This window comes from Pleurodeles waltl, chromosome 9, assembly GCF_031143425.1.
Source record: "Pleurodeles waltl isolate 20211129_DDA chromosome 9, aPleWal1.hap1.20221129, whole genome shotgun sequence".
Lineage (NCBI taxonomy): Eukaryota > Metazoa > Chordata > Amphibia > Caudata > Salamandridae > Pleurodeles > Pleurodeles waltl.
The window spans coordinates 334,619,249-334,907,606 of record NC_090448.1 but is presented as its reverse complement, the minus strand read 5'-3'; the positions used below and the strand labels follow the sequence as shown (position 1 = coordinate 334,907,606).

The window sequence follows — 288,358 nt, the reverse complement described above, 5'->3', positions numbered from 1 at the left end:
CCACAACAGGCAGGGACCTTCCACTATTGTACCAAGATGAGACGGTGGGCACTGCCATTCACCAATAATTGTAACCATCAACCTAGGGCCAACGATGCCAAGAGTGGACAACACCATGTCAGAATGTCCACAACATGCCAAGACTTGCAGCTAATATGTCAAAGTTCACAAAATCTTGTCTATTCTAATAATGTACATTTTTAGAGAAACAATGGCAAAAATTATGATGTTACCTGTTCTGCTTTTTTTCTAAAATTCCATAGGCCAGTGTTTCCCTCTCCAGAGTTACGGCAGTGCAGGTTCTCCTCTTCTTGGACAGTCATAGCCTTAGAGCGCCAAGCAGACACAGCAGTCATGTAGGGGACAGTAATGACTGATATGTGATAGGCTTCAAGGATGGTCTCAGGTTTAAAGTGTAAATGTGGGTATTTGTAACAGTGCAACAGCACTGATATGAGGTATGCTGAAGGCCTCTTTTTCCTTCCTGGTTAGCTTGGTGACTACTACATGGCACGGTCCCGCTGAGTAAGTGCAGGCTGCCAAGAGCATGCAGTAGGTGCCAGCAGCGTTAATTGCTGGTCCACCATTCCTCTGGGTTTTACTGAATAGGTGCAGTGCAAGAGCAGGTCCCATTGTCTCAGCTCTTCATCTGCAGGGGATGAGAGGTGGGTTGTGAGGAGCTGAGTACAGGTGAAGTGCAGATTGACTGCTGCCATGGATGATGCTGTGACCCGCACTCTTCATGCTCCCTCCTTATGGTTACCATCACTTTGTATCGTTGCCTGCCAACTTCCTGTCACTCCTATTTTCCATCCCTTTCCCTCTTATCTTCTTTTCTTTGTACTTACCCAGCTCTGACTCCTTCTCTGTCATATTTGATGATTCTTTCTCACCACTTTATCAAATTTCCTCTCATCTTCATCTCTTTTTCTATATCTTTGCTTCCCCATCCCTTATTCATCCTGAATTCATCCACCTTGCCTATTCCTTCTCTCCACCAAGCCCTTTTCTCACCATCCCTTTCCCGGCTCCATGTCCATTTTCACTTTATTTTCTTCCAGTCTCTTTGTCTGCAGTTCTTTCTTTACGTGGTCTCTGCTTTCCTTTTCTTGCACCACTGACTCCTTCCCACCTGGAAAGGATTAGGTTGCTTCCAGTTGGACCCTACTGGATGCATCTCTTCATATCTCTTCTGGAGGGCACCAAGATAGATAAATAGTCAGGTAGAGAATGAGAGGAGCAGTGTGAGAGAGACTGTGGAACTGAGTTAGATCTTGATGGGAGTTCTGTCGTCCCACTGTGACAAAGGTTTCAAGCTGACGGAGTTCCGACCACTGTATTAAGGTGTATGGCGGCTCAACCTCCATCTGTGTCAACAGAGTGGAGTCCAACTTGTAAGCGGTATACCTCTGCTGACACGACAGACTCCAGTGCTGGCAAACAGTACTCCATCAGGGCAGCTGTAATAGCACCCAGCATATTTAGGTTTCACCATCATGATGGCATTGTTCTGGTGGCAGATTCCTGATGGTGGGAGTCCATTGTAGGACCCCCCCCTTAACACTGTACAATGGCTGTAGCTATTGGATGGATTCCAGCAGAACTGTATATTGGCTAATTATGAAAACTTGCATACCACACTCTAAAACTCACTCCATTTCAGGGCATGATCCTTTGCCATTCCACTGCAGGACACCGTTTTGCTACTGATTTTGCCACTAACTTCCTCTGTTCAACTAGAGGGCCACTATTTCATTTACTTTTATTTACTCATTATAGCAGGGAGGAAGAATCCACGTTTTACAGAGGGATAATTGTGAGTCATAGTGGGTGAAATCATTTGAGTAGAGCCACATGTGTTTGGAGCCCTAGTACAAAATACAACCATATCTCACAAAAGGCAAATGCAAGCCAGAATAGTAGACAGAGTACATGCTGTAGCAAACAACCTGCATGCACAAGAAGAAATTAGGAAGAGGTAGAATGACCTGCAGGGGAGAGTGCATTCCCTGGCCTCCAAGCATGACCTGGAGGCTCAGAAGACTGGTGGTGGTTCTCCCAGCCCTCACTACAACTTTTTTCCTGGGAGGAGGCCAGACCAGATCCTACATCCTGAAGGCTTGATAGGAATCCCTGGTGGATTGAAGACTGGTAAATTGGAGTTAACAAGGTCTCACTAATCAGAAATGTAGTTTTTGCCTTTCAGTTAGCTGTTGATAATGTTTTCAGACCCTTATTATAACATATAATTCAAAAAGTAAAGTATCAAAAAATATTATCATCACATTAGTGGCATTATGGCTGTATCTCTCTTTTTAGCAATGATTAATATGGTGGTCATTATGAATATGGCCGAGTTGGACCGCCCTGCCAGTGGTGGCGGTGCAGACTGCTGTATTATGAGTGCGGCTGTGAACTGTGAGCAATACAGCCACCTCACTGCCTGTACCACCAGTGCGGTACGACCACGACGACAGCAGTGGCCATCTTCAGGCCTGCAGAAAGGGTCATCCCGCCCACCGTATTATGATGCAGCACTATTTCCGGGGAGGAACCACCGCCACACAAAGCCTCGCGGAAAGGAGCATTATAAAAGGAAGTTATCACTGTAGGGACACAGACGAGGCTGGCGATGACATGGAGCGTGAATTCAGGATCTTCCCAGTACTAATCCTCACGATTCATCTCCAGGACTGTGACAGCAGACAAAGATGGCAATGGTGAGTACAGGGGCCTAGTACACAAGGGAGGGAAGGAGACAATTACACAGCCACACGCCACACACATCCCCCACACCAACTACCACACCCACATACATGCACACCAACACCCATGCACACACACACACCCCTCCCCACCAGCATCCAAACGCGCGTACACACACACACACACACACAGGCCAAACAAGGTATTCACTCAGCATAGATATACACATACCTGAGACATGCAGAGAAATAAATAATTGGATGAACATACCTGTGTACACGATCCTCCAATATTAAAATTTAGGACAACGGAATATCATTGCACCAGCATGCCTGTTGGCCAGATATATTAAATAAGTATGAGGAAGAAAAACAAACTATATACAAACAAGGCCATGGGCCAGTCCATAGAAAATGTCTTGAGTGTGCCAACAGGCACATACTTGACTCCTCCCACGACCATGGCATCCACATGGCAGGGGCATCAATGGGGCAGGCAGGCACCTCAGGGGGCAGGGGGAGGGGGTGGCGGGTGGGATTTCAGCTTTGCAAGGGGGGACATGGGCTTAGGAGTTGGAGAGGATGGGTGTTTTGTCTTGCCTTTGGAAGGAGTGGGAGTGGGCTTGGACCGGGGGGTGGGAGCTGGATCAGGCCTCCTACAAATTTTCTTACTGATTGGGGAAGGGGCAGGAGACCGGGAAGAGAGGACTGTGGAGGAGCTTGAAGGGGAAGGACTTGATCTGGGGAGGTCACGGGAACGTTTGGGAACAAGACAGGGTGGGCTAGTGGGTTCAAATAGGTCAACACAGGAAAGGTAAAGCTTTTTAGGTGGAGGAGCTTTGGAGACAGGTTTGGGAGTGGAGGTTGAGGGAGTGGTTGTAGGTGGTGTAGGTTTGCTGTGAGTGGATGTAGGTGCATGCTGATTCAGCTTATGTTTGGTGGATGAGTGTGAATGTCTGTGTGTATTGGGAGGAGGGGGGTAGAAAGAGTGGGAGAAGGCAGGCAGCCAGTGTAGACAGGTGTTGTGATGGTGTCTGTTGGTGTGGTGAGTGTGCTGCAAGTGTCTGTGTAGGTTGACATGGTGAGTGCGGGTGTTGTGTCTGGGGTGCATGTGTGGATGACTGCTGTTGTGGTGACTGTGCTAATAGGGGCAGGAGCAATGACTGAGGGTGCAGTGCATGTGGCTGTGCATGGTGAGGTGACAGACAGGGAGGAGGAGGGGGTAGGGAATACAGTGGGGGAAGTGGATGTTATTGTGTTTGCAGTTGTATGTGGAGTGAATGCATGCTTGTCATGGGACGTGTGTTGCTTGTGTGTCACATGGAGTTTCTTGTGTGTTGTCTTGGGTGTATGCATGTCTGAATGTGTGTATGGGATGGGTGAGCGGAGAGGGGTGCTGGAAGGGGCAGAGGTGGTGGGAGGGGGGATGGAAAGACCAGGGACACTGGCTGCTGCCAAAGAGGAGGCCAGAGCCTGAAAAGATCTCTGCAGGGCCAGACATGGCACTGTGCATGCATTCCAGGTAGGCATTGCATTGCTGCATCTGGGATGCCAGCCCCTGGATGGCATTCATGATGCTTGTCTGCCCTACAGAGATAGATTTCAGGATGTCAATAGCCACCTCAGTGAGGGCAGCAGGGTTGACTGGGGCAGGGCCTGAGGTGCCTGGGGCGAAGGAGACGCCCACCCTCCTGGGTGAGCAGGCAAGGGCAACTTGCGGGGGGAGCTAATGGGAGAGGAGAGCTGGTACAGGGGTTGGCGGAAGACAGTAAAGATTGGGTGGTCCCAGAAGGGTCCACCACCACCAGGGAGCTGCCACCAGAGGAGGTATCAGAGTCACTACCAGCAGTGGTACTCGCCTCCCCCATTGTGCTCCCCTCGCCCTCAAACCCACTGGTCCCCTCGGCGTTAGTGGTCTTTGCCTCCTGGGGACCGCAGGCTGCAGCGTCCCCACTCGCCGGTTCCCCTTCTCCTTCGCATGATGATGCTAATGCACACAACGAGACAAGTTGACAGAGAGGGTGGGCTGGAAAATGAAAGGGATGCAGGCTGTCAATTACACTACACATATGATGTAAGCACAAATGCAGTCATGCACAGCCCCAAAACTATCCCTAACCATTACCAACTTCAGTAAGGTAAGTACCTATGAAAGGAAATCCAGCTCCCACACTACACTGAGATACTGACGCTATACTGGCCAACTACATCACCATCCAGTCCCTACATCTCCTTCCAGGCAGACCATGGCAATCTGGGAGTGATCCAGTTCCACTCCAATGTGACAAATCGATGAGGTGGTACATCACATCCACAGGCTAACCCACAGGACCCGTTACATGGCCACATTCCCACCCATACCCAGATAACTGCACAATCCCAGTGACTCTGGGGGCCAGTTGCATGTCCACATCTGTCCATGACCCTGATACTACCTGCTACCCACCATATTGCACACAGGTACACAGTATAATGTAAACAAAAGAACAGTGGTGGTACTCACCCCCTAGTGGCTGCTGTACTGCCTTCAAGCACCCATCCAACTTCCAGACTGGCCACTGCCTGAATGCGGGCCATTAGGGGGGCTAGGGTCCGATGTGCACCCCTTCCTCGCTGGGAGGCCGTCCGCAGCTGGGTCTCTGCGGCTTTCCGGGCCCATCGTCTCAGGTCCTCCCAACGCTTCCTGCAGTGGGTACTCCGCCGGCTGTAGACCCCCAAGGTCTGTGCTTCCTTGGCAATGGCATTCCACATCCCTGTCTTCTGATGGGCGCTAAACTGCATGGGAAACACATAGAAGAAAAAAACTATAGGTCTAGCTTCCACATTCACACATTGGATTCAACACCACGTGTCTGTACCTCAATGACTCCCAATCATGCCCCTACACACATACGTACCGTCACACTTCACCTATCCATTGGGACATCCAACAGTCACACACACATGCCTCTGCTGCATTGGCACACACTCCTAGGACGCCATAATGTCACTCACCTGGTCCCCTAGTCAGCTATAAAGATTGGCATATGAAGGGGGTAGTACCCAGTCCACAATATTCTCCAACTCCTACGAGGTGAAGGCTCAGGCCTGTTCCCCTGTAGCATGTGCCATTTCTACAACCAGAGGCAGGACACAGCAGCACCCGCAGTGGAGTTGTGGCCGTCTCGAGGTACAGGAGTCAAGTGGCAAGGGCTACACAAAATGGTGTTGAGGACCGCTGAGGTGTGCACCATCATCGCTGGCGCTGATCATGATTGGCCCCTGTTCCCTATAGACACCAATGCTAACCAATGAGGAGTTGCACAGCGGTTCTAACCGCCTACCGCCATGACGACTAACGACTGCGGAATGATGTGACTTACACCTGTCCTCCACATGTGGGACAGGCGGCTGCCATTTAACAAGATCAACTTGTGTATACACAGTGCAGGGACAGTGTTTATGGCGGAACAATAATACCAATGAGAGACAAAATGGTGAAGTTACACATGCAATGTCCAATAGCATGGTAGCATCCAAGCCTACAAGTATGTATGTCCCTGGCACACCAATCTCAACATGTCATTAATGTGTACAATGGCTGCCCACAACATTCTACAGTCATATGTGTGCAGAGTTGTGTATAAATGTATGTGATACCTGTATACAAACAGTTGACCTCTACACATCATTGTGTTTTTCCCACCATACCCATTGACCCATGTGGAAAGGGAAGGCTACACCAGTATACAGACCCCTTGTTGACCTGGCTACCATGGAAGAACGCCACATTATCACCAGCTATCGTCTGAACCGTGCCACAATACGTAAGCTGTGTTCCCAATTGAGTCTGCTTTACTGCCTGCCAAACGAAACCCCTATGCTATCCCTCCAACAGTACAGGTACTATCTGTCCTACATTTTTTGGCTACTGGTTCCTTTCAGGTGACTGTGGGCTTGGCATCCAGTGTGTCACAAGCAATGTTCAGCAACATCTTGGCAAACCACAGTTAAGTCTGATTTTTATGCAATTGCCAACATCCCTTATATGACTGGTGCCACTGATGGCACACATATTCCCCTCATACCCACCAGAGCCACTGAGCAAGTGTTTTGGAACCCCAAAAACTTCCATTCCATAAACGTGCAGGTAGTGTGTCTTGCAGACCAATACATCTCACAGGTGGCAGCAAGATTCCCTGGATCAGTCCAGGACGCCTACATTTTGAGGAACAGCAGTGTCCCACAAATCATGGCACAACTACAAGGAGACAGAGCCTGGCTAGTTGGTGAGTGTGCATGTGACAGTTTTGTAGGGCTACCTGACTAAACACGTTTGGCATTGTACGACTGTGTGTCATGTGCTATCTTTCGCCCTTCTTCCCAGGTGATTCTGGCTAGCCTAACATGCAGTGACTGCTGACACCTGTGAGGAATCCCAGGACGCAGGGAAGGGGGAGGAGGGACCGGTACAATGATGCCCATGGTTGTACCAGAAGGGTGATTGAGAGGACCTTTGGGCTCCTGAAGGCCAGATTCAGGTGCCTGCATATGTCTGGAGGATCCCTGTGGTACTCTCCAAACAAGGTGTGTCAAGCCTGCTGTATGCTGCACAATTTGGAAGTGGAGGATGGAGCACTGCCATCGGGGGGACCACAGGGAATGGAGGATAGTGATGGAGAAGGAGAGAGGGAGGGGAAGATGTGGACTCCAGAAATCAGCTGATTCAGCTCTACTTCCAATGAGTCTCATGTAAATGTTGCACTGTGAATCGAACTACCCTGGGTAGGATTTCAGTTGCAGTGTTGCTGTGCTGCCTGCCCCTTTGCTATTGCTACATCATGATGGAAGTTTGTGGACACTCCTGGACAAAGCTGTGACATGAACTTGGCCCACCCCTCTCAGTACATTGGATCCCTTCTACATTTACATGCATCTGTACATATCTGATTATGAATGATGATTTTCAATAGCATGCATTTTGAATAAATAACAACATTTGTTGGTGTGCTCAAACAGTGTTTATTGAAGGAGTGAGACAATAGAGATCATATAGTGCAAGGGAATGGGCAGATGGTGGATGCTGGGGATGGTCATTGTGTATACAGGGATGGTTTGGGGGTGGTGGGGTGTGGGCATGCAGAGGATATGGATATGGGTGTTTGGGGGATGTGTATAGGATAGGGTGTTTATTGGTAGTGACCAGGGTAGGGTGAGACATGCATTACAGATGTGGCAAGTGTTATGGGAGTATATGTGACTTACCAGAGTCCAGTCCTGCAGTAAGTCCAGTGAGACCCTCTGGGTGTAGGATAGCCAAAACCTTCTCCTCCCATTCGCTGTTCGGGTGGAAGGGGGGTGTCCACCGCCAATCTTCTGTACTGCAATTTGATTTAGTGACGCCAAGGAACATACTTTCCCCCTCAGGTCGTTCCACCTCTTCCTTATGTCGTCCCTTGTGTGTGGATAGTTTCCCACTGCTTTGACCTTATTGACAATCCTCTGCCATAGATCCATTTTCTTGGCAAAAGATGTCTGCTGTACCTGTGCTCCAAACAACTCTTGCTCGACCCTGAGTATTTCGTCCACCATGGTCCACAGCTCCCTGTCAGTGAAGCGGGGGTGCTTAAGGGGTGCCATTGTGTGTGATGCGAGTGATGTGCACTTGTGTGTGATGCATTTATGGTTTGTGGGCGTAGTGATTGTCCGGTATTTGTTGGCTGGCGTTGATTTGGCGTTGCAAAGGATGGTGGGATGTGTGTGTGTTTTATGGTGGTGTGTGGGGGTGTGCCGAGTGTGTGTATGTCTCAGGTGTGAGGGTTTCGTAGTGTCCTATGTGTGTAGTTGTTGTTGGTGGGTGCCATTATTCACTGTTGTGGTCTGTACCGCCAATGGTGGACCGCCGTTGTATGACTGCCGTGTTGATCTGTGGATCAGAATTAGGTGGGCGGTCTGTTGTTGGGGTGGTGATGGGTGGTTGCTGCTCTCCGACTTTCCACCATTGTTGGCCCTGGCGATGTCATAGATTTGGCTGTTTTTTGGCGGGTTGTGTTTTTGGACTCATAATACGGCGGTATGGTTACCGAGTGGGTGCCAGCACGGCGGTCGGTGGTAATTGCCACCAGACACATAGGCCCTTGTTATGACATTGGTGGTAAATCCCGCCTACTGCCATGCTGACAGCCACCAACTTACCGCTGCGGCGGCAGATATCCGATCACCATATTATGACACACACACACACCAATCTGACAGAATACTGCCACATACACAAATCCGCCAGACCAAAGGGCAGTGATAAAGTGGCGGTATCACAATCCACACTGTTACGCCAACAGAACAACGCCCACCACATCATGACCCACAAATCACCACGGCGGAAATTCAACGGCGGTAAACCACTGGCGGTACATACCGCCGCCCTCACAATGGACACCCACAGACAAAACACCCCCACATTGGACAATTCAAACAACACACACCTGACACACATCACACCACTATAAAACACACACCCACATTACCCACAACCCTTTACGATTACAATTCATTGCCACAAGAGAGACAACAAAACCACTGAGACAACTAGAGCCACACACCACTCACACCCATACACCACTCATGCACTCCACATCACACACCCCAACACAAGCTCACCCACATACCTCTCATAACACCCATGACACCACAAAGACACCCCCGTTTCACAGAGGAGGAGCTAAGGGTCAAGGTGGAGGAAATTGTCAGGGTAGAGCCACAGCTATTTGGAGCACAGGTGCAGCAAATGTCTATAGCTAGGAAGATGGAGCTATGGTGGAGAATCGTGGACAGGGTCAACGCCGTGGGACAGCACCCCAGAACAAGGGACAACATCAGGAAGAGGTGGAAAGATTTACAAGGGAAGGTACGTTCCATAGCAGCAACCCCAGCTCGCTATCCAGAGGACTGGCCACCTCCTCCCCCACAGCTCACAGCATGGGAGGAGCAAGTCTTGGCAATACTGCATCCAGAGGGACTGGCCGGAGTTGGAGGAGGACTGGACTCTGGTGAGTCAGCTTTCTACGATTATCACCCCCCTACCTGCATGCCATCACATACCCTCCCACTCACTCTCATCACTCCACCACATCCCACACACTTCACCATCACATCTCTTCAATCCCAATGCCAAGCCATGCATGCTGTACAAATGAACGGACACCCCTCACAGCCTTGCATGGACACCCATCACTAAAGCATGCACAGTATAGAGAACTAACAATCCCACCATACACTAACATACAAAAGTAAGGGCAAAACCAACCATATAGGGGAAGCCAGGGATGTACAATATGTCATACACATCAACCATAACACGTCATTTACATCCCGCAGGTACCCCAGCCAATGTCACCGGAGAGGAGGTGCTAGCACTATCCAGTCCCCCAACTGAAAAGGCCCACACTGATGCCAGTAACTCTGGACTTCAGGATCTGGACGACCTACCTGGCCCCCTGGGCAGCTGGTTACCCAAACCCAGTCCCAGACCACCACAGGGCCTCTCCTTCAGGCAACACCATCACAGCACCCACCCAGCGTACCCACACCTTGTTATGACTCTGTCGTCCCATTTCTAGGGGGCACTGTAAGGGGACTGTCGGAAGACTGGGAATCACCTTAAACACTTATCTAGAGTCCCTTGCTGACTCCTGTTTGTTTCTCTTTTCTCTATGGTACACTTGTGTAGTACTACATTTGCTTCCTGGGACTGCAAATCCCATAATGTGCAGTGTTTCCGCCAGGCTTTTGATTTCATTAGGACCGCCCCATAAAAGGTGCCGGATTGTGTTGTCATATTATGGTGGAACTTTGTCTTCCGCCTGGCTGTAGGCGGCAACCGCTGTGGTGCCTGTAGTTTCCGCCCTGGCGGTCAGTGCGGTACATTAGCTGTCTTTCGGAGATCTTTCTGCCATGGTCATAACTTGGCGGTAGTTACCGCTAGCCTGTTGGCGGTAATCCCACCACTTTATCACTGACCGCCGGGGTGGTAATGAGGGCCAAATGACGGTCTATGTGTTGTCAAAATGTGTGCTGCTATCCGTGGATCATCACTTGCATTTGCCTTGTTTGCTGCTTTGTTTCATGTATGTTGTTCTACCCTAGATAACAGGTTCCAAACTTCATCTATGTCCACGTGAAGGAATAGTTCTAAGTGTCATTCTCATCTATTTACATCATTCACATGTGTGTATAAATTGTAAATGTGTGTTCATTTTCACTGCATATATTTTACTAGGTATGTTTAACTCACATTTTTACAAATGTTTCTAATGGTGAAAAAATTACTACAACTACCTTGACACCCTGTTTTTGGTTTCTGGAAAATAATATTGTAATGTTGGTCATTCTCTCTTTTTTTTCCACATATCCCAAAGTGTTATGCTTTTGACAAATCACCATTTTACGCCATCTATGAAAATGTAATTTTTTGATTTTATCTAGTATGTTATCGCCTTCTTGTCATTTGATTGAGTTAATGTAATTGGTTTTACAAATCATAGTATGTTGACTAAACGATTTTCAATCATATTCTGTTGTATACTGAATATAAGTAGTATTGCTGAACAATTAACTTTGCAATGTTCAAATGATGACTAATGCCATTAGTTCTTCTAAGTTGTATAATAGTCTGATATTTAGCCTGCTAGGCAACGGAAAGCTTTAGTTCTTGATTCACCTCTCTATTGTGTTGGGTTGGGTGTTTGGTCCATGTAATGTACACTTTCTAAATAAACTTTTTCTTTTCAGAACATCTCTTCACCAGAATTTATGAAGTTTGCATGTGTGTACAATAACCTGTATGTATAATTTAAGAACACAGAACGTTCTAATCATTCCATTATTCATCTTTTTACTTTTAGGTTGCTCTACTTATAGCTGAAGACACATTTGATGTACAATCCAGACTTTTAATTTCTGATGGTTTGTATTTCATATTAGGTCCCACACTCTGAGCCATTGGACCACCATCTTCCACTGAGGACGCCTTCACGCTAGACCATGACACCATCCCTGCAGGTCCAGATGATGAGGAGCTGGTTGGTCTATCTGATCTGATTGGACATACATCTCCTATGAGTCTCACTCGGCCCACACTTACACCTCCAACCCCAGCTGCAACAGTGCCTCAGCCTCAGGATACCTCCATGTCCTGTGTCCAAAGGAATATTACACCCATCTTGTATCTCCCAGTCCTGGCTGCTGTTGAGTTAGCACCACCACTACCTCCAGTTTAGCCAGGACCCAGCAAGATGAGGCACATTGCCTCAAGGAGACAGGGTAGTGGTGGTGGGAGGGAATCTGTGGGCAGGCAAAATGAGGCCACTCTGTACACTGTCACAAAGACCACCATCAACCAAGCATTGGGAGCCCTACATCAGTCCCAAGACATGATGGGGCAGGTCCGAACAGAGTTCCGGTAAGTGAAGCAGGTGCAGAGGAAGAGCAATGTAGAGATGCAGAATCTCAACTCAAATTTGTGCTCCCTGACTGGGGTGATGTTTGACATTTATCACATATGTGCAGGGCTTTTCCTACACCATCTCCCCCTGTCTGTAGTCCTTCAACCTCTGGGCACAATACATTAGTCTCAGCCACAGACAGGGAGGCCCTGCCACAACAGGAAACAGCTCAACCCACCCTAGTCCCTGCAACTGTGGATCCCACCCTCCCCCCCCCGAGAGGGAGCACGGATCTGGACCACCAGCAAAGGATGGCAAGACCTCCACCACTACCAACAAGAGACACAGAACCTAATTTCCTCCAGTGTGTGACTATCATTCATTCTGTGGACTATTTTCTGGACACATTTACCTTTTTTGGGGACAGTTGTGTTTTGTACATTGGACTTCAAACAATTTAGCCTCTATAAAAGTAGTTTCATCCACCATGATTGACTGTTTTGCTTGGATTTTTCATTTGGTTTTTGATTTTCACCATGTTTAAGTTTATTTCTATTTGTTAAATATATATATATTTTTTAAAGTGAAAGACTGATGTTATATTTCTTGTGGTATTTCCTTTTTTTATTCCTTCCTTCCATCATTATGTAAAAAAAAGCTCATAATAAAATTCATTCCAAAATAAAATGTTACAATTATGAAATGTTTCTCCCAGTTCCAAAAAAGGAAAACAAAACACAAATCTTAATGTATTGATTAAATACATATGTAAGAAAAAAGAATTGTCAAAAATTCTGAAAAAATGTACAACCAATGCGTAACCTAAATAGTCTGCGTCAGTTGTATTTTTACTGTTCGAAATCCTGACACCAGGATAACAGAAGAACAGGATATAATCCTAATAAATAGATTCAATAGGCACCATATTATCGATTCAGGTCATCAGACATACTGCCTCACAATAGGAAACCCACATCAATAACACCAAGAGTCAAAATAATGGTACTACTACATTTTGTGGCCACGTGATAATTTCGATACACCATGGCAGTATCTGGTGGAATGTGACAACCAACTTTCTATGGTGCGCTACAAAAGCATTCTTTCTACTATGATGAGACTCATCAAAAGCCTCATACACTTAACACAAAATGAGGATTTAGCCAATTTGAAGGAAGAGGAGTATGCTATGGCTGGACCTATACATGTGGTAAGAGCAAGTTAGGTAGCACATATTGCCTTGGTGGCAACATTCAACCGAAAACAGGCCTAATGCAATCTCAAGAACTTATATTAAATTACTGTGCAAGTTGCCGTTGTATAAGATATATACATCCAAAGTGTGCATCTTTCACAGGATCAACCCATGTTCCCTTTGTATTTCGCAACAGCAGCATATAACTGCAAATGTCACAACTTTGAAATGCCCAAATGAAGATGACAAGGTGAAGGATCCTAAAAAAATAAAAATAAAATATTTATTTTACAAAATAGACTCAAATGGTAGGTTATGAGGACACATCCACTTATAACAATCAAAGAGAAACAATGTAAATGAACAAAGTAGTCTATGTGTCAACACTTTGATCAACAAACAACTTTGCCTTGGAATTTCCTGAACTAACCATTCCTAAATAATCTCCAGCACAGATTGATATGCTCATTATGTCACAAGTTGTTTTGACATTTAATTTAACAATATGTAAGGGTAAACTTACCCTGATATAAAGACGTTATCAATAACATCTTGATGTTTGTCAATTCCTTCTTCTTCATCCCTATCATCTTCATTTGGCATTTCAATATCCTCACCCGTGGCTCTTTATGGTCTTCATCTTCTGTGATCTATGAGATGTTTCATTGCAGAGCTATGTTGTGCAACATGCAGCAGGTCATGGTGATTTTGTACACCTTATAGGGTGAGTAGAGGAGGGTTCCACTGGCCTTATCCAGACATCTATATCTGCCCTTCAGGAGCCCAAATACCCACTCTACTGGCCTCTGTGTTCTTCCATGGGCCTCACTGAAGCGGACATTCCCTGGAATTGTTGGATTCCTCAGCAATGCTAACAACCATGGTCGCTAGGATAAGCCGAGTCATATATGAAAGTAAAAAATATATTGAGCAAAAATATCTCATCCCATTGTACACTTCTAAAGTATAAATTAAGCAAATAATCAAATTGTCATATGGTACTTACCAACAAACCAGGCCCTGTCTGGTCCAGGTTGTGACGTTTGCAGGGGTATGCTGTTGTTCTATCGTACAAAGGAATCACTTGTTGACCCTGGGAAACAGGCACACATGCTTGAGATATACAAATCAGAAAATCAGACAACTTGCACTTTTTGATTGAATGTAAGTTCTTCCGATTGCAGTAAACTAGTTCCCTGGCGTGAGGTGGCATTAAGACAATATGTGTGCCAGCAAGTGCTCCAACCACATGTGGCATGCCACACGAAGCATACAAATTTCCCATCAGATTTGCAAAATCCTCATTTTGTGGAAACTGGATCATGTGTCTCATCACTGAAGAAAATACTTCTTGTAGCACACAACTGAATGTTGTTTGTGACATGCCTCCAGATACTGCTACACTGTGGTTTGGAAGGATCCTGTGACCACAAAATGGAGTACTGCATTGATTTTCACTATTGGTGTTATTGATGCGAAAGTCCTATTGTGAGGCAGAAGATATGACTCTAGCTGACAACATAAATCAAAAATAGTCTGCCTATTCAACCTGATCTTTTTTTATAATATAACTTTCTTCCATGTTGGCATGGTCTGTAAATGGTCTAAACACTTGAGGCTGTTGTCTTCTATCTCTCTCTGGGTTTATATGTCTGCATTTAAAGTTAAGAAAAAAGATAAATATCACTTAAAATGGGCAAACAATACTTTGATAACCAACACCCAACTCTATCTTTGTAAATTCCATGTTATTGTGGCATGTACGTACACATAAGTTTTAGTGATTAATTTAGAATAACACTATTTTATAAGTCTGATACAGATATCTTTTAGAAGAAATGTGTAACTAATATATTTGAAATGTATTATTTACACACTATTTATTCTTATTGTTTTATACAATTCCGTCAATGGAAGTAGTAATTAAACCACTTCACTATCTATTTAAACACAGTGACGCATTACATTATACTTTTTACATTTTGACAAAAAACAGTAATTATGCATTTTATATATGTAAACAAACTAGCTACCATTTTGGGGGGTGGTGACGCACTTAACATTTAAAAATACACTGCATTGCATTCTAAAATGATGGACGCCTGACCTTGCTGTCAGGACATTTGCAATCCAACGGTGGAAGTTGACCATGTAGTAGGTGTAACACTCCATGACAGCCACAGCCAGAGGCTAACGTGCGACAGCAATATACAAAAGCCAATGGCTTTGTCTGTCCCCGTTGATGATCATGTACATCGCGTATATGTACACGGCGTTACAAAAAAAACTCACTTGTCTCCTAACACTGCAGCCAGCAATACCTCCTCCAACTTTGCTGCTGTTATCAACCTCTGGGGGCCCCAATGGCAGGCAAAGCAGGTGACACGCCCCCTGACATCTCAGCTGAGGAATTAGAACTGCTGACAATGGAGGTCCTGTCCCTGTTCAACCAGCTGTATGGGAACTCAGAGAAACAGGTAGATGTTTGAATGGAAAATGTGTTTCTAACTAACTTTTTTTTTAATGACACAGGCTGCATTGTCCATTTTAGTTCCTGAGCAAAGTGTTGTGATTGGATTGTAGTCAACTCAATAATTTGTCTGGGAACAAAATTATGTTTAACTATGTTTATAAATGTCTTTACATTTTAATGAAAAGTTATCTGAATGATTAAGGTGACTTACTCAATCTACTCACAACTCAAAATCTACCATTCACAAGCTGCATGCCCCTTACTTCCAGTGGCAAGTAGAAAATGTGTGAATTTATGAACTTCTCTGATTTCTGTTTGCATTTTAATGTTATACCATTGTCTGAGTAAGACGTATCTGTATGTATTATACATTTATTGGTGCCACATATGGGAAAAGGTATGTCTTGTGCTGCAAATACATATGACACAGGCTCTCAGTCACCCATACATATATGTACCATTCATACACAGAGATGTTCAAACATCACCAAAAAACCTATGCTCATTGACACACTTGGCAGTCCTTCCATAGTGCCATAGTCATAATATGTGGTTCTAACCATAGTATCTAGCTCTGAAAACATTAGATGTTTGGCCAATGAAGCTAGGCATGGGTTGTGTGCTAATAATGTACACATTGTTTAGCCTTCAGTAGCTTACAATAATTTGCACTGATCAAAAGTAGCTCTCACTATAGGAAATGTTTCAGACCCCTAGCCTAGATGATGTTTGTGGCCTGGATTTGTAAAATGATTATATGAAAAGTGATGAGGGTACTCAACAGGTCACTATAAATAAGTATTTCCTAGGAAATAATACATTTTAGAAATGAATCTGTACTAACTTCTTAGAAATGTTTGTGATAAATTTTACAAAATTGTTTTACAGCAATACCAAATTCTTACTTTTTTCTTATCCATACAGGTCAATGTCCCATCAGAAGAGGCCGATATGGAAGTCTGTTGCCAAGAAGGTGCAGACCCTGGGGGGTCTAACAAGTGACGTAGAATCCATTGCCGCAAGAGGCGGGAGGACGTATGACGCTGGACCTGAAAGTCATCTGAAGTCCAGCTTGGCCAGTCCTCCCAACATAGGAAGCAAGTGTGGCGCACACTGCCCCCCTCCAATGCCCTGCGTACTTGTGGTGACCTATCTGGACCTTGATGGGCAGTTGAGACCCCAATAGTAGCATCAAGGGGGCAAGTTATTTTTTAAGTTCTTATTGTTAGCTAACAATATTTTGTTACAGCAATAACTTGTGGCATCAACATAAAGGTTGACACACATTGAACACACAAGAAGAGTTCTGAAAGGTGATCTTTTGGTAGAAAGTATATGATGATGTGTGTTGCGTATTGATTTGTGTTAAAGGTTGCCACTAGATTCAGCTTCACTACAAAAGGACTGTTTTGAGCAGACACACGTCTGCCTAACAAAAAAGAGGTACCTGGATTTTGTCTATGTTATGAAGGACAGTTGTACCAAACAGACCAAAATTGATGAGTATTTCAGGTGTGATCCTCCATCACATTTGTGAGGAGGTTATGTATGGTTCTGATCCAAAATGACTAGGAACATGAGTACAATGGCAACATTTATTGTCAAAAACATTTAATAAATATGGATTCACTGCAAAATTCAAGTCTGTTGATGTTAACAGTTGCAGTTTGGCATGTAGCCTTTCTCCTTCACAAATGTGCATGTAAGGCAGTCTGTTTCAACAAACATGAATTTAGGAGGCAAACAGTATTAATTGAAACAGACAGGAATATGTACACATTGGTGTCTGAATTACACATACCCCAAACAACATTTTTGTGTCCGTTGTTATGTCTAGATGATAAATCAATATAGAATAAAATATAGAGGTGTGTTTTTTTTTAATTTCTTATACTACCACATTGCACAGATATGCATTGGACATTATTGTAATATTGCTTGCAAGTATTTTTTTTAAAATGCACAAGTCCAGAGCCAATGTACACAGACAATTCCGATGGTGACAGGTAAAACAGTCACTCACCTTCGGTTCCGGCGATGATGAGGTTGATTTTCACCGTGGTCCAGTACAGCAGCAAAGGCAGGACTTGTTTGATCAGGTTCATGGCGACAAGGACAGTGAAAAGTAGAACAAAATGTAAGTTTTGACCATATATGTCTACAATAATGCCAGCACAAGTGTGGAGGTTTAGTCGCCACAGTCGGTGGAAAGACACATCATGATTGGCCCAGAGGTAAAACTCGCTGTGACCAGACGATTTTGCCTATAGTGCTCTCAACGCGGGTGGAAAAGTATGGCGGTGATGGTGGCTCTTCGACAGACTTTCATCTATGGGCCCATCAGCATCTAAATATAGCGGGCTGACCCCACAGTTGACGGACAGATTATCTGACAGAATACTGACGGTGGGACCGATTTCCCAAAGATCTAAATTAGGCACTGTTTCGTGAAAATTAGTGCACAAAAGTCTTAGTGGATTCAAAAAGCAGAGACTAACAACTGGGAGAAAGGATTGTACTGAGAGATAGGCAATGATAGCTGTGTCTGTGTGTGGTGTAAGACAGGCAGAGACACAGGGGAAAAACAGAAGCGCCAACTGTGACTGGTGCAGTGACTCTTTTTTACTCATTTTATGTTTTTTTATATCATATTTTAGCTAATTTAACCTTTATTTTCCTGTAGATTTCACTAATCAGGAAACCAGCCAGTGAAATCAGGAGTAGCTGGGCTCCAGTTTCTGATTTTTTTGTTGGGCTAACAATTTTCTTTTCTCGTTTATCTGGTTAGCCAAGCCCCCTCATGAACGTGTCATTTAGGAGCACTGCACATTTGTGCAGCGGATGTGCGCAGCTGGCGCACCAAATGCAAGCCTGTCTGCGCCCAGACTACAATCACTAGAGACCCTCGCTTTATGTGTAGAGAAACCCCAATCCAGACTATACTACCCAGCACCGAATGCAAGTCTGTCTGCACCCAGACTACACCAAGCACTAGAGACCCTGGTTTTATGTGTAGAGAACACCAATCCAGACCCTGGTTTTATGTGTAGAGAACACCAATCCAGCTGATTAACATTATGCCCTCCAACCCAAAGGTCGCTTGGATTAATACTAGAAATCTGATGAGATAATATGTAAGAATTGTGGTTTTAACGCAGCAGTAGTTAATAAAGCTGCTGCTGGAGATCTCAGCCCTGCTCAAAGAGAGAATAAAAATGGAAATTATACTCTAGAAGGCTATTTATTAATAAAAGATTCCTATCTAAAAACAACACAGAAATAAGATAATTTATTGAAGCTAATCACCCCAATCTGCTATTTCTAAAAAATACATGACATCATGCTCCTGAGATTGTCATCACCATTTACCCATTACTACAGACAGTCTTATCAGATGAGATGACACTAATAAAAGAGGCAGGAACACAGCGATATTACATAAAGAAGAATTTTATAATAGATAAATTCATCAATAGCATCTGCACTTTTTTTGCTTCTCTACAAATACAAAAAAATAATTAGGCTTTGTTAGGAGACCTCCATTATCCCACTCATATTCAAATTACTTGAATTTATGGACCCTTGAGTTCTTTCTGACCCCAGTCTATAAATTAAAAACTTGTCTAAAAGCAACTAGAAGGAATTTCAAACCTCACTTACTAATGACGTCTCAGCTATTGGCCTTAATATTGACAATGCAGCTCAGGAGTTTAACTGTTTAAGTTGCTTGACAATCTTGCTGCCAACCATGCCAGGAAATACATAATTGATCAGCCACCTGGTATTTCGTGGCTCTTCAAGTAGCCAAGAGAAATTGTAGGAGACTTGAAAGAGAGTGGAGTATTGCCTATGTCAATAAAACCAAAAGTGAATATAGAGCAGCGATATATCAATACAAGCAGCTCTTAAAAAATACTAGAAATGAATAATACTCTATTTGTTCCTCAATACAATAAAAACATACTAGGAAAATGTTCAAGATAGTAAAGGCCCTAAGGCAGCCCACTAGTGAAGTCAGTCCTACGAATGTAATTTTGACAGACCTGACAATATGATTTCTAATGAGCAAATGGAAAACTAACAACATTAGAAAATGTCAATTCTATGGAAGCCTTCACTCTATTGGAAGCTAAACTTGCAAAAGGTCTTATTCTGAAAACCAAATTGTTACCCCCAGACTCTTGTCCTCCATGAGTTCTTCAGATGCCATACATGGAAGTTGCTCCCATTATCAGTAATATTTCTAACCTCTCCATTTCCTCTGCAGATGTTCCTAAAATTGGAAACTGGCAATGATTAGACCTTTATTAAAGAAATCATCAGTATACCCTGCTTTACCTTAAAATTAAAGGCCACTATCCATCCTTCTGTTAACAGCAAAAGATCCAGGGAAAGTTATTAATTCTCAACTGACAAACTGTCTCGAGATTAACCAGTTTTTGAAACTACTCTGGTTGCTCTAACAAATGAGATAAGGATGACTCTGGAAAAGGGTGGCCCCACTGCCCTGGTCCTCCTGGATCTCTCTGCGGCCTATGATAGAGTCTGGCTTTCTACCCTACTTTGATTCATGTACTTGCAAACCTGCTCTTAGGCATTTGATTCCTTCCTAACAGACTATACCCAAAACCTCATCTTCCCTCCCTATCAGTCGATGCCTTTTACTACTGACAGTTGTGCGCCGCAGAGCTCAGTAGTTCACCCTACACTATTCAGTATACATATGTCCCCACTGACAAACATTGTAAGATCTTCCAGTTTTCATGGGTATTCATATGCAGATGACACTCAAATAATTGTATCTATTTCAGAGGATATGGAGGTTATGATCAAAGCTTTTTTAGACTGTATATGCAGGGTGGTGTCTTGGATGACAGAAAATGTCCTAAAATTGAATGGGTACAAAACTGAGATACTGCTCTTGGGTAGAAGCTCCTCATTCTGGTCACCTTGCTTGTGGCCCACTGTAGTAAGAGCTCCCCAGCTCCTTTGGGCACAGCAAAGATGCTTGGGTAGCATTTTTGACACCCAATCATCCTTTCAACCTTCTTTTAGCAAGGTGTGCTCTCTCTGCTTCTCCCTATTAAAATCCCTGAGAAAGCTTTGTTCTTTTTTACCAGTCTGCAGGCAAGCGTCTGATCCAGTCCCTGATAATTTCTCATCTGAATTATGGTAATGCTTTCTTTCTTACAGGTACTTCTACTTGCAGATTCCTTACCTTTTTCAATATTCCAGGTACCAGTCTGGATCCAGTTACTATTCAATTGCTTTTCCATGCAGGGAGTGCTGGCTCTATTCCAGCACTGTACATGGCAGCGCTGTAATGTCAATGGAGCCATTAAGTGGGCCCATTGGCATGATGACGTCAGTTTCCCTTTCTGACACCGTAAACGCATTCTAGAGCTCTCTCAATCTCCTCAGGTGTGGTTGAAGTCGAGGATGATTTATTTTCAATAATATCCTTTAGTGACAGGTTTCTCCACAGATTATCACCACCCAAAGAGACTCTTTTTATATCATGTTGAGAATGTGATGGTGACATGTCCATCACAGACCCACATGACATCTGCTTCTGGTGCTTGGACTCCAACCTTGATGTCAAGGCCTGTGAGTTGTGCCAGAAGATGCATCCTTAAGCAATTAAAGAACAAGTGGCTGAGATGTTTATTGGCCAGAACACAAGACAAATTCCGGTGGTGCCATAAATCAACACCAAGGTGAATAACCCCCTTCATCGAAATCATCAAAGAAATACAAGGAGAAGAGGGGATATGAACCTCGCCTCCATACATTAAGAAATAAGTCACCAAGACCCCTGATTTCACCTCATCCTACGTCAGACCAAGAACCGGAGGAAGACCCCATGGACGATCAGGCGTCTTTGGCTTCTTCTGACCCGGTGCCAGTCCCAGAGCCCCTACTGTCTGCTGCGCCGAATTCAAGGGCCCAGTCCGGTCAGCTTTACCCAAAATTCCCAGCACATGGGATAGCTCCAACGATGTTTCTGAATGCAATGTTCAACATCTTCAGTAGATCCGTGGTCCCTTATGGAACAGTGGCTAGCCCATGAGTCTGATGACTTTCTCTTACGACGGATTAGTGGCGCATAACCACACTACACCTTTCATGCCATTTCTTCCATTGCCTATATATCTGGGGCCTTTCCCAGAGCACCATCTAACAGGGAGTCAAAAAGATAGAGCAATTTGCCAGGAGAATGGCTCACGACTCCCTTTATGCCACCTTTCTCCTGGGCAGATCTATCCATGATCTTTCTCCCTATGTTATCATCTCTGGCTGCTTAACTATAGTTATTCCCAAGATGTGCACCAGAGATGGATCTTCCCTTCAACAGCTCCTCACTCTCTGGTGAAAATGCTGATTCCGCAATAGACAGATTCAAGGACAGCAAGGCTAATGCCAGATCTCTTGGTCTCCAAATTCAAACCAAAGCCTGCCAACAGTTTTGGACGTTTTGAGGCTTCAGCAGGGGCTTTTCCTTTCAGGGCCATCAATTGTACACCTGGCAACAACAGTAGCAACACCAGGCTAAGCCCTTCTACACACAATATAGAGGATAAGACAAAGGATAAATACATGCCCTTCCTCTTCCTCCTTCTTCCCAGCAGCCACAGTGAAGCAGCCATAGTTCCCCCTCTTCCGAAGACACAAAACCATTTGGAGGGCAAGAATGCTGCTATACACGTGTTTGTGGGACTAGCAATATTCAGTCCTTTGGGTCATGCAGACTATGGAAAGGGCATAAGCCCTACCCTTAAGTCCCCCATCCATCTCTTCATGGCCACATGTGCTTACTACAGATCTAATGCATGTCCTGTATCAGGACGTTCTTGCTTTAATTCTAAAGGGCACAGTGGAGATGGTTTCAGAGCAGGAACAGGGTTAGGGGTGCTACTCCTGTTACTTCCTAGTCCGAAAAACAAATTGTGATGGTCATCTGAACCTAGATTTGAGGCTCTTGAATTGGTTCCTCAAGAAGAAAAAGTTCAAGATGCTGTCCTTAGCTCAGGGCCTGCTTGCGCTAGCAATATAAAGCTAGATGGTGTCTGTTGGCCTGAAGGATGTCCACTTCCATATTCCTGTCCTGCAGTTGCACATTAGCACATTTCACAGTTGGGTCGAAACACTCCTAGTTTGTGATCCTTTTGTTTGGCTACACTTCTGCCCCTCGTGACTACACAAAGGTGATGGCAGTTGTTGCCACCCCATCTCGGAAGAGCAGGAATCCCAGTACTCCCTTACCTGGACAACTTGCTCATCAAAGCCAGCTCTCAAGAGATGGTGTATCTCAAATGACACCAAGTTGTTGTTCGACCTAGGATTTTTATTGGCTCCACGGACTATGGGTGACAGGGACGACATGTATAGCACCTGAATGGGGTCTGCATCCCCTGCTGACATGGAACAGCTATCAAAGAGTTTCTGGAACAAAACTAGCAATGGGAATATTTAAAAGGAGAGGAATTGACTCCAGGTAGATAGTGTATCCTCCAGAAAGAACATTACCGAAGGTAAGTAACTTTTTCATATGTACCTCCCTCAGTCTCTTATAAACCAACTGCAGATGTACAAAACATGGCATTCAGATTCTTCCTAGAAGCTCCTAACAATGTTTCTGTTTTCAAACACCTACAAATTCTGCACTGGCTGCCTACGATGAAGCGCATAGTTTTCAAAGTAATGTGACTGACAAACAAAAGTCAAAACAACCTGAGTCAGAACTACATCAGAAACAAATTCTCGATTTACCAGCCCATGCGAAAGCTAACATCCTCCTCAGCTCTGCTTCTAGAACCCCAAGAATTATCAGAGCTAGACACTTAAGATCACAGTACCTTCCGCAAATTACTCAAATTGCAGCTATTCCTCTTCCTTGATTTCCCTCTCCTCCCCAATCTCTTTGGCCCTAACTGTAGCTTCAGGATATTGTCAGGCAGCTGCCACTACTTGAAAAATATGAAAAACAGAGCACTGGGAGGGTAAGCAAAGTAGAAAGATGAACCAGTATATATAGTCAATCAACAATAACACATTTTTTATTCTTCTCAAAGGATACACAAAGAGAGCCAAAACATTCACAACTGGTGAGTAAAGTGTAAGTAGAAAATACACTCCAAGTGAAACGAACCAATCATCTTTTGGATCAGCTAATGGGTGGGCTCAGATCTTCCATATCACCTGCCTGTCTGCTAGGTTCACTGGCTGTGTTTGTAGACATGCTTGCAGCAGCAATGATCCAAATGAAAGTATGTGTTATGAGAGTTGCTTGCATCCTTTCAAAGGAGACCTGCAGTAAGCTACGGACAAGTTGATAATAACCTTTGTACCTAGAAACATAAATGTCCTAATGTCACATGACTAAAGGAAAACCCACACCCGCTCACTTAATACACATGCACCTGTCCAGAATTTCTATTAGGCAGCTAACCATTCATATAAATCCACCATCAGCACAATGCATTACTATATAAATCACATCAGCATAGCTTGGCGAAAGACTGTAAGCAGCAGAGTGCCCAGTTGAATTCCATTTGTTTAATTGCAGCTGGACAGGACATTACCTAGGTCCAAAGCATCACATGCAGTCCAGGTACAAATCAGAAGCCTTTTCTTCTCCCACAATGATGTGACATCAGATCACTGGTGGCACTTGTATGATGGAAACAATGCACATTGTTGTGAAGGCTAGACTTGGGCCTTTGAAGGACGGATAGCAAAGTAGGTTTTTCAATGAGCCACTGTCTACAGCATGAACCAAAGGTTTTCTGGTCCCTTCAACCAAGTACCCAGGGCCTCCACTGGCACAAATTAACCACTAGTTTATGGTTCAACAGTAGGTTTGATACTAGAACTTCAGTAGTGAAAGGCCCCATTTGACAAGATTGGTGTCCTGTAATTACTCTGTGCCCCGAGACCCCAACAGCAATCCCGCAGTTGGTGTCAGCCGTCACCGAGCACTGGAGTCCATCTCCAGTTAATGCAACAGCATTCAGTAAGTTCAGCTTCTCTAAACTCAACTTACAAATACAATGGCAGATAACAGAAGGAAGGAGGTACATCTGCATAGCAAGTCCGTAGATGTCATAAGAGGGTGGGGGCTCTCAGATGTAAGGATAATCTGGGGAGGGTTCAATTGAAGGAACCCAGGAGGTGAGTGCTATGTTGTCAAATTCTTGCAGGACCTTAGTGCAAACATAGCCCTACTCGATTCCACAAGTTACTAGGACACTTACCCCTAGACATCTCCAACCCTGGGACAGTTTAATTGCCATGGGTCCCGCCCTTAAGTGGGTTTAGTTTAACTCGGAATATGACTTTGCAATAGCCCTTTAGAAAGTACAGGTTGATGACAAAGAGAAAGTCCGAGTTTGAGGGTGAGATACTGAGATTATATGGCTATGTCTCTGACATGCAGCATGCTATGAGTAGGGATGGGTACTAGCAAACACCATGTACTGCTCAACCTGCAATGGACACAGAGTTACTCTAAAACACAGTGACCTGAATATGATGGCCATTGTCAGGAAAATTCATGCCCTGATCCATGCTGGTGTCTTCAGGACAATGGCTGAATGTAGTAACTCAAGCCTCAAGATATATTCTCTGGCCTTAGTGGCACTGGCCTGGTAGCCAGTGGGAACAACATGAGGTACCCGCTTGCCAGAGTAAAGGCTGAGGTCAAAAGCAAAACAACATGGTAAATGTGGAGCTGAGAGAGAAACAGGGTGCTGTATACTTGTTGGGCAATGACTTGATTGCACCTGAGTTAGCCCCATGGCCAGAGGTCTACATGGCCTGGATAACGTGGTCTGTGCTGACGATGGCACAGGCTGATGTGCTAACTAGCGTACTGGGATCACGGCTAGAGTGGAGAGATCAGTTGAAAGTAGTAAAGTACACACCAGATCACGGCTCTGAAAATACACCAGTAATAATAACGATCACCTCTGATTCAGAGGAGGATGAGGCCCTGGAGGCAGATCATGTGCTGAAGTCTGGGTGAATGCCAGAGATGAGTTGCTAGCTAGTATGAACTACCCTGAGACATACTGACACATTGTAGAGGGCACAGATTTAGTGTCCTACTGTTGTGAGGTTCCTCAAGCTGACCCAGAAACAGGTTGCCAATGGAGTGGATGGCAAATATGTTGTTTTAGGAGGATGGGTTGCTGCACATTGTGCTTGTGGACCCTGAATCTGTGCTAGCAAAAGGTTGGTAGTTCTGCAAATGCACACGAAATTCCTGCTGTCACTAGCTGATAAGGTACTATTAGCAGCATGCCTCAGAATGTGATCGACCAGGCACAAGTTAGAAACCTATTTCTACTGGCCAGATATGGGCCATTTGAGAGGGATGAAATACATATAGTTGGTCTCTCTTATTACCCCTAACCTAGCATCAGGCAACATGTATATCTTGGTTGTGGTGGGTATTGCCATCACATTTCCCTAAAGATCCCATCTGCCAAATAAGTGGCTAGTTGTTCACATGGAATTCATTTAGTAATTTAAATATAATACAGCAGAAAGTACTGCGTACAATGAATCAATAAGGGAACATTTCCAATAAAGCAGTACGCATCCTGTTAGGAGTTAGCCAATAATAATCATCAATAATCATTATGTCAACATCACCACCAGTATATATAGTCAATTAACAATAACACATTTTTTATTCTTCGCAAAGGATACACAAAGAGAACCAAAACATTCACGACTGGTGAGTAAAGTGTAAGCAGAAAATACATGCCTAGTGAAACAAACCAAAACAGAAAGAGAAGTGTCTGCTTTTGTACACAATGGTTGGAATATTGGTTAAAGTTATATAGACAGCCTCAAATGTTTGAATACAGATAATCACATGGGTGAATCAGGGTAATATCCAGTGTAGTTTGATCAATAAAGGTCTGTTCATTAAACTTGACGGTGTTTCGACCCTTGTGGGGGATACAAGAGTCTCATCAGGACCAATAATAACCTGGAGGACTGAGAAAAAAAATCTGGTAAATATGCTAAACATGTTCAAATTCCATAGGAGGAAGATGGGAATTGAATTAGGTCCTGGTTGCCAAGTAAACTGGTCTATGGCACACGAAGTCATAATAAAAACTGTTCTGCCACTACAGGTGTTCCAAAATGTAACCTGTAGGGATAATGGCGGCATTAGGAAAAAAAGGGGCTTTAGAGTAGCCCAGGCGGCTTCATATAATAGTTGATAAGAGCCACTTACCAGGAATTAAAAAGGAAACCATACCCATGATGCGTAGAATTGATGGTGTTAGCCACTTAAAAATTAATTGTATACGAGCCACCAATGTCTATATTAGCAGGAGATACTCAGAGAATGGCTGTTATATTGCAGAGGTAAAAAAAAGTGTAAAGAGAGACAAATGTGAAATAATGGAAAAAAATGCACATGTAAAAAGTAAGGAAACGTGTTAAATACAATTCGGCTTACCTGTGAGTATCAATTAATGGTGGTTAAGGCCCCCAGATGGAGCCAAAGGCTGAGCGATGCAGCACCTAAGGGCGGGCTCCCGACTGGAGTTACAAAAGAGGGCGTGGTATGTGTGTGCGAAGGGTACAAAGCTCCCGGGGAGCAAAATGCAGCCTGCGATATACCCTTCGGGAATGCATAAATTCTCGAGATCTGGATTGGCCACATTTAGTGGGGTCTGACCGATGAATAAATTAGACCTCTTATATGAGAAAGATGTGGGAACTAGTGGGTGTGACCACTCACTACTTCTCTGTCAGCGTACCACCTGCAGACCAGTGGAATGGTGGAATGCTTCAAAGACACTTAACAACATGACAAGAACTCTGCCCAACGTTCTCAGGATTAAGTTGTATCTCCTCCACTATGTCAAGTGAAAAAGAAGACATACTGTTTATCCGATGGGTCCAGAAATGCCTTCAGACAGAGAGCTGGCAAGATGTTGAATCGGAAAGGGCATGCTACTAGAGTATCATGGCCCAAATATAAGCTGCCCAAAATAAAATGTTTTAAATGTTGTTTAGGAAAATATCACCCTATTGGAATTAATGACAGGAAATCATCACCCAATGGAATTATTTTTTGTAAATAATATTTAGGCCAAGATATTTTACATCAGATGATATTTTGTTATCAACATTCTGATATAAAACTGCGAGAGTGAATGAGCGCTCCCATAGTCCATATATTAGTCCCAAAGAAATACCTGCAGAATACTTCTCCCTAGATTACTAGAACCTCAATACTGGCACAAAGAGAGCCATAAATTGGATTTGGTGAGCTGATGGACTAGCCTAGGTGCTGCATAATACGTGAGTAATGTTGATAGCTGCAGTGGGTACTGGAAAATTGAGAAGGCATCTGGTTCTATGGAGAATGAGGCATTTTCCACCTCAGAGGGGCTCTGCTAGTTCAAGGTTAAGCCCTTTGGATTCAAATATTCCAACTACTAACAATAATTATGGGAAGGCTGTAGAGCAGAGTTTACCAAACTCAGGTACTTTTCAACACCTGATCAGCTATCAGTTGGCACAAGTGGAAGATCTTGTATGCGTACAAGGATGATATGGCTGTGTTCAATAATTCATACATTTCTATTGGTGATGCAAATCATTTGAACTGGATACGTTGCTGCACGAACTCTCTCTGGTTCTCTGAGATATGTTCAAAGATCCAGTGTCCTACACTGAGATGACTGCAAAGTTCTGAATCTACTAAAGGAGCAAATCGGAATGCTCACATGTAGAATATGTAGAATATTACAAGAAGTATTCGGGGATATCGCAAACTATCATGGTATGCATGGAAAAAAGGTGTGATAAAGTATTTATGTCAGAATTATCTAATGTTTTGTGCCACTGAATTCCATTTATGCTACCAGTGTAGTTTAAGAGTAACATGTATGTTTCCTCACTATTTTAAGGTGTGGCACCAAGCTGCAGCAACATCTGTCTGCTCACTCAGTCAAGAGCCTCTCAGTATGGAGATCTGGCAAACTCATCCACAGTCACTCATGCACAAAGTTGAAGAACACTCTGCAAAGTCTTCGGGAAGTACTACATATCAAATTGAACACTTTCAGCTTACATAAAATCATGTTGTCTAACCCACACCTAGAGTAATGTTGAGCACGAAATTGTTGCAAATGCCCAGTTTTACTCAGATAATGCCAAACTTCGGATACATGTGCAGTACAGTGTTTACACACTGTTCTACATTCTTTCACTTTTTTTGCATTCTAGTACTTATTTGTAATGGGAAATACAATGCTAAAAGTGCCACAGAGCAGGAATCAAAACCATAGCTCCAAAAGCTACTGAAGCCTAGCAAGGACAATTTTGAGAGAACTGCACTGGACTATTTCAGTGTAGATATGAGAGGATAGAGTCATGCTAAGTGTTTTACCGTTGTACTTTATCTGAAGTAATCAGTCCTAACAATAATTATGGGAAGGCTGTAGAGCAGAGTTTACCAAACTGTGGGCTGTGCCTCACTGCCGGGTTGTGAGCGGAATTTTGGTGGGTCATTAAAGTCTGAGCAATTAATAAAGATGCCTTAAAATTCTTATTTATCTTGTCACATTTGCTGCTCTTCAAAGGCTGAGGTCAAATTTCAGGCTACGTGTGATGACAAATTGCTGCTTATGTTTTTTAACATGGGGATTTGTGTTTGTAAACTCCTCTCACTTTGCCGTTAGCTAACGAAAAGTAAAGTGAATTATGAGGCAATCTTGCTGCACTACGATAGAGTGAAAGGAAAGGCTGTAGGATTTCATTTGTTTGTAACATACAACAAAATATACATGTAAGTGAACTGAAGCACATTTTTTTGTAATTCTGAAGAGTGATAGAAACAAGGTTTTAATAAGATCAAAATACACAAATACATTTTGCTTGGTGATGCCCAAATGATAAAATATTCAGTGAAACCAATGTTCACCAAATTCCATTTGTGTGCAATATAGTTTCATCAGTAAAATTGTGTGTCAGTGCAAATTCAGTGGCCATTTCATTGGAAGACGTGCTGTCTGTAAATGGCAGTGTGCTACCACACAATGCTTTAGTAACATTTAAAAACTGCTTGCATTATGTCCATTTAAGCTAGGAGGGTCATGAAAGTCTGTTGTTCTAAAAATTGGGTTGTGATTCTAAAATATTTTGGAAGCACTGCCATGGAGAATATAGCTGAATCCGTTCAAAGAGAACAGTTTGTTTCCTTCCTAGATCTAGCAGAAATTTATTGCAATTTTCATGAGATTTTATGGCTAAAACTGAACCTTGTAAATATATGCTTATGAAAAATATTAAGTTTGCTTAAGGCCTCTTTTGAAATAATAAAAATCACATTTAGAAATCAGTATGTGTAGTAATACAGTATGTCCTGACAATGTGTATTCCCTGTAGGTGTGCACTTGGTGATGCAGCATTGCAGATATTTTATTTGGAGCACATGATTCATGCTCTGATGTGCCCAGAAGTCTTTGGCAAATTCATTATAATTACATTTTGTGAAAGCATATACACTAAAAAGTTATGTACGCTTTATTTTACATTCATGATCATGTGCATTAACGAAACATGATCAAATTCAGGAAAGATATCAGAAATACTGGTACGATCTTTATGAAATGATTCACAAAGAACATCAAAGGCAAAACATCACCTACATGATGCATTTTTTATCGAGACACAACAGTGGCATACACATTTATCTAGTGGCATTCCATATTAATAGAAGGAATGAGACTTGGACATATTTGCATAAGCATTCACATTTTAGTAAAATCTTTAAAAGATCATATGCTTTAATCCAGTGTTGGCCATTATAATTAAAAACAGTAATAGCCATAGGTGGATTTTGTCTCTAGGTTCGGGAGATCAGCACTAGGAGACAGTAATTTAAGAGAATTATTTGAATTAAGTTTAAAAATTCTGCTAGTATAAAATGTGTCTGCAGACACGAGTACAAGTCAATGTTTACTGCTGAAAGTGCAAAATAGAACACGAGTAAGTGTCTGCAATAACCTCGATAATGTGGCCTATGATTCAGCCCTTGATCTAGTGTGGTTTCCCAATGCACCATTCAAAGGCTATTTGCAATGAAGAAATTCTGCTAAGTACCAGACCAACCTCCGAAACAGGCTCATATCAAGAAAACTTTTTTTCAGGATCATGCCCCCTATCATCAAAAGCTATATAAAAGAGGCACAGATGGAATCAGGGTTCTCCGTCTGGAATGTATTTTAAAAATATGTTTTATTTGGGTGAGATTTTGAAGAACGCATTATTCTTTTGTCATTTTTTGGTCTAGCTTGACAGGGAAGCTGTTGCCAGAAGGCATCTAATCAACAGAAAAATGACTTTCAGAAGTACTATTGAAAGGGTATTATGCTCTGTCAAAATGTTGGTTCACCAGACTACAGCAATTGTTGGGTTAAAGTTGTGTGCTTCAATTGAAAGATTGCTTGTATTGCACATTTGTGTGTTGCGGTTAAGCGTATGCTCAGAACAGCAGGACTGAGTTGTTTATGTTGGCAAGCCAAGTATCAAGGCTCAATGCCTGCCCTGCTTATTATGAAAAGCTCCTCTACAGGCAGTAGGCCTAACATATTCATTGTGAAGAGTTTATGGTAAAGTAAGTAAGAAACAAGTATTTAACGGTGGAGTGTTATCACTGTGGCTTGTAGGGTACAGAGAGGTATTTATTGTATTACATGGAATCCCATGGATTACCACAGTAGGTAAATATGCTGGTGTTGTTTACCTCCTCTGACAAACCATGGGAATAGAATATTTGTACTGTCATCATCCTTGTTAGGTCTTCTTAGGAGAGACAATATTTTGCTTCGCCAACTGTAAATCTGTGTACACTTGTAATTTTATGCCTGGTGGTTGGCTTGTGGGAAGCGTGTGCGCAATAGAGTTAGAATGAGTTGGTTAAAGTAACAAGTCTATGATACAGCCTAGAGGCCTGATAGGGTCAAATAAGAACAGTTATGTCCAATGCCATACGTCTTATCTGTTTATTATGAAAAGTTATGACAAAGGCAGTAGGTCAGGTTTATTTATTGTGAAAAGCATTTGTTAGGGCCAACAAACCTTTAACAATGGATCATTATCTCACTGTAGTACATACTGTTTACAGCTTCTAAGCTAGATGAAATGTCACAGATTATCATAGAAGGCAAAGAGTTTGCTGCTTGTTACCACCTCTGATTATCCCTGGAGAAAGACGTTGTTCACAGTGATTCTCCTTGTCAGGCCCTTTGAACAGGATTGGACATTGTTTTGACAACTGTATACATGCTTGCATGATTGGTGCACACTTCAGTAGTCCTGGGTTGTTTATTGTGTCAAGACAATGATAAAAAATATAGGCCTTTTGGTTCACTGATAAAAGTTGTATCAATTCCATTTATTTGATCTGTTTATTGTGAAAAGGTATGATAAAGCCAGTAGTAGTAGTGTATACATTTATTCGGTTGGATAACCATAGAAGTAAAGTGCAAATACAGTACCTTAGTTGTGTGTCATAATAAATATACAAACAGTGCATTGGCATATATAGCAGCAATGATTAAAGCACAACTCAATGAATAATAAAAAAGATGCATCATATTGATAATCTACAACCAAATAAGCATTTAAACTCAAAACCTGGACATCTAAATTTTAATGAATACAATAAGAATATATTAAGTTAAAACAATAGTCACCCAGATCCACATAATAAATAAGTCCTATCACATAGAGGGATGAAGTAGATACAAGAATTACATAGTTCATATTGCAGTAAAAAGCTGTCAAATGTATTATTTGCCCACAATTCTGCAAAGCTTAACACATGCTGCAATATATCTATAAACTATGCAACAAACTTACTCTGTTTGCAGCAGTTGCAGATACTAGAGTTCTGGCCTACTTTGTGTAAATTCTAAAGTCCTAAGCAACAGCCTGAGTATAGATTTTCTTGGTGCACTACAAAGGCCAGGAAGAATTGTAATTGTGACTGGGCCGTGTATGAGTCACATGGGCATACTGTCAGATCATTATCGCGTTGGGCAGATGCTGGATATGAAACCAGGAAATGTGCCCTGTTGAGTCGAAACCTTACCAAATAAAAATGCTCTGCACTAGGAATGGTAAGTAAATAGGTTTTCATGTCACTAGTCGTCACCAACATAGCATGCATTTCTACTGTCCTTTTTCTGTACTACCCCTTCCTCTCTTTCCCTTTGTATATAGTTCAGGAGTGCTTCCCAATCTCATCCCCCTTGTTATATTCTGCAGCCTATCAAAAAGCTCTTGGTGGCCTATTTTAGTCAGGTGATCTGTAACAAACTGCAGCCACTGAATATTACAGGCCTTATAAAGGGTCTAGTAGTCCTTAATCACCACTCTATTCAGTGCGGCTTCAGGGTGGTACCAGGTAGACATCCATAGCATGATTGGAGCTACTTTAACAGTGTCACATAGATGTCTGCTCCCTAATTCTTCATGACAAATGGTGGCGGGTACACATCCTGGTTAGCGTAATAACTTACGTGAAAAATATTTTCCGCAGATTTGTAACAATACCGGGTCTTGCAATTCCCATATGCCTGCTCCATAGGTGGCTGCCAAGGTACATCTAGCTTTGTAGATACTGAAGTTTGCACCCAAAGGAGATTACCCCAGCTTCTTAGTGAACATAAGGATATACACGATATTTTGATCAAGTTGAGTGTGTTCAACTTTAAAAAGGTGCTTCCAGTTACATTTGTTGTCAAAAGGGAGCCCAATGTGCTTACTATATGTAATTTGGTGTTCTGTATCTGAAAATATCTTTTTGTACCTGCAGATGTACCACATACTATAGTAAATGATTTTGACTTATTAGTTTGCAGCCCTAGTGAATCCATGAAATCCACAAACCAATCTAGCAGCCTCTGCAGGCCAATACCCATTCTGGACATTAGTATGCAGTTGTCTGTATACATGAGAATGGTAGACCTCTTAACCTCACCCTTGGGGGGTCAGCCACTATCTTCAATTGGTGCTGGTCTAGGTCATTATTATACAGGCTGAACAAAAATGGGGAAAGGACACAGCCTTGCCGTACTCCATTACTGATGTTAATAGGAGTAGTAAGTTCACCATTTGGTCCATGCCTAATGCACCCGACAACCTACTCATGCAATTTGCAAAGGATATGCACTAACCTTGCTCCACTCCCAAAGTCAGCAGCTTCAACCACCGTCTCCCTCTGTCAACATTATCAAATGCTGCGCTAAGGTCCGTGAAGGCAAGATACAGGCAACTATGCTTAAACTGTACACACTTATTATATAACAGATAGAGATTCAGGCACTGATCCATAGTAATTAAACCATGTCTAAATTTGTATTGCCCAACACCTTTGCTCTGGAGTCTAGAAGTTAAATTGGGCGGTAGCATTTGGGGTCCCCTCTGTCACCCTTTTTGAATATTGGTACTATTATGGCTTTTTACCATGACTTCAGGGGACCACATGCCATTGCGCTGTTCAGGATGTTTATCAAGATTGGGCCCCACAGATCCATATTGCTCTTAAAAATGTCTATCTCAAATATTTCCAGGCCTGCCATTTTGTTATTAGGACATCTCTTCACAGCACGTTCTACCTCATCTAGGGTTACTAACCATGGTTCACTGGCCTCTAAGGCAGAAATGATGTTGTTTTCTTGCCTATCCTGTTTTCCAAGGACAATTCTTCAAATGCCTTTGTAAAATAGGTTACCCATGTAGAGGACTGGATGGGTATGTCCATGTTAGTATTATGGCCTTTACTAAAGTAGGGGGAATTTACCACCTTCCAGAATTTCATTGTATCTTTGGACAGAATGGCTTTCTCTAGCTCTTACCAAGCTTCCCTTCAAATTGGTTATTTCTTTTCACTGAGGGCAGCCTTTTACAACTGTCTACAGCAGTGGTTCCCAACTTGTGGTCTGGGGACCCCTGGGGGTCTGCAAAGCTTCCTCAGGGGGTCCGCGACTGCTTAGAAAATTCAGTAATATTAACAGATTAAGGGGGTCATTACAATCCTGGCGGTCTTTGACCGCCAGGGCTGTTTTGGAGGAAGCACCGCCAACCGGCTGGCGGTGCTTCCAGGGGGATTATGACCGCAGCAGAAGCGCCACGGTCGCATCGCCCGGACCGGCGGTTTCCTGCCACTTTTGTCCTGGCGGATTTAATCCTCCAGGGCAGCGCGGGGGATTACCCACTGCAGGGGTTTGAACCACCATGAAAAGGCTGGCGGAAAGTGGAGTTGCGGGGCCCCTGGGGGCCCCTGCACTGCCCATGCCCCCTGCCACGGCCCCATGGAGCTTTTCACTGTCTTCTATGCAGTTGAAGCCGGCTCCCGTGTTGCGGCCGAGATCCCCGCTGGGCTGGTGGGCGGAAACCAGGTTTCCGCCCGCCAGCCCAGCGGGGATTTCATAATAGACCCAGCGGGAGTGCGGCTGCATTGGCGGCCCCGTGGCGATTCACCCTTGGCGGGCGACCTCAGCCGCCCGCCAAGGTTGTAATGAGGGCCTAAGTCCCCGGCTTTCAGTAATGTTTCAGTGGGGGTCCTCAGATTCCAATAATGATTCAGTGGGGGTCCCCGGGTTCCAGTATTGATAAAGGGGGAATCCACAGAAGTCAAAAAGTTGGCAACCACTGGTCTACAGGACCGCACTGTATCTGAATCTCTAGGGGATTTCTTCAAAACCTTTAATAACAATCTGTGGGCTTTCGAACAAGGGTCATTAAACCACTTGTGAATCTTTACTTTGCGATGTTTCCTAGTATCTAGTAAAAGTTCAGTGGTTTCCCTACAAAGAGCTATACAAGCTTCCAGTATGTCCCCTGGGGTTGCATCAGTGTCCAAACATGTTGTTATTTCATTACCGCAGCTCCTCACTAAACTACGAAGAAATTCCCCGGAGTCCACATCTGCCCACTTATGCCCATTACCTCTGTTTTTGGAATATCCTAGTGATGGCATAGAGTGAGTGTCGTTCGGGGCTACTAGTCCCAGACACAGCTGGAGCACTAATAGATTATGGTCACTTTTATCACTGGGGTCAATTGAAAAATGACAGACTTTCCCTCTCATCTTTAGTGAAACTGCAATATAATCAATTAAGCTGCCCTTACCTCTTTCCATGATTGATAATTGTCCACTGGCTGGATCCTTCAAAAAGTCTGTTGTTGGTATAAGATTATATCTAACCTGTAATTAATTCAGCGAATCACCACATGGATTATGCTAAAAATGCACCAAGGTCACTATTCCATAAGCCACACACGGTGTTACAAGAGACTGGGCACCTTCTACAGTTAAAATCCCACCCCCAAATAATATAGTAATCACTCCATAATCTACCTATAACTTTACTCAGTGCAGTGTCCAATGAACCCACAATTGTGATATCACCACACCTAAAATTATTATTGTAAGAGTTTCAGTACTATAACAAGGAGTGAATCAAAGTTTAGACACACAGAGCCTCATTATGAGTTTGGCGGGTGGCGGAGGCCGTCCGCCAAACTCGTTCCTACCTCAAGCTGCCGGTGCAGCCTGAACACCGCAGGGCCAGTAGGCAGAAACAGCGTTTCCGCTCATTGGCCCCTGTGGTGAACAGGGCCTTAACATTGATTCCGGCTCCTAATGGAGCCAGTGCCAATGTGGCGGGTGTAGCAGCACCCCTCGTGCATTCCACTGCCCATAAGTGTATGGGCAGTGCAGGGTCCGCCAGGGCCACCCCAAAACCCCCATTCCAGCAGCTGCCAGTATGGGGACACATAATCCCCAGGGCAGTTCTGCCCGGTTGGATTACAACCGCCGGGAGCAGCCTGGCAGTGTTGGCTCTGCCAGTTATAATGTGGTGGTCGGACCGCCATGACTGCGGCGGTCGGATCGCCACCATGGGTCTGGCGGTCTGAAAACCGACAGACTCATAATGAGGCCCACAATCTGGAAATGGGGTGAATAAAGATGCCTATCTGTTATGACAGGGCAAGGATGTACTGAACAGAGTCAGCAAACTACCTCTGTTATGCTCATGAGCAACAGACAAACCTGGTGTTGTTTGAACAAAGAATCCACTCAAATATATACTTTCACACATCCAGGATTCCTGTAGGCAAATTATATTTTAATTATCCATCATGTTTGTAGCCTGAGTTACTTATGCTGAATTTTATATTAAATTTCCAAATGGATAATACTGTGCATTTATTACACTAGAGACAAAATGGTGGGAAAACAAAACATAAAGTAATAAATAGTAATAATAACAAGATTTAACACTCAGGCATTACTCAAGTGACATAAAGCAATTTACAATAACAAAGTCACAAATGTTAAGTACCCATGCTCATGCCAACACAGTAAATATTAGAGAACATTTGTCAAGGTACTACACTCAACGATGTTTCGATCTCTTAACCAAATGGCAGGAACATCATCAGGACATAAGATTATCCCTCAGGTGGGGAGGTTACTCCATATGTAACCAGATGCCTACCCTAATAAAAAAGAAAAACAAGGAAGAAAAAAAAGAAGAGAGAACAAATAAAGAAAATAAAGGAAGAAAAAAGTAAAGACTCACATTGGGTACCAAGTATTCATACACATGAAATAGAAACGATCGACACACCATGCAGAAGGGGCGTGACAGTGTCCACATACAAAACTAATTTATGGGTCAATGCTATTTAGGGAAACAGTGAAAATCAACGGTGGTAAATAATTGATGAAGACCACGAGCAGGAGTGCATGTAATGAGCGCAACAAAAATGCAGGAGGGAGCAGTCAAAAGCATGCAAGAGGGACACAAACTGCTCGTAGTTCCTACAATTAGACTAATCTGCATGGAGCCATATTGTGGTCCTAATTGAATCATTCGGGCATGCTAGAGTTCTAAAGCCAGTCAACTCCAGTATAGGTGTTCTAATGACAAATTCCGAGAAGGGCAGGTAAGAGGAGATCACACAAATGCCTAATACAAAGGGGGAAAGAACCTCCTAATAAAACTAAACAGGGAATATCAAAGAGGGAATCGCCACATTTCCAAGGAAGAGAAGTGTGCATAATACAAAAGTAACACCATCTTACCCCTCGTATACATGTGATTGCAAATGCAGCTTGAAATACAAAGGTAATATAGTTCTGTAATAAATCTGGCACGTAATATGTATGGACCCAAGTCACAGTGAACTGCAGTATTTTATCCAAATTAGGAATAGTGAATAATCCTGGATCGGAAGGTAGTGTGTCAGCGTTCCAAACAATGAGCGCAAGGGACAGTGAGCCTTGTTAGAGTTAAGAAGATAGAAGCACATGCACAATTGGCACCACTGTGAAGGGACGTAAGGGGCTGGAAGTGCGGCACCCATTACACAGTGGAACAAGGTAGCGAAGGGATGAAAGAAGCATATGCGGACCAGAATAGGCAGGAAAGTCTCAAGAGCATTCTGTATAGATTAACAGAGCACAGCATGATACTCCAGTGCATACAAAATCCATCTTCAATTGAAAATAATGAAACCCGTTCCTTCTTGCTCGAGTACCAGATTGTTATTGATTAAGAGAAACATGACCTTTGGATTGAAAGAGCACAATACCGGTTTGTAATATCGGACATCCATTGCGATCGTACATGGTGAAGAAGGAATAACGATTAATAATATAACCAAACATATTGTGCATGCTCAGAAAGCAAGCCCCAAGAGGAAGTATTAAGAAGGAATAAGGTGGGAGGAGAAAAACCACAAAAAAATTAACAAAAGTTATTTAACCACACATGGCCCAGTACACACACTTAAATAAATCATACATAATAATCAACTAATGGATAAACATCTGCAAATTGCATTCCCTAAGGAAAGTCAATCTTTACTCAAGAATGGATAAAAGGCAGCTCATAAAAACAAGGAGCACAGGTGGGCACTGATCACTGTCCGAAAAGAAACAAAAGAGAAACAAAATGGAGATGATATTATACCAAGGCAGTCCAGTCATTTTGTTCAAGCCAGTGTTCACGTATTAATACTTAATATCCATTTCAGTTCTTCCTTATTCAGTAAGGCACCTCTTGTATTGACTGACTTAAAAAACTTTCCTATTTTTAACCTGTCTGCTCTTCGACTTTCATAAGTTGAGATCAGAATATGATTGTGACATTTTGAGACACCTCAGACCCAGGCAAAGGAGCCTGTTCCTCTTCAAATACACCCAGTAAAACATTTTTAGGGAGAGATCAGGGCAGACCACCCAGAAGGGGAGAGACCAGTCACGACTTACTAAAAGTTCCTATTGTTTACCTGTCTGCTCATCGACATTCATCAGATGAGATCTCACTACTAAGCAAAGGCCTCTCTTTTGTCCCCACTACCTGCACCAATTTATTTTACCTTCAGACTGATGTACTACGTTTTTTCATGAAAATTCACCTTCAGGCCTTTTTTTCAGAGGACCCCAGTATTCCATGCACTGCCAACACGAGCCTCTGCCTCCATCCACATTTTCACCTCCACATAGCTATTTACCACCTGAGATACATACTTTTGAGAAATTGATTCTGAACGAACTTTCTATTTTGGAAAAGAAGAACTAATTTACATCTTATAATCTGTCTATACTAGGGAAACACACACTCTACGGTCTCAAGCTCAATCACTGATTATAAAACCTGTGGCTAAGGGGGGTGGCATTGAGATCCAAGACATTTATCCTTATAAAGCAGAAATTGCCAGACAGCTGCCTAATACTAACCATTATTTAAGACTAGGGTCTGCGGGGCGTGGTCTGGCCACGAATAGTGATGGCCACCATGGAGCCGAGCTCTGCTAGGCGGCGGGCCGTGGGTGGCGGCGCCGGGGGCGCACCGAAGGCCCCCCAACCAGCAACAAGGCGAGCGCCGAGGATCGGTGACAAGCGGACGGTGCGACATGCGTGGAGAACACGCGCTCCCCCCTCCGGGCGCATGGGGAGCAAGGACGATGACATAGAGGCCTGCGGCAGGAAGCTAAGCCGTGGCCTGGAGTAGGCTGAAGACCTGGCCCGGGATAGGTGCCTCCCTTCCCTGGCCATCGGGGGAAGCGGGCGCCTGGAGGTTTCTCCGCTTGCCCTCGCTCCTCTCCTCCACCTCCTCGCTCGGAGTTCAAAGGACCTCCGCCCCCGCGGGTGCACCGGTGGCCCAGGCGGCCACTAGGGAGTGGCGACAACGCCGTGGGACCCTTCCATCTACGAGCACAGGAACTGGGACCCATGGAGCCCCTCCCCTGGGGATTTCAGACACGCCGCTGCATTTGGGGGAGTGGGGGCATCGCTGGTGGCCCCCCGCTTGCACCCCTCCCACATCAACAACTGCAACTACAAAAAAAATAAAAAAAACTGAAATCCTGTCCAAATCGAGCACTCATAAGACTCTTGGACTGCCAGGGGGAAGGTGGTACAAGCTCTTTCGGACAGGCGTGTAAAGAAGGGAACGCTGCAAAAGCCCTACAACAGTGCAACGCAACACGGTTGTCCTTCTAATAAGACATTTGTTTCTTCACCTACACCTCCCACTACCACTGAGGCCTGCAGCGAGAGGGGCAGCCGCGGCTTCAAGTATCAAGGAGCACGGACACAGGAGACGTGCCTCATTTCTTTCTGGACTGTGGGGGCGGTAAGTGCTTGCGAACCCCCTCGCTCGGTGCCTGGTGGACTCCTTTACCGGCAGCCACAACGTTGACGTTTGGACGGTCCACGGGGAGTGGTGACAGCGGCGAGAATCCCCCCCCTTTCCGGTTGGAACAGAGAACCAAGGAGCTCCCCTCCTCTGGGGACCCCAGATGTGCCACAACCTCCAGGTGAGTGGGGAAGCCGCCGGTGTCTACGCAGGGAACATCTCTGGCCCCCACATCTCCAATTAACGGACTTACTACCGCGTTGACCTCCTCCCTCCCTTGGAAAAGCGGGCGAGTGCCTGAGACTGTACTTGTGCCCGGATCTGCGCTCTGCCCGGAGGCCTGATCCCTAAGATCTTGCCTTGAGCTAAAAAAGCACACACCTGAAACTGTTGATCACCTACCTCCCTCCCCTCTCCCCCTCCCTTTTGCAATATTCTCTGCATCTGCTTCGTCACAGTCAGACACCCTTTGGATCCCTACCTGTACGGGGGAACCCAGCAATGCCCAGGGGCAAGACGACGGGCAAAACAATGAGTAAACCAGCCCGCCAACTACTATTCTCTGAAGCCCTCCGTCAGCGGAAACATCCCTCAGCAGAGGACCCTCCACCCCTCCCTTGCACCAGAATGGCAGATGACACACAAGGCGCGACAATGGACCGTATATTACAGGAGATATCGGCGGTGAGCCGTAAATTGGAGGGTATGGACAGCGCCATGGTGGCGCTGACGGCGGAGACAAGATCTATGCGCCTGGATATAGCCGGTTTCCAGTCGCAGATATCCAGGCTCGACCAACGTGTGGCAACAGTGGAAACTCAAGTAGCCTCCTGGACCGATAGAGACCTAGAACTCTTGCACCTTCGTAGCAAGCTGACAGATTTGGAGGACAGGAGCCGCAGGAACAACGTTCGCCTCCTTGGGTTTCCGGAGGGTGTTGAAGGCGCAGACATATTCCCCTATTTGTGGGATGTACTACCCAAACTAACGGACATAACATTTGATCTCCCTCTGGAATTCCAGAGGGGGCACAGACTGGGCCCCAAGAGACAAGACAGAAATGGCCACCCCGTCCAATTATAGTCTGTATGCTGCGACATATGCAGGCCCACCAACTGCTACAGGCTGCCCAAACACAAGGGCCGCTCCGATCGGGTAACCTGGAAATCTGAATCTCAGCTGATTTTTCCACGGAGACTGCAGAACGAAGGAAAGCCTTCCTATCTTTCCGTACCCAACTTTGTCGCTTAGATGTGAAATTTGGCCTATTCGAGCCAGCCAGGATGTGGATCACCAAAAATGGGGAATCACTAAACTTTTACGACTCGGAGGACCTGAGAGCATTCTTAGAAGGACTTCAAGACCAGACCCAATCCATGGAAATGACTGCCCAGACCCCCAAGGACATACAGGGCCTACCTTCGGGAGCCGGCCACCCGGCACCCGCATCTGAACCTGAAGGGCGATTCACCATTGGCCCCCAAACCAGGGGAAGAGACCTAGAGAGACTCACAAAAAGCTACGACGACAGGGGCCAAGTACTCCAAGTTGTGGTGATGCACACACAGCTATCGGAAAGAGACAAATCCCGCTCCCCTTGAAACCCACAATGGACCCCACCTGAGGACGAGAAAACACTGTGCCCCTCAGGACACTCCCTATTGTCGACCATGGGCTGTCACAAACGCGCCAAAGGGATCTCGCTGTGGAGAAGATGAAACGGAGAGATGAGTACCTGATTTTGTGAACTCATAGACATACTATCACTGGGGGCCATCGCCTCTGATTGTTTTCGATAGTGTGTGAATATTCTTGCTTATTATCACGTATTTTAGTACACACTTTGTTTTCCCTTTTCTTAGACACTTAGAAATATGGCTTCTTTCAGTAGCCTTACTCCCGTTTGTCCACTAAATAGATATTAAGCATCTCCTTAGAACTGTTACACTGTTCCCATCCGTTAACAATTTGTTTTAATTTTGATTGTTCTCAATGATGGTTGGTAAATGTCTACTAAGAACGACAACGTATTATTGCATCTGACTAACATACAATAGCAGTGTAGTATTTCTCTCTCCCTTACAGCAATCCATCTGCACCTCCACACCATACCCCCCCCCCCGGCTTGACACACGTTGTCCCTGTGGCTCCATCCTCCTGGATGCGACCAGGGTATTGATGCTACCTCACAAAATCATTACAGACCCACGCAGCACCATCCCCCTGTTCCCTGCTTTCCCCCGCCCTCCCCCCCCTTCCTGAGATACAGCTCCAGCACGCTTTTGGACATAAGATATTACGTGAGCCACACATACCCTATACACAGCCCTCCCCTTATGTCCCCCACCACCCCTCCCCCACTTTATGTCACCCAGATCTGTGCGTAGATGGGAGAACCAGATTATGGGGGGCCAGGGCGCCGCGCGTGCGCCACCTCCCTCGGTCTGGGGTCCGCTGGTCGGGCACTGGAGCTCAATAGGCATGGGTTTTAGACCTGCAGGTTACAGTCCGAGAACGCCGGGACTTTGGTTCTGTTTTTCTTTCTTTAATTTTTCTTAATCTTCCTTTTCTCTTTCAGTCTTGTTCACCTGTTTCACTCCTTTGCAGTTACCCCCTCTCCTCCTCCCTCTTCTCTTTCCCCTACCTGTCTTCCGCCCTCTCTTCTCCCTATTCCTCCTCCCCGTCTCTAGAGTCCTTGCCAAGTCCCTACTCTTCCTCCTCTTAGCCCCCCCCCATCCTCTCCTCTTTGCCCTGCCCCAAGTGCCCCCACACCCGGGTAGGTCTCTATAAGGTGCAGGGATGTCTGATCCGAACAGAGTACCAGCAGTGCCTCTGCAGATCATATCATGGAACGTAAATGGCCTCACCCACTTCATAAAGCGGAAAAAAGTTCTATCCTATCTCAATTCCAAACAGGCTGACATTGCCCTATTACAAGAGACGCATCTAGACAGTCCGGATCCGATAAATTGCAACGTGACTAGGTGGGCACCGCTCTGTTCAGTTGTAATCCACCCTCCCCCAGTACAGAGACTACCCCAAGAAAATGCAGAGTGGCGCTATTGCTGCGTAAAACCCTCCCCATACTGTTCTTAAATCATGGACTGACCCGAGGGTCGCTACATATTTGCTAAATTAAAGATAGGCGACTCCTCACTGTGTGTGGGCTCGGTCTACGCACCACCTGGCCCAAAAAGCCTCTTTTTCCTACAAATCAAACGACTCCTAACCGAGATAGGGGCATCTCACTATGTAATAGGAGGGGACTGGAACATAGTCAGAGACTCAGTACTGGACAGAACGGGACCCTTGGACGTCAGTAATAATGCAGACAGAGCCCTACAGACCGACATACTATCGGACAACGGCCTAGTGGACCACTGGAGGCTGACCCACCCTACAGAACGAGAATTTACTTTTCTCTCAACGGTACATGGTACCCAATCCCGACTTGACTATTTTCTCCTATCCCACAACCTCGTGGCCCGTACCCAATGATGACCGCATATTGGAAGGCGGCCTCTCAGACCATTCTCCGATTAGCATAGCCATCCACCTGAGCCTCGTATCCCTGGGCCGTAAGCCTTGGAGATTTGCAGTCCATCGCTATTGTTCCCCCCCACGGTAAGTTACAGTTACAGGACCACGCAACCACCTTCGCCCACGACAACCTGGGCACTGTTGATTCTAGCTGAATTATGTGGGCCGCAGCCAAGGCTTCGGTGCGGTGACAGCTTATGCAGGACGCGGCACTGGCGAACAGAGACAGAAAAGAGAAACAGGCGGCACTGGAACTTGACATTCGGCGGCTTACTAGACAATATACCGCACACCCCTCTCTCCCAGGGTGCCGAAACTTAGAGCATGCCCAAATGGCCCTCAACGAGCTATATACCTACCAGGCAGAGTATGCCCTACAGAGGTTACAAGGAAGACATTACGAACAGGGAGAGAAGGCAGGGCGTCTGCTGGCAGCCCAGCTCCGACAGAGGACAGCTGCCCTTGCTATCCCAGCTATCCGTGCCTCCTCTGGAGAAATACTAACACACCGCAAGCTATCATAAATGAATTTGCATCCTTCTACAGATGGCTTTACACACCAGAGACAACATCCAGCCCAGCACAGAGTACAGCTTTCCTAGCGGGCGTTGACCTACCCTCCCTGTCAGAAGAGGGACGCAGCCTCCTAGAAGGGGAAATAAGCAGGCAGGAAATAGAAAGAGTCATCTCCGACCTCCCCTATCACAAATCGCCCGGGTAAGACAGATTCCCGGTCGGAATTCTACAAATGGATAGGGAGAGAGGCAATTGATATCCTGCACACGGCCTTGAATAAAGCCTGTTCAGTGCAGGCCCTGGGGGCCATATCCAATAATGCCACGATAGACATCATACCAAAACCCGGGAGAGATCCCCTGCTGTGTGACAGTTATCGACCCATATCTCTCCTAAACGGTGACATAAAAATCCTAGCAAGTATCCTGGCAAACAGGCTACGCAAAGTCATACCGTCTTTGATCCACCACACGCAAGTGGGGTTTGTACCAGGCCGCACCTCTAGGAACCACTTGCGCACCCTATGCCATACCCTATGGACCTTTAGGGACTTACAGGAGGAGGCGCTGGCCCTGTCCTTGGACGCCGAAAAGGCATTCGATCGCATAGAGTGGCCTTACCTGTTTACGACACTGGAGAGATTTGGTCTGGGAGACAGATTCATCTCAATGGTGCGGCTACTCTATGATCAGCCTGCAGCAAGAGTTAACTGTGGAGACTTCCTCTCAGACCCCTTTCCTATCCGTAGAGGTACACGACAGGGTTGCCCCCTCTCACCACTTTTGTTCCTGCTAACAATGGAGCCCCTTGCTGCAGCTATCCGCTCTTCCCCTTCCATCACAGGCCTTACGCTACCGGTAGGTATTTCTAAAATCTATCTATATGTCGATGACATCCAATTAACTCTCACGAATCTAGAACGGTCCATACCAGCTCTGCTGGAGGTCATCAATGGATTCGCAACCCTTTCTGGCTACCGTATCAATTGGGATAAGAGCGAGGCGCTCCCCCTCTCGCGGATGACTACAAGAGCAGCACTCCTAGGCTTCCCATTTCGCTGGACACCGAAACGTCTCAAATACTTGGGAGTGCTAGTCAATCCGGGCCTAGTGCATATAGTGGCGGACAACATCGATCCCCTCATTGCACGGACGAAACTTGATTTTGCAAAATGGAGTCAACTGGGCCTTTCTATGTGGGGTTGAGTACAAGCGGTTAGGATGGTCACGGTGCCCCGCTTCACCTATGTTCTGGGGCTCCTCCCCCTGCAGGTGTCTCTTCATATGCTACGAAACATAGATGCACTCATCAGATTATTTGTATGGGGCTCAATGCGACTACGCTTATCGCCCGCTAAACTCCTAGCCCGCCACTCCCATGGGGCTTCCGTCTGTAGAGTATTATTCACTAGCACTACACCTGTCCCAATTGTCCCACACTTTGTCCAAAGTGCCGGATCCGCCTCAGTGGATTGCCGTGGAAAGGCTACTGCTATCCGCGAATTAGGGACTCGGAGGGCCTTGCTGCGACGACCTTCCATCCGCCAATTCGTGACCCTATCTTGAAGGCGACTCGGGCAGCCTGGCAAAGGACCCACCGCCTGCTCGGGGTCCATCCTCTCCTTCACGCCCAAGAACCTCTGTGGCGTAACAGCGAACTTCGGATAGGCGGTGGAGTGCTTAACTGCCCACAGTGGAAGAAGGCTGGCATTCATACTCTTTCCCAGATACTGGAAAACGACACATTCAAATCTTTCCTCAGGCTACGGGAAGCATTCAATCTTCAACCGAGCCAAGAGTGGAGATACTTGCAACTCAAGCACTGCATCTGTCAGGGGGCCAACACTATCCGATGGGTATCCCAGTCTTCACCCGTAGTGGCCTACTTGCAGCAGTGGGGGCAACATAGGGGAGTTATGGCGGGTCTTTATGACCTAATTACCCGACAGCTCTATTCCCAACCTCTCCTAGATAAGCTACGCTTACAATGGCAAACCCGATTACAACAGACACTAGACCCAGAGGACTGGGAAGGCATCCTAGAGGCTCTGGACAGAGGTACCTGGGAGGCACGTTTAAAGTTTTGCCTCTTTAAGGTCCTACACGACTGCCACTGGTCCCCAGCGAGACTTCTCCCACATGCAAAGTGCTGGCGATGTCCAGAGACATGCTGTGATCTAAAACATATCCTAACTGATTGTCCAACGGTCCAACCACTGTGGGACGTGGTGGGCTCCACCCTGGCTGAATCCATGATACTCCCGGCACCACTCCCCCCCTCTCATACTTTTACACGACACGACCTCTCTCCCAGACTTATCTAGACCGCACAAGAGATTGCTACACACAGCACTAGCCACTGCAAAAATCTGTATCCTAACGTCACTGGTGATCGACTGTCTCCCCAACCCCGGATCATAGCTATGACCCATATCGCCATGCATGAAAGAATCATCTATAACCTGCAAGACCAAGCTCAATTATTCATTCAAGTATGGGACCCCTTCCTCACCGGGGGATGATCGTAGGCCGGCCGAAACCACATGCCCTCCCCTTTTTCCCCCACTTTCCCTCCTCCCCCCTCTCCACAACCCCGCCCTTTTTTTTTTCTTTCTCTTTTTTCTTCTTTGTTGATTGTTCCTCTTCCCCCACCTTTATCATTTTTTCCTTTCTCTTTCTCTTTTCTTTTTTTTTCTCTTTCTCTTTCCTCCCAGCTCCATCAGGGACACGATCCTGGTCTCTTCTATTCCTACTAGCAAGCTCCGTTCATAGGCCTATCTATTTGAGTCAACATAATAACACTAAGTAATAAGCATGGACTGTGCCGAGAGAATCTAAAGGACCCAGGCCCAAATATCCAGACTGATCTGCTACTTTGGCAATACTCTACCCAGGCGTATACTATCACCCCGACTTGCTTACAATTCGGATATCGACACAGGGAGGAATGAACCCTCTACTCCCGGAGGGCCAGATGACTTTGTATTCATGCCCTCATCACCCTGTTAGATTGTTTATTCTCCCTATCCTCTCTAAAAGATGTCCTATAGCACAATGTTTTGCCTATTGCCCATCCCTGATTTTTCTCTCTCTCTCTCTCTCTTTTGATTTTCTGATTATTGTGGTATGTTTTCAAAATACGATTGGCAATGTCCCAATGTCCCATTCTTTGCCTATATTCTCTGATTTATTTTGTATTATTGTTTGCAAATGTTGGGACCTCGGTCCCTCCTGGGTTTTGTATCATTTTGCAGTGCCTACAATAAAATAAAATAAAAAATAAAAAGACTAGGTTCTGACCCTATGAGTGAAATCCAAAACATTATTCTTGATTTGTCAGAGAAAAGTATGAAAGAAGATTTATTGACTCAAAATTAGCTCTTATGTCTCAATACTAAATCCTCTAGGACACCTGTCATTTATGCCCTACCCAAAATCCACAAGCATATTGAAACACCAGCAGGACATCCAGTTGTTTCAGGGTGTGGCTCTATTCTTGAGCCACTCAGATGTTACGTGGACCTTTTCATTAAGGACTTTGCACCCAATACACAATGTTATGTGAAGGACACCGTGGATATGATCAATCAAATTGAACATCTGCCTTTTAACCTGATACGAACCTTCTTTGTACATAGAGTCGCTGTACACCAATATTCCTCAAGAGGAGGGTATTAAGGTTAGACTCTAGGACTCGTCCCCACGTGATCCCTACTTCCTTTATCATCCAACTCCTTTAACTGTGGCTTTCCTGTAACTTCTTTAAATTTGATGGCCCTTTTTGACAACAAGTTGAGGGTACTTCTATGGGGGCTGTTTTCGCCCCCACTGTTACCATTCTCTTTATGGACAGTTTAGAGGCAACATTCTTTCACACTGCAACCCATTATATAATAATATGACCATATGGAAAGACTACATTGATGATATTTTCATGATTTGGCAGGGCACAGAAGAGACTTGCTGAATTCTGCCACTGGCTTAACAACAACAACAGGGGTCTTAAGTTTACACTCACACACAGTAGATCCAAGATTGCTTTTATGGACCTATTGATCAAAACTTCTGATGTTGAACTTGTTACATCCCTGTATCGCAAACCCACTGAATAGAACTCTCTACTAATATATAATAGCAACCATCCCAGAGCCTCAAGGGACTCCCTTCCATTTTCACAATTCCTCTTGATCCAGAGGAACTGCTTTTTCCAACAAGACTGTAGAAAAGTCCCGCTTTTTGGCATGGTTACCCCCACTTTTTGCCTGCTGTCAGTGTGCTTATGCTGTTTTCACTGGGATTCTGCTAACCAGGACCCCAGAGACTGTGTTCTCTCCTCTAAATGTGGTTGCCTTGTGGTTGCCACAATTGGCATACTGGTGTACCTCTGTAAGTCCCTAATATATGGTACTTAGGTAACCAGGGAATTGGTACACCAGGTATCCCCCATGGGCTGCAGCATGTACTTTGCCATTCCTGGGAACCCATGCAAACTGTGTCTGAAGGCCTGTCATTTACAGCCTGTGTGAAAAGGTGCATGCACCCTTTCACTGCTGGTCACTGTACCAGGTCACTGTAAGTTACCCCTATGGTAGATCTTCCAGCCGTAAGGGTAGGGTGCAGGTCCCTCTGTATGTGGGCACCCCTGCATGAACAGTGGACTCGCTACACAATTCCAGTTCTAATTCCCTGGACTTCATAAGTGCTGGAAAATTAGCTATTTACTGGCCATAAGGTCACTACCTATGGTCAAGCCATATAATGGTTACTCCAAACCTAGGTATGTTTGGTATCAAACATGTCAGAATCATACACCAATACTGATGCTAGTATTAGTGGCATGCTTCCATGCACCCTGGGGGTTCCTTAGAGTCACCTAGTATTGTTCCTCCAGTCTTCCAGGGTCTGTGAGCAGCCCACGCTACTGCAGCCCCTCAGACAGGATTCTGCCCTTCTGCTGCTTGACTAGCTCAAGCAGGAGAAGGCCAAACAAATGATTTCCTGTAGGAGAGGGGTGCAACCTCCTCTTCCTTAGAAAAAGGTGTTACAAGGCTGGGGAGGAGTAGCCTCCCATGCCACCGGCTTGCTCTGGATTATGCAAGGAGGGCACAATTGGTGCTCTCCTTGCATAATCCACTTTGCACCGGTCCAGGGACCCCCAGTCCCTGCTCTGCCACGAAACTGCTTAAGGGAAAGGGGAGTGACCACTCCCCTGCCCATCACCAGTCCAGGGGTGGTGCCCAGAGCTCCTCCAGGTGGCTGGCCACTTCATTCTGCCATCTTGAAACCAAGATGGGCAGAGGCCCCTGGGTGCATCTGACTTGTCAGGTTAAGCAGGTGATGTCAATTATACCCTTTGATAGGTGGTCACCTTGCAAAGTGATTAAGCCCCTTTTTGGGCTATTTAGGGACTTCCTTGAGGGTGGGTCCCCTGATTCGGCACGCAAGCCTCCACTATGACTCCTCTGCAATGATCTCTTCTAGTCCTGGCCAGCAGAATTGCTGCTGGACTCCACAGGAACCAAACTAGACTGCAACACTGAGACAACCTCTCCTTGCAACATTGGTTCCGCGACTCCTGTCAGCAACTTGCAACATTTTCACATCTGTGCATCCTCTGAAATCAGCAAGACTTCAGCTGCACCAAAGTAGCAAGAAGAGATCTCCCTTGGAGTGAAGGAGTCAGTCCCCTGTATCTGCAGGCAACTAAGGCAATGATGTCCGGCTGCTGAGATCTGCTGTCCTCTGGACCTGCAAAGATTCTCCAACACAGGTGGTGGTTCTGAGAGGTCCTCTGAGTCTTCTCTGCCTTCTGTCCATTAGAAGACGGTGAGATCTTGCCTCTTCAACCAAGGCTTGTTCATTCCTGTTCCAAGGGATCTTCAGGCTCCAAGTAGACCCGGCCCCCATCACTCTACCTCAGCAAGGACAGTCTCCCCTCTGCTTTTCCAGCAAAGTGGGACTCCTCTTCAGGTGTGCTGCCTGAGCCTCGCTGCGACCTACTGTGCCTGCTGCCAGTGGATTGCTCGTGGGTGCTCCGACTGGATCTGCTGGCTGTAGGAAGTTGGCTCTATATGTACTATTTCAAAGTAAGAAATAGCATGCAGAGAGTCCAACGTTCCCCTTAGAGGTAAGATAATGGCAAAAAGAGATCATTCTAATGCTCTATTTTGTGGTAGTGTGGTCGAGCAGTAGGCTTATCAGAGGGTAGTGTTAAGCATTTGTTGTATACACACAGGCAATAAATGAGGAACACACACTCAAAGACAATTCCAGGCCAATAGGTTTTTATATAGAAAAACACATTTTCATAGTTTATTTTAAGAACCACAGGTTCAAGATTTACAAACAATACTTTAAATGAAAGGTATTTCACTCAGGTATCTTAGGAACTTTGAATCATCACAATAGCATGTACAGTTTTGGCAAAAATGGCAATAAGCGATTTTAAAAATGGACACAGTGCAAAAATCAACAGTTCCTGGGGGAGGTAAGTATTTGTTAGGTTCACAAGAAAGTAAAGCACTTACAGGGTTTAAAGTTGGGTCCAAGGTAGCCCACTTTTGGGGGTTCAAGGCAACCCCAAAGTTACCACACCAGCAGCTCAGGGCCGGTCAGGTGCAGAGGTCAAAGTGGTGCCCAAAACACATAGGCTTCAATGGAAACAGGGGTGCCCCGGTTCCAGTCTGCCAGCAGGTAAGTACCCGCGACTTCGGAGGGCAGACCAGGGGGGTTTTGTATGGCACCGGGGGGGACACAAGCAGGCACAGAAAGTAGACCCTCAGCGCCACAGCGGCGGCCGGGTGCAGAGTGCAAACAGGCATCGGGTTTGCAATAGGATTCAATGGGAGACGCGGGGGTCTCTTCAGCGATGCAGGAAGGCAAGGGGGGGGGGCTCCTTGGGATAGCCACCACCTGGGCTAGGAAAAGGGCCGCCTGGGGGTCGCTCCTGCACTAGAGTTCGGTTCCTTCAGGTCCTGGGGGCTGCGGGTGCAGTGTGTTTTCCAGGCGTCAGGTTCCCTGAAGCAGGCAGTCGCGGTCAGGGGGAGCCTCTGGATTCCCTCTGCAGGCGTCGCTGTGGGGGCTCAGGGGGGTCAACTCTGGCTATTCACGGGCTCGCAGTCGTCGGGGAGTCCTCCCTGTAGAGTTCGTTTTCCGCAGGTTGAGCCAGGGGCGTTGGGTGCAGAGTGGAAAGTCTCACGCTTCCCGGGGGAAACGTGTGGTCTTTAAAAGTTGCTTCTTTGTTGTAAAGTTGCAGTTCTTGTGAACAGGGCCGCTGTCCTCGGGAGCTTCTTGGTCCTTTTAGATGCAGGGTAGTCCTCTTAGGCTTCAGAGGTCGCTGGACCCTGGGGGACGTGTCGCTGTTGCAGTTTTTCTTGAAGTGGGGAGACAGCCCGGTAGGGCTGGAGCCAAAGCAGTTGGTGTCTCCGTCCACTCTGCAGGGCTTCAGGTCAGCAGTCCTTCTTCGTCTTCAGGTTGCAGGAATCTAGTTTCCTAGGTTCTGGGGAGCCCCTAAATACTGAATTTAGGGGTGTGCTTAGGTCTGGGAGGGCAGTAGCCAATGGCTACTGTCCTTGAGGGTGCCTACACCCTCTTTGTGCCTCCTCCCTGAGGGGAGGGGGGCACATCCCTATTCCTATTGGGGGAATCCTCCAAAACCAAGATGGAGGATTTCTAAAGGCAGGGGTCACCTCAGCTCAGAACACCTTAGGGGCTGTCCTGACTGGTGGGTTACTCCTCCTTGTTTTTCTCATTATCTCCCCTGGACTTGCCGCCAAACGTGGGGGCTGTGTCCAAGGGACGGGCATCTCCACTAGCTGGAGTGCCCTGGGACATTGTAACACGAAGCCTGAGCCTTTGAGGCTCACTGCTAGGTGTTACAGTTCCTGCAGGGGGAGGTGTGAAGCACCTCCATCCAGAGCAGGCTTTTGTTTCAGTCCTTAGAGAGCACAAAGGCCCTCACCACATGGGGTCAGAAACTTGTCTCTCAGCAGCAGGCTGGCAAAGACCAGTCAGTCCTGCACTGAACAATTGGGTAAAATACAGGGGGCATCTCTAAGATGCCCTCTGTGTGCATTTTTTAATAAATCCAACACTGGCATCAGTGTGGGTTTATTATTCTGAGACGTTTGATACCAAACTTCCCAGTATTCAGTGTAGCCATTATGGAGCTGTGGAGTTCGTTTTTGACAAACTCCCAGACCATATACTTAATATGGCCACAACTGTACTTACAATGTCTAATTGCTCATGGCATATTGCTCATGCAGCTATGCCCTCACCTGTGGTATAGTGCACCCTTCCTTAGGGCTGCAAGGCCTGCTAGAGGGGTGACTTACCTATCCCACAGGCAGTATTTTGTGTGCATGGCATCCTGAGGGGGATGCCATGTCGACTTTGCCTTTTTCTCCCCACCAACACACACAATCTGCAACGGCAGTGTGCATGTGTTAGGTGAGGGGTCCCTTAGGGTGGCACAACATATGCTGCAGCTTCCAAACACAGGCTACAGACCAGGATCAAAATCGCTAGGTCTTAATTAGGCGACAAAAGGAAAGTTTGTGGCTGGTTTGTCGTAAGCCCATTGGCAGGGAGTTCCATGGCTTGGCACCAAGGAAGGCCATTGATCTTCCACCCCATTTAGCTTTTTTTGTTGAAGGGATTATGGCAAGGGCCACTGAGGAGGACCTAAGAAGTCTAGCAGGAAGGAGGCAAGGGTTTGTAAGAGTGGGGGAACTTTGTTGTGGAGAGCTCTGTGGATACAACACAGCGTTTTAAATTTTATCCGCTGCTCAACTGGGAGCCAGTGCAAAGTAGAAAAAGCTGGTTTGGCCGATTCATGTCTAGGTATGTTGAAGAGAAGGCGGGCGGCAGTGTTTTGCACCACTTGTAGTTTCTTTTTAACATATTTTGGAGCACCAATGTACAGGGCATTCCCATAGTCCAGGAGAGAGATAATAAGTGCCTGGATAATGAGTCTCTTAGCGTACCAAAACAGGTGGAGGAGATTTACTTAGCTTGATGATCCATAGTTAACCATGGGGCAAGCCAAACTCCTAAACTCTTGATGTATTCCTTAGGAGGGGGCAGATCTTCTAAGGAGTGATGCAAAGGAGAAATAGAAGTCGGCTGAGAAAGATGTCCTAGGATCAAAACCTCTGTTTTATCTCCATTTAGCTTGAGTTTACATTCAGATACTGCTCTTAGGCAAGGAGCAAGTGCCGTCTCTGATGAGTTCTGCTCAGTAGTAAAGGAGACTACCAATTGGGTGTCATGCGCATATGAGACTACTGAGAGACCATATGGCTCCACTATCTTTGCCAGCAGTGACATGTAGATGTTAAATAAAGTAGGACTAAGTGAAGAGCCCTGTGGCACTCCCCAGCTGCTATTAAAGCAACTGGAGAGAAACAAGTGATCTAGTACCTAAAATGACCTTGCTCTAGAAAAGAGGAGAGCCAGCTGAGAGCCTTACCCGTCCAATCCCCTTCATTCTTTGACAAAGGATACTATGATCGACAGTGTCAAAGACGGCACTGAGATCCAGAAGAATGATCGCTGAAACCAACCCCTGATCACAGCGTTTCCTGACCTCCTCCGTAATGCCAATCAGTGCTGATTCAGTGCTGTGTAGCAGTCTGAAACACATCTGGGAGGGATGAAGAATATTATTGTCCTCAAGAAAATTAGAGAAATATGTGCTAACATGTTTTTCCAGTATCTTGGAGAGAGCGGGCAACAAGGAACTGGGCCTATAGTTATTCAGCATAGACACATCTAAAGGAGGTTTCTTAAGCAAAGGTTTCACTATGGCATGTTTCCACTGATAAGGAATGCTACTGCTGGACAATGACAGATTCAACATGTCGGTCAAAATGGGGGCTATGACGGATGACCCCAGCTCTAAGACTCTAGGCGGTGATGGGTCCAGTGGGAAGCCAGATTTGAGGGTATCCATTAATGTTTATACTGGTTCTGGGGGGCAGTGGAAACTGCGAGAGCACAGCTGTGTGGTTGGTACATTCCTCCCTAAGAGCATGGGTAATGAAGGTCACCATCAGGAAGGTCGAATAGATGTCTAAGATTTTTTGCTGGAAGAATAATCCCAGGTTATTAATGTGATTGTAACATGCTTCCACAGATTGAGTATGAGAGGGTGAGTGAGCTATTTCTCTTAGAAGATGAACGATCTCTTTAGGAGAGTTAGCACTCTGTTCTATTTTAGTAGAATAATGGGTACTTTGTGCTGATTTTATTTCCGCATGAATGAAGCCTAATGGCTTTCCTATATTCATCTTTCAATCAGATATTGTAAGTGACTAGAAGGAGAAGGATTCTTCCAAGAATCAGAACAAAGGTGGGAACAAATCTAAAGACACGAAAGATTCTTCACCAGGCCCACAAAACTTTTCTGGGGGTGGGTCTAAAACCTCTTCCTGTTCATCCTCCAATAGGAAACCTTGGTGCTACATCTGTAGACAAAAAGGCCGCAGGGTAGGTGACAGCACCTGTCCTATAAAGAGCACCAAGCCTGTTACTACCACTACCACTTCTACCCCTGGTGCCCCTAGCAATAGCACTGGTAGTAGTAGTCAGTCCAAGGGTGTAGCTGGGTTCACCTGGGGAACTGCTGTGGGGTCTGGGTTAGTCAGGGAGACCACAGAGGCAATGTTGGTCTCTGAGGGTGGTATTGATTTTGCCAGCTTAGCTGCTTGTCCCCTTAATATGGGTAAGTATAGGCAGCATCCACTTATCAATGGTGTTGAGGCTGAAGCCTACGGGGACACAGATGCCAGTGTCACAATGCTGACTGAAAAACAGGTGTCCCCTGAACAACACCTACTTAGTCACACTTATCAAGTTCCTGACACTCACAACAACACTCAGAGCCACCCTATGGCTGTTGTTGACTTTAGCTGGGGGGTGGGTGGGTAATTGGCCCAAAGAAAGTTCTGGTGGCCTCTGATCTATATGTATAGTGTTTACTGGGCAATGATTTGGAGACTTCAGCCTGGGCTGAAGTGGAGTTGGAAGCACATGCAGCAATGCTGGGCATATCTTTGCACTGACAAGACCACAGGCTAAGAGACAGGGCGAACAAGGAGCACTGGAGCCTGGAAAAATGGCCCAGGAGACCCCTAAAAAGAAGGGCGGGCAGGGTAAGAAATTACCCCCTGTCCAGGCTTCAGCTGAGAATCCCACTCCTCAGGGAGAGGAATCTTCCCCCTGGCTTGAACCTACAGCAGAAGAGCTAAAATCTGATACAGCTGAGCTCTTAGGTGCAGGGGCCAACCAGGGAAAAACTTAGCCTGGGACAGCAGATCTGTCCTTCTCTAGAATGCCTGAGACAGCAAGCTGCTGCTCAGGAAGCAGGGAATATCAGTGGGACTCATAGGGTCTTCTGGGACAATGGTCTCCTTTATTCTGAGGCAAGGGACCCCAAACCTGGTGCAACCAGGCAGTTAGTCATTCCACAAACGTCCAGGGAGTTCTTATTGACCTTAGCACATGATTTTCCCCTTGCAGGCCATTTGGGGACAAGCAAGACTTGGGACAGACTTGTCTCTCACTTTCACTGGCCTCATATGTCTGAGGATACAAAGGAGTTTTGTCTCTCCTGTGTTAACTGTTAAGCCAGTGCAAGACAGGTAGTATCCCAAACCCCCCCCCCCCATTTACACTACCAGTGGCTGGGGTACCTGTTGAGAGGGTGGGGATAGACTTGTTGGTCCCTTAGCCCTTTCAACTGCATCTGGGATCAGATTTTTACTGGTGGTGGTGCCAATTGCACATACACTTCTGTCTTCTTAACTCTAGCGAGGCTCACTGTGCCTTGCGCTCATTGTTTAAAACCCTGGCACACTACTTTCTTATTTGGGGTTATTCACTATTGCTAATTTGGGGAAGATACTGTGGCACAATGTGACTTTGGCCCATACATATTACGTGCCAGATTTGTTACAGCACAAAATTACCTTTGTTTTTTAGGCCGCATTTGCAATCACATAAACGAGGTGTAAGATGGTGTTACTTCTGTAACAAACACACTTCTCCTCCGTGGCAATGTGGAGATTCTCTCTGTGATATTCCCAGGTTAATATTCTTAGGAGGTTCTTTTCCCCTTTGTTTTATTCATCTGTGATCTGTGTGATCTCCTCTTAACTGTCCTTCTCGGAATTTGTTATTAGGACACCTATATTGGAGTTGATTGGTTTTAGAACTCTAGCATGCCCGTGTGATTCTATTAGGACATCAATTTGGCTCCATGCAGGTTAGTCTAATTGTAGGACCTATGAGCACTTTGTCCCCCTTTTGCATGCTTTTGACTGTTCCCTCTTGCATTTTTGTTTTGCTCATTACATGCACTCTTGCTCGTGGTATTCATCAATTATTTACCACCGTTGATTTTCACTGTTTCACTAAATAGCATTGACCCATAAATTAGTTTTGCATGTTGACATTGTTACACTCCTTCTGCATGGTGTGTTGATGAGTTTTATTACACGTGTATGAATACTTGGTACCTAACACGAGTCTTTAGTTTTTCCTTCCTTTATTTTCTTTATTTGTTCTCTCTTCATTTTTCCTTCTTTTTTATTAGAGTAGGCATCTGATGAAATATGGAGTAACCTCCCTACCTCAGGCATAATTTTATGTCCTGATGATGATCCAGGCATTTGGTCAGGGGATCGAAACTTCGCCGAGTGCAGGACCTTGACTCATTTTCTTTATTATTTACTGTGTTGACATGAGCATGGGTACTTAACATTTGTGACTTTATTATTGTAACTTGCTTTATGTCACCTGAGGAATACCTGTGTGTTAAATTTTGTAGTTATTACTATTTCTTACATGATGTTTTGTTTTCCCAACATTTTGTCTCTGATTTAATAAATGCACAATATCATCCATTTGGAAATTTAGCACAGACTCCATTGGGTTTCTGTGTTGTATTGGATTTGAGAATTTTTTCACTTGAGGGACCTGTGTTCCTTTTATAAATACCTTGACCCCTGGTCCCTAAGTACCCATGGGTTTCCCATTGTTTGTAAAAATATTTACTTATGTTGAATAGCATATGAAGAGTGTTAACGATGGACTGTTATTACACTGAGCTAAAGCGCGTAGGCTGGTATTTTGTTACATGGAGTCTTACAGGTTTACCATAGTAGGCAAAGATTTTGGTGCAGGTGACCCACTCAAACAAACCGTGACGATAGATGATTTGCCCTATGATAATCCCTACTAGGCCCTCATAGGAAGGATTTTATATTGTCTTGACAACTTAAGTGCTGAACATATTTGTCATGTTATTATAGTATATGTGGTGGTTGCCTCTTTTCAAAACTTATGTTTAAAACAGTCTGAGTTGGTTCTGATAGCAGGCCAATGCTAACGGTAACAGAACATTTTGGCTTATTGGGAAGCGTTTTTTCAGATGCCATGGGTCTGATCTGTTTATTATGAAAAAAAAGTTATTTATCATGAAACACATATATTACAGTCAATAGACATTTAATGGTGGATTGCTATTTCGCTGTGTTAGAGCCAGCAGACATGCATTTTGTTCCATGAAATTGCACAGATTATGACAAGATTTGCACTTTATTAATTCTTGCTAGAATCTCTTTAGAAGGTTTGACAGGCTTAGCTGTATACCAGGATATTGTAATAATAAAAAAAAAATACTCACATATATTAAATTTATATGTACATGTAGAGGGGCATCGGGTCAGCCATTGGCTGCCATTTGTCAGTAGGATTATCATTTAAACTTTGCTTCCATCCTTTACTGCTTAAGGCATGGGACAATGTAGCAGCCCATGTCAGCCATGGGCACTCTTGGGCTGTGAGTAACAAGATTTGTCTGATCAAATATGCACATCTGCCTGAAAATTAGTACACTTCATTGTCAAAAATGGTGGGCTACTCCTTTAGTTTTCCATTTTCTCTTCTGATAGCTCCCCTTAAATGTATTTTCTTCATCTCTTTTTATTTTAATTTTTTAGAGCATATTACATTTCCCTAGAAAGTACTACCAGGTTGCATGCTTCACGCTCATTTTATCTGCAATGAACAGAATCCCAAGTGTCCACTGTCTCTAAATCAGGAGACTATTATGGAATGATATAGTCCATAGCATATTATTTTTTTACCATTCCCACATGGCCAACATGTTAATTCCAAACATGTCGGCTATGCTGTAACTGTTAAACAACAATACAATATGTATAATACCATTTTAAATGGCCACTTGCTGCCATGTTTAATTTTATTTGTTACTGCAACAACATGTCTGCTATGCATATGTACATGTTGTTGAGCTTGCATGAGTGTTTTATTGTGGTGGTATAAGTGAGTGAATCGAAAAATGAGTCAGCGTGTGGATAAATGGATGCATCAATCAATCAGTCCACTTGTAGAGCGTGACTGTCACCTATGATGGTAGCTAGGCGCTGGCAGGGCACAGGGTCTCAGTCGAAGAGCCAGGTTTATCAGCATCCTATGCATCGCTTGTAGACTAGGAGAGGTCCTGTGGTGCAGGTGGAGGTTGTTCCAGGCTTTGGCTGTGAGGTAGGCAAAGGAGTGTCCTCCTGCTCTGCTGCGTTGTATGGGGGGGGGTGGGTGTATGGACCAGAATGAGGGAGGCGGAGCGGTGGTGTCTGGAGGGTTTGTGAAATCTCAGGCAGTAGTTGATGTAGGCAGGTCCAGAGTCATGCAGGGCCTTGAACATGTGGGTGGCGAGCTTGAACTGGCATCTCTTCTGAACCAGGAACAAGTAGATTGTTTGTGATGGGCGTGATGTTGGTGTGACGCGGGAGATCCAGGATGAGTCTTGCTTTGGTGTTCTGGATGGTCTGTAGTCTTTCAACTAGGTGGCCCTCGATTCCCAGCTAGAGGGTGTTCCTGTAGTCCAGTGAACTGGCAACGGGGGCTTGGGTGATGGTGCGTCCCACATTGTGAGGAAGCCACTTGAAAATCTCTACATGAGTATAAGAATAAGAGACTGCAAGTATGATGACTCAGTGAGTGTCTAAACCTACTAATGACTGAAGAGGCACTTTCATTTCTAACCTAGACATACTGCCATTGCCAATGCTTGCTAAGTTATTGCATTCATTCTACCAACAGAAATATTTGAGATGTTTAGAAGATAAAGCACTATGAAACAGAGTAGTCCAGAAACAATGGAAAAAAACATAATATTTATAGTGGGTATACTACTGGAATGTTAATGTTTAAGTACTGTGGTGCAAAATATTATGGGTTGAATATCGACAAACAAAATATTGTAAAGTTAAATCCATACTGGTAGATTGACTGTACTTAATTGTGTATATATGTACTGTGACAAAATGTATATCTTCAAAGTACACAGAGGTGGAATAAAGATGGTAAAGCTATAGTTACTTATATGCACTTTATTTCACCATATCGGGATTATCATTAATTGAAGAACAATATTTTGGCACCACAGCATTTCTGTGCTACATATTCTTACAAATAACCTCAGGAGATGGTGATAGCTCCTGATAATTTTATTTGAAATGTAGAAACAGTGTTACTCAAGGCAACTGTAATTCTTTATAAAAGTATTTTCGGAAATAATAATGGTAAATATTGAATTTAAATGCACATTTGGTAGGATTAGTGTAAACATTTTACCGACTTTTAACACAATTTTACCCAGATTTCTCAATTCACCTTACAAAAATATGCTGGAAAATAAATGGAAAATGGAGCACATATAAGCAAATTTTACCAAATGAACTTCTGAAAATTGTATGTGTCTCAAAAACAGAATGTAATTTGCAAACGTATGTGTGGGAAGGCAGAGTGTGCACACGTACACATACATACAAGTGCACACACATGTGCCCCTTATACATAGAGCAAGCTAATGGAGTAGAGGTCCTTCTTAGTTCCTGCAGGAGAGGTCCTGTGGAACCTTTGTCAGAGGCATTGATATACTGTGGGCATGGGTCATTTGGGGAGCACGTTGTAGGATTGCTTTCCAGAATGGAGATATTGTTTTATTTATTTATTTAGCACACTTATCACAAAAAAGGTATAATGGTGCTAGTAGCCTTCAATACCAGGCAGCAGAGTGGACAAAAAGGAGAGCGTGGCAAAATTACAGGAGAGCCACGTTTTCAAAGCTTTCCTGAATTTCAGAATGTCCACTGAAAATCTAAAGGAAGCAGGAAATTATTCTAGAGTTGGGCTGCTCTCCCTGCGAAAGCCTGCCCCCCCCACCAAGTCTGGTTTTCTCGAATTTGGGGATGCAAATAAGGTTGGCCCGATGAAGAGCACAGACATCTTCCAGGGAAATATCTTCAAAAACAGTTCTGCATAGAGATTGGTCCAAGGCCCCAAAGAGCTTTGAAAACAATAAATAAGGTTTTAAAGATTATTCTCTATTTCACTGGCAGCTAATGTAGCTCCTTTACAGTGTCTTAGGCGGATGATCTTTAGGACCAATTCAAAGCTAGTTTGGCTGCTGTGACTTGAACGTTTTCAAAGCTTTCCTGAATTTCAGAATGTCCACTGAAATCTAAAGGAGGCAGGAAATTATTCCAGAGTTGGGCTGCTCTCCCTGCAAAAGCCTGCTCCCCTAGTCTGGTTTTCTCGAATTTGGGGATGCAAATAAGGTTGGCCGGATGAAGAGGGCAGACATCTTCCAGGGAAACATCTTCAAAAACAGTTCTGCAAAGAGATTGGTCCAAGGCCCAGAAGAGCTTTGAAAACAATAAATAAGGTTTTAAAGATTATTCTCTATTTGACTGGCAGCTAATGTAGCTCCTCACAGTGTCTAAGGCGGATGATCTTTAGGACCAATTCAAAGCTAGTTTGGCTGCTGTGACTTGAACTCTATTTAGTCTATTTATTGGGAGGTCAAGGGCTCCTAGGAGGAGAGAATTACAATAGTCCAGCCTACTCAAGATCACACTGCACATGATCAAAATGTTGGCGTGAGACGGCGGCATAGAAGTAGTTTTTGCAAACCTCGATGAAGCGAAAAACATGCCATGCCTACTTACCTAATATGATCTTCAAGAGACAGCTTGTTGTCAAAAGTGACTCCTATATTGTGGACTAAGAAGGAGTAGGCTCATCCTTTGCTGGGAGAGGCCAAAAGTTAGTAGGAAGACTCAAAGGAACTTTTTGGCTTAACAGCGCAGGAATTCTGTTTTGTCTCCATTGAATTTAAGGGAGTTAGAGTTCAGCCAAGTGGCAATGTCCTTCACACAGAAAAGAAAGGCATTGACTGCTGTCTGGTAGTCACTATCTAGTGACAAGATCAGCTGGGTATCATCTTCATAATTAACTAATCTAAGATTATGAGATTTAATAAGGGTCACAAGTGGCCCCCATATGCAATTTAAATTTTTAAAAAATGGCCTAAAAGCTGACCCTTTAGGAACTCCATATTTTACATCCCTGAAAAGCACATCTGAAAAGCACATCTGAAAAGCGTGCGAGCAACAGACTGACTGCACTCAGATAATAGTTTTAAAGATTATTCTCTATTTGACTGGCAGCTAATGTAGCTCCTCACAGTGTCTAAGGCGGATGATCTTTCGGACCAATTCAAAGCTAGTTTGGCTGCTGTGACTTGAACTCTATTTAGTCTATTTATTGGGAGGTCAAGGGCTCCTAGGAGGAGAGAATTACAATAGTCCAGCCTACTCAAGATCACACTGCACATGATCAAAATGTTGGCGTGAGACGGCGGCATAGAAGTAGTTTTTGCAAACCTCGATGAAGCGAAAAACATGCCATGCCTACTTACCTAATATGATCTTCAAGAGACAGCTTGTTGTCAAAAGTGACTCCTATATTGTGGACTAAGAAGGAGTAGGCTCATCCTTTGCTGGGAGAGGCCAAAAGTTAGTAGGAAGACTCAAAGGAACTTTTTTGGCTTAACAGCGCAGGAATTCTGTTTTGTCTCCATTGAATTTAAGGGAGTTAGAGTTCAGCCAAGTGGCAATGTCCTTCACACAGTAAAAAAAGGCATTGACTGCTGTCTGGTAGTCACTATCTAGTGACAAGATCAGCTGGGTATCATCTTCATAATTAACTAATCTAAGATTATGAGATTTAATAAGGGTCACAAGTGGCCCCCATATGCAATTTAAATTTTTTTTAAATGGCCTAAAAGCTGACCCTTTAGGAACTCCATATTTTACATCCCTGAAAAGCACATCTGAAAAGCGTGCGAGCAACAGACTGACTGCCCTCAGATAATAGCAACCTATCCATTTCAGTTCTGTTCCTCCTATTCCGGCCAAGGTGAGTCTGACTAGAGGGATGTTAAGGTTTACCATGGCTAAAGCAGCAAATAAATCAAGAAGGATCCGGATTACTGACTGGTCAAAGGAACCACTACCAACATGGAAACAAGCACAAAAAATAAACTTTTCTCATTAAATGCAGGTTAGGTTTCCTTTAAGAAAAACGGAGTGCATGTACAAAATAAGTTTACTTAGTTTAAGTGCAATCATGGTGGTATGCTGACTTCAGCAGGCCAAATGATCACTGTGAAGGCATGCAGTCGTATGGAGTTGCAATTTACGACCTACCTCTTGAATACTGATGAGACAGGTTGAATTGCAGTCCACTGCAATTTCAAACTTTGTGAATCACCCTATACAGACGCTGGTTTGCAAAATTATGTTCCATTCTTAAAGGCTGAGTGGAATTTGGGTCCTCATTTTATACATGGGAATTCACTACATCTGGTCCTTATTTGTTCCATTACTTGTTTTGAGGTGGAAGCTTGTTTGGGTGGACAAAGATAAAAAATAAAAACATTTTTGGCTTATAAAATCATCTGCATTACGTGCTTTGCCATGTATGTTTTTTTTATAATCTATATCCAAGGTATATCAAAAAGGATTAACATCTACAGATCCATAAGCGGATGTAAACACGGCAGTACTCCGTCTGGCACCTAACCACTGACTTCAATATTTAGCATGAAATTTTAGATCCAAAGCTTGGATGTTTCAAAAAATTTGGAAATACTTCCAAAAATAAGGGTATGAAAGTTCTAACCCAAATAATAAATAAATAAAACGCTAATTACTAAAGCGAACTAAAACATACTCGATTCGGGACAGACTCCAAATTTTAAAGACAATACTGGCTTTAGTTTAGGCGTCTCTCGCCTCAAATTGCCTCTTTTTCTATGTTAGTCAATGGGTAAGAAAAATTCCCCTGATTTTATTTTCACTATCTTCCACTGTCTCACTCTTTACTGTTTGGAAATGTTGGCACCTATAGAGTTGGTAAATAAATCATACGGTAAAACACCTATGGGCAGTCTGGCTTTCCAGTAATAATTACCTAGGGTCCAGGGCGCCTACAGAAGCATGGCGCACAAGGCTGCCTCGCTTAGTTCTGCCGTTTTCCTAAATATAAGCGTTCTAGTGCCTTATTAGAAGTTCATGTCCACGAACCACCACTGTGCGCGCCACCCCAGTCTGCAGCTACAGCAAGGCTTGTAAGTCGTGAAGAACTGTCTGACATCAGCACGTGACGTGCCATCCTGCGTCTGACGTCCATGCGAAACGTTTACAGTCACGTGGTGTCTTCCTGTCATTGGAGCTAGTGACAACCGAGGAAGAGCGGGGAGAGGAACCTATATAGAGCGGGAGCAGACCCGCGAGCCCCCCGCCCTCCGGGACCGGGGACAGGAGGCCCTGCAGGTGAGAACGTGCGCGGGTGGCATGTGGCTCCGCGAGCTAGTGGAATAGAGAATCTCTAGAGGAGGCAGCAGTGAAGCTCTGCAGAGCACTGTGTGATGAGGTTGTGCTGGGGACGGAGAAACGAGCTGCTGCAGGGAAGGGAAGAGGGGTACTGCAGGGGCAGGAGGTTCTGCAGAGCGAGGCAGGATGCTCTGCAGGGGACGACCCCCTGTGCAGGAGGCTCTGCTGCAGCGAGAGCGGGGAGATAAATAGCAAGGGAGCCTTGGGGGCTGGATGTTAGGATGCTGGCAAAGCGAAGGGGAAACGAACACCTCAAGTGACGGAACCCCTGCTTGGAGAAAACAACGGGTCTATCCAAGCGAGGAGCAGGGCTGGAAATTCTTAATGTGAAGGGGTGGGAGGCGAATGTTCTGGAGACGGGGAGGGTGGCCAAGGGACCTTACGGAAAAATATGAAGAGGTTATTGCGTGGGGTCCGACCTTATGCCAGCTTTGAGGCATCTAGAAGTGCTTTATAAACAGAAGAACGGAGAAATGTCGCGGGGCTGGGCTTAGACTGTTTAAATATCTTTTTGGCAGAGTTGCCCTTTTAAGGCGTAAACAATATAGTCACGACAGGACCTGGAATAGCAGGCCACCGTTTAAATCAAGGATGAAAAATAATGCAGAAGGGGCAGCCAGTAGCTGGAAGAGAAAGTCGCACTTTGAGGTTGAGGAGCTGGTTCTCAAATTACTGTTGTCTTCCAGACAAGGGTTCCTTCTTCCGTTGTTTGAAGAAAAAAAAAAATATCAGGCTAAAATTATGGCGTGACATTCCGAAATGTTTTTTAGTTGTTAATTTTAAATGAAACCCTCAACTTGGAGTAACGTTACCATATTGGAGGTTCCCCGTTAGAACTGACCGTTTAGGAGCTGTATAAAAAGAAAATGTATGATCTGGACTGTTGCGGACGAGTGAACATTTTTAAGAAAAGGGGTTAACTTTAGTTAACAGTTGTGTAAAAAAGACATGAATCTTACTTAATCTACTTTAGCTCTAGATCTCCTTGAACTATTAAAATTGTTCCCGGTTTCCCTGCAAAGTAATCTTACAATTACCAATTCATATATAAATTCCATGGAAATATAGAATTAAATGTAGCGCACACGCATACATTATTTGGATGTGATAAGTAATTTCCGACCAAACCCACTAATTAAATCAGATTCGTTAGTATGCCATAAGTAATAGTATTAAATAGGAACATTTAGAGTTTATGTAGTCCATTACGTAGTATAAACTTGGATGAGCGTTTTTGCATAGCAGTTGCAATGAAAAGACTTCAGTTGGCTTTAGTGATAATTTATCTTTTAAGTGAGTATCCATAACACCTTTACCTCCTCGCCCCACCCCTTAGCATTCCAGAAGAGAGGAGATATGGGAAGGACGTTCTTCCATTACTAGAATGACAGGAAATGCAGAACTGAAAAGAGCACACATTCCAGTTAATACATAGAGCATCGTAGATGTGTTTGGCAGGCCTGATATCTTGTCTCGGGCCCTGGAAATAAAAAAAAAACAGCTCCTGGTGCCCTTCCTCATCCAAGGCAACTAAGGCATATACACATTATTTTTATTTTGTATTTGTTTTAAACATCGTTTGAGAGCTTGTTCTGATCCTAGGATACTGTTCGTCTGCTGCAGTTCATCACTCAACGATTCTGTAAACAAAGCAGCATTTATTTCAGTATATGTGCTTGCTTTGCTTAAACACTCAGGGGGTCATTCTGACCCTGGCGGTAATTACCGCCATGGCGGAGGTCGGCGGTAGCACCGCCAACAGGCTGGCGGTGCACCGCTGGGCATTCTGACCGCGGCGGTTCAGCCGCGGCCAGAAACGGAAAGTCGGCGGTGTCCCGCCGACTTTCCGCTGCCCTTGAGAATCCTCCATGGCGGCGGAGCGCGCTCCGCCGCCATGGGGATTCTGACACCCCCTACCGCCATCCAGTTCCTGGCGGTTCTCCCGCCGGGAACAGGATGGCGGTAGGGGGTGCCGCGGGGCCCCTGGGGGCCCCAAAAAGAATTTCAGTGTCTGCCTAGCAGACACTGAAATTCGCGACGGGTGCAACTGCACCCGTCGCACCTTCCCACACCGCCGGCTCAATTCTGAGCCGGCGTCCTCGTGGGAAGGGTGTTTCCCGCTGGGCTGGCTGGTGGACTTTCGGCGGTTGCCCGCCAGCCCAGTGGGAAAGCCAGAATGACCGCCGCGGTCTTTCGACGGCGACCGCCGTCCGCCGCAGTCAGAATCACCCCCTCAGTGCTTACCCAGCTTGTTTGGGTAAGTGTAAGACGCTTGATACATTAGTATATTGCTCTTCTGTAGCTTTTGCTTTCATAATTTAGAGCATGCAGAATGTTTTTATTTCAGATATTGGCACAGCAGGGTATTCTTCCTACACATCTTAGTGCAGCTGAGGATGCATGTCTAATGATGATGAATATCTTGGCTGATTATACCATCAAAATACTTGTGCTAGATCAAGCTGTCTAGAAATATTTATAGGCAAATATGTAAAGCATTGCGATAGCATTTTCTCCGCCCAATTTACCAGAGCTGAAAAATATTACATTTCCATTGTCTTAGTTTACAACGTCAATACTTCACTAGACTTCACCTATCCCACCCAAACTTTACTTATGTACTATACGAAGGCTTCGTTCATAAATAATTTTGCTATCTCTGTACTCTTGAATAGAATTTGTAAAAAGCTGAACTTTTTAAACACATTTTAAGGACAAATCTCTAGTTGATGGGAATGTGCTGAAAAGTCTAAATTTGCTTCCCCGATATAGAGGGAGCTCCTCCCAGTTTTAGAGTTTTAAATTGTTCAGAAAAATAGGGTTTGTTGTTTTTTGTTCGTTTTTTAAAAGAAAGGCTTTTTCCATCCACTTAACATTCAGATGCATAAAGAAATATTACACTGATTATTGCGACTTACGAGGACAGTTAGATGTCCTTTGCAAGAAAGATGAACATGAAAGGATTAACAATTGCACAAAACTTGCATTTTTGAAGTGAGATTTCTTCAACATTTACCAATTGTTGTATGATGAAATTAATTTGACCTGCTATAGCTCGTTTCTTCCATAGGTGAAAAGTTCCCGTGAGATAATAAAAAGTACCTAGATATGTGCAACTGTACTTCCAGGTCACCTTCCTTCACCACTGTATGTATGTGATCTGCACACAAGCAGCATAGTGAAAGCTTTGAATAAGATTTTTAATTTGCCCAACTGGTGGGCATGGGCAGTTGTTTTTGCTCTCTAGGACTATTTTTTTTCATCATCTGATTGTGACCAGAGCAATAGAAAAATATGCAGAAAAGTGATGAAAGGAAACAGAGACAAACAGAAGTTTAGTTTGTGGGAAAGAAAGAGGCATGAGATCGAATCAAAAGTAGGAACACTTGATATTAAGCAACCCCAGCACAGGCAGTTGTGGGCTGTGTTGTTAAACATAGAACCTCCACTTTTTGTAACCAATTAAGTACTACTTGTCAGAGAAATATCATTACCTGAAATTGTCAGGATGCTTTTTGTTTTTCTCAATTTTGTGTAGTTTACATTGAGTTTTTAGATAGATAAGGTGCATAGTGACACTAAACAATCGATACTGTTGACAAGAACAGTTTCTGTTGAGTGTTATGTTGGGTGTTGAGCCAAGGCATTTGGGTCAGCTATAGCTGTCCAAAAATGAAACCCACAATTAAATATTTAGTTTCCTTTTACATGCTTGGTTGTTTTGTTTGCTCATTGCTGCTTTCCCAAAATATGAGATGGAAAATGTGTGCAATAAATGAACACAGAAAGCTACGTTTGGCCAGTAGGATTTCTTTGGGGATTGAGCCTTATTGGAGGTATTTTTCATACAAAAGAAAAGGGCCTTCCATCTACAGTCAGTATTAAAAGAACAGATTCTGTGGCACCCCCAAGACTGCCAGTGCCACATCCTGGGTATTATCTTTAATTTTGTGGTTTCATAGGGAGAAGTTAACAGCTAAAGCAAATTCCTAACTCGCCCTCCTATGGTCCTTGTTCACCATGCAGGGGACCCTTCATTACTTTGATTCATCTCAGGCTGGAGGCAGTATGCCCGATAAAGTCTTGGTGGGATGTGATTGGGAAGTGGCCAAATAATGACATGCTGATCGTTTCTCTTCCCTACCCGCTGTTATTTTGCATAGACCCTTTCCAGCTAGTACCTCTCAGAATGGTGGTTGCTAGAGGGTAGCATTACTTCAAGAAGGTGGTTATTTCAAGCAACGTCATAGATTAGCTTCTTAATCTTGAGCCATCAGAATTTTTTTGAATGGTCCTGCTGGTTGTAGAGATATATTTTCTTAACTAGTTCTGTGTTAACCCAGTAAACTAGGTGGATATTTGTGGAGTTATGTTTTATTAATTTAGTGGTCATAGAGTTGACCTTAGGATTAATCTAAAGCGTCTTCTTTCAGACCATGTGCCCTTACAAAGTTCAACGCTAGGGGCAGTTTTTGTTAGTTGTTTTAGCAGAATTGGATGACGTGGTCCAAAGTAATCCCATCTGTGAATTTGAGAGTATTGTCACTGAATGCTAGCATGAGGCAATAGATGGGGAATGAGGTAAAAGCTGTACCCTTTGTCCACTCAGGTTTATTTGTTTCCGCTATTTGTCCTAATTTGAGAAAGTGCAACTAGTTCTGTGGCCATGTAACGTGAACCAATACTTAATAATTTATTGCATTCTTGTTTTACAGGAGGTGCAGGTTCCCAGTTTCAGATTTCAGTGTACTGTTTTCTTCCTGGTGTATGCTAGTTTGACAAATATCTTTCGATTTGCTTTTGATAAGATAGATCTACCTATGGTGTTTTTTTTTTCTTCATTTATTACCTATTTATTAATGGTCTATCTGATGTCTCCTATTAAAGTTGATGTGTGATTTGTTGTTGTTTTTTTTGTTGTAGAGTGGTTTATGTAATACCAATAGGTTTTAGTGATGTTCTTGTCCATCATACTACTAAATTCAAAATTGTTGTTAACTGTTTATAATGTTAAACGTGCCTGTCTGAAACAGAGTAAAACAAATCTGGGCAGAACATCGTGAGGCGCTTGAATCAAAAAGCCTTTTTTCTGTGCAGCCATATTGAACTAGTACTTACGAAAGAGGTATTCCCTTCTGCTCACTCACTGTAACCCCTAGAAATTGAAACAAGGGCAGTGGAAATTAAACTTCTAATTTCTTTGGTTTGTGTGAGCATAAACGTGTCACTTAACTACTAGTGAAAATGAAGCAAATATATACGCCAAAATGAAGTCAAATCGTTGATTGCTGTGGGAGACAGAAAACATACACTTCTGTTTATCATTATTTTACTACGGTAATAAACAGCAGCTTTATGTAAAATTGGAAGCATAGCAGAGAGAGAGTTACAGGGATGTTGGACACTCCAGTTGTGTACACAAAAATAATGGATCTTTTAGAAAGTAGCAATTTACAAAATGTTGCCATAGCACTCCTTCAAAAACAGGAATTGGCAGGGGCGAAGAAGGGCAATTTCTTGGTAAAAGGCATTGCTTCTTTAAATATAATGCAGGCTTGACAGAACTCCTCATTAGGGCAGACTTGCATATGTTTTTACAAGGCGCCCTTTTCAGCCAAATGCACTGGCAAATTTCTCTAAGCCTGAATTCCCCCTCCACCCTCCCACACACTCACAGACCCCAGTCAGATCAGTTTAAATCCGATGTTCAGATTATGCAGATTTGAATAGGTTAGAAAGTGATCTGCCGATTCCTTCTAAATCGTGCTGTAGCCTTCTTTGTAGAGTCTGTGTTTCTCCGAAACGTGTCAATTTTTCCATCTTAACACAATAACAATAATTTGATCGTCCTGCTTGCCTCAAGATACAATTGAATGCACCACTGACATTATTAAAGGTATGAAAGTGTCCTATCGGAAACTACTTAAGAGGTCTTCTGACAACATTTTATGCGACAAAATATAAATATGCCTGTCTGCTGTACATGTTAAAAACCTTACTATTTACATAATTAAATATTTAAAAAGTCATGACACCATGATATGCGTTCTTAGCAAATATGTTGAATCCCGTTAAACCTGTCTCCATACAGATCTGTCTTCTGTCTCCATACGGACAGTATGTCGTAATGGCCCACTTCTAGTGGAGTAATTCTTAATCTGCTAGGGCCTTGCAAATCTATTAAATTCCTAAAATAAGGGAACCATACCGAAGTATTCTAATTGTAGGTATCGCTGTTCTCTGCAAGTCTTGACCATTCGTTATTTCAAACAGCCACTATTCTATGTATTAAAATGAGCAGGCACCTTAGTTAAGACCCTTACTAATGGGAGTTTAGCTTGATAACAATATAGCCAAATCTGTTTTAGATATGATATCTAAATATTGTTCTACCTAAACTTTCTGTAACTTCTGATCATTTAGAAACTAGCACTCAAACTTCATTACCTTTTCTAAACACAGCATGAGTATCTTATCAAGATTTACCATGGGGCTATTTTGCTTACATGATTAAATATGTTTAGGACCCTTCAATTCAATAAAACTTGAATTGGGCCTACATTTTATCCCAATTTCAGTAGGTTGAAGCACACCAGCTATAGACCTTTTATTGAAGTCATAGAGGTATACATTAAGAGGTATGTCACATTTATTATTTTATTTAAACAAGTTGTATTCATTATGTGTCCTGGTTGTGAGTAGGACCCAACTTGATTCAATCGTCAGCATCGGCTTGCTGTTTGAAGGATACGATTTGTCAGCCATGTACATTTCAGTTTCTAACCTAAGTTGTTGGTGTGACTGGATACAGTTAGTTGCCATTGCTTTGTCAGTGGCATTTTATCCCACAACTGCTCCCTATGATTAAATAGCCTCCCATAGCCATTCATTACATATCTGCCTTCAGAAGCTGACAAGATTATTCATTTAGGCTTCATCATACCATTGTTTCAAGTGCAGATCTCGGAAGCTACTCATCTGTTTATATTTATCATAGAGTACATTTTCATTTCCATCTATCAAAAATGGCAACAATCAATCTCTTAATATGTATCATTCTCTTAATCATAGTTATCTTCAAGAGAGCACTATTCACTTTAACAAAATGCTGTTTTTACTTAACCAAAGATGTAAAATGTCTTATTATGCTGTATCCTCTGCTTAGCCAGTCACAGACACAGAACTAGTATATCCAGATGATAGAATTCATTAATTAGACCTACTTCTCTGCAATACTTCAGGGAGAGGTCTGGATACAAGAGGAAGCTGTGGCTGTCAAATGGTGGATTTCAGTTCAGATGATACTTTTGTTCGGGGTCTTGTAATTGCTGGCCAGTAGTCTAATTCTTCCCTTTTTCTCACCTCTCGTTCCTTGAGCAGGAAATGTGATACAGTTTTGTAGCAATATAGATGCCTTTGTTACCCCATAGAGAGCTTATCGGTAAATAAATCTTGGGTATTGTTTCACATATCTGTTTTGTCATGTTAGGTATGCCAAAAAATGAGATTTTCAGCCTCGTTGTGAGGGTGTCTCTCAAACAGTGACTCAACTTGACTCGTTTGATTTTCTGTTTTATTGAATTTACTGCACAGTGTTGAAATGGTCTATGCTCTTTCTAGTCGGAGATCATTGCTTCTTGTTTTGTTTCTACTGTTCTTTGAAGCTTGAGCCTGCATCATTTTTTCTTGGTTTTAGACACCACAGAGGCTCTGTTTCTACTACAGTTTGCTCTATCTTCATTACTAGTAAGAAGTAGTTAATTTGTGCTGGTTAGTGCCGGTTGGGCTCGTGGGTACTTAACTTAGTGGAACAGTACTCATTAAGCAGCATAGTTAAAGCAAATAATGGTAAGGATCCTTAACAAAATGAGAGCTTGCAGATCTAGTGCTGCTGCTGACATTTCCTAAGAGACTATAGTGGCCTTTGCCATCTTGCGCTACTTACTTCAGTCAGTACTTTACAAAATAAACCCACTGGCTGAATACGCCAAAACAGGGTGGCAGTGGCTACTTGAGTGTAGTTTAACTACCAGGAACTTTGCACAGCCCCCACTAAGTATCACCTCATTTCTCGATTCTAACTGTGACTTAAAAAACAAATCATTCAAGTCAACTTTTGTATAATGCCAAGGAATTTATTGCATTTTTATGAAACTAAATATATTGCCCTTTTTCCACAAAATAAATGACGTATATGAAACATGAATACAGTACTCAATTAAGAACAAATTATTTTTTGTCTCTCCTCCATATGTAGTTTCCCGATATTATGCATTAGAGATACCAAAGTATTCAGGTGACTGTGTTTAAATCATCTTATGTTTGCAAGGGCACCCCTAGCATGATAGATTGGCTTCCCCACCTTGGAATATCAGTCCATGAATCTACTGCATTCATTTACAGGGACTATTGTTGCAGATTTCCAGCGTCTGTCAGTTTATCTTTTTGCCAAAGTTGTGGCAGTTACTATTGGTATTCTTTTTCCACATTTTACTCCTAGATCATCCATAAGTGCAGTTCGCAAAGTGCATCTGACTGTTCAACCCAGGACCTTTGGTAGTGTTTATAGTACTGACCCCCAGTAACTTCTAATCACATGGAATACATTTCGCAAGGCTGTTTCACACCTTCCGCATGTTGTTGAGGTAATCCTGCCCATGTGCCATAGCCTGGGGTTGAAGTATATATGTATTAATCTTTTAAGAATAACATAATCTTCACTTTAGCACTGCAGATAGCTATGGGGCAGACAGCAGTAGTGCAAACGTTTCTTAAACACAATGCAGTCATATTAATTGGAGGATTCCATAGGTTCTAGAACAAGGTATGTAACTATCAGGTGTAGTTGCACTGTTACAAATGGACATGAGTGACCTACTGCACTCTAATTATGTCTGTCCTTTAATACCAAACAGTAGCCCTCTTCCAAGTTCTATCCCTTCCTCCAAAATGTTCCCAGGGAGAACATCTTGAATATCTCTTAAAGAAGGTCGACTTGCTTGCAACACATCTTTGAGGGTTCCCAGTGGAGGAAATGGGTCTCATTTGTAGCAGAAGTGCCCTATGGCATTTTAGGAAAGAATGGGAAAAAATGCTGGTCTTTTGTCTCTTTTCCTTTGTCAACCTCGTTATCTCATTCTTTACAATCTCTTCCTCACCCCTACCATGTCCTAAATCTTTGGGGTATAAAGACTATCTTTGCTATTACAGTTTAGCTCTTTTTGTCCCCATTTTGTCTACTACCATACTTATCTGCATAGCAGGGGAAGCAAGCACTTCCAGATTCCTCTGCTGCCACTGACATTTTTGGTCTCTTTCTGGTCTCCACAGTTGCAGTTAAAATGGGCTATATTTAAATATCAGGCAACAATATTTGGTGGTGTGGATGGGTAGGTAAGTGGTAGCAGGCATCTGCTGCGGCTCTCCTGTTAGTGACACTCTTGGACCTAATATTAAATCCTTGTGCAGTTTTCAACCTAATACTGCTAGCTCTGATTTTGTCACAGTAGGTTAACGAAAGCTATTGCAGGTTTTGCCCTGTTGCAGGAAAGTGAGGTGATTACTCGTCTGCAGAATTATTATGGGTGCCTTCTCCCGTCACTTACTGGTACAGGTAGACTATATTAAGTTTTGGATAGTTTGAGTAGACGATTCAGTGAATGTATGCTCTTATAGTTTGATAATCAAATAATTCCCTGAGTTAGTATCAGTGTGCCATTATTAACTCTCATATGTTGTGATTTACTCTATAAGCACTAGTAGAAAGCCTAGAAGTCTATTTTGTAGTCTGTTGGAGGCCCATTAATCCCCAGTTTTGTTTTAAACCATATATAGGTAGTAGCTAGTGATTTTTAACATCCTGCACCTGATGTTAGAGCGAACATTCATCATTTAAAACTGTAGGGTCTGTTAGGGTAAAATAAGAATTAGAATACTTGTTCAAGTAATCTGCAGCGAAATTGCTACTGTTTAGTCTATTTCATATAAATATAACTTTTATTGATTTTGTTTTCTACAAATCAACAGTACTATGCAAAATGGAAGTGTCAGCCATTATGAATATATTAGAGTAGTGAAAGACCAGGCCAAAGTAACAGGAAAACATTACATGATTAGGAAATGGCTGTGATTTCGAAACTATGTAGGAAACCATTTGGGTCTTGCGTGTGTCTCTAAGGGTTCTCTGGATCATTTCCTCTAAAAATGTATTTTATTTCTTATTTTTTTGTTCGTGAGGGCCAGATGGTCCTATGTGGCACACAAGCAGTGCCATCTTGGCTACATGTGGACAATGCCAGTAGTAGGGCCATTATGATATGGGAATCCAACAAGCCTAGATAACAGACACCTGTGTACCTTGCACCGTCCAACCCTGCTCAATTGGCCCTCCTCCCAACAATCCTAGCGTCAGAGTCACTGTGGAACTTCCAGTATGGTGGACATTTAAAAGCCCTTCAAACTCTGCCCCTCCTCCAGCATTTTTTAAACAAAATATATTAACATAATTTAATATTTTACATTGCTTTCTTTTCCACTGTTATATTTCTAATGCACATTGTCAGTATACAGTATCCACCATTACTTATTGTCTGCTACTCCTACTTATATTTTAAAGTAACATTGCTTGACTGATTGCTGTGCTTCATTGCTTGACTTGTTACTTTTGTATACAAAATAAATTTCATTTGAGATCAATAAGCTTTTTTTTGCCATGAAGTCCAGTCCATCAGTATGCTACATGCACATACTGTTGGAGATAACTTGGTGGCTAGTGAGATTAGTTTCTAGATAATCTTTTGTTTTTAGTACATAAACACATCAAGCATGGAATATTCTTCAACCCTGTTCTGGTTAGCTCTGTTAGCTTGCTTTTTCGACTTTCCACCCTTTCCAACCCTTCCTAGTATCTTTCCCCAGTCCTCATTTGAGAATTCCATCTTTAACAAGTATCTTTACCTGTTCTGCTCATCTACTCTGGTGAATTGTGTTTTTCTTTGATTTTTTTTTTTTTTTTTAAACTAAAGCCTGTACACTGTTAACTCATAAAAAGGGTATCCCGAAAAATGAACAGACTTGCAATTGTAGTGCTGTCTCATTTACCGTGGTATTTCTGCAAATGAGAGAGGCCTCAGGCACCAAATGGTCAACAAGATGTATATTACAGGATAAAACAGGCCTCTTCTAGTTCCATGTAGCTCTTAGCTCAGCTATGTCCACTTGCATGCATATTTCACCACACCCAACTTTGATATCTTAAATCTGGTTAGGCTTTTTCCAAGCACAATTGCCCAGATAAGTTGTTTCTTTTTTTGAGGCCGGGTCTGGTGAATTAGAGGTTGCATGAAGGGACCAGAGGATGATGAAATTTGTAAGGAGAGTCTGAAGTACAGCTTTACCCACTGCTCCAAGGACAGGTTCGATGTGATGGCCTTTACCATTACACAGAGTCACCATGTAATGTGTCCTTGCAGAAGACGCCTTTCATGCCACACAAAGGCTCTATAATAATAACATGCAATTTCAACTCATGCAGTCATATGGAAGAGAGGGTCCAATTTATGGCCAATGGAACATATTTACTGAGAGGCTCAGTAGACACGTTTCCCAGGTTTTTTGCAATAAGACCTGCTCCCTAAATTGCTGCCAGAAATCATCCACCTGTTGCTGATAAAAAAAAAAGTATTTATCTTCCACACTGAATGGGCGGGCATGCACATTGGGTTCCCCAGTGCAGCAGAGGCTTGACTCTACATGGTGAGTAATGAAGTCATTTTGGGGTGTTCTGTAGCAGGAGGAGAGGAGTATTTCTTCTTTGTATGCATGACACTTTTCTTGTTTGTTCTTTTTTTAGTACATTATTTCTCAGTTTGCAAGGTAACTAACCTTTCAAACCAATGCAATGTCCGCCACATACATAACAATTGAGACAACAGTGTCTGTGAGACATATACAGTAGTAGAGCAGAATAGTAATACACAAAGTACTGGTAGTTGCACATGGATAAACCATAGGGTGGGTGGGGTGGGGTGTGTGGGGCATCTGGATGGTCCTGGCCATGGACAGCCCCACACTAATCCAGACATGAACCATAGATGTGCACCGTAGCAAGTCATTGACAGCCATGGCACCGCACACCAACATCCTGGTGATCAGAAATTACCATCTGTGCTCTCTGTTTCCAGTGTTGGCAAATAATCATGCAGTGGTTGCCAGATGTCTGAGACTGGATGTGTGTGTTTTGGGGGGTTGTAGTGTGACATACACTTCACTAGTGTTTTTGCAGAATATCATGTCCTTCAGCCTTTCGTACTTAGGACAGTGGTTACCACCCCAACAGAGAGCTTGCCGATGCTTAGCCAACAGCAGCGCAATGGCTGTGAAGCTCTGGGAACAGAGTTGAAGGGAGATAACATAGCTCAATAAGGCTAGCAGTGTAACCGGTTCAACTGCAACATCAGTCATTGTGGAGGTCCGAGCAGCCAGTAGACTAGGACAACAGGACCGGTCCAGACGAGGTGTATGAAGTCTGCATTATCATTTGGGCATTTATGGGATCATGTAGTGATCCCATAACTTTTGCTAAACCCTGTGGTGTAGTGTATACTCGGTGTAGAAACTTGTAGTGTATCAGTTTCTACCTATGATTAGGGAAAATAAGTTTTTCTTGTGGCGGTATAGTTGCACTTGTCTTATCTGATACGGGGTGCCATAGGTCTCGTTCCGATGCCACCTGGATCCTCCCATCAGCCCCCCTCCCCACCAAACATCCCATCTTCAGTGCAATACAAGTTTGATAAAGCCTGAAGACTAATTATAACCCTTTGGCGGCAGTAATGACTAGCGTCGGGGGAGGGAGTTGTAGGAAAATAGCTCCTTGTTGCAGTTACCTCCCAATTTTTGCCTGATATTAATGCTAACTTGACTGAGTGTGCTGGGACTCTGCTAACCAGGCCCCAGAACCAGTGTTCTTTCACTAAAAATGTACCTTTGTTTCCACAATTGGCACACCCTTGGCACACAGATAAGTCCCTTGTAAAAGGTACCAGTGGTACCAAGTGCCCTGTGACCAGGGAAGGTCCCTAAGGGCTGGAGTATGTGTTGTGCCACCCTAAGGGACCCCTCACCTAACACATGTACACTGCCATTGCAGATTTTGTGTGCTGGTGGGGAGAAAAAGACTAAGTCAACATGGCACTCCCCTTAGGGTGCCATGCCCACAACCCACTGCCTGTGGTATAGGTAAGTCACCCCTCTAGCAGGCCATACAACCCTACGGCAGGGTGCACTATACCACAGGTGAGGTCATAGCTGCATGAGCACTATGCCCCTACAGTGTCTGTCAACTCTTAGACATTGTAAGGACAGTGTGGCCATAATGAGTATATGGTCTGGGAGTTTGTGAAACACAAACTCCAAAGTTCCATAATGCCTACACTGAATACTGGGAAGTTTGGTATCAAACTCCTCCGCACAATAAATCCCCACTGATGCCAGTGTGGGATTTATTGAGAAATGCACACAGAGGGCATCTTAGAGATGCCCTCTACATGCCAGCCCAACTGCTGATGCCAGGCTGACCGGTCTCTGCCAGCCTGCCACTTCCAGACTAGTTTCAGGCCACATGGGGTGAGTGCCTTTGTGCACTCTGTGACCAGGAAGAACGCCTGCAGGAACTGTAACACCTGGCGGTGAGCCTCAAAGGCTCAAGCCTGGTGTTCAACACCCCAGGGCACTCCAGGTAGTGGAGATGCCTGCCCCCCGGACACAGCCCCCACTTTTGGTGGCAAGTCCAGAGGAGGTAATGAGAAAAACAAGGAGGAGTCACCCTCCAGCCAGGACAGCCCCCAAGGTGTCCAGAACTGAGGTGAACCCTTCCTTAGAAAATTGTCCATCTTGGCATGGAGGATTTAGCCCAATAGGATTAGGGATATGCCCCCCTCCTCAAAGGGAGGAGGCACAAGGAGGGTGTAGCCGCTTTCAGGACAGTAGCCATTGGCTACTGCCCTCCAGCCCTAAACACACCCCTAAATCTAGTATTTAGGGGCGACCCTGAACCCAATAAATCAGATTCCTGACAACCTAACAAGAAGGACTGCTTAGCTGAAAACCCTTCAGTGAAGGAGACTACAACTGTTTTGGCCCCAGCCCTACTGACCTGTCTCCAGATTCAAAGAACCTGCAACAGCGACACATCCTGTGGGCCCAGCGACCTTTGCCGACTCAGGACTGCCCTGCAATTCCAAAGGACCAAGAAACTCCCATGGACAGCGGCTCTGTCCAAAGCAACAAAGAAGAAACCACCTTTAAAAGGACTCTCACTTCACTCCTGAAGTTTGAGTCCCCTACACTCTGCACCCGACGCCCTGGCCCATGTCCAGAGAAACCAACACCGCAGAGAGGACTCCCACGACGTGTCCACCCTGAGTCGACCTTCCTGCATCCCCACGACGATGCCTGCAGAGAGAATCAAGAGGACCCCCCTGAACACGACTGTCCGGTAACAAAGAACCTGATGGCTGGAAGAAGCACTGCACCCACAGCCCCCAGGCCTGTGAGGAACCAACTACCGGTGCAGTAGTGACCAGCAGGCAGCCCTCACCTTTTCCCAGTCGATGTCTGGCCCAAGAAGCCCCCTGTGCCCTGCCTCCTTAGTCAGAGTGACCCCTGGGTCACTCCATTGATTTCAATACAAAACCCAACGTCTTGTTTGCACAGTGCTCCCGGTTGCCCCTGTACAGCTGAGTGCATTTTGTGTTGCTGTTTGGGACCCCTGCCCAGTGCTCTACAAAACCCCCCTGGTCTGCTCCCCGAGGACGCAAGTACTTACCTGCTAGCAGACTGGAACCGGAGCACTCCTAGTGTCCATAGGCGTCTATGTTATTTGGGCCCCTCTTTGACATCTGCACCTGACCGGCCCTGTGTTGCTGGTGCTGGGTGTTTGGGGTTAACTGGAACCACCAACGGAGACTGAACTCATAAGTGCTTTACTTACCTGACAAACTAACCTTTACCTACCTCCCCCAGGAACTTTTGAATTTTGCAGAGTCCACTTTTAAAATAGCTTATTGCCATTTTATGCCAAACTATGTACATTACTGTTTTTATTCAAAGTCCTATCTTTACCTATGCCAAGTACCTTACAATTAATGTACTTATCTGCAATTTGAATCTTGTGGTTCTAAAATAAATTAAGAAAATAATATTTTTCTATATAAAACCCTATTGGCCTGGAGTTAAGTAATTGAGTGTGTGTTTTCATTTATTGCCTGTGTGTGTACAACAAATGCTTAACACTACCCCCTGATAAGCGTAACTGCTCGACCACACTACCACAAATAGAGCATTAGTATTATCTATTATTGCCTCTGTCAAGCCCCTTGGGGAACCCCTGGACTCTGAGCACACTATATCTCACTTTGAGCTAGTATATACAGAGCCAGCTTCCTACAGGAGATGTCTCTGTTTCTAACAGATACTCAGGCAACCGGTTGCGTAGTGTACTGTGCAGACCCCGGAGAATGAAATGGTTCATGTGTTTAGCGACACCCCCTGTATTGGCCATGTCAGTGTGTGAGAACATTTCTGCCTGGGAAGAGGTCCTCTATTCTGTGCAGATTAAGCATCTGTAAAGTACGTTTCTACTAGTTTTTCCTGGGTCAGGGTAGCCAGGGAATATGAGCTGGTGGTATAGCAGGAGAGTAAAGTAGCTCACCTCCCAGGAATTGGTAAAGTTTCACCCATGCGCAGCTGGTAGCAGAAATTGTTTGAATATCCGAGGGATTGCTCAGTATGCCCAGTCGTAGAATAAAATTTCCCAACAGATTCTAGGTCACATAGAGCATAATATAATTTGCATAGAGCAATATTTTACCCTCCCAAGTTGTCCGTCCAGCGCGTGCCGTAAACCAATGGGTCCTGTCTGATCCAGGGTGTGCGAGGCTCCAGTATCAATGCAAGATTGAGTGGCGATAACTGGCAGTCCTGCCTAGTGCTGTGGTGGAGCTCAAATACGTGGGATGTTCTCCTGTTTACTCGTTTTCAAGCCAACGATTCAGTGTACCAGAGTTGTGCCCATTGGATGAAACGTGGCTTAAAACTCAGTCTAGCCAGTACATCAAACATGTATTCCCACACCATCAGATCGATTGTCATTTTGGCATTTAACAAGAGTACCAAGGCATTCTCCTGTAAGTTGTCTCTGGCTCAGGACACCATAGAGGTGCCTCGGATTCAGAGTGGTGCTTCTGCAATGCATAAAACCCGACTGGACTGGGTGGACTAGGGCTGTGATCACTTTGATCAGGTGGGAGGCCAGGACTTTACCTAGGATTTTGGTCTCGACATTCAGAAGTAATATCGCCTGTAGGAGGTGCAGCCATCTGATGGGTTTCCCTCTTTATGAATGATCACAATAGTCGCTAGTCTTTGGTCTCTGGGGAGTGATCTCTTTTGTCTACTCTCTTTAAACATGCATAATAAAGAAGGGGCTAGTTTTGGGGCCGACATTTTGTATAGTTCAATGGGTAAAGCCATTAGGCTGCTCTGCTGGAGTTCAGTTCTGATTGCTCTCACAATATAGTTTTCTATAATCTCTTTGTTAAGAAGCACTCTGAGTCAGAGAGACTGGGGAGATCATATATACTAGTAGCTCCCGAGAGTCTTCCGCTTTGGCAGCTAATGCGTGGTAATAGAGCTGAGCATAGTACCTGGCAAAGGCATCTGTCTCGCTCCGGTATACCAATGGCAGTTTTAATGGCAGTTTTAATCTTAAACAGACAGTGTGTTCTCTCTTATCTAACCAGGCCAGTAGCTTATTTGCTTTTTCACTCACTTCATAGATGCGGTGTTGTGTGGCTCTATGACTCAGTTTTGTGGCATCAGAGGCTACATCTCTATATTCCTGCTGTTCTAGCAGGAGGGCATGTTTGACATCTGTATTATCTCGATCGGTGAGCCCTCTTTCCAGTTGCTGGATCTCTTGTTCTAGGAGCTCAAGCTTGATTCTATTATCTTTTTTGGGACCCATAATCGGGGAAAGACCCTGACATTCGAGCACTGTCAGGGTTTGTGCAGAGTCTACTAAAGCCTCGTTTTCAGCAAAATATCGATTGGTCACCTCTAAGAGACTCTCTCGAATGAGGGGCACTTCAAGGTACCAGGGGTTAAAAGTAATGTTGTTGTGCTCGGAACTCCTGCATAGACCCAGCACCGCCCAGATTGGGGAGTGATCTGTGATACCCCTAGCTAGGTGGCGGTTTTCCGAAAAATAACAAAGCCTGTGTGTGAGCGTAAGAAGATAATTAATCAGGGAGAAACCGCCATGAGCTCCAGCAAGGTCCTCACACTTGGCTGCTGTCGACTTCAGCAGCTTCTCCACTTTCTCCAGTTGTTTCATAACAGACAAGGTGTTATCCTCCATTTCCCAAATTCACCTGTCTACACTGTCCAGATTTACATTATGGCCATCTAGCTGCTCGCCCATGTGGTTCAGTCTGCTTGTAAGTAAATCAAAGCAGACCTCAATAGATTTGAATCCAGCATGAAGTTCTGTCACTATGTCTGCAGTGCCATCGAAGGTCGCTGCTGCAGTGTTTCTCAGTGACAGAGGGCGAGTGTTGGGTCCTCGACCTCCTAGGCTGCTCAAACATAGGTTTCTCTGCTTTGGGTCGCCTGGCCCCATTTTGAAGGCAGGAGAGGCCAGGGGGCCCAGAGAGGCCACAGATAGGGCGCAGCAACAGCTTTCAGTGGACTCCGTAAGGACCTGTAGCTGTTGGTGGGACTCGTATGACCACCCCACTAATCTTTTGTATTAATAGCAAGTCCAGAGTTAATCATATGTGGGCAGTATGTCAGTGAAAATGGGTCGTCACAGTCTCCGCATGACTCCACGTTTCCCCGAGTGAAGCAGTGAAGAATGGGGGTTGGTGTAACCAAGAGGCCCTCAAACTCGCATCTCGGACACAGGGCCCATCACTTACCCCTGCCGCATAGCATAGTGGCGTGTGCTCGTCCACACCCAGCAGGGGTCCTTGTCCTCAGTGCTCCAGAGCCTCTCCCTCTGGCAGCCAAGTCTCAGCGAGTGAGGAACTATGCATTGGGGGATGAGGAAAGGGACTGGGGCTGGACGTTCCAGCGGTATGAAAGAATACCGTAGAATGAGTGGGGGGAGTGGAAAAAGGGAATGGAAGATATAGAAGGTGCGCATATTAAGCCAGAGAGATGAGTCGGTGCAGCGTAGGCGGTTTCATCCCCTGAGGGTCCAAATGTGCTTAATAAATAAGGTTTAAGAATGACTTCCTGAACAAGGTGTGGGTTGGGAGAACCAATCTGAAGTGGACGCCATTCTACATCTTGGCCTTCTGTTGTGAATCCTCTCCTCTGTCCATGTCGGGTAGAAGGTTGGCAAATCAGAGTAGGCTACTGTAGTGAGTTTTGGGTATTTTCGCTCTTTATTTTGCTTCTGTGCCAGCTTTGCCGTGCAGGTGAGGAAGAAGTAGCTACATTTTATGCTGGCCCTTAGAAGCAGCCAAGGAAGTCTTTGTAGTGTGGAACCATGGGATGTTTTTAGGCTGACAGACAGCCTGAATATTGCATTTTGAATCTCATGTATCCTGCCTAGTTGGTACTGTAGGATGCCGGAGTAGGGTTAATTGATATAGTTTAGTGTGCAGTGGACTTCAGTAATTATGCTGTAATGTGTATTTCTGTAGACCATGCCTGAAATGTTCCTTTTTAGTTCGACAGAGAGAATTTTACTTGAGATCACTGAGCTCATTTGGGTTACTATCATCACGTCAATGTCCATGTATTGCTAAATTTTGAGCGTGGCTAAAGGATTCAGGGGGGCACAAGGGTAAAATATTTAATTCTGGTGTATAATACCATCTGATTCTACTGCCTTTTTCTAAGAACTTGTGTCCGATTGGCTCTTATTGTGTACGAACTCTTATCTTTGCTAAAACATCAGGCAAATTGCTATCTGGACTTTTGTTCTCCTGCTGGCTGTCCCTTTTGGTCTGGCTTAACTTGCACAAAAAGTACTCACTTTCCACCTTACATCACACACACTTCCCCCACGCTCTCCCCCCACACACACATTCTCGTATACATTCTTTCCCACCAAACACACTCCCCAAAGCACTCTTTCCTCCACACACAGACTCTCCTATGTACATATGATTGCCAATATGCAGTACTTTATTACATATACAGAGCAAACTGACCTAGGAGTTACCAAACCTAGTGTTTGCATGAAAAAACAAATGTTGAACTCTGCCTGATTTCTCCCAACGATCCTTTCATTGCTCTTATAGCACAAGTGGTGAGGAAACTGTAGCCACTGTGTTAGCACACTGTAGTTTATGTGGAAGCTATAGAAACTGACTACAGTCGTCCTGTTGTAGAAGTCCATACCCTAACTCCGATGATTCACTACCCTGAAGTCAGCTGCTGAAGAGGTGTAGTTGGTCCTGATTGCAGAGCTGTAGAAGGGCGGACGCAAGGGGAGCAAAGGCAAACAGCCCAAACACCCACTGTCATAACTCAGTATCCCCTTCTTGCCTTGTGATTCCCTGAATGGAGGCTGACATCTTCATTTTCTGTTTCCCTCTTTTTATTCTTTATACATCATCTCTTCTCTCTCTGTTTTCTCTGCTAGTCTTTTGTTTTCATCATTGGAATCCTCTCCTTTGAACACACATACAATATCCCTTGTATCTTGATTCACCAAATTAACCCGTCCTAGGACAGTTATTCCACTGTCAATTCCTTTTCATGTATCTTCACTGGTTCTTGCTTTAATAAATTGCAAAGCTAAATCACTACTCCACAAAACATTTACAGTTTTCCCGCCCTATGCACTCCTTATATTAGACGGTAAAATATAATTCCCTGAACCACCCATATTAAATTTCTAAGGGCTTATTCACATGTATAAATGCAGTAAGTGGAATCTTGGAATCTCCAAGGTGAGAAGCTTGATAGTAGAAACCTACATGTGCTTCTTTGTGGAACAGCAATGTACTGCAAGTACCTCAAACTGAGGCATGTCTGCACCTCTATTTTAGTTACCTCACTGATTTTTTCCTATTTTAATCCCTTACGTTCTAAGCTCCTGATCGGAGTCAAGGAATGGAGAAAGATCTCGGCATTCTACCAGTCATTAGTGATCCAAAACCCAAATACATTGGGCATTAAGACATGTCTGGGAGAGGCGATGTGGGCAAGCTCACTGAGGACTATTGAGGAGACCAAAATATGCAACATAGTTATAGCCACCTAGTTTAGGAATATTCAGTTTAAATACCTGCATCAGTCATACATGTGTTAAATTATAGAGATTTGGCAGGGCAGATTTACCTGATTGTCTGAGATTTTATGGCCAGCCATGGGAATTCATCCACATGGTATGGGGATGCTACAAGATTAGGCCATTGTGGGAGTGGCTGTTACAAACCCTGGGAAATGTGATAAATTGACAGCAGGAGAGAGGCCAATGAGTAAGTCTGATGCACCTATACACAGATATAGATGTAAGTAAATGTATGCTACCAGTTGTACAATGGGTCCAGTGTTGGCAAATCAAGACCTTGCTAATAAGGTAAGGCAAGAATCCACATGGGACCTGGAGTTTTGGGCCATGGAATGGACCACTGTATGACTTTAAAAATACTGCGAGTTGTCCACACAAATGTAAAATAATATGAGGCGATTGAATTAAGACTAATAGGTTAAGGGGGTTACGAGTAAACCCAACACATCTGTGGTAGGAAGAGCCCAGTAGTCATGTCAATTGTATGTCTTTTGACACCTTATCAGTATCTGGTGAGAAACAATGGCATATGTAGAGCCCCAGCTGTATAGGTGGATTGTGTTTAACATATGCTACGTCATGAACCGTTTTTTTATTTTTGACTAAAATCCAGAAACGTACTTAATTACAAAACAATTTCCTTTTCTGAACACCTGGCAAATTTCTTCATTCCAATACTTAAGTTATTATTTCACTACAACGTTCCCTCAACATGACAGTCATGGACATCAGGAAAACCTGAGCTATTCCTTACACCTAATCCAGGTCTCCAATTAAATAAATGTGTTCCTTACTATATATTTCACATATCTCTTCTTTATTGCAAACTGAAAACACTGCACGTTCCTACTTTGCTATAACCAAATTGGTCTGTCACAGATTCATGGACCCAAGCCTAAAGTAATAGAAAGAAGTGTAGTGACATAGGTGTAATGGTTGATGGGTGAAGGGTTTAAGGTTCTATTGGTCTAGAGGTTTAGGTTGTAGAGGGGAGAATCTGTATGGGTGAAGTGGGTGAAGGGGATGAAGGTTCGAAGCTGAAGGGACTTTAGGGAGATTTGGAATAGGTAACATCATTAAAAAGAAGTAAGGAAATTAACAGTAATTTGTAAAAACAAAATGGGCAAGGTAAGACACAAGATAAATCCACAACTGAAATGGTGATGAAAAGGTAAAGAAGGTCGAAGTCACTGCCTAAGGATCAAAGCCCATGGGATGTCACTTACTATGGTGTAAAACTTTGTTGTTGTAGGAAACTGGTGTTTGATGTCCTTTCCTTTACATAAATGAATTTGGTGAAGCAGTGCAAGGATGTCAGCAGTCTTTAATCGAGGTGGTGTGGCTCGTGTCATTTGAGAGTAATGAAGATGCGGTATGTAAATGTTTTCGGTTTGGCTACAGTATTGGTGCTGAAATTTAACTTTGAAATGGGAGCTAATGCACGAGTGAGGGAGGGTTATGTTGTCCTGTCGATTAACAACTTTTGTTTTCATTTTTCTATGCAGCAGTAATTTAGAATGGCCTGTAGGAAAGGTCAAAGTGTGGAATGATGATGTCTTGGTGAAAACGTTTTGAAGGTTGAAAGTTTCCTGGAGCTTGGAAATACATTTTGTATTTTCTCTGACAAGAAATCTGTTTATTTTGGCAAACATAGAAGACTCCTGGGCTTGCTTGATGGCATACCTGTTAAGGTCAATTTGCATTTGAACCAGGCTGAATCCATTGCACAAGTCACACGAAGATCAAGGAACATGTGCTTGTGCCCTACAAAGAGAATACAAACAAAGAGAATACAAACAGCAAGTATTTGCAACAGTAGCCTTCAAGTAAATTATCCATGTGTGCCAGACTATTTTAATTTTACTAAAAAGGGGTATACATTTTCTCAGTTTTATTTCTCTTAGTACTAACATATTAAAAACAAACCCAAAAGAAAATTATGTAAAACTGCAGTAGCTGCCCCAGGTGCTGATTAGATTCCTCATTGGCCAGCATTTCGTGTCCTTTTTAGGATGAGCATCGACGTGCGCAAGCGCTGCTTTTTAGGTTGAGCAAGTGCTGCTTTTTCGACGTGTTGGTATGTATCTGGGTTTTTAACCATGCACACCGCACACCCATCGCTCACTTGTTCGTGGGTTTGCATTTCAAAAATCCTTTCTTTCTGTTGGTGAATGTATTACGCATTTCCCTGCTAAGGGCGGTTTTGTTACCGCCTTGGCCATCGGCCCTGTTACATGGGTAATTGAACGTTTGCCGATAACTTTGACTGCGAGTGAACTTCTTTTTAGGGTCGAGCTTGCGCTAGCATGCCCTTGGGCATGTGTATCGCTTGCAAGACGCTTTAGTAGTTAAAAAATGGCTCAGTGCCCCGTCCATGTCACGTCGGTGTCTTTCATTGGTTCGTGGGCTTGCTTTTTAAAATCGCCTTGCTTTCATTAGTGTAAGACATACATACCTCATGCCTTTTCTGGTGGTTAGCCCTCCTCGAGCGCAGCGACCAATTACAGAAAACATATGAGGCTTGCTGTTTTCCGGCCGGTTTGTGGACTACTTTTTATCTTTTTTCGCAGCGCGATCTCGCTTGGCAGAAGTCGAGCGCTTTGCATGACATCGACCCTGTTACATAGTTAGTTGCACTTTTGCCGGTTATGTAGATAATTGCACTTTTGCTGATAGGTTTCATTATGAGTGAACTGTAGCAGCGTGATCACGCTGCTTTTTTCCATTTAATGTGGCAAGAAAAGTCTGGTTCAGAGTTTACAGCTGCTAATAGCTCTAACTCGGAGAAATGCAAGAACCGTTGCAATACAAATGCTTGTTTGTTTTATGTCTCCTTCACTCTCACGTCAGCGCTTTGAATTGGCTCGCTTATGTCAACTGTTTTACTTTTTATTTTCACTTTTTGTGGCGAGAAAAGTCCAGTTAATAATTTACAACACTACTAGCTCTAACTCAAGCAAACGCGAGACCCATTGCGTTGCAAATGCTTGTTTTCTTTTACAATAAAAATGTATAATTTGCTGCACGCAAAGTGAAAATGAAGATAAAAAGCAAAATTGCAGACTTGGTGTATTGTTTTAAAATGGTGTGGTATAAGCAAACGGGAAATTGTTAAGCCTATTTTGGGTAGGAGGCCTCGGTGATTAAAACTACACTTACATTTACTTGTCTTGTGACGGTTTACTGGAGATAAATTATTGTATTGTTTTGTGGATTGACTACTAATTTCTTACTGTTTGTCCCCTTAGTGTTGTATCGAGCTAGATCTCAGAGTAAACATTTTAACTCTTTGCTTCTGTAAGAGTCACATCCTTCCTGACACTCTCGGTTCTTTTGTGAATCCTGAATGCAGTTAAGACCCATGCTTGGAAAATTGGTTTAATTTTAATTTGTTTTTAGGAAGTATCATTTATGTGCAGGTATTTATTGACCTAAAAAGTTACTTCATATTAAGTGAAATGCAACATTTGTCACGTTGCATATGTACCCGTGCTCCGAGTGTTAGTGCAAGCAAGGGAGTTTCTGCAGGTGTAGGGGATCACATGCTAAATGTTCTCTGCCGCTTTTGCACATTCCCATACTGAAATATGCAGCCTAATCAGGGCTTCCTTGAGAGTGGGTGAAAAGTATAATTTATGTAGTGGTTTGAGAGCTTGAGTGGAAGAAATTTTGCTTCATTTAGTGCTAACCTGAGAGCTCAGGGTGCATCAGTTAATCTAATAATGCTGCTGTGCCCACCATTGTTGATCTAAGAGAGCTAGAGAGCTATCTGCAGCTGTGCTTGAACAATCAGGAGCTGGAATAATTCCCAAAATAAGTAGGATGGTGTTGCATATGATAGGCAGAGGGGCCTCTGCATACTCAGACTGTTACCCCATTTCTAGTTTGTGTATATTTGCGCAGCACCGTCTTTGGTTCTGCCTGAGCCTAGATACAGCCTTTAAAGTCCAGTGATGCACTTCCAGTATAACAGAAGCAAGAACGACCTCAGTGAAGGATAAAGACCAAAACCTAATCTATGTGCTTAATTTGTCTCTCTCAAGAGTATGTCTCTGTAGGGGAAAACCTGAAAGCTTTGCAGGCTCTTATTCCATTCTCCTCTTGGCCCACTGAACATAATTAAAATGTTAATATTTTTGCTCTCAACGTTTCTGATTCATTTGACCCAATGTTTTAAAAAAAACATGTCCTTTATTTTGGCAAAAAGAATGCATGTGAATAATCATAGGAAATTGTTGAGCACGCTCTCCCAGATTTGGAGAATTATTTTTATACACCAGCAGCGATCCATTTGAAGTGGCTGATCTATTGATAGTGATATCTAGCTATTTCAGTTTGGATGTTGTAAACAAAATTACAAGGGAATGTTGTCAGTAATAAGAAATTCTATAAATAATGAAATTCTAGTGTGTGCAACACAGGTGTAGAGCACATAACCGGGTAGGGACTGAGGTGAAGTTTACTGTGGACCAAGTGGTGTCCTCATTGTGGCACTCTCCTGGAATAACTAACCGGTCTGGGGGTTATAGTTTGACTCGTAAAGCCCACTCCTTTGAGGTACAATGGTCGGATGCATTAATTTCAGGGAGTGAAATTAATCTTCCATTTTTGTTTTACATTATTTTAATCAACAGTTACCCACAGTGACTGTGCATCGCCCTAACCTTTTTCGCTTGGTAAACAGTACAACATAAGCCTTACAGCATAGAGCAATAACATTGAAATAAACACTAAACATTTGGTTATAATCTACTCACTGGATTGTCCAATATTTCTGGTGAACCCATAGTTAGCGGGACAGGACTATTTGCTTCTGCACTCTTTTAATCCTTAGTGCGTAATCTGAAAAACTTCACCATGGTTGCCTTTTCCTCCAGTCTTAAGATGGTTTGCCATTCGCATTGATGGAATTGCCTTGATATCCCAAGTCGGTCTCCACAGAAGCTCAAGTGGGAGCCAGCTTATTCCTTGGCTCTGACCATATTCTTTATTCCTGTCAGTAAGCACTGAGTACTTCCATCTTGGACCCACCAACCTCCTAGCCTTCTCATTACTGCCCGTCTTTGCAGTTATATTGGCATTGATGGAGTTAATAGATTTCAGGGTGTTTTTTCTCTCATTCTTGGACAAATCCTGTTGATTCATCACCACTTCTTGGTTCATGTCTTGAAGAGCCTCCTCGCTCTGACAGAGTTCTGGGCTTAAAAAATGAGTGAGCCCCCTTGCCCTTCTTTTTCCTCTGACATTGCTGCGAAACACAAACACCCTAATGATGTACTAGGGAGAACGAATCACCTCCCCCAGCCTGAGCTGCTTCCCCAAGATGCAGGCTAGTCTCACAGTAGGTCATTACATGCAGCTACAAGAACTGCAATTGGTTCCTACTGCTAGGCATTCATCTCACAGGTGGTTCAGGCTCTTATAGCGTGCCAGTTCCCCTTAGCTGCAGGCCCTGTCTGCAGGTCCTTTTTTTCCGAACGTTCATTATCGCAGCCTTCCACCTGCATTGCTCTTGGACTTAGTGAATTCCCCTTGTTGATTTGGTTACTTCGCAATCTCCATCCCTCATTCTAGTATCTGGCTACCAGGAGTCCACACACAGCTGACTATGCCTCTCACGGAGAAAGTGTTCCTTTACAGGGGAAGGGCAAAATCCAGCTTACTGTCTACTATGCAGCACACTGATCTGCATCACAACACGTGAGCCTCGGATGCCAAATAAGTACAAGCAGCTACAGATCAAAACCTGCAACTTTATAGAGACCCACTGATGGTCAGACAGATGCCAAAAGGGGGCCGCAAAGAGGAAAGCAGTCCTCTTCAAGCATGACTAACTCTGTTCATCAGTGTTTTTGCTTTTTTATTTAATTCTTTTTAATCCTGAAACCCAGGAGTTGCTAGTGCAGTGATCTGGGATTATGTAAGGAAAAGAAGATATTTGTCCCTATTCAATATCACAGAATAGATTTATTTAAGCCAAGAAGTTTTGTTATTTTCATATGAAAATTTGAAGAACGAACAGAAGGTGAAGGTTTGGATGAGCATTAAATTGTTGATAAAGGTTTAGCTTGTCTGTGCAGGATTGGCAGAGGGGAACTTTTCAACCAATATGGCGTTGAAGATTTCCAACCTTATGGGGATTCAATATTTCCACACCATCCAATGTGATTGCACCCTGAACTGTTAAATAAGCTATGGTAGGAGTATGCTTGTAATTGTCTAACTGTCGTTTTTTTCTTGAGAACATACCTTGTTGCTTTGTCTGCATTTAGCAGTCTTTTAGGAATGCAGGTTTCTGTAACGGGCAATGTCTTGGAGTATATCTCAAAATTAAATAGTTAACCTTACCTGGTCATTCCTTAAGATTTACTGTCCAAAATTGATCATTAAACAGCAGGGAAGTATTTAATTATGGAGGCCATATTTGGTACCATGAGTGGTAGAGTGGGTAGATATAAAGAAATATCAGATGTCAATGGATAATGAATTTCCAGGAAGAGAAATATTTTTGGTAAATTTGAGAATGCATAAGTTTTCATGAGGAGATTCATTTGCTGAAAATCTTCTAGTATAAGAGCCATGTTAATGAAATGTAATAATTATTCGGGGCAGTGATTCATCAGGTTTATTTTTATGTAACCTTGCACAAGCCACTTTCATACTATATTTTTGGAATCTATAATGGCTATTGTATGTAGCTACTGATGTAATTATATGTATCCTTGAAATTGTTGCTACTTTAAGTCCGATAATAAAGCAAAAAAGTAAGGTTGGAATAGGGAGATGGACACAAGTCATAGCTGAATTATATTGGGCTCAGGAGATTTGAGGTGGTATGTACTTTGCCAGCAATAGTTAGCAGTTTCTACTTAAAATAAACCTTGACAATTATGTTTGAGGTGTATTAACTTTATGCACTTACATTGTCAGTATATTTATGCTTGATATAATGTCTACTGTTGCCAAACCAGCAGCTCAATAGTTTGCATAGTATGCTATTTAACTGTATCTACGTTGGGCAAGCCATGAAATGTAGAAGCTCAGTTCTCAAACGTAGCTGGCCAACCAGGGCCTCAGGATGTAGCATCTGCTCCAAGCAGACATTCTGCTTTGACATTAACTGAATATTTTCTTGGGAGTCTGCCGAAAGTTAATTCCTTAACATGGTATTCACATTTCTTGTTTCTCGTGTTTACTGTTGGAAAACTCTTTTATAGTCTGTATAGAATGAAGACCTTCCTGTTTTAATGGACATGTTCTTGCCCAAACGTTTTCAGAACATTCTGTTTGGGCTCTGTGTAGTTTTTGAATTAACATTTCTAATTAATTTCTGAAGGAAATGGTCTGGCTTTGAGCATAGTTTTGGTCAGCTGCGCCAATATTTTGATTAATAAGGCAATGACCACTAATTGTGTAGGTTGTCAGTTTGCTGTGGAAAGTCTAATTGCTGTAGTTATCAGATAAATTGTACATTGAAATGGCAGGGGCACATGCTGTACATATATTTCAAATATTGCAGTTAAAATGCACATGTCCTGCAAGCAGTTAAATGTAGTAACATACCTTTCGTTATTGTGCTTTGAACCTATATCATAAACTACACCTGAACCTGTAGAATGTGGTCCTGGTTATTCTGAATACTAGGCAGGGGACTTAGTAAATGCTTTATGAAATACTCTAAATTAATACACATCAGCAAATCATACCTTGCTTCTCTTCATAATCCCAGGAGCGAGACTACTATCCAGTTCTCAGCTTTTGCAGAGGAAATATCTTTTCAGATCCTTAATCAGTGAACTGCTAAGAAGAATATTCAAATTTATACAGACATATTCAATATGTGATAGTCAAGAAAACTATATGAATATATGGGTACATATCCGGGGGCCATGTCATGAAATGAGTCGAGGGCACTGCATAATGGAGATGTTTGGTTGTACATCCACCACACAACAATAATAGAATAATGCTTTTATTTTAGCAACCTTAGTAATACTTACTATTGCACAGATGTTGTTTAATGTCAGTTAAGCTTCTACAAAAGATGTAAATTAATTATTTCTTTAAGCCTTCGTATGATATTGAAAACCAAGATATTCATCTGGCTAAAATTGGTGAAATACGTAAGAATGCAAGGAAGTACAAATCCACAAAGGAAAACTTGAATTACTGTCTCGAACTATAATTCTTTTAATAAAGGCTGGGATTCTATTGTGCTTGAAATATTTAACTGTGTATCAGTAGATAAACAAATTTGAATCGTATTGTATGTTCATTCTAGATATGTTCAACATATGAACACTTAGTATTGTGATGTCAAGTAAATTCTCTGTCATTGCATGCTAGCCCCTTAATAATGAGGTTCTCCTACCCCTAACAGTGCTGAGACCTTTTTTGATATTTGAGTGCTTTGCGCTCAAATCGTAATAATTTTTTTTTAATGAAAGTTATACAGCCCATATTTCCAACATATTGGGGATCCTAAAGGTACCCAGGGTTTGTGGATTGCTTTGAAGGGAACCAAGCAAATAGCCAAAATATAGTAAGTTTTATTCACTTTTTATATGAAATATGGGTACGATGCTGTTCAAGAAAAGCATAAATGTTCCCTACAAATAGCAGTAATAAAAGATTTGCTGTGTTGAGGGCACCAGCTTTCCGGAACATGCAGTGTTGTAAAAAACATAAATAATCACATTATTTGGATTTGTCTAAGTGGTAGTCAATCATTTCTATTTTGGTGGTTTCTAGAAATTTGCAATTTAAAGGTGGAAAGGTGTGTGAAACCCATGGGTAACCCTAAAAGCTATGTATTTGTGAAAAGTATGCAAAATGTGGAATTCAGGAAGCACTCGATCATGGGTTTCCAAAAAAACTAAAAGTGGCAAGCAAAAATAAAGCAAGAAAATCAGACAAAATAGAAATGGTTGACTTTTAGGAACTGGCCATAATTTGCGTGGTGTGCCCCCAGATTTTTGCCTTTAGAGTTTTTGCTGGGTGTAGAGCTGTGCACTTTACCCCTGCTAATCAGTGCTGGTGTGCCTGTGCCCTCCCTTTAAATATAATGACATTGGCATACACCTGTTTGTCATATTTACCTTGTATGAAAGTCCCAAGTATATGGTACAAAGGGCAGCCAGACACCAAAGGCAAGTTAAATTCCACTAGTGGACTGCAACAACTATTATGCCATCCACTACAATGACTGTGCAAACAAGACTGTTGGACTACCATTTGTAGTCTGGTTGTTGCTGCAAATTAATTTTGTTAAAATAACCCCATTTCATATGTCAAAACCTTCCTTTTAAATATCTGTCACTCCTATATATACTTTAGTGCTCATAAGGCAGGGTGCATGGTATTTAAAAGTAGGGCATGCAGGAAGTAGATGGAAAACATATCTTTACAGTGAAAAAGCCCCAAAAGCTGTTTTCACTGTAGCATGTGTGGGTGGTCCATAGGAAAGCTCAAGGTTACATTTAATTATGCAAATTTTGGTTAGGAAATTGCTAGAAAAATAATTAAACAACTCCTTTTTAGTAGTTATTGAAAACCAAATTCAATTGTGAAGTCCGATTTTGATAAATATTAAGGAAGGGTAGTTTTAGAAAGTTCAATTTCCTCGCCTAAGGTCTCTGGAGGACGATTTTTGTCGAGACTGTGCCACTCACTTGAAAAGCAGGATGTCTGCAGGGGCGATGGTATGCCCCGACCTCCTGGAACACCTCTTGGCACTTCCTGGTGGACACAGAAACCCCGGCAGGAGTCCCAAAAGGAAAGGAGGAGTGGAAGAGAAAGAGACAAAACACTACCATGTCTTGCTGGTTCAGCCAGGCACCCTGTATCTTCGGGGGTCAGGTAGTTGTTGACAGAGTGATGATAGAGTTAGTGCACTCAGCTTCCTTGAAACTGAATCTCTTTCTGATATGGGCACAGGAGCAGTAGAAGAATACCGGGATGCACCAGCACTTTTCTTTGATAATAACTGTTGGCCCAATTACTAACACTGCATTACCAAAAACCCAAACTGAGTACCATAACCATAAGTACTGCGGCACTAGGGCTGGCTTCACAGAGATTCACTGTTGCCACTACAATTAGAACTGTGGCTGCACTTATCATGCACACGAAAGACAAACAAGGGTATTAATTATATCACGTATAACTTTCCTGCATGCATAGGGTTAAACTAAAAGGAACAAAAACAATCCAAGAAATACAAATGTCCACTCTGGGTTTAAACAGTTAGGGTGGCACAGTTTGGTTTGGTTTCACTGTGAGTGTGGAAAAACCCTTCAAAAACAAATTCCTCAAACCTGAAACACAGGCATGAATGACACAATTTAAATCCAAGAGTTATGCTATTAGAGAAAGAAAAGTCATGCAAATGCTCTTTTAAAATTGCACTGTCACTTTTTGTAGTACTTGAGCTCAAGCAGATTTCCTGAAGCACATTTAGGCAAGTAACTACAATAATAATGTAGAATGTTCAGAAATGCATTTGTCTCTTCAAGATAAGCACTCTGCCAAATTACGAGGTCTGAAATACACCAGCTGTTCTAGGAAAGCGCAGCGCTCAAATAACAATCTCCCTAGAGAATACTATTCACTTAGCTGCAGTCTTTTCCGGAGTGCTGGAGGAATGCCTGGTGTCAGCTGGTATAGGAACGAAGAAAATAATTGCCTCAAAAGTCCTGAATACGAGGATAACAGCAGGGGCTGGACTGCCAAATCAGATGCTGAGATCAGGAAGCAAAAGAAAGCCAAGCAGGGAGGCGTGTTTCACTCTGCTATTTATAGCCAATCAGGAAAGCAGTTGAGTTTCCACATGTGGATGAGTCACCACACCAAATTAGAAGCACATGTCTACACCACACCCAATTAGAAGCACATGTCTACACCTGCTCACATTAGCAGACAAGCATTGGTAAAACAAGCATTGATAAAACCAATTGTGTAACACATCACATTATATTTACTTAGCAACATGAAGGTTTAACCAAGTACAGAGATATGATTTAACCCTAATCCCTGCGGATGCTGACAGATAACGCAGGAGGCACCTTGGGGATTCCTTACAATTTGTGTGTACTGTCCCACTTCTGCCAGCCAGTAATTAGCATTTGAATAAGTATGAATGGATGTGGCATGCCTCCCAGGAGCAAGCAATAGGCTGACTTTAATGGACAACCTGGGTGGGGCTGTGATAATCCTTTTTGACATTTTATTGTCATATCCATCTTGAAAATGCCCAAAGTGGTTTGGTCCTAGGAATGTTTACTCCATTGGTTGGGGTGTGCCCTGTAGTCATTCCCACATATTAGCCAATGTGAGGAATAAATATGGCATCTCCTTGAACCCACTTCAAATAATTGCACAAAGTGACTTAATTCTTAATCACGAGAAATTTACTGAAGTACGCATAGCTGAAATTTGGGAATTTTGTGAATTTTATCACCTCTGACCGTTGCAATATTTGCTTTGAAAGTGATTGAAAGTTCCTGCCACGCTTTGCAAAAATCCCAGTGGGAGATGCTTGTCTAATGTGTCTTTTTTTTTTTTTTTTTTCTCTCTCTCTCTCTCTCTCTCTCTCTCTCTCTCTCTCTCTTTCCCCCCCCCCCAAACACATCTCGCTATCTCTCTCGCTCGCAGTAATTCACTCTTAATTTAATTGATGAACTACCTTCTTGATCATTAAAGGTCAAGTTTTATACTATTCATAGCAGGCTATGATAAACTGAAAGAGTTCCACATTGTCTAAAATCTCTTTTGTATAATGTGGCACAAGGCACTGATTAGCTAAAAGTGTGGTATTCTGAAATCACCCTGAAGGTGTGGTCTGACTCAGCAGTTCACCTAGAGTTACCCTTTTGGTGATTATTCATTCAAAGTCTTAAGTTTGCGCTGGAGGCCTCAGTCTGTGACACTGTTTTCCATCACAGTTCTGAAGCCCTTCAGTTACCTGCATGCTGTAGTTACGTTGCAGTCCGCAGTGGCCCAAGGCGGATGCGTGAAGTGGCCCTGTTCCTGGGGCAGATGTTGTGGTTCTGCCTCTCTCAGAACTTGTTAACTTGGCACTTCTCAGCATGGCGGCTCCTGCATCAGATCTTGTTTTCAGTAGTTGTGGACTCCGGAGGCGTTGTGTAGGCAGGACACTGATATGGCAGGTGTGCCCTCTGCATTGGTAACTGTGCCAACCTTTGACGTTGATGGCGCGCTTGCCCTTCGAAGTTTGCAGCAGCACCATTCTCCATCTCATTGGACTGGCTATCATACTTGATATTTAATTCCGGCTGAAGTCTTGCTATTCATGATGAGAACCATTTAGGGAGACCACTTCCGCACTCAAGTTTTACATTTACTTGTGGCCTCCCCTCTTGAAGAAGCTCTTACTTGACCCTCACTACTTGGCTAACTATGGTCCCATCCCTCACCTTGATATTTGGCCTTTCGAAAAAGAATAGTGTTTATTTAGCTAACTGATAATATAGAGTATATTCATCTCCTGTATACTTTAAAAGTTGATTTTCGCTCTGTTTTGGCATGGAGCTGGTGGTGCTGGCTGCATTGGATGAATTGTGTTTGTGTTGAAAGTAACATCCCTGCTGCTCTGATTTTACTATCTTTCAGTGACGTTTTATACAATGAACCACCAAATCCTTCTAGCCACACTTGCTCACCTGGGTGTTGTGGACACAACTCTGTTTTGGTTCTCATATCTATTTATTTTTTTGTTGGCTAGAACTCTGCAAGTTGCCATCTCCTCATATACATTTTGGTCTTAATGTTAATTTGTGGAGTTTCTGTGGTGTCCATATTATTGCCGCTTCTTTTTAATTTCTGTATGATCATGTTGGCTTATTTAATTCAGTCTTTGGGTTTTTCATTTTTTAGGTAGGCGGATGACACTTGCATTATTTTGAAAATCTCAGGCAGTGTTACTATTTATTGAGCTGATCTGTTTGATTGTCTGAGAGTCAGATGTACATCAACCATATGAAGCTTAAAGGGGAAAAAAAACAATGTTATGTCCAAGAAGACTTTCCCTGATACAAAGTGTGAGAAAAGGCCTCTTTGTAACATGGTTAGTCCCACTTTTTACCTAGTATATGATGTAGCCTATAAGTTGTTAAAGCCCAGGGCCCCTGCTAACCAGGTTTCCTGGGCCAGAGCTCTTTCCCTAAACTGCTGTGATGCACTGGCACAATGGGAGACACTTTTAGCTGCCCCCATAAGTCCCTAATACATGGTACTTAGGCACCCAGGGCAGGAGGAATTAACGGTAGGCCCCTGATGGCAGCAGCACTGATTGTGCGACCCTCTAGGGCCATGCATTCAGATGCACCCAGCACTGCCATTGCAGGCTGAGTGTCCTGATTCCAGTCTAAAATACAAACTCGACATGGCACACTGTCTGTGTGCGTGTCCACTACACACTGCATGCCTTTTAGATAAGTCACCCTTCTGGCAGACCTTTCAGCCCTAACGAAGGATGCACTAAAATGTATGTGAGAGCATAGCTGCATGAGCAATATGCCCTCACTGTGTCCTTGCCATGTCAGGGGCATAGTGAGTGAACAGCCATTTTAAAAGCATGTGCTGGACACTGGTCAGTATGAGTTTCTCAGCAACATGATAGCCACTCTGAACCCTGGGTTGTTGGATATCAAATAACTCAGAATAATAAATCCAAACTGGTACCAGTGTTGGATTTATATCAAAATGTACCCAGGGATCACCTTAGAGGTGCCCCCTGCAAAAGCGAACTACCCTGGCATGGTTACTGACTGGTTCTAACCAGCCTGCCACCACCAGCCAGCCAATCTACAACCCTGGGTTGAGAGATCCTTCTCTCTGGGTTGCAGAAGAAAGCCCTTTCTGGGTGGAGGGGCCAACACCCTTCCTCAGGAATGTCCACTGCCCTGGCTGTGAGCTTCAAAGGGCTTACCACCTTTGAAACTCAACCCCCAGACCTGCTGCTAGCAGCTGATGGCCACCCCTGTTGCAAACCCCCACTTTTGGCAGGAGCAACGGCGGGAAATTCAAACAAAGAGTAGGAGGAGTGGCCCCACCTGGCATGCACCACCGCTAAGGTGTTTCCTGCGAGGTGGACCCTCCATTTCATTTTCTTCCATCTTGGATGGAAGGAAAATAGCCAATCAGGTGAAGGGAAGTGACCCCTGCCCACAGAAAGTGGTCACTTAGTGGGTGAAGCCACCCAAAGGTAGATAACCCATTGGTCACTACTAGTTCCCCCTAAAACGCCCACTAAATACAGTATTTAGTGGGCATACGTAGACCAAGAAATCAGATTCGATGGACAGAAGACCAGTACCAAGAAGATCCCAGGCACGAGAACTGTGGACCTGCTGCAACAAAGAACTGTTGCCAAGCCCTGCCTGCTGCACCTAGGACCGGACAATCGCGGCTGCAGAGCTGCAGGACAACTGGACAAACTCTGAAGAACCCCCAGAGGGCCTCCAGGTTTTACAAATCGCCAGAGAACTCCCTCCAGAGAGGTACCACTCTAAATCCACAAGGAACCAATAAGCCAACGAGGTCCACTTCACTGACCAGATGCTGCAGCTGGACGAAACTTTACACCAAAGACTGCAAGGACAAACCCTGCTAGTGTGCCAAGTTTGGTGGCACTGCGCCCTCTAGTGGCTGAACTGTACCAGTACCGTGGGTATTGGTCACCGGACTTCGGACATCAAGAGGAACAACCCACCCGAGAGTGAAATAGGATCAGGAGGAAGACCCAGTCAAGGGACTTCAGAAACAACCCAGACCTCCTGCCAGAATGCCCCCGTTGTCCTGTAAACAACCCTTGAAATGACCTACCTCCTGCTTCTTAGGGCATCCTTGTGCATAGCTCCTAGCTCACTGATTCGATCTGCACCTGGCTGCCCTGCTGCCTGAACCGAAGAATCAGCTGTGCCCTAGGAGTCCCCACCTCTTGCGAACTTGACACTCCAGGGGGACCCCCAGGATTCATTTTTAAACTTACCTGTGCAGTGCTTTTCCAAGTGGTTCCTCGCAGTTGCCCTGCACCAACTCCGGAGACCTTCTCCCATGGGTCCAGGAGCCACCTGAACTTCTCCAACTGGCAGTGTGTCCAACGATGAACTCGACCAACCTGCAAAAGAAGAACTTGGTAAACCAACTGTGTGATTTTATATGTATTTTTAAAGGTTATATTCCATTGATTCCTATGATGCGTAAACATTCATATCTCAAAAAGTACTTAATCAATATTGATAATCTTGGTCTTAAAAATCTTAAATATTTTTTATTAATTGGTCTTAAGTTATTCCTTTGAGTGTGTAAGTTGCAAGATTGATGCTGTGAGTACAAGAAATGCTTTGCACTTCTCCAAGATTGGCCTAACTGCTCGACCAAGCTACCTTAGAAATTAGAGCATTAGGTGATCTAGTTTTTACTCCTGTAAACCAGTGTGTTGTTGCCTGGACCCTCTGCACAGTGTCTAGCTTTGCACTCTAAGTAGAGGGCCAGCCTCCTACAGAAAGGTCTGGTCATACTACTGATTCCCAAAAATCTGTACATAGTTATGCTTCTTTGTGCCTCACAAAGGGCATGGACAGTAGTATTATTCCCAATAAGAGGGCATGCATTGTGCACTCACTCCACCAGTTCACAGAACGGGTTGTAGATTTAGCATTACCAGGGACATATCTTGGCTTCTGCACCCAAGCTACATTAGTGTGAAACCAGGCACAAATAAAAACTCGGCATGTTAGTTTCACAAGCAGTCTGGTATTCAGGAGAGGGGTACGTGTTGTTCGCTATGCAGGGGGCATTCCTGTCCCAACTGTCAGCCACAGTCAAACAGGTTTTCAAGATGTCATTCATTATTCTTTGAGTGTCAGTCTCAGATAGTTGTTCTAAGTCCTACACAGATTTATTCACATGCTGTTTACAAATTGGGAGGTCACTATATTCGTTATTCAAGGGAAAAGAAGCATGTGTATACTTTATGGGTCAACTCTGTGCCTTCTTTTAAAGGGAACACTCTCCTCAGAGTGTGGCAAATTGACCCATTGTGTGCGGTTTACCAGTAAGTAAGCAGTTCAGTACTAAATATATTGTAGTAACACACTGAATCTATATTTTGACTTTTCATATTTTTCCAAGGAGGGTCATTTTTATCTTTTTTAATAGCATAGCCAATTTTTGCTCTTCCTGGTGTGAGGGAAATATGCCCCACACTGAGAAAGTGGCTGTTGGGATAAAGCCTCTTGAATGCTTTTAGTCATTAAAACATAAGTCCTCTGTAGCAATATCAGCTGGTGCTTGTGACGTTCAAGCTCCTGCTGTAGATCGACTGTGGTGTGCTGTTTTTCTTTTTATAGTGTTCTGGCTCAAATATCACTATAAGCGCAGTTAAATTACTATCCTCTTTGCTTGTATAAGTCTTATGTAGTGAGGTGGATAGAGTGAGAAGCTGTAGAAGATGATGCATCTGGATACTCATATTCAAAAGGAGAAACAAGTTGACACTATGTAGGCCCAATTCATTGGCTGGTTGATTAGGTAGGGATTGATAATGTTTGTGTACCAGATAGCTACCTAAAGTGAATCTTCAGAATGTGTGCCTTTTAAAAGTCACCAAAGTGATCTTCTGGTTAGAAGAGGGAATGTTAATCCAGTAGTATGCAATTATCACACGAACATCCATAGGTATAGTCATCTCTGATAGTCTGTATTAACCCTGTTGGTTAACTTTCCTATGGTTTCTTTTACCAGCCACATGGTACATTTTGCACTTTTCTGCCAGGTCGTCCCCTTAGCAGAGCTCCTCTTGCACTACAACCCAACATGATACTGTTGCACAGCTCTCTTCACAACACAATACCTCTATGAGGTAAGAAATCCCCACTTAAAAAAACACTTGCAGCTCCCCAAATAACATTCATATATTAAAAGCACCGTTTCCCATTGATGCTTTTTATCTCTAGTCCTCTGAGTGCCACATCCACTTGATTTTGTCCCTCGTAGCGGTGTAGTCATTAAGGCCTTATAATAATTTCCAAGGCTGTTTCTGCCTACTTTGTTTCTCGCTCAGCCAGTTAATGGGTATGTTCCTCTTTGCATAATATTTTTGCACTTTTTATACCAAGGTAATATTAATTTGAGCTGTACCAGCACCTTATGAACTATGAAGCCAATTAAGCTATACATTACACTTCAAATCCAGCCACGCATTCAGACACCTCACTAGATTTCAAGGAGTTAGTTATAGACCTCTTTGTGGACAGTGGCCCATAATAAAAGGATCATTCTTTGCCTCTGTATTGTCATCGCCGTGTAATAAATGACAGTGTGGAAGTTGAATGAAGTAAGGCACTTCTGCTCCAGAACATGACGCCATAAAAGATACCTCCCATGAACAGTGGCTGATACACCTATAGACTAAAACTCAGAGGTGTATGTAGTTTTGCATTTAAAAAAACACTTTGTTGTCCAATGTCTCTGACTTTATGAAAGCACATCTCCATTTTGCAATGTACCCATTAGGTGTGTCCACTCACTTCTAGCAACTGCAAGGAAATGTATGAATAGTTTGTGGCTGGAAAAAGCCTTTGATAATCAGTCTTTACCACACAGGTAAGCACATAGTATAGTTTTTAACCTTTGCCATGCAGATACTTTTTTGTGTTTGTGTGTGTTAGTTTGAAAACAAAGGGTTAAAGTATGGTTAGGGGTGAAGGGAGGTAAGGGTGATTTTAGGGTTACGGGGCAGGTAGAGGTAGATAGAGGTAAAGGGATAAAAGATACTTTTAGGGTTTGGGGTGGGTAGGGGAAAGGATGGTAAGGGTAATTTAAGGGGTTGGGGTGGTAAAGGGAGATAAGGGTGATATTAGGGTTTAATGGTCGGGGAGGTAAAGGAAGGTAAGGTTAATTTTAGGGTTTAGAGGTGGGTAAAGGGACGTAAGTTTAATTTTAGGTTTTCGGGGTGGGCAAAGGTAATGGGAGGTAAGAGTGATTATTTTTTAGCTCTAGTGTGTGGGGAGAGGTAAATGGAGGCAAGAGTATTTTTAGGGTTAGGGGTTTGGTAGAGGGAAAGGGTGGTAGGGTTTACTGGGGCTCAGGTGAAGAAAGAGGTAAAAGGCCGTTTGGGTTTACAGAAAATCAATAAAGTGTGTGTGTGTGTGTGTGTATATATGTGCATATATATATATATATATATATATATATATGTGTGTGTGTATGTGTAATTATAGCAAGGACCAACTTCTCCCATAAACAAAGTGCTTTTTGTTTTGCTAATAACTTTGACTCTGTTTAAAGTATATTCACTACATTTTCAAAACTATTTTTCCACTTGCTTGAGTTGATGTTTGCAAAGTTTCGGGGTGATTTGTCAAGCATGGGCCCCAAAACACTTTTTTCCCTTGCAGTGTTCATGGGGATCTTGCAATTTTTTGATACAGCTACAGCCTGAACGGAACTACACCAGATTTGGAAGAAAGCTAGAGCTCAGCCCAGAAACAGCCCTGTATGTAATTTGATTGACTGTCCGCAACCTGAAAGGAAAGTTGCAGCTGCCATTTTGTTTCTCTGGTGGACCCTGGGCCGATATTTTATAAATAATTAAATAACATGAGGGGTCAAGATAGATGTATCCTGATCCCATAGGAAACATGTAAGGGAATCAGAGAGACCCCTTAAGGGCAAACAAATTGCCCATATACATTTTTTTGGGGCTGATCTGTGGATGTACAGCAGTGCTCAGCCCGACCGCCACTGTAAAGGATCCAGGGATCTATAGGCCAATTAAAAAAAAAAAGAAACAAAGGTCACAGGGACAGAGTTAAGTTCATGTTTTACCCACACAGAACCATAGAAATTAAGCAGTTATAGTTATATGTATATTTCTACATATCTGAAGAAACTATAACTCGTGCTGTTAAGTAACTTTAGGCCATGAGTTATTGTTTCTTAACATAAGTATAATTACATCTGGTGAGTTTCTCTAGGTTTTTGTGTGGATAAAACGTGAAACTAACTATAACGTCCTTGTAACCTTTGAGTTTTTTCTGTGAAGATATATATTACCTAGTGGCGGTCACCACTAGGTAGTTATAGTTAGGAGCTAGTTTTTATAGAAAAGCAGTTTACTGGCTGCTATCTTTGGCTCTGCTTGATGAATCTTCACAAACATTTCCCAAAACATTTGACAGTCACGTGAGCTGCTGTCTGGAAAGTTTCAGGGTGATCCGTCCAGTGGGGGCTAAGATAAAGGAGGGGTGTAATTTAGAGTGTCTCCAATGTTAATTCCCATAGGAAAAATTGAACAGTGATAGCGCCAAAACCACTGGATGGAATTACCCAAGATTTTGCCGAAAGATGGCTCTTGGACCAGAAAGAGACCTTTTTGTTATTTGGTGTAAATCTGTTCAGTAGTTTTTGAGAAAGTCCAAAAACAAGAAAATTCCAACTTTGTGTGTACATATAGACGCAAAGGATTTGCGACCCCTCCTGATCTCATACTGAGATCTGATTGGCTGCCAATACGTCAACAAGGAATTGTTGGTAGCCGTGTTGGGACTCCGTTTGAGCCAAGTCCCAGACAAAAAGGTTTAAAAAAACACACACAAAAAAAAAGGGGCCAGGGTACAGACACCCTGACTCCTTAGCTCTGGCGATGGGGTTCCCCCCACCCAGGGCTAAAAAGCATTTATTTTTTAATTTACTGTGGGAGTTGACGGATCTGCTGTAAATTTAAATTTAAAAAATGTAAAAAATGAAGCGCGGCCTCCCGCTTTCTTTTTTAAGCCCCCGGGTGGGCCAAGTCCTGGAAGGACTCCATGATTGTATTGGTGGGGGGCCGCCTCCTGTCCCTCACTGCGCCCTGGGGACACCACCTCCCCGGGACTAAATTACTTATTGGTGTTGGGGAGGCCCTTCAGCACCCAACCCTGCAACCCGTGGACCACCACTTCCCCAGGGCAACCTGGAAAAAAATTGAAAGGGGGTCCATTTTGGAGCCCTGAGGACCACAATCTCCCCTGGGCTATACTTGTTGGTGGTGGACCACGTGCCACCCCCCCACCCCCCCCCCCCCTTCCCCCAAACACACGTTAAAAACACAAAACAGAAATTCACTGAAAAAAGCAAAGGTTAAAGGTTACAGGGATTTTATATGTAGGATATAGAATTTGAAAAAAAAAATAGAAATTTACTTTAAAAAAACAAAGGTTACAGGGATGATTTGAGCTCCCATTTTAAACATACGAAACCTTAGACATTCACCAGTTGTAGTTAGTTATCTCAAGTAACTATAACTAATGCCCTCAGGTAACCATAACTCGCGCCCTCGTCGTGCAGTGCTAATTACTCCACAAATTACGGCACTCCTGACATCTTTGATAACATCATTGATATCACTGTAATATTTGCGGTAACATTTTCGATGAAAAAACTGTGCATGGAGGAGTCACGAGTTATAGTTACTTGAGGTAACTATAACATTAACTGGCAAATTTCTGTGGTTTCGTACGTTTAAAATATGAGCCTTACTATAACTGTTGTTTTTTTCACTTAAAAAATATACTCACACACACACACACACACACTCTTTCTCACTCTCTCTCTCTCACACACACACGCACTCTGAAAAAACAAAGGTCAAAGTAACTTAATTAAATGAAATGAAAACAACGGAACTCTTCAAACTAAAAAAAAAAAAACACTGAAATTCAGCAGTTATCTCAAGTAACTATAACTTGCACCCCTGCCATGCAGTTTTCTCATCAATAGTTTCACTGCAGGTTTTGCAGTGATATTATCAATGATCTCATAGAAGATGTCCTGACTGATGTATTATATGGGAGAATTAGCAATGATGCATTGTGAGGATGCTAGTTATGATTATCTTAGAGCACAAGTTATAATTACTTGGGATAACTGTATAACTAGAACTGGTGAATTTCAGTGGTTATAGAGTTTAAAACGTTAGGTTGCTACTGAACATTTCATCTAACTATAACGTTACTTTAACCTTTTTCTTTTCTTTTCAGTGAATGTATAGTTTTTTTTATTTATTTTTTTAACATAAAGTAATGTTGATTACCATATGTAAATCCAACCCTGCCATCCACGGCCTCTGGCGTGGCAAGAGTTTGGCTGAACATAGCCCCACACTACGTAGGACATTCAGTTAGGCATGGTGGGGAGTAGAGCACAGGGCTTGGCTGGCCAATCCCCCACATGCAACCAACCTCACTATGTGCACAGCCTACAGCCAGACCCGGTGGAACATCTCCACCTCCCCCTGAAAAAAATGAAAAAAAAAGGCAGCCAACCCCACACTGCACATGGCCTTTGGCTGTGTGGCAGTGGGTTGGCCACAGAGCATGGCCCTGGGGACCTCATCCCTTAGGGCCTTTCCTTTTTTTTTTTTTTCTTTTTTTTTTTTTAAAGAGGAGGGGTGCATAGCCCTGGAGAATCCCATCCCCCAGGGCCTTATTTATTTTAAAGAGGCGGGGTGCTGCATGGCCCCACTCCCCAATCTTCCTTTGACCCTGGAGACTCCATCTCCTAGGGCTTTATTTTAAAGGGGAGTTTGGCCGCATGGCCCCCCTCCCCAAGCCTTAATAGGCCCAAGGGACCACGTGCCGCCCCCCTACCCCATGACCCCTGGGGACCCTATCTCCCAGGGCTGGTTTTTTTTGTGTTTTTTTTTTGTTTTTTTTAGGAGGGGGCTGCGTGGCCCCTATCCCTGAGCCTTGTTGGGCCCAAAGGACCACATCCTCCATGAACACGATTAAAATTAAAGGGGAGGGGGTCCGCATGGTCTACCTCTCCAAACCATGTAAGGCTCTGGGGGACCCAATCTCCAGGGCCATTGTTAAAAGTAAAGGGGAGTGGGGCCACACCCCCTCCAAGCCGATTTTTGGCCCAGGGGATCCCATCCCCCAGGTCCTGGTGTGATTTTAAGGGAGGAGCACTTGGCTACAGCCTTGAGGATGCCATACCACTGGGCCCTTATACGTAAAGGTGGGTGCCCTGATGCCCACCCAGAGCACCCACCATTGTGACGCTGACATTGCTCCCGCCTGGAGGGAGCAGCTAGCTATTAATGCTGTTCCCTCCAGGTGGGAGCAATCTTTTGGATCTGTTTAGGGAAACAGATCAGAAGTCTGCCCCCAGTGGACAGGAGCATTTTTGAAGCTTCCACCCACTGGGACCAGACTTTGTGTTTGCTCCCGCATCTTCAGAAAGGGGCTTGTTCTTTGCCCACATGTTGGGAGCAGGGAGTACATGTTTTGATTGGGCAGAAGTTGTGTGCTTCTGCAAAAAATGCTTGTCTTCCAAGCAGCAATCATCTTTTTGTTTATTTATCTAGGTGCATAAGTTTGAGCTTTTAGGGGCTCACACGCATTGAAATGCTATTAAAGTGCATTCGGTTAGTAGATACTTTATGGTTTTCTTTGGCATAATGGGAGGAGGGTAGTCATTAACATACATGGGTTTTTAGGTCTGGCTTGACAGTACAACTGTCACCTGACCTAATCTACACCAATATTATTCTTAGCTTCTGCACAAATACTTATCTATTCCTATGCTGTATAAAAAAAAAAAAATCTTTCTTGGCAATCCGCAGAGAGAGACCAGAACCAACCATCATTGGTGTGTATCAAAATGTAATACATTACAATCTAGCAAACATAGTTGCCAAAATGTTTTAATTTTTGTTAAGTACCTCCTCCTTAAACTAATAGTCCATACCACCCAACTCCCACCCAACCTGGTTCCTTCCCATTGCCGAGTTGAGCATTTGTCTATCTCTGTGGCATGCGTATAAATATTGACTGTCGCCGGCCAACCAATCATGGTCCGCTCTAGGCTACCATAGGGCTGGACTCATCATTAAAAACATGGGTCCATGTTATTTCCAATAGAGGAGAAACACCTAGTCCCATGCTATTTACTTGAAATGATTTTAAGTACCATACAGCTTTCCTTTAAAATTCAGACCTTTTGGCTTTGCCAATGCTTGTGCACATTATTTACAAATGAGTGATATCTGTGTTGCAGAAAATATTTTTGCTGGTTGTAATGTTTTTATATCCATTCATACTGAAAAGTGCTGACTTCCACTATATTGATGTTAAATGGGTGTATAAATGTAAAATACACAATTCAATAGTAATTCTAGGCTACCTCCCTTTGATATTTATGAATTGCGGTCACACAGATGTTTACAGCAACAAAAGAGTAGTGTTCTTAGTGGATATCTAGTGGATGGTTTCTAGTGTAACAGTTCTCCGTCGCACACGAGCACACGTGCCTTTGACGTTCAGTGATCGTAATACACTGTACTAAGTTGTGGCCTAGGAAACAACCGATCAGTACGGCCTATGCCTCCATATAGAATTGTAGCTGATATTGGGCTATGGCATTGGTGGTTGGAGTGATGGTGCAGATTCCAGTTTGTGAAGATGGGCAGACAGACTGCAAGAACAGGATCCATTGTAGGTCTGCCCTTGCAATCCCAGCCTAGTATTTTTCAATGCCCAGTAGGATCTTGTGGTCTACTGCAACATCTGCAGCCAGGTGAAGTAGGGTTCGGCATGTTTATTATTTCTAATTTATAGATGTAAGCTGCCCACCTACCATGTCTAACTTCACTCCTAAAGTATGTGGAGCTGCAGGGAACTGGAAGCATGAGGTACACATCTCTTCAGTTTGGCAGCAATGTTAGTTTTCAGGCTACTGGGTCATATTTTGGGACTCCAAAACTTACACCCTGTCAGCACATACCCAGTCTTTGACAGTGAAGCTGGTCTACCTCTCTACTCCCCCTCTTATCTCCTCCAACCTCCTCAGATAGGAATGATTATTTTTATTCATCTGATTGAGTAAAATGGGAAGGCACTCTAAGGTGGTAGGCATAAGCCCACAGTCCTCCGCATACTTTATAGTTTCTCTTTCAGCTTGCAATCCCTTATACCCTTGTCTGTGGTCTCTGCGGGAGCCAAACAGTGATGTTATTATTACGTTCACTTCTGCTTCTCTGTGTGTTCCACATCCTGTTTTCAGAGTGGTCCATTAGGCAGCTGGCACGCTTATATCCAATCCTTCCATTGAATGGTTTTACCATGTCATGTTATAGACTTTCTGCAAGCCAAAGCACATGTATTGTTTCTCTGCAGCCTCCTAATCTACTGATAAGTCACGGATCTGTCGCTCGACATCTCCATAAAATCTAGAATGGCTTGTGCCTCCTTTTTTTAAGCAGCTAAAAGCAAACTGTTCCAGTCTTCACTTATGGACTTTTCTGAAGATAAGCACACACTTCATGCGTAGGCAAGGAGGTGATACTTAGTAAAGAATGGGTAACTTACTTGTAATCATCAGTACTCGATCTGATCTGTCATGTTTATGTCTTTAAGCACAGCAATGTTCCTGATTTGTCAATTCTCAATTTGTGTTGCCTTGTGGATTTCTGAAGCAGGGATGTGCATGATTTGAGTTTCTCCAGGTAAGAAGGATTGGACTGGAAAACAAAATCACCCATGGTGAAATAAATTTCCATTCCAGACTTACACAGTAGGAGGCCTGGTGTCATGTTTGGCTTATGGCAGCCTATCCAACTCTGATAGCAGCCCTCTAGCCTGCAGACCACTGTTCATATGCCAGAGTGACACAAAAGAGACAATCTCTGAAGGTCACTATTGTGGACGTTCTATGAGCCACTGTCCAGATGCTTTTTTTGCTCTTGGAAACACCGGGCTCTTCTGCTGACCACAAGTATGCTGTAAGGTTTCCAAACAATGTTTTCCTCCCTGAATGTCATCACATGGTTGTCCAGTAATCTCTAGATAAAGAGCCGAGCCCACAAGGTGTCACTTGCTCGCTGTAATCAGGCATCTCCTAATAATAGACCACTACTGCATTGCGCTGGCATCTTAATGCTTTGTCTGTTCTATATTCTGCTGCTCTCTTTCTTTATACAGGAAATGCTTGGGCCAGACTGTGGAGTGGATTGCTTTCTAACCATGTGGCATAAAGTACTTGAGTTGTTTGTGTGTGATGGATCATTAATGTGTGGGGGAGATCATACTAAAGGGCCATGTTACATAAACCTTGCATTGGTTCACAAGGTTGAGCAAATGACCGTGTGTGGCCATTTTCTTATTTTGTATTGTGTCATGGAGTAAACATTGTTTAATTAATGCCGTATGACATGAACTTTTTTGCCCTGTGGCAAAACAATTGAGCCGTCTGACTTTTATTTTAGATTTATCAACATAACTAAATCAACAAATTAATGTTTCACCACTTGCAAATCGTGAAAGCTGAAAATGAGATAGAGAGAAAGTTAATTTTCTCAGTTTCGTTATAGGCCTTACCTGATACAGACCAGCTGTTGCTTGTTTACCTGCCGGGGCTTAGTGACAGCCATTGATTGGCTTCATTGTCACTCTCTCATTTGCTTTTCTTTCATAAATTGGCTCAATCGGCATTCATCCGTTTCTTGAGTTTGTCACTCCCCTGGAGCATGGCCCATGTACTTTTCTTTTCACTGCTGCCTTAATCTGGCGCTTTTTTGTGTTTAAACACTCAACTAGAGTCCATGTCTTTTCTCGCAGTCTACCTTGTGTATGCTTCCTCTGAGTTGCTTCGGCCCTCACACCCCTGCCCTCCATGTAGCTTGCCCTCTGTGTTACTTGCACCCTCTCCTGCTGTCTGTGTTGTTGCTTGCCTGCTCTATCTATTATGCTGCTTACCCCCACCTGCTGTCCAAGCTGTTGCTTGCCCCACACCCGCTGTCCGTGTTGTTGCTCTCCGTAACCGCTCACTTTCCAGGTTACTCTCCCCACCCCTACCACCCTCCTTCCGTATTGCCCCCACCCCGCAGTAAACAAGAAAAGTGTTATGTGGCCAGTGCTGGCCGCATCAAGCCACGTTTTTCCCCTCTCTCCATCCCTGGTACTACTATACACCCTCCTATGTTGCCACCCATGCAATAAAAGAAGAGCTATAACTCTGACAGTGTGGTTGTCATATCGCCTTTTTTTAACTTTTTTTATTTTTAGCCTTGTACACAAACAGTATGGCTGAAAGTATAAAAAATAGCAAAACAAAACTATAGCATTTTACCCATGCTTCCATGGTGCACAGCAACAGTTAAGCTATACAACATAACTAAAAACATTGATAAAGTCAATAGTTCCCATAGATGAGATCTATTGCCAGTGCTTTTCTTTAAGTCATGCTGCATTGCAACTGCGCTGCTGTACAACATGGCAAAACATTGATAAAATCAACAGCTCTTGGGTAGCACTTGTCTAGTAGGCAAGACCTCTTGGCCCAGCCAATGCTTGTTTAACAAAGCAACTTGACACGGTAACCTAATTCTTGCTATTAACCATTTCTCATGGATTAGGTCGAATTTGATAAAAATAGCCATTACACATATGCAATGATTTTGTATGCAAATCTGTCTTCGGTTTGTGAAACGGCTTATTTTTCCTTTTTTGCCTTCAAACCCAAATTGTATGCATTATGTACTGGAACCAAATCATTCCGTTTCGGTCCCAAGGGCACAAGTAGAAAACGGTGCAGTGGCAGTTGCACCCTTCTTCTCACTCGTGCAGGATTTGTGACGTGGCTCCTGATATAATTTTGTTCAATTCTAAGCCAGCAAGGTCGTCTTGTGAGAGCTTTAAACTCAACACTATTTATTATGTAAGCTTTTCCTTGCTTTTCCTTGCAAGGACTTCTGTGTCCTTGGGGCATGATTGTATTCCCAGTTAGTTATTTGCTGGCTGTTATTTTCACTTTTTCCATTCACGACATTTCATGTTGTCCTGTAGCTCTTTCTTAAAATGTTACTGTATCTCAATTTCTTGAAAGGAAATTTTGCACTTCCCATTTATTAGTAGCCTTTTTAGGGTCGAGCGCACAAGCACTCCGTCCCTGTTGTAATCTCTCTTTGGGCTTTTAACCACACCCATGTCACGCCTGTCACTTTAATTGGTTCGTGGGATTGCCTTTTAAAATCCGCTTGATTTCATTAGTCAAAGGCATGCATACGTCATGCCTTTTCCAGTGTTTAGCCCTCCTCGAACGCACCTGTCAACTACTGAAAACATACTAGGCTCCATGTTTTCAGCATGGTTTCTGGACTGCTTTTCTTTATATGTTCCACGCAGCGCGATTGCGCTGTGTTTTACAGAACGTGATTGCGCTCGTTTTTTTGGTTTTCAATTTCAGCGCGATCACGATGCGTTTTACATAGCACAATAGCCCTTGGTTTGTTTCTTTCAGTTTGTGTGGCAAGAAAAGTCCGGCTAAGAGTTTACAACGCAATTAGCTCTAACTCGAGCAAATGCGAGACCCGTTGTTTCAAAAGCCTCCTAGCCACGCGTATCCTGCCTTCCTTAAAGATGAGCAGGGCCAGGATAGGAACCGAAAAACAAACATACTGTGGCAAAAGCGTTCACGCCAGCTATAGATTATTATAGAGCAACATTATAGTCTATTAAATACGACATTAGATGTTTATTCAACTCATACTCTGAACTCACATATTTGAAAGTACTTTCCTACAGGATAATGAAACAAGCATTGACAAAGCCAATAGGTTTCGCCTAAACCAGAGCTATTGGCTTTAGCAATGTGTTTTGTCATGTTGTACACCAGGTTGACTGCTGTTCAGCATAGCTAAAAGTTAGTGGTGTGGAGTGTGGGAGTAGTGTGTCATGGAGTAGGAGGAGTAGAGTGTCTTAGAGTTGAGTAGAGTTCAGTGGCAGAAAGTGTTGTAGATTTGAGTGAGTAGAATAGGGTGGAGTGGATTGAGGTAGTGTGGTGGATTGGAGTAGTGTGTTGAATTGGATTAGGGTAGAGTGGGGTGGATTGGTGCGGGTGGATCAGATTGGAGCGGGGTGGATTGAAATGGGGTAAGGTGGATGGGAGTGGGGTGGATTTTGGTGGGGTAGATTAGATTGAGGTGTGTAGTTTTCATTGGAGTAATGGGGCTGGGTGGAGTGGATTGGGGTGGGGTAGATTATATTGGAGTGGGTTGGATTAGATTGGATTGTAGTGGGGTGGATTAGATTGGATTGGAGTTGGGTGAGCTGATGGATTTAATTCGGTGTATTGATTGGGATTGAGGTGGATTGGAGTAGGGTGGATTGCATTGAGGTGGGTGGATGGATTCGATTGCAGTGGGGTGGGTTGGAACATGATAGGCTGGATGGATTAATTGGAGTGCGGTGGACTGAACTGAGGTGGGGTGTATTGGGGTAAAGTGGGTTGGGGTGGGGTGGGTTGGACTGGGGTGGATTGCATTGAGGTGAAGGTGAGGTAGATTGGAGTTGCGTGAGGTGACCTGGAGTGCGGTGGATTGGATTGGATTGGATTGATTGGGGTGTATTGTATTGGATTGTGTTGGGTTGGGGTAGAGTGGGGTGGATTAGAGTGGGGTGGGGTAGATTGGAGTATATTGGATTGGTGTGGGGTGGACTAATTGGAGAGAGATGGACTGGATCGAAGTGGGGTAGATTACGATGGATTGGATTGGAATGCACTGGGGTGGTGTGGGTGGATTGGACTGGAGTGAGGTGGATTGGGTAGCGATGGACTTGATTGGAGTGGGGTGGGTGAGATTGGGGTGGGTTGAACTGGAGTGGGGTTGGACTAGAGTTAATTGGGTCGGAGTGGGGTGGCATGGAATGGAGAAGGGTGGTGTGGGTTGGACTGGAGTGGAGGGTTTGAACTGAAGGTGATTAGGGTGAGGTGTATTGGATTAGAGTAGGGTAGATTGAACTGAGCTGGATTGGGGGGGTTGAATTGGTGTGGGTTGAACTGGATTGTAGTGGGTGGATAATGGGTGGTTGAATCGGGATTTAGTTGTTTGGGGTGAGTTGAGGTGGATTGGAGTGGGCCGGGTTGTTTTTGGGTTGGAGTGGGCCGGGTTGTTTTTGGGTTGGAGTGGGCCGGGTTGTTTTTGGGTTGGAGTGGGCCGGGTTGTTTTTGGGTTGGAGTGGGGCAGATAGTTTGTATTGATGCCGAATTTTTTGGATCAGAATGTGGCAAATTGGAGCGGGCAGATTAGATTGAGGTGGGTTGAGTGAGTTGGAATGGGCTGTTTTGGGTTGGAGTGGGCTGTTTTGGGTTGGATTGAAGCGGATTTGTGTGAGGTAAAGCGGGTGGATTTGAGTGGTGTGAATTGGGGTGTACTGCAAGATTATGTGTTAAAGCATAATTTCAGAAATTACACATAATAAATAGTCAATGTTGCTTTGCACTATTAAGAACAAGATAAATGTCATCTTTTAAGGAGAGTGCACACAATCAAAAACAAAAGAAAACTTTGCAATTTTGTTCTGGTGGGCCCTTTTTTACCTATCACAAGCCTTCTGCTTGCAGGGCACTAGAAGTTAAAAAGAACAAAATAGTACACGTCAGAAGCGGCGGACGGGCACTGGTTAAGTTAAGTGCGTGGCTCCTGGTCCACAGAGAGCAATGGAAATTATGCCAGGCCTGCAATGACTAATTACGAGTCTGTAAAGAAGAGTGTCATGCAAGCCAACAAATGGTGAGCCCTTTACTGCACACAAGAGTCTCACAAACGAGACGCACTCACAGGCTCGACCCCAAAAAAAGAGTTTGGTTCAAATAAAGTATTTGCCTGAGATCACACGATTTAAGTGATGAAGCCACGATTTATACTGGTTTTCTGGTTTCATTTTGTACAGATCAGCCACTAAATGGCTATCTATTTGTCATTACTTTTTTGTGTTCTTGCTTTGTTTTTGTCAATCTGTGCAGTTTTCATGTAGCACAAACTCGACCGAAGATGGTGGGACCCATTACATTGTACAAGGACACATTCCTTTTCATAGACATGGTGAGATCATATGATTTGTTTAGAATCACAGGTTGTTGAGCCGACGCCGAGTCTTGAACTTGGTTCCCTGTTCCAAACTGTGCAGCCCTGACTCTAAAATGCCACATCCTGGGTAGAGTGAGGGTGATAGACAGAAGCCAACAGGACCTTGAGCAGAGCCAGGCTTCATGCTAGAGCTTTCAGTGGCTTGCTTACCTTTAAGCAAAATATATCCCGAAGCTAGAAAGCAGAAACCAGCATGAGTTAGATAAAGAGCCAGATAGTGTGTGGTATTTGATTAAAGAGGTGGTTTAAGACTACCAGCCTTAGTATGTGGCTGTAGGACAATGGCTCCTTGTTTCAGTTACCCCCCCCCCCCAACACACTTTTTGCCTGATATTGATGCTGACTTGACTGAGAAGTGTGATGGGATCCTGCTAACCAAGCCCCAGCACCAGTGCTCTTTAACTTAAAAATGTACCATTGTTTTCACAATTGGTACACCCCTGGCACACCGATATGTCCCTTGTAAAAGGTACCAGTGGTACCAAGGGCACCTACCAAGGAAGGTCCCTAAGGGCTGCAGCATGTGTTGTGCCACCCTAAGGGACCCCTCGCCTAACATATGCACACTGCTATTGCAGATTGTGTTGGTGGGGAGAAAAAGACAAAGTTGACATGGCATCCCCCTCAGGATTCCATACACACAAAATACTGCCTGTGGTATAGGTAAGTCACCCCTCTAGCAGGCCTTAAAGCCCTAAGGCAGGGTGCACTATACCACAGGTGAGGAGGGCATCGCTGCATGAGCAATATGCTCCTACAGTGTCTAAGTCCATTCTTAGTCTAAGTCCATTCTTAGACCATGTAATTGTCAGGAATCCCCAAGGTGCCTCCTGCATTATCTGTCAGCATCGCCAGGGATTAATGTTAAAAATATCTCTGTTCTTGGTTAAACCTTCATGTTTCTAAGTAAAGGTAATGTGCTGTGTTACACAATTGGTTTTTATCAATGCTTGTTTTACCAATGCTTGTTTGCTAATGTGAGCAGGTGTAGACATGTGCTTCTAATTGGGTGTGGTGACTCATCCACATGTGGAAACTCAACTGCTTTCCTGATTAGCTACGAGTAGCAGAATGAAGCATGCCTCCCTGCTTGGCTTTGTTTTGCTTCCTGATCTCAGCATCTGATTTGGCATCCAGCCCCTGCTGTCATCCTCGTATTCAGGACTTTTGAGGCAATTTGTTTCTTTGTTCATGTACCAGCTGACACCAGGCATTCCTCCAGCACTCTGGAAAAGACTGCAGCTAAGTGACTAGTATTCTCCAGGGAGTTTGTTCTTTGAGCGCCATGCTTTCCTAGAACAGCTGGTGTATTTCAGACCTCGTAATTTGGCAGAGTGCTTATCTTGAAGAGACAAATGCATTTCTGAACATTCTACATTATTATTGTAGTTACTTGCCTAAATGTGCTTTAGGAAATCTGCTTGAGCTCAAGTACTACGAAATGTGACAGTGCAATTTTAAGAGCCTTTACATGATTTTTCTTTCTATAATAGTTTAACTCTTGGATTTAAATTGTCATTTCAGGTTTGAGGAATTTGCTTTTTGAAGGGTTTTTCACACACACAGTAATACCAAACCAAACAGTGTCACCCTAACTGTTTGAACCCAGAGTGGACATTTGTATTTCTTGGATTGTTTTTGTTCCTTTTAGTTTAACCCTGTGCATGCAGGAAAGTTATATGTGATATAATTAATGCCCTTGTTAGTCTTTCTTGTGCATGATAACTGCAACCACAATCCTAATTGTAGTGTGCAACAGTGAATCTCTATGAAGCCAGCCCTAGTGCTGCAGTACTTATGGTTATGGTACTCAGTTTGGGTTTTTGGTAATGCAGTGTTTGTAATTGTGCCAACAGTTATTATTATCCAAGAAAAGTGCTGGAGCCTCCCGGTGTTCTTCTACCGCTCCTGTGCCCATATCAGAAAGAGAGATTCAGTTTCAAGGAAGTTGAGAGCACTAACTCTACTATCACTCTGTCAACAGTGACCTGCCCCCCGAAGATACAGGGTGCCTGGCTGGACTGGCAAGACGTGGCAGTGTTTTGTCTCTTTCTCTTCCACTCCCCCTTTCCTTTTGGGACTCCTGCCGGGGTTTCTGTGTCCACTAGAAAGTGCTGAGAGGTGTTCTAGGAGGTCGGGGGCAAACCATCGCCCCTGTAGACATCCTGCTTTTTAGGTGAGTGGCCCCGTCTCGACAGTAAGTACAGTGTAGTCTTATTAAGTATATGGTCTGGGAGTTTGTCAAAACGAACTCCACAGCTCCATAATGGCTACACTGAATACTGGGAAGTTTGGTATCAAACTTCTCAGAATAATAAGCTCACACTGTTGGATTTATTAAAAAATGCCCACAGAGGGCATCTTAGAGATGCCCCCTGTATCTTACCCAGTCGTTCAGTGCAGGACTGGTCTGTGCCAGCCTGCCACTGAGGGACGAGTTTCTGACCCCATGAAGTGAGAGCCTTTGTGCTCTTTGAGGCCAGAAACAAAGCCTGCAGTGGGTGGAGGTGCTTCACACCTTCCCCCTACAGGAACTGTATCACTTAGCAGTGAGCCTCAAAGGCTCAGGCTTCTTGTTGCAGTGCCCCAGGGACACTCAAGCTAGTGGAGATGCCCCCCAGCCCCCACTTTTGGCAGAAAGTCCGGGGGAGATAATGAGAAAAACAAGGAGGAGTTACCCCCTCAGCCAGGTCCACCCCTAAGGTGACCAGAGCTGAAGTGACCCCCTCCACAGAAAATCCTCCATCTTTCTTTGGAGGATTTTGCCCAATAGGAATAGGGATGTGCGCCCCTCCCCAAAGGGAGGAGGCACAAGGAGAGTGTAGCTACCCTCAGGGACAGTAGCCATTGGCTACTGCCCTCCAGCCCTAACACACCCCTATATTTTGTATTAAGGGGCGACCCTGAACCCAGGAAATCAGATTCCCAATGACCTGAAACAAGAAGGACTGCTGACCTGAAAGCCCCACAGAGACAACGGCAACGACAACTGACTAGGCCCCAGCCCTGCCGGCCTGTCTCCAGACTCAAAGAACCTGCAACAGCCACGCATCCAGCGGGACCAGCGACCTCTGCTGACTCAGAGGACTGCCCTCCAACTAAAAAGGACCAAGAAACTCCTGTAGAGAGCAGCTCTGTCTAATCTACAAAGAAGAAACCATCTTTAAAGGGACTCCAGCCTCACTCCAGAAGCGTAAGTCCTCAGCACTCTGCACCCGATGCCCCCAGCTCGTGTCCAGAGAAACCAGCACTGCAGTGACGATGTGGACACCCTGAGTCCACCTCCCACGGCAACACCTGCAGAGAGAATCCAGAGGCTCCCCCTGACCGCGACGGCCCAATAACAAAGAACCTGACGCCTGGAAGAAGCGTTGCACCCGCAGCCCCCTTCCTGAGAGAAACCAATTACCAGTGCAGGAGTGACCAGCAGGCGGCCCTCATCGTTGCCCAGTCGGTGGCTGGCCCAAGAAGGCCCCTTATGCTCAGCCTGCATCGCCAGAGTGAACCCCAGATCCCTCCACTGATTCCTATCTAAAATCCGACACCTACTTTGCACACTGCACCCGGCCACCCCTGTGCAGCTGAGAGTGTATTTTGTGTGCCTGTTCGTGAACCCCTCCCCCCATTGCTCTACAAAACCCCCTGGTCTGCTCCCCGAGGACGCAGGTACATACCTGTAAGCAGACTGGAACCGGAGCACCCCGGGTCGCCATAGGCGCCTATGTTACTTGGGCCCTTCTTTGACCTCTGCACCTAAAAGGACATGTGTTGCTGGTGCTTGGGTATTTGTGGTTCACTTGAACACCCAACGGTGGGCTGCCTATGCCACGGAGACTGAACTTGTAAGTGCTTTACTTACCTGCTAAACTAACTTGTACTTACCTCCCCCAGGAACTGTTGATTTTTGCCCTGGGTCCACTTTTAAAATAGCTTATTGCCATTTTTGCTAAAACTGTGCACTTTATTGTTTTACTTCAATGTTCCGTACTTACCTATGCCAAGTACCTTACAATTTATGTATTTACTTGAATTCTGAATCTTGTGGTTCTAAAATAAATTAAGAAAATAATATTTTTCTAGACAAAAACCTATTGGCCTGGAGTAAGTCTTTGAGTGTGTGTTCTCATTTATTGCCTGTGTGTGTACAACAAATACTTAACACTGCCCTCTGATAAGCCTATTGCTCGACCACACTACTACAAAATAGAACATTAGTATTATCTATTATTGCCACTATCAACCTCTAAGAGGAACACTTGCACTCTGTGCACACTATCTCTCACTTTGAGATAGTATATACAGAGCCAACTTCCTACAGTGGCGCACCAGCGTTAACTGCACCAGCTGTAGGCTTTGTAGCAAAGCCACCGGCACTCCTTTTACAAATTAAGTACGCCACATAAGCACTCCTTTTCCCTTCTAAGTTATTCACACAGCTCTTTCAAAACACAATAGCCGCTGGTGACTTGTACCCAATTACACCAACAAAGCAGGTTTGAATTCCTAAAAACGTATTAAAAATTTGGAGCGGTGATGAATTTCCCAATGCACTTTTCAGAAGCATTGTCCAAAAAAGTTTCTGAAAGTGGCACTCATGAAATATCCCAGTACTTTGATGGTGTGTTGAGTAAGCCTGATCCTCCCCTGACATGTTTAGGTTCACACTTCACTGTAGAGAAGTATGGAAAATTATTGTAAAATGGTGCATTATTCAGCACCATTTCATTCATAATTATTAAAACTAAAGAATTGTTTAGGCAGACAGCACTTTCCTTTACTTCTACGTTCATCTAACTTCATGTTCTTTTCAAACTGCTTCTTGCAAATAGTTTTTCAGCTAGATAATATGACTGAGAATATAGTAGTTTCGTGCAGGGATATCCAGAATAAGCCAGATTCCCACCATTATTTTAGGGTAGACAACGTTTATGTGAAGAATGCCTACCATATGCCAGGCTTGGCTACCAGTCTGCTAAAGATTTGCTCCATAATGCCAAATATGCCCACAATATCCCATGGATTATCAGTAGCAGTATACTTGTGGATACTAGCGAGCCAATCATATCCGTTGTCCACAATATGGCAAAAAATACCTCCATAATGAAATTGCCAACATGATGCCAGGGATTTACTCCGTAATGGTAATTATTCTCTCAGTATTCCAATGAATGATCTGAATTAAGCCAGAAATTGGTAGCATCATGCCAAGAATGCTCATAATGTGCATGAATTTTTATAATTACCTCATGTTCGGCGTTCCCATTAGTAGACACACCTTTCCCAAGAAGTTGTCACAACTCAAATAGGATTAGGATCCAGGCAATAACCCCAAGCCTCCCTGAAGCCTAAGATTCTTGATTCCTATATTAGCTACACAAATACTCGGAAGCAGGCCCTGGGGAGTCAGTGGCGAAGGGAACAGGAAAAGTGAAACGGTGGACTAGGTGATGTTCTGCACCCATTCACCTGCTTATCAAACAGCACCTCACAATTATATTTAAATATGCTCTATACGGACGAGCAATCTACCTTTTTTTCATAGTTATATATGCAGCATTCATATTGCAACTCTCACTCCAAGGACAATATGGGACCGCTTTACCAACAGCGTGAATCCAAGGTTTCCAAAATAAATAGAGATGAGTGAGGAAAAGCAAGAGTTAAGTAGCAATAGAAAAACAATGAATGTGGAAGCCCGTGTGGACTGGAGTGAAGATCAAGGAAGTCCACCAGCATGCACACCTAGCAGGTAAGGTTCATCTGGAAGTGCAGGCACGGATCCAGTGTACCTTTGTGTCTCTTGTTCTCCTGCTCAATCACAACCCTCTGTAGTCTCAGGTGAGACTTTTAAATCTTATTCCCAGGTGAGTCTGGACAGAAGTTCATAAATACTCTTAGTATTCCACAAATGAGCATCACTATGTCAAGGAAGGCCTTGGTATGCCAAGACACCTCATACCACAGTGGCCCAAAGTGCAGTTGAGTTGGATTACCAGCCGAGAGGGATTTGTCCAGATTTGCGTGATACCATGCCAGGCACGCTCATGTGTACAGGCACATATACACATACTGTGTGAGCTGGGCTAAAGAGGGAGACCCATGCCTGTTTCTCTCTTGCCCCCAAAACCTGAACAAATATTTTGGCCTGTGGTCTTTCTGCCCCCGTGTCTTTCTTTCCCCAAAACTTGAACAAATATTTTGCCCTGCGATCTATGGCAAACACTTCATAGAAAATGAGCTGATGCTCACCCCTTTTTCTTGTGCTTTTTTAGAGGCTGTGTTGGTATGTGTGCAGTGAATAAAGAGCAGAGTGGCAGTTTCACACCAAATGTTTGCCCCAGACATGTGGCTACTTTATAAAAGAAATACACTCTACAAATATTGATTCCACCAAAATGTTTGAATTTAGTTGGACATTTTGAGATACCAGGTTTCCACAGAGTAAGCTCTCCTTATGTGGTGGTAAGTTTTTCATTGCTGAAGCTTTACCTATGTAGAGAAAGAACAGGACCAGGGCCAGAATCCATGGCCGTCTTTCTTTAAGGGGTTAGAAACAAATTCCAGCACCATGGAGAGAGATAAAGCAAAGCGTTGCTGAAAAGGAAATGGATTGCCTTGTACTTAGATCCTTCCCTGCACTGCTGAAGCCTGAGATCCCAAATGCTGTGCTGCCACAAAGTGCTTATTGTTCCTAAGTCCGACCACAAATGTAGATGATGCTGTACGGCCCAGGTCAACCTTAAGTTGAACTAGACAGAGTACTGCAGGCAGTGATGGAGACCCTAAACCCCATAAGGTGAGGTCAGCGTGTGGCTCTGCAGATGGCCCATCATTGCTGTGAGCCTCTTCACTCTTCTACTTTAGGTTTACATGACTGCAAAAGCAATCCAGTCACACGAACCACCATCACCCTGTAGTGATGTGACCCTGTCTGAAGCTGTATCAGAATAAACTCTCCTGCATGCCTGCAACGGTCAAAAAGGTAATCTTGACTTTCCTCCATCTGCACTCTGCACCTGTGACTTTCCAGCGCTGCATGCGCAACATAAGCCCAAGCACTTGCACTGCTGCAAGTGGAATGACACCCCACAGCCTGCTCTACATCGCTGAACAATAGTGTACTGCTGATATTGGTTCTCCCTCACCCCCTCAACCCCAACAGCTATACAGTTCTAGTATGTCCTGACAACCAAGATACCCTGAAAGCCTCTTTTAGTCCAAACATTCAGACTTTGAACCCAGTGCCATCGTCCAAGAATAAACCTGATCTGTTCGATGTCAGCACCCCCTAATATTAAGGGCTAAAGAGGGAGACCCATGCCATTTCAGTGCTATCACAGTAGTTATGCAGTTTCTGCATTTCCCGGAATAAAGGCAGTACCACTTGAACAGGCTTGACAAATAAAGATACAGGGGCTCCTTCACAAAGATAAACTGACAAACAGATGTATACAAGCCACTGGGACCTGCAGCTTTTAACACTGTTATTTGGTTTCGCCAAGGCATTGCATGCGCTGTTCCTTCAAGAACGTTTGTAGAGTATAAGTGGGCTTAGAGGCAGTCTGTTGTTTACTATTGGTTGGTTTCATTGTCACTCTCCTTTACTTGCTTCTTATTGGTCAGCTGCCATAGGCTTCCTTCCTCTTTGTGTGTTTGGCCCTCAACTGGCGTATGAATGCATTACTTGTGTGCTTCCAGTGCTTATGTTTTAAGCCGCTACTTTTTTTCACTGTGTTTAACAACTATGACAGGGTTTCTTTTTTAGCTGGCTTTGTCATGCACTTCTTCCCATTTCCTTTGTCGCTTGCACTCATCCCTCTCTCGTCAGTGGTGTTTGAAACAACCAGCCACTCTTCCTCCCTACTCCCATTTTGTTGCTTGCTGCTACTCCCCTCCGTCCTTCCCCTTTCCACACCTTCATCCCTGGTTGCGTTGTTGCTTGGCCCCACCATTCCTCCCGGTGTACAAATAACAAAGAAAGCACTATGATGCAGATGCATCATAGCGCTCTTTATTTTTACCACACTCTCCGTTTCTATGTTGGGCCCTGCCCTGAGTGTTGCCTTCCACCCCCTTCCCGCCAGCAATAAAAAAAAGCTCTGATCTTGCCAGGGCTAGCCTCGTTATAATGCCTTATTTTTCCCCTTTCAGTCATGCTGTGCAACAGTCATGCTGTTGTACAACATGGCTAAACATTGGCAATCCAATTACTCTCGACTCGAAGGTGAAATCTGCTGTATTTGCTAATGCTTATTTGAATGTTGATTTAACTTAACTTGGCTCCTCCATTGCTGCTGCACTCCTCTAGCTTTCATTCCACGGACTGCCCTTATGGTTCATCCTGGAAGGACCCCATACTAGCAGTTGTGGGTGTTAAAAAACAGCATTTGGTGATTTTCACTTGGCTCTGTTCCTCAGTTTATAGCTATTGATACACTTCCATTTTAGTATGTGACAATGTCAGCTAGACAGGCCAAACAAAAGCTATTATTAGCTTCGTAATACCCAGGAGCCAGCGACCTGGGAGAGATTTCTGGTATGTAGGGCTCCTAATCTCCGCAGCACAAGGAAAATATTGTGATCTTAATAAAGAGGCTTTCAAGGGTCACCTCTGTGGGAAGATTGAGGCCTGCCGCTTGGACACGCCTGTGGGAACCGTGTAATCTCCAGCCCCCACCCTATACACTAGCTCTGTTTTCATTGTTTGTGCACGGGGATGCGGGGAGAAATTCCTCGTCCGTCCATGACACATCAGCACCTTCCTTTTAAACACATTTTCTTGGTAAGTAGTGTTACTCTTGCCAGTCCGCTAGTCGTGGGAGGCTTCTGTGAGGAGGTCAACAGAAATATTTTCGCAGCAGACTGTGTAGGCCTAGTCTGCCCTGCAGTGTGGTTTTGAGGTGAAACATATTCTGATGTTAGTGCTTAGAAGCTGACATTCGCAAAAGTCAAGCCACTTGTTTTTTTTTTGTTTGTTTTTTTGGGCCTTTATGTGAAGCTTTGTTTTGCGTAAAGAATCTCCCATTAGCTGCTTGTGCATCCATCTCAGAATATTCTCAGTTCTTAATGAATCTGACTGACCACTGATAAGTTAGTGAATATCATAGCTTTATTAGGAAAGTTTGATTGTCATTGGCTAATACCAGAGAGAAGGGGGAACAATTTAAAGCATGACTGACTTTTGGCTTAATACTACAGGTTAGGTCAATGGGTCACATTTTGCAAGCATAGCCCTAAAGCGCCAAAAAAGCGTTTATGTCCATCTTGATAAGTAACTTTAATATACCATGAACTAATTAAAGCTTAAAGTTAAGGGAATTCTGTTTGTATCTGGAGAGTTCATTTTCGAAGGTGTACTAAGTTATAGCTCAGATACTTAAGGTTACCTGTGACATTTTATAAACAAACCAAACTGGCGAGCACAACACTGGAGGAGCAGGTTAGGAAGCACAAATTGCGAATCGTTAACGTGTTACCGAATCACAATTTGTGCTTTGACACTAGACAACATTTCCATCTCATTCATGCCATTTTCATTTTAAGTTTGAGCACAATAACCCCAGAACATGCTTCAAAGTGTTTGGCTAAACTGGTTAACCGAATTATTGTTGTTTTATTTCTCTAAGAAGTCTGTAAGTTGGTGATGAATCATGCAGCTTACTTTACTGTTATTATCGCGTGACAGTGTCATGAGATGCTTCCAGGTTTCTTATATCTGTCTTAGTCTCCTATCTCTATAGTGTTTTTGTCTGTGCTGTAATTCTGCCATAAATAGAATAAGTTTTATATTCCAGACCTGACACGAATGATTTAGATGTTCTGGTTCAGAGTTTTGGACAAATTTAGTTTCTAGCTTTTATCATTTTCTTTCAAGGTATATCAACAGTTTGAATTCTGTCTAAACCCTTTTGCTGTTATGCCTTCGTGCACCAACCCCCTTTCATCCCTCAGTTCTAAGCCTTTTTTGGCCAATTTAGGTAGTTTGCACTTTAGCCTCCATAACTTTGTCCCCAAGGTATCCATGCCATATTTGCATCCTTTTTTTTAAATATCCTGGGGATTCTAACGATACCCAAGGTTTGTGGATTGTCCTGGAGGGTGGCTAAGAAACTAGCCCTAATCAAAGCTAAATTTAGTGTTTTTGGAGGGAAAATGGGAAAAAGTGCTGCAGAAGAAAATGTCTGGTTTTTCCTCTGCAAATGGCATCAATAAGAGGTCTGTGGTGCTAAAATCACCATCTTCCCAGCTTTCAGGAACAAACCGACTTGATTCAGAAAAACAAATCTTTTAACACTTTTCACATTTTCCTGGGAGATAGCCAATTTTTCCTACTTTTTGTGCTTTCAACCTTCTTCCAGGTTGTGGTGGAAATGGATGTGGAACCCATGGTGGATAACCGAAAAAGCTATACATTTCTGAAAACTGGACAAAATTCTGAATTCAGCAAAGGTTTATTTGTGTAGATCCTTCAAGGTTTTCCCCCCAAAACACTAAGGGTCATTAAGAGTTTGGCGGTCTGAAAGCCAGACCACCATGTTGGGGGTCCTGAAAAGGCCACTATGTTGGCGGTCTCCCATACCACCTTATTACAAGTTACACAGGCAGGATCACCAAACAAAAATGGTAGACCGCCAGCGGTGCAGAGGTCGAGGAAAAAGGGGGTCCGATCTCCCTTCCTGGCAGCCCCGCAACTAACCAACGAGCATATTACAAGCACACAGCCACCATGGTGTTCCTTCAACGGCGGTGAGCCAATGGCAGTTCGAACCATGCAGTTCGTGGTCTTCACAGTAAGAGATAACTGTACATTGAAAAATTTGAAAACACAGCTGACACACATTGTCACACTGGACACACCTGCAAAGGACCCCATAAAACACACCCCTTCACACACCACAACCCTTTATATCTACATTGAAACACCTGGAAGCCAGAACACCTATATCTTCAGAGCACATAGATTAGATACCCTAATTTATTTCTTCATCCCAAGGAACACTCTGCACACACCATTGACCATTCACCCCCTATTGCACCTCCCCTGTTAAGCAAGTCCCTGCCATTATTTTTTTTAACTACTGTATCACTTCTCAAAAATCCCTGTTTCACAGATGAAGAGTTAAGAGTCGTGGTGGATGAAATCATAAGAGTAGAGCCACAATTGCTTGGAGCACAAGTCCAGCATTCTGTTTCTCAGTAGGAAAATGGAACTGTGGGACAGCATAGTCAACAGATTTAATTCTGTAGGCTCCTTCATGCGCATGAGGGAACATTGGGAAGAGGTGGAATGATCTCAGGGGCAAGGTTCATTCCCTAGTCTCCAGGCACCAGCTGCAAGCCAAGAAGACTGGTGGTGGCCCTCCCAGTGCCTCATTATAGCTACTATCCTGGGAGGAGAAGGTTCTTGCCATCCTGCATCCTGAAGGCTTGACAGGAATACCTGGTAGAGTGGAGTTTGGTAAGTCACAATTCAAAAAATGTCACACAAATGACGTCATGCATGAAAATAAGTCACCTCTTGCCTCAATTACTGTCATTCCACTCACCAGCCCAGTGTCCACCTGTCCAAATACTACCTTTTTGGCAAATCACAATTGAAATGTACTCACCTGGGTAGATGACAACTGTACAGTGAGTGTAGTACTGGGACTGACATGACTACAACTCCCAGGAGCAACTGTTCTGTGACTACAAACGCTACCACAGTGGCATCATGATACTTGGCATCTTTAGTAACAAAGATCAATTGAAGCGGACTCACTGGGGGGGTGGTTTGGGGGGTGGGGGGGGTGGGGGAGTTGGAGGGTGACACATTTGTACAGTGTCCTTGGGGCTGTGACTCCAGACAACAGCCCAAGCTTCACAGGTCCCAATACACCTGTCTGAAATCACTGCAATGCTCTACACTCACCTAGGAGGATAACATTTGTCAAGTGTTGGGTAGTCTAGAGAGTGGCCAAACTGCCAAGGCCAGGAGGCACTGTTTCTGTGAATACAAACACAAGCCAGTGGTAACTTACCAAGATACCCCTCTCGTTCAACTCTTAATAGAAGTCTGCGTACCTGGGAGGATACCATTGGTAGAGGGTGTGTAGCACAGGAACTGGACTGACTACAGCTCACAATAGGTCATGTTTCTGTCACTCCAACCACCAGACCAGTGTACTCCTGCCCAGAAACACCTGTTTGTCAATTCCAAAATGCAGTTTACTCACCTGGATGGATACCATCTGTCCAGTGTGTGAAGTACGAGACTGGGCTGACTACAGCTTACAGTAGGCCGTGTTTCTGTCACTCCAACCACCAACCATTGGCATGCGGTGGCACCAAGCCAATCTGTGTGCCATCAGTGGCTCCCATCACATGTGGTAGGCATGCAAAACCAGAAAAATCAGCCTTCACATTGGCTAAATCCCCACATCAGGGAAACTGGATATAGGTGTCAAGGTGTTTCAACTTTGCAGAGAGGACATCCCTCAACACTAGACTGAACATAGGTTGGGACATACCAGCAGATGGGACCACTGTATGTTGAAAGGACCGTGTGGCCAGGAAATGCAACACTGATATGACTTGTATAGTGGGTGGAATGCTGGTGGGATAACTAATAGCTGGCATCTGATCTGGCTCCAGCTGACGACACAAGTCCAATATTGTTTGTCTATCCAGGCGGTACAACATTATGATGTGAAGATGCTTCATGTTCTGCAGGTCTCCCAGTGGATGGTAGACAGGAGGTTGAGGCCTCCTCCCTGTCCCTTGGGACCTATGTGTGACAAGACATGATTTGTAGCATTAGTCAGGCTGTCCACAGCAACGTACATGATGTATGCCAAGTTTGTCATGTAACATAGCATTTCAGACTACAAAGACATGGCACCCAGTACACACCCCAGCTGGCAACTGCAAAAGAGTCACATGTGACCCACATATTTTCACACGTGTCCACTACATGGTATTGGACCAAACTAGGACTTTGTGCAACACAATTACCCCTCAAAATGTGACTGCCTCCCCCAAGTGCAAAAAAAACCCAGCAGGAGTTTACCATGCACTGCTGTTTAATACCATCTGAACCTTCCAGCATGCTAAAATGTTGTTTGAGAAGGACCTACTTGACAGTACAACATAAGGATGTATGTGAGCTTATATTACATGTTTTAGGGTGTGACGCAGTGCAAATAGTTTAGAACAGCATTTCAAAATCGCGGCTGCCTGACCTACTCCATTGGACAGTGGGAACTGCCGACAGAAGTCGTCTTGGCGGTAGACGGTTGCAGCCACGGTGGACCCAGCCATAGGCTAACGTTGTTGCCAGTGCTGTTGCAGGCCAATAGCTGTTCCCGCCGGCAGTGACGTCTGCATACGTGGTGGACATGGCCGCCATGGTTTGCAGGTTTGCTCACTTGACTCCTAACACTACTGCCAGCAAGACCTCCTCTACCTGAGTTGCTGTGTACCACCTCCGGGAACAATTGTGCCACGTCCAGGAGGTGATGGGGTCCCCTGCCTTCTCTCAAGAGGAGCTGAAAAGGCTAGTGGGCAAGGGACCCATTGGCCTGGAGGGGGAGGGGAGACAATATCTTCATCATCGAATTCTTCCTATAGTGGACACTCCCTAGTGGTGGTGGACCCATCGGGCATCCCCCGGTATTATCCTTGTCCGCCACCCCCGTTCTTTCACCACCCTTCCTGTTTCTCCTTACCCAGTTGGTCATGCCTGCTCACCCAAGAGGGTGTGCGTCTCCTTTGTCGCAGGTACCTCCACCCCAGACCTGCCTGCTTCCCTCCGTGAGGAGGCTATTGACCTTCTGGGAAGTATCTCTGTGGATCAGACCGCCATTGTGAATGCAATCCAGGGATTGGCAAGTCAGCTACAACAGACTAATGAATTCCTGGAAGGCATTCATGGTGCAATGTCTGGTCAACAGCACACAGACAGATCCGCACACATCCACATCATCACACAAGAGCAACAAGCACAAGCACCACAAAACACACCAGCACGCACACAAACAATAGCCAACCACAGACACAACAGTCACTACTTCCCCCAAACACCCCCCCACCCCCAGCATTAAACACACCACATCCAGCATACCCAGAAGCACCACACCAGCAGTCAGTAACAGACCCACCACACGCATCATACCTGCAGACACTACCCAAACAGACACACATACATCCACCACATACAGCATACCTGCAGTCACTACCTGACAACCACACACACATCCACCACTCTATTCCCCAGCACCTCCACCTCCTGGCCCCCCAAAGACAAACACATTCAACAACCCAACAGACATACACCAAACACAAGCATACCTCCAAAAAGCTCACACCCACAGCATCCACACCTACACAGCAGACAAAGACTCCCTTAACCTCTAAATCCCGACCCCCTTCTGCTGACCATACCCATGTCCCTAAGAAAGTTATGTTTGACTTTTCGCCTGTTCCCTCTACCCACCGTCCCAGACCCAAGAGGCATCCACCCATCTCCCAGATCCCTTCCCTTCCACCTCCATGGTCTCCCCTGCCCCCCACTGCAAGCACCCTTACCCCTCCCCCCCCCACGAAGAAGCCCACCCCTCCCAAAATGTATTCCACCTCTCAGAAATCCAAGACTTAACCACCCGCTCCCAAATCCAACCCCAACTCTGACTCCCTTTCTCCGGGATGATCCCTGAGGTGCCTGCCTGCCTGCCCACTTGATGCCTTTTCCTGTGGAGGTTCATGGCAGTTAAGAGTCAGAATTTGGCACAATACTGTGCTATTGTTGACCAGAAAATGGATTGGCCAATGGCCGTTGTTCTGATTGATTCAGTTAAAATAACCCCAAACCGGTTTAGTTTTATTGGGTCCACATTTGTCCTGCAATTCCTTTGCTACCGTTATGTTGTTCCTGAGTAATTTGTGTTGTCTGCCTACTGTTGTGTGTGTTTCAACCTGCTTGTTGTTCCTTTTGCTGTTGTTTGCAGTATGTGACTTTGTGGGCAGTGCTGTTGTACCCCAGGACAAGAGTATATGTTGACTGTCTGGACATGTGAGTGTAAATGCAATTGTGGTGTCACCGAATTGTGTACTGTTTTATGGTAAGTATTTAATCTTCTGTTCTCCAATGTGAGCATGTATGGTATTAGACTTGCCCCCCGATATGGATCATGTATTCATCTGATGTGTGTCAGCTTGAGTTTTGTTTGTGCAGACATGGAGTGTGTTAATTTGTGATATCTTTGTTTCCAGTTGACTGTGCATGTGTCCATTTAGCTGTGTGTACCTTGCACCTAATTGCTGTAGGTGTATGTCCCATGCAGTTGAAGTTGTATGTGCTTTGTTGACTTGCCATTCCACATTGTACAAATAGGCTTGTCATGTGGGTCTAGTATTGTTTGTCCCTGAGATACTTGAACGGCCATTTCCTCTGAAGATGTTTGGGGACATGTGCATAGTGATGTGTCCCAGTGCAGCCTCCTTCTCGGAGTGCTCCTGGTGGCCCATCCCAATGTTGCAGGTGTGGTTTGCATAGTAAGCTTAGGACATTTATATCTCTGACTTTTGTGCATGCTATTGTTATTTCATAGTGCTGTCATGTGAGGGATGTGTATCTATTGTGGGGCCGTTTAATGTCAGTGTTTGTGTTCCATGCCACATCCATACATATGTGTTTTGAATGTTTGTTTCTATTGTAGTGTGGTTGTGTTGATGAGGCTTTCTGTTCCAAACGATAATATGTATCCTTTTAGAAGGCTTTTGTACGAGACACAAAAATTGGTAAATGTATGCATTGGAAAGACATTACGTGCAGCTGATGCAGCGGAATTCAAAGCAAAGCCAGATCTACTCCAAAGTAGATCATGGTATTTATTTTTTATTTTTATTCATGTTTTCGCAGAATTGGACATTTAGGGTTTTCATTCAAAGCAGTTGTTCCACAACACGTGAAGTAGGACACGTTTTTGACTATGCGTTTAGCCACACTTTTTTAGACTACTAGTGGAGTAGTAGCAACCATAGAACGTGTTTTTGGAAAGGAATACATGTTAATAGCTAACTCATGCTAGTTTCAGTCATGTCCTCTTCCATTACCTGCTCTCCTTCTTCTGTGTAGCTGGCATATGAGCAGTGAATTTCTTTTGTAGTTTGAAAGCTGTGCACCTAAGAAGTGGACAGGACAAGTCTCATATTGCCTGCATGCATCATTATGTTACCTGCATGTCTTCCTCTTTAGTTTCCAGTTATAGTTTGTGTTTATTGTAGCTATGCTGGTTTTTGATCAGTTATTAGACATCTTTGAAGAGCACATAGATCATGAATATTGCAACTGATAGTACACATTTTGTTAAAGCAGGTTTGCTCAAAGTCGCAACTTTTCCTCTGTGAACTGATTTTGCAGCCATTCCTCTTGGAACTGATCCCGAAACAGAGCTCTTTGAGAAAGCAGAAAATTTCCTATATCTGGCAGATCACGCACATAGGACTCCTAAGCATAAATATTTTTAAACACATATATGAGCAGGATTTGTGCTTATCAGTTAACATACATTTACATTGTTTTTAGTTGGGGTCTTATCTTTGAAAAGCTGATAAATATATTTTTCCCCAAATGTCACACCAAACGGTTGCAGTGCACCTGGCATCCTTCCTGGCAGATTCTGGTTATTTTTGCTTTCCTACATACTGTGTGTGCAGGCTATTGATCGTTTCTTAATTCTCCTTCTGTCCCTTCAAGCTCAAAGGGGAAGAAATCGGAGCAAAACAGAGGTTATTAGGAATGATCTAAATTGCACAAGAGTGAAATACCACCCCACCCATCATTGAGATGGGAATGTGGGGTTGACATTGATAACAGAATCTGCAGTCCCTCCCAGCATCAGAGACTGTATATAAACCTTCAGACTCAATCACATTGATTGAAACTGGTCCGCAGGAATGTGACTCTGGAACTAGGAAGCGCTACAATAACTCCTCTCCTATTTTGGGATCCACAAATGTTACACTGCATGTAAAGAGTAAACTTGGGCTACCAAAAAACCTGCAGGGCATGCTTTAGTGGTTTCCACATAGTGGTGGAAGCAGTCTGCTCTCAGTAATTTGAAACTTCACGGTGGCATTCTACTTAGACTGACAGCAGATTTGCAGAATTCATTTCCTCAACCGCAGCCTGAACCTATAGGTTCAGAAATAAAAAATAAATGATCTGATGTTCAATGGGTTATCACTTTGTCCTCAAGAAAGACATTTGTGGTTTTGAATGGGAAAAGACTAGAGATCACAACGCAGTGGCTGAGTTATTGTAGCCAACTAGAAAACAGTCCTCTAATGCAAAAGATTAAGCATCTGTTTTAGATCCTTGTGGTGTGTACTGTGTCAGCCAGATTGGCAGAGGACATTATGTCCGCACCATGACTGACAGAGGGACTCCCTTATTTAGAGATCACCGCCAGCCCAGCAGTGGTCTCTGTACATTCACAAGCGCTACCACCACTGCAGTTTCTGTGAAGGCACTAAACGTTTGAGCAGCCACCATGTTTCAGTTACTGCTCACCAAACATTTTTTGTTTTTCCAAAACAGACCCCCTCGCCTTCCACTCCATACCCCCAGGGTCATTAGTATTTTTTTTCTGTTTGGGGCCCCAGGTTTAGCGGCATGGGATTGATGAAAAAAAACAATGTCAGGCCCTTCACTTTAAATAGGGTATGCAATGTAATATTCTCACACAGCCCGCATATACTTCATCAGCCGTTGGTGTAGGTCTCTGGTGGCAGATTACCCTGTCCGCCAAACTGTAAGTCAGACCCTAAGTTCTGTAAGGTTTCATCTTCAACTGAAGCTGTTGCCAACATTATCAGACAAATATTTAAAAACCTTTGAGGATTTGGTTCTCTTGCTTATGTGAGAAGATATACCAGTGCAAATACTAACATAATGGGTTGGAAGTAGAGGATTGACAATCTAGCTGATTCCTGTTTAATTCCTCTACTGTTTTTGCTTGTGTGCCAGTTGTAGTGTAAGTAGCAGTTAGAGTTCACAGGTAAATGGGAATCATAATGAGCCTTTGAAGAGTTGCAAATCTGGAGCTCTTGCACTGTTTTGTGGCCTAGTAGACTCTTTCAGGATTTTTTTTCTTAGAAGAATTACTTTGACCTTTTAAAATGAAAGTTCTTTCCACAAACCATTGCAAGAGACAAAGACTCTTATTAATTGGTGTGGCATGGGCCTGTTTGAGAAGATTAGTCCCACAGCCCACCATGTTTTGAGATGGCCAGCATGTAAATGTGCATTATACTCTCATTCTGGAGGAACTGGTGGAAGGTCTAAGGAGATCTGCAGCTCCTTGCAATGTGTCACAGGTTGCATACACATTCTGAAGGCTGGTTGCAGAACATTTGTGATGTACCAGGGCGTTAGTGCCATGGATTTACTAGACCATAATTCTCATCTTTTTTCATTACCCTGGAAGTCAAACACAATCTCTTTAATGGCCTGAAATCTCTTGAGCTAAAGACAATCTATGCATTTGTTGATACTCGGGACAGCCTACTTTAACTGTAGGGTACAAGCATTGTAGAGATGAGTACATAATTACCCCCACCCCAAAAGCAGGAGTATGTCTTTAACCACTTGGATGGGGAAATCCTTTCAATGTAGGTGTATGTTACTTAGGCATTCACACATACTTAAACATGTTCACCTGGTATGAAGAATTATCCAGCCCACATCCTAACTTTTGTGAATGCTGGGAACTTAAACACCAGAGGTAGTAGGAATAGACATCATATTATCTTTAAACATTCCTGCTCTCCAGTGCTACCACAGCAAATGTTGTGAGAACCCTGAGGTGGACGGGGGCAAGGTGGCGGCCATGTGACTATGTACCTCCTTCCAATCTCCGTCTAAGCTGTTTGACCTCAGCATGAGCTGTACATAACTAAAGATAATCGGTTGGTATGTTGAAAACATTGTGGTGCCACCCTAACCAGTATGACGAGCAGACTGGTGCAGCTATTCTGGAATCACGGAGGCCAGTGGCTCGTGTGGGCACCCTTCAGGTTAATTCACTGGTATGCGGAGGCCCCCAGAGCGATGAGAGCAGTCAAGTTTGGCAGTCCCACTACAGAAGTGAAATCTATTATGGCAACAGCAGCTCCTCATCGAAAGGTGGGGGCTCCGGTCAAAGGCCTATTGGAACTGCAGATAGTGGAACCAGGTTTGGCAGAGCCCGCCACCCAGAAGAAGGCATCAGGCCCCATAACAAGTTGATCTGTCTCAGTTTAATCCCATTGATTGGGGGCAAGGAGATCTCACGGCTGCCTCCGCTTCTGACTCTGCGAGTATCTAGGAAGTGCTGAGATTGCTGGGCCCGCTCTCGTCTTGCGGCCGGGTGGCTCCTAGGTGTTTGCAGAACTTATTCAGGCAGCTGCAGCAACAGGAATGGAGTCTCCTTCAAGGAGAGAGGGAACCGGAGGAAATACTAGCTGCATATCTCTAACTGATACAAAACGGACAGCAAGTGGTGAGCCTAGGATTGTATCGACTACATTACAGGGGACAGAAGGTGTAGTCAAATCCAGTAAGCAAGCTAATGTGACCTTTGTAGCTGGTGGGGGGGACTGTGACCAACTTAAACCCGGCAGAGCCCTCGCGTATGGCAGTCGTAGGCGTACTAAAACTGAACTAAAAACGCTACCTGAGGATATGGCCGATCCCTTTTTACTCGTCCAATCAGTCTGAGTGATCGGACGAGGAATTGGAGCTCAGACATAATAGGAGGAGCTTGAGGGGGAGTATGACGAGCAATGTGAGTAGTCTTGGTAGCAATGCTGGGGGACATTGGACTGTACCCTCTGACTTCTGATTGGCCACATCGGACTTGGTCAAAAAGAAAGGGCCACTGCCAACGCTGGGAAGCCCAGGGTCCAACTCATCCATTAAAAATTGAGAATTGCTTTGGGACTACTCAGTCGTCCTGTTTGGAGGGGACCAATTCTGCATAGAAGAACAAGATTTGAGAGCCTCCTAACCCTGTTTCTTTGAAGGCAATCTATCAGAGCATCATGGCTCACCAGGAAGAGACCCGGGTAGACAGCTGTGAGACTCAAAATGCCTATTAGAAACTGCAAGGCGCCATCTGGCGGGTGGCCAAAACCAGGTCTGATTTTTCGAACAGGCTGTGGAAACTAGAATTGCCACTGGAGACTGACACTTCAGTACATAAAGCGACCACAGACTTGTTGGAGACCCAGATGTCGGATGCCCAGTGGAAACTCGAGGACTTTGAGAACAGATTAAGGTGGAATAATTTAAGAGTGCTGGGCATCCCGAAGGGGGCAGGGGGCGCTGTCACGTGCAAACTTATCATCAGGCTTTCCAGAGTGGGATTAGTAAAAGGTATATTGTCACGGATATTTGATATGGTACTCCACTATGGTATCCTAGGGTTTATCAATTAGGCTCTGAGATTTTGTGTTAAGAATATGACCCTGACTGGCTAATAAACATTGCTGCAATAATCAACTTATGTATCTTGTGAATGTTTTTTAATTGCACATTGTAGGAAGTTGGCTCTCAAAGTGACAGATAGTGTGCACAGAGTCCAAGGTTGCCGAGGCTGATAGTGGCATAATTAGATAATACTAATACTCTATTTTGTGGTAGGGCGGTCGAGCAGTAGGCTTGTCAAAGGGTAGTGTTAAGCATTTGTTCTACACACAGGCATTAAATGAGAACACACACTCAAAGGCTTAACTCCAGGCCAATAGGCTTTAATATAGAAAAATATTTTCTTAATTTAGTTTAGAACCACAAGATTAAAATTTTATATCATTACATAAATTGTGAGGTGCTTCACACAGGTAAGTATAGAACTTTGATTTAAAACCATAGAATACACAGTTTTGGTAAAAATGGCAAATAGCTATTTTAAAAGTGGACACTGTAAAAATCAACAGTTCCTGGGGGAGGTAGTTATAGATAGTTTCTCAGGTAACTAAAGCACTTACAAGTTCAGTCTCCTTGGCATAGGCAGCCCACCATTGGGGGTTCAAGGCAACCCCAGAGACACCACACCAGCAACACAGGGCCGGTCAGGTGCAGAGGTCAAAGGAGGGCCCAAATAACATAGGCACCTATGGAGAACAGGGGTGCTCCGGTTCCAGTCTGCTGGCAGGTAAGTACCTGCATCCGCTGGGAGCAGACCAGGGGGGTTTTGTATAGCACTGGGGGACACACACACAGGCACACAAAATACACCCTCAGCGGCACAGGGGCGGCCGGGTGCAGTGTGCAAAGTAGGTGTCCGGTTTGTCACTGAAAACAATGGAGGGGCCTGGGGGGCTTCTCGGGCCAGCCACCGACTGAGCTAGGATGGGGGCCGCCTGCTGGTCACTCCTGCACTGGTAGGTGGTTATTCTCGGTCCTGGGGGCTGCAGGTGCAGGGGTTGGTCCAGGGTTTGGGTTCCTTTGTTACCAGGCAGTCACGGTCAGGGGGAGCCTCTGGATCCTCTCTTCAGGCATCTCTGTGGGGGTGCAGGGAGGTCGTCACAGAGTGTCCACGTCGTTGGAGTCGCCTGGGGGTCCTCTCTGCTGTATTGGTTCTCCTGAACTCGAGCCGGGGCCGTCGGATGCAAAGTGTATAGACTCACGCTTCTGGCAGGAAGCTGGAGTCTCTTTAAAGTTGCTTTCTTTGTTCTTTCTGGACAGAGATGCTGTCCTCAGGAGGTTCTTGGTCCTTTAGGTGCAGGTCAGTCCTCTGAGTCCTCAGAGATCGCTGGTCCCGCTGGATGTGTCCCTGTGCAGGTTCTTTGAGTCTGGAGACAGGCCGGTAGTGCTGGGGCCAAGTCAGTTGTCGCCGTCGTCTCTGCGGGGCTTTCAGGTCAGCAGTCCTTCTGCTTTCTTCAGGTTACAGGAATCTGATTTCCTGGGTTCAGGGTCACTCCTAAATACTCAATTTAGGGGTGTGTTTAGGTCTGGGGGGGCAGTAGCCAATGGCTACTGTCCTGGAGGGTGGCTACACCCTCTTTGTGCATCCTCCCTGAGGGGAGGGTGGCACATCTCTATTCCTATTGGGGGAATCCTCCAAAACCAGGATGGAGGATTTCTTAAGGCAGGGGTCACCTCAGCTCAGGACACCTTAGGGCTGTTCTGACTGGTGGGTGACTCCTCCTTGTTTTTCTCAAAAGTTGGGGCTGTGTCCGGAGGGGCGGGCATCTCCACTAGCTGGGGTGCCCTGGGGTGTTGTAACAACCGACATGAGCCTTTGAGGCTCACTGCCTGGTTTTACAGTTTCTGCAGGGGGAGGTAAGAAGCACCTCCGCCCAGTGCAGGCTTTATTCCTGGCCACAGAGTGACAAAGGCACTCATCCATGTGGCCAGAAACCCGTCTGGTTGTGGCAAGCTGTCAGGAACTGGTCAGCCTAACACTGGTGTTTGGACTGGTATACAAGGGGGCATCTCTAAGATGCTGTCTGTGTGCATTTTTCAATAAATCCAACACCAGCGTCCGTGTAGATTTATTGTGCTGAGAAGTTGATACCAAACTTCCAGATTTCAGTGTAGCCATTATCAAACTGTGGAGTTTGTGTTTGACAAACTCCCAGACCATATACTCTTTAAGGCTACCCTGCACTTACAATGTCTAAGGTTTGGCTTAGACACTGTAGGGGCATAGTGCTCCTGCAATTGTGCCCTTGCCTGTGGTATAGTGTACCCTGCCTTAGGGCTATAAGGCCTGCTAGAAGGGTGACTTACCTATGCCACAGGCAGTGGGTTGTGGGCATGGCACTCTGAGGGGAGTGCCATGTCAACCAGTACACACAAGCTGTGAGGCAGTGTGTATGTGCTGAGTGAGGGGCCCCCAGGGTGGCATAATACATGCCCCTTAGAGACCTTCTCTGGCCACAGGGCCCTTGGTACCAGGGGTACCAGTTACAAGGGACTTATCTGTGTGCCAGGGCTGTGCCAACTGTGGGAACAAAGGTACAGTTTAGGGAAAGAACACTGGTGCTGGGGCTTGGTTAGCAGGATCCCAGCACACTTTCAATCATAACTAACATCAACAAAAGGCAAAAGGTTAGGGGGTAACCATGTCAAGGGAGGCATTTTCCTACACACATTGTCACCCAAACCTGTAAAAATTAAAATAAATACATAAATGAATTTAAAAAACAGCAGATGATGCAATATCACCTTTGATCCCAATGACTGCAGAGGAATTTGCAACATTTGATTTAAAAACGTATAAGGCCAAGATTGTTTAAGTAACTGAAATGTTACTAGGATTTATAACCTACACCATTTCCAACCATATTTTAATGATGGATACTGCCTTGATATGCCAGGGTGAAGCTGTTATCATTCTCCGGGCGCAGCCATCAATATTTAGAGTAAATATATGCTTGGTTACAGCATTCTACCAAGGCACAACCTCAAATGCCAGAACTTGGTGTTGTATACCTAGAAGCAGCAAACAGTGGCAGGCAGCCACCCAAATCCAAATGAAGAAACACAACTATTGCATGCCCACATTTAGCCTTGTGTTCCCAGCTTTAGGTGTCTACGTACAGGTACCCTTGAGTGCTATAGTATAGCCCAAGTGCACACTGCCGCGAAGGATTGCTCAGTGCGGAGCCCTGAGCACAGTTTAGGCCTGTATACCTAGTTCAGACTCCTTATGTTCTCTGCAGCCCATATCTGAATGCAGGCCCCCTACACTGCTTCTTCATCCATTGGAGCCCCAATAGTGCCGTACTGCTTTGTGAAACCCCTGACATTAATCTACAGGTCTTGTCTGTGTTCAGAATACTGGTCAGGAAGGAGTTGCTTGAGGAATTGTGTGGAGCTTTTGTTTGTGGTGGATGAGGAGCACTTTGGCCCTCCACTGTAGATGGTGGATGGCCAGTGGTATCAGTCAGGTTATAGATGGCTACATCTGCCCTAAGCATTTCACTCTCTCTCCTGCCTGTGTAGGAGAGCCACCATTTTGCCTGCAAGCATTCCCAGTCTACCCTACAGGGTAGAAAGTGACAGGTGGAAAGATATGAGTCCTCATTAATAGGACACCTCTGCCTGTGGATTAGTGGTTAATAGCACCACTGGGGAAAAGGAAACTCTGCTGAGGAGTCTTGCCCTGGCTATAGCCCATGTCAAATTGTATTTAGTGTGGTGGTAGGCTGCCTGTTCTCATTCTTTCTTGGCCTCCCCCCCCTTCTCCTTAAATACTAACGTGGCTTTGGTGGGAAAGAGCTAATATTTAATAGTCTCTTCTGGAGCCACACTGGTGCATATGGCTTGCTTACGAGCTAGAGGGCAAAGAGGGTGGACATACATATCCTTTGTCCAGTCATTAGACCCTTAATATTGTAATTGTAACTGTATTTATAAAGCACATTCCACTCCTGAAGAGGTAATTAAATGCTTTTCGGCGAATAGCACACTAGTATGGAACCCAAAAAAGCTTAGTGGTGGATTAGTATACGGAAATATTCATTTGAGCGGTGGACATTTGAGTTTGTTAGTTGGATTGCAATAGGATAATGGAGCAATAGATTAGGGAAGAGTCTAGAAGGTGTTATGTGGGAGATCATAGTAGTAAGATGATGTTTGGATGAGTGATTGAGGAGGGAAGAGTCTCTAGAAATGGATTAGGGAGGTCTTATTAGTAAAATGAGGTTTGGAAAGAGTCAAAAGAGGAATACGTGAGGAAAGAATTTAGTGGTAGTAAAATGAGGTTTTCGTATGAACCAAGGAGGGATAGAGGAGGGAAGAGTCTCGAATGGGTTGTTGTGGAGATCATAGTAGTAGACTGAGGTTTGGGATGAGCCAGAGATTGGAGGTAGATGATATATTGAGAGAGGTATAGGTAAGATAGAGTAGCCCATTGGAGAGAATCAAAGTTTTTTTTTTTTAACTTCTACACTAGCAGTAAAGTAATAAATATATAGATACATAAGTACATAGAGACAGTATACACATATAAGGAAGATAATATATAGAGATTTAAAGTACTATTTTATAAACTGACTTCCAAGTGTTGCTGTACTTTGTTAATTTATTTGTGTATTTTTACACTAAATTTCTTTTGTTTTATATTTCCTCTCTTTTCATGGGATTTTCACCCTCATCTACGCCATGCATCAAGGTACAATACTAGGGAAGGCGTGGTGAATGGGACAACCCTTTAATCATGTGATTGGTTCAGAAAATTAGCGGCCCCGGAAAACGTAAGGATGCTTCTGCCTCTTCCCATGTGCTTTGAACGTGTTCGGCTTACCTCTTCTGATGTAACCGGTTTCAAGTGGGCCAACGTGCTTTAGCCTTTGTACTTATCACCGTGAAACTCGCACGCCTTGCTGTGATGAGGTGGCGCTTTGAGACCAGTCCTTAATTTGTTCTTGTTGTTTCCGTTGCAGAGCACCGGCACTCTTTTGGGCCGGCACTTATTTTTCTGCCGCAAGCATTTACTGCGAGCAAAAGACACGTGGGAAAGACGGAGGGACAAACGAAAAAGCGTCACAATAGGAGAAAGCACACAGCTGCAAGAGTGAGCTGAAGGAACAGGGGGTGGCTGTAAATGGTTTGAAGAAGCCCAAGATGGCTTCAGTATTACGCTGCCTCAGTATTCTGTGTTTGCACATCTAATTGCAGCAGCCTGGTGTTTAAGAGGTGTGATTTGTGCACCAGCACGTTTCTATTTACAAATTAAGCACTGTTTGAGACAAGGTGCCAGACAGTAGGAAGAGCACATAACTGTTCAATCAATATCAAGGAGTCAGAGAGTCACCCTCTTGCTACGAGCAGGGGCCTAGCAGGAATGCCTTATAGTGGCCTTGTAAGGAGCAGAGAGGACACCTGCCCACTCCTGCTGGGTTCAGTGGCTTGGCACAGTGTCAACCTCTCAGTGTCAGGCTGGGGTCTTCATCATAGGTTAGACAGCAGGTTGTGAGCTGGCAGTAACATATAGTGTAGTGAGTGCTTTCGACTTCTGGTGGAGACAAAAAAAATGGTCCTTGTTCCGAAACGGCACTGTGCATGTGACAGGTAAGTGTGAGGCTGAAAGCACGAGGCCCAGCAGGACCTCAGCAGCAGCCTTTAGTTGCCAAGAGGCAGAATGTGTCATTGTCTGCCCGGAGTTGGGGCGCTTAGGCGGAAATCGTGCTCAAGTTAATGGGAACAGTAGGGGCCCTGCAACACCCATGTGAACTACCCATGAGTTGCCATAGTGATAGTTCATTGCCAGTGTTGGTGTGCCAATCACTGTCAGCCTGTAGGCATGGAAAACAGCAGGGTCCCAGCAGCGATATGCAAGTTTCCTTAACACAGCAATGATGGTATCAAAAGGTGCTTTTCTGTGTGATACTTTTTACAGGCCACACAGCAGGGATAGAGGAGCCGCGGACAAGTTAAAGAACAAAGTTTATACTTTATTTCCCGTCCGCACTGCAGCTAGCTGTAACGTGTATCGTCGGAGCCTCGGTGTAGGCTTACTTGCTGGTTAGGAAGAGGTGGTTGAAAAACGCAGGGAGCCTCATGATCGGTATGCTGATTGGAGACAGAATGCACCGCAATCTGTCAGGTACCCCCCCCTCCACCCCATTCCCGAGCACCTACCCCTTAGCGATTCCACACCGAGCCTCGTGCATTAGTGCAAACAAATCATTGATGGTTCTACATGGGACACAAGTAGATCACACAGATTTTTGGTTGGGAGAAACTATCGCAAGCTAATTGACCTTATTGATACACATGTAGGGTTAGCTTACGGGCGATCTGAATGTTCAGCGTTGGGTTAAAAATCTAATCACTGATACCCCATCCTGGAAACCAAGCCAGGGGAACCGAGAATGAATACTTTTCATAGTCCATCGGCACCAGGTGCTCGCTGTTCTCAAGTGGGGCTGTGGCCCCCTTGTAAATCGTGAGTTGCTGCATCCATGAGACACTGGGCGATTTAAAAACCAGCCTCCAGATGTCAGGATACCAACTGTCCTTTAGCGAATAAAGAGGTTGCCGTTGCTTTCTTCTCAGGGCCGCTCTATGGCTCGAGGACATCAAGTTTGCAACCCAGTCTCCATTTTTTAGGGCATATTGTACCTCTCGATTCAGGATCGCTCTGTAACTCTGTACACTGAAAAACAGAAACATTATGTAATAACTTATTGCCCTCCGAGCATGGAGGGTGGGTTGTTTTCACTGTGGACGTGCAGGAGCAAAGAGGGCGACAAGCAGCTGCGAGCCCTCTTAAATAGCCCCATCCCAAATCTCGTGAAGTCACCCAGGTGTGACTTCTGTGCAGTTCCTGAACTAACCTGGATTTCTGTGGTGACCACAGAAGAGACACCTTGGTTTCATCTGCTGATGGAAAACAATAAGAAGCTGTCCACTCTGCTGTCACCCTGCAGGCGAAGTGGCCAGCCGCTGTTCAGCTTTTATATAGTCTTCTACTCAGGCCTGTTTCCAGGAATTTATATCCGGATGGGCCAAAGGTGTTTGGGTGGGCCAGTGTGCCCAATTTTTGACAATTCTGGAGGTAGCCTACAACCTAGACTCTGGTGCCACTGCACCTGCTGCATCATTGGCAGGTAAATCCCCATCTCCTGTTCCCCAACACACACCTCCCCACTGCAGCTTGCCTCAGATATGAGCTAAGGTCTTTTCACGGGCATGCCAAGAGTTTTGTCTCAGACAGTAGAAAAATAGGGAAAATCCTCTATAGGTGGTATTTTTCTCCCCATCAGTATACTAGTGAAACAGCTATTGTTAAAACAATGCACTATAAAAAGTATTCAAGAGATTTCTCGTTGACCCCTGACTGATAATTAAAGTAAACAAAAGTGAAAAAAAATCACATTTGCTGACACGGAAGAAGTACTTAACAAGTGCTTTCTCTGTGGCCTCTTTTGCTGTTACTTGGAGGGCCAAAGGTAATATTTGGGTGGGCCTGGCTCACCTTCTAGAACCAGGCCTGCTTCTAATCAAGAACCCACTCATCTGTTCAGTCATCGACCTATTCATTCAACTATGATCTTACTCATCAGCCAGTTTACCCATCCGTGCCCTCGCGCAACTTTGGCCTATAAAATCAATAGAGCTTTACTGGACGTAAAGTTTTTTAGAAACTTAATCAACATACTGTACGCTGTGGTCTCCACTTAACCTAGTTTTCGTTAAAACTATATATATATATATATATATATATATATATATATATATATATATATATATATATATATATATATATATATATTTGTGCTACGGGCTTATCCATTTTATTCAAAATGATTCAAGTTAAGCCAGTGTTGATTGCTTAGTGGAATGCTGCATTCAATGTCGCAATCACTGAGGGTCGCTCAAGTTTTCATTGTTACTTGAGTAATAAAGTTGCCGGGGACGCGCTAAGCTACTTGTGGGGGACTACACATCCCAGACTCCACTTGCCCCCAGGAGGCAGGCATTTTGGGGACCAGCTGCTCTCACTCAGAGCCCACCAGCGAGCGCTATAAAGCGCGGCCATATCACTGCAGCAAGAGACGCACTAAGCTACTTGTGGGGGACTACATATCCCAGACTCCTCTTGGCCCCAGGAAGCAGCCATTTTGGGGACCAGCTGCTCACACTCAGAACCTACCCACGAGCGCTATAAAGCGCGGCCATATCACCGCAGGGCGAGATGCGCTAAGCTACTTGTGAGGACTACAAATCCCAGACTCCTCTTGGCCACAGGAGGCGGCCATTTTGGGGACCAGCTGCTCCCACTCAGACCCCACCAATGAGCGCTTTAAAGCGCAGCTAGATCACTGCAGCGCGGGCCCACCGGTGCCAGTCAGCAGCTGGAAAAGACTGGGCTGGGCCCACACTCTTTATTTTCCTTTATGTTTTCAAACAGAGATATAGAATGCTAACCCATACAGTATAGAGAGTAGTGAATAAAATGGGATGCACAATAAGGAGTGCAATAGGGCTATACCAAGTTTGTCCATTGGTAGCGGGCTGTTTCAGATTAGAAAGCAGTCATGGGCAAGAAGAGGGTAGCCTGCAGTAAAAAACCTATAGGGAGCAATTCTACAACTATAGATTCCTTTTTGCCGCAAGCAGTCAGTGTTGTCTCTGAGGAGATTGATTTGGCAGAGGAGGCGGCTGTCTCTGGGTTGTGAAAATTCTCCCCATATTGATATAATAGGGACGCCTGTCGCAGAAACAGAGGAGAGCAGGCTATTAGCACCTCTATCCCTGGAATTAGTTCAGATGCCCGTATGGTCAGCAGTAGGGTACTTAATTCTCATGCAGAGCACCCAATTCGATCTACAACTACAGCCTCACCTCTTTTAAGAAGGCCAACTGTAGGAGACCCTAGTGAAACAGTCAATCAGTTTATGGTACAATTACCGGATTGGGATATAGTTGTCCAAAAGTTTTTATTTCCATGAATGAGTGTTTAACTCCCTTGAGAGAGAGATTGGGGAAATTAGAAGTAGCACTAGAGAAAATGTTAGGATTATGCTAGAGTCAACAAAGGTTGTCACTGAGGGGGGACCTGTAGATAAAACTAACAATTCTGTGAAGAGCCCTTTGGGACACCGTTTTTTACTGAATGTTCTTCCCCCCTGCAAATATCAGACAGGAAGACGTAGCAGGAAGCAGTCGGTTGTGCCTTGGCTTGTGTTCGCATGATAAGCGACCTGCACTTATTGCAGGTTCTATAGGTAATCCATCTGCTCCCAAAGTGTCTTCAAAAGCCCCTGACATGTCACTACAAGATTCTCAAGCTGCTGTAACACCCTCTTACTTACCAATGATTAATCTCCCTCCTGCTTGCTGTCCATATGCTGTCGTTTTGGCTGGTGTTACTTCTGTGCCAAACTCGCATTCAGAATCTACCTCTCAATTACAAAACAGTATGTCATTGGTTAGTTAATTATTTCAAATTTGACATTCGTGACTATGATAATATCTTGCTAACTCGACTTGTTGCTTGGATCGGTTCCTCTGGTAAATGTATCCCTGGTGATTTGCATTATTAACTTAAGGTATCCGCATTTGGCAAAGAAAATTCTCTCTCAGCCTTTGGAGTCCCTTGACAATTTGGGTAAGATTAGAGTTTTACCTCTTGGATATTTCTGCAGACCAAATAACCCCCGAAAGTTTGAGATTCGTCTCTTAACTTGCTTAGCACAGCCGTCTTTAGGTGCGACCAACGTCACAAGTAAAAACCGTTTTGACCCATTAGTAGATCTTAACGAGATTCCTTCCTTGACTTGCCCAGTACAGCCCTCCTTAAGTGTTTCCAGTATTATGTGTAAAAACTGTTTTGAGTTATTGGGAGATCTTAACAAGGTGGACTGACCGTATAGGGGCCTGCACAAGGTAGCTCAATGTGCCAGAGATAGGGAATAGGACGGGGATGTTCCCTCTAGACCCATTTCTTATTACATTGTGTCTTTATGTCATGACGAGTTTGCTTTTGAACGGGTCTCTTCTATCACTCATATGCCTGTGTTAAATTCCTTATCGAGGAAAAGGGGCAAAGGAAGTGAGAAGTACTGTAATAGTCAGGTTAGTGATAGTAATTTTTCCCTGTTAAGCTGGAATGTGGCAGGCTTGAAGCAAAATTTCCAACACAGAGTGGATTTCCTTTATTGAAGGTTATGATTTTATTGAATTCCAAGAAACCTGGGATCCCACTTCTGTGGCTTTGAATGGTTTTTCTTGTTCTTGCCCCATGTTGCTGCTCATTTTGGAAGAGCTAGTGGCGGTCTTGCTATATGGGTAAAGGCTAGTATCAGAACTACCATTACAGTTATAGATACAGGTAGTTAGTTCTGTTTATCAGGCCTTTCTCATTAGAGACAATAAGCGAGCGTTCACCTTATGTTTACTACTTTTATAATAACTTTTCCAATACTTAGTGACCTGTTTGAGGAGCTATTTCGCTTTATTACAGGCTTAAAGCTTTATGGGAAGAGTATCACTCAGCAACCAAGCATTTTAATTTGTGGTGAATTAAAGGCCAAAATGGTCATAGATAATGTAGATTATGGGCTAAGGAGTAGGCTTACGGAAGTAGTGCCCTGTGATGCAAGAGGACTGTCTACGGCATCTAGTAGCTCAATAGAATCTGACGGATGTAGTTAATTTTTATCAAGGCTCAGACCGAGGTAAGCCAATGTACAGAGGAGGGGGTCATGGTTCTGTTATTATATATTTGCCACAAAAAACTGTCTTCAATGGTGCAATAAAACGATGGTGATTGAAACTTCATGGATTGATCATAATGCCATCCACTTAGATGCTTGTTTTCCCTTAAATAAGGACGCTAACCCAAAAGTGTCTGATGGCATTAATAAACATACGAGGGATGGTTTAAGGGTAGTGTGGTATTTAAAAGACCCTACAGCAACACTAACGAGCCTTATAAGAGATAATCGCTTGATTTTGTTTTGGGGGATGGTTAGAGGAAGGTTCTGGGGCTGAGTTGTTCCAGTGCTATATGCTATTGTGTGAAGTAGTCAAGAATGTTATCACAACCTTTTAAACCCGTAATAAATAGTCCTCATTGGTTCGATGCAAAGTGTTCTATTGCTAATAGCCATCCGACATCAGCGTTAGTGAAGCTCCCCAGGGTTAAAAAAGAAGTTCAGGAGGCAAGATGCTTTTATAATGCCACCATAAAAGAAAGGAACCACTTTCTATTTAATAAGGACTGGGAAATGTTGGAACAGGCTGCTGCTCAAAGTAATAGTAAAGTGTTCTGGGAGAAAGTCAATAGCCTCCATCAAAGGGATGTGCCACAAACAAACCATATAAGCAGTAATATTTCAGGTTATGATTGGGTAATGCACTTTAAACATGTTTACTCACAGGTAGCCGACAAAGAGTTAGAGGCTGCCTTGCAGAAGGCTCTTGCATGTGCTGGCCCGCTGCAAGTAACAGTCCAGGAGGTTGAGACGGCAATTATTTTGAGTGGAGGAGGAAAGGCACCAGGCCCGGATGGCTCTATGGATCTATTTAGATGTCACCCAAGTTGCTGGGGACCCCTACTTGTGAACATGTTCAGTAATTCTCTTTGCAATAAGATACCCGAGTCATGGTCACTGTCTGCTATTGTCCCAATTTTTTTAAAAAGGAGACAGGGGAATCACCTAAATGTTATAGACCCATTTCTTTAGTTGACAGTTCTGTTAAGATAATAGGGAGAGTCATTTTTAATCGTTTGCAGGGTTGGACTGCTGAGAACAAAGTATTGTCTTCCTGTCAATATGGCTTTCGACCAGGTCTTGGAACTGTAGAGCAGTCTTTAAATTTACATCTCATTGTAGGTAAATATACTGTTGCTAAGCGTGGTCCAATGTACCTGGTGTTTACGGATCTGTCTATTGCGTTTGAAAAGGTAAATAGAAGTAAACTCTGGATGACGTTAATCAGCTTAGGGATGGATGTTGATCTTGTGAACTTTTTGTATGGTTTACATGAAAACTTAGGTGCTAGGGTGCATTATGGCCGGCAGGGTGAATTATCGGACACCTTTTCTTTAGAAAGTGGCATCCGGCAGGGGTGTGTCTTAGCACCTCTTCTTTTTGTTCTTTATATTAATAATTTAAATGCCTCTCTAGCTCTGCGCAGGATGTACCGATAATTGCTTATCTCCCTGTGCCAGCTCTGTTGTTCGCCCACAACGCAGTTCTGCTGGCTAGAACGCTGCGCACCTTACAAATTTCAGTTGACGCTTTTGTGACCTTTATTCATAACCTAGACATGCCCACTAATTTTAGTAAATCGCATATCATGACCATTGGACATTGAACAAGATCAGTAGTGTCCCTGAGAATAGGAGAAAACTCCCTCAGCGCTGTTAGGAATTTTTGTTATTTGGGATTGGATTTTTCTACAAACAATTCCTGGTCAAATCGAGTATCCATTACTCACTGGAAATTGGATAGGTCTGCTGGTTCTTTATTTAATTTAGTAAGAAAAGATGGAAGGTCCACGATCATACTATTTACGAAAATCTTCAAAATGCAATGTATACCGACTGCAATTTATGGTGCAGGAGTATGGAGCTAACAAAATTCCACAGCAATTCAGGTGGAAGAAAATAGAATACGAAGGCGTTTATTGAATCTTCTGCCTTCGAGCGCTAGTTTTATCTGATTGAACATGGAATACATTACGGATGTGATAAAGCGGGCTCCTCTTCTGCACTGGGTTAGAGTTTGGTGCAATAGCCTTAATAGAGAAATAATTAGGGATTGTTTGAAATTGGATAAAGGGCCCACTATACCTTGGTTAAAGTACATAGCTAATTCCCTGACCAATATTGGCCTCCCAGACTTGGTTAACAACCCTGATGTGACTGTCAAATTAGATAAGACAGTGGTGAAGCGGAGATTTGAGGAGTACACCACCCAACAGAGGATTCATGATGCTCTTAGTAAATCAAGCATCTGCAATTTTTATTTCACCCTGGCGGTTGGTGATATGCCCTTGTATCTTAACTTAGAGTTATCAAGATGGGAGAGATCAATACTTTTTAGATTTACGTCAGGTACTGTATGGTGACTACTCTGTTTTAATGATGGAAGTGATGTGTGGGGTACTCTGTTGCCACCCTGACCGTGCAATGGTGCCGCAGAACAATCCCTACTGCATTTTATGGGTTTTTTGTGTGATTTTTGTTATTTTTTTTATTTTTTTTATAGGAGACTTTTTCAGTCTTACCTTAAACCCTTGTTAAGAAAATCAGCTATTTGAATGTGTAAAGATGCTCAAATGTTTCTTCAGCTGTTAGGCAACACAGATGTCTGTATTGGAGTGTGTAGTTTTTTGAAATATGCTATCTGCAGTAGGAGAACTATGGGGGACAATTAGTAGTGTATTCATTGGTGTAGCCTCACTTATGATCGGATTTTATGTTTTTTGTTTATTATTAGTTTCCCTACTTAGACTTTTAATGACTCATTATATATATTATATATGTGCACTTTACGCGGTTATGTTTCCCCCAGTTGAGCTGGGAGATTTAACCTAGCATGGTCTTCTTGAGAACTGTCAAATTTGAAACAGACGACAACATTTGTATATTATATGTCTAAGCACTTTGGAGGGATTTTAATATTTGACGTAGTACGCTTGTAATATTTTTATATGAATGTATTTTTGATAGTGTTTAATGAATGTTTTATATACAGAGAATAAACCGGATTACCTTTAATAGAGTTTTTGGTACTAGAAATATATTTTTAGTGTTGGTCATGTTATGCTGGTTGAGGACTACTCAATAGATCACAAAACTGTAATTTTGTATTATTTTTAATTGACCATTTATTTTTTGTATACTTTTATGGGTTTTTGAAATAAGCAGAATGAAGTTATTTTGATTGATTTGATAATAAAGTTGCCAAAAAATTGCGCGGAGCTCCAATAGATCTCCATGCTTTCCAAATAAGTGTGTTCTTTATTTTTATGTCTACTTAATTTCTGTCGTGATGCAGCAATACTGGGGGTGCATTTGGACAGAGATGAGGGTGAAAAGGATGTGAGTGATTCTGGCCATATTCTGTCACCTTTTCCTTTGCAAGACTGAAATGGATGGTCCTGCTCCAGCCCAACCTGCCTTCCAGAGGTGATACAGGCGTGTGCTGAGCTGTTCTAGTTTTTTTAGTTCATGAATATCAGCCAGCCTTACTCTGTCTTGAAAATTCAGCCTTTCATGCAACTGACCTTTCACTGGTGAGCCTGTACGTAATTGACTGTTTCTCAGTCCTGACAGCCTGCCATTTGTAATGCTAGCATGGGATATACCCTACTCACCTTGCAACGATGATCTGGGTGATTGCAGTACTCCCTGGTTCCCTCATAGTATGTGTGATACCTACAGCTTGTCGGTTTTTTTTCTCTAGCCACACAAGGGTCACTTTTGTCATGTAAGTGTAGGCTATCACATTTTAACGCTTAGACCATTGTTTGATAATAAGCCAGAAATTGCTGTGGGTTTACAACTTGACATGGGGTCACTAATAAGATATGTGACTGGCTGCTCTCCAACCCTTTAATTGGAAGGCTAAGTAGAATCAGTCATGCATGTGAAAAAATACAAATTATATTATTAGCAAGGCAAGTCAGACAAGTCCTGGCATTCACTTAAGAGACTCTTTCAGCCACTCCACCGGACTCTGAAAGGGTTAAACCATCCAGAAGGTTTCAAATTCAGTGTGGCGCTGTACTGGGAAATTCATTTACTGTCTACTTGGGTTGCCTCAATAAATCCTTTCACAATTGCATGCTGCCGAGTAGCTATACCGAAACTATCAGCTGACTCACTCATCCAGCCATATCCTACCATCCATCCATCCATCCCAGCCCTCACACATTAATCCTGTAATGCATTCATTCATCCATTCGTGTACTCATTGATTCGTCCATCAGTTGGCACGCTCACCAGTCGATTAATTTATTCATCCATGTCCCCACTCATCCATCTTTCCTGAAACCCTTTAACTAATTTTTTCACTTCCCCTGCCCAGTAGCACAAACACTAACTCAACGTTCGTGAAGTTGCACTGTAACTTCTCAATCAGCTTTGTTAATGCTTTAAAAAAATAATTAGTTGGATGGGGATGCCACCTTACTTTACTCTTTAGCAGTGTTCTTGTACATTTTAGGAAGGATTGAGCCCGTGTTTAGTGTGATTCTCTTATGGCAGCAGCACTGGAAGAGGCCTTTATACGGATATGACAGATGCTTAGTGAATTTAGGATGGATGTGCCCAGAACCACTGATTGACACTTTGTGATAGTACTGAGGGAGTAGGCACCTTTAGGGTGAAGTCAGTGAATCCAGGTAATTGGGTCTGAAAACATCTTGCTTTAATTGAAAATGATAATTTCTGTATGTAACTGCTATTCACTGCAAGAATTCTGCCACCGCAATACCAGCTCTGATCAGCTGCTTATGTACCAGCTGGTGGTTGGCTCTGTCAGTTACCCCAATCCTTCCAAAGCTACAATATTAGTTTCATCACTTTAGAATCTATGTAAGTGTTGTTGGAAAGTCAGCACCATGATGCAGGAGGTCAGTTTTGGGGGAACAGGGAAGCCTGAGTAGTGCAGCAGCCTAATGTGAAGTAGAATTTGCCCCTGAAGTAACAGTTGCAAGGCAGTGCAGGCAGTGTGGGAGGGCAGTTGACCCTACTTGGAATATTTGACACCCTGTTTGTAATATCTCTACTTCGGAAAGTCCGTATTTGTCTACTGAAGGTGGAACATGGAGAACTGTGACATTCCATTGGGAAAACAGAAAGATATTTCATTGAAAATGAGGACCAAGATTAAATAGCCCTCGACTAGCCTTTTCCCACCCTGGTTACAGGAAAGAGGTATAGGTGGTTGCAGAGTACATCATTAAGGGTTCTGTCTGAATAAGGACAGTTGCCTCGTTTCTCCTTTAAGTTCAGGATTAGTTTTTTAGGTCGAGCATTAGTGTTCGACCTTGTGTATACTTTTAGTTTAATTATACTGTGGGTTAAAGCAATTTCATTTGTCGGTTGCCCTGTCCTGTAAAAATTCTTGCCCGCTACTGATCAGTTCTGCCTTTTTCTCCCTCCTTTTTCTGTTTCAGAGCAGTGACCTAGTGCTGTATCTTTACACTTTGGTTTCTTTAACTTTTGCTGTGAGGAACTATTTTTGACATTTCTTTGGTGCTCCCTTTTAGGCTGGTAGCTGCCTATGTTTTTTTGCAGCATTCCGTTCCTCCCACCTCCTCCCGTGTCCCTGACATTTGTTTTGGCTTTATTCCAGTGCTGTCCTCTACCCTGCTTCTAAAATAAGCTTATTTTACTGATAAGCTTGTTTTGGTAAATAAACTGCTCCTAAAATAAGCGTATTTTAGTAAATAAAAACACCATATGCCCTTGCATCGCTGAGTCTCTCCCTCGCTCTCTCTCCCTTCCTCCTGCCCTCCACTCACGACATGGCACACAAGGCATTGCTTATCTTTTTGGGGGTTCATATATCTACTTCATTCTGCTCTGCTAACTTAGAGTTTTTTTTGTTTTTGCTCGTGGGCACTGTTGCCAAAAGATGAAAATTAACTTGGTCGAAATGTGTGAAACCTATTGCATTGCAAATGCTTGTTTTAATTTGCAGCGAGCATTTCCCACAAGTGAGTGTTTTGTTTCCTTTGATCAGAGCGGTGACCGCTTCACGGCTGCCGCACTTCCTCTGTTCGCTGTGCATGTTTCCCTGTTTTGTTAGTCTCCTGCTCGTCTTTATAAGCTCTTGTGATTTAAGAGATTTTTTTTGCAGTTAATTTTACTTCTAGTGCATTTTGCCACAGTTTCGCAGAATACTTATACATGGTGCACATCTTTCTCAGTGTGGTGCCTTGTTGTATTTATCAGAAAAGCTGTGGTACCAACGCACTAGCCTGAAGAGCCGCTTTACTCAGTAACCCGTTGCACATTTAATGGGCAGCAGAGTCTAGCCCTGCCTGGTCTCAGACTCCCCCAGCAGGCGCCAGGGCACTGGAGGGCTCTGGAAGGTTGTGTGTGGTAAGTCAGAGCTGGAGCGCCATGCCCTGTTGGGAAACCGTGCTCTGCTGGTCAGGTCCATGAGAGCCTCCACTCCTTCAGATACTGGCACCTGCTCTCTGCCCCCCTCTGCTCTGGTATACAGACTGCCCGGGAGGTGGAAGCCAAAAGCTTTCAGGCCTCGGACAGCCTCTCTGCTCCCTCAGCTCAGAGAAGCCTGGTGTGTTTACAGTAACTGCTCACACGTTACAGTTCCTTCTTTTTGTTAGGAACGATAATAGTGCAGCATGGAAGGACAGGCTGCGGTCTGTAAAAAGCTCACTATGTCTATTGATGAAGTGCATTATTTATATTGGGAAGTGCATATCTCATGTCGTTTACAACACCAATAGCTCTCTCGCAAATGCGAGACATATTGCATTGCAAATGCTTGTTTCTTTGGCTGTCGTCTAACCGCCAGTTCATTGGGAGGCCTAAAGGGACATGTCTAGAAAATATGATGAACAGAAAAACAATGCCCAACAAGGAGCGGAACCAGGAAATCGTGCAGGATGTTTTGCACGTTTTGCTGAAGATAACCACAGATCACCCCTTCCTGTACTCTAGATTTCTTCCTTTTGGGGGTGATAAAAGCTACTTGAATGCTATTCTTACAGTCTCTCTTGCAGACATGTTTAGGAAGAACATAGTGCAGCATTTAGGAACCCCAAGCATCGGTTGTTGCATTTTAATATTTGTAATTGCTAAAACAATGCCAGACCTCATAGAACATGACGTATTAAAAAACGTGGATTTCATTTGTATGTACGTTAGTCCCAACTTTATTTTTCTAGAAATCAGCCTATCTTGAAACACTGTTTTGTTTGGTGGTCGGTTTCCTCTGCTACCATACATGAGATGGGTTTTCCTGCAACTGTCAAATTCATTAAGGACTTCAACATACATTTGTAGAAGCACAGAAAAGTGAAAGAAGGTGTTCGGGGCGTACCAGCATATCTTTACCATATGACAAATCCAGATACGTTTTTTTTTCGCTATCCATGTATAATTGTCATTCATGGATTTTTTTTTTTTCTTATAGGTTTACCTTCCGTTGATGGATATTGCTGCATGACACTTCAAGGAATGCACCACTTTTGGAGACCAACTTGCTAATGCTGATGACAGCTTCACTTCTTCAGATTGCCCTTTTTAGGATATTATCCTAGCTGCACCTGCCACATCCAGTACAGGAGAAGTGTTCAAGGTTCTGTGCAAGCTTGTGTTTAGAAGCCCAGAGTCTGAAGTGAATTACTTTATTCAGCATCCTGGAATACTTGCCATAGGTAAGAACGTCTTTGAATAAATTCTAGAGCAACAGGTTTCAAGGACTTGTGAAGGGTCCATGTCTTAACTCTTTTATTTCCCTAGGATGTTTTATTTTCCCAGAATTTGATTATAACTATATTTGTAGTGTACACATTACGGAATCGTGTGTACTCCCTGTACTAGTGTTTGAACATCGTTGAGTCAGCTCACAGAAACCTTGTGAGTAGTGGGTATGCATTTTCTGGACCTAAACAAATACATCTGGCCTGTTTTAGCTTGTGCTAAAGCTGAAGGAAAACATTTTTGGAATTTACTCTACTGTTTACCTAGTACGGTGTAGAAAAATACCATTAATGAATTTTCCTTCCGATTTAGCTACAGAAAATTTAGGAATTTCTTTTACCCTTCAACACAAATTCAGGCACCTGGGGTTTACAGGGTGGCTATGTACGCTAAGCAAATGTGGAATTTGGTGAGCAGTAGTGACCCATCTTGATGGATTTAAATTAACGATTTAGTGCAGTTTCCTTATTAAATCCTGAGCACTAATTAACTTGCAAACAAAACTATGAATTTCCAGTATCCTTCATATTAAAGGGGGGAATATGATGTATAGAGAATAAGCCTAGTAGCGCAGTTTAATTTGGACAAACCAGCTGCATCTTTTAGAGGCTTTTGTACTGTAGCCACTTATAAATATTTCTAAAGTTAACAGTGACATTGAGCTGTGGCACACAGCCTTCTTCGGGTTTTATTATTTAGGAGACTTTCTCTGATGGCGTCAGTCTCGTGATCTTGCTCTTAAATGGTATTCAACTGTAACTATTTTAATAAAATCCAATACCTGTGTTAAAAAGTCAAAAATACCATTGCACATTTTAGACAAGTCAGTATTTCTTTTAACTCCACAAAGCCAGAGGTTCTTTCGCTTTCAAGTTGCTCATGCTGCACCCGGTTCAGGAAGCAGAAGGATATCCAAAGTTTCAAAAAGATTCTAAATTGTTTTTGGAAATGTTTTTTCTTCAAAATCCTCAAAGTACCATCTTGCAAACAAATGCAGCACCCCAAATCTTTCCTTCTAGATTTTCTCATATTAAAAATAATATATTGGCCTTCACAACTGCATACTGAGAATGAACACTGTTGCAGATGTGCTACTTAGCCATTATGCACTGATATATCTGCACCCATAAAATATGCCACATTGAGTTATAGATATTTCTGTATTCTGCCTGCTGTAAAGAATCCTGTGATCTGCCACTGGCTTGTACCAATAAACTGCACACAGGAGTTTTGAATTTTGTTGACAACGATTTGTTTATGTTGACATTGCATTTATTACCAGTTAATATCCGTGGCTCAGAGATGAATAGTGAAGTTGTGTTTTGACACTCAACCTTATATAGACTTAGCTTTTTGTTGTAAACCAGCACTTTAAATCCTGGGATAAGTCATTGGCAAAGTCAATACGTCTCTCCTATGTCACAGCTATTGGCTTTGGCAATGTGCTTTCGCAATGTTTTACACCAGCATGGCTGCTGTTCAGCTTAGCTAAAAGTGGAAAGGAGTGGCATGAAGTGGAGTAGAGTGCTGTGGAGTGGTGCAGAGTGTCGTAGAGTGGAATGGCATAGAGTGTGATAGAGTAGCATGGATTGGCGTAAAGTGCAGTGTCGTGGAGTGGTATAAAGTGGAGTGAAATAGTGGTGTAAAGTGTTGTGGAGTGGCATAAAGTGTGGTATAATGAAGTGGCATAGAGTGGAGTGTCATTGTGTAGTGGGTAGAGGTGTGGAGTTGTGTTGTGGAGTGGTGCAGAGTGGAGTAGTGTTGTATAGTGGAGTGCCATAGTGTGGTGTAGAGTAAAGTGAAGTGACATAGAGTGGAGTATTGAGTGTCGTAGCTTGGCATGGTGTAGAGTGGTGTGGAGCAGACTGTTGTCGTAGAGTAAATTGGCATAGAGTGGAGGTGGGTAGAGTGGAGTAAAGTACCGTAGAGTGCCATAGGTGGAGTGTGGTATAGTAGGTTGTGGTGTCATGGAGTGGCGTAGTGTGGATTGGAGAGAAGGACAAAACAAATGCGCACACACAGAGTCATTCTTGCACAATTGCTGTTGTGTACAAAGCTCCTGGAACCTCCCCTTCAAAAAGCACATTTTAAACTTTAACAAGCATAGCAAAAACTCCCAGTGCCTTAAAAAAATGAATGTGACCTTGTGTAAGGTAACTGGTGCTCACGTAAAGAATTTCAGTACCTTCAGGTCGAGCTTGTGGCATTTTAAAATGGTAAAAAAAGAAAAAACAGTACCTCAATGGAGCGTGAGCAGTGGACACACTAATTAAAAGAAATCAATTTTCCTTCGCTCATGCGCCACACAAAGAAACGGACATGATACAGGAACTGATCCCTGGGACGTACTGCAGAATTGGAAGGCTGTAAAGAAGAGTGATAATGATGCTAACGAATGGTAATCAACAGGTGGGATAAAGCCCCTTTTTAGGACTTTTTTTTTTTTTTTTTTTTTAGATCTGGCGTTAGCTAATACCTTTTGATTTTACTAAAATATGTATAATAGTCTTACAATTAGGGTTTTTCAGCCACCTCTCTTCATCCATTGGGCTATTTTGTAATTCACATTTTGCTTCCATCCACTACACCCTATAGCTTAAGTCACTGGTTAAGTTCACTTTTAGTGACTGCATTTTTTCCCTCTCTAGCCATCTTTTCCTTTGAATTGGAAGAAATACAACAACGAATCTGCCATATCCATAGCCCAGTTACAATGCATATTTCAACTGGGCTATGGATATGGCAGATTCGTTGTTGTATTTCTTCCAATTCAAAGGAAAAGATGGCTAGTCCAGGAATTAAACAACTCATACAGTTGTTCTCTAGCAGAACTGTTGACAACAATTTTAAGGATGAGTCTCTGCAGGAAGTGGGCATGCCCTGCTGTTACTTAGCAACCTACAATATCCCCCCCCCTCCCACCCCCCCCAAAAAAAACACACAACTATTTGCAAAGCCAATAGGTCTGGCATTGGCCGCCAGCCTTCTGGCAATTCTTGTTTTGTTTTGTCATGGTCTTTGCAAAACTCTGTTTGGGAATGTGCCATGCGCTCATCAATCGAAACCCCCCCTCCCCCGATTACCTCACAGTTAAGTTGCCAATATCCCAGAACTACTTCCATGATTATATACCTCCCATTCCTGGACTTTGTGTATGGACTGCTGTAGCTGGGACAAACTGAAAAGTTCATAGTTTGGTCGCATAGCATGCATAAAAATGAATTTTCTCCCATTGCTGTAATATTTCCCTAAAACCCTGCAACTGACTTTGGTTAAAAAAGTCCTGAAGGGGATCTGAGTGAAACTGATTGCTTTCACATGGGTGGGGGTCGACATAAGGTTTCTAAGACAATGTTGTTCATGGGAAAATGAGGAGGTATTGCCGTTCTCGCAAGCAACAAAGCCAAAAGTTCTGTGCACAAGTGGAACAAGAACATTGTGTCACACCTCTACTCGTTCTACTATGTTTACCCCCTCTAACGAGGAGTGGAACAGTCTGTTACAATCCACTCATTTCACACTACAATATCGAGCACAACAGTTGGATGAGGAGTTACCACCTCCCCCTACCCCTCACCATTGTCCCTTATATTGAACCTGATTTTACCTCAAAGTGCCAAGATGGGTGATTCATAAACTACTATGTCAGACTGAGGTAGTAATGGGGGAGTTATTTGAAAAGGGTCAGCTTAGAACCCAAGACTTAAGCCAACAAAAATGGCAATTACAAGAGTGACGGATATAAACAAAATATAACAACTGATCCATTGGGCAGGGCAGAGAAGAAGGAAGGCTGCAGTGACTACAGATTTCACCACTGTTTAATCCTTGGCAAGACCTTAATACAAACAAGCATTGGCATAGCCAATAGGTCCCACTATTGGGACCTCAAAAGTGTTTAGCCAGAGCTTTTGGCTTTGCCAATGTGTTTAAACTATGTTGTAGAGCAGCGTAAGCTATAAAACTGACACTGATTTGGGAGTTGAGGAGTGAAAACACTCAGCTGATATACAGTAGCAAAAAAAATCACTGACACAGTTAAAACAATTTCTAATGATGTAGCTTACTTCAAACGTTCCATCCAGGTGGTTTCAAAATGATTAGGCACCCCTGCTCAAACTGGCTCTCAATAGAGGGGTAAGGCAGCCAGCTAGACATATATGAAATGATGTCTGAGAGCGAGGGAACCACACTAGCAAGGTTTGGATAATTCAAGTGAGAGGAGAAATGACACCCCACCTCATCAAGCACTATAAAGGGCAAGAAGTCCTAAATACATATGAAAGAAATAAGAGTGCCACTCTCAAAAGACTTTATAAATGGAACACAGTGGTGAAAAAAACTATTTTTTAATGGCGTGACAGGGAATGCTCCACTGAATGACTTAGTGATTTGCAGAGACTAAAGTTATGTCATGTGTTGAGGAGACATTGATACCCCAATACGTAAACCACCTACGTTGTTATAAGCAACCAACTTGCAAAACGGGGAGAAACCACTGTCCACCCTCAATAACTATTGTATGAGTAACAGACTGACACTGTATGCTCTAGTAATGACTGCCAACAATACCCAATGTGCCAGATCTACTTAAGGGAAGAGAGGGCGATGACTCCATTACCTTATCTGCTGGGAGCAGATCAACTGGCAGGTAATGTGAGGGAACAGTGCCCGGATCCATCTAAGTATTGGGACAAGTACAGCCAAAGGGTCCACCCAGAAATGTAGTGGTCCTCCATATCACCTGTTTCATCACAAGATGGAGACCAGTGCCCTGCAACAATTCAAAGTCGGAGCGGTGAAGCCTGACTCTCCCCGAACACACAATTTACAGTAGAAATCATAGCTCCAGATCAGCCGACAAATGGGGTGATTGGAGAAAAAATTCCAATATAACCACTCAACCTCCATGACATGCCAGTCAGCTTATCCGGAGGGGCATACAGCCCACAATCTTATTATGGGAGAACGTATATCTCAACATGATCTTTAAATGGAAGAGGGGTGGGGGGGTGTCACTTAAGCATTTCGAGACCCGCAAACATTAACTTCAAAGAAAAATAATTATGGCACAGTCCATGTAGACTAAAGGGGCCACTCCTCTGTACACCTGGTCTACAAGGGCTATGCCTTTGTTTGCCCTTCAGTCTACCCCTGCAACAATTAAAGGAACGCCAACGGAAAGAGGTGTTTACCAGGACAGAGGCATTTGCAAACAACCTCCTCTACACTTTTAGCTGTGAAACCAAAGGTATGCTAACAGCAACACCCCTGTACTCCCACTGAGCCAACCTGGATTCACGCAGCACACAAAGGGAGACAGTGCCATTCTAGACACTGAGACGTGTATATCTTCTCTCTGCAGAGCCCAAGCCTTTACTTTAATGAGGCTGTATCTGCTCTACCAGTGCTTGCATGCTGAAGTGAATGCTCTCCCCTACAGTGCTGGACTGTTCATTCTACAGGCGCAACTATAGTTTACAAGGGCACATTGAAGTGAATGCGAGGTTGCGTTTGTGCCTGTCACAAGGTTTACTCTGACAGCAGAGTACAAAGGTAAGAAAGTAAAAATAGTGAGGCTGTGTCTGCTCTACCAGTGCACGCTGAAGTGAAAGTGCCTCTCACAGCGCAGGGCTGTGCTCATGCTGCAACTATTGTTTACAAGTGCACGAGGCTGTGTTCGTGCCTGCTGTGAGGTTTACTCTGATGGCAGTGCTTGTTAAAGAGACAGAAACTGTATGGAAAGAAAGTAAAATAACTCCCTGTGGTGTTACAGTGTGCAACGCTAATTAGCTTGCTGGACGCTGACTGACATTTGATGGATTATTCCATCTGGGAGCTGGGGAAATAGATCCTGGCGTAGAGCTCCCATCAGAGCACAAAAGCTGGTCTTTTTTGTTTTGGGAGGAGGTGGGAGGGACAAATGCTGCAAGTAAATGCAAGCAGCTATGGGCCTGACGCTGAACACGCACCCACAGTGGAGCTCGGGCAGGAAATAAATAATAAATTAGTCCCCCAAACAAAGAGATAAAGAACCAAAGTGTAAAGATACAGTTCTTGGTCCATGCTCTGTCAGAGGAAATTGAAGTAAAAAAGGAGGGACAAAGAAGAAGGATTGACCACTAGCAAGCAAGGATTTTTAGAGGACACTGAAACAAACAAATGAAAAGCAGTGGGTACCTTTAAGCCCGCAAGAAAGTATATATAGATGGTCTTCGAAACTCGACCTAAAAATGGCATCACTATCCTATATACACTTCTAAGCAACTTTCAGCCCTCTTCAAAACCCTTATAAGCAATAATGTGGGAGACTGAATTTCTAATAGCCATTAGCCAAACATTGATTTATACCTGAAAAAACGAATGGTTGAACATCCAGAAGATCAACCGAAGACAGATTTTCCGATTAATTTTATGTTTAATAAAAATATGGGAAAAGGGAGATCTTAGATAAATGGTGGGAAAACAAAAATAAGTTCTCGTACGCCGCTGAAAGAATGTAAATACCAATGATTAAGAATAGCATCATTACATTATATATCAAAATGCTGGCATCTCTGTACCTCAAAGTTTGCATACAGTTGTGAAAAAGCAAAGCAAGACAGGGTTGCAGTTGACTTTTCACTTTACAAGTGAGAGTTAATTATGCTCCTTTAAGGATTTCATGAACTGCACTGTCTCTAGAAACAGCAATGTCAGTAGGTGGGTGACTGCACAGTTTGTAGGTTGTCATATATTTCCCCACCACTGAGGGTGTGGTAGCTTAAGATGCCAAATAGAACACTTGAGACGCTTGCTAGAATGTTAAGCCAAGGGTTCCATGAAAAGAAAAGGATTAGTCCACTTCTGATTCCCACAACAGAGGACCTATGGACTAATATAAGACGACCACTGAACATGGCACCATGCAGGCTTGGCTTAAACGAAAAAAAAAAAAAAAATTCGATGACAACTAGGGGTGGGCGATAAATTCTGCTGTGCCAGCAGAATTCTCAGAGCTTTAGTGTAACATGAATGTCCGCCCACATTCTGCACTCCGCCAAATGGTGGAGTTTTTTTTGCACACTGTTTGCCAATAGTAAGGTGGCGACGAGAATTGGCGCCCCTTAGTGTGATTTTCAGGCATTAGGAGGGCACACAGTGAGTTTTTCCCAACGCAGGCAGTCGCTACTCTTTAATACGAAAAGCTGCCCCTCGAGTACAAAATCTACTCAAGCAGCAGCAAAACCTACTTGAGCTGCAGCATCCTCTGTCGTACGGCGTGGTGCCCTTTGGTTAATTTCTCAACGTGGAACAAGCTCCTGGTGCTAAAATCCAACATAACATACTGATTTCCGCCCGCTCAAGGAGCTCCGCAAAATCTTGTGGATTTTTTTATGTAACTCCACGGAATTCCAGGGTTTCACTCTGTGAGTCCCACCCACCCCTGATCACAACCTTGACGTACATGTTTATTTCACCAAATCCTAGTTTCTTGATGGAATTCCACAATCCATTTTAGAAGATCACTGTCCCAAACGTCTAGGTTTGAGTTTCTCCATAAATGCCCAAATATTCCGTTTTTAAATATTCAATTAAGGCCATTGATTCTATTCTCTGATATTGTGGCGATTTGTTGTTCCCCCATTAACAAAACATACTAATCAATTGCATGTCACCTGCATTAATGAAATAGGTCAGTCCACCTCTCAATAATGATCCTTCTAAGGGATCAAAGTTAAATGTTGAAATATAGCGGGAAAGAAATGCACCGTGAAAGTCACCACAGTTGATCTTTAAAGGACTTGAAACCTACTCCTCCAACTTCAACCTCTGTCCTCCCACTTAAAGAACACCAGTTAAGAGCACTTCTGCTGACTCCTGGACCAGTGTTACTCCCTGTTGCATCACATGGCCCAAAAACAATCCCAAACGACATACTAATTTTTCATATTTTTTTGAAGAAAGGCAAAAGACGGGCAAATGCAGCATAAGCAGACCTATTCGTCCACGACCTCACATGTTAAAACTTGTCATGCAGTGGCTAAAGCCTAATCATCTTCGAGGCTAACTACATAAAGTGGCCAGGCTGCTATGGTTGTACTTACAATTAACGTGAGTCACAAATTCTTCAAAGGGTGCAGATGTGTTGAAATAAGACTGTGCAGTGGTTAGTTTGTGCCGCATCTATATACAAAATTTAAAAACTAGCAATGTTACTATGTGCACAATAAAAGTAATTAGATGTCGTTCCTTGGGCTAATCCTAAGGTTTCTTTCAAACCCTGGACTCGTAAGTTGTATCCTTTGGAGGCAGTGTTCTTTTGATTTGTATTGGTTTTCCTAAATTATTTAAAATTCGATTTCTCTTCTTGTGACCTATCCGGCTTTTCAGATATTTTGGCTGTACATTCTACAACAACACTGAAAGATAGTGGCTCCTGAAGACATCCAGTCAAGAAGAGGGATGTCTGTGACATGTCTGGGGCAAACATCTGATTGATAGAGAGTTAGTGTGGTTTCTGCTTCAGTAGATTGCTGAAGGTGATTCACTACAATTTCTTTAATAATCTTGCAGAGCGTAAGAAGGCCTGCAATAGGCCTAAAGAGATTTAAAGTAGTAAGGTTCAAGTGGAATTTCTTGAATAAAGGAATACATTGGAGAGTTTCAAGACTTGGGGACATAACTTGAAGATAGCAACAAATGAACAAAATTGGTTACAGATTATTCTAAAATGTCCACATATTTGCAAAGAAGGTGTGGAAGTTTGTTGACCTACAGTACTCTGTAGGACCTACTTAGCAACTATTCGCCTTTGGGAACAGGCTACTGGAAAACGTTTCCACCTGTGAGGCTGGCCTGCAATAGTGTTCTCTCCTATGACTAAGCCTACTAAAAGGTGGAACAATATTGTTTTTCTTGCCTGGTGCACGTGTCCATTGAATTAATTACTTGTTGAGACATGGCATTGATTTAATGGAAAACAATAGTCCTTATGCCATTGCTTTACATAGATGCATAAGTGATCTGCAATATGTCTTTGCCTCTCAACCATTCAACCATGTCCTGCCCTGAAATGAAGGACCTCCTCCTTGATAGTGTCTTAATTCCAGGGGTATTGAGAATCTCACTTCATGAGACCCATCTGCAGTTCTTACTCTTTGAGGAGATGGTAAGCATCATTGACAGACATACTCTGTTTCTATCATGCATATTCCACAGTAATTCCCTAAAGGAGAAATCTCGCATCACAGCACAAGTAGTGTTGGTGGTGTTCTGGTAGAATATACCAGGTGGCTGTGAAAGTCTACTGCTTGTGCATTCTGCAAGCCGTACTGTCTTAAAGCTTCATACCCTAACAATGAGTTCATCCAAGAGGTCTTACGAAACCGCTTTGCTTCAGTTTTTGACTTGCTTAGCGATACGTTTTATCCCTTCCCTTTCTTCTTATGGGATCTTCCCATCCGAGATAGCTAGGACATAATAATAAGCTGTTTTTCCTGCTTATTCATGGTCTACCAGCTGTCTGCTACACCCTTCCCGGTACCAGTCTGCCATCTGGCTTAAACGATCATTGTGGTAGGCTCCTATAAAAAAAAAAAGGTGGAGGTAAGAGTGCTCTTCTGTGCATATACATTTATACTTTTGCACAGCACTGCCACACTGTAGAGATTCTTCATAGCAGTGCTGGATGTAGAAACACTTTATTAATAAAATCTATATGTTCTTAAATACAGGGGACACTCGCAGCATCAACGCCGTAACTGCTGCTCCTCTACCGTCTCCTGTTGCCCTTCTCAAATCCCTCTGTCACGGATGCCCAGATGTGAGGCATTCGAGAACGGTGACAATTGAACAATAACCAGTAATAAAATATTACATAAATGACAGCAACATAACAATATTACGTACACTACATATCTTCCCTCTTTATAACAAAAAAAACATAGTTTGTTCATGTAAATTTTACAAATCCACTTACTACTAATAATAACCTTCAAACCTCTTTGGCTTCACAATCTTCCTGCCAGATCTACTCCATTTTCCACTCCTACTGGGAATCATACCTGTATGACTGGTGCTATCTGTCGTCACTGGTGCCAGATTGTCGTTAAAAGTATCAATTCTATTAGTATCAACAATATCCTGACACTCATGCGTATATCTCTCATCTTCATCATCCAACCACACTCTAATTTTTTGTCCCAGCTGTGTTTGATTCTCATTTCCCACCTTCTCCACCTTGCTCCTGCAAATTTACAGTGCAGACATGTGCCAAACTTTACCATCACTTAGTCTTGCAGAATTATGGAACACTGCTTCCACTCTCAAGGATGGAGAAAAGCTACCTTGGCACTTTCCTATGCGTTTACTGCTCTTAACTCTCACTACATAACTCACACATATTTTGACCTTGTTACTCCTATGTGTATCAACAAAATATCTTTTATATTTCTTCTGAGCTTTTTCAATGTTCTCCCTCACCCCCTTAGGAGACCATTCCACTCTTAGCAGCCTTGAGCCAACCCACATTGTCTTTGGACATGGGAGTTCTTCCACTCATGAGTTCAAATGGACTGGCATTTGTACTAGCACACATAGTTACTCTAAACGCCCACACAGATTTCCATATCTCTCTTTTCCAAAATAAATGATTACAACTAGCCAATGGGATCATTCCTCTAAGCATGCGGTTAAATCTTTCCACTGCTCCATTACCTGCGGGGTGATATACTGAAGTAGTTTGGTGCCTGATCCCATTTCTTCCGACATACTCCTGGAATTCTGAAGATATAAATTGAGACCCATTGTCAGATGCAATACATTTAGGTAGCCCCTCTGTAACAAACAATTTGGCCACAAACTTAATAATGCTACATGCATCAGCTTTTTTTTTTTTTTTTTTTACCTTTGGCAACTTAGAATAATGGTCCACAAGCACAATAAGAAATACTTGTCTGCCACCCTCACCAATAGGTCCCATAACATCGATTCCTACTCTGTCCCATGCCATATTGGGACAAGGAATGGGATGTAAAGGCGGTCACAGCGCGCCCTGTGTTTTGTCCACATTCTCACATACTATACACTCCCTAACCTTCCTTTCCACTTCTTTATCTAACCAAGGCAACCAGTACCAATACCTCCCTCGATTTTTCGTCTTCCCAATGCCTAGAGGACCCTCATGGCAAATTTCCAGAATTTTTGCTCATTAAGTAGGATGAGGTACCACTCTCCCACCTCTAACGATCAAATCATCTTCAAGGGACAATTCATCCCTCACTTCCCAGAAAGGCAACAGAGCTTTACTCACCATTTTTTTTTTTTTTTTAATGGCCACCCCACAGTGATCATACTACTCAACTTCCTTAAAGTCTCGTCCAGTTCCTGCTCTGTTTTCCATTCATCGTGTGTAATGGCCAGACACACACCTTCTTCCACAACAGCCACCCATAATTCCTCATTCACTTCTTCTCCCATGTTCTTGGTAGGTAATGGCATGCAACTTAAGAAGTCTGCAACAATATTCTTCACACCAGGCAAATATTCCACATCATAATTATATTCAAACAAACCTACTGACATCCTTGCTAGCCTAGGAGAAGCTCTATACAACCCCTTTGTAGTTAAAACCTTCACTATTGGTTTATGATCACTTCTCAATGTGATTGCGGTCCCCCATACATATTGTCGGAAATGCTTCAATGCCCATACACAGGCCAGTGCTTAACGTTCAATGACAGAATATTTCTTACCAGATGGGGTCGATGAACACAAAGCAAAAGCAATGGTATCCTCTCTTCCATCTTTATTCTTCTTTGTCAGAACTACTCCAGTTCCTCTACAACTGGCATTTGTAGTGATGATACACCTACAATTTGGATCAAACCCTTGAAATGGACGTGCTTTGCAAATGTCATTTTTAAGCATATGAAAAGCATGTTGGCATTTCCCAGACCACTCAGATTTATTTCTCGCCTTGAGTAGCTGCCTTAGATCATAAGTTTTTGTGGAAATATTTTTTACAAATTTGGAATAAAACTTAACCAAACCTAAAAATGCACAGACTTCATCTTTGTTTTGGGGATTGGACACATTACTTATGGCTGACACTAGTTCTTCCTTTAGTTTATTTCCTTCCGCCGACACTATGACCTAAATAGGTAACATAATCACAAGCAAACTTGCGTTTGCTAAACTATGCAGTTAGACCCTTCTCATCTATAACATCAAGTACATGTAACAGAGTTCATTCATGTTCCTCCTTGGACTTCCCCATAATAAGAATATCATCTTGGAAGACCATAACTTTATCAACCTTTTCCAACATTGAATACATTAATCTTAGAAACATGGATGCCACTAGACCAAATGGCACCCTCCTGAACCTATAACACCCAAAAGGTGTAACAAATGTAGTCAAACTCCTATTATCTAGATGAAATTGAACTTTGTGGTAAGCTGCTTTCAGATCAATAGATGAAAACCATGTCATGCCCTTTGTGTGTTACACTTCATTCATTTGTGGCAATGGGTATTGGTCAATAAGTATGTTTCTGTTAAGATCCCTTAAGTCAATGCATAACCGCAAATTTCCGTTGGCCTTCTTCACCACTACTAAGAGAGCCACCCACTCTGAGGATTCTATGTTTTCAATGATCTTTTCCTCCTGAAGTCTATCCAATTGCAACTTGATATCTTTCTTCATAGGAATATTCCTTACTTTGTGCACCTGCGGCATAGCATCTTTTATTAAATGGATTTGATGCATGAATCCTTTCATTTTCCCAATGCATCCAGAAAATACATTTGGAAATGTTTCCAAAACCAATTTAACAATTTCTAACTCTGATTGAACTGTCAACACTGGTTCCGGGTTATTTGGATCCAACACTGTAGGAAGTTGGCTCTGTATATACTATTTCAAAGTAAGAAATAGGGTGCACAGAGTCCAAGGGTTCCCCTTAGAGGTAAGATAGTGGCAAAAAGAGAATTCTAATGCTCTATTTTGTGGTAGTGTGGTCGAGCAGTAGGCTTATCAGAGGATAGTGTTAAGCATTTGTTGTACACACACAGGTAATAAATGAGGAACACACACTCAAAGACAATTCCAGGCCAATAGGGTTTTATATAGAAAAATATATTTTCTTAGTTTATTTTAAGAACCATAGGTTCAAGATTTACAAACAATATTGTAAATGAAAGGTATTTCACTCGGGTATCTTAGGAGATTTGAATCATCACAATAGCATGTACAGTTTTGGCAAAAATGGCAATAAGCTATTTTGAAAATGGACACTGCAAAAATCAACAGTTTCTGGGGGAGGTAAGTATTTGTTAGGCTCACAGGTAAGTAAAGCACTTACAGGGTTCAAAGTTGGGTCCAAGGTAGCCCACCGTTGGGGGCTCAAGGCAACCCCAAAGTTACCACACCAGCAGCTCAGGGTGCAGAGGTCAAAGTGGTGCCCAAAACACATAGCCTTCAATGGAACTAGGGGTGCCCCGGTTCCAGTCTGCCAGCAGGTAAGTACCCACGACTTCGGAGGGCAGACCAGGGGGGTTTTGTAGGGCACTGGGGGGGACACGAGCAGGCACAGAAAGTACACCCTTAGCGGCACAGGGGCGGTAGGGTGCAGAGTGCAAACAGGCGTCGGGTTCTCAATAGGATTCAGTGAGGAGGCCCGGGGGTCTCTTCAGCAATGCGGGGGGTGGGGGGGGCTCCTCGGGGTAGCCACCGCCTGGGCTAGGAAGAGGGCCGCCTGGGGGTCGCTCCTACACTGGAGTTCGGATCCTTCAGGTCCTGGGGGCTGCGGGTGCAGTGTGTTTCCCAGGCGTCGGGTTCTTTGAAACAGGCAGTTGCAGTCAGGGGGAACCTCTGGATTCCTTCTGTAGGCGTTGCTGTGGGGGCTCAGGGGAGTCAACTCTGGCTACTCACGGGCTCGCAGTCGCCGGGCAGTCCTCCCTGTAGTGTTGGTTTTCCGCAGGTCGAGCCGGGGGCGTCGGGTGAAGAGTGGAAAGTCTCACGCTTCTGGCGGGAAACGTGTGGTCTTTAAAAGTTGCTTCTTTGTTGAAGAGTTGCAAGTTGGTTGAACAGGGCCGCTGTCCTCTGGAGTTTCTAGGTCCTTTTAGATGCAGGGTAGTCCTCTGAGGCTTCAGAGGTCGCTGGACCCTGGGGGATGCGTCGCTGTTGCAGTTTTTCTTGAAGTGGGGAGACATGCCGGTAGGACTGGGGCAAAGCAGTTGGTGTCTCCGTCTTCTCTGCAGGGCTTCAGGTCAGCAGTCCTTCTTCGTCTTCAGTTTGCAGGAATCTAGTTTCCTAGGTTCTGGAGAGCCCCTAAATACCCCTGAATTCTGGGGTGTGTTTAGGTCTGGGAGGGCAGTAGCCAATGGCTACTGTCCTTGAGGGTGGCTACGCCCTCTTTGTGCCTCCTCTCTGAGGGGAGAGGGGCACATCCCTATTCCTATTGGGGGGAATCCTCCAGAATCAAGATGGAGGATTTCTAAAGGCAGGGGTCACCTCAGCTCAGGACACCTTAGGGGCTGTCCTGACTGGTGGGTGGTCCTCCTTGTTTTTCTCATTATCTCCCCTGGACTTGCCCCCAAAAGTGGGGGCTGTGTCCAGGGGGCGGGCATCTCCACTAGCTGGAGTGCCCTGGGGCATTGTAACACAAAGCCTGAGCCTTTGAGGCTCACTGCTAGGTGTTACAGTTCCTGCAGGGGGGAGGTGTGAAGCACCGCCATTATGGAGCTGTGGAGTTCATTTTTGACAAACTCCCAGACCATATACTTAATATGGCCACAGCTGTACTTACAATGTCTAAGAATAGACTTAGACACTGTAGGGGCATATTGCTCATGCAGCTATGCCCTCACCTGTGGTATAGTGCACCGTGCCTTGGTGCTGTAAGGCCTGCTAGAGGGGTGACTTACGTATGCCACAGGCAGTATTTTGTGTGCATAGCATCCTGAGGGGGATGACATGTCGACTTTGCCTTTTTCTCCCCACCAACACACACAATCTGCAATGGCAGTGTGCATGTGTTAGGTGAGGGGTCACTTAGGGTGGCACAACATATGCACAGCCCTTAAGGACCTTCCCTGGTCACAGGGCCCTTGGTACCACTCGTACCTTTTACAAGGGACTTATCTGTGTGCCAGGGGTGTGCCAATTGTGGAAACAATGGTACATTTTAGGTGAAAGAACACTGGTGCTGGGGCCTGGTTAGCAGGGTCCCAGCACACTTCTCAGTCAAGTCAGCATCAGTAAAAAAGTGGGGGGGTAACTGCAACATGGAGCCTTTTCCTTACAAACGCTATACCTAATTTACCTTAATCAGTCCAACCCAATACAGTGGGACCCGTGACTGCAACATATAATTTTCCCACGGTTTCCCTATCTTTGTACTGAAATTTCATCTTCTTGAAACCTAACAACTCAATGACTTCACCAGTAAATGTCTTAATGGTTATGTCCGGCAAACATAACTTGTCAACCAAAATCAGTTTGAATTTCCTTTCCCACATATCCCTAGTAACAATAGTATACGGGGAACCCGAATCATCAACCATTTGTATGGTCAATCCGCCCAGTGTTCTCACAGCTGGTTTTTTTCTTCCTTTTTTTGTCCTCTTCCACAGTGTACAAAATAGAATCGTCTATACTATCTACACAGATATTCAAATCATCTTCATCAGAAGTGCTAGTGTCTTCCAGTTCTAACACCTTGCTACCACTTCCAGTTTTCCTTTGACACACTCTCTGAAAATTACCTATCACACCACACTTTCAAAATGTTTGCTTCCTAGCTGGACACGATTTGTCATTGGTCAAGTGATCGCTGCTACCATATCTGTAACATTTTCTTCTGTCATCGGTTGTAGAACTTTTCTGTTCAACATCTGTTCCCGTCCACTTCTTTTTATGTTCCTTTGTGAACTTCCTCCCTTTACACTTGCAATTAGAGCGTCTTCACTCCTACTTTCAGCTAAAACGGCTTTAGCACATCTTCCAGTAAGTTCTGTCCTCTTAATGTCAATAACTTCCTGCAAAGTACTCAGTCCTTTAGCCTACAAATTGTCTTGGATGTTCGAATTAGATGATTGCCTGGCAATCTGATTCCGAATAGACTCATCATGCAAGTTACCAAATACGCAGTTGATTGGTAAGTTCTTTAAAGCAGAAACATAATCCCCCACTGATTCAACCTTTCCTTGTTTCCTACGGAAGAACTTATATCAATCCGCTGCTACACATACTGTTGGTCTATAATAGTTATTCAAGTCTTCAAATGCATTCATATACACATCTCCTTGACCCTCTTGTCTTGGTTTCTTATTAATATTGCTAAAAACTTTCAAACCTCCTGTGCCTAAACAATGTAAAAGAATCTGAAACTTTTTTTCCGCTGTGAGTTCCACTTCATCATCAATGGCAGAAATATAATTATTTAAAATATTCACACCACTCTTCCCATTTCTAAATTTGTGTGCCAGAAACTGGTATGAAAGGTTGTGGAGCTGACAAGTTCCAAGAGTTGCCTGAAGCCATGCGGTAATTGAAAACTGTCTCCCTTGTTAGTTAAAATTGTTCTTAAGTTATGTGGAAAACTACTATACACTGAAAGGAATACAATCCCCTTAAAGTGCTATTCATCTTCTCTCTCTTTTTTTTTTTTTTTAAATATAACCACTGATTTCCAAAAATGCTTCTAGATTTCTAAAATGTTTGTTTCCCCAAAAAAACACACAAAAATAGTTCCTAAAGTGTTTTTCAAAGCGCTATAAATAGAATAAAGCGCTTATACATTCACTTCATGTAGTCTGTGACGATTTTCCAACTTTGTACATGGACTAGTGAAACTTAACATTTCCCCAATCCAAAATGGCGGCGTGTCTAAATTAAGTACTTCCACTTTCTTTGCTTGAACTTGTGTGTTCCAAGGGTGCTGTTGCTGCAGGGCGTTCAAGTAACACGGAAGGAAGCATCCAGATTCACCTCACCCAAGAAGCCGCAGCCGCTGCAGGACACAGCCTGCTGAACACACGCAGCCTCCGCAGGACTCCGCCCACCGAGTACACGCCTCACTAACCGTCGCAGATTAAAACTCCACAACGATGGGTCCTCCAACTCGTCGCCAAATTTGTAGAGATTCTTTGTAGTCATTCTGGATGTAGAAATACTTCATTCATAAAATATATATGGTCTTAAATACAAGGGAGACTTGCAGCATCAGCGTCGTAACTGCTGCTCTTCACCGTCTCCTGTTGCTGTTCTCAAATCCCTCTTTCACGGAGGACCAGATGTGAGGCATTCGAGAACGGTGACATTTGAACAATTACCAGTAATAAAATATTACATAAATAGCAACATAACAATATTACATACACTACACACACACACATCTTGACCAGTTTCATAAGCACTTATCCGTCCTGCTGCTAGCTGGCAGAGTACTGGTAGGTTAAAAATAGGAAAGAGGGGCAGGGATAAGACTCCAGATAAATGTACCTATATTTATTTATACAATTCTGTGGGGCTCGTTCGCAAAAGCATGCCTGCATACCAGAAGTAGTATGACAGGTGTAGTCTTAGTGCCTACTGTTACATGCCTTTGTGAAACAGCCTTAAAATACAAGTAAAAGGAAGGCACAGTACTTTCTGTTTGTTCTAATTGTGCTTAAAGTTTTAGGTGAAATACTCAAGTTACTGGTGCACTTCACCCGAATCCAAGTTAGTCTGCTAACTTGGTAAAGTTCCATGGTCTATTCTAGAAGACCATTGTCCATAGACAAAGATTTGAGTTTCATCCACATCAGTACTTAATCTACTTTGTCTATTTTTTTTAACACATGTGGAAACTGTGGGTTGGGTGAGCAAACCATACAATCCTATTTCCCCTAAGTCACGATTAGGTTGATCAAAGGTGATGGTTGAGAATTGCAGGCCACATCATGATGCAGATGCCTATAGGAACAGCAGTAACCTCAAACGTAACATGATATATGGAAACAATACCTGGATGCGATACAGCGTCAAAAATAGAAGTGTAACTGGTATGAGTAAATACAGGGCACATGACAGCGTTGCTGGCACTCTTGATCAGAGGCTGCATTTGATGAGCTGGAGTCCTGGAACAGAGACTACGAAAATGTCATTCTTTGGATTCCTGGCCCCAGCCTTTCATTCATTGACTGAAAGTTACATGTTGACAAGGGATAGTAACCTTCACATTCACTGCGCCTCAGAGCTGCCACGCTGAGCCTGGAAAATATGCTTTCTGTTGTCCCAGCAGGACAACTTGGAGAGCAGTACCATGCAGCGTCCTTGACACTGGTTAGTGTAGTATAGATAGAAAATACATTTATTGTAATCTAGGACCAGATTCATAATGTGTTTCACACAACTAGTGTCCCCAATGAACGTAAAACTGACACATCCATCTCTAAATTGGAAATGCTGATTCCGAAAAAAGTGAAAGGGGGGAAAAGTCTCTCTCGTAGTTTGGCTGCCATTTGAGTTAGTGTGGGAACGAAGGATTGGAAAGCAAAGATTTTGTGTACAGCCAGAAAAGTTGTATCATGTGAGTATTCACAAAATCATTGCAGCTAGCTAGACCCTACTGAGAGCGAGAACTGTAGGAGGTTGGCTCTCTGTATAGTGTACAAAAAGTATGTGCACTGTGCAGAGAGTCCAAGCAACCCCACCTTGGTTTACAGAGGTAAAAACTAGACCAAATAATGTTCTAATTTTTATGGTGCTTGGTCGAGCAGTTAGACCAATCTTGGAGAAGTGGTAAACATTTGTTGTACTGACAGTATCAATAAATGGGGACACACACACTCCAAGGAATAACTCAAGACTAATTTACAAAAATACTTCTGATTTTTATAAAAGTTTTAAGACCAAGATCATCAAAAGCGGGTAAGTACTTTTTAAGTTATGATTTTTTCAAAGTTTAGCAACAATAGTTTTTTTGTTCGTAATTATGAACCTTAGGAATCAATGGGAGAATACTTTAAAAATGCATAGAAAATCAGGTAATGCGTTTACCAGTGTCTCCTTTAGTTTTTTAGGTTGAGGTCATCGAGATGCCCTGTGGAGCAGCCGGGGATGTTCATGTGGCTCCCGGTTTCATCTTGAGCAGCTGCTGAAAGTTCTTGGAGCTGGTGCAGGACCACTGAGGGGGACCACTTGGAGAAGCACTGCACAGGTGGACTTCAACGTGAGTTTGGTGGGTCCTCTCGGAATGTAGAGGTCGCAAGGGGTGGGTGACCTTTAGAGCACAGCTGTTCTACGGTTCAGGTGCAGAGCAGATAGGTGAGCCAAGAGTTGTGCACAAAGGAGCCCTTGGAACCAGGAGTCAGGTCACTTTGAGGGTAGATTGCTGGTCAGCTGTGCCACCCTGGGGGATAGTTCTTATGTGTCCTGAAGTTCCTCGACTTGAGCTTGCTTATGGTCCTCGGAGAGTCTGGAGTGGACTTTTATTTTTTTGGTGTCCGAAGTTGGGGGTCCAGTACCCCTGGCTATTGCATGGTTCAGCTACTGGACATCGCAGTGCCACCAAACTTTGCACACTTGCAGGGTTTGTCCTCTGGGTCAGTTGGGTGGAATTTGGTCCGGTAGCTGTGTCCAGTTCCATGTTCAGCAGCCAGTCAACGAACTGGACTATACTGGTCTTTGCTTCTTTGTTGCAGGGAGTGATACCTTCACTCTGTAGGGAGGCCCTTGGCATTTTTCAGAAGGATGGAGGTCTGCTGCAATTGTCGAATCCTGGGTGCAGCAGGCAGGGTTTGGCACCTTTTTCTTTGTGCAGCAGGGCTTCTGTTCCCGAGCCTTGGATCTTCTTTGTTGCTGGCCTTCTTGTCCTTGGAATCTGATCTTCAGGTCAAGGGGTGCCCACTAAATACTGCATTTAGTGGGCATTTAGGGGAGTCCCTAGTAGTGACCAATGGGTTATCTATCTTAGTGTGGCTACGCCTGCTATGTGGCCCCTTCCCGTGGGCAGAGGTCACTTGCCTATCCCAGACTGGCTATTTTCCTACGATGCAAGATGGAGGAAAATGCAATGGAGTGGGCATTTTAGGGGTGGTGCAGGCTGGGAGTGGCCACTCTTCCTGTGCTTTGTGCATTTCCACACCAAAAGAGGGGGTTTGCAATGGGGGCAGCCATCTGCTGCTGACAGCAGGGCTGGGGGGTCAGGTTTCAAGTACGGCAAGCCCTTTGAAACTTACTGGCAGGGCAGTGCACATTCCTGGGGGAGGAGGTGTAACATCTCTGCTCAGGAAGGGCTTTGTTTTCTGAACCCAAAGAGCAAAGGCTCTTACCCCGGGGTCCAGAATCTTGTCTGGTGGTGGCAGGCTGGATGTGACTGGCCAGCAACCACGCCAGGGTTAGTTAGCTTTTACAGGGGTCATCTCTAAGGTGGCTCCTGGGTACCTTTTGCAATACATCCAATACTGGAATAAATCCAATACTGGTACCAGTTTGGATTTATTTTTCTGAGTTGTTTGATACCAAACAACGCAGGATTCAGAGTCGCCATCATGTTGCTGTGAAACTCCCACTGACCAGTGTCCAGCACATGCATTTAAAATGGCTGCTCTGTTCACTTACTATGTCCCAGGTTGGCAAGGGCACAGTAGTGGCATATTGCTTAAACATCTATGGCCACACATGCTGTATAGTGCATCTTGCCTTAAGGCTGGAAGGCCCGCCAAAGGGATGGCTTGCCTATATTGCATGTAGTGTGTAGTGGACAGGCCACAAAGGCTGTGTGCCATTTACTAGGGACTTACAGTGGCAGCTAGAGGTGTTGCCAATTGCTCCAGTGCATCACAACAGTTTTGGGAAAGAGATCTGGCCCACGGAACCTGGTTAGCAGGGGCCCTGGACACTAATACCTTTGAAACCACATCAAATAGCAGGCAAAAAGTGGGGGGCTAACCATGTCAAAAGAGGCTTTTTCTCAAAAGAACAATGGGGTTTTCAGAGATCAGTCTAGAAATCAACACCTGGAATATATGTTCTGGATCTACACTTAAAAAAAATGTGTGTAAATACAAAACCTATAGATTTAAGAAAGGAGAATTGTACAAATCTAGCTCAGTAGTTGACTAAATTCTCCTGCCTTTGGGCCCCATTTAAAGCCACCAAAATATTTAGATCCTGTTTCCAAAGCTAAAATGTTATTTTTTTTAGCAATTTTTTTTATCTAGAACGATTGTGTTGTTGCATGAGATTGCCAACGTTGCCTTAGAACTAAAAAAAAAAAAAAAAAAGAGAGAACGTAATAGAAAACCTACCTGGTACAGAAACTTTAGGTAACAATGCTCTTCCATTTCTTCCCCTCTGTGTTATAGGCAGACTGGGCCTTTTTTAGAGTTTGATGGGTGCATTTTCCATCGCAAATTTGGCGGATGTCCTATCTGCCATATTACAAGTGCATTGTGGTTTATGCATGGTTGCTTTTGGCATTTGTATTAGAGTAGACTGAATATCCGTCATGTTTGTGATGGAATACTCTTCAGCCAAATGCTAAATCTGTCCCTGTCTCTTACTGGGCAGGACTTCCGATAGTGAGGAGGCATTGCAGTAAAGGAGCAGTCCTGGGTAAATGGAGTACTAAAGGTGATGGCTGTTTCTCTACCACCCCGGCCAACTCTTTATTCTGAGCTTCATAGAGGCAACAAGCAGTCTGCACCATTACCAATTTCGAGCATCCTATCAACGTCTCTAGATTTTCTGCCGAAGCCTTGCCTACTTTAATATTTTTATTTTTATTGAAAAGTTTTTTTTTTGTAGAGTTAAATTTTACAGCCGAACGTCTAGCCACAACAAACCGTCTAAATAACCATATTTTTAAAGGCTTTATTAATGAAATATAGTGTAACAATGTACCAAGTGTGACATAATGCATTGAGACCACGCTGCTGATAGCAGTACTCCTCCTATATGACAGTGGCATTTAATTGATCCTTACTAAAATAAAGTAACCATGAAGCCAGTCATGTATTCAAATTTTATACTAGAATGTATCCAATATAATAATTAGAAAGTATGGGGTTGCACCTCTCAGGACATAAATATAACAAATACTTGCGATAATAGTCAAGCAATCAGGACAGTCTCCACGCGGCAGCACTCAAAATGGACTGTCACTTACCTGTAGCCTTCGTCTGTCTGTTTTAAGTGGAAAACGTTTAGTAGCCCTCCCAGTGTATTTTGGTCGATGTGGTCCACCTTAGCAAATTTGCAGTTCTTCCAGTGAGGCAAAGGTTGATAACTATTAGGTTCTTCTAATGTTTCTTTTTCTTAACTTGATAATTATTAGTTTCTTCCAGCGTCTCCTTTTCTAATGCCATACACGGGTTTCGCTCTTCATGATATTCTTGAAATATATTTGAGTGTAACAAATGTATCAGGGAAATGTCACAACACATCAGGCCACACCGCCGATAGTAGTGCTCTTCGTAAATGACAGTGGCATTTAACTGCTCATTACACGAATAAAGTAACCACAAAGCCAGTCATGCATTCATGTTTTTATATTAGAACCGTTCCAATATATTCTTTAGAAACTACAGGGCTGCACTGCTCAGGATATAAGTTTAACAAATACCTGCCAAACATAGCCAAGCAAGCTGTTAATGCACTTTTTATTTGGATAACTTTTCTGTCTTGTCATTTGGCACAGTATCCTGCGGGGCTGGGGAGCAAGACCCTGAAAAAATTCAAATTTTTGGGCAGACTGACCAACCCTTGGTGTTCTCGGGCCCAGGTGAGTCGGTAGGGGCCCCCTCAGGTTCCAAGTTGTCGCTTCGGCCCCAACTCTGGAGGGTCCCTCTGGATCCGCTTCTGAATCTGTCCAGACGCCAGTGTGACCTTTCCTGGCATCGGGTCAGACGTTGACGCTCCAGACGCCGATTGTGCCCAAAATTGACATCGATCCTATACTTATACCTGAAGACCCGGAACAGCATCGATCGACACCAGTTGCGTTCTCCCTGGGCTCTCCTGGGCACAGGGTTGATCCGGACCCTGATACTTTTGGGTATGGATACAGGGAGAGAGTAGAGGGGCTGCTGGACCCTTTGGAATACCAGCTTGACCCTAACATGGACTGGGTAGAGGAATTGGGTGACGCTATTGGTCTGGACACCTCCCCTCATGCTGGCATGCTCTTTCCCTTCCGTGGCGAAGGAGGAGGGAGCTTCTTTCTGTGGAGGTTAGGACTAATCTCCAAACCGAGGTGCTTCAACCGGGTTCTTCCTCTTCCGAACTTCTTCTGTTTAACGAAGCACTGATGGACATCCTCTTGGGTCCTGGTCCAGACCCAGCACAGGGGCTCCTGTGAATAGGACCATTGCACGCCGCCATAGACCTGCACCATCAGACCCAACATTCCTCACTCAGCATCCCACACCTGAGAGCCCTGTCATCCAGGCTTCATCTTCATTGGGCGGATTCCCTACCGCACCCTCGGATAGGGAATTAAAAAGACTGTACAATTTGGGGAAGAAAATGTTTTCTTCCACCAGTCTAGTGCTGCAGCCCGTGAACACCGTATGCCTTTTGGGCAGCTATTCCTAAACTCTCTGCATACTGTCACGCAAGTGCTGCCTAGAGTTCCGGAGGAGACCCGGACTGTCTTTCCCAAGCTGTGACAGATGGAAGGGACGCAGCAAAGTTCATGATTCGTTGTGGGCTAAATACGACGGACTCTCTGGGCAGATTGGTTGCATCGATGGTGGAATAGACACCATGCCTGGCTGAGAACATCTGGCATCTCAGGGGATGTCCAGCAATCCCTGATGGACATGCCCTTTGATGGCACACGTCTCTTTGGAGACAAGGTGGATTCAGCGCTCGAGCGCTTCAAGGATTCCAGAGTCCCTTGGCCTCGCGCCTGATCCTACACCCCATCAGTCCACATTTCGTGACTATGGAAGGAGCACCCAACCGCATTCTTTCCACCCTAGCCATCAACCCACACATGCTGTAAAGCCCCTGCGCGGCTGCGGATGTGGGATCTCACGCTCATGGGGATCGGGGAACCAATGGGTCGCTCAGTCCACTCCCGTCCCCTCCTCAGCCTCCAAACCTTCCTAGTCTGCGGGTACACAAGGAACCAGTTGGTGGCAGTATTAGCCATCACCTGCCCAATGGCAATCCACTACCTCTGACAGGTGGGTCCTCCAGATCGTCTGAAGGGGCTACTCCCTCCCCTTCGAGACATCTCCAGCGATACCACCTTTGGGGGATCATATGGCACTTCTCTGCGAGAAAGTCTAAGCCCTTTTGGCCAAAGGAGCTATTGAGAGGGTCCCTCTGCCAGAAGTAGGTCGTGGTTGTTATTCCAGCTACTTTCTGTGCCGAAAAAGGATAAGGGTTTTCGTCCTATATTAAATCTTCGGTCCCTCAAGCTCTTCCTCAAGAAGGAGGAGTTCAAAATGTTGACATTGGCTCAAGTCCTATCTGCCCTGGACCCAGGAGACTTGATGGTAGCGTTGGACTTGCAAGATGCATACTTCCACATCCCCATCTTGCCGGCCCACAGATTCTACCTACAATTCGTGGTAGGTCACAAGCACTTTCGTTTCACCGTTCTCCCCTTTGGCCTTACCAGTGCCCCTTGGGTGTTCACGAAAGTGATGGTAGTGGTGGCAGCTCACCTGCACAGGTTAGGGATTCCAGTCTTCCCCTACCTTAACGATAGGCTGTTGAAGGCAAACTCACCCCAGACAGTCGTCCCCCACCTCTAGACTATGGCAAACCTTTTGTATTCGCTGGGGTTTGGTATCAACATGCCGAAGTCACACCTGACTCCTTCTCAGACGCTCCCTTACATTGGAGCTGTTCTGGATATAGTGCAGTTTTGGGCGTATCATCTCAAAAAGAGAGTCTAGGATATTCGGGCTATGATGCCGATGTTTCAGCCTCTATCCTGGATTTCGGTGAGAATGACTCTGAGGCTGCTGGGCTTCAGGGCCTCCTGCAATCCTGCTAGTTCAAAAGGCCAGATGGCATATGCAGGCTTTGCGGTGGAACCTGAAGTTCCAGTGGGCGCAGCATCAGGGTAATCTATCCAACAAGGCCCAGATCTCAGAAGGAACTTCGAGAGATCTGCAGTGGTGGTTAATGAATCAGGACTGCGTCAGAAGCAGATCCCTCTCCTTTCCCCAATCAGATCTTACAGTGGTGACAGATGCGTCGCCCCTGGGATGGGCCGGCCACATGGGAGAGGCGGAGATCAGAGGTCTCTGGCAGAAACCAGGCTCCATATCAACCTTCTGGAGCTACAAGGGATTCGGCTAGCATTACAAGCATTTCTTCCCTCTCTCAAAGAGAAGGCAGTGCAGGTGCTCACAGACAACACCACCACCATGTTGTACTGCAACAAACAAGGCAGAGTGGGGTTGTGGACCCTTTGTCAAGAGGCTCTTCGCCTCTGGACTTGGCTTGAACATCAGGGCATTTCCCTGGTGGTTCAACACCTTGCGATATCCCTGAACGCCAGGGCAGACAAACTTATCCGATGAAGCGTGGTCGATCACAAATGGCGTCTCCATCCGGAGGTGGCGCAAGGTCTCTTCCTGCAGTGGGGAGATCCTTGTTTAGACTTTTTTTTGCCTCTGTAGAGAATGCGCAATGTCAGCTGCTTTGCGCCTTGGAGTTTCCAAGGCGGCACAAGCTCGGCGACTTTTTTAGTCACAAGTGGAACTCCAGCCTCCTATACGCCTTTCTGCCTATACCACTTCTGCCCAGAGTTCTGAAGAAGATCAGGCAAGACAAGGCCCAAGTAATCCTGGTGGCTCCCGACTGGGCATGAAGAGTCTGATATCCCGAACTCCTGAGCATGGCCATAGCTACTCTGATCAGACTGCCTCCTCCGAAGGATCTTCTGTCCCAGCAACAGGGGAGGGTCATCCACCCAAATATGTCCACCCTCCTTGTGTGGAGATTGAGCAGCGACACTTGACGTCTTTTGACCTGCCACCCGAAGTCTGTAATGTCATCTTGGCAGCCAGGTGTCCCTCCATTAAAACTGTATACGCCTGTCATTGGAGGAAATTTGTGGCATGGTACATCGACAAATCTGTCGATCCTCTATCTGCTCCTCTCTCTCAAGTTCTTCTCTTTATTACTTCCCTTGCCCAACTAGGCTCTACCCTGGGCACCCTTAAGGGATATCTCTCTGCTATCTCTGCTTTCTTGAGGTTACCAGATCAACCTTCTTTATTCAAATCTCCCATTGAGGTTTCTTAAAGGCCTCACACATCTTTTTCCTCCTGTCCCATTCATCATACCCCAGTGGGATCTGAACCTAGTCTTAACGTACCTTATGTGTGCCCCATTCAAGCCGCTTCACAACTGCTGTTTAGGGCTCTTAACCATCAAAACTGTCTTCTTAGTTGCCATCACCTCTGCCCGCAAAGTAAGTTAGCTCCAAGCTCTTTCATCTAATCCTCCTTTCCTGGCAAATACACCCTGACAACGTGGTACTTCGCACAAGGGCTTCTTTTCTACCTAAAGTAGTGACACCCTTCCATGTCAGGCAGTACATCACTTTGCCTACCTTTTATGCACCCCCACATCCCCCTCATGAAGAGGAGAGCCTCCACCACCTGGATCCAAAAAGAGCGTTGGCATTCTACCTTGATCGTACCAAAGACTTCCAGGTGGACAATCAAGTCTTTTTGGTACATGTGGGTGCAAAGAAGGGGAAGGCGGTGCAGAAGAGGACTGTAGGAATTTGGCTCTGTATGTACTATTTCAAAGTAAGAAATAGCATGCACAAAGTCCATGGGTTCCCCTTAGAGGTAAGATAGTGGCAAAAAGAGATCATTCTAATGCTCTATTTTGTGGTAGTGTGGTCGAGCAGTAGGCTTATCAGAGGGTAGTGTTAAGCATTTGTTGTACACACACAGGCAATAAATGAGGAACACACACTCAAAAGACAATTACAGGCCAATAGGTTTTTATATAGAAAAATATATTTTCTTAGTTTATTTTAAGAACCACAGGTTCAAGATTTACTAACGATACTTTAAATAAAAGCTATTTCACTCAGGTATCTTAGGAACTTTGAATCATCACAATAGCATGTACAGTTTTGGCAAAAATGGCAATAAGCTATTTTGAAAATGGACACAGTGCACAAATCAACAGTTCCTGGGGGAGGTAAGTATTTGTTAGGTTGACAGGTAAGTAAAGCACTTACAGGGTTCAAAGTTGGGTCCAAGGTAGCCCACCGTTGGGGGTTCAAGGCAACCCCAAAGTTACCACACCAGCAGCTCAGGGCCGGTCAGGTGCAGAGGTCAAAGTGGTGCCCAAAACACATAGGCTTCAATGGAAATAGGGGTGCCCCGGTTCCAGTCTGCCAGCAGGTAAGTACCTGTGACTTCGGAGGGCAGACCAGGGGGTTTTTGTAGGGCACGGGGGGGACACACGTGCAGGCACAGAAAGTACACCCTCAGCGGCACTTGGGCGGCCGGGTGCAGAGTGCAAACAGGTGTCGGGTTCGCAATAGGATTCAATGAGGAGGCCCGGGGGTCTCTTCAGCGATGCGGGGGGGGGGCTCCTCTGGGTAGCCACCACCTGGGCTAGGAAGAGGGCCGCCTGGGGGTCGCTCCTGCACTGGAGTTTGGATCCTTCAGGTCCTGGGGGCTGCGGGTGCAGTGTGTTTCCCAGGCATCGGGTTCTTTGAAACAGGCAGTCGCAGTCAGGGGGAACCTCTGGATTCCCTCTGTAGGTGTCGCTGTGGGGGCTCAGGGGGGTCAACTCTGGCTACTCACGGGCTCGCAGTCGCTGGGCAGTCCTCCCTGTAGTGTTGATTTTCTGCAGGTCGAGCCGGGGTGTCAGGTGCAGAGTGGAAAGTCTCACGCTTCTGGCAGGAAACGTGTGGTCTTTAAAAGTTGCTTCTTTATTGCAAAGGTTGAACAGGGCCGCTGTCCTCTGGAGTTTCTAGGTCCTTTTAGATGCAGGGTAGTCCTCTGAGGCTTCAGAGGTCGCTGGACCCTGGGGGGACGCGTCACTGTTGCAGTTTTTCTTAAAGTGGGGAGACAGGCCGGTAGGGCTGGGGCCAAAGCAGTTGGTGTCTCAGTCTTCTCTGCAGGGCTTCAGGTCAGCAGTCCTTCTTCGTCTTCAGGTTGCAGGAATCTATCTTCCTAGGTTCTGGGGGGTCCTAAATACTCAATTTAGGGGTGTGTTTAGGTCTGGGAGGTTAGTAGCCAATGGCTACTAGCCCTGAGGGTGGCTACACCCTCTTTGTGCCTTCTCCCGGTGGGGAGGGGATCACATCCCTAATCCTATTGGGGGAATCCTCCATCTGCAAGATGGAGGATTTCTAAAAGTCAGTCACCTCAGCTCAGGACACCTTAGGGGTTGTCCTGACTGCCCAGTTACTCCTCCTTGTTTTTCTCATTATCTCCTCTAGCCTTGCTGCCAAAAGTGGGGGCAGTGGCCAGAGGGGCGGGCATCTCCACTAGCTGGGAAGCCCTGTGGCACTGTAACAAAGGGGGTGAGCCTTTGAGGCTCACCGCCAGGTGTTACAGTTCCTGCAGGGGGAGGTGAGAAGCACCTCCACCCAATACAGGTTTTGTTTCTGGCCACAGAGTGGCAAAGGCACTCTCCCCATGTGGCCAGCAACATGTCTGGTGTGTGGCAGGCTGGCAAAACTAGTCAGCCCACACTGGAAGTCGGGTATGTTTTCAAGGGGCATCTCTAAGATGCCCTCTGGGTGTATTTCACAATAAAATGTACACTGGCATCAGTGTGCATTTAGTGTGTTGAGAAGTTTGATACCAAACTTCCCAGTTTTCAGTGTATCCATTATGGTGCTGTGGAGTTCGTGTATGACAGACTCCCAGACCATATACTTTTATGGCTACCCTGCACTTACAATGTCTAAGGTTTTGCTTAGACACTGTAGGGGCATAGTGCTCATGCACCTATGCCCTCACCTGTGGTATAGTGCACCCTGCCTTGGGGCTGTAAGGCCTGCTAGCGGGGTGACTTACCTATGCTACAGGCAGTGTGAGGTTGGCATGGCACCCTGAGGGGAGTGCCATGTTGACTTAGTCATTTTCTCCCCACCAGCACACACAAGCTGGCAAGCAGTGTGCATGTGCTGAGTGAGGGGTCCCCAGGGTGCCATAAGACATGCTGCAGCCCTTAGAGACCTTCCCTGGCATCAGGGTCCTTGGTACCAGGGGTACCAGTTACAAGGGACTTACCTGGATGCCAGGGGTGTGCCAATTGTGGAGACAAAGGTACAGCTTAGGGAAAGAACACTGGTGCTGGGGCCTGGTTAGTAGGCCTCAGCACACTTTCAAATCATAACTTGGCATCAGCAAAGGCAAAAATGAAGGGGGTAACCATGCCAAGGAGGCATTTCCTTACAAGGACCATTTCAAGATGGGTGCTCTCATGCATCAAAATGTGCTACGCTCTGGCTAAGAAGCGACCTCCTGAAGGTTTGCATGCTCACTCCACCAGAGCTACTTCAGCTACCACAGCGCTAGCACTGGCATTTCAGTCCTGGACATCTCAGGCAGCAACGTGGATATCTCTGCACACTTTTACCAGACACTACTGCCTGGACAGTCTGGTCTGCAGGGACGGCTACTTTGGCCATTCGGTCCTGCAGGACTTCTTGGTGTGATCTTGGTTCGCAGCCCACCACCGGGGATGGTATTGCTTGGATATCTATTCAAAGGTCAGGAATCTGCAACTAGAAGTCTGTATCAGATGTACAAGTTACTTACCTTCGGTAACGATATATCTGGTAGAGACATATTCTAGTTGCAGATTCATTACCGACCTGCCAATCCTCCCTGCACTGCGAACTGATTTCCAGGGACATGAACTTCCCTTTAAGGGCCCTCATTTTGGCGCAACTTTCTCTGTGTTCCTCATGGCCTTGTGCTACTGGCATGGAAAGTTGTGAAAAACTGACGTCAGCGTACCGGAGTGGTGCCTATTTACGACCGCAAAGTCATCACATTGACCATAACGCCAACAATGCCTGTGGCGTCGACCGACGCCATCTGACGGTGCGCAGAGGTACTGCTCGAAGAAAAATCTCTGAATCCAGACTGACACCTGGGGAAATTCAAAGGTAAGGAATCTGCAACTAGAATGTCTGTACCAGATATATCATTACCGAAGGTAAGTATCTTGTACTTTACTGCTAAAAGCATACAGCTCACAAACAATAATGTGTGGAAATGTCATCTAGTGTATTGATTCAAGTTGTGCTTTCCTAAATCTAATATATTTTTAAATATCAGAACAGTTAATTTACAGACATTTACATTTTTTTTGTGTGCTAGAAAGAATAACAGCACCTCCAGCACACCCCCAATAGTCAGAATGATTGTCACATAAATCATCTCTCTTTGAAGTCTGAGAAAGAAAGGCAAACACCAGGCTCTCTTGGAAGACAGAAGCTGATATTTGACTTCTGTCCTTGAATGCACACCCAACGTGACAACAGAAGAACAAGATTTAAAGGTATGTTTACAACAATTGGACACTGGCGAAAGGATATAGTAAATATGGTATGGGCCACGTAAGGGATGAACTCAAGATGGACAGCCTAAAACAAAGCCAACAAATATAAACCACACAAATGTGACTTATAAACCACAAAGCCAATGGTAGACAATGGGTAGATGCATTCCCAGGGAAGCTTTCCGAATGTTCCCAAGAAATCATCAGCTGCGCTGTCTAGTATGCTTTGACCTAAAAAGGTACTCTGCCTTCGGCCTCATTTTGTCTATATAGTCATGGATCTCCTCAGTGACTTGCAATAGCCTTATAATGTATGGCAGGGGAAACTTTATGCCATATATGTTAATAGGAGATTGGCTGCAACAGAAGTTGCTGATTATAATGAAATTAGAGATGTGGATTTTATTTTAGGAATTACTGAACCCCATGTATTATTATTATATATATATATGATCAAAAACGGGTAATGGCAGTTTTAGTGGAAACCTTCCTGTGGACATTTAGAGTTGAATAACTGACTTTTGCATCCATTTCTTTAGCATAACGCAGTGTTATGCTGTCACCTAGTCAGCTTAAGCTTAGGATTCTTTCCCATCTTCCACAGGTTTGACACAATGAAGGTATTTGAATTGAATCTGCATGTGCAGGAAGCAAACAACAACCTCTCAAGTTGGGAAGTCAAGGGTATCAGGCTATTCCTTCTCAGACAGGGACTCTACATTCATCTCCAATGCCATGCTCAACCGAGTTATTGGAAAATGACTTTACAGTTACAGTTTACAGTTACATAAGAGTACGGAGCAAGTAAAAACACAGCAGGTGGGTGCAGTTGTTGAATTACGGATGGTGGCAGAAGGAGTAGTCTGGCAGAAGAAGATGAGGGAGGACTACATAGAAAACCCATAGCAGATAAGTGGGGAGAAATACTTGCATCCTTCACTGAACCCAAAACATTGCCGCATAAACTTTGATCTATACAGATAACAGTGACTGATCTGATGGATCTTCTAGAGGGGGTGCCTGATGGTCCCTTTCGCTAGCGCAGCTGCCAAGCATTGATTACAGGACATGAGTGTAGTAATAACATTCGTGTCTAACTAGTTGTTATAAGGAAAAAACACAGCGGGAGCCAGGCAATGGTGATTAAATTAGTTTTTTGTCCTGGAGATTGTATCAGTTACGCAGTCTTATACAGACCAATATCTACTGCTTCAGAGGAAATAATGCAATTGAATTGTTAATAGGTTTAGTCATGAAAACAGTGTTATTGTGCCAGACAACATTTGTAACTAAAATGAATGGAAGTATATACTCTGTGAATGATAGCATTATATACTAAACACCAATAAAGAAATATTTGGAAAAATCTCAAATTCAGTAAAGAAAATACATATAATGAACTTTACAATTGGAATTCTAAGCTAGCATTTTTGCATCCTGTATCTACCCTGCACCAAGCTAAATATGCAAACATCAGATGTTTAGGTTTCTGTTGGCAACTCCTAGATCTTTTTGTTCCTCAGAGATGAAGGCTGAGCAGGAGTCAGACAGGTGGACTCCTTCCAGGCCAAACTGAACTTACTTCGCTGTAAACAACCTTCACTTTATTTATAATTCCCTTTCAGGGTGAAAGCACTATTTTGGTTAGATAACCGTTATAATGAACATAAATCTCACTTCAGTCCATGGAATTGAATAGTCCCATTACACCAAATATGTTGGCAATATAGATAGCTCTGAAGTAACATAAGTCCTGCACTTATGTTAACTTAGACAGTATTTTGCCATCATGCTGTGAGTAGGTGCTGTCAATAGTGAAAGAAGGAAATGCAAGCCGAGGGTTTTTCTGCAACAATGGAGGGTCCGATATATAAAGAATCGATTCACAATAAGTGGTTACAAATTGCACACCAACCTTTTGTAGAATTGATTCTGATTTTGTGACCCAACCTATAAACTAATTGGTTAGTTCACAAAATCACCTTTCAGACATGGTTGTAGTTCAACCTGCTTCATCATTATTAATCAGGTATGTCAAAAATTGTGACTCACACGATGGGATGCCATCACAGGGACAGTGGCATTCAATTAAAGTACATCCTTTTTAATGCACCCTTTTTCTCACTCCCAAGCATACCTTTTTTTATCCACAAATGGGTTACCACCTCCCTTGAGGAGTATGAAACCGATCAATGGTTTGCGACCGAAACTGCAGTTGCAAACCATTGATACGTACCATTTTAAATCGCAATTTGAAAGGAGTGCCCTGATCGACCCTTCAAAATAGTAATTCGGGATGCATTTCTAAATCCATTGTGCAGTTCGGTAAACATGTAATGTGAGAAATTGGGTTGTTGGTTGGGGGGGATGTGAGCCCTTCTTATGCAACAGCCACAGTTGTGGTTGGAGTGAACAACAAAAGTCACTAAATTAAACTGTGCTTAACCCTCTGGTAGTTCGGCACAAAAAATAAACAGACTTAATTTAGAGGCAATGTGTAAAGTATTTATGCAGCACTTAAGCAGTAGTGAAGTGAAAACATTACACAAGAAAAATCTCACATCAATTTAGAAAAATAGAGTGAAATTTAAAAAATATATATTTCACACCAAAACAAAAATCCAATCAGTAGAACCAGAGATTCACAGTTTTAAAGTTTAAGTTAAGTGTAGCGCCTAAAAGCACAAAGCATCAACTGTGGTTTTCTGGATGAGCTTAACCAGGACAAAGTCACAAGTTCAGGCTGCCCGCGATGAAGTGTGTGTCTGATATAGGGACTAGGTTAGCCCCACTGAGCGTTGTACTTTATGTCTTTGATTTGAAGTGTTGAGTCGCACTGCGTTGGTTCCCATGCAGGTCTTGCGGCTCTGCAGTGTGCAAATGCTGCAGTATGAGGTCCTGCGTCAGTTTTCATGATAAACTGTAATGTGAGGTCCTGTGTCAAGTTGCATCACGCTGCATTGGTTCGGATGAGGCTGCTGATTCAGGGCTTTAAAGTGCTGCGATTGGTGGCCTGGGTTGAGCTGTATTGTGCTGCGTCCGTTCTAAGGAAACCCACTGTTGGGCCAGGAGGAATGCACTCTGAGGCCAGCCAAGGGTCTAGGACCTGGGATGTACCTCTTGGATCAGGATTCACTCCAACAGAGGCCAGCAGCAGGGCACAGGCAGGTCCATTCGAACCTGGGCAGCTGGGGGGATGCAGGGTAGGTCGGTGTAACTCAGCACAGGAGGCCAATCATCTAGCCCTTGAAGTCACTCTGTTGGTTCTGGTTTCAAGGAACAGGTCCAGACCTTCTTCCTCAAGCAGCAGAGCAGCCTTTTTGCAGCAAGGCAGTCCGTCCAGCAGGAGGGCAGCAGAGCAGTCCTCCTTAGTTTTCCACAGTTACAGAAGTGATCTTAGGGTCCCATTTTATACCTGGTGCGAGTTTTGAAATGGGAGAAACTTCAGGAGCTTTCCCCCACAGAGGTGTTTTGAATTTTCTGCCTCCCTGTTCTGGTCCCAGTCGTGTCTGCAGACACAATAGGCTAATGTTAAGCTCTTGGTGGGCGAGCTGAGGCAGTGTCTTTGAGGTGCAAGTGTGACGGGTGACAGATCCTCCCTTACATTATAGTCAGGTTGGCTTATCCTGCCAGCACCCCGGCCCTCATTTGTGATACTGTCTGGGAGGGATACACAACGGCCAACTGCCAACTACACCTAGACATGTGGCCCAGGATATAGGCTGCAGGTCCCAAACGGTTAGGACAAAAAGATTAACTTCCTAATAGTGGCACTTTCAGAGTTGTGACTTAAAATCCGACTTTACCTCTTGACATTTTCCATTACGATTCCTTAGAGACCAAACAGGACATTCCTACCTGCTCCCAAACAAAAGTTATCACTTTTTAATTGTATTAACTTAATTTAATGTTATCCTGTTAGAACAGTAGGTTTCACAGTATTGGAAAACAAATTTGAGTTTTTCACTACTAAGACATGTAAAACTTAAAAACACCTCTCCAGCTTTTTAAATTCACTTCATCCTGCCCTGTGGTGGATCACTGACAGAATATTGGAAGCAGAAATATTGTGTGGACATAATATTGTTGTTAGAAATATCGAGGGCGAAAATATTGAGAAGGTGAGGGCAAATAGGTAAGTATGCATTTACTATTCTTAGCTCTACATCTACTTACCTTGAGAAGATTTTCATTTTATATATATATATACATACATATATATATATATACATACATATATATAAGTATTTTCGGAGTCACGGGATCTAGTGACTCCTCCTCTCGGTTACAGTGCGCATGGGCATCACCTCCATTGTTAGATTATTTTCTTTCCGCTCTCGGGTCGTACGTGTTTCCTCTCGCCCCGAGATTTTGAATCTGAAACCTTAGAAAAAGAATTTAACCGTCTGTATTGTTTCGATTGCGTTCCATCTAGCCTCGAACCAATAGTACCGTCGGAATGTAGACTTCACCCTGCTGGGTGCGTGTGCCCGACTCGGGCTTGTTTGGGCCTACCGCGTGGAAGCCAGATGGATCAAACTCCATTTTGATTCTGCCCTCTGTGACACGCAGAGTTTCCCTTTACAGACCAACACATGGTTTGTAATTTGTGTCTTTCTACAGACCACAGAGAAGAGGATTGTGAGGCCTGTTGATCGTTTTGATCAAAGAAGACCCTGCGTGATCGGAGAGCCAGAAGGTTAGAGATGGCGTTGAAAATTACAGAACATCTCGACGTCCTGGAAGAAGAACAGGCGCAGACAGCGGTCTCCATCCAAGACACTGACTCCGAGCAAGAATCGGAAGAAGTTAGGCCTATCACTGCTGGCCAGCACATGAGTACGTCTGCCCCTACGCCCATATACAAAAAACATCCAAAGGCCTTGGTACACCACTGCCAGAAGGCCATGGTCCGACCTGAAAAAAGACTATCAGCAACCCACCTTCAGTTTCAGCTCTGAAAAAGGCCACTCCTCCGTTGACTTTGGAGTCGAGTAAATCGGTAGAGTTCTGCCCCGGACTCCAGTAAGTGTCCTCACTCCTCGGAGTCGAGGCTTTGAAGCCCTGCTTCAGAGCCAAAACAACAGACTTAATTTTCAGGACCGAAAAAGATCCATACTTCGGAACCCAAGAAAGCTTCTTATACAGAGGAACAAGGACTTTCGAGCAGCCTGAAACAAAGTTTGAAGTCAATGCAGGAATCTTATAGACCTTCTGATGAGGACACTGAGATTCAGCCTATACTGGAGGTTATGGATGAGAGACCATCCAGAATCCATATACACAGAGACTGGCAGAATTGTTACTGCACCTCTTTTGAAAACTAAAAGAAAGCTGGCTTTTCAGGAAGAATTACACACAGTTCAACCACCAGCAAAAATGTACAAGCAAAAGGAGAAGCCAGTACCTGCTCCTACTTCTCCTCATTCACCACAGCTTTTTTTTTAATCCTCCACCTACTAGTCCACCACTGTTGCCTTCACCAACGCACTGACAGTACTCTCAGGGGGATACAGTGGATCCTTGGAATTTACAACCTGGATCCTATTCCAGATAATGATCCGGACTTATACTCCTCCAAGCCTTCTCTACCAGAGGACACTACTGCATATACGCAGGTTGTTTCCGGGGCATCAGCTTATCATGGGGTGCTTATGCATAATGAGCCCGTAGAGGAGGATTTCTTGTTCAACACTCTGTCCTCCACTCACTGTAGATTTCCATGCCTTCCCATGTTGCCTGCTATGGTCAAACATGCAGACCAAATTTTTAGTGAGCCAGTCAAAGCTAGAGTAATTACTCCGCGTATTGACAAAGTCCAAACCTGCTCCTACAGACCCAGAATACATCATTGCTAGAAAAAGGGCTAATAGCCAATCCCCAGGGGGTGCTCCTCCACCTGGTAAGGAGAGCAGGAAATTTGATGCTGCCAGCAAGAGAGTGGCCACACAAGCAGCCAACCAATGGCGAATTGCAAATTCGCAAGCACTTTTTGCCAGATGCGATAGAGCCCACTGGGATGAGATGCAAGAACTCCTACAGCACCTCCCAAAGGAACATCAAAAGACGGCACAGCAGATAGTAGAAGAGGGACAGGCTATAAGCAATAATCAGATAAGGTCTCCCCTCGATGCTGCGGATACAGCAGTCAGAAGTGTTAACACTGCCTTTACTATAAGAAGGCACGCATGGCTACGCTGTTCTGATTTTAAACCAGAAATTCAACAAGCTGTACTTAACATGCCTTTTGACAAGAAACACTTATTTGGGCCTGAGGTCGTAAGACCATAGAAAAGCTGAGAAAGGACTCACACTGCCAAAGTAATTGGAGCATTATACACATCACCCTATAGAGGCTCCTTTCGCAGGCCACAATTTAGGGGAGGATTCAAACCACAATCCTCTGAAGCTTCTACCTCACATGCAAAGCAAGGACAACAGCAGCAACAATATCAGAGGGGGGATTTAGAAGGTCCTATTGAGTCCAATATTTTAGAAACAGAGGCAAGTTCCAAACCTCAAAACAAGCCACTACACCGTCCAAACAGTGACTTATTTGCCACCCTTCCACCCCACACATCTCCTGTGGGGGGAGGACTACAGCAATCCCACTCTCATTGGCAAAATATCACCACAGACAGGTGGGTGTTATCAATTATCCACAATGGCTATTGCCTAGAATTTATCTCCATCCCTCCAAACATTCCACCACGTTACCACAAATTGTCCCCAGAACACAACTTTCTATTACAGCAGGAGGTACAATCACTACTGCTACAACAAGCAATAGAATTGGTCCCACATTCTCAACAAGGAACAGAAGTATACTCACTATACGTCCTCACTCCCAAAAAAGATGGCACTCTAAGGCCTATCCTAGACCTCAGGCCTCTCAATCTATATATCCTGTCAGAACACTTTCACGTGGTAACTCTGCAGGACGTCATTCCATTACTACAGAAACAAGACTACATGACTACTTTAGAACTCAAAGATGCGTATTTCCATATACCCATCCATCCAGCTCACAGAAAATACCTCAGGTTTGTCATAGCAAGAAAACATTACCAGTTCAAGGTTCTGCCATTCGGCATAACAGCCCCAAGAGTGTTCACAAAATGTCTAGCAGTAGTGGCAGCCTACTTAAGAAGGCAACACATTCATGTCCTTCCATATCTAGACGATTGGCTAATAAAATCGAGCAATTTTACACAATGTCAACAACACACTCAGTACGTAATAGAAACCCTGCATGCACTACGGTTCACTCTAAATTACCAGAAATCTTACCTTCAACCAGCACAAGTACAACCTTACCTAGGTGCTATTCTAAATACTCAAAAAGCCCTAGCATGTCCAAATACATAAAGGATGTCCACATACATAAAGGGTACAAGCTTTCCAAAATCTCATACCACACATCCAGCCAAATCAACAATACACTGTAAGATTTATGATGAAGATTCTAGGAATGATGGCATCTTGCATAGCGATAGTACCACATGCAAGACTCAACATGAGGCCTTTACAACAATGCCTCTCACAACAGTGGTCTCAGGCACAACGTCAATTGCAAGATCTAGTGTTGATGGACCACCAAATGCACACGTCCCTTCAATGGTGAAATCTCAGCAATTTAATGAAGGGGTGGTCATTTCAAGACCTTGTGCCTCAGACCACAATAACAGATGCATCAATGATAGGTTGGGGAACTCATCTAGACAACCTAACTATTCAAGGGGAATGGGATTCCAAACAGAAAGAATTTCACATAAACTGTTAAGGATTATTAGCTGTGTTCCTTGCCCTAAAAGCATTTCGACCCCTTCTCAAACACAAGACTGTTCTGATAAAAACAGACAACATGACGACCGTGTATTACCTGAAAAAACAAGGTGGGACACATTCATCTCAACTGTCCCTTCTACCCCAGACAATATGAAAATGGGCAATTTACAATTACATTCATCTGTTAACAGAACACATTCCAGGAATACACAATCAGCTGGCGGATCTCCTAAGCAGGAACCACCAACAGAGACACGAATGGGAGATTCACTTTCAGGTATTTCAAAAGTACTTTCACAAGTGAGGAACACCAGAAATAGACTTAATTGCAACAAGTGAAAACGCAAAATGCCAAAACTTTGCATCCAGACACCCACATCCCCTATCCACGGGCAATGCTCTATGGATCAATTGGTGAGGGATATTTGTGTATGCTTTTCCCCCTCTCCCACTCCTTCCCCTTCTGGTCAACAAACTACGTCAGACATCTCTTACCATGATTCTCATAGCCCCAACATGGGCACATCAACATTGGTACACCGCACTCCTAGACCTATCAGTAGTACCTCATTCCAAACTACCAAACAGACCCGATTTATTAACACTAAGCAAAGGTCAAATCAGACACCCAAACCCCAGTGCTCTCAATATAGCGATTTGGCTTCTGAAGTCATAGAATTTGGATACCTAAAACTTCCATTAGAATGTGTGGAAGTGCTTAAACCGGCACGTAAACCTACTACTAGACAATGTTATGCTAACAAATAGAAAAGGATTTGTTTACTACTGTCAATCTAAAAACACTGATCCACTTACAGTAAATTAGAATCCGAATACATCATTCGCCTTAATAGTCGTCACCCCTGGGGTCTCAATAAGGATGAGGAACTTTTTGTTAACATTGGCTGACATCCATCAAAATTTGCTTGAAATATATGATAATTAGACGTAGTAAATAATTGGGGATAAGTGTTATGTAATTCTCTTGGCCCTTAAATCAGACTCACAGGAGCATGATGCATAATTTTGTGTTAAGTACTGTAATGGATTAATAATTGCTTGATGATATGAATTTTGATTATTAATGGGCCTGTGTGTTTGCACACAATGCAAATATAATATTGTAGGCATATTGGTGAATTATCATATGGGGAAGTAACATTGGTAGCTATTCGTGTTTTGAAATTTGATTGGATCCCATGAACTTTTCATAGTATTTGTTTTATGTTGATGCACTAGGTTATAAAGGTTAAGGAGAGGAGAGATTTTCACAATGACTTTGGCTGTTGTCAAAGACCGTAATGGTCGAAACGCATCGGCAAGCTTGACAAGCCTTGTGGAATGTTTTTGAAGATTCAAATACATTTCGTCATTATTCAGCAACTGTTGGGAGTGCCGCCTGTCTACTATTTACTTTGAGATATTCACATATGGGCCCTGCACCCTTAATGGTGCACCAGCTCCGGAAGGCCAGCCCTGGAAGAACAGCAGGTGCAGTTGGAATATATCTATCTATCTATCTATCTATCTATCTATCTATCTATCTATCTATCTATATCTATCTATCTATCTATATAGATAGATATATTGTTAAGGTACATATATGTGGAGTTACATATGGTAAAACATTGCTTCCCTCTAGAAACTTACCTTCACAATATTTTGGTCCTCAATATTCTTGGCATGTTTTTGCCCACAATATTTCTGTTTCCGATATTCTGTCCAAGCATCCCCTACAAACTGTCTATGGCCTACCCTGGGGGTGACTTATATGTTCTAACAAGGAAGATTTAGATCGGTCAGAAGGTTTATTTTGCCAGGTCAAAATGGCAGTTTAAAACCGCACACTCATGTTGCAAGGGCAGATCTGAGACATGTTTAAAAGGGGCTACTTAGGTAAGTGGCTCAATACTTGCTACAAGCCCATTAGTAGCATCTAATTTACAGGCCTTGGACACATGAAGTTTGTAAGGAAATGCCTCCTTGGCATGGTTACCCCCTGACTTTTTGCCTTTGCTGATGCTAAGTTATGATTTGAAAGTGTGATGGGACCCTGCTAACCAGGCCCCAGCACCAGTGTTCGTTCCCTAAACTGTACCTTTGTCTCCACAATTGGCACAACCCTGGCACTCTGGTAAGTCCCTTGTAACTGGTACCCCGGGTACCAAGGGCCCTGATGCCAGGGAAGGTCTCTAAGGGCTGCAGCATGTCTTATGCCATCCTGGGGGCCCCCTCACTCAGCAATGCACACTGCTTCACAGCTTGTGTGTGCTGGTGGGGGAGAAAACGACTAAGTCGACATGGCACTCCCCTCAGAGTGCCATGCCAACCTCACACTGCCTGTGGCATAGGTAAGTCACCCCTCTAAGGCAGGGTGCACTATACCACAGGTGAGGGCATATGTGCATGAGCACTATGCCCCTACAGTGTCTAAGCAAAACCTTAAACATTGTAAGTGCAGGTTAGCCATAAGAGTATATGGTCTGGGAGTCTGTCAAACACAAACTCCACAGCACCATAATGGCTACTCTGAAAACGGGGAAGTTTGGTATCAAACTTCTCAGCACAATAAATGCACACTGATGCCAGTGCACAATTTATTGTAAAATACACCCAGAGGGCATCTTAGAGATGCCCCCTGAAAACATACCCGACTTCCAGTGTGGGCTGACTAGTTTTTGCCAGCCTGCCACACACCAGACATGTTGCTGGTCACATGGGGAGAGTGCCTTTGTCACTCTGTGGCCAGGAATAAAGCCTGTACTGGGTGGAGGTGCTTCTCACAGGGTCACACCTTTTTGTTACAGCGCCCCAGGGCATCCCAGCTAGTGGAGATGCCTGCCCCTCCAGCCACTGCCCCCACTTTTGGCGGCAAGGCTGTAGGAGATAATGAGAAAAACAAGGAGTCACTCCCCAGTCAGGACAGCCCCTAAGGTGTTCTGAGGTGACTCTTAAAATCCTCCATCTTGTGGATGGAGGATTCCCCCAATAGGATTAGGGATGTGCCCCCCTCCCCACAGGGAGGAGGCACAAAGAGGGTGTAGGCACCCTCAAGGACAGTAGCCATTGGCTACTGCCCTCCCAGACCTAAACACACCCCTAAATTCAGTATTTAGGGCCCCCTAGAACCTAGGAAACTAGATTCCTGCAACCTAAAGAAGGACTGCTGACCTGAAGCCCTGCAGTGAAGACGGAGACGACAACTGCTTTGGCCCCAGCCCTACCGACCTGTCTCCCAACTTCGAAGAAAACTGCAACAGCGACGCATCCAACAGGGACCATCAACCTCTGAAGCCTCAGAGGACTGCCCTGCACCCAAGGACCAAGAAACCCCTGTGAACAGCGGCTCTGTTCAACCACCTGCAACTTTTTTGCAACAAAGAAGCAATTTCAAGGACTTCAAGTGAGACTTTCTACTCTGCACCCGACGCCCCCGGCTCGACCTGCGGAAAACCAGCACTATGGGGAGGACTCCCCGGCGACTGCGAGCCCGTGAGTAGCCAGAGTTGACCCCCTGAGCCCCCACAGCGACGCCTGCAGAGGAAATCCAGAGGCTCCCCCTGACCGCGACTGCCTGTAACAAGGGACCTGACACCTGGAACCAACACTGCACCCGCAGCCCCCAGGACCGGAAGAAACCGAACTCCAGTGCAGGAGCGACCCTCTGCCTAGCCCAGGTGGTGGCTACCCCGAGGAGCCCCCCCTTGTGCCTGCCTGCATCGTTGAAGAGACCCCCGGGTCTCCCCATTGCTTTCAATACAAAACCAGACACCTGTTTTCACTCCGCACCCGGCCACCCCTGTGCCACTGAGGGTGTAGTTTCTGTTCCTGCTTGTTCCCCCCCTCCCCCCGCTAGTTCCCTACAAAACCCCCCTGGTCTGCCCTCCGAGGACGCCGGTACTTACCTGCTGGCAGACTGGAACCGGGGCACCCCTGTTCTCCATTGAAGCCTATGTGTTTTGGGCACCCCTTTGACCTCTGCACCTGACCGGCCCTGAGCTGCTGTTGTGGTAACTTTGGGGTTGCCTTGAACCCCCAACGGTGGGCTACCTTGAACCCAACTTTGAACCCTGTAAGTGTTTTACTTACCTGTGAACGTAACAATTACTTACCTCCCCCAGGAACTGTTGATTTTTGCACTGTGTCCACTTTTAAAATAGCTTATTGCCATTTTTGTCAAAACTGTACATGCTATTGTGATTATTCAAAGTTCCTAGAATACCTGAGTGAAATACCTTTCATTTGAAGTATTACTTGTAAATCTTGAACCTGTGGTTCTTAAAATAAACTAAGAAAAAATAGGTTTCTATATAAAAACCTATTGGCCTGGAGTAAGTCTTTGAGTGTGTGTTCCTCATTTATTGCCTGTGTGTGTTCAACAAATGCTTAACACTACCCTCTGATAAGCCTACTGCTCGACCACACTACCACAAAATAGAGCATTTGAATTTTCTTTTTGCCACTTTCTTACCTCTAAGGGGAACCCTTGGACTCTGTGCACACTATTTCTTACTTTGAAATAGTATATACAGAGCCAACTTCCTACAAAGTTCCACTATACAAGGGACCTAAAAATAAATTAAATGTGCCATTTGGGTGTAAGCAAGCCAGTTTTACCATGAGAGAGTACAAACACTTTAGCACTGGTTAGCAGTGTAAAGTGCACAGAGTCCTGAAAGCCAACAAAAACAGGTTCAGAAATGAGGAGGGGTGAAACATTTGGTGGAGGCCCTACAGAGAGAGCCAGGTCCGACACTTATCATACTGCAGAATGAGTTTAGTATGTTTAAAAGAGCCATTTAGCAGTCACAAATTGTGTGAGTTTGTGAATCGAAGGCTTTGCAGCTGTTAAATGTCTTTTTACATCTAACCCTTAGTACAATAGGGTAAAAAAATATTATTGCAAAGGCATACCAAAAAGTATGTAGGTGTGAGACAATCCAAGTCAGATTCTCGTAGAGTCTCCCCAATATACTTGTCAGGTGTAGTCCTAGATTGTCGGATAAACTGTTTCAATCTTATATTCATATTCCGAAGAGTATTTGGATGTGAGGTATCTAAATAATACCTTTTGTAATGCCATGAATTTGTCATTTTGGAATAACATCCAATACAGAAACGTAACACAGCTAGCCAGAAGGGTTTAAATGAAGCTTTTCTTGGTTGAAAGGACAGATGGGTTATGACTTTCATTGAGTGTCTTGGGATAGATTAGGTAGATATTTTTATTTGGATTTTAAATGGGTAAAAAACAAATCTCCATATTTTGGGATAGTCATTATTTAGGGAGCATATTTTGTTTAGTTTTGTGAAAAATGGCAAACCAGATTTTCTGATATTGGGAGGGTGGATGGGAGAAAGAGTAAACGAAGGGAGATGAGTGGATGGGTCCAAAGTAGGGGATCTGCATGAAGAAGTGAAGAATGGATGTAAAAGTGAAGAGTGATAGGGGGAGGTGGCAGCTATGAGTCAGCTTGGCTGACACAACTGTAACTTCAGTTTTCCGTTTTATAACATGATGAATTTCTTTCACACAGTTTGAATTGGTTGTTCTTAAAAATGTAAATTTCCCCAGACAGTATTTAGACTGGTAGCTATACCAAACATTTGCCTGGAGACTGGATTGTGAGAGATTTGGATCAGAAACTGTCATTATTCGACGGGCTGCCTTTAAAAAGTGGGGGGGGGGGAAAGAAAATGATCATGGCAAGAAGACAACAAAGACGCCCTTGGCGCTGACGCGGGTAATATGAACTGCCAGATACATGCACAGTGCCATCTCTCACATCCCTATCGTGTAATCCATTCTCTGATAGGTTTGATTACCTTCAGACCACCTTCCTCACTAGTTGTAGCCACCGCTGACATGGTTTCATTTGTTGCACTGTTCCTCCCATATCCTTCCTGTGCTAATAGATCTGGATAAGAATTAGTTATTCAACGTATAGCCCTATAACCGGGGTTATTGGAATGATGCTATTCTGTGGGTGCAGCGTTTTTCGCACAATTATGGATTTGCCGCATTTGCCACATAATCCATCATTTGCAGATTTTAACAAAAATAATTGTTTCTAGCTCAGACCGAAAGTTACGGAAAAAAAATGGCGACTCAGGTTCCTACGCACTAGAAGGTTTTTTGCAAAGGTTGATAGGTCATCTTTCAGTTGGTAATTGTTGTATTTGGGTATTAAACACATACTATTAAGGGTGAACTCTTCTCAAACACTATCAGGTGTAAAAAAATAAATAAATAAAAAAAAAAGACAAAATAATGAAGTAATACTATCACAGAATGGGCCATATTATGCCACATGATTAGCCTTTTCAAGACCCGTAATTTAATCAACCTTGCCGCATAATTGGGTCCTCCTTAGCTAGATAATTCCAGTGACCTTGACAATAACTAAACACTCTTTGTTGCCTAGGGAACCAATTTAAATAATTTAAGTACTTTACCCTGGATTTTTACGCTATTAACCTGTTAAGTAATTTGATTGAAAAGTTATAAATTTCTTATCTGATAGACTTCTAGTTGCAGATCCCTTACCTTTGAATTTTCCCCCAGGCGTCAGACTGGATCTGGAGATTTTTTCTTCGAGCAATACCCTTGCACGTCGGTAGGTGGCGTCTGTCGACTCCATAGGCGTTGTGGTCGCCGTGATGACGTCGGGAGTAGCACATAGACGCCGCCCTCGTTCAGTGACGTCAGTTTTTTCTTTCCGTGCCACGCGCTGATCCATAGAGAGCTACCCTAGGCCAATTTTTTGGCCGAATTCGACAGTTTTGTCAAAGTTTTTGGTACGACTTTGGTGCGTCGAGATGTCCCCGAAGACCGGGTTCAAGCCTTGTGAGGACTGCCATTGAACCATGTCGGTGACGGATCCTCATCGCGTTTGTGGTGCCTCGAGCGCTACCACGACCCGAAGTCGTGCTCCGAGTGTCGGGCCATGCACCCAAAATCTTTGAGGGAGCGGTCCCTAAAGCTAATGGCGGCCCGGCACTCGACTCTGTGTAGGTCCCAGTCTCGTTTGAGGGGAAGGTCTCTAGATCGGTCACGGAGTCATCACCACTCGTCTTCTTCGAAGTCCTCGGGTCAAGGTAAGAAGAAGAAGAAGTCGAAGAAGTCCCACTGCTCTCCGACTTCAACCCGTTGCTCGGCCGACACGATGCGGGACGATCGTCCACGCACTAGGCCTCCGTCCTCTGAGCCTGCGTCTGGGTCGACTCTGCGCTTTGCCAGAGCAACCCCCGCCCAACTTAAAGAGTTTTATGAGGCCATGCGCCTCATCTTTGGCCTGGCCAACCCCGATACTGCGCCTTTGGGCCCAAGGGGTTCGGCTGAGGGGCCTTCAGGTTCCGCGCCGACAGCTTCGGCCCCGGCCACCGAGGTCACCTCTGGGACCTTGCGTGGATCCGCACCGGCGCCGGTCACAACATCGAGACCCTCCCCAGCACCGGGTCGATTATAGATGCTGCCGACATCGGTAGTGCCCACTATCGATTTCAACCGAATTCTTATCCCCGACGACTAAGTCGGAGCGGCGTCAGCCGACGCCGCCATCGGCTTCAGTGGGCCCTATTCGCCCAAGGTCGGATTCAGACCCATTTTCCTATGGGTATGAATACGGGGAGGAATTGAAGGGGTCCCTGGACCCTTATGAATACCAGGATGACCCTACTATGGACTAGGCACAGGACTTGGGTGAAGCCAGTGGTCTGGATACTTCTCCTGACGCTGGCATGCTGTCTCCTCCTACCGTGGCTACGGAAGAGGGAGCTACTTATAGTATGGTGGTTAGTAGGGTGGCTGAGGTCCTTGGTCTTGAGCTACCTACTGTGGAAGTCGGGTCTAATCTCCTGACGGGGGTGCTTCAGCCTGGGGCTTCTACTTCAGAACCCCTTCTCCCATTCAATGAGGCCCTCACTGATGTCCTTTTGGGTACATGGTCCAAACCCAACACAGGGGCTCCTGTGAACAGGACTATCGCTCGCCGCCATCGGCCCGTGCTGAACGACCCAAAGTTCCTGTCCCAACATCCTACGCCTGAGAGTCTTGTAATCCAGGCTTCCTCTTCTTCTGGCGCGTTCCCTTCTGCACCCCCGGATAGGGAACCCAAAAGGCTGGAACAATTTGGTAAGAAGTTGTTTTCTTCCTCCAGCCTCGCACTGCGGTCTGTGAACACCGCATGTCTTGGGCCATTATTCCCACTCACTGTGGGATACGGTTGCGCAAGTCCTGCCGGCGACACAGGAGGAGGCCTGTGCTATTGTCTCCTAAGCAGTGAAAGATGGGCGAGACGCAGCAAAGTTCACTATCTGTTGTGGGCTGGATACGACCGACTCGTTGGGTAGATCGGTTGTGACGACAGTGGCCTTACGGCGCCACGCCTGGTTACGCACTTCTGGCTTCTCGGGGGATGTCAAACAGTCACTCATGGACATGCCCTTTGGCACTTGTCTCTTCGGAGACAAAGCGGACTCTGCCTTGGAGAGATTCAAGGATTCCCGGGCTACACACCCACCACAGTCTGCTTTTCGTCCATTTTATGGACATGGAAGGGGCGCCCTGTCGCGTCCTCTACCCAGCCACTGTGCCATGCACGCTGGACAGCCTATGCGTGGCCGTGGACTCGGAATCCCACGTGGCCGTGGGACAGGGAACCAGAGGTCTGTCCGGTCTGCCTCTGCCCCCGCTGCAGCCTCCAAACCCTCCCAGTCCGTCCCCTCACTCTCACCCAGTTGGTGGCAGGATCTGCCATCACCTGCCACACTGGGAATATATCACCACAACGGGTGGGTTTTGCAGATCATTTGGAAGGGCTACTCCCTCTCTTTCGAATCTGCACCACTACACATGCCACCCTCCTTCCATCATCTTCTGGAGGATCATTTGGTGCTTCTCCGCCAGGAAGTCGCGACTCTCTTGGCCAAGGGAGCTATAGAAAGGGTCCCTGTGCCAGAAGTAGGTTGTGGTTGTTATTCCTGCTACTTTCTGATACCAAAGAAGGGCAAGGGCTTATGTCCTATCCTAAATCTTCAGGACCTAAACTACTTCCTCAAGAAGGAGAAGTTCAGAATGCTCACCCTGGCTCAGGTTCTGTCTGCCTTGGACCCAGGAGACTGGATGGTAGCCTTGGACTTGCAGGACGCTTATTTCCACATCCCCATCCTGCCTGCCCACAGACGTTACCTACAGTTCATGGTAGGTAACGAGCACTTTCAGTTTACCGTGCTCCCCTTCGGTCTTACCAGCACCCCTCGGGTGTTCGTGAAAGTGATGGCAGTGGTTGCAGCTCATCTGCGCAGGTTAGGGGTCTCAGTCTTCCCCTACCTAGACGATTGGCTGTTGAAGGCGCCTTCGGCCCTGACAGTTGTCTCCCACCTTCAGACTACGGCGAACCTCCTGCACGAGCTAGGGTTCACTATAAACGTGCCGTAGTCACACCTGACTCCCTCTCAGACGCTCCCTTTAATCAGAGCTGTTCTGAACACAGTGCAGTTTCTGGCTTATCCTCACGAAAAGCGAGTCCAAGATATTCAGGCTATGATTCCGAACTTTCAGCCTCGGTCTTGGGTTTCGGTGAGACTGACTCTGAGGCTGCTGGACCTCATGGCCTCCTGCATCCTGCTAGTAACACATGCCAGATGGCATATGCGGGCTCTGTAGTGGGACCTGAAATTCCAGTGGGTGCAGAAACAGGGAAATCCCTCCGACTTGGTCCAGACCTCGGAGGGGACTGCAAAAGACCTGCAGTGGTGGCTTTCGAATCCTGATTGGGTCAACAGCAGATCCCTCTCCCTTTCCCACCCAGATCTCTCTACATTGACAGATGCATCCCTTCTGGGTTAGGGCGGCCACATGGGGGAGGTGGAGATCAGAGGCCTCTGGTCTCCGACGTTGAAAGCATTCCTTCCCTTTCTCAAAGGGAAGTGGTACAGGTGTTCAGACAACACTACCGCCATGTGGTACTCCAACAAACAAGGCGGGGTAGGGTCCTGGACCCTTTGTCAGGAGGCACCACGCATCTGGACACGGCTGAAACATCAGGGCATTACCCTGATGGTTCAACATCTGGCGGGCTCTCTCAATGCCAGAGCCGACGAACTCAGCCGCCGACGCAGTCGATCACGAATGGCGTCTCCATCCGGAGGTGGTTCAAGGTCTCTTTCTCAAGAGGGGGGAGCCTTGGTTAGCACGTTCTCTGTGGATGCGAACAGATCTATGTCAGGTATTTTGCGTGTTGGAGTTTCCAAGGCAGTACTCGCTCGGAGACGCTTTTCATCTTGAGTGGAGCCCCAGCCTCCTTTATGCTGTTCCACCTATCCCTCTTCTGCCCAGAGTTCTCAAGAAAATCAAGTATGACCGGTCCCAAGTTAACTTGGTGGCTCCGGACTGGGCTCGAAGAGTGTGGTATCCAGAGCTATTGAGCATGTCCATCGATCCTCCACTCAGACTGCCTATTCGGGCCAATCTTCTGTCGCAGCAGCAGGGGACGGTTCTCCACCCGAACCTGTCCAACCTCTACCTTCATGCGTGGAGATTGAGCGGCAACAGTTGACGGCATTTGCCCTTCCACCCAAAGTCTGTAATGTTATCTTGGCAGCCAGACTAAAACTGTATACACCTGTCGTTGGAATAAATTTGTGTCATGGTGTACCATCAGATCTGTTGACCCCCTTTCTGCCCCTCTTTCAGAGGGTCTTCTGTTCATTCTTTCTTTAGCCCAGGAGGGCTCTGCCTTGGGCACCCTTAAAGGGTATTTGTCTGCCATTGCCACCTTTATTAGGCTTCCTGAACAGCCCTCACTCTTTAAATCTCCTACTGTGAGTAGGTTCTTAAAAGGGCTTACCCACTTATTTCCTCTCTTCATCATACCTCAGTGGGATCTTAATCTTGTACTTACTTACTTGATGTGTACCCCCTTTGAGCCGATGGATAATTGTCCCTTACGGCTCCTCACATTCAAAACTGTCTTTCTCATCGCCATCACCTCTGCTCGCAGGGTGAGTGAGCTTCAGGCCCTTTCTTCAAAGCCTCCATACTTGTCTGTACACCCTGACAAAGTGGTGTTACGCACTAGAGCTTCCTTCCTAAGGTGGTTACACCATTTCATATAGGCCAGTCCATCACTTTGCCTACCTTCTACGCACCCCCACATCCTTCCCATGAGGAGGAGAGACTCCACTGTCTGGACCCAAAAAGAGCGTTGGCTTTCTACCTCCATCGTACTAAAGATTTCCGGGTGGATGATCAACTCTTTGTTGGCTATGTGGGTGCGAAGAAAGGGAAGGCGGTGAAAAAGTGTACCATCTCTCGATGGGTGCTTCTTTGCATCAAAATGTGATATGCTTTGGCTAAAAAGCAACCTCCTGAAGGCTTGCGGGCTCATTTTTCCAGAGCAACTGCTGCATGCACTGCGTTAACACGCAGAGTTCCTGCCCTGGATATCTGTCAGGCAGCTACTTGGGCCTCCCTGCACACGTTCGCTAAACATTACTGCCTGGATACTCAGGCCTGTCGAGACGGCTACTTTGGTCGTTCGGTCCTTCAGGACTTTTTTAGTATGATCTTGGTTCGCAGCCCACCACCGAGGATGGCATTGCTTGGGTATCTATTCTAAGGTAAGGAATCTACAACTAGAAGTCTCTATAGGATGTACAAGTTACTTACCTTCGGTAATGAAATATCTGGTAGAGAGATATTCTAGTTGCAGATTCCCAACCGCCCACCCATCCTCCCTGCTTGCGAACTGATTTCTAGGGACAGGGATTCCCTCTTTCAGGTCCTTAGCTCTGGCGCACCAATCTGTGTTCTTAGCGGCTCTGGCATGGAAAGTCATTAAAAGGAACTGATGTCCCTGTGCCAGGGCGGCGTCTATGTACTACACCCGACGTCTTCACGGTGACCACGACGCCTGTGGAGTCGATCGACGGCACCTACCGACGCGCAAGGGTATTGCTCAAAGAAAAAAATCTCCGGATCCAGTCTGACACCTGGGGGAAAATTCTAAGGTACGGAATCTGCAGCTAGAATATGTCTCAACCAGATATTTTGTTACCGAAGGTAAGTAACTTGTATGTTAATGTAATATTATCAATATTTTCCAGTTCTTAATCTTTTTTGAATTGGTACTGTTTAACAAATACCAATAAAGGTTTTTTTTTTTTTTTTGTTTTGTTTTTTTTTTAAGTCAACTAAGAGTCAGTTAAAGTGGGTGATTCCAATCACGTTAGAGTGAATTGTTCATATAGCACAAAGTGGATGGCTTGTCCTTCCTGTTAACACCAATTCGTCTAGTTCCACAAAAGCTGCTTTGACAAAGCAGAATTGTAGTTTGCAGAATGGATGCAAATCTAACTCACTATTTTTGACTTGGTTATATGTGGTTAGATTGCCTATTAATTGCCTGCTTGGCGGTGGGAATATGATGATCTCACCTCTTGTAGAGACATACAAGTAAAGGCTTCTCGATGATTGTATTTTGCCAGTATCATCCCGTGCTGTAATGCTGGCGGCACTAAGGAGTCTCTGGCAAAGCATTCCTGAAAGAGATGTTGTGGAGACAGATTGTAAAGGGCACAGTGTGTTGCTAACCCCTGTTACAATCGTGGAGATTTATCCAAAGTGTGTTCACAAAACAGATTTGTGCAGATACATTTTCTCACATATATATATATATATTTATTTTATTTTTTATTTTTATCTTCTTGATCAATTGTTTTGGAGGTTATCTTGTATGTACGAATGATATCCGTTTCCTCCAAATTTTACCATACATAGGGGGTGATTTTAACCTTGGCGGACGGCGGAGGCCGTCCGCCAAGGTACCGCCGTGAAATGACCGCACCGCGGTCAAAAGACTGCGGCGGCCATTTAAACATTTCCGCTGGGCCGGCGGGCGCTCTCCGAAAGAGCGCCCGCCGGCCCAGCAGAAATGCCCCTGCAACGAGGACGCCGGCTCAGAATTGAGCCGGCGTAGTTGCAGGGGTGCGACGGGTGCAGTTGCACCCGTCGCGTATTTCAGTGTCTGCAAAGCAGACACTGAAATACTTTGCGGGGCCCTCTTACGGGGGCCCCGCGGCACCCCCTACCGCCATCCTGTTCATGGCGGGTTTCCCGCCATGAACAGGATGGCGGTAGGGGGTGTCTGAATCCCCATGGTGGCGGAGCGCGCTCCGCCGCCATGGAGGATTCAAATGGGCAGCGGTAAACCGGCGGGAGACCGCCGGTTTACCCTTTCTGACCGCGGCTGAACCGCCGCGGTCAGAATGCCCTCGGGAGCACCGCCAGCCTGTTGGCGGTGCTCCCGTGGTCGGTGACCCTGGCGGTCACCGGCCGCCAGGGTCAGAATGACCCCCATACTGTGATGCACAGGCAGACATCTGCTACCTTCTCCCTCTCAACCCCCACCTCCACTGATTGAAATACTTACAGTGAAACATTGCTTTTTTTTTTTTTTTTAGATCAGAAGACTGCCTGTTCAATCAATTATATTCTTCAGTGATTGCTGGGCAGACCCACCTAGTTCACCCGCGGCCCTCATCCTCTTCTCATGCCCCAAGTGAGCGACGGGCCCCCAATGCAATGTGTGTTTGTCAAACCATGGAAGTGGGGAAGTATGGCAAGATTGCAAGTCGGGATGGAGGACGAGGGGTGCTGCTGGAACCGTTCATCCACCAGGTGGGCGGGCACAGCAGCATGATGCGTTACGATGACCATACAGTCTGCAAGCCCCTCATTTCCCGAGAGCAGCGCTTTTACGAGTCTCTCCCGCCTGAGATGAAAGAATTCACTCCAGAATACAAAGGTGACGTATGACTCGCATGCAGCTGTGCTAATTTTAGTTCCTTCTCTTTACATTACCATTTCTGTTATTTATTCACTTGAAGCATGTTTGTGGTAGTTGCACCTGTGGCTTGTACATCAGTTCACAGAAATGCGAACATTTACAATGTTCAGGATACAATACAGGGAGTGCAGAATTATTAGGCAAGTTGTATTTTTGAGGATTAATTTTATTATTGAACAACAACCATGTTCTCAATGAACCCAAAAAACTCATTAATATCAAAGCTGAATATTTTTGGAAGTAGTTTTTAGTTTGTTTTTAGTTTTAGCTATGTTAGGGGGATATCTGTGTGTGCAGGTGACTATTACAGTGCATAATTATTAGGCAACTTAACAAAAAAAAATATATACCCATTTCAATTATTTATTATTACCAGTGAAACCAATATAACATCTCAACATTCACAAATATACATTTCTGACATTCAAAAACAAAACAAAAACAAATCAGTGACCAATATAGCCACCTTTCTTTGCAAGGACACTCAAAAGCCTGCCATCCATGGATTCTGTCAGTGTTTTGATCTGTTCACCATCAACATTGCGTGCAGCAGCAACCACAGCCTCCCAGACACTGTTCAGAGAGGTGTACTGTTTTCCCTCCTTGTAAATCTCACATTTGATGATGGACCACAGGTTCTCAATGGGGTTCAGATCAGGTGAACAAGGAGGCCATGTCATTAGATTTCCTTCTTTTATACCCTTTCTTGCCAGCCACGCTGTGGAGTACTTGGACGCGTGTGATGGAGCATTGTCCTGCATGAAAATCATGTTTTTCTTGAAGGATGCAGACTTCTTCCTGTACCACTGCTTGAAGAAGGTGTCTTCCAGGAACTGGCAGTAGGACTGGGAGTTGAGCTTGACTCCATCCTCAACCCGAAAAGGCCCCACAAGCTCATCTTTGATGATACCAGCCCAAACCAGTACTCCACCTCCACCTTGCTGGCGTCTGAGTCGGACTGGAGCTCTCTGCCCTTTACCAATCCAGCCACGGGCCCATCCATCTGGCCCATCAAGACTCACTCTCATTTCATCAGTCCATAAAACCTTAGAAAAATCAGTCTTGACATATTTCTTGGCCCAGTCTTGACGTTTCAGCTTGTGTGTCTTGTTCAGTGGTGGTAGTCTTTCAGCCTTTCTTACCTTGGCCATGTCTCTGAGTATTGCACACCTTGTGCTTTTGGGCACTCCAGTGATGTTGCAGCTCTGAAATATGGCCAAACTGGTGGCAAGTGGCATCGTGGCAGCTGCACGCTTGACTTTTCTCAGTTCATGGGCAGTTATTTTGCGCCTTGGTTTTTCCACACGCTTCTTGCGACCCTGTTGACTATTTTGAATGAAACGCTTGATTGTTCGATGATCACGCTTCAGAAGCTTTGCAATTTTAAGAGTGCTGCATCCCTCTGCAAGATATCTCACTATTTTTGACTTTTCTGAGCCTGTCAAGTCCTTCTTTTGACCCATTTTGCCAAAGGAAAGGAAGTTGCCTAATAATTATGCACACCTGATATAGGGTGTTGATGTCATTAGACCACACCCCTTCTCATTACAGAGATGCACATCACCTAATATGCTTAATTGGTAGTAGGCTTTCGAGCCTATACAGCTTGGAGTAAGACAACATGCATAAAGAGGATGATGTGGTCAAAATACTCATTTGCCTAATAATTCTGCACTCCCTGTAGAGGAATCTTCAGAAACTAATTTCTGTCCTCTAAACGTGTTTTTTGTTGGTTTCAGCATTGCTGCAAGTCTCTTCCAAAAACCCAATATTTAAAGATGGGTTGGTCGTTTTATTACTGTATTGCCAATACCCTATCAATACATTTATTCTGCATTGGAAGTGAATTTTGGAAGGTTGAGTTGTTTTTTTGCCACTTAAAACATTCGAGGTCTAACATGGCTCACAACATCAAATCAAATTAAGCATCGGAGCTCAAGTGACAGAAAGAGAAGTACGTTATCTGAGTACCCTCGCAACAAGTTCAGAGGTACAAAATCATACAACGTGTGGTGTATTTGGTGTTAAAGATAGTTGACATAAAGGGTGTTAGCACCTCGGAACCCTTTGTTTGCACATTTGACAATAGTCTGCTTTCTTGTCTGAAAGGCTGCTTATCCTAGGTCACAAATAGAGAAGTTCATAAAGGCCATTATAAAATTATGCCCCAGAGTACCTCCCCAGGTTCCACAAACTTTAGTGTGTAGGTAAAGCTGCTCTTGATCAGACCTCTAGGATTAAGCTATAGGTGATTCACAGAACACAATAAAAAACAGCAGAATATTAGGCTCTTGAGGACTGCCCCCAACTATCAGGTCTTGAAATTTCACGTCTGCATGGCGGTCATCAAAGAGCTCTCATTTACACAGTTCAGTTTAGAAAAATGGGTTTTCGAGAGAAGGTAGTATAGATTCTAAAATTAGTAGAAATCTGATTGAAAAAAGGTTTTGTTGCATGGTTTAAAACATGTAAATTAAGAACAAGGCACCAAGTCAAGAGACATAGGCCCTCATTACGACCCTGGCGGTATAGAACCGCCAGGGCCGCGGCACGCGGGAGCACCGCCGACAGGCCGGCGGTGCCCCGCGGGGCATTCTGACCGCGGCGGCTTAGCCGCGGTCAGAGAAGGGAAACCGGCGGTTTCCCGCCGCCCCCAAGGAATCCTCCAAGCCGGCGCAGCTTGCTGCGCCGGCTTGGGGATTCCGACTCCCCCTCCCGCCATCCAGTTCCTGGCGGTTCTCCCGCCGGGAACCGGATGGCGGGAGGGGGAGTCGCGGGGCCCCTGGGGGCCCCTGCAGTGCCCATGCCAACGGCATGGGCACTGCAGGGGCCCCCGTAAGAGGGCCCCAAAATGTATTTCACTGTCTGCATAGCAGACAGTGAAATACACGACGGGTGCAGTAGCACCCGTCGCACCTTCCCACTCCGCCGGCTCGATTACGAGCCGGCTTCATGGTGGGAAGGTCGTTTTCCCCTGGGCTGGCGGGCGGCCTTTCGGCGGCTGCCCGCCAGCCCAGGGGAAAACTCTGAATACCCGCCGCGGTCTTCCGACCGCGGTGCGGTATTCACGACGCGCAACTTTGGCGGGCAGCCTCCGCCGCCCGCCAAAGTTGTAATGAGGGCCATAGTGCTATTAGATCTCTGATGGATGCCTAAGAGGCCTTGGCAGAGCTACAGAAGTCTTGTAAAAGATTTAAGGTTGATGCGTCAATTCGTGTACTAACTTTAAACTCTGTTTTTGGCAGGTGTGGTGTCTGTGTGCTTTGAGGGAGACAGTGATGGTTACATTAACCTAGTAGCCTACCCTTATGTAGAAAGCGAAAATGCGGATCAGGAAGTTACACCAGAGAGGGACCAACCACGACGCAAACATTCTCGAAGGAGCTTTCACCGATCCGGTAGTTCCACTGAGCACAAGGATGAAAAACAGGGACTGTCGGTTGAAAACACAGAGAGGTAAGGATAAAGAACCTTGACTGGAAGTTGTAGAACGGCAAAGTTGACATTTTAAACCAGCTAATTGAAGTAATAAGTGAACTGTCAGCTGTATTCTCAGTTGTGGGGTAAGGGTCTGAAAAAAACTATCTAGTAACTCTGGCTAAGACATCAAGGCCAGTTGGTTGAGTTAACACTGAAAGGTTTTCACGGAAGATTACACAGGAGAGCAGCTCATCTCTGTGGTAAAAGTAATTCGGATTAGAAGTTTTTATATCGCTTTTACAAAAGAGAAAGATTTGATTGGAAGGAAAGACTACATCTCTACTGCTATTTTTTTGGAAGCCAGTAAAATTCTTGTCATCATTGTGTCTTAGCAGTACATAATTTAAACTCTTTAAAAATGTGCGTGAAATACAAAGAATTTTAATGGCAAAGTTGATGTCAAAAAGACCGTGATTCTTGGCTTTGGTCCCGTCTATCAGTTACAAGCAGTTTTTAGGTCTGGCTTGACAGTGTTTTTTTTTTTTTTTTTTACGATTCTGTAACTTGTGCATAAAGAGGGCTTTGGGTTCACCCCAATGAATATTGCCATCTCACTTCATGCTGGTGGGTTTTGGTGCATCATTCCAACTTCCCGGAAATGCTTTTATTGAAATGCATGATGGACTATTATTTTAAACTGAAAACTACACTCCATCACTGTTTGCCACATTCAATTCCATACCTCCTATACCTGTTCTTTATAAAACTCATTCCTTTTAATACTATTTTCCAAAGCATTTGCAAATGAACTAAGGAACGTTTTACTGTGACAAACAGCATTTGTACACACAGCACATGTAAACAGCAATTGTGAATACCTATGTTTGCATGTGTTGGTGCTTTAAAGGTAGTCCTATTGGCTTTGCCCATACTTGTTTAGTTTTTGCTGTTTCCACCATCTCGTAAAGAGAATGTTTGTATTCCAGTCTACAACGGTATCCAGGCTGTTTTCTTTCAGACGACCCAGCATGCTTTCATTCTTGAAGAAACAGGAAATACTGAGACTACTATGAATGTTTTGGCACAGAAACGTTTGTAAATGGCACTTCTTAATCCTGTTTACCTCACCACAGTTTTGTAGCTGGCAAGGTCTCCTTTCCATGGGGGCAAAGCCCTGGCATCTTCCATACTTTAAGGACAAAACTTTAAGAATTATCTTCGCAGTCCTTGCTATAGTTCCCTCTCTTTGTGGCGGTAGGAAGGTCAGGCAGCTTATGTTGTAGTACCCACCTCACTGCTGCATTTTTCAAATACTGAGTTTCTCCGCCTACTTTATTTAGTGATACTTGCTGGAATTTACACTTATAACAACATCATTTCAACCTGCAACAGGTGTTTTAAAGTCATTTTATGTGGGGCGTTTGTAAGAAAAATGAGCGTCTCAAAGTTAATTTAAAGTCTAATTAGTCAGTCACAATATATGCTCAAGGCTTCAGTTACAAATGCAGACATGATTATGGGTAAAAAAGAAACGCAAGTCCTACATAATTAATGAACAGGCAGGGACTTGGAAATTAGATAGCAAGCTAGGCGGACCTTAACTACCCTGCTAGATTATATTGATGATTCACCATGGTAGTTTGGGTGTACTCCACGCTATGCGTTAAATGGCAAGAAATGGGAAAAATAGAGGACTAGGTAGTGATAAATGTGCAGGTCGTGCGGAGTGCTTGGATGATGAATAAAATGTTTTTCATTTTTGTGGGGACTCTTTGTGTGTCGTCAGCATACAAGAGATGAAGAGCCCCAAGGTGGAGTTGCAGATCCAGTCAGACGTTCCATTTCAGATGCTGGATGGGAACAGCGGGCTGAGTTCTGAAAAGATCAGTTACAACCCTTGGAGCCTCAGATGCCACAAACAGCAGCTCAACCGCATGCGCTCGGAGTCCAAGGACCGGAAACTCTACAGTATCCTTTTCCAAAGTGACATGTTTGTCCTTACGTTTCGTGAATGTGATGAGAAAGGTGCTACGTAGTCAAAAAAAGGTGCTAAAAATCTTTTGGTAAAAGTAAATTTACATGTAAAATGTTGTTGGATAATATACAGTTGCGGTGACTTACGATCACAAACTGATCAAACTTCATAAAGGACATTTACAACCAAACCCATGATAATATACAGGAGGTCTGAAAATAAATAAAAAACTAGTATTTTCACAGCAAATAACATCCCGTTGGATTTTTTCAGACATCTTCACCTACAGCTATCACTGTCCTGGCCATTTTATTATGTTGCCATGTGTCTAAATAGCTCTTATTTGCCTACGATTTAATTGGTCGTTTTTATATTTTTCCCTTTTAAAGTTATTTTGACTCCATGTCGTTTATTGTGCCTCAGTGATTTTATACTGCGACCAATAAGACTTGATCAACATAAACATGCATTTATAATTCATCAACTGCAATCTATATAGACACTGTTAAAGAAACTGCAAATGCTGCTTTCTTTGAATCAGCAGTGCATTGGAATCTATTTATTGATTAGTATTTTAATGGGATACAGTATGTCCCAAGACGAATATGTATATTAAGTGGACTACACTTAAAGCATAATCAGATCTAATGGATGCATCAACATATATGGCACACCTAAGCCAAGTGACTTACATTTGTTGAAACGCTAGAAACACTGACTTTTATCAGATGTTCTGCAGTTGCTCACCTTAAATTCACTCTTGCTTACTCTTGAGTCCTTTTAATGAGTGCGGTGTAAGCGACATTAGAACAAAAATGCCTTTCTTACCCATAAACAAATTGACTTTCGCCTGTGCCATCGGTACCATCCATGATTGTGTTTCAACCTTATGATTTTGGCTGCTGGTGCTTTGGTTTTTGATGTAGCATCTGCATAGCATTTGGCCGTATACCAAGAGTTCCCTTTCCTGTCTAGGTAATGAGAAATACGGTTACCAGTGACCTATTTAGCATCTAGGAAGAAGGTGACTAAAAAGCCGTTGAACACTAAACCTTGCATTCTTTACATGTTCTAAAATTATATTGGCAGGTGGGGATCTAACCTGAATGGCAAAGACCTTAACACGTTGACAGGTTGTGCAGGGGCCACTTTGCCCAAATCAGAATCGTTTTTGGCTCACTCATTTGCCCCAAACCTCCACAATGCACAGGTGCAACTTCTTCATAACTTTGATTATGCATATAGTTTCACATTTAGTAAGGGACATACTCAAATCAAATCAATCTTCATTCAGCTATTACTCCATAAAAGATATACAATCCATTTAAAAAAGACATAATACTCAATAAAAACTCGAATCATTATTTATAAATAAATACAATTCTTCATTACAATTAATTAGACCATTATTCATTCTCATAACAGAGGGCTTCTAGAGGCATCAGTTTTTTCCTCTGTTCTACTGCATGTAAAATGATTTTTATCACTGCATCACATTTCTCATTAGTGTCCAGTTTACATAAATAATTAAAAGCAGCTCTGCAAAAAATAATTTGTGAGTAACAAATATAGGTTTTAAAAATGTTTTCCTAATGTCGTGCTAAAATCTACAGGATATAATAAAGTGCATTGTGGATTGTGCAAAGCGTCCCACACAGGGGCACTTCGGTAAACTTTTACTCCATATCCTCATCTTTGGAAAAGCTACAAGAAAGTGCAATATCCTAAAACGCATCCGGGTTGAATAGAATCTATCTTGAATATTTTTAACTGTCAGTAGATAACTTTAAATTGTATCGTTGGTTTCCATCATATAAATTGCTACTGTTGATTTCCTACATTCTCTGTTTACTCTATCAGTACTCCTCTGTTCCATTAATTGGTTTTTCAATTCTTTTTTGCTAAATTGAAGAACAATACCCAGATTATCTGTGTGGATCTAGGTTTATGCTTTTCAACAGATCTTTTAAATGCATGAACCATGGGATTTTATCGCAGTATTCTAATGTAAGGCAATCTTTTATGATCTTTTTTTGTAAATCTAGTCCCTTCTTTAGACCAAATACCGTGCCAAACCAATAGGGCTCTGGTATATATTAGATCTTCCACATAGGGACTATCCAGTTCCCTGTGTACCATATAGGTAGACATAGTGTTTGGTACTGCTGGTAGTCTGCAGAGGAATGTATTTTCTAGCACTTGTAATGACTGTATCTCAGGCGTTAGGCCCCAAAGGACAGAACCATACATGATGCTATTGATTGTCTTACTTTTATAAATTCATAGCATTTCCCTAAGGGGTTTACTGCAGTTTTTTTTTTTTTTAAATCTAAAAATAGCCTCTGTTGACCTGATATACTTCATCTTAGTTATTTCCAGGTGTTGTTTCCAGTGGCCCGTCTTAGAATATTGTACACCCAAGTATGTAAATCTATTTATCTCTTCACATTTATGGCCCTTAATATAATACGTTTTCTTACTAGCCTTTCTTATACGACTGTTATATTCAGATTCAGACACGTCTCTACCCTCCATAATTTCCACAAAGCCCTCAATCAACTGCTGCAGATCATGTGCAGTTTGTGACAATAATAATGCATCGTCTGCATATAGAAGCACCGGGACAGGACAATCCCCTATTTTGGGTGTATCAATTGCCATGTTTATTAGGTAGGCGTCTACCCTATTGATCTAAAGAGAAAATAGAAGGGGAGCTAATGCCTCTCCCGATCCTAAAACCTGGGGTGCATTCACCATTTCTTCCATATCTTACTCGGGCTGTTAAGTGGTTATACTGCTGTGCCAGGAAACTGATTATACACGCAATTGTATTAGAACTTTCCACATCTTTACATGATTCACTAAATCAAAGGCACTGCTAAGATCTGCAAAGCAGGGAAACATATAACCCTTTTTTGCTATTGTGTAATTACTTATTAGTAAATTAAGATTTATACATTCTTCCAAAGTACCAACCTCGGGTCTAATTCCTAATTGGGCCTCTAAGTATATGGTTATCTGTTGTCCAAGACTCTAATCTTTCTAGTAATACTCTTCCTAGTAGTTTGACTGAAGAGTCTAAAAGGGATATAGGTGGGAAGCAATTAGGATCACCTCTGTTTCCCTTTTTAAAGATGGGAACAATAATACTTTCAGTCCTTCAAGTTGGAATATACCCCCTTCCTGCACTCATAAAGACTTGGGTCAAAATAGGGCAGCATAGATCCAGAAGTGTCAAGTAAGCATCTACTGGCACCCCATCAGGGCCTGGTGCCTTCCCTTTTGAACATTTTCCTCATGACAGATCTCACTTCCTCAAGACTAATTACTTCCAAAAAAGGTGGCTTGATTTCAATGATCCCTTTTATCAAAGTGGGCATGATCAAGCAATCTGGGTTAAATATTGTACCAAAATGGGATAGCCAATCCGCTGATGAGACATGTACAGTAATCTCAAGTGCATCTCTATTTTGTAGGAATGGTTGATTAATAGTTTTCCAGAAAGGTGCTATTTGTCAGTACGGCTGCTTGCTTAAGATTATCCCATGCCCTGGCTCTCAACTGTGCCTTCCTGATCTCTAGTGCTTGTTTATAGTTGTAACATTTATTAATTACTTCTTCCCTATTTCTCGGTCGAACCTGCAAGGCTCTCTTATGGTCCTGGCTAGCTAATGAGCATATATGATCAAACCATCCCAATTTTACTCTTTTCCTTCCTAAACATTACTTTTAGGCTCTCTGATATGGCATTACTAAGTTGGTTGAAAGATGCTAAAATCTCAAGCAGACTCTGGTTAAATTCAATACATATTAAAAGATCTTGTTTATCTGGTCACAATTTTTGTCATCAAGTTTGTTTCATTTATCCCAGTCCATTTTATGGCGATACCATTTTCCCTTTTTATACCTATATTTCTTGTTAATCGTTCTCCTACATTATAGGGTTTATCTAATCTCTTAGCGAGAAGCAAATGGTGATGGTCGCTATATATAGTTGGCTTAACCTTTAAAGATTCTATCATTGCTACGTTATTCCTAGAAATCAGTATATGATCGAGCGTTGAGGAGTATCCTCTTCCTATAAACGTATATCACTCCCTTGGCCCTCTCTTGTTCCACCAATTCTACATCATATCTATTTCATTCAGTACAATTACATAATTATTATGTAAAAAATGAGGTTGAGCATTTCCCCTTTCCCCCATCATCAATAAATCAGCATATGTTTCAGTAGTGGTCTGACACGTCCCAGTATTAAAATCTCCTGCCCATACTAAAAGTTGCAGTTATATAATTTAAAAAGAACTGTAGGTCATCCTGGAGGGTTGATGCCACTACTTTTTTAGTATCATCAAATGTATTGTAATAATAGTTAATATAATAATTAATATAATTCCCATTGTACCATTTATCTGAAGATATAGAAACTGATAGAGAGGAGAGTCGAGGAAGAATTTCACCGTCACAAACGGTACTAATGTTGAAATCAAAATTGCTAACCCTCCCTTTGCCCTCCCACTAGATGAGGCAATAGCTGACATAATAAAAACCGAATATCCTTCCATATAGAAGGATCCAGTACACCATGTCTCTTGTAGGCAGATAATATATGACAAGTTTATTACAGTCTGCCACTCCTTATCGGCCAATTTAGATCTCACCCCAGCTATGTTCCACGAAATGAGTGTGATTGAGTTCCTTATTAAAGTCCTTCCATCGGTCCCAGCATTACTATTTCAACACGAGGTGTTAGAGTTTGGCTCTAAAATGATAGATGATATTTCATCATGGTCAGATATCCCTATTCTATTCTTTTCCACCTGCTGTAAATCCTGGTCCTCTAAATTAGTCAAGGCAGTAAATCTATTAGAGCGCTCTAAACTATCATACCTATCCAGTTTACCAGGTGCTTTCCTTGTATCCTCTATACCTCCTGTACCTAGAATATTCAACATTCTGTAAAAGTATCCTAGAGGGACAGCCATAATTTCCCTTCTCATGCTTTTGAGAGTTCGGTGTCTTTTTTTCTAGATCTAGTAATAAATTGCCCACAAAGTGAAGATCGCAAAAATTAACCACTATACAGTCTCCCTCTTCTTCATCCAGGTATCCCACCCATTGGACTCTCCTTGCATATAAAATTTCACAAAATAGTATATCTAGAGTGCAAATATTCTTCGACATCCAATGTATTACTTTATTACATAATTCCGGCCAGGTTTCAACAATATTTGGTCCCAATTTGGGGGCATTTTTTAGAATAATAGTATAAGGGGTTGCATCTGGGGGTAGTTGTAAAACCTCTTTCGCAGGGCTATCTCTCTTCACTTTCTGCCTTTTATGGTTTACATTTAAATGCCTAACTTTGCCTTAGGTTGGGATGGTTACCTCTGTGCGGCATAACAGCATTCTGTGGCTCTTCTGTTAGTCTATATTCCCTGATTTTTGTTTGGGCTAACATCACAACCAAGAGTCATGTTTTTGGCATTAGTCGCTAGACTGACACTCATTTCAATCTTACTTATGCGTTCTTTTATTACCTTGATGTCTGCCGATACTTTTTATCTAATTTACTGTTTAATTTCTTAAACAACGTTTCCATACTCTTTAGTAAAGATCCATTGTCTCCTGATAATGCAACTGATGCATAACCTCCATGCATTTCCCTAGTTATTTTACCCCCTTTGAGAGACTGTGATGATGGTGCAAAATTAGATTTAGTTAACTGTCTGCTACTCTTTTTTTTCTTCAGTGGTGGAGAGGTTAGATCATCTGTTTTATTCAAGGACTTGATTTCTGCTAATGTCTGTGGGTTCTAATAGGTCTAGGGAAGACCTGGAAACCACCCCATAAAATCTTTCCTTTGGGGACTCTAGTTCGATAATCAAATCCGAGGCCTCAGCTCTCACTTCTATAATAGCTTCATGTACAACGTTCTTAGTTGCCACCAAGCGTGCTTCAGCATTAATGGTCTCTTCATTCAGTTTCCCCATTGCATCCGTAAGATAATTAGTGGTCATATTTGTGGTACTGGAAGTTTTTGTGATTCTACCATTCCGTATTTGGTTTTGCTTCCTTTTCCCCATTATTATAAATATACAGGGTATTTACACTATTGATTGATCTTTACTTGAATACACATGATTCATACACTCCCTTGAGCCAAAATAAAAGGACCAACAGAGTATGCCCAGCACAGCCTCCTCTGGGCTCTGACGGGCACAGACGGGCCTGCTCTTGGCCCGGTCTTCGCAGGGCGCATCCCCCACGTCCTGCAGAACGGGTTAGCAGCGTCCTTTTCACCACACCTCTGGACGCAATATGGCAACCAGCAGCTCTGCTGCCACTAAGGAGTCTGGGGCTTGTAGTTTTAGGCTCCTACCCCAAAACTCATACCCACCCTAGCCCCTAATAAAACTCTTTACCACCCAAAAACCCATACCTTCCTAAAAAAAACAAAAAAAAAAAACTCTTGTCACCCAAAAACACATACTAACCCTGTAGAAAAGTGCCCTTGTTGGCATGGTTACCCCCCACGTTTTGCCTGCAATTGACGCCAACTTTGAGAGTGTGCTGGGATCCCGCTAACCAGGCCCCAGCACCATTGTTCGTTCCCAAAACCTGTACCTTTGTTTACTCAATTGGCACACCCCTGACACCCAGATAAGTCCCTTGTAAAAAGTACCAAGGGATCTGTGGCCAGGGAAGGTCCCCAAGAGCTGCAGCATGTATAATGCCACCCTGGGGTACGTCGCACCAAGCACATACACACTGCCTTTGCAGCTTGTGTGTGCTGGTGTGGAGAAAAAGGCAAAGTCGATATGACACCCCTCTCGAGGTGCTATGCCCACAAATCACTGCCTGTAGCATAGGTAAATCACTCCTCTAGCAGGCCTTACAGACCCGAGGCAGGGTGCACTATACCACAGGCGAGCGCATACCTGCATGAGCAATATGCCCCTACAGTGTCTAAGGCCATTCTTAGACATTGTAAGTACAGTGTAGCCATATTGAGTATATGGTCTGGGAGTTTGTCATTACGACCTCCACAACTCCATAATGGCTTCAATGAAAACTGGGAAGTTTGGTATCAAACGTCTCAGCACAATAAACCCACACTGATGCCAGTATTGGATTTATTGAACAATGCACCCAGAAGGCATTTTAGAGATGCTCCTTGTATTTTACCCAATCCTTTAGTGCAGGACTGACTGGTCTGTGCCAGCCTGCCACTAAAAGATGAGTTTCTGGCCCCATGGGGTGAGAGCCTTTGTGCTCTCGGTGGCCAGAAACAAAGCCTGTCCTGAGTGGAGGTGCTTCACACCTCCCCCCTGCAGGAACTGTAACACCTGGCGGTGAGTCTCAAAGGCTCAGGCCTCTTGTTACAGTGCCCCAGGGTACCCCAGCTAGTGGAGTTGCCTGACCCCTGGACAAATCCCCACTTTTGGCGGCAAGTCTGTTGGGAAAACTAGGGAAAGCAGAAAGGAGTTACCACCCCAGCTAGGACCACCCCTGAGTCATCCAGAGCTGAGATGATCCTTCCTCCCCTGCATCCCACCCCGCAGAATCCTCCGCATTGGTTTGGAGGACAGGGACCAATAGTGTTAGGTTTGTGTCCCCCTCCCCAAACTTCAGGATTTAAGGGCTCCCCTAAACCCAAGTTGTAAGATTCCTGGCGACCTGCCAAGCAAGAAGGACTGCTAAGCTGAAACTCCAGCAGAGAAGAAGAAAGACTAAAACTGACTTGGCCCCAGCCCTACCAGTCTGTCTCCTGCTTCCAATAACCTTTATAAGAAAGCAACGCATTATGCGGGACCAGCAACCTGTGCCAAGCTCCAGAGGACTGCCATGCATCATAGAGGACCAAAAACTCCTGTGGACAGCAGCCTTGTCCAAGAAGAAACTACAACTTACGACTCCAGAGCCTCCCTGGAACCGCTAGTCCTGACCACTCTGCACTCGACGCCCACAGCCCTTGTCCAGGTGGCCCAACCAACTAGAGATGATTCCCAGGCGATTCTGAGCAAGAGCCTACCCTGGATTCCTCTCTCCTGCCCCCCATGACTATGACTGCAGTGTGAATCCAGAGGACCCCCCTGGCTGCAAAAGCTCAGGACGAATATATCAGACGCCTAAAGGTACACTGCACCTGCACACCCCCCAGTCCTCCTCTAAACCACCCAGCTCTGCCCTCCGAAGACCCAGCACTTGCCTGCCAACAGATCTGAAACAGAGTCCCCCCAGTCTCCATGTTAAATTTGCCTCAACTTTGACCTCTGTACCCAGCCAGCCCCATGATGCTGGTGGTGGGTGTTTGGGGTTAATTTGAACCCCAACCTGTGGACTTCCTAACCCCTGGATACTAGAACTGTAAGTGTTGTACTTATCTGCAAATCGTACTAACTTTTCTTCCCCTCCAGAAACTGTTCTGAAAGTTGCAGTTTCAACTTTTCAAGCAGATTATTGTGATTTATTTAAAAAAGTTCAACTTACCAATTCCAATCAAAGTGATATTGATACCTATGTGAAATACTTATTTATGTTCTTACCTGCAACTTGAATCTTATGGTTCTAGAAATAAATTAACAAAGATATGTTTGCTATATAAAAACCATTGGTGTGGAGTTAAGTCATTCAGTGTGTGCTTCTTCTATTGTCTGTGTGTCTACAACAAATGTTTTGCACTACCATATGATAAGCCTATCTGCTGGACCACACTACCACAAAATAGAGCATTAGTATTATCTACTTAAGCCTCTGTTAAACATCTGGAGAACTCCTGGATTCGTTACACTATATCTCATTTTGATATAGTATATACAGAGCTAGCTTCTTACAAACCCTAAAGCCTAAAAATCCCTTACCACCCAAAAACCCATACCCACCATAAAAACATCTTACCACTCAAAAGCCCATTGCCACTCTAAATCCTAAAACAACCCTTACCTCCCAAAAATGTGTATCCACCGTAAAAAATCTTTACCACCAAAAATCTATACCCACACTAAACCCTAAAAAACACAACCCAAAAAGCAATTCACCTTTAATCCTAAAAACACCTTACCACCCTCAAACATATACCCACCATAAACCCAAAAACCCATACCCATCCTAAAAAAACACCACCCAAAAACCTGTACCCACCCTAAACCCTGAACATTTTTTACCATGCAAAAACCCATATCCACCCTAAACCCTAAAAAACACCTTTCCCAAAAATAAATACATTTTTGTTGTAATGTAATGGCATGCGTGGTAAAGGCATCTTTGTTGTAAAGACATGCATGGTAGTGTCGCATGCGTGGTTAAGCCTTTATTATAAAGGCCTGCGGATTCTGGCTTCGTGGTAAAGGCTGTTTCCCCTCTAAAATATGTATATCTGTCATGTTTTTGATCCTGGGTCATTTGTTGCACAGTCAATGATCACTAGCTTGGAAGATGATGTGAGGAAAGATTACAGTTTGACGAAGAGGAAGGGTTTTGTGTGTAGGCCCAAATTCACAAAGCATAAAACAAATGTTGAACATGAATGATGTATACTCACAAAGCAGAATCACTACTGAACTTATCTGCGCTTGATGAAAGTTGGTTCTTGGGTAGGGGTGACAAAGGCTTAATTATGTTCACTGCACAGGTCTGTATGATACTTTATCTGGCTGAATCTTTGACGTAGGCAAAGTTAGAAACCGTGTCAGATTTGTACAGCAAAGTTTCATCGTTAGTAGGCATGAGTAAATGGGCAGCACAACCCCTCATCAGGAAGCACCTTAGCGTGTGTTCAGGTCTCTGACAGTGGAGTTTAATCCTGTGCTGGAGTAGCTTATATTCACATTTCTTGGAAGATGGGCAGCACTCCACTGCTCATAATGCCAGTGTATCTGACAATTTAAACACCCAACAATCTTGGTTGATGTCGAGGGTTCTCGGAAGAGCAAACCTTTTTGTGCTGTCAGAAGGCACAAAAGGGGCAATGACGTTCCTATCTCACAACAGGCATGTACAGTTTGTCTGTTCTCTCAGCCGGGACCTGGACACAAAGGAAGTGGTAGAGGAAGAAGTGGATGCTGGGTGGATCCTTCTTTATCTGCCGGCAGCAGTCATCATTTAGGTTGTACTCATGGTTTATACTGTAGATTTTACTTTCATTTAAGAGTAACACCAACGTAGGGAGTGCCAGTGGTGATCAAGCTCTCTTTTGCATGCACTAGTTTGTGTTGAGCATCAAATTGCAGAACCAAGACTCATAATGTTTGCATTAATCAACATTCCATAAACATAAATACAAAGAGTCCTCTTTCTCCAGGTCACTGGACTTTATTTTTAGGAGGAGGCCACTAGGCCTCCTCCCAAGGTGTTGAAACTGCACTCTAGAAACTACATATTGCTAAAACATCCCAGCAAAGGGGTTAATTGGATTGAAACCACAAGACTGTAGTGGAAGTAAGCCAAAACAAGGTGTTCCCAGTCTTAAGGCAGACCAGGAATGTCACTAAGGAGCACCAAGTCTGCAGTTTGAGGCATCCCAGGGGATAGGTGATCATAACAGAAGTGTCTGCCCCGTTTAAGTGTACTGAAACAGAAAATACATGGTAACTATCAGGATAAAATAACTAAGATGGACCAGTTGTACAGATGGTTAGAGACATTTTTCTTTGCACTGATACTCTAGGAGAAATGCATTCTTTAATAACTTGATTCGGTTGGATATTTAGTGTAGGTACTGTACACTTATAAATATAATATAGTTCTACAGTTATAATATGCTGTGCATAGTTAAAATCCCAGCAAGGTACCTCTGCTTTTCATCTTACTCTGGTCATAAAATGGCATATATCAGAGCAACGTATTCACCTCTTACTGATACCATATAGTAGCAACAAAGCTGTAGCAGCCAATGCTTGAAAGACTTTATGTATCCTGTGCAAGAACAAAAGTTGCTTACATCCATAATTCATTGTTTTGGCTATCAGTAAAGGCATGCAACCTCCAGTCTTCTTTGGCTCAGAAAGCGTATTTTGAGCCTTCCAGTTAATATCCAAAAAAGGAAACGGAAAAAAGCTATCCAGTAGCAGTGGCATTGAAATCTTTTGAAGTGCAAGACGTACAATGGCAACAAAAAGATTGAATGATGTCCTAAGATTTAGTTTAACTGTTCCAGAAGGTTCATAACTAAGAAAAACATGTCGTTGTTCTTTAGAAAAGAAGTCCTTTTTTGCTTATTTGATTTTCCGAAAGTTTCTTTTGATGATGGAGCCTTTGGGTGTGACCTAATAGGACGGTTTCCAGCAGATCATAGTAACATAAATGTTAATCCTAAAAGTGCTGCTTTTAATTCATATTGTAGAACTGCCATTCCACTAGATGATTGGTTGAATCCTTCACAGTGCTCATAGAATTTCTTTTATTGGAAAACGTTGTCCACCATTTCAAATTTCCATGTGTTCTGGACTTGAAAATGGGAACAAGGCAGCATGGAGATGATGCATCTGAAGAGAAGGCTGCGCGACAGATGAAGAAATGTGAGCAGAGCACATCGGCTACCCTGGGAGTTCGGGTCTGCGGTATGCAGGTACTGCCTGGTAGTGGTCCTGATAAGTTCTTTGGAAAACGTATTGTGAAGTAAAGAATACATGTAAATGGGAATGTAATATGTCTTTGCAAACAGAAAGGTCATAAAATTGGAAATAAAGTTTGGTAAATGGAGGCTCAGGAGTGGATACAAACACAACCATTGCCGATTTTGGTTGTGAGAGCAATGTTTCACAATTGGAAATTGTTATTTTATGGTTATAATTTTTTGAGTTCTGCAGTGTGAGGACACTTGCTCGAACTCTTCCTTGTTTGGAGTTAGTGAGGTTAGAGAGCCATTGTCACTAAGGGGTGGGCAGAATTCTTAAGACGTTTACTCCGTATTGTCATGGAGTTACATAAGACTCCACAAGATTCTGAGGAGAGGCACCTGTTACAGAGCTTTGTGTAACTGCACGTGTCTCATTTAATGGTAGTTGGGTCAACGTTTCCTTATTCACTGCCTTTGAAACAGCTGATTATTCGTAAAAGTATCTGCCCCAATAGTATGTAATACTTCTTTTTTCTTCATTAGTTCTAGCGCAGCAAATCGTACTTGTTAGAGACTTCTAGCTGCAGATACCTTACCTTAGAATTTCCAGGCATCTGCTTGTAATCCAGAACTTTTTGCTGAGCAGTGCCTCTGTGCGCCGTCGGTTTCACCTGGCGTTATTAGAGCCATCTATGACTTCACGGTCGCCTATTAATGCACCAACCAGGCGCCCCTAGATCAGTTCTTTTCCTTCTGCGCCGTTTAAGTGCAGATCGGAAGAGAACTACCCCTCTGTCTTGACTGCCCTTTTTTAAAACTTTTTAAGTTTTTTCATCTGTGCAAGAATATCATCAAGGAAGACAGGAGTCAAGCCACGTGGTGCCTGCCATCATGCCATATCAGTGACAAATCCCCATCTAGTTTGCCTTCCATGTCTTGAGTGCAAAGAAAACTCAAAGTAGTGCTCGAACTGCTGGGCCATGGCTCTGAAAGCTTTGAGGGAGCAGTTCCTTAAGCTCTTTGCGACCCACCAGTCGACATCGACAGACGCAACTCCAAGGAGGTCACGGTCCCAGTTGTGGAGAAGGTCATGGAACCGTTCCAGGAGCCCCAAGTCCTTTTCGTTCTACTTGAGGTCCTCTGGCACTTCGGGAAGAGGCACAGAAGTTCTAATGGACTTAGACTTCACCTCACCCGTCTGCTGATGAAGCGAGCCAGGAACGTCGACATCCCAGGCACAGTTCTGCAGAATCGTTCCCATGGCCCCCCTTTTTCCAAGAGCCTCAGCGAACCCCCTCACAGTTGAAGGAATTTTACGAGGCCATGTGCCACGTGTTTTAGCGGGCCAGCCCCACTGGAGCACACAGTCGACCTTTCCCAGGTACCGTTCCCGAAGTTGATGCTCCTGGTGCCATCGTTGTCCACATGTGGTGCCAGCCCCATTTTGATCTCCGATGATGCAGAACGGCGTCGCACGACGCCGATTCTGACGCCAACAGCACCCACAGGTGCCAGATCATTGCCTGAGCCTTGGTTAGATCAGCCAGGCACTGGAGAGGAATGGGAGGCGGTTCTCTGGACCCTTTAGAAACCCAGATGGAGCCTATGGACTGGTTTGAGGAACTAGGAGAGGCCTGTGGACTGGACACCTCTCCAGATGATTCTGGCTTGGTTTCTCCCCCTACTGTGACCACGGAGGATGGGGCCTCCTATGCTATGGTGGTGCAAAGGGCAGGGGAGGTGCTGGACCTCGAACTGCCCTCAGTGCTAGTCAGGACTACCCTCCTGACGGAGGTGCTTCAGTCAGGGGCTTCCTCATCCAAACCAATGTTGACCTCTAATGAAGCTCCCACTGATGTCAGGCTGGGGACCTGGTCCAAACCCAGCACAGGGGCTCCTCTAAATAGGAAAATCTGCTGCCACCATCGCCTGGCTCTGTGTGATCCTAGTTTCCTCACCCAACACCCTACCCCTGAAAACTTGGTATTCCAAGCCTCCACTTCCCAGAGTGACTTTCCTTCTCCACCCCAGGATAGGGAATCCAAGATGCTAGATCAGCATGGGAAGAATATTTTTTCTTCCAACAGTCTGGCATTGAGGTCGGTGAACAGCTCCTGCTTATTGGTCCATTTTTCCCACACACTGTGGGATACTGTGGCACAAGTGCTGTCCCAGGTCTCGGACAACTCATGGGCCATTCTTTGCCAAGCAGTGAAGGAAGGGAGAGGTGCGTCAAAGTTCACCATATGGTGTGGTTTAGACACGATTGATTCGCTGGGCAGAATGATTTTGTCTAAGGTGGCCCTTTGGCACCATGCCTGGCTACATACATCTGGCTTCTTGTGGGATGTCCAGGCAAACCTTATGGGCATGCCCTTCGATGGCTCATGCCTATTTGGTGAAAAGGCAGACTTGGCACTGGAACGCTTTAAGGTCTCCTGGTCTATGGCCAAGACCTTGGGCCTCTCGGTGACCCCTCACCAACTGTCTACCTTTTGAGCTTAGGAAGGGCTGTGGCACCACATCACCAACAGGATGGTCACCATCCTGTGCCAGGCCAACAGCTTGTGTGGGGACGTGGTTGTTGTGCCATCAGACCCAGAGGGTCTAGCCAGAAGTCATCAGACACCCAGCCCCCTGCCTCCACCACGTTCAAGCCCTCCTAGTGTGATTTTGCAAGACCATACTTGTCCAGTTGGAGGAAGAATACCTCACCATCTCCCTCACTGGTGGTTCATGACATCGGACAAATGAGACTTGCAGATCATACAGAAGGGCTCTCCCTCTCCTTCCAGTCTTTCCCTCCAATGCCTCCCTCAAAAGAACGGCTGGCTGATCATTTGGTTCTCCGTGAGGAAGGTAAGGCTCTCTTGGCCAAGGGAGTCATAGAAAGGGTCCTATATCAGAAGTAGGCAGTGGTTGTTATTCCTGAAACTTTCTGATCCCGAAAAAGAACAAGGTTCTTTGCCCTTTTCTGAATTTGCAGGACCTCAGTCGCTTCGTCCTAAAGGAGAAATTTAAAATGCTCACTCTAGCTTAGGTCTTGTCTGCCCTAGACCAAGGTGACTGAATAGTAGCGTTGGACTTGCAGGATGCGAACTTCCACATCCCCATCCTGGCTGCCCACAGACATTACTTTCAGTTCAAGGTTGGCCATGAGCACTGTCAGTTTACCGTGCTCCCTTCGGCCTTACCAGTGCCCCTCGGGTGTTCACCAAGATGATGACGGTAATCGCAGCTCATCTGTTCAGGTTAGGGGTTTCAGTCTTTCCCTACCTCAACAACTGGCTGTTTGAAGGCTCCTTCACCCCAGGCTGTAACCTCCCACCTCAAGACTACAGTGAACCGCCTGCATTCACTGGGGTTCACAATAAACATGCTGAAGTCATATCAGACTCCCTCTCAGATGCTTTCTTTCAATGAAGCTGTTCTGGACACAATGCCATTTCGGGCTTATACATCCAAGCAGCGAGTCCAGGATATACATGTTATGATTCTGATGTTTTGGCCTTTATCCTGGATTTCGGTGAGACCGATTCTGAGGTTTCTGGGCCTCATGACTTCACATGCTGGATGGCATATGTGGACTCTGCAGTGGCACCTGAAGTTCCAGTGGGCTTTGCATCAGGTAGACCTCTCCGACATGGTCCAGATCTCAGGAGGAACTGTAAAAGACTTGCAGTGGTGGTTAAAGAACTGTGATTAGGTCAGCAGCAGATCACTGTCTCTTTCCCAATGAGATCTCATAGTAGTTACAGATTCATTGCTTCTGGAATGGGGTGGCCATCTGGGAGAGGTGGAGATCAGGAGGCTCTGGTCTCCAGCAGTCTGGACTCCACATCAGTCTACTGGAGCTCTGGCCTATCTGCTAGCATTGAAAGCATTTCTTCCTTTTGTCAAGGGGAAGATAGTGCAGGTGTTCATGGATAATACCACTGCAATGTGGTACTGCAACAAGCAGGGCGGTGTGGCTTGTGAACCCTTTGTCAAGAGGTCTTGTGCCTCTGGGCATGGCTGGAACAGCAGGGCATAACCCTGGTGGTTCAACACCTGGCAGGTTCTCTGAACGCCAGGGCAGACAAACTCAGCCATCGATGCCTAGTGGATCACAAGTGGCGTCTCTACCTGGAGGTGGCACAAGGGCTCTTTCAATAGTGGGGAGACGCTTAGTTAGATCGGTTTGCCTCCAAAGAGAACGCGCAATGTAAACTGTATTGCACGTTGGAGTTTCCAAGGTGACACTCGCTCGGTGATGCTCTTTGTAGCGAGTGGAGCTCAGGCCTCATATACGCCTTTCGGCCCATACCAGTTCTGCCCAGAATGCTCAAGAAGGCCAGGAACGACCGGCTAAAATAATCCTTGTGGCTCAGAGTCTGGTATCCAGAGCTTCTGAGAATTAACATCGATCCTCCGATCTGGTTGCCCCTTCAGAAAGATCTTCTGTTGACAGCCTTCGACCTTCCTCCCGTTGCCGTTGGAGGCAATTTGTAGATTATTGTACTGAAAGACCTATTGATCCTCTTTCTGCCACTCTCTCTGATATCCTTTTTATTCTATCCCTGGCCCAGCAGGCTTCTGCAGTGGGCATACTCAAGTGCTATCTCTGCTCTGACTGCCTTTCTGTGGCTGCCTGCTCAGCCTTCTCTGTTCAAATTGCCTATTGTACATAGTTTTCTCAAAGGGCTTGTGCATATGTTTCCTTCTTTGACCTTTGTCATGCCTCAGTGGGACTTACGTTTAGTTCACAGCCATCTCATGTGTGCTCCCTTGAGCAGCTGCACAACTGTCCCTTCCGGCTGCTCACCATTAAGACAGTCTTCTTAGTGGCAATAACATCTGTCCAGAGGGTGAGTGAGATGCAGGCTTTGGTATCCAGGCCTCCATATCTCACAATGTTTGTGGACTAGGTTGTGTTTCGCACTCATGTCTCTTTCCTCCTTAAGGTGGTGACCCCATTTCACCCGACTCAGAAAATCACCCTGCCCACCTTCTTTGCTCCCCCGCATCCCTCTAAGGAAAAGGAGCAACTCCATTGATGGACCCAAAAAGAGCGTTGTTGTTCTACCTTGACGGCATAAGAATTCTGAGTGGGTGACTAACTCTTTGTGGGGTACCTGGGAGTGAAAAAAGGCACGGCAGTGCAGAAACTAACCATTTCGCGCTGTGTTGTTCCATGCATAAAGATCTGATATGCTCTGTTCAAGAAGCAGCCTCCTGAGGGCTTGAGGGCCCATTCCACCAGGGGCTAGGCAGCTACCACAGCGTTAGCATGCGGTGTACCAGTCCTGGACATATGTCAGGCAGCAACATGGGCATCTCTGCACACATTTGCAAAACACTACTGCCTAGATAATCTGATCCATAGAGATGGGCATTTTGCCCGTTCGGTCCTACAGGACTTTTTAGTCTAAAATGAATTTGGCTGCAGCCCCCCACCAGGAGGCTTTAGCTTGAGTATCTATTCTAAGGTATGGAATCTGCAGCTAGAAGTCTCTATCAGGTGAACAAGTTACTTACCTTTGGTAATGCATTATCTGGTAGAGACTCTATCTAGCTGCAGATTCTTTACACCCACCCATGCCTCCTCACTCTGCTGACTCATTTACTAGGGTTGAGGGTTGTTCCTTTTAAGGTCCTAGTTTTGGCACACACAAATCTTGTCAGTTTCTTCCATGACTCTGTGCTTCTGGTGTGAAAGTTTGTGGAAAAGTAACTGACGTGCACACGCCTACGTGTTGCCTTTATAGGTGACCGTGATGTCATAGATGGTTCCAACGACACCACGCAAAGCCGAACAGGGCCACTCAACTGTGCACAGGGGTATTGTGCAGCAAAAAGTTCCAGATTCCAAGTTGATGCCTGGAAATTCGAAGGTAAGGAATCTGCAGCTAAGTAGTCTCTATCAGATAATGCTTTATTGAAGGTAAGTAACTTGTTTGGCGCTGTGCAGATTGATTTAAGCTATGTAAGCTGACTCAACTGAAAGGCGACACTTAGTGCTCTGCTAAACCTAAACAAAGTGAGTGCTTAAAAGTCATATAATAGGATGTATAACATGTTTTGTCAGGAACAGAGCATTAACAGATCTCAGCATCAAGTGTTCACTTAATTGACTAAGTTGTTTGATCTTGGGCAACTCACTGTTTTGTTTGTGCCTTGATTTACACACCTGCATTGGGTAATGGTCAGTCATAGGCTGGGTCAGTGGGCAGTGCCCTGTTGGTCAATATGGGGGGTGCTGCCCTCTCATTGGTCTAGATTAAGGGAGAGCGCTCAAGGGGTTCTGCCCTGCTGTTGGCAGGTCACTCACCCTTCTTGCGTCCTGCATTTGTTTCTTCTTCTGTTTAGTACTGACAAGCATCTTGTACTGCATTTCTGCGGACTCGGGCCCTACCACACACTACTCCCTGGAGCTGATGCCCTGAGCCCTGCGTGGGCACTGAGGTCGAGCCTCTCACTCAACCACAAGAGCAAAAACAATCACAGAGCCTGCAGCCACCAGGACTCTCCATCCAACCAAACAAGGAATTCCTATGCTACGTGCATCATGTCTTTTTTGACCAATCACCTCTGATAGACCCGGGCCATCATGTGTTTTTATTTTTTATAAAGTCTGTTTTAACTCTTGATGAGAGGACATTAGCTCCTCTGACAAGTTGATTGGGGTCGAAAACAACAAGGCTAGAACCGAAAGCGTCCTTTCACTGGCTAACACCTTTTTGGTGAAGGCATAACCTCTGGATCCCTTCTGAGAATGCTCACACAGTACCGCAATGACAAACAAATGTGACATTTTAAACAAGCACAACGTCTTTTATTAAAGAAGCGAAAATACTCTGAAGATCTGCAAAAAAGAAAGTCTAGTGCTAAATGTTTAGTTCTCCAGGACTTTCCATCCAATCAATCAAGGAACTCCTATGCTGCACGCATCAACACTCTTTTGACCAATCCACAGATAGACCTGGGCCAACATGTGTTTTTATTTTTATAAAGTGCATTTGAACCCTCAATGACAGGACATTAGCTCCACTATGACAGGTCGATTAGGTTTGAAAACTGAGGCTAGATCCACAAGCGTTCTTTCATTGGTTAGCAATAACCTCTGGCTTCCTTCTGAGAATGTGTACAAATTACCGCAGTGACAAAAGAATGTGGCTTTTAAACAAGGACACCATCTATTAAAAGCAAGCGAAAACACTCAGAAGCTCTGCGAAAAAGAAAGTCTAGTGCTGAATGATTAATTCTGTTGGCAGAGTTGTGAAATGTATTAGAAATTCTGAGTTATAAGAGTAATATGGAATGACTAACTTCCTACAATTCCGCCGTCGGAATTAAAAATTCCACCTGCCCCTTATTTTCAGCCACAACCAGAACATGGATACACTCCTTAGGTGCTTTTAAATAACTCTTTTGGCAGACCTTTAGTCTTGATTTTTCTGCCACTTACCACATTCTGGTTAGAACCTAAATATTGGGGAGCACCTTGCTAACCTCTTCTAGTTATTGGCATGGTAAGATACCAGGGCCCTTGTTATAGAAATGGGTGGAACATTCATCCTTGCAGTAGCACTAAGACCCTGCCACATTCCCATCAGTTCTTCCTACTTCTAATATATTTCTGATCACAAGGGGCTCACACTACTTTTCACTGCTTACCTCGCCTTTCATTTAATTTGCTTCTCAGTACTTCTTTCATTACGAAGCTGTTTTCCATATATCTACTTCCCTATGTTCTTTTCCAGGCTTCGCCTTATACCACAGCACTCCGGTTTTAAGAAGCACCAGACTTGCTGATCCACATTTTCCCAGCCTTGCTCATCTTTTAGTATTAAAGAGCCTTGTGCCTGATTACAGCTTTATGAGAAATTCCTTTTCAACTAGAGTTTGACGATTTAGTTGCATGTCTGTGGGAGCTCGAGGGCCTTATTTGGAATCAAAAGGTAAGCAGACCATTTTTCTTAGTTTATCTATTTAAACAGGCTTCTGATTTGGGGTTCTTTGTTCCCCCAAATAGGTCAGACATTGCAAAGATCTCTCAAACGATGTCACTGAAGATGCTAACCGAACTCTGGATGTGTCTGAAAAGCACTAAAGAACTTGCCATCATAGGTGCTTACTCTCAGTGGTGTGCGCAGCATTCTGTGTTGTGCAGAAATTGCTACAGCCTGCTCAGTTCTGTGGTAATCCATATTTTGAAAGTGTTGATGCAGTCAATGAGACTACTGCATCACATTGCACACACCTGTCACCTCCCAATGGCTAATCAATAGTCAGCTGCTCAATCTCTAATGGGACTGTGGTGGGCGGGCCATCAATGCACATGGTACAGTGTTGAGTCTTCTGTGAAAGATGTCCCAGGGTATATGCCTGCACTTGCCCATAACTACCCTTAGCGGCTGGGGTACTCCACTATTGCTGGTGTCAGCTCAGTCACAGGAACCCAGCCTGACAAGCACCAAACATGATGCTGTCAGTGTATTTTGGTATGCAAGCTGTGCTGTAAATTACCACTCTGGTCCCTTGCTATGGCCCCAAGTGCCCTCTCATCATTGCAGCCCGAGGGTGAATTTTTTAATTTAGCTGGGACAGGAACTCCCTGAAGCCGTAAGCCTCTGAGCCAGGACCACAGCTGCCACTGGGGAAAAGTAAGTACCGCGGCAGGAGGTGGGCCCTTGCTTAGCCAAGAAATGTATGTAAGTGAGCATTATTGTATGTGCGTTCCTCGGGGCATGGTTGAATTGAAAGGGGTGACCATGAAAAGCAATATATTGCAGCCTCTCTGATTTTGTTTTTGACCTTTTTACATGTTTAGATTGACTTGTATGTAATGTCCATTATGAGTGATAATGCCTTTTGATGATTGTTGAATGATGGTGAGAGAAAAGAGGGTTTGTAATGTGAGGCACTCGGTGGGAGCATATGTTTTTTTCCCCTCAAAAACCCTTAGAAACTAAGAAGTAAAAGAAGTGATTACTTTGTGAATTTCGATCCTCCTGCCTGGGCTGGGTATTAACATGCTGCCTAAACCCAAGGCCCTCACTGATGGATCTTTGCTTCCAACATTATAGTCAACTTTGAGGTGCAGCTTAAACCATTAAACTCTCCTTACAGCTTTCAGGCTATACCTGCCTTCATTATGGGGAGCCTCAAAAAACGTAACTGCTCCTCCAGGACCCTTTCAATAAACTTTAAATCGAACGATACCAAGAAGAGCAAGACAAGTACTCCCTCTCCAGAACCACAAGTTGTTGATGCTTCCTGTAAAGCAGAAATGTTCCCATGTTCCAGAGAGCACACTGCCCAGATTACATTGGCCTCGGTCTTTGTCTGTCCATCCTGCCTTGTAGTTCTGTGTTCTGAAATAGAGGCAGAATCTTTCTGACCACTATCCAGTTAAACTAAACTCTCCTCCCTTTCATTCCCCTTCTCCAAGGATGACTGCTTACCATTCTCTTCTGTGCTCCAGGCCTTTTTCTGTGAAGGTCTGATAAATATCAGACTCTTGTCATTCAGGTTCTGAATGTCACTGTTTGTTTTACATGGAGGCCAGCTTTTTGCCCTAGTGACACTGTCTGCCTCTTCTTGGTTGTTCCCTTTATGCCAATGTAGCTTTCTCCACCCCGCCCGCCATCATCATTCTAAGGTTAGAATTTTATTTGGTACTTGCAAACCTTTCTAGAGGTAAAAGCCTATGTTACATCCTGCACTTTGCCCAGCTCAGCCTGCAGGCTTTGCTTAAGCATCTACAGTCACCATATCAAGACACAGCAGGACAGAGTGATGGAGTAGAGGCCACCTATACTGGAGATGCATTTATAATCCCTCATGACATTTGAGAGGGCCTTTATTCAAGAAACCCCTCTTGCACATCACTAATAATGGGCAGTCCTTATATCATTTGGGAGCTGGAAAATAAACTCAGATGTACTTGTGCAAGACTTCACTCCTTTTATTCCTGCAAGTTTATGTGATAACTTTGATACAGACTCTGATGACAAGCTTGAAGAGTGTATCCTGCATGCTCCGCTGCTTTTTGACTCGTCAGCTCTCCCTGCCCCTTGCCCTGAAGGGTAGTTTCCTGGTGATAAGCGGCATTCAGCGCTGTGTGCTGGAGCAGTGTCAGAGTGCACAATGTGTGAGGGTGGAAACCGCGAGACCTGACAGTAGATGTGAAGGATCCGATACACCGGTGCCTGATGAAAACAAAAAGCACGGAATACTCTGCTCAATTCAAGACATTAGGCGCAGTGCCGGAGAAATCTGCTGGACCATTAGAGCCCCATGGAAACTTCTCACACCACCACGCTGCTGTTCAAGGAAAGCTGAGCCCCCGCTTTCCCCCCCCCCCCCAAATAAGATGAGGCAAGTATAGATTTATTGCGTGGGTTCGGGGCAGATCTATAATCACATCCCCCAGGAATTTTTCTGAGTTGTCAAAGCCTCTTCTGAGATTTTTCTCTCTGTAGACCAGAATGAGCAGCAGGCTTATCATGCGACAGCCACGTTCTAAGGGACTGGCCTTTAGTATTAACCCCCCACCTCCACCAACACCACCACAGAGATCAAAAAGTCATGCAACGCAGGCCATGTCAGAAGTGGCTTGTGCAAATTGGAGCCAGCGGTTGAGAATGGACTCCGAGGTAACCGCACAGTGCTAGTAAAGCAAGCTGCCAGAGCAAGAAGCAAGCAGAAGTGTAAATACTCAGTGTGAATATGAAGCTGGAACTTAACACTCTAGGGCAATCCTGCACAGTCACAGTCAGAGGGTATTAACGAGGAGAGGACTGGGGTCATGGTGGAGTTGGTGCTAAATGAAACAAGACCTAAAGAGTATCTCTTATTTGCGATGCAATCAAAGATTTGTGTGGACAAGGCATTGGACTTCTTTTAGGGGCCAAATCAGTCAAATCTGACAAAATCCTAGAGGAGGACTTGCTCAATCCATAAAGAACTGAATAAAGTAATGAACAAAGGAGGGCAGGTCCACAGCAGAGCAGCCACGCTCACTCTGTTAAAACCATACTGAGCACTATATTGCAGGAGATACAGGAGCTTAAGCTTTTACAGGCACAAGAGATCGCAGCTCTCCATAACACTCACCAAAATCCAGGAGAATACGCTATAGCTGCTAGTTCAACTGAAGGAGGCTAAATCCAGGATATCAGATCTTGAGAACAATATAGAATTCCTCCAGCAAGGGATGCATAATATGGAGAAGCAAAAGGTGTTTCTGGAGTACAAGACAGAGTTAGAGAACTACATGAGATGCTCTAACCTGTGTCTTGTGGGCATTTCAGAGGGGAGCAAAGGTCAGAATGTTCCTCAGTGGGTGGATTCTTTGATTAAAGCTCATGTATTGACTGACTTTACAAGGGACTTGTCTATTATGTCTTGTCTTGAAAGAGATGAAGAGATGGTGAAATCATCAGGCAGCAACATAAATATATACCCCTTCAGATGTGGTAATAACTTATGAACTGCTCCAGAAAATGCACCTGCCTTTTAAAAAGACCCCTTAAGGAGCAAATGCTGTGGTCCATTATGTGGAGCATTACTGGCTATAATGGGTGTCATTTAGGAGCCACATTTGTGTAGGCATCCATAAAACGGTGTTAAGAAATCTAGAGTCTTCAGTACCCTTCAGCCTCTTCTCGACCACTGAGCACACAAGATGAGCCCATAGGCAATGATGTTTATTCCACCATTTTTCAGGATCTCTACCAGAAGCTGGCCTGTCTCACTCCGAAGCTAGTACCTAGTCTTTGGATGACTGGTGATCTTTATGTTCGATGGCATCTGTCGCTGTAGATACACATGTTGTGCATAGCCCGCCATCTGGTGTTGGGTCGGAGTGTTACAAGTTGTTTTTCTTCGAAGAAGTCTTTCGAGTCACGGGACCGAGGGACTCCTCCTCCTTGTCTCCATTGCGCATGGGCGTCGACTCCATCTTCGATTGTTTTCTTTCCGGCATCGGGTTCGGACGTGTTCCTTTCGCTCCGGGTTTCGGAACGGAAAGTTAGCTAAATATCGGAAAAATTACGGCGGTATTGTTGCGTTCGGGATCGGCTTAGATAGAATCGACACCGAATCGAAGAGTGAAGAGCTCCGGTACCCTTCGGGGTAGTTTTCGATCCCCCGTCGGGGCCTGGTCGGCCCGACCGCGTGTAAAACAACGCTGATGGAACGGACCCCGTTCCGTTTCTGTCCTAAATGCCACAACAAATACCCGTATACAGACCAACATTTGGTCTGTAACCTGTGCCTGTCGCCTGAGCACAGTGAAGAGACTTGCGAGGCCTGTCGTGCGTTCCGGTCCTGAAAAACACTCCGTGACCGTCGAGCCAGAAGACTGCAGATGGCGTCCACGCCGACAGCTCACCAAGAGTTCGAGGAACAAGAGGAAGAAGAAACCTTCTCGATCCATGAATCGGACTCCGAGGAATTCGACGACCAAAGAACTGTGAGTAAGACGTCGAAGCCAGCACACAAGAAAAGTGACAAGGCCCAGGGGACGCCACTGCCACCAGGCCATGGCTCCACCCATAAATTCGGTGACCGACCATCGGCACCGAAAAAGGCCGAAATAGTGCAGAGATCGTCCGACTCCGGTCGAGACACCGGCACGCAGCCTTCTCGGGACCGAGAAAGTGCTGCTGAAAGAGATCGACGCCGAGATAGCGGAGCCGAAACTGCTCGACGCAGAGACAGCGGCACCGAGGAAGATCGACGCGAGAGGGTTCGACTCCGAAAAAGAAGAAGGTCACCTCGGAGCCGAAAAAGAGTACAGACAGGGTTTCGGTGCCAAAACGACCCGCAACCGACCCAACTACTGGTTCCTATACAGAGGAGCAATCACTGTCCTCTCAGATGCAAAAGCATAGATTTGAGGAAGAGTTGCAATCCACCGAAGTGGACCACACTCAGAAACGTATTTTTATACAGGAAGGAACAGGGAAAATAAGCACCCTTCCCCCTATTAGGAGAAAAAGGAGACTGGAGTTTCAGTCAGACCAAACACCACAAACAAAAATGGTGAAAAGGGTAACTCCGCCACCCTCTCCTCCACCTGTAACTAACGTTTCACCAGCACATACTCCATCACATTCCCCGGCTCACACCACCATGAGCCAAGGTGACCAGGACCAAGACGCTTGGGACTTATACGACGCCCCAGTGTCGGACAACAGTCCAGAGGCGTATCCTACAAAGCCATCACCACCGGAAGATAGCACAGCATACTCACAAGTGGTGGCTAGAGCAGCAGAGTTCCACAACGTGTCCCTACACTCGGAACCAGTCGAGGATGACTTCTTATTCAACACCCTCTCCTCCACCCATAGCTCCTACCAAAGCCTGCCTATGCTCCCAGGAATGCTTCGGCACGCAAAGGAAATCTTCAAGGAGCCGGTCAAGAGTAGAGCAATAACACCAAGAGTGGAAAAGAAATATAAAGCACCTCCCACTGACCCTGTTTTCATCACCTCGCAGCTGCCACCAGATTCCGTCGTAGTAGGAGCAGCTCGCAAGAGAGCCAACTCCCACACATCTGGGGATGCACCACCCCCAGATAAAGAGAGCCGCAAGTTCGATGCAGCTGGAAAGAGAGTCGCAGTACAATCTGAAAACCAGTGGCGCATCGCTAACTCTCAAGCACTACTTGCGCGCTATGACAGAGCCCATTGGGACGAGATGCAACACCTCATTGAGCATCTACCCAAAGAGCTACAAAAAAGGGCGAAACAGGTGGTTGAGGAAGGACAGAACATATCTAATAATCAGATACGCTCCTCTATGGATGCAGCGGACACAGCTGCAAGAACAATTAACACAGCTGTGACTATAAGAAGGCACGCATGGCTACGAACGTCTGGTTTTAAACCAGAGATACAGCAGGCAGTGCTTAATATGCCATTCAATGAGAAACAACTGTTCGGACCAGAAGTGGACACGGCAATTGAGAAACTCAAAAAGGACACTGACACTGCTAAAGCCATGGGCGCACTCTACTCCCCGCAGAGCAGAGGCACTTACAGCACCTTCCGCAAAACAACCTTTAGAGGGGGGTTTCGGGGTCAGGCCACACAAGCCAGCACCTCACAGACAACACCGTCCAGCTACCAGGGACAGTACCAGAGGGGAGGCTTTCGGGGCCAATACAGAGGACAATTCCCTAGGAATAGGGGAAAATTTCAAAGCCCCAAAACCCCTACAACCAAACAGTGACTCACATGTCACTCATCCCCTCCACACAACACCAGTGGGGGGAAGAATAGGTCAGTATTACCAAGCATGGGAGGACATAACTACAGACACTTGGGTCTTAGCAATTATCCAACATGGTTATTGCATAGAATTTCTACAAATCCCTCCAAACATACCACCAAAAGCACAGAATTTATCAAAACAACATTCAGACCTTCTGGAAACAGAAGTTCAAGCATTATTGCAAAAGAACGCAATAGAACTAGTACCAAAAACACAAATAAACACAGGAGTTTATTCACTGTACTTCCTAATACCAAAAAAGGACAAAACACTGAGACCAATCCTAGACCTCAGAACACTAAACACCTACATCAAATCAGAACACTTTCACATGGTCACGCTACAAGAAGTGTTACCATTGCTAAAGCAACAGGACTACATGACAACCTTAGATCTCAAAGACGCGTATTTCCACATACCAATACATCAGTCGCACAGGAAATACCTCAGGTTTGTATTCAAAGGAATACATTACCAATTCAAAGTATTGCCGTTTGGTTTAACAACCGCACCAAGAGTCTTTACAAAATGTCTAGCAGTAGTGGCTGCACACATCAGAAGGCAGCAAATACACGTATTCCCGTATCTAGACGACTGGCTAATCAAGACCAACTCACTGACAAGGTGCACACACCACACAAATCAGGTCATACAAAACCTCTACAAACTCGGTTTCACCATCAACTATGCAAAATCACACATTCTGCCGTGCAAAGTACAACAATACCTAGGAGCCATAATAGACACAACAAAAGGATTAGCCACTCCAAGTCCACAAAGAATTCAAAATTTCAACAAGATCATACAACGCATGTATCCAACACAGAGAATACAGGCAAAAATATTACAACTCCTAGGCATGATGTCCTCATGCATAGCCATTGTCCCGAACGCAAGACTGCACATGAGGCCCTTACAACAGTGCCTAGCATCACAATGGTCACAAGCACAGGGTCACCTTCTAGATCTGGTGTTGATAGACCGCCAAACATACCTCTCGCTTCTATGGTGGAACAGTATAAATCTAAACAAAGGGCGGCCTTTCCAAGACCCAGTGCCACAATACGTAATAACAACAGATGCTTCCATGACGGGGTGGGGAGCACACCTCGATCAACACAGCATACAAGGACAATGGGACGTACATCAAACAAAACTGCACATAAATCACCTAGAACTGTTAGCAGTTTTTCAAGCACTAAAAGTATTCCAACCAATCATAACTCACAAATACATTCTTGTCAAAGCAGACAACATGACAACAATGTATTATCTAAACAAACAGGGGGGGACACACTCAACGCAGCTGAGCCTTCTAGCACAAAAGATATGGCGATGGGCAATTCACAACCACGTTCGCCTAATAGCACAGTTTATTCCAGGGATCCAGAATCAACTTGCAGACAATCTCTCTCGAGATCACCAACAAGTCCACGAATGGGAAATTCACCCCCAAATTCTAAACACTTACTTCAAACTCTGGGGAACACCTCAAATAGACTTATTTGCAACAAAAGAGAACGCAAAATGCCAAAACTTCGCATCCAGATACCCACACAGGCAGTCCCAAGGCAATGCCCTATGGATAAACTGGTCAGGGATATTTGCATACGCTTTTCCCCCTCTCCCTCTCCTTCCATATCTAGTAAACAAATTGAGTCAAAACAAACTCAAACTCATACTGATAGCACCAACATGGGCAAGGCAACCCTGGTACACAACACTGCTAGACCTATCAGTAGTACCCCACATCAAATTGCCCAACTGGCCAGATCTGTTAACACAACACAAACAACAGATCAGGCACCCAGATCCAGCATCGCTGAATCTAGCAATCTGGCTCCTGAAATCCTAGAATTCGGACACTTAGACCTTACACAAGAATGTATGGAAGTCATAAAGCAAGCTAGAAGACCATCTACTAGGCACTGCTATGCAAGCAAATGGAAAAGGTTTGTTTGCTACTGCCATCATAATCAAATCCAACCATTACACGCATCTCCAAAGGATGTAGTGGGTTACTTGCTACACTTACAAAAATCAAACCTAGCTTTCTCTTCCATTAAAATACACCTTGCGGCAATATCTGCATACCTGCAGATTACCTATTCAACTTCACTATTTAGGATACCGGTCATTAAAGCATTTATGGAAGGCCTTAAAAGAATTATACCACCAAGGACACCACCCGTTCCTTCATGGAACCTCAATGTTGTCTTAACAAGACTCATGGGTCCACCTTTTGAACCCATGCACTCTTGCGCAATACAGTTCCTAACCTGGAAAGTTGCATTTCTCATCGCCATCACATCTCTACGGAGAGTAAGAGAAATTCAAGCGTTTACAATACAAGAACCTTTTATCCAAATACACAAAAATAAGGTAGTCCTAAGGACCAATCCTAAATTTTTACCAAAGGTTATTTCACCGTTCCACCTAAATCAAACTGTAGAACTACCAGTGTTCTTCCCACAGCCAGATTCCGTAGCTGAGAGGGCACTACATACATTAGATGTCAAAAGAGCACTAATGTACTACATTGACAGAACAAAAGACATCAGAAAGACTAAACAACTATTTATTGCATTCCAAAAACCTCATGCAGGAAACCCAATATCAAAACAAGGTATAGCCAGATGGATAGTTAAGTGCATCCAAATCTGCTACCTTAAAGCAAAAAGACAGCTGCCCATTACACCAAGGGCACACTCAACCAGAAAGAAAGGCGCTACCATGACCTTTCTAGGAAATATTCCAATGCACGAAATATGTAAGGCAGCCACATGGTCTACGCCTCACACGTTCACCAAGCACTACTGTGTAGACGTGCTATTCGCACAACAAGCCACAGTATGTCAAGCCGTGTTAAGAACCTTATTTCAAAATACTTCCACTCCTACAGGCTGAGCCACCGCTTTTGGGGAGATAACTGCTTACTAGTCTATGCACAACATGTGTATCTACAGCGACAGATGCCATCGAACTGAAAATGTCACTTACCCAGTGTACATCTGTTCGTGGCATCAGTCACTGAAGATTCACATGTGCCCACCCGCCTCCCCGGGAGCCTGTAGCCGTTCGGAAGTTAGCTTAAGCTTTGTACATTTGTAAATATATTATTTAAACCTTAAATAGGTACATACTTATTCACTCCATTGCATGGGCACTATTACTACAACACAACTCCTACCTCACCCTCTGCGGGGAAAACAATCGAAGATGGAGTCGACGCCCATGCGCAATGGAGACAAGGAGGAGGAGTTTCTCGGTCCCGTGACTCAAAAGACTTCTTCGAAGAAAAACAACTTGTAACACTCCGACCCAACACCAGATGGCGGGCTATGCACAACATGTGAATCTTCAGCGACTGATGCCACGAACAGATGTACACTGGGTAAGTGACATTTTCATTTCAGTGCTTTTCAGGTCAGCTTCTCAAAATCACATGCCTGCTTTAATTCTCAATACAGGGTCACAGTCCAGGACACTGTACAGGTTTACCCTTCAAGGAGACAACCCCAAAAAAACTGAAAGACCCTGAAACTGTGAGAAGACTGCAAAGTGTGGGAGTGTACTTTTATGCCGAAAAGAACTAGAAAGGCACTATCACTCTTCTAAATTTTGATTTGTAATTTTTATAGTTACATGGAAGGAATGCTTGAATTAATGTTAGGCAGTAGGGAATTGCTTGTACTGCATTCCAGTCTATTGTTTAGGTCTGACAATGCCATTCTAGGCAGAGACCAGCTATATGCATATCTATTTTGTTCCTGATCCAGAAGGAACAGTCCAGCCAATGCTGTCAGGCCAAGTCCTCTCTAGATCCGAACTAAAGCAACTTTAAACTACTACTGGCTTATTTTTATCACATGGAGGCCCATGGAACGGATGGTCACACGCCTTGGTCAAAGGCTTTTATGCTCACTTCTCAGATGTGAGGTTGTGGTATGGGTTGATCCTTTCTGTAACACCTCCATTTGAACTTTGTATTTTATTAGAAGACAGTTCACTAGTGACAGTGAAAGCAGAGTTAGTTGTTACATCACGTACATCACCTTGGTACCTAGCAAGACATTATGCTTTTTTTATCAGATTTTTCTATTAAAGGTTTTCAATGGCACAGATCAATACAGTCCACATGAAGACCTGTTGAGGTCTTCTTACGAGAATGAGCACAGTGGTGAGAAGAGCATTACATAGGTAAACAAGCACGCCTCAGAGCACGTAATCGGGGAGGTAGGAAGAAGAATTTTAGTCTAGACATGTAGTCGAGGAGAGGGAGCCAGTGAACTGATTCTTCATCCTGGACAGAATAACCAGGGACGTCTAATACCATTCAATAAGCCCCTTAAAGACACTCTGTTGGGGCACCTGGGCAAAACCAGGTTCTTGCTCTCCAGTCAATAAGAAAATTGCTAGGTGGCTGCCCGAGGGGCCTCAGCCTTCCTACCTCGACACTTGTCACTAGAATGTTTGGTGGTGCAGGCCTCCACTGATCGTCTGTAGACAAATACCTTTGACTACCCCACCACATCTGCAGGTGAAACGCATAGAGCCATTCTCCAAACATATTGTCCTCCTCTGTCAGCTTTGTCCTCGGGTCCATCCATACAAGCTGCCTCCTGGGGAGATATACCCATGTGATAAGGGACATGGTGGCGGATATCTTGCCCATGGTCCCAGATGATGTAAGGCCCAACTACCAACACCTCATTGAAGATTGCCAAGATACCAAAAGTTATTTCATCTCATCAGGCATGGCCACTACTGACTGCCTGTGTAGATCAGACAGGACCATGGTTATGTTCGGGCACCAAGCTTGGATCTGTTATGCTGGATTCTCGAGTTACGTCCAGCAGTGACTTATGGATACGACCTTAAATGAGACCTGTCTCTTTGGAGACAAGGCGACATAGCCCTTGAATGTTTCAAGGACAGCAAAGCCACTCCACACTCTTTTGGGCTTGCTGTGCCTGTGTGGCAGTTGCCCCAACAATTATGCCCTTTTTGAGGAGGCTTCTGGAGGAGATGCCAATAGAGGCAACAACAGAACGTCTCATCAACAACAAAAAGCCTCCCATTCCTTTCGAGGTAGAGGCAGGGGAGCAGGATTCCAGCGTCCAGCCCCTGCTGTTGCCACCAAACCACTTTAGGTCATGCCTCAGCAGCATGTGAGCATTGGGTGAGAGATTGCATCACCTTTCGCCTCACTGGGTGGAGGCGCTGTTCCCCCATTAGTTCCTGGTGCCTGAAAAGGATAAAGGCCATCGTCCAATTCTAGATCAGCGCCTTAAGAACTACTTCTTCTGGAAAAAGTTCAGAATGCTCACCCTGGTCCAAGTTCTGTCTACCCTGGATCCAGGAGACTGGATGATGGCATTGAATTTGCAAGACTCCTATTTCCACATCCCCATCCTGCAGTCCCACAGATGTTACTTGTGGTTTCAGGTAGGCCCAGAGCTGTTCCTGTTCACTGTGCTCCCCTTCAGCTTTACCAGTGCTCCTCAGGTGTTCACAAATAGGGTGGGGGTAGCTGCAGTCTATCTATGAAATGTGAGAATACCAGACTTCCCATATCTAGATGACTGGTTGCTGAATGTTGGCTCGCCTTAAACAGTTGTAGACCTCCTCCAGACAACAAGAGGCTTGTTGACAGTGATGGGCTTTTCCATCATCTTGCAATGTCACACCTGACTCCTTTACAAAGGCTCCACTTCATCAGGGCCATTCTGATACAGTGCTCTTTCGAGTCTTCCTTCCACCTCAATGAGTCCAGGACATTCGGGCATTGATCTCAGTGTTTCAACCTTTGACCTGGGTCTCAGTGAGAGTGGCTCTGAGGCTTCTTGTCCTCTTGGTCTCCTGCATCCTACTATTGGACCACACCAGGTGGAACTCTGGGGAGCTTCAGTGGGATCTGAAGCTACAGTAGACCCAACTCCAAGGGAGCCTTTCATATCCTGTCCTGGTGTTGAGGAGACTACAAAAGATCTGCAGTGGTGGCTGCTTACCGGCAATAGGACTAGTGGCATACCCCTCTCTGTACCCCACCCAGAGCTAACAGTAGTAACAGAAGAATTGAGATGATTCAGAAGAGATCAGAAGACTCTGGTCTCTGACAGAGACCCGACTCCACATCAGTGTTTTGGAGTCATGGCCAATTCACTTGGCAATGAAGGCGTTTGTTCCGTCCAATAAGCGGTAATGGGTACAGGTTCTTGCAGATAACTCAACCACAATGGGGTGCTGTAACAAACAGGGGAGTGTGGTAATGTGGCCCCTGTGCCAGGAGGCTTTACATCTCTGGAAATGGCTGATCAGTCAGGGCATTTCCGTGATTGCCCAACACCTTGCAAGACTTTTAACTGCCAGGCAGTCTAATACTGTTGATGTTGTCTACCAAATCATGAATGGCAGTTCCACTCAAAAGTTGCACAGGGTTTTTTCCAACAATGGGGCGAACCGTGGCTCGATCTATTTGCCACTGCAGGAAGCATGCAGTGTGCAGACTTTTGTACATTGGAGTTCCTTAAGAGGTTATCCCTCAAAAACTACTTTTGCCTGGATTTGTGACTTCTGTATGCCTTTCTGCCCCTACAGCTCCTGCCCAGGGTATTAAAAATATCATGAAAGACCAGGCCTAAGTCTTTGTGGTGGCTCCAGCCTGGGCAAGTAAAAGTATGGTACCCAGACGCCTGGCAATGAGCAGATATCCTCCCATTTGGCTTCCCCTTTGGGAGGAACCCTAGTTGCAGCAGCAGGGCAGGTCATGCATCAGAGCTTGCACAGCCTACACCTCTGTGCATGCATCCATCCACACATAGATATTGAGGCGCAACAGCTGATAGTTTTCAATCTTCCTCCCGAAGTGACTGGCGTCATTCTGTAAGCCACGTGGCACACCACCAAAACTGGATATGCAGTACGCTGGGAGAAGTTGTTGTGCTGGGGTTCTTCATGTAACGTTCAGCTTTTGCGGGCAAAATTGTCTGAAATGTTCTTGTTTTGTCTCTCTTCAGCCCCGCAAGTCCTTGGTGTGGCGACAGTTGAGAGTTATCTTTTGGTCATTTTGGGCCTTTCTACATTTGCCCGATCAGCCATTCCTTTTCAAATCACCTGTTGCAATGCGATTTTTAAAAGGACTGATCCACAAGTTCCCATCAACAACTTTTGTGATGCTGCAGTGGGACCTTGATTTGATGCTCATATGCCTGATGTGCAGTCCCTTTGAGCCCATACGCAGTTGTTCCTTACATCTACTCATCATAAAGACACAAGTCATCATTGCCATTTCTTCCCCCCTTCGAGTGAGTGAATTCCAGGCCTTGTCTGTAAACAGCCATACATGTCTTTCTTTCTAGCACAGCTGATCCCCCCCTGATGAAAGCAGCATACCTGCTAAAGGTATTCTCACCCATCCACAATGGGTTGTGCCGCAGCTTGACTGCTGTTTATGCCCCACCTCCCCATCCAAGGAGGAGGAGTAACGGCTTCACCATCTTGACCCCAAGAGGGCCCTCAGCTTTTACATCAATCACATCAGAGACCATTGGTTGGACAATCAACTCTTTGTGGGCTTCTCTGGAGCAAAAAAGGAGAAAATGGTGCAAATGAGGACCATCTCTCAATAGACCATTTTATGCATTAAGATCTCCTACTGGCTAGCCAAAAAGCTACCCCTGGAAGGCCTGTGCACGCATTCCACCAGAACAAAGGCTGCTACCACTGTGCTGGTATGAGTTGTACCAATCCTGTACATCCCCAAGCTGCCATATGGACATCCCTCTACATATTCACAAAGCACTTCTGCCTGGACAGCCAGGTCCAGTGGGATGGGCACTTTGCTATATCCTTTGAGCAGCATTTTCTGGTCTGCGCCATTCCCTAGTCTCTGTCAGAAGATCAAGTTACTTACCGCTGATAAAGCCATTTCTGGTAGAGATTTTAACCGCAGATTCCTTACTGACCCTCCCTCCTCCCCTTTCTGTGCACTGGACTCATACATTCTAACTAGATTACACTCTAGAGATCTCCACAATGGTATAATTTATTTCTGTGACCTCTGGTCCAGTGCTGCAAACAGAGTTCCGAGAAAAACACACATTGGTGTGCGGGAATGGCCCATATATAGTGACTACTGATGTTGAATCCATGACAGAACTAATGTGGAGCTGCACGCTGCCACCTACTGACTCATCGGACAGTTGCTATGAAAATCTTCCGTATCCAGTCTGGCACCTTAGGGAAATTCTCAGTGAGGAATCAGTGGGTAGTTAGTCTCTACCAGAAAACCCATTACCGAATGTAAGTAACTTGAACATCAAAAGAAAGAACAATGAAAAATATAAGTACGAGCCGGTCAGTTGGACAGTACCCCACACTTTCAGAAACTACTCTACATTGGATGCAGTAATAGTAGTAGCAGTAATTTTAGTTTATTAACTAAATGATACACCTACACAATTCATCAATCTTAAGTCTTACCTTCATTTACAGGGCTATAAATTTACGAAATTAGACAAACACATTCAACAATCGATAAGTCGTACTGTCATCTGAAGACTAAAAAGTAGCGAACTTAATATAATATCAAACCTAGCCTATTTCAACCCGGATAAACACAGCAGGTCGTATGGAAAGTGCATTGTGCAAACATGGAGAGCAAAGCATTCAGTAGTTATAAACCGGCAACTACCCCAGGTTATTAGGGCCATATAGCATATTCCAGTGCTCAGAGCTAAACAGCCCGAACGGTCTGGCTAGGGGTCACTATTCCTTGTGCTCTACCCCTAGCAACCCACCCATTTGAGAGGTTCACAATAACATTGGGATAGGGTCGTAGGTTCTCTTATTTGACCCATAGGGTAGTAGGGCCATGTTGCATACTCCAAAGAGGAAAAAAGAGTATACATGAGAGTGACTGGAACTAAACAGCCCGAAGTGGTCGGGATTTAAGTGGTTCACAGCAACGTTGGGAAAGGAGATGATGATTCACTTATTCATCCCATAGTACCCCATTGTGAAAAAGAAGGCCCTTCACGAGTCCCATTGACAAATTCCCTACTTTAAGCCATAGGTAATGCTTTTATCTGGAATACTTTGGACACAATGTCCGCAGTCAGTGCTGTCAGGAAGTACTTGAAAACATCTTTGACTTAACTTCCTTGGTTTTGTTGCAGCTTCCGATTTTTATGCTCTATTGCTTAGAAATTGTCACGTGAGTAAAAAGTGCTTGGTGGCTTTAGCGCAAATAAGTGTAGAGAAGCCACCAATGTGATTTTGGTAGCATGAAGTGAATCCTGCCCTCGACACAAATGATCCACCCTCCTTAGCCACTCCCTGGCCGTGATGTATTCAACCACCTGATATTCATAGAAAAGGAGATCACTTGGAATCTGTGCATGTTTATTATGGAAGATGGTGTTGTGCTGCTAGGTGCAAGCTTACTAGTATTTCAATCGTTTTTGACAAAGCACTTTGGTTCCTCCCTTTCCTGTGGGCTGATGGGAAACGTAGAAACGTTTGTGGGGTGGAAGAAGACACTTTGCTAATTTATGTTCCTATATATCTTTAACTGGTTCTAGTCCAGGATTGACATTTTAATGACTTACGGATGAAACTTTGAATTTCAGTACATTCCTAAAAGAGGCAATGTGAAAATTCTTTCTTGAGCTGTATTGCTAGAAGAAAAGTTTTTCAATGAGAGAAGTATGCATTTAAATTGTTATCTAAACATTTTTTTCTTCTACTTCAGGTTTTCCAGATGAATACGGGACATTATGTTTGTCGCAATAAGTATTATGGACGTGGGCTCTCGATCGATGGGTTCCGACATGCTCTTTTCCAGTATCTTCACAATGGTCTGGAGCTGCGCAAGGACCTCTTTGATCCAGTTCTTACCAAGCTACGTGGTCTGCTGGGTGTCCTTGAGAGACAGGCCTCCTACCGATTTTACTCCAGCTCCCTCCTCATCATTTATGATGGCAAAGAGTGTCCAAAGCGTACAGAGAACATGGACACGGAGACTCCAGAAGATATCCCCAGCCTCAGCCATCCTTTCATGCCCAAAGTGGATGTGCGTATGATTGACTTTGCGCACAGCACTTTCAAGGGTTTCCGGGACGATCCCACTGTGCATGACGGCCCAGACAAAGGCTACGTATTTGGGCTGAAGAGCCTCATTCACATTCTCGAATGTTTGAGAAAAGAGAACCAGTAGCTCTGAAATGAAGGGGGAGTAGGTTCTACTCCCACAGCAACACTGTTGTAACGTCATTGTACCCTACTCAAATGGAGTACAGAAGAGGCATTCTACATACTGTTTGGATCTAACCGCTAAAAAGAAAAGAAGATATTTTTAAGCGTTATATTGTTGATATGAAGAAACCAAAAGAGATGTTTTTAGTTGTGATTTAGAGTATAAGAAGTCAAAATGATTTGAGGCACTTTTTGGCCACGATTTCCTTTAATGTTAACGCGTGCATTCCCAGCTCATTAAAGGCTGAGGGAATCCCTGTGGACCTTGCAGTGTTAGCTGCATACCAATAAGCTTCGATGTCCGACAGTTTGCCAAGTTTTAAATTCCATCCAGGCTACAAAGGCACTAAGGTGGCAGTGGAGAGAGCAATAAGGAGTGTACCTTAAACGTTTTCTTCCTTCTCGTGCGAAGAATTCTTGGACTTTATTGACTCACTCTGAAGCTTCTTTCTCCAGTGAAGCTTGCAGGACCTACGGTTTTACCTTCCTGGCTGTTCTCTCAGCCTGGGAAGGCTAATGTGAGGACCTTCCCACAAGACTGATAAAAGTAGCTCATGGTCTGAAAGTGTTATAGCCACACGTGTTTAGTATGTACATGTATAATTGTATATCCATGCTCAAGTTAATTACAAGATAGTATCATATATAATCATTCTCTTGAGCTTGCACACTGCCAGTAAAAGACAGTTCCCTCCTCCCTTGCAGAAAGGACGTTTTGTCCATTCGAAGTGTTTGATCCTCCTGACTGCACATGGTTCGCAGGATACGCCCCTACACTGGTCGTAATCTGTGACAGTCTTGGAACTGTGTTCATTTTTGTCCCGACAAGCAAAGGCATGCCAAACACAATTTCCTGAGGAAGATATGTAAGATAAGTTGGAGGGGTTGGTACTGTGTTACCAACTAGTCCTGTCCACACTAATGTTGTTGTAGCCACGTGGTAACGGTTAAGTGCCTGAAGAGTGTCTATCGGGTAGTGGTTCTGTGCTGACAGCTGCACTTCTGGCATCGGGCATTAAAGTTTCGTTTTGTGGAATAAAAGGGAGGTTTAACAAAGGCCATGTAGATTTTAGTAATGTAATCTTTCCTGTGGATAACCCTTCTTGCTCCATGAATGAAACTTACTACCAGCACAAGGTCACCTGACAGAGCCGTTTCCAAACTGTACTCTGTCATGCTGCCTACCAGTTCCAGAAATCGCTTTCTCTTTGTTTTCGTTCTGCAAAAAAAGGTGATATGTATCGGGTTGTTTTCTTTGCTTGTAATAATTTTACTCAAGTGGTTGATAGGCTGTTTACACTTAAAATAGCCTTGCCTTGATCAAACGTTAAAGCTGTTCTTCTGTTAGGATCTATCTCGGGGGGGAAAAACAAATGTTTACGAATGGTTATCCCCATTTGTATGTCCGATTTAAAAGGGTAACAACTTACTTGTAGCTAGGTTACTTTCCTCCTTTGTTTTACCAAAAAACGTCATTTAGGCACTGAAAATATCTTTTATATGGTTAACATACAATTTTGATAATTGTTGTTGTGACCCTTTTCCCCCTCCCAGATGCAGTTGTAGTCAGAGGCGTACTGGTATGACCTTTTCTAGTCCTAATCATCATGGTTACCACCACACTTTGATGCATTGGGAAATGGTAGTGCGGGTTTGGAAGTGGATCTAACACTATAAGACGGTAACTTGAGGCACGTAACCCTGACAAGTGCTAAGCACTACCCCTATTCATTAGAAGAACGTGCAACAATACTATATTGGCACATAATGTTACCAGCGCTTCAGAACTGCTCCTTGGTCCATTGCAGACCTCTGACACATAGTTCCCAAAAGGACCCATGTCCTCTGGGACACTCGCTGTTGGTTCTGGCTTGTCTGCTAATACCGCTGTAGATGTTGGGACTTTTGTAAATTGGGTAGTGTGAGTACAAATGGAGTACACCTACCACAAGCCTCGATACCTTCCACCAGTCATGACTGGTGCAAAATGTGATACACAACACTGGGCCACTTTGCTGTTAATTGAAGCTTATAAAATCCAATTTCCTTAACTGTAAGTGTTTTGAAAAAATCTGTTTATCCTAATATCAGAGGACTAAAATATTGCACATAGACTCGTTCACTTGGAGGCAACAGGTGCATGACTGTCAACTCTTAGTACAACTATTCACCAAGACTGGTTCACGGCGTGCAACCTGTACAATGCTGCAGCAGACTTAAATGCACTCACCTCTGCATTTGTAAGCTAAACAAAGCAGTATCATAGTAGTTTCTGTTTCCTGTGAAAGTCTGTGCAGGACCCTTGCGTATTCACTTCTGAAAGCAAGCAACCATGGCATAGGCAGCCATATCAATGCCTGATATCAGGAAAGGAGCTAAGTCTTGGCAGAAATTGATTGTTCATATAAAATGTGCTAACTGAACTTTTAGTCTGCGTGACATGTTTGTCACCTTGCTTCAGTGTATCTTGTCCTCTGTCATCCAGGTTGTTAATAAATAGGTGTCTCCGACTACAAGCCTCCAGATTGTAGAGGCGTTGACATTCTTCAGAGCTAGTGAAGCATTATTTACAGAATGCTTGTAGCTTTGCATTTGTATATTAGACAGTATTCTGCCCTATTTCTATGTAGGTAAAGAAAAATGTTTACTGATAATGTTGGTGGAGACAGAAATGTCATTGAAAATCCTGTGCATGTATAGATAACAAACAACACTATTTTCACCCTTAAATTTCCCATGCCTATTCCTTTTGGCACATTATGAACAAAAAAGTATGAAGCATAGGACTAGGAGGCTCATAAAGCAATATTATATGCTGATGACCGGTTTTAACTAACTTTATACAGAGGGTAAACTATAATAGATGGTGAAAGAATCATTATATCTCCCAAATGTGTTGATTGATAATGTTGATGGAGACAGAAATGTAATTGAAAATCCTGTGCGTGTATAGATAACAAACAGCACCATACTCACCCTTCACTTTCCCATGTGTATTACTTTTGGCACAGTATGAACCAAAAAAGTATGAAGCATAGGACTAGCAGGCTCAGAAAGCAATATTATTTGCTGATGACCAGTTTATCCAACTTTATTCAGAGCGTAAATTATAATAGATGGTGAAATAATCATTATCTCCAAATTTCTTGTCTTCCACGGTTGGTTCTGCAGTCTCTTTTCTACATTCATTGTGTGTTCTTTCCCACTTGTAGTGGCATTCAGCACATTTACGATTTTATTATTCAAGTGTGCAGATTTCTCTTAACTGATCAGGCTCCGTCAGTCGCAGAAATCCTCAACCACAGTTGTTGGTGACTCATAACTTCTCAATCTCAAGGTATTCGCTTGCTGGTGTACTACAGCATGTGACTTCACATTCCCAGACACCTTCATTTATGTGCCATAGCTGCACAGGCCAGCATTTCTTTAGATCAACTAATCCCCTCACTACAAGGCAAAGAAAGACTTGGCCAGTGATACTTTTCTGACACGTAGCACGAGTGAAGTTGATCCTTTCAGGGATTGTTGTTATATCGTTTTCCACCCAAACTTCATTGTATTACAGTTTTATAGTTCAGTATTAAGAGTTGTTGGGAAGGGGCCATATGGAGCAAGATGGCAACAGTGAAACCTGTGTCCCTGAATTGCAACGTTGATTTGCTATGAATGCATCATTCCCCCTCATAATCCACCAGCTGTTAATCTACGACAGAGGAGTTTTCCCGAGCCACACCATAACTGTCCACGAAGACTGTACTAAGGTCAAGTGAAATACCTTCGATGATATTATTCTGTGTGCTTATGTTGCAGTGGTCTTTTCCCATTGACACCACGTGGATTTGCTAGCATAGTACTTATGTGTGTGCAACACTGCCCCTGTTGAAACAAAATGTACTCTGGCTTGATGTCTGGGTCCAAGGGATGGGGCATTTCACAAATCCTCTGATCGTCATCCTGTTTCCACAGTTTGTCTCTTGTTAGAGACAAGTTTCATGTTGAAAATGTTCCTGTTCGACCTTCCTACATAGAACATTGGCATGGAAGGCATATTATTCTCTTGATTTTTACAAGAACTTTATTGTGGTCAAACCATTTGAAAGTAGGTTACATTGTTTATTACAGTGAATAGACGTGCAGGTTATCCTAAAAGGAACTATCGCCCCTCTTGCTCAAGCTACAGCTATTTCCTCACCTAAAGTACTGCATTTTTATCATTGCCGACAGAAAAAAGTACCTGGAGGACTAGGCCTAACCTACCCAAACGGAGCCCTACTTCACAGTTGAATATATCTTTGCTTGTGTCACCAAAATCAGAAGCAGCACAAGAGGAAAGAGGTCATCCTTCTAAAGTAAATTGTCAATTGTTTTGGCATGTTTGTGTTCGCTAGTGCGGTTTTTTGTTTTATGGGAATTTAAATACTACACATAAGCCTTTGGTATAGCCTGGTACTTCGATAAGCTTTCTTGTATGAAAGGGATTCGTCGAACTGCTCTTTGATGTCTTGCAGTGTATACCGAAGTCTAGATGCTGATGTTTGCTGTAGCTTGTCTGTAGCAAGTAGCTGATTTGACAAGTTGTGGTCTTTTCTAGTTAAATCTAAAAATCAAATTGTATGACCACCCATCCGAAAATATTGAACCGTGCTGCACAGTGCAGATTATAATTTGTTTGTCCTTTAGCTTCATTTGATCTGATGAACACAACATAAATCTCTCATCTGGGCTATGGTATCTTGATGGTCTCTCTTGCCGGGGTATTTGGGAGTTCAATTAAGCCTGAAATATGTCCTTGTGGAAGCACGAAGCAAGTATCCGGATAAAGCGCTGATCCATTGGATGCCACAGCTCATTTAGAGGGATAGCCGGTAATCATGTTTAAAAAAGGGCTTCATTTTTTATCTATAAAATATTATATATGCAGAGTGTAATGTGCTATCTATTGCCATTTTTGAGTGCAAAGGACTATGATTCATGAGAGGAGAAACGTGAAACAGGTTATACAGCCTCTCTCCTCTCTCAGTAGCTATAAATAGATTTTTATTCTGCACATATTCATACATGATTTATGCCAAGCGCTGTTTTTTTTAAGTGCATTCAAGTAAAGCATTATCCCATTGCATAGGCCTACAGTGTGAATAGTGAAGATTTAGGGCACAATGAGTCAGAAGCTACATAAAATGAAGCTGTACTATGGTGAGGGTATATGATTTGACCTTTGCACTGTAGAAATATGCGAGTCTGTGTTTTTATTACTACACTTTCTCCAAATTACATGTTGCATTGTCCCATTTTCATTTTCACAGACATGGTTTACATATACATAGATACATACACACTTTTATTACTAGAGCTTAAATGTCAAATTCCTTGTTATTACAAGAGTACTGTTAAATTGACATGAGAAGAGCACGTTACGTCCTCACATATTGAATATTACAATGAATTTGCATAGGGAAACCACTCTCCTGACAGTAAGGCGCCCTCTTTAGTGTGCTTTTACTTTAATGCAAGCATATAACCCCTTGGATCCTGATTTTGCTCAAATACTTTATTTAAAAAAAATATATATATATATATATATATATGAAAACGTCATGGTATGAACCATGTATGCAGATACACAGATTGTAATATGCTGTTTATTACCATTGTTGAAGGACAGGAGGGGTGTCATGTCTTGCTTTTGTTTCTCATAAGTCATAGACCCTCCGACATATCAATTCTAATATATCATATTAAAGTCTGTGAGATATACATGTCAGGCTCTACAGCGGCTAATTTATTTATGCTGCGGAGTATCTTTTACATGGTGATATTATTCTCTTTTGAATGAACCGGTTTGTTGAGCCACTGTTTTAAATGGAAGCTCTTTAGGGTAATAATATAATCACTTTTTGTGTGAAAAGGTTCAGTTTAATGTTTGAGGCCCATTTGCTGCTTATGACCTCAAGACTTCAAGTGAGGATGGGAAAAGATCAGTTAAATGCTACACACTGTCAAAGCCTGGCTTTCTCCTCAAATAATCCCACCTGTTTGTCTCCGCTCATCTGAATTCGTGGTGCCTGCACTTGCTGAACATCAGAAGTAACCCCTGTATGGCAGTATATTTTAATGCATCCATAGTATGCATTCCATCTTTTTCCATCTGATCTTATTTCTTCCTTGCTTGTTCCAGTTTCAATGTTTTTGATGTACTAGATCACTTAAAATATATATAAATTATTTATTTTTTACCAGATTACATTGCTTTATTCTTATCAGGCCAGCTTTCTTTCGACAGTTTGAGTGTTCATTTCTAAAGAAAAAAATGCATCACTTTAGTTTAGTGCATCTGAGAAGCTGAGATTTGACAGTGACTGAACCAGAGTTTAATTTGTGAATCAATAAGTGCCAGTGCCCGAAGGTTTGGTCAGAAGCCCATGGCCTCCAGTAGCCAAGATTGAGGGGAGCAGGGGGATCTGGGGGTGTATCTTGATTGCTCCTTGTGCCTCTTTCATTAACCCTGCTCCTTTATCTGATTCTTGAAGGTTATTTTTCTTCCCCACTTTCTCTCTGTGTCAGGGTCTTCAGTGTTTTTCTGTCTTCTATTCCTCTTTTGTCTTTTTTTCTTTCCAGCTGTGGGTGAAAGTCTTCTATGGTGTCGTCCCCCCCCCCCCCAAAATGAATGCCGGTGGGCTCCATCTGCAAACTTCTTCTCAAATTATCAGTGGGCTGAATATCGTGTATGACATATTACAAGGAACCATCTTGAAAGAAAATGTTTGCTTGTCCATCTGTTGTGATTGCCGAGCACGTTGCTGGTTTTTCCTGATGCAAGCTCATTCAGAAACTCTGTGGTGCTATTCCCAAGGTTAGGAACTTCTCAATTTGTCCATTAGAGAGGTTTACAAGGTTTGTTGTGCCAATGTCCTTTTCTCCAGGCATCTGTTGAATCGACTTATACTTTACGTAGAGGGATATGTGATGTATGGAGTGTTTCCTATGCAAGTGTGGTCTGAGAGCTAACTGGAGCTTTTAAAGAGGGAGTACATGGATGCGGCTTTAACTATGTTTTTTATTTACTCTTTTCTGTTATGAGTTTGCTGATAGAAAGACTTTGTTTTTCCTTTCTACTTTACTAATAATGCGTTAACGCAAATGGGGAATGTAGGACACTGGCTCTTTTTTATAGTGGACCCAAATGAGGTTCATTGTGCAAAGCGTCTAAGCAATCTCCCAGGGGTATCACATAGGCACAAATGACATCCCAAATGCTCTCTTTTTGGGTAATGTGGTCGAGCAGTTACACATATCAGAGGGTAGTGCTAAGCATGTAAGTGAGACACACACTCAATAAAGAAAATCTCCACCAATGTATACAAATAACACATACTTTTCTATAAACTTTGATACCAAGATCACCAGAATCAGGTGAGTACTTTTCGAGTTATGAATTTTTACAGTTTTAAAAAATTGACAGTACAATTTTCGGGTGCTGTAATGTTATTCTATGGGGGGGGGGGGGGGAACATGTACTGCATTGATACACTTCACAGTGACTTACGGGACTGTTCTCCAGGACTTATGGTGCATATGGCGGGGGGTCAAGAGCCACACCAACAGGTCACCTCGTGAGGCTCTGGGGCGTCCAGGTGCAGAGGTGTGTTGCAGCATAGGGTGTCCTTTTCACCTCACTGGGGAATGATCTGGTCACATAGTTGCTGTAGGGACGGACTGAAAAGTCAGTCCAGGGGAACCCACAGGGGGGCTCGAATCATGAGGTTCTCGTTCACGTGGGGACACAGTCGATCCATTTCTGCTAGGGCTGTGGGGCACGGGTGCATTGGTGCATTGGTGTCTTATGGCATAGAGTCCGGTACTGGAGTTCCTCGCAGTTGCAGGGGGGCCTGCAGAAACAGTCTGTAGGCGTGGACTGGGAGTCCAGTCTGACCAAGTCAACAAGTGGGCTCAGGTCTCAAGAGGCTTGGAGACTCGGTAACACCCTTGGTTCTCTTCTCCTAGGTCCAGGGCAGACGGGTGCAGAGGTGTCCTTGGGCGTTTGGTCTTCGTCTCCTGGTAATTTGTGGTTGCAGGGGGTCTTCAGAAACGGGCTGCAGATGCTGTCATGAAGTCTACAGTAAGCACACTCGAGGTGGGCTTTGTCTCTGGAGGGCTTGGGGACGATGCTGATACTGTTGGCCCACTTCAGCATTGACTAGGCGGCTTGTGTGCAGTGGTGATATACGGCATCATGTTTTTGGCAGTCCCGGTCCTCACAGCTCTTGCTTATTCTCCCCTAACATTTTCTTACCCAGACTCCTCTGCAATCGGAGAGACTGCTGAATTGTTTGCAGATGATGCTCATGGGTGCAGCTTTGGGAAAACTGTCCCCAGGCACCGCAACATTAAGATGTAATCATTGGACAAGCTGCCGTACCCTGAAAGCGTTCCATGTTTTATCCAAACCGTCAGGGTCACATGTAGTATCCATTTGCTTACATTGTTATGGGACTTAATCCAATCAGTAACTAATAAGGAGTCTTTAAAGGTCCTTTTTTCACATTTCTTTCCAGCAAAATTAGATAATACATAAATTGTTGCTGGTGCTTGCTCTATGATAAATGTATCAGTCCCTGTTAGAATTAGTGTGGCTTACCTTGATCTTTTGTTTACATAATTTCACTTTCTTACTTACAGCTTCCCAGTAAACAGGAACCCTCTAGAAAAAAGCCTATGCCTGATGTTGGCCCCAGGTTGGTCACATCTCTTTCATTTTGGTATCTTAACCACTCTTTGGATTTGGGGTGTCCAGTATTACCTGTGGAAAGTGAAGAAATGGTTTCTCCTTAAGGCAGCAACCTTTACTAAGCTTTGAGATACTTGCCATGAATCTTCTGTTGCCAACACTGGCTTGTCTTCTCACCACACTCGATATGGTTCAGTCATGAGCTTGCTTTTCCTCTGCAATGACAATCTCCCAATAACAGAAGGCAATTTCTTTTTGTGGTCTAACTTTGCTCATTAATATGCCGTTGTGCTTCCAACAGTCCTCATTCGTCTACTTTTGTGGTGCCTGGAGCGTGTCCATGACTCTGCCGCTCAGCTGATGCCTCGAGAGCGTCTTCACTCTGTCCCTCGGCTGATGCGACGAGGGAGGCGCGTAGACGCTCTGGGCCTCCGTCCTTGGAGCCTACCTCTGGGCCCACTCCATGCATCCCCAACTTCCGGGAGCCGAAGCGACCCCTGCCCAATTTAAAGAATTCTGTGAGGTCATGCATCTCATAGTTGGGCAGTACAAGCCCCCTCCAGTGCCTTTGGGCCCTCGGGGTTTGGCTGGGGGCCCTTTGAATTCTGTGCCAGCGGCTCGGGTCCTGGCCTCCGAGGGCCTATCCGGATCTGCTACCAGATGCCTACCGACGCCAGTCGTACTATCGAGACCTTCGAAGGCGCTGGCTCGGTTGTTGACTCTCCCGAAGTCGGTTGTGCATAAGATTGACATCGACCTGATCCTAATCCTCAATGACTCGGTGTCAGAGCTGCGTTGGCTGACACCGCCCTCTTCTTCGATGGGGTCTGTTCACCTCAGGTTGGATTCAGACCCTTTTCTCTATGGGTATGAATACGGGGAAGGATTGGAGGGGCCCTGGACCCTTATTAATATCAGGGCAACCCTAATATGGACTGGGCACATGAATTGGGCAAGACCAGTGGTCTGGATACTTTTCCAGATGCTGGCATGCTTTCTCCTCCTACCGTGGCTACGGCAGAGGGAGACACATACTCTATGGTGGTCTGTAGGGCAGCTGAGGTCCTTGGCCTTGAACTGCCTACTGTTGAAGTCTGGTCTAATCTCCTGACATAGGTGCTTCATCCAGGGGCTTCCACATCTGAGCCTCTCCTTCCCTTCAAAAAAGCCCTTACTGATGTCCTTCTGGGTACTTCGTCCAGACCCAGCACAGGGGCTCCTGTGAACATAACGATCGCTTGCTGCCATCAGCCTGCCCCGAACTACCCTAAATTCCTGTCCCAATACCCCACACCTGAGAGCCTTGTTATCCAGGCATCCTCGTCATCTGGCACATTCTCTTCCGCAACTATGGATAGGGAATCAAAGAGACTAGACCAACTTGGGAAGAAGATGTTTTCTTCCTCCAGTCTGATTTTGCAGCCAGTGAACACCACATGCCTTTTGGGCGGTTATACTCACTCTCTGCAGGATACGGTCGCGCAAGTCTTGCCGCAGATACCAATGGAGGCTCGGACTATCATCTCCCAAGCAGTTGATGATGGAAGGGACGTGGCAAAGTTCACTATTAGACTCTGGGTAGATCGGTTGCGTTGACGGTGGCCTTAAGGTATCACGCCTGGTTGAGGACATCTGGTTTCTCAGGGGATGTCCAACATTCTCTTATGGATATGCCCTTTGATGGCACGCATCTCTTTGGAGACAAGGTGGACTCTGCGCTTGAGTGGTTCAAGGTCTCCTGGGCTATGGCTCGAACACTTGGCCTTTCGACTGACCCTCGCCCCCAACAGTCCACCTTGCGCCCCTTTTGTGGCTACGGAAGGGACTCCCTGTCGCGTCCCTTTCCCAGCCACTGTGCCATCCATGCTGCAGAGCCCCTGCATGGCCGGGCACGTGGAATCCCACAAGCTTGTGGGACAGGGAACCAGAGGTCTGCCCAGTCCACCTCCACCCCTGTGGCAGCCTCCAAGCCTTCCTAGTCCGTGCCCCTATCTCAGGCCAGTTGGCGGCAGGATTTTCCATCACCTGCCCCACTTAGAATCCATCACAACGGACAGGTGGGTTTTGCAGATCGTCTGAAGGGACTACACCTTCCCCTTCGAGACTGCCCCTCTGGCCATGCATCCATCCTATGGCCATTTCCGTCTGGCACTTCTCAGTGAGAATGTTGCGTCTCTGTTGGCCAAGAGAGCCATAGGGAGGGTCCCTGCACCAGAAGTAGGTGGTGGTTGTTATTCCCGCTACTTTCTGGTGCCCAGAAAGGACAAGGGCTGACGTCCTATCCTAGACCTTCAGGCCCTCAATCTCTTCCTCAAAAAGGAGCAGTTCAAAATGCTCCCCCTGGCTCAGGTCCTGTCTGCCTTGGACCCAGGAGACTGGATGGTAGCGTTGGAGTTGCAGGACGCTTATTTCCATATCCCCCTCTTGCCAGTTCACAAACATTACCTACGATTCATGGTAGGTCACAAGCACTTTCAATTTACTGTGCTTCCCTTCGCCCTTACCAGTGCCTCCTGGGTGTTCACGAAAGTGATGGCAGTGGGTGCAGCTCATCTGCACAGGTCGTGGGTTTCAAGCTTCCCTTACCTCAACGACTGGCTGTTCAAGGTGGACACGTCCCAGAAAGTAGTCTCCAATCTTCAGACTACGGTGAACCTCCTGCACATGCTGGGTTCACTATAAACGTGCCGCAGTCACACCGGACTCCCTCCCAGACACTACCTTTCATCAGAGCTGTTCTGGACACAGTGCCGTTTCGGGCCTATCCTCCCGAAAAGTGAATCCAGGATATTCAGGCTTTGATTCCAATGTTTCAACCTCTATCTTGGATTTCAGTGAGAACCACTCTGAGGCTGCTGGGCCTCATGGCCTCCTGCATCCTGCTAGTGACACATGCCAGGTGGCATATGCGGGCTCTGCAGTGGGACTTGAAGTTCCAGTGGGCGCTGCATTACGGCAACCTCTCCGACATGGTCCAGATCTCGGAGGGGACTGCGAAAGATCTGCAGTGGTGGCTTTCGAATCAGAATTGGGTCAACGGCAGATCCCTCTCCCTTCCCCAACTAGATCTGACATTAGTGACAGATGCGTCACTCCTGGGATGAGGTGGCCACATGGGAGAGGTGGAGATCAGAGGCCTCTGGTCTCCAGCTGAGTCTGTGCTCCACATCAACCTTCTGGAGCTCCGGGCGATCATGCTTGCATTGAAAGCATTCCTTCCCTCTCTCAAAGGGAAAGTAGTGCAGGTGTTCATGGACAACACTACCGCCATGTGGTACTGCAACAAACGGGGCAGGGCAGGGTCATTGACCCTTTGTCAAGAGGCTCTGCGCCTCTAGACATGTCTGGCACATCAGGGCATATCCTTGATGGTTCAACATCTGGTAGGCTCTCTGAACGCCAGAGCAGACAAACTCAGCTGTCGATGGATAGTTGATCACGAATGGCGTCTCCATCCGGAGGTGGCACAAGGTCTCTTTCACAAATGGTAGAGCCTTGGTTAGATCTGTTCACCTCTGCAGAGAACGCGCAATATCAACTGTTTTGCGCGTTGGAGTTTCCAAGTGGGCACTCGCTCGGTGACGCTTTTTGTCTCCAGTGGAACTGGGGCCTACTTTATACCTTCCCGCCAATACCACTTCTGTCCAGTGTTCTGAATTAGATCAAGAACAACCAGGCCCAAGTAATCCTAGTGGCTCTGGACTGGACACTGAGAGTATGGTATCCAGAGCCATTGAGCATGGCCACGATCCTCCAGGCAGACTGGCACTTCGGGTGGTTCTTCTGTCGTAGCAACAGGGAACGGTTCTCCTCCCTAACCTGTCCAATTTTCACCTTGATGCGTGGAGACTGAGCAGCGGCAGATGACGACTTTTGACTTTCCACCAGAAATCTGTGATGTTATCTTGGCAGCCAGGCGTCCCTCCACCAAAACGGTATACACCTGTCAGCATAAATTTCTGGCATGGGGTACCAACAAGTCTGTTGATCCCCTCTGCTCCTCACTGAAGTTCTCCTATTCATCCTTTCTTTAGCCCAACTGGGCTCTTCCTTGGGCACCCTTAAAGGTTACTTATCAGCTATCTCAGCTTTTCTTATATTGCTAGATCAACCCTCCCTTGTTAAGTTCCCTGTTGGTAGATTCCTTAAGGGACTCACCCATTTGTTTCCTTCCTCTCCGTTTATGATGTCTCAGTGGGATATCAATCTTGTCCTTACTTACTTGATGTGTGCTTCTTTTGAGCCGTTACACAATTGTCCCTTACGGCTTCGTACTTTCAAAACAGTTTTTCTTGTTACCATCACCTCTGCATGCAGAGTAAGTGAGCTTCAGGCTCTATCTTCAAACCCCCATTTTTGTCTCTGCACCCTGACAAAGTGGTGTTACGCACAAGGGCCTTATTCCTTCTCAAAGTAAATACGCCTTTTTATGTAGGCAAGTCCATCACTTTGCCTACTTTTTATGCTCATCCGACTCATGAAGAGGAGAGTCTCCACCACCTGCAGCCAAAACCTCAATCATACTAAAGATTTCCGGGTGGATGATCAACTCTTTGTTGGATATGTGGATACGAAGAAAGGGAAGGTGTAGGAATCTGGCCCGGTGTGTGGTGGGAACTTAAGTTACTTACACCTTATACCATGTCCGGGTATCCCATCTTAATGAAGTATAGGCAGTGTCTAGAAGCCAGACTCTTTAGAGGTAGCTGTGGATGAACATCCAAGGCTTATCTAGGAGACATGCAAAGCTCATGCAGTACCTCTGTAGTCACACAGCACTTACACACATGAAAGAAAACACTCCGTTGTACAAAAATAAAGGTACTTTATTTTTGGAACAAATCACCACAAAATACTAGAAAGGTAACTCACCCCTAGGAGATAAGTAATACACTAAATATATACACTAGTTATAAGAAACAGGCGTAGAAAAGGTTAAACAGTGCAAATAGCAATAACCAATAGTGACCCTAGGGGCAGCACACACCACATACTAAAAAGATGGAAGCGAATAAGGTACCCCCACCTAGGTAAGTAAAATGTGTGGAGGGGAGTACTAGAAAACCACAGCGGTAACACAGTGCCCCCCAGCGACTAGGAATACAGGAGTAAAACACTGGATTTTCCCCAAACCACCTAAAGGAGAAAAAGAAGACACCCAGACAAGACTGCAAAGAAAAACAGTGGTGGATTCCTGAAGAAAGAAGACCTGTGGGGGGAGAGGACCAAGTCCAAGAGTCACAGTGGAGGCCAGGAGCAGTAGGAGCTACTACCCACCCAGCTGTGGATGCAGGAGTTGGCAGATGGTGATGAAGAACAGGTCAGCACTGCAGCCCAGGATGTGGAGAAGAGTTCCTTATAGATGCAGATGTAGTCCCACTCTGGAAGTAAGATTGCTGATGGGTGTCGGTACAGGAATTCCACCAACAAGCTTTGGCAAAGGCAAACTTGCAGTTAGTGGAAAAGAGGTGCTGCCAGGGACCAGCAAGGCCCAGGAGGATTCAACCCAGGAGGGGGTGTCACAGGGGACCTCAGCGTGGCAGAGAGTCCAGAGGAGCAGAGGCAGCACCCACAGGAGTCCCACAGGACGGGGACACAGGAATCGCAGAAGAAGCCCACGCAGCACTACTAAAGAGGATCCCATAATGCAGGAGAACCACGAAGGAGATTGTGTTTTGCAGGATGGGCTGCTAGAGGCTGGAGCTACATGTTGCCTGAATATCCCTTGGAGGAGATGCAAACAAGCCTTGTCAGCTGCAAGAGATGTGGTGCATGGGGTACTGTCCTTGTGGAAAGGCAAAGGCTTATCTCCACCAAAGTTGGACAGCTGGCAGAGAGGACCAAGAGGTCTACTCCGGACCACCACCCGTGATGCAGGATCCACGCAGCTCAAAATGAGAGGAGATTCATGCAGCCAGTTGTCGCTTGCTGTAGGTGCCTGTGGTTGCAGGGAAGTGACTCCTTCACTCCAAGGGATATTCCTCCTTCTTCTGCAGGCTGAAGAGTTGCAGTCTTCGGAGGATGCACGGCAGGAGATGTGGAAACATAGATGCAGCAGAGTCTTCTTCGTTTTAGCAGCGTTTGTCAGTTCCTGGAGGGTCCAGTCGCAGTTCCAGTGGCCAGAAGTTGAAGCAGAGCTTGCAGAGGAGTCCTACTGGAATCTTGCAAGCCGAATCTGGGGTCCCATCCAAGAGAGAGATCCTAAATAGCCCTGAAAGGGGGATTGGTCACCTAACCATGTAAGGAGGGGGCTCTGACGTCACCTGCATGGCCTAGCCACTCAGATGCTCCCAGAGTTCCCTGTCAACCTTGGAAACAAGATGGCACAGCCCAGGGACCCCCTGGAGGAGCTCTGGGTACCACCCCTGGGGTGATGATGGACAGGGGAGTGGTCACTCCCCTTTCCATTGTCCAGTTTCGCGCCATCGCAGGGACTGAGGGTCCCTGAACCAGTGTGACTGGTTTATGCACGGAGGGCACCAAATGTGCCCTTCAAAGCAAACCTGTGGCTTGGGGAGGCTACCCCTCCCAAACCAGTCACACCTATTTCCAAAGGGAGAGGGTGTTATGTCCCTCTCCCAAAGGAAATCCTTTGTTCTGTCTTCCTGGGCTTGATCAGATCAAGCAGAAGGAGGGCAGAAACCTACCTGTCTGAGGAGTGGCAGTAGCTGGGCTGCCCAGAAAACCCTGTAAGACTGGTGGTAGTAATGCCTGGAAAACCCTGTATGACTGGTGGTAGCAATGCTGGGGGTCCTCTAAGGAGCCCCCAGAGTGCACGGAATCATACTTCCAATACTTGCAACAGTGTTGGGTTATGATTCCGACATGTTTGATACCAAACATGCCCAGGTTTGGAGTTTCAGATTGTGACCTATGTCCAGTACATATATTTGATGGTGTCCCTGCACTCAACGTCCAGGTACCTGCACTCTGCCCTTTGGGCTGAGAGGCTGTACCATAGGGGTGACTTATAATGACCTGGTGTAATGACCTGTAGTGAAAACTGGTGCATGCAATGGCAGACATGCAGAACTCTTTTCATGGGCTCCCTCTTCCTGGCAGAATAACTGCTGCAGCCCATATGGATCCTCTGGCTCGTGATGCCCTGGGTACCTAGGCACCACATACTAGGGACTTATATGGGGGGACCAGTATGCCAGTTGTGGGAAGAAAAAGGTACGATTTAGAGGAGAGAGCAAAACTATTGGGTTCCTGGTTAGCAGGATCCCACTAGACACAGTCAAACATACTGACAACAGGTAGAAAATGGGGGTAACCATGCCAAGAAAAACGGTACTTTCCAACAGAAGGTGGTGCACAAGCGTACCATCTCACGATGGGTACTACTTTGCATCAAAATGTGCTATGCTTTGGCAAAGAAGCAACCCCCTGAGAGCTTGCTCGCTCATTCTACCAAAGCAACTGCTGTTACCACAGCGTTACCACACAGAGTTCCTGTCCTGGATATCTGCCTGGCAGCAACATGGGCATCCCTGCACATGTTTCCAAAGCATTACTGCCTGGACAGTCAGGTCCGCAGAGACGGCTACTTAGGTTGTTCGGTCCTGCAGGACTTTCTAGTATGATCTTGGTTTGCAGCCCACTCTCGAATATGGCATTTCTAGGGTATCTATTCTAAGGTAAGGAATGTGCAACTAAAAGTCTCCATCAGATTAACAATTTACTTCCCTTCGGTAATGATTTGTCTAGTAGAGACATATTCCATTTGCAGATTCCTCCCCGACCCACCTATCCTCCCCGTTTGCAGACTGATTTCTAGGACAGGGATTCCCCATTCAGGGCCTTAGCTCTGGTGCACAATTTTCAGTGTTCTTCATGGCTCTGTGCTTTGGCGTGGAAAGTCATGAAAAGAAACACGTCACTGTGCAGAGGTGGCGTCTATATACGACTACTGATGTCATCATGGTGACCACGACGCCCACGGAGTTGACTGACACCAGCGGATGACGTGCAAGGGTACTGCTCGAAGAAAATTCTCCGTATCCAGTCTGACGCCTAGGGGAAATTCGAAGTTAAGGAATTTGCAACTAGAATATGTCTCCACCAGATAAATTGTTACTGAAGGTACGTAACTGATTCGTCTAAGAGGGTAGGTGAGTTTGTCCATTAAAGAGTCAGTGGTCCCGGGGAAATCCATTACTCGTGCTAAGGATGTGTAATGAAATACGCATCAGAAATTTACAGCTGATAACAGAACCTTAAATCTCACTTTTTTAAAGAACTTTGAGTCGCCCGATTTATATTTGGAGTTTTCTTGATTGAACTTCCCTAACACAGTCTCATAGATTCATCCATCATATTACTTATCAGGCTTTACTGACAGGATTCTATTGCTCTTAAATTAGAAAGCATGCTAATACGGTTGTAAATTTGGGACAGTGAGCCCCAATATTCAGTTTCTTCCTGACAATCTAATCCCTTTAGAGTCTCAAATAAAACTACCCACTCTCCCTTGAAACTTCTTAATTCTATCACTTGGAAATGTTAGGGGTGTGGCTTTAAAAAGAACGGTCAGTTTAGGAAGAATCACTATCTTGATCAAGTTAGTCTTTCTGTAGATACTTAGTGGGAGATTTATCCATTTCCTCAAAAGAGCCTCTACTTCACTGCAGACTTTGTTCAAATTGAGATATGGGAGATGATCCAGGCTGTGTGGCACCAAGTCTTCCAAGTATCTTATATACGTCTTGCTCCTGAATTCTCTGGATGCCCTTATTGTTTGCCCATGACAAAATCTTTGTTTTTTTGCTTATTTTTCTGATAACTTGAAAATACTCCTTAACGCTTTGGCGTGTGCCTCGAGCTTGGGAAATGAGTGAGCAGATTGGGCTGTGTGTAAGGTGATGTCATCTGCATAAAGTACTATCTTAACAGTCAAACCTAAAGCTGCAAAGGGTGGAATAGGGCTATCTAACCAAATAATTTGGGTTAAAGGTTTAATATCGTGATTAAACAATAGTGATGATAGGGGGCAGCCCTGCCTAGTCCCTCTAGTGTTGGAAAAGAATTGGGTTAGATATCCATTTATAAATTCTGTAGCTGTGGGTGATCGGTATAGCTATTGAATTGTGTTAACCAGATTGCTCCTAAGGCCAAAGACTTTTAAGGCCTCACATAAATCTATCCAGTTCACCACATTGGAGGCCTTAGCAGCATCCACAGTTGCTGCAGTCAAAGGACTATTGAAACTCATTGTCAGTTTGCACAATCAAGAGTTATATCAGCTCGTTAAACTGCCTATCTGGACTAAAACCTTTTTGATTGAGCTAAATTATTGTTCTCATAAACCATGCTAATCTTGCTATGATACCTGTAAAACTCTTGTAGTTTCAGTTCAAAAGAGGTTTAATTGGATCTTTCTTAGGCTTCAGAATTATTACTATTGTAGCTTGATACCATGACAGCGGGATCTCTCCTTCGCCCAGATATAGTTGATTAAAAATAGCTTTTTGTATGGGAACCAGGTAAGTTATCAATTTCTAATACAGCTTTTCTGGAATCCCATTGGGGCCAGGTGCATCTGGAGTTTTAAGTTTACCTATCTGTTCTAATACTTCCTTGTCTGTGATTTTCCTTTCATTGCCCACAATTTCTTGCTTTTCCAAGAGCTGATATGTTCCTCTTTGACAGCCATCTTCTAATGGCGGACAGATCTGGTTTTATGTCTTTGGTACAAATAACATCACTTCCTGTATTTCTGGCAGTGCTTGGACCTTTCCCCTTCTTCCTAAATCCATCATCAGATCAATATGAATTCTGGACAGACACACATTTTGTTTTCAAAGCCATCAGTGCTCCGCTGTTTTCCACATATTCAAAATTCTGTAACTCACTGGCTCTCCATGTTTCCTGAATCCTCTTGTCCAGACCCATTCTGAATTGGCCCTGTATCTCTTCTAACTCAGATCTCAAATGGGTGAGTCTCAGAGGGTCTTCTATAGAGTATTTCTGGTTCTTTCTTGACTATTTCCCTCAAACATTTCCACTCTTCTTCATGCCTCTTTATATTTACTTCATATGAGATCCTCGAAATAATCCCTCTGATGCATGCATCTTATGTTTCCAAAACTATACTATTGTTTGCCATACCTGAATATATGTCAAAAAAGTATGTATTTTTTTTTAATAAGGTAGCTAATATAACGTTCCTCCTGAAGTAAGGTTTTATCTAGAGTCCACCTGGTCTTGCCTAAAGCTGACAGATATTCTAGAGATAGTACAACTGCTGAGTGATCAGGGGATTAGGAATGAGAAAGTAATTGGTGCAAGAGTGATGCCCATAATTTGTCAAATAAAAAGTGTCAGAAATAGGGTTTCTAGTTGTCAGTGGTTTGAACCCTGTCCAGGTAGAGCCCCTCACTCTAGTAAGGGTAAGGGAGTAACACACCTAAGATAACTCCTGGTAGCTTGGCACGAGGCTTATGTCAGAGGTAATGTGTACATTATTTGTAAACACACACACAGTAACACAGTGAAAACACCACAAAAGTACTCCACCAGTTTAGACAAATCACCAATATTTATCTGATTCAAACAAGACCAAAACAACAAAAATCCAACATACACAACCAAAGATAGAAATTTTTAAAGATTAGATCTCAGTAAAGGGCTTAGAAACACAATAGCTCCAACTGGGGCAATCGCAACGTCTTGATGGAGGCGTTCCCAATAGTCTGATGCCACTAGCAAGGGAGAGCGCACCAGTCACGGAGTTGCACGGACACCAGGTACGGTACCTTTGGAAAATTAGGAAACAAAGACATTGCACGGGTCTCTAAAGCCAGTGCGGCATTGGTTCCTTACTGCTACTAGGGAGGTGAGGCGTCAGTTCCTTACTGTGAGGCAGGGGAGGTGAGGCTTCTGTTCTGTACCGTTGCAAGGGAGGTGATTTAGTGGCGAGGTGTTGGTTCGTTACAATCCGGCAGGGTCAATTAATCCAGCAGGTCATGGCGCAAGCATCGACTTTGCAGTGTAACCGTCACATCACAGGGCCACAGGTGCTCCAGCGGAGTCAGGTGTCCAGGACATTGGAGACACGGCACTCAGGACTCACTCTGTGGCAGGACTTCAGGGGCGTTGGGCCTGTGGCGTATAGTCAGCCAGCGGCGCCAGTTATGAAGTCGCTCTGCAGTCAATGTACTTGGTTTCTTCTTGGTTACTCCTGAACTCTCTTCCAAGATACCACTTGATGAGTCAGGACTCTCAGCATGAGAGCCCAGGTGCTGGCAGATGAAGCCTTTGATGTCCCTGAGAATTCTAATAGGAGGCAAGCTCAGTCTAAGCCCTTGGAGAACCTTTGGAAGCAGGATGTAGAAAGCAAAGTCCAGTACTTTCACTACCAGGACAGAAGCAGTAGTCCAGCACAGCGAAGCAACAAGCAGAGTGGAAGTCCCTCCTGCAGCATCTAGCTCTTCTTCCTGTCAGAATGTCCTCAGTTCAGAAGGATTCTAAAGTTGTGGTCTCAGAAGTCCAGTACTTATACTCATTTCTGCCGCTGAAGTAGGCAAACTTCAAAGGGAAGTCTTTGAAGTGCACAAGACCCTGCCTTTCCTGCCCTGGCTTTAGACACACTCCAGAAGGTTGGAGACTGCTTTGGGTAAGGACAGGCACAGCCCTATTCAGGTGCAAGTGTCTGCTCCTTCCACCACTCTAGCCCAAGAAGGCCCATCAGGATATGCAGGTCACACCTCAGCCCCCTTTTTGTGACTGTCTAAAGCAGGGGTCTTCAAACTGGGGGGTGGGCCCCCTCAAGTGATCAGGGGGGTGCCAGCCTCTGACCAAAAGCAGCATTATGCTAATAAAAGGGATTTGTTTTAAGGTGAAAAAGCTGAGCAGCAGTAAACCACTCTGTAATGGGCCATCACTACCTGTTTTGTCATTTACATCCAAGCTGGGAGTATGTGTCAGAAGGGAAGGGACTTCAACTACTGTTCAACCCCCTCCCATATCCTCATCCCCCTCTCTATTAATCACACTGTGGATAATTTTACATGTTATTAAGGCTTCGATGATCAGAATAGTTGTTTGGTATTAAGTATTTGATTACATTTTTAAAACATTGCTAGTTTAATAGAACAATTGTGAAAAATGAGGATGGGGGTGATGGTTTTTTTTTTCCCCACTGGGGAGGCGCAACATAAAAAAGTTTGAAGACCACTGGTGTAGGAAAATGGCTCCCTGTGCAGTTACCCCCCACTTTTTGCCTGATATTGATGCTGACTTGACTGAGAAGTATGCTGGGACCCTGCTAAGCATGCCCCAGCACCAGTGTCCTTTCACCAAAAATGCACCATTTGTTTCCACAATTGGCGCACCTCTGGCAGACAGACAAGTCCCTTGTAAAAGGTACCAGTGGTGACCAGGGAAGGTCCCTAAGGGCTGCAGCATGTGTTGTGCCTAAGGGATCCCTCACCTAACACGTGCACACTGCCATTGCAGATGGTGTGTGTTGGTGGGGAGAAAAAGCCAAAGTCGACATGGCATCCCCCTCCGGATGCCATGCACACAAAATACTGCCTGTGGCATAGGTAAATCACACCTCTAGCAGGTATTAAAGCCCTAAGGCAGGGTGGACTATACCACAGATGAGGGCATAGCTGCATGAGCAATATACCCTTACAGTGTCTAAGTCCATTCTTAGACATTGTAAGTATAATGTGGCCATATTAAGTATATGGTCTGGGAGTTTATCAAAACAAACTCCACAATTCCATAATGGCTACACTGAATACTGGTAAGTTTGGTATCAAACTTCTCAGAATAATAAACCCACACTGATGCCAGTGCTGGATTTATTTCAAAACGGACACAGCCCCAACTTTTGGCGGCAAGTCCAGAGGAGATAATGAGAAAAACAAGGAGGAGTCACCCACCAGTCAGGACAGCCCCTAAGGTGTCCTGAGCTGAGGTGACCCCTGCCTTAAGAAATCCTCCATCTTGGTAGTGGAGGATTCCCCCAATAGGAATAGGGATGTGCCCCCCTCCCCTCAGGGAGGAGGCACAAAGAGGGTGTAGCCACCCTCCAGGGTAGTAGCCATTAACTATTACCCACAGACCTAAACACTCCCCTAAAGTCAGTATTTAGGGGAGACCCTGAACCCATGCAACCAAATTCCTGCAACCTACAAGAATGACTGCTGACCTGAAAGCTCCGCAGAGACGATGGAGACCACAACTGACTTGGCCCCAGCCCTACCGGCCTGTCTACAGATTCAAAGAGCCTCCACAGTGATGCACCCATCGGGACCAGCGACCTCTGAGGACTCAGGACTGATCTGCACCTGAAGGACCAAGAACCTCCCGAGGACAGCTGCTCTGTCCAGAAACAACTACAAAACAAGCAACTTTAAAGAGACTCCAACTTCCCGCCAGAAGCATGAGTCTTCACACTATGCACCCGACGCCCCCAGCTTGAGTTTGGAGAAACCAACACTGCAGAGAGGATTCCCAGGCGACTCCAATGACGTGGATACCCCGAGTTGACCTCCCTGCACCCCCACAGCGACGCCTGCAGAGAGGATCCAGAGGCTCCTCCTGACCGCGACTGCCTGGTAACAAAGGAACCCAACGCCTGGACCAAGCACTGCACCCGCAGCCCCCAGGACTGAGAGGAACCACCTACCAGTGCAAGAGTGACCAGCAGGCAGCCCTCATCCTAGCCCAGTCGGTGGCTGGCCCGAGAAGCACTCCTGTGTCCTGCCTGCATCGCCAGAGTGACCCCCGGGTCCCTCCATTGTTTTCAGTACAATACCCGACCCCTACTTTGCACACTGCACCTTGCTGCCCCTGTACCACTCGGTGCTCTACAAAACAAACCCTTGGCTTCTCCCCGAGGATGCAGGTACTTACCTGCTAGCAGACTGGAACCGGAGCACCCCTGTTCTCCATAGGCGCCTATGTGTTTTGGGCCCTCCTTTGACCTCTGCACCTGATTGGCCCTGTGCTGCTGGTGCTGTGGCTTTGGGGTTGCTTTGAGCACCCAATGGTGGGCCGCCTATGCCCAGGAGACTGACTGTGTAAGTGCTTTACTTACATGAGAAACTAACGTTTCCTTACCTCCCCCAGGAACTGTTGATTTTTGCAGTGTGTCCACTTTTAAAATACTTATTTGCCATTTTAACCAAAACTGTGTACTACTGTTTTAAATCAAAGTTCTATACTTACCTGTGTGAAGTACCTTGCATTTTATGTACTTACCTCAAATTTGAATCTTGTGGTTCTAAAATAAATTAAGAAAATATATTTTTCTATATAAAAACATTTTGGCCTGGAGTTAAGTCTTTGAGTGTGTGTTCCTCATTTATTGCCTGTGTGTGTACAACACATGCTTAACACTACCCCACTGATAAGCCTACTGCTCGACCACACTACCACAAAATAGAGCATTAGTATTATCTAATTGTGCCACTACCAACCTCTAAGGGGATTCTTGGACTCTGCACACTATCTCTCACTTTGAGATAGTATATACAGAACCAACTTCTACCACTGGTCTAGAGTGAATTCATAAACAGCCCAACTGTCATCCTGACCCAGACGTGCATTCCGCAGGCAGGGGCACAGAATAGTTAAGCAAGAAAATGCCCACTTTTTAAATGTGGCATTTTCAAACTTAAAATTTAAAAACCCACTTCACCAAAAGATGTATTTTTAAATCGTGAATTCAGAGACCTCAAACTCCCGATCTCTATCTGCTCCAAAAGGGAAATTACACTTAAAAATATTTCAAAGTAATTCCCATGTTACCCTATGGGAGAGACAGGCCTTGCAATAGTGAAAAACGAATTTAGTAGTATTTCACAATCCAGAGAGCTAAAACACACCAGTACATGCCCTGCCTTTTAAATACACTGCACCCTGCCCATGGGCCTTCCTTGGGCCTGCCTTAGGGATGTCTTACATGTAGTAAAAGGGAAGATTTTGGACTGGCAAGTGGGTGCATTTGCCAGGTCGAACTAGCAGTTAAAACTGCACCCACAGACACTGCAGTGGCAGGTCTGAGACATTTAGAGGGCTTCTCATGGGTGGCACAATCCGTGCTGCATGCCCACTGGTGGCAGTGGTGATTTACAGGCCCTGAGCACACACTGTAAACTGTGCTAGGGGCTTACTAGTAAATCAAGTATGTGAATCATGGATAAACCTATCAGCAATACCATTTAGACAGAGAGCACATGCACAGTAGCACTGGTCAGCAATGGTAAGGTACCCAGGGTCAAAAAGCCAGAAAAAATTAAATTCAGCACAGGATCAAAAACAGGAGGTTCAGAAGCCAAAAAGACAGAGATGGGGAAACCGTGCAGAAAGAGCCATTTCCAAAAAAAAGTACAACTTTTCTGAGCACAAGCCTTCACACACACAATATCAACTAACCCTAAATCATGCATGATATTCCTCAGCTGTTTCCTAGTATACTTACATATGAAGGATCATCACAATCAGGGCCATAGTACCTTATATAGGTCTATTTTAAGTGACCAGTCTCCAAAGTGGCAATAGTCCACATCCTTGAGCTATCTGTTTTATAATTCATTAACTTAACCCTCAATTTCTTAATAATAATAATAATTTTGTGCTGCCAACCTGGTCTGAGCCAGTAACATCTTGTACCCATGTGGAGTTCCTAAAACAGCCCTACACTTGGCTGTGTCTCCTGAAGAATAATAACCTGAGCTTTAATGCCTTATGGTTATCCAGCAACTTATTTCTGACTCTTTCTGGATCTTAGTCAATTTACATTCCATGTGAGTACCTCAACCCGTTTTCCCATATTTCCTAAAGGAATTGCCTGTCTCTAAGAATAAATAGTGATAGTGCTGAAAATGTTGATGGCAGGTTCTGCACAACCTTACCCCCTCTGTGTTATTAGCCAGTGCTAGTATGTGTCTTGAGGAGTTTTTTATTTTTATTTCCCCCTCCCCATGCTTCCAACAGTTAGAAGCATTGGGGGATCTTCTCGCCCTTTGAGGATCCTTCTGGGGAGCATAATAAAAATACATGGCTAGTCGTGTTGTTGCTTTTATTAAACTCAATCATATTACATCTTTGGTGTTTGTGACAGAGATAAATAGTCCACAGCACAAATAACCTTCTAAGAGCAGAAAGTACATCATAGTAGTATAAAAGTGGTATTGGCAAGCTTGGGAGTTGTATTAAGCCTGTTTTAGAGAGTAAAAGGAATTGCAGATTTGATCAATCCTTTGAAACCATGCTTTAAGCACTAGTTGATAATGGGCCCTAGAGCACAGAATATGCAAATATCTGCTGATTACTTCTGCAGGTTCTTTCTAGCATCCTTCATTCTCATTACAAACCTTGACCTTTGAGCTCAGAGTCTGTCAGTGACCAGATCAGGCAGTGAAGTTACTCCAACATACTGCATTGCAGTGGGAGGAGAAGCCTCATCCTGGAATACCTACTGTTTGATTAGTAGCTGGCCAGGTCCTTGGAGCTATCATCTGGTGGTCGTGGCTTTTTCTGTAGAGGCCCTGGAGATGCCTGAACCTCCAGGGTTGCTGGAGACCACTCCAATGAATATCAGTGCAGGTGATTCTCAACAGACTAACATTCTCAGGCAAAGTTGTCCTGGCAAGCATAACTCATTTAATTGGGGGAGGGAGAGTGACACAGCTCTGAAATTCTATGTCAGGACCGGAGGCTTCAGAAAGTGTAACAAGAAAAAAACTACAAATCCCAACAGTCTCAATAACATGTGATGACCATAGAGGTGAAGCCCTATATAACACTGACACACATTAATCAACTCCTCTTACTTTGCTTGAACAACACAAAGTCTATTCAAGTCCATAATCCACAAACTTAAGGACATTATTTTGTTTACTGTGTTTGCTATGCAATTTTTATTGTGCGGCGAGCGTGCTGTTTATTCTGTTTTCATTTGTGTGGGTGTTTTCCTCCTGGGTGGGTGCTGATCGGACCGCATCTCCCCACCCCCCCCCCCCCCCCCACCTACCCTAACCCCCTCTTCAGTGGAGTGGGAGCAGGGGAGCGAGGATGTGCGGCTCATTCGATGACCACAATGTTTCTTCTATTTTCAGCGCATACGCGTGAAACTGAGTGCTCGTGAACACACTGAGATGCGTGCAATCGTCTCTCCTTGCCAGCTGTGTTTTGCTCCCCGAGTTACACCCCAAGTATTCCCTTGGGGTTGCAATAAATTTGTATACAGGCTGGGCCTGTTTCTTTGATTTGGGCAGCGCTCTCGCCACACTCTATATTTTTTATATATACACTATTATGTTCGATTGCACGTGTAGCTGCAGATATACATTCTATGCAAAGCTCTTCCGACATCTAGTGTTAGGCTCGTAGTGTTACAAGTCTTTTCCGAGCCACGGGATCGAGTGACTCCTCTCGGTTAGAGTGCACATGGGCATCGACTCCATTGTTAGATTGTTTTCTTTCCGCTGTCTGGTTTGAACGTGTTTCCTCTTGCTCCGAGATTTCGAATCGGAAAACCTTAGAAAACCTATTTAATCATCGGTATTGTTTTCGATTGCGTTTTTTTACCTAGCATCGAACCAATAGTACCGTCAGAATCCATATTTCACCCTTCTGGGCGCCCGCGCCCGACTCGGCCTACCGCGTGGAAGCCTGATGGATCGGACTCCATTTCGATTCTGCCCTCAGTGCCACGCGATTTCCCATATACAGACCAACATATGGTTCGTAATTTGTGCATTTCTCCGGACCACCGAGAAGAAGATTGCGACGCCTGTCGATCATTTTGATCCAAGAAGACCTTGAGAGATCGCAGAGCCTGAAGATTAGAAATGGTGTCAAAGTACAGAACATCTTGGCATCATGAAAGAAGAACCGGTGCAGACAGCAGTCTCCAACTGAGATACCAACTCCGAACAGGAATCGGAGGAAGATAGGCCTATCACAGCTGGCCAGCACGTGAGTACATCTGCCCTTACACCCTGTTAGGGTTTGTGCACAGCAAAGAGCATGTCCCCTCTCACTGCACTAGTGGGTTCTGTAATAGCTCCCTTTCAAACTTCTATTGAAAGCCTTTCTTGTTATCTCACCGTCCCCCCCCCCCCCCCCCTAGGCTTCGGTGTATGTTGTTTAATGTGCTGTTTTGTTTACACATTGGGCCTTGCTTTTACCAAGGCTTCTTTAAAACACTCCTCTCTAGGCCATGTGTTAATTCAACTCATTTGCATAATAACTGAAACTCTGCACACCTTTCAAGAACATGTGCAGCATGGGAGGACCACACCCAGCTCTTCTAACCACACCCAGCTCTGCACACCTTTCAAGAACATGTGCAGCGTGTGAGGACCACACCCAGCCCTGTCTATAAAAGGTAGCCCCCGAGCCTCACCCAGTGCTTGTGCTCGTCTACCTCCCGCTTACCTGAGAACAGACCCCTCGGCGCTGGCACTCCTGCTCTCTACAGACTTTCATTGGCTTCAATGGGCGCAGCTGCTGGCTCTTCCTTCTTCCGGTTTCCGGTTCCTCCTTGCCTCAGCCTCTCTCCTACAAGCAACCTGCAAAAGAGAAAGAAGACAAGGTTAGACTGATCAGTATCTCTTGTCAGCAACAAGTAAGTGCAAAACTTTTTATTACCTGAAAGAACTTTGACAACAATATCTGGATTCGTGTATAGACAATTTGAAACAAGATACCTACCACGAACATTGTGATTCAAACTCTTTGTTACAAGAATACTTTGCGGAACTTTGTGAAGCAAACATTTTTTTATGGAACTTTTAAGAATCGAACAGTGGAAACCATTAACAGCAAGGCAAACAGTAAATCAAAGACTTGCACAAATTACATGCTGTATTTTGATGTAAAAGTACAGTATTTGTTTTATAAAAGATTCTGGAAATATGGGAAAAGTGAGTCTGCTATTGGGAATTTAGGCTTTAGTTATATTAAGATGAATGTTTGATATTGGTAATTCTGATAACGGTATTTGTTTAATGTTTTAGAAGCTTTAGAGTAATAGAAAGCACATCCCAGAGCAGTAACACATTCCAAACCTGGAAACTAGAGACCAGGATCCAAGAGGTACTTTTAGAAAATAATTTCTAATAAATAAAGGGATAGTCAGGAACCCAGTTAGGAATAGGTTGTACTTATCTGTTCTTTGTTTGTTTCATTAGGCACCAGTTTCTACAGAAGTCAGAAAGGGACGCAGATTTGTGCAGCACTTCAACAGTGGAAACGCAAGAACGGTGTTGTCTCTTTATTTTATTTTATCCACTTCCCCCTTCCCTTGAGCTTCTGTTCTTAGTGCACTGTTTTAAAAACTAGTGTGCTGGAACAAGCAGTTTCAGGGTGGGGTCGGATTGTCTTCAACCTCCATCAGAACTGAACAAGGACTCAGGTGAGCTGGGCTTTGACAGAAGCACAAGCCTTAAATTTCAGTTCTGGTGGACGATGAATACCGGGGAAGAAATAGAGGGCATTGACGTCACGGATATGGCGCAGGCCCTAAATGAGGACTTGGCTCATAATGAATCAGTGTCTGGCATCTTGCAACATATGCAAGAGGAAATAGAGAGATTAAAGATGGAGAATACCTCTTTAAAACAGGATTTAAGCAGGTATAAATTTAAGGGATCTCAGTGGAACACAGCTTTTACGCCTTTGTTTAAAACCTCCTCAGAGACAGGGGCGCCATCAAAACATACAACTTTGCCTCCCCCAGTTGAAGTCACTATTAATGTTCCTAATGCTGTGCCCTTAGCAGCACCTGAACGTTTTCATGGAGATAGTAACAAATTCCATGTTTTTATCAATCAATGTCAATTACACTTCGTTTGTAAGCCACAACAGTTCCCTACTGATGCTACGAAAGTGGCATTCGTCTTGTCTTATTTGGGTGGCACAGCAGCCAATTGGTCAATTCCTTTCGTGGAGAGAGATGATCCCTTCCTCCATAATTGGAATCAATTTAAACGTACCATGACCAGCCTTTTTGCAAAACACACTTTCATGCAGGCAAGTGATAATGAGCTTTTAAATCTTAAACAAGGTAACAAGGATTTATTGACCTATCTCACTAGTTTTAATCGTTTACTCACCGAGACACAGTGGCCAGAAGAAAAGCGTGTCTCCCTTTTTTATAAAGGTTTGAGAGACGAGTTAAAAGACGCGCTGGCTCATATCGTTGATTTGCCAGAAGACTATTCGGACTTTGTAGATTTAGTTGTGAAATTAGAACATAGACTAGGAGAAAGAAAGGGAGATAAATACAAACTGGAATCACGGTTAACTTTTATTCGACACGAGAAGAAAGACCCAGATAATAAACTCCCTGAACCTGAGCCTATGCAAATAGGGACACTCAGAGGTCCACTCACATCAGAGGAAAAAGAAAGAAGGAGAAAACTTCAATTATGTTTATATTGTGGAACGGCAGGTCACTTTGCCAGAGAATGTCCAGTAAAGCCTAAAAATCCACGAAAGGGTGCTGTTTCTTCCACCTCCTCAACTGAATCGGGAAACGATTAAGCTCGACAAGGGGAGAGGTTACTTGTTCGAGAAAACATCTTAATCAAACCTCTAATGCTGCAGCCTTCATGGTACCGCACATACCTAGACATTTCATAATTCAGGTCGTTTTAATTGTTACTACCCAAGTGAGGCATTCTCTCCCTGTCCTACTGGACTCAGGCGCGACAGGAAATTTTGTGGATAATAAGTTAGCTGAAAACTTAGGACTTCCTATGTGCCTAAAGCCTTGTCCAGAAGCAGTATGTGCAGTGGATGGGTCAGAATTGACCTCTGGATTAATCACAAAACAAACAAGTCCACTTGTTATGGTCTGTCAGAACGGGCATACAGAGGTGATTAGCTTTGATCTGATAGATACTCCTAATTTTGGTTTGATTCTCTGGGTACCCTGGTTAACAACTCATAACCCAAAAATTGATTGGGTGAATAGAACTGTTACTTTGGATTGCTCTTTCTGTAGAACCAATTGCTATCAAGAAGCAGGTACAGAACAGAGCACAGTATTACACTGTGCTAGTGTTACACAAGATGAACCAAGTCTCCCTCCTGAATATTCTGACTTTAAAGACGTCTTTGATCCAGTAAAGGCTAGTGTGCTGCCCCCACATCGGTCTTATGACTGTCGTATAGATCTTATCCCAGGGGCCCCTTTACCTAATAACAGAGTATATGCTTTGACTGACGAAGAAACCAAATACTTAAGAACCTACCTAGATGACCTACTACAGTCTGGGTTCATCCGTCATTCCACATCTCCGGTGTCATCTCCACTCTTTTTTATCCCGAAGCCGGATAAATCCCTGCGCGCGTGTATCGATTATAGAGGACTAAATAAGGCTACAATAAAGAATAAATATCCTCTTCCTCTAATACCTGTGTTGTTGGATCAATTAAGACATTCTACTGTATACACTAAACTAGATCTGCGGGGAGCTTACCACCTGGTCCGAGTAAAAGAGGGGGATGAGTGGAAGACAGCTTTCAAGACAAAGTTTGGTTTATTTGAGTACACAGTAATGCCCTTTGGGTTATGTAATGCCCCTGCGGCCTTTTAGTTCTTTATAAATGAGGTCCTACACGAATTCCTGGACGTTTGTGTCATAGTATACATAGACGACATCCTCATTTACTCTAAGAACTCAGAAGAACATACCCAACATGTTCATGCAGTATTATCAAAGTTAAAAGAAAATCATCTTTTTGCTAAGTTAGAAAAGTGTACTTTTAATGTCAGCAAGGTGGACTTTTTAGGATACTGCCTGTCACCTCAAGGAATAACTATGGATGTAAAGAAAATCAGTGCTATTGCTGATTGGCCAGAACCATCCTCTGTAAAAGATATTCAGAAATTTCTGGGTTTCGCCAATTTTTATAGGAGGTTTATTGCACAGTTTGCAGACATTGCGGCCCCAATAACTACCTTGTTGCGGAAAGGGCAACAATTTCTTTGGACTGATGAGGCGGCACACGCCTTTCAACTCCTAAAACAAAAGTTCACTTCAGCCCCAATTCTGAAACATCCTGATCCTGACTTGCCCTTTTTTGTTGAAGCGGATGCTTCACAAGTAGCTTTAGGAGGAGTTCTCTCTCAACAAGATGCAGTAGATGGCCAGTTACATCCTATAGCCTTCTATTCCAAAAAGTTATTACCAGCTGAACAAAATTACACTGTGGCTGAAAGGGAACTACTAGCTATCAAAGTAGCCTTTTCAGAATGGAGGCACCATTTAATGGGAGCCAAGTACCCAGTTACAATCTTTTCTGATCATAAGAACCTACAGTTTTTTGGATCACTTAAAGCACTAACACCACGTCCGATGCGCTGGTTAATTTTTTTTAGCACATTTGACTTTGTAATAACCTATAGACCAGGTGCACAACAAATTCAATCTGATGTGTTATCTAGATACGGACATACCTCAGACATGAAACAAGATAAAATAGGAGAACCCATTATTCTTCCCCAAACGTTTTTGGCACCAGTACAACAGAAGGATTTCCTCACAGATCTATATAATGCACACATGCAAATAGCACCTCAGGATTGGTTAAAGGATTCCCATAACACAATACAACGAGGTTTATTGTATCACGACAACATGCTGTTAGTGCCCACCTCTGAATTACAAACACAGGTGATAATTTGGCATCACGCCTCACCGTTGGCAGGTCATCCTGGTTCGGTAAAAACCCTGGAAAATGTGCAAAAACACTTTTGGTGGGACACTATAAGAAAGGACATTAAGCAATTTGTCACTACCTGTCCAATTTGTGCAAGACATAAATCTTCTCATAAGGCCCCTGACGGCTTGTTAATACCAATGCCAACACCCAAACAACCTTGGCACACTGTGAGTGTAGACTTTATTGTAGGTTTACCACCTGTAAAATCCTTCACAACAGTATTGGTTATAGTGGATTTTTTATCTAAAATGGCACATTTTGTACCATTACGGAAATTACCCACGGCGGCAGAATTTGCCGATATTTTTATAAGGGAAATTGTGCGTTTACATGGTTTGCCAAGCAAAGTGGTGTCAGACCGAGGGAGCCAGTTCAACTCTAAATTTTGGAAAAAATTATGTAAAAAACTGAAAATAGATGTGGCATTATCCACTGCTTTCCACCCAGAGACAGATGGGACAGACTGAACGACTGAACCAAACCTTACTTCAAACGCTACGTTGTTTATTGGCTGATTATTCTAGTGAATGGTTGGAAGCTCTCCCTGTAGCGGAGTTTGTTTATAATAATACTGAGCATTCAGCTCTACTTTGCTCACCATTCTATTTCTTGCAGGGGTATCATCCAAGAGCTATACCCATTTTGTTAGGAGAATCTCTGTTACCTACAGTAACGGATAGACTAACGAGGTTAGGTGACATACAAGACAAAGCCAGGAAACATTTATTAAAGTACAAGGAAAGCATGAAAAGACAAGCAGACAAACACAGATCTGAGGCCCCAATGTATAAAATCAGTGACAAGGTATGGCTCTCCACAAAGAACCTAAACATAGAGGGATCCCGAAAGCTGCAACCACGTTTCATTGGACCCTTTAGTATAACTGCCATAGTAAACCCGGTAACAGTAAAATTAGATTTACCAAAAGAATATCCAGTACATACTACATTCCATGTGTCCTTGCTTAAGCCGTACAATCCAAAAACCCGACCTGAACCACCACCTCCACCCATACCAATTAAGGGAAATCTAGAATATGAAGTGAAAAGCATAAAAGACTCAAAAAGAATTAGTGGACGTCTGTTTTATTTAGTAGAATGGAAAGGATATGATGAATCTGAGAATTCAAGGGAACCAGCATCATATGTACATGCCCCACAGCTGATTAGACGGTTTTATTTAAAAAATCCAGGAAAACCCCATCCTGTAGGAGGGCCTTTGAGGGGGGCAACTGTTAGGGTTTGTGCACAGCAAAGAGCATGTCCCCTCTCACTGCACTAGTGGGTTCTGTAATAGCTCCCTTTCAAACTTCTATTGAAAGCCTTTCTTGTTATCTCACCTTACCCCCCCCCCTAGGCTTCTGTGTATGTTGTTTAATGTGCTGTTTTGTTTACACATTGGGCCTTGCTTTTACCAAGGCTTCTTTAAAACACTCCTCTCTAGGCCATGTGTTAATTCAACTCATTTGCATAATAACAAACTCTGCACACCTTTCAAGAACATGTGCAGCATGTGAGGACCACACCCAGCTCTTCTAACCACACCCAGCTCTGCACACCTTTCAAGAACATGTGCAGCGTGTGAGGGCCACACCCAGCCCTGTCTATAAAAGGTAGCCCCCGAGCCTGACCCAGTGCTTGTGCTCGTCTACCTCCGTCTTACCTGAGAACAGACCCCTCGGCGCTGGCACTCCTGCTCTCTACAGACTTTCATTGGCTTCAATGGGCGCAGCTGCTGGCTCTTCCTTCTTCCGGTTTCCGGTTCCTCCTTGCCTCAGCCTCTCTCCTACAAGCAACCTGCAAAAGAGAAAGAAGACAAGGTTAGACTGATCAGTATCTCTTGTCAGCAACAAGTAAGTGCAAAACTTTTTATTACCTGAAAGAACTTTGACAACAATATCTGGATTCGTGTATAGACAATTTGAAACAAGATACCTACCACGAACATTGTGATTCAAACTCTTTGTTACAAGAATACTTTGCGGAACTTTGTGAAGCAAACATTTTTTTATGGAACTTTTAATAATCGAACAGTGGAAACCATTAACAGCAAGGCAAACAGTAAATCAAAGACTTGCACAAATTACATGCTGTATTTTGATGTAAAAGTACAGTATTTGTTTTATAAAAGATTCTGGAAATATGGGAAAAGTGAGTCTGCTATTGGGAATTTAGGCTTTAGTTATATTAAGATGAATGTTTGATATTGGTAATTCTGATAACGGTATTTGTTTAATGTTTTAGAAGCTTTAGAGTAATAGAAAGCACATCCCAGAGCAGTAACACATTCCAAACCTGGAAACTAGAGACCAGGATCCAAGAGGTACTTTTAGAAGAGAATTTCTAATAAATAAAGGGATAGTCAGGAACCCAGTTAGGAATAGGTTGTACTTATCTGTTCTTTGTTTATGTTTCATTAGGCACCAGTTTCTACAGAAGTCAGAAAGGGCCGCAGATTTGTGCAGCACTTCAACAGTGGAAACGCAAGAACGGTGTTGTCTCTTTATTTTATTTTATCCACTTCCCCCCTTCCCTTGAGCTTCTGTTCTTAGTGCACTGTTTTAAAAACTAGTGTGCTGGAACAAGCAGTTTCAGGGTGGGGTCGGATTGTCTTCAACCTCCATCAGAACTGAACAAGGACTCAGGTGAGCTGGGCTTTGACACACCCATATATAAAAAAAAACTACCGAAAGCCTTGGGTACACCACTGCCAGAAGGCCATGGTTCGGCTCGAAAAAAGACTGTCATCGACCGACCTTCAGGTTCGGTGCCGAAAAAGGCCACTTCTCTGTCCACTTCGGAGTCGAGCAAGTCGGTGAAAAGTTACACCTTGCACTCCAGTAAGTGTCCTCACTCTTCAGATTTCGAGGACTTGGCGTTCTGCTTCGTAGCCGAAACAGCTGACTTAATTTTCGACACCGAAAAAGATTCAGACATTGGAACTGAAAAAATCCTCATACACAGAGGAACAAGGACTTTCGAGCAAACTTAAACAAATCTCGAAGCAGATGAAAGAATCTTACAATCCTTCTCATGAGGACACTGAGATTCAGCCAATATTGGAGGTTATGGATGAAAGACAATCTTGAATCCATATACATAAAGAGACTGGCAGAATTCTAACTGCACCTCCTTTAAAGACTAAAAGAAAGCTTGCTTTTCAAGAGGAATTAGACTCTGCTCAACCACCATCAAAAGTTCAAAAACGAAAGGAGAAACCAGCCCCCCCCCCATACTTCGCCTCCTCATTCTCCACAGCTTTCTTTTTCACCTCCACATAATAGTCCCCCATCCATTGCCTTCTCCAACACATTCACAATACTCTCATGGAGATGCAGTGGACCCTTGGTATCTCTATGACCCTGATCCTATCCAAGACAATGATACTGACCTATACCCCTCCAAGCCTTCTCCACCGGAGGACACTACTGCCTACACTCAGATAGTTTCTAGGGCAGCTGCTTACCATGGGGTGCTTATGCACACCGAGCCACTAGAGGAAGATTTTGTGTTCAGCACTATGTCTTCCACTCACTCTAGATACCAGTGTCTCCCCATGTTGCCTGGAATGGTCAACATGCCGACCAAATTTTTAGTGAGCCTGTCAAAGCTAGAGTAATTACTCCTAGAATTGACAAAAAATACAAACCTGATCCTACAGACCCAGGCTACATCACACATCAAGTTCCTCCTGACTTAGTAGTGGTAAGTGCGGCTAGGAAAAGAGCTAACAGCCAATCATCAGGAGATGCTCCTCCACCTGCTAAGGATAGTAGAAAGTTTGATGCTGCTGTCAAGAGGGTAGCCACGAAAGCAGCTAACCAATGGCGAATTGCAAATTCACAAGCACTTCTTGCCAGATATGATAGAGCCCACTGGGATGAGATGCAAGAATTCATACAGCACCTCCCAAAAAAGCATCAAAAGAGAGCACAACAGGTTGTAGAAGAGGGACAGGCCATAAGTAACAACCAGATTAGGTTTGCCCTCGATGCTGCTGATACAGCCGCAAGGAGTGTAAATACTGCCATTACAATAAGAAGGCATGCATGGTTACGCTCTTCTGGTTTTAAACCAGAGATTCAACATGCAGTACTTAACATGCCTTTTGATTAAAAAACACATATTTGGGCCTGAAGTGGATACTGCGATAGAAAAACTGAGAAAGGACTCAGATGCTGCAAAGCAATGGGAGCATTATACACCACACCATATAGAGGCTCCTTTCGCAGGTCACAGTTTAGAGTAGGATTTAAACGACAATCCTCTGAAGCGTCTACCTCCCAGACAAAGAAGGGGCAGCAGACACAATATCAGAGAAGGGGGGGTTTGAGGGTCCTATAGAGGACAATATTTCAGAAACAGAGGCAAGTTCCAAGCCCCAAAACAAGGCACTACACCATCCAAACAGTGACTTCTTTCCCACCCCTCCACCACACACATCTCGTATGGGGAGAAGACTACAGCAATGCCACTCTCATTGGCAAAATATCACCACAGACAATTGGGTGTTATCAATTATCCGCAATGGCTATTGCCTAGAATTAATCTCCGCCCTCCAAACATTCCACCATGTTACTATAAATTGTCCCCAGAGCACAACGTTCTGTTACAACAGGAGGTACAATCCCTATTACTAAAACAAGCAATAGAATTGGTCCCACATTCTCAACAGGGAACAGGAGTATACTCACCATACTTCCTCATTCCCAAAAAAGATGGCACTCTAAGGCCTGTCCTAGACCTCAGGCCTCTCAATCTGTACATCCTGTCAAAACATTTTCACATGGTAACTCTGCAGGATGTCATTCCACTACTACAGAAACAAGATTACATGACTGCTTTAGACCTCAAAGATGCGTATTTCCATATACTCATCCATCCAGCTCACAGAAAATACCTCAGGTTCGTCATAGCAGGAAAACATTACCAGTTCAAAGTTATACCATTCAGCGTAACAACAGCTCCAAAAGTGTTCACAAAATGTCTAGCAGTAGTAGCAACCTACTTAAGAAGACAACACATTCACATCTTTCCATACCTCAACAATTGGATAATAAAATCAAGCAATTTTACACAATGCCAACAACACACTCCGTATGTAATACAAACCCTGAATACACTAGGGTTCACTCTAACTTATCAGAAATCACACCTTCAACCAGCACAGGTACAACCTTACCTAGGTGCTATTCTAAATACTCAAAAAGCCCTAGCATATCCAAATACACAAAGGAAACAGGCTTTCCAAAATCTCTTTCCACATATACAGCCAAATCAACAATACACTAAGATTAATCATGAAAATTCTAGGAATGATGGCATCTTGCATAGCCATAGTTCCACATGCAAGACTAAACATGAGACCCTTACAACAATGCCTCTCACAACAATGGTCTCAAGCTCACGGTCAACTTCAAGATCTAGTGTTGATGGCCAAACACACATGTCCCTTCAATGGTGGAATCTCAGCAATCTGATGAAGGGGCGGTCATTTCAAGACCCTGTGCCTCAGACCATAATAACAACAGACGCATCAATGATAGGTTGGGGAGCTCATCTCAACCATCATACCATCTAAGGGGAATGGTATCCCATACAGAAACAACTTCACATAAACCACCTAGAATTTTTGGCTTTATTTCTTGCCCTAAAAGTGTTTCAACCCCTTCTCAAACAGAAGACTGGTCTCATAAAAACAGACAACATGACCTCAAAAAACAGGGCGGGACACATTCATCTCAACTGTCCCTGCTAGCCCAAACAATATGGAAATGGGCAATTCACAATCACATTCATCTGTTAGCGTAATACATTCCTGGAATAGACGATCACCTAGCGGATCTCCTAATCAGGAATCACCAACAAACTCACAAATAGGAGACTAATTCCCAAGTGCTTCAAAAGTACTTTCAAAAGTAGGGAACACCAGAAATAGACCTATTTGCAACAAACGAAAACGCAAAATGCCAAAACTTCCCATCCAGACACCCACATCCACTATCCAAGGGCAATGTTCTATGGATCAACTGGTCAGGGATATTTGCGTACGCTTTTCCCCCTCTCCCACTCCTTCCCATTCTGGTCAGCAAACTACATCAGACATCTCTGACCATGATACACATAGCCCCAAAATGGGCACTGCAACATTGGTACACAACACTCCTAGACTTGTCTGTAGTACCTCATTCAAAACTCCCAAACAGACCAGAATTGTTAAAACAAAAAAAAGGTCAAATCAGACACCCAAACCCCAATGCTCTCAATTTAGCTATTTGGCTCCTGAAGTCATAGAATTTGGTTACCTAAAACTCCCATCAGAATGTATGGAAGTGATTAAGCAGGCACGTAAACCTACTACTACTAGACGATGTTATGCTAACAAATGGAAAAGATTTGTCTTCTACTGTCAATCTAAAAACACCGAACCACTTACAGCATCTATACAAGATATTGTATGCTACTTACTTCATTTGCAAAAATCAAATTTAGCTTTCTCATTCATCAGAATCCACCTTACTGCAATATCTGCGTATTTACAAACTACTCAACACACTTTTCTATTCAGAGTTCCTGTAATTAAAGCCTTCATGGAAGGATTAAAACATATTATTCCACCTAGAACACCACCTGTTCCTTCCTGGAATTTAAATATCGTACTTACCAGACTCATGGGCCCACCTTTTGAACCCATGCATTCTTGTAAAATTCAATTTTTAACATGGAAAGTTGCCTTCCTTGTAGCTATTACTTCTTCACGGAGAGTTAGTGAAATACAAGCATTCACTCTTGGGGAACCTTTCTTCCAAGTACACAAACAAAGTTGTACTTAGGACAAATCCAAAATTTCTGCCAAAAGTAGAATCTCCTTTTCACATCAATCAAACAGTGGAATTGACAGTCTTCTTTCTACAGCCAGACTCTGTGGCAGAAGGAGCTCTTCATACTCTAGATCTCAAAAGAGCTCTTATGTACTATGTAGACAGAACTAAAGATTTTAGGAAAACAAAAAGGCTTGTTGTTGCTTTTCAACAACCACATAAAGGCAATCCTATGTCTAAACAAGGCTTAGCAAGATGGATTGTTAGATGTATACAAACATGCTACATCAAAGCAAAGAGACCACTTTTAATTACTCGTAGAGCACATTCTACAAGAAAGAAAGGTGTGTCAGTGGCATTTTTGGGAAACATACCACTGGCTGATATATGTAAAGCAGCCACATGGTCAACTCCTCATACATTTACAAAACACTATTGTGTTGATGTTTTCTCTCAGCAACAGGCTACTGTAGGCCAGGCTGTCTTAAGAACACTATTTCAAACAACTTCAACTCCTACAGGCTAGCCACCGCTATTTTTTGGGAGGACTAACTGCTTTGTAGTCTATGCATAGCATGTGTATCTGCAGCTACACATGCCATCGTACGGAAAATGTCACTTACCCAGTGTACATCTGTGTGGCATGAAGTCCTGCAGATGCACATGCACCCTCCCTCCTCCCCGGAAGCCTGTAGTCGTTCAAGTTTAACATTTGTACATATGTAAATACATTTATATTTGCATGGACATCTCTTTATATTCTTATACTCTATCACTCCTTCCTTCACCCTTTGTGGGAAAACAATCTAACAATGCAGTCGATGCCCATGCGCACTGTAACCAAGTGGAGGAGTCACTCGATCCTGTGACTCCGAAAAGACTTCTTCGAAAAAAACAAAAACTTGTAACACTCTGAGTCCAACACTAGATGTCAGAAGAGCTGTGCATAGCATGTGAATCTGCAGCACTACATGCCACGAACAGATGTACTCTGGGTAAGTGACATTTTCCATATATTATATATATTTTATATATATACATCACCCCCTTTTTTAAGGGTTGATATTCTGCCTATTTTTATTCCCCATATTCTATGTTGCTGCTCCTTTGGAGCCCTCTCTGCTCTTTGTCAGCATGGCTGGTTATGATGAACAAGCAGGGGATGAATACTAGGTGGAGGATCCAGCTGGATCTTTTGAGCCAGACCTAGTCTGCGCTTTGGATGCTGGAGTGCATCATACTGTTAATCAGGCTTTGGCACAGACTATCAGGCCTATTAAACACCACCTTATTGGTTTTGCTGAGCAGCAAAGATGGGTAGCCCCCTTGGGTGTTCAAGCACTCACAGAACTCTCCTTGTCTAGCGGTTCTCAAACCCTCAAGCAGAGTGTTAATCTGCATGCTGCAGACTTTGAAAGCCTTATTAGGTCAATGGCCAGGGATCACGACTATAACGCTACTTCCTCCCAGAAGTCTAAATCCAAGGCAAATCTAGCTTCTTCCTCGTCTGACCATCCATCTGATCAAGGTGATGATTCCCCCGTAGGTGCACAAAGAAATCGCACTACTAGGAGGAGTCTATTCCTGCGCCTAAAGTCCTTACGTTTGAACCGGAGGACTTTGTGCATCCCCGATCTTCCCTATGGGTGCCCCCAGCGGAGGTGGCAGACTATGTGGAATCCCACATTAGGCATGGATTTGAAAAGGAGGTTCGATCCAGATTGCGTTCTGAGTGACCCAGACCAGATTTCTCCTCTAAAGTGACTGAAACTCCTGAATTGGATCCTACTTTAGTCATTTATCTGAAAATGATTTCAAAAGACCCGAAGAAGGGCATAGATCGAGCCTGGTGTGGTTGCCAGGACAAGCTTTTAGATGTAACTGGCCCATTGACAGAGATTTTGGAACTGGATTTTCAGACCAAGGAATCTTGTGAGTCCATTGACCCCGACGTTTTGGTCGGTTGGCCTCAAAGGGCCCTGTGCTTTCTGGGGAATGCTAATTGTGCTATCTCTGCAGAACGTTGCCGTTCCATATTGATTAAGTTGGATACCAAATTGGTGGACCTTGCTTCCTCGGAGTCAGGTCCTCTAGCTCAGGGCTTGCTTTTTGGCTCTCCTTTCCTTAAGGAACTTTCTAAATTTGCAGCGGCTTACGCGAATCTGGACAAGGCCCAAGGGTCTATCAAAAGAGTTCTTCGCCCACTTTTTCACGGGGCCGGGTGCTACAGAGAGCGTGCCTTCGGCCATTTCAACCAACAGGGCCCTCGGCAAGGTTACTACCACCAAGGCAGAGGTGGTTTCCAAGAATATGACTCCTCCACCCCAACTTTCTACCCCTCCTGCCTGAGAGCGGTTCGTTCAAGGTTCTGCAGAGTGAGATCTAAAAGCATCCAATCCTACTCCCAGGATGCAGGATCTACAGGTGATTGTGAGTTCAGAGGTTATTTTGGGGGGGGCAGGAAAGGGGGTTCATTGCAAGCGTGGCGCAAGATCACTTGCGATTCTTGGGTCCTGGAGAGCATCCAGAGCTTCAAGCTTGAATTTTACGAGTCCCCCTCTCAGCCGTTTTCCCCTCCCCGTCCGACTTATTTTTCCCTTCAAGATCGCAGTTTCATTTCTGCAGAAATATCTTCACTTTTGAGAAAAGGTGCTATTGTCAGGGTTTCAAAGCATCCTGTCGGTATTCTCAGTCCTGTGTTTCTAGTAGACAAAAAAGGGGGTGGTTCCTGTCTGGTTTTGAACCTCAAAGAGTTCAACAGATACTTGGTTTATCGCCACTTCAAGGTGGAGAGTATCCACTTGTTGAGGGACATTCTCCAAGAAGGAGACTGGATGGTTTGCTTAGATCTAAAGGATGCTTATCTAACCATTCCTATATTTCCTCCCCACCAGCGTTTTCTCCAGTTTCTGTGGGAAGGCCTCTATTACGAGAACAAGGTTCTTTCTTTTGGCCTCTGTTCAGCCCCTTTGTGCTTCGCGAAGGTGATGCGGCCGGTAGTTGAGTTCCTTCCTTCACGAGGGGTACGTCTAATATTCTACCTAGACGACATACTT

The 288,358-nt window shown here is 44.3% G+C and overlaps 1 protein-coding gene across 6 annotated transcripts; it reads left to right on the top strand.

Annotated features, from left to right (window-relative positions):
* Positions 1 to 64,091: 64,091 nt before the first annotated feature.
* Positions 64,092 to 250,187, top strand: IP6K1 (inositol hexakisphosphate kinase 1). 6 transcript variants are annotated; one of them, XM_069206873.1, is made up of 9 exons: positions 64,137 to 64,254; positions 153,162 to 153,405; positions 183,764 to 183,944; positions 192,972 to 193,223; positions 205,197 to 205,540; positions 208,828 to 209,038; positions 210,789 to 210,970; positions 222,371 to 222,546; positions 246,557 to 250,187. In XM_069206873.1, exons 5-9 carry the CDS (start codon positions 205,318 to 205,320, stop codon positions 247,019 to 247,021), a joined length of 1,257 nt encoding a protein of 418 aa, XP_069062974.1. In that variant the 5' UTR covers positions 64,137 to 64,254; positions 153,162 to 153,405; positions 183,764 to 183,944; positions 192,972 to 193,223; positions 205,197 to 205,317; the 3' UTR covers positions 247,022 to 250,187. The 6 variants fall into 6 exon arrangements, with proteins under 6 accessions (XP_069062973.1, XP_069062972.1, XP_069062974.1 ...); XM_069206874.1 differs by lacking the exon at positions 192,972 to 193,223 and adding an exon at positions 85,878 to 85,997 and having other exon boundaries at positions 64,143 to 64,254; XM_069206871.1 differs by lacking the exon at positions 192,972 to 193,223 and having other exon boundaries at positions 64,133 to 64,254.
* The last annotated feature ends 38,171 nt before the right edge of the window (positions 250,188 to 288,358 follow it).

What these genes read in the sequence shown, in the direction of transcription:
- IP6K1 (XM_069206872.1), top strand. Translation starts at nt 205,318, where the DNA reads ATGTGTGTTTGTCAAACCATGGAAGTGGGGAAGTATGGCAAGATTGCA. An exon ending in TCGGTTGAAAACACAGAGAG is followed by an intron (nt 209,039 to 210,788) that starts GTAAGGATAAAG and finishes GTGTGTCGTCAG; the next exon opens with CATACAAGAGATGAAGAGCC. An exon ending in TTCGGGTCTGCGGTATGCAG is followed by an intron (nt 222,547 to 246,556) that starts GTACTGCCTGGT and finishes CTTCTACTTCAG; the next exon opens with GTTTTCCAGATGAATACGGG.